The sequence below is a fragment of the Notechis scutatus genome, chromosome 5, assembly GCF_049901735.1.
Source record: "Notechis scutatus isolate UNSWTSFEM ecotype Mainland chromosome 5, rNotScu1.2, whole genome shotgun sequence".
NCBI lineage: Eukaryota > Metazoa > Chordata > Lepidosauria > Squamata > Elapidae > Notechis > Notechis scutatus.
Genome location: NC_142013.1, coordinates 16,105,824 through 16,394,181, shown reverse-complemented (window position 1 = coordinate 16,394,181; position 288,358 = coordinate 16,105,824). Strand labels below are relative to the sequence as shown.

Sequence of the window (288,358 nt, the reverse complement as noted above, 5' to 3'; positions counted from 1 at the left end):
TACTACTATAAACCTCAGTGGTCTGTGAGAATCATGTTGTGCAAATGTAGCCAATAGGTAGGTGACATGACCTATTACTATTTGACTGGTCTGGTTTATTGCATTATGGTTTGTAACCAATGTTTTATGATATAGCCTGCTTGTGAACCCAACCAACTGCAATTTATTTAATTCACATTGTTCAATAACCCACAGTTTTGCATGATGTCTATAGGCTGCCTTTCTATAGGCTGCTAGTTTAGTGGTCTCTTGATGTGTCTTTGGTAATCTAAGAGGAAACTTCAGAAGATATTGCTAGGCAGATAACTTAATTGAAATGAAAACCATCAAGGCAACCTTCATTCAGCTTTTATTCTGCTATTTCATTAGTTGTTTCTTGTGTGTCTAATCACACTTGGCCAAATAAAGCATTCTATTCTATTCTGTTCTGTTCTGTTCTGTTCTGTTCTATCCTGTTCTGTTCTATTCTTCTGATCTCTGGAATAGCCAAACTCAAACCAGTCAGAGGTGGTATTTGCTGGTTCTCTGAACTCAAAATTTCCGCTACCGGTTCTCCAGAACTGGTCAGAACCTGCTGAATCCCACCCCTGATGCTACGTTATCTTTTTATGTTATATATGCATACATACATACTACACACACATATACACATGCATACTACGTTATCTTCCCATGTTAAATAACAGAGGACACATTGAGTGACAAATGTGCTTGCTCTGATCTGACTACCAGGATTGATAGCAGTGGCTGGGTACAAGCTAAACTGGAAATTATCCACAGTAAATTTCCAACGTTCTCAAACATGGGAAGATAAGATAGTATCTGTATGTATGTGTATGTGTGTATATATATATGTGTGTGTGTGTGTGTGTATATCATTACAGGAGGCATCTCAAAAACCTCCTCAGTATCCTCCATGCACATAAACTATGTAACACATAAGTTAATCTGTTTGGACCAGAGGTGGTATTCAGCAGGTTCTGAGCAGTTCTGGAGAAGCAGTAGCGGAAGTATTGAGTTGTTTGGAGAACCGGCAAATACCACATCTGCCTGGCCCCACCCCCATCTATTTTCTGCCTTCCGAGTCCCAGCTGATTAGCTGGGTCATTGATGTCCTGCCCAGGAGAATGGAGCTAGAAAGCAGGTTAGTGGGGTGGGGAGGAAATGGGATATTACAGTAACTTCCCCAGGAGTGGGGAGGGAGTGGGGATTTTGCAGTATCCTTCCCTTGCCACGCCCAACAAGCCACGCCCAACAAGCCACGTCACATTCACCAAGCCACTTCCACAGAACCAGTAGTAAAAAATTTTGAATCCTACCACTGGTTTGGAGAGGTAATAGTTTTAACAGCAGTGTTAAGAAACAAATCCAGCGAACACCTGAAATGAGTTCTAATATATCAGTTCTTTTCCAACACTTCTTGAAAATTTAATGTTTTCTCTCACTTTCCTTTAATTAGGCTCATCCCAAAGTTACTGTCACATCCCGCTCCAATAAACAGATTAAGTCGGAAGTGGCAAGAGACATTTGCAATCAGAATAGATTCTTATTCATTTAATGCTGGAGCTGCTAAATGTTACAATTTTGCAGGCGGCTCTCATGAGAAATGAAACAATTTGCCATTTCGATTGCCCATGTACAGTTATAAACTGGAAACATCCAACAGTTTGTATTTCTGCAAAGAAATTAACTTCCCAGTTGATTTTTCTTCTGCTTAGCAAACCAGTCACACATTTCTTAACATGTTCTTTATTTTAGCTATCTCGGCTAAACTCCACTTGCAGCTATTTAGCATCTCAAACTGGAATTTAATATGATGTAACAAATTTTTTTCTTTATGTTGCCAATTTATTTATTCTTTTTCAGAGGAGTAAAACATTTTGTGTTCTTGCAATCATTCCTTTTACAATGAAATTGGCCCTTATTATCCTGGGATATTTTCCTGACATTTAGGAACTTAGAAAAAAAATGAAGTGTGAAGAAACAACTAAAATAGATTCATCTTCAGACAGAAGTAGCAACTTCAGTTTGTTAATTCTACTTTGAGATTATTGTAATTTATAGTCTTGAATCCTGGCCCCTGTCTAACAAAATGAAATTCAATGTAGAGAAAAGCAAGGTTTTTACACCTAGGCAAGAAAAATCAAATGTACAGATACAGATTAGCTGAACTTGGCTCAATAGCACTACCCACAATAGAATTCACTATGCCTCCGGGCTTGAAATTTTAGGCTTGGACAATCTGGAACTAGGCCGCCTGCAGTCCGATCTAAGCATAGTACACAAAATTGTCTGGTACAATGTCTTGCCTGTCAATGATTTCTTCAGCTTCAACCGCAATAATACAATTGTTACGAACTCAAGATAAACTGCTTCAAACTCGATTGCAGAAAATATGACTTCAGCAACAGAGTGGTCAACGCCTGGAATGCTCTACCTGACTCTGTGGTTACAGCCTCAAATCCTCACAGTTTCAATCTCAAATTGTCTACCTTGGACCTCACCCTATTTTTAAAAGGTTCTTAAAGCATAAGTGCACCAGTGTGCCTTACCATCCCTGTCTTACTGTCCCCATTCACCTGTATTTACTTCCTTTGATCATGTTTATGTTCATATCTATACTTGTTATCCTGTACATGTTTGACAAAATAATAATAATAATAATAATAATAATAATAATAATAATAATAATAGCAGTAACTGTGAGAGAGATCTTGCAATCCTAGTAGACAATCATTTAAATATGAGCCAGCAGTGTTCTGCAGTCTCCAAAAAAAGCCAGTGCAATCCTAGGATGCATTAACAGAGGGATAGAATCAAGATCTCCTGAGGTGTTAGTACCTGGCCTTGGTAAGACCTCATTTGGACTACAGCATCCAGTTTCGGTCACCACAATATAAAAAAAGTTGTTGAGACTCTGGAAAGAGTGCAGAGAAGAGCAACCAAGATGATTAGGGGCCTGAAAGCTAAACTACATGAAGAACAGTTGCAGGAATTGGGTATGACTAGTCAAGAGAAAAGAAGGACTGGGGTGACATGATAGCAGTGTTGTAATATCTCAGGGGCTGCCACAAAGAAGAGGAGGTCAACCTATTTTCCAAAGCACCAGAAGGCAATACAGAATAACAGAATCACAGGGTTGGAAGGGACCTTGGAGGACTTCCAGTCCAACCCTCTCCTCAGGCAGGAAATCCTATATAATTTCAGATAAATGGTTGTCCAAGCTCTTCTTAAAAACTTCCAGTGTTGGAGCATTCACAACTTCCGGAGGCAGGATCTTCCACTGATTAATTATTCTTACTGTCAGAAAATTTCTCCTTAGTTCTAGATTGGTTCTCTCCTTGATTAGTTTCCATCCACTGCTTCTTGTTCTGCCTTCAGGTGCTTTGGAGAATAGCTTGACCCCCTTTGTCTAAATGTAGAACCTGACTTTTTTCACCATTGAATTTCATTTTGTTAGATGGTACCCAATGTTCAAGTCTGTCTAGATCTTTCTGTGTCTTAGGCCTATCTTCTGGAATGTTGGTTATTCCTGCCACCTTTGTGTCATCTGCAAATTTGATGAGTTCCCCATATACCCCTTCATCCCAATCATGGAAGAAGATGTTGAAGAATACAGGGCCTAAGACAAGAAGCAATCGTTGGAAATTAACCAAGGAGAGAAGCAACCTAGAACTAAGGGGAAATTTCCTGACAATGAGAACAATAAACCCGTGGAATGGCTTTTCTTCATAAGTTGTGGGTGCGCCATCACTGGAGGCTTTTAAAAAGAGATTGGACAACCATTTGTCTGAAATAATATAGGGTTTTCTGCTTGAGCAGGTGATTGGATTAGAAGACCTACAAGGTTTCTTCCAGCTCTGTTATTTAGTTATTCTGTCTTGCTTTCTGGTGCTTTGGAGAATAGGTTGACCTATCTGTTATTATGTTAATCATAATGAAAAATAGTGAACAAATTTTTAAAATAACTAAATCAGTTGTTGTCTTGATAGCCAGTATTTGTATCCATTAAACACCTTGTTCACAAATGATAATAAAAATGCAAGGAACTGATATGGAAAGGTAAGATAATGGACAGCTGTGCAGTCTGTTATTTTCAGAATATTATATATCCTACATTCATGAGAAACATTCTGTGTATATAGCTAGATGAACTCAAATGATTGACAGAATGTGTTAAAAAAAAAACCAAATGAAGAAAATCTGCCCACACACATTCTTGCACCAAAGGGCAATCATCCACTTTTCATCCCAAAATTATATGTGATAACTCTGCAAGTTATATAACTATATCCCTATAGAAACCACAGCTTGCATTTATTATCAACAAGAATGTGCATTCACAGGGTTGCACTCAGATGTTTCAAAATCAGAAATTAGGTAAGAACATTAGGATCTTCAGTTAACTTGTCTGTCAGGAATTGGTTTCATACTTATTAAAAATCCTCAGAGATGCATAGCTAGATTAATCCCTGGGGATCCAACCCCTTAGTGGGAAATTATTTATTTATTTTTCAAATTTATATGGTCACCCATGTCACAATAATTGATTCTGAGCATTGTGGAGCCAAAAATGTAAAACAATAAACAGGTTAATATCAATCATATTAAATGGTTTCAAAAAGCATAAAACAGACATGAGATTAGATCAACAAGAGAGCCACCTCAAGATCTCACTAGTTCTGAGAATCTCAAGCTTGATAACATAGCCAGGTCTTGAGGGATTTCTGGAAAATAAGTAGGGATGGAGATGAGTCGTGATGGCAAAGTGTTTAGAATGCAATATTGCAGGCTAATTCTGCCGACTGCCAGAAGTTCAATCTTGCCCGACTCACAGTTCATTGACATCCTTCTGATGTCGGTAAAATGAAGACCCAGATTGTTGGGGGCAATAGGCTGACTTTGTAAACCTCTTAGAGGGGAATGTAAAGCACTGTGAAGCAGTATATAAGTCTAAGTGCTATTGCTATCTTCCATAAGACAAGTGCCATGGAATTGAATTCACAGACCCTTCTACTTTAGATGACTCTAGACCAGGGGTCTCAAACACAATTTACCTGGGGGCCGCTGGAGGCAGAGTCTGGGTGAGGCTGGGCTGCATAATATTATACTTTATATTATATTTTATATTTATATTATACACTAATATTATACTTTCATATCACGGTGGGGGCCACAGGATATCTCCCTGCGGGTCGCAATTGGCCCACGGGCCGCGAGAATGAGACCTCTGCTCTAGACAGTACATTAGTTTTAGGAGGTATCCAAGCCTTGGTGATTAGTAGTTGTCATGGCTCTGTTGGAACCTAGGTCTGAGAAGTTGGAGGAGACAGAGCTAGGGTCAACAGAGGAATGACCAAAGGAGCAGGACAAGGTAGTCCCAGGTCCCTTGGGCATGGGAAAGGTTGCCAGCAAAGGAGAGAGAGCACAGAATGAGGGGGGAGGAGAGGTAGACAGCAGAGCAGAGGAGTGGTGGAGCTCCAGCGATAAGCAATTAGCTCTCCCCCTGATTCTGGAGCATGGAAAATGAAGATGAAATGGGATCAGCACAGGGCAACCTGATGACTTGGGAGGAGGGCGCCCCACCCCTCTTTACAAGGCTCACCTGGGGAATGAGATTTGAAGAGATGCCGTTGGGAGGGGCACTTGCCAGGAATGAGCATTGCCTTTTTCCAGTCTCATATGCTGTTATCGAAGTCTGGATACTTTGCTGTGCCTTGCCCTGCCCTGTTTGCCTTGCTTGACTGGTCTGGCTATGTGCGAGTTCTCATGACACAGTTCTACTCTGGCTTGTGCTGCAGTCCCAGTGAAGTCTTCCTATGATGAGGACTCCCTGGAACCAAATTCACTGAACTATGGCTGCTCTCAGAATTGTACTGCTCCTCTGGACTAATAGCAGCCAGGAACTATTGGAGGTACATGTTTAGAGATAGGGTCCTGGACTTGCAGAGAATGGTGGGACTTTTGGAGAAAAGTTGGAGCAATAAAGGAGAGTTAAACCTTCATTCTGGCTGTGTTGCTTCCATGCCCAGCTCCGGGTCATCAAAATAGTTCAGACAAGAAGTATAAGATGTGCCAGCTCTATTTTTATCGTAAGGTTACATTAACAGAATCTTGCAGGTCTTGTATAACATCTCCCCACCTTCACCTTTTTAGAGGAGGTCCCTTCTGATATGTTTGTACATGCCCATTCTTTCTGATATTCAGCTGCCTCTTATCTGATAGTTGCCTCATCTGCAGCTCTTCCTCCTGACTCCCAACCAAGGTCATTTCCACATACCATTACACCATACTTGGTTAATAGTCAATAATAAACATGCTGTGCAAACCCAGACATTTGCTATACAGAACACATTTAGATTGGAAAATAATTCCCATGGCGTGACCTGAAATAAGGATGCACAAAAATACATTTTCCCCAATTTGTACAGCTCTTGCATGACTTTGCTCCATATTGGGAATTTCTTTTAAACATTCCTTTCAATTTAAATAGAAAGTTTATTTCTAATTTATTTCATAACACAATACATATGTTTACATTTTTAAAGGACAACATAGGGGGTTTTCCAAAGTATATAAGCTATTTTTGAGAGCATGTTTAATTAAAGTATCAATGAATCATTGAATTATTAAACTGTTTATTTAACTTCTGCCTTTATTATTTTTACAAACAACCTAAGGTGGTTAACATATCCAAAACATCTTCCTCCTCTTATTTTCTTCACAGCAACCACCCTGTGAGGTGGGTTGGGCTGAGAGTGAGTGACTGGCCCAAGGTTGCCCAGTTAGCTTTCATGGCTAAGATGGAACTCTTAATCTCCTGCTTTCTAGCCTAGTGCCTTAACTACTGCACCAAACTGGCTATTTCCATATCCTCATATCATATATTGCTACATCCATAATAGACATAGAGATAGATAGATAGATGATAGATAGATAGATAGATAGATAGATAGATAGATAGATAGATAGATAGATAGATAGATAGATATAGATGTGGGTGAGTGAGTGGATGGATGGATGGATGAAACAGAGATAGATGATTGACAGACAGATATATTGACATTTTAGATAGATAGCTAGATAGATAGATAGATAGATAGATAGATAGATAGATAGATAGATAGATAGAGTAGATATCTTTATCTATCAAACAACATCCTCATAGGAAGAACATGTTGAATCGATAGTCTGCCTAAAATTGGGATTCTCAAGAGAACTCAGTTTCCTTCCCTCCATAGGAAATAAAATTCAAGAAAACCGTGGAATTAAATTCCAACACAGATGAAGAGCATCCAGATGTTCAAGGTTAAATAATATGCTTTCTTTTATCTGAATGAAAATCTGTAAGCTCCAACCATTTGCTCCAGGCTGAAAGCAAATACATAGCAGAATGGGAGTTGAGGTAAATTGGCTGAAAAATATAACTTGTCTTCCCATAAAACTGTCTAGAATTTCCAAGCCAAGAACAGACTCAAAAAGCTCCCCTTACAGACATAAGCAAGAGTGTTCCTGACATAAAACCCAAGGAGAATGTGCTTAATTTGCAGGAAGAAGATATTGGATGAATATCTGCCAATATCATCTTTGTTTATTTTGTGGTAGAACTGGGAAATTATTCACAACTCCATTACAAAGAGATATTTCTCCTAATTCGTGGAAAGCACCGCCAGGAATGAAATAAATATTCCACATGGTGCCACAGGATGAAAATAATGGCTCCTTTCTGATTCATTTGTTTTTTTGCTCTCCTAAATAATATTTTCAGGTCAGTTTATACTCATCCCAGACATAAATTCAGAAAAGCAATTAATTTCAATTGTGAATAATTTTTTTTAAGTTGCACTGTAAATGTAGATTGTGTTTGCACAGAAATTTACAGTGTCAATAATGGTTGGGAGGAGGTGAGCAAGGAGAAGGATGAGTTAAGATACTGGTAGACCTTGACTTACAACTGTTAATTTTGTGACCGTTCAAAGTTACAACGGCACTGCAAAAAGGGACTTATGACCATCGCAGCAGCCCCAGGATCATGTGATCAAAATTCACAGCCTTGGCAACTGACTCGTACATATGACGGTTGCAGTGACCTAGGGTCATGCGATCACTTTTGGCAAACTTTGCAAACAAGCAGAATCAATGGGGAAGCCAGATTCACTTAACAAGGTTGTAAAATGGGGCAGAATCAGTGGTGGGCTGCTGCTGGTTCAGATCGGTTCTAGCGAACTGGTACGAACGATGATCAGTTGGACCCGCCCACCTGGCCCCGCCCTATCCTGTCTTACATTTCCTCCTTTTGCAGCTCAGCCGATTCGTGTGGCAAAGTGGATTACCACGCCTCAGCTGTTCTACTTACCGGGGAAGGCTAGAAGGTGAGCTGGAAAGGTTCAAATTGGTGTTTATTGAATGTTGCATGCATTAGGCGCGCAAGAAGAAGAGAAGTGTACGCTCACAGAACTGGTTGTTCAACCAGTTGCAACCCACATGTTGGATGGACGTGGCTGTGAGGAATCCTGGCACCATCCTCCACGCCACTATTGGACTCACTGAGCCAACGACGCACAAGGATCCGGCTCGAGCGGCAAATATGGCTTTGGAGGTTCTTGGGGGAAGCCTCGACATGAGTCATGTCATTATGGGGGTGGGGAATACCTCAAAGTCCACGTCCTGCGTCCAGTGGCATGTTGGGACTTTTCCAAGATGCTCACTGACCCAAGGGAACTGTTTGTGGAGGGGGTGCATGACATGGGTTAATGAGTAGGTGAACAGGGATAGGCAGGGATGATAGGCGGCATTAGGAAAGTCAGGAAGAGATAAACTAGGATTAACTAGAGGAAGTGAGGCAAATGGGATAGATAGAGTGGGGTGGATTGCAGGAGATAGATGCGTCTAGAGGGGGAGTGACCACGGCTATAAACAGCGCTGGGAGGCAGATGCTCCCAGTGCTAACCAGAAGTGGTATTCAGCAGGTTCTGATCAGTTCTGGAGAACCGGTAGTGGAAATTTTGAGAAGTTCAGAGAACCAGAAAATACCACCTCTGACTGGCCCCACCCCCATCTATTCTCTGCCTCCTGAGTCCCAGCTGATCGGCTGAGTCTTGTTTTGTTTTGCCCTGCACAGGAGAATGGAGCTGGAAAGCAGGTTAATGGGGTGTGGAGGGAATGGGATTTTGCAGTATCCTTCCCACGGGAGAGGGGAGGGAATGGAGATTTTACAGTATCCTTCCCCTGTCATGCCCATCAAGCCATGCCCACCAAGCCACAACCACAGAACCAGTAGTAAAAAAATTTGAATCCCACCACTGGTGCTAACCTTGATTGGCTCACTGCTGTTCTTGCTGGATGGGGAATTCGTTGCTTGTGAGTAAAACCAGCTTTAACCATTCTGAACTGTGTGAGTTAGCTTGTTTATTCATGTAAATCTGCGGGCTTCTGGATGACTGACTGAGACAACCACTGGGCAAAAATTGAGTTAACCAATGTTTCACTTAGCAACATAAATTTTGGGCTCCATTGTGGTCATAAGTCAAAGACTACCTGAAGTCTAAGGAGCATGCCAGGCTGGTACTGCGAATCTCTCATGTACCATGAAGTTCATTAGGCAAACTTGAGCAAATTATTCTTTCAGCTGACCTACATTTCAAAGCAGGAAGGAAATGGGTCACTCATGCTATCTGGAAAGAATGGTGAAGCACAGGTAGTCCTCAACTTATAACCATTCATTTAGCAGCTGTTCAAACAACAGCCCTGAAAAAAAGTGACTTATAACGGGTCCTCACACTTAAAACAGTTGCAGCTTTCTCATGGTCATGTGATCACTACTGGCAACCTTTGCATCTGGCTTCCAACAAGCAAAGTCATTGGGGAAGCCTGATTCACTTAACAACCTGTTCTGTCTCATCGGTATCAACAAAGTAATAAGTCCAAATTTCAAACTGAAAACACAAATAAGCAAGCAAGTTCAGGAATTACTGGGTTAAATTACTTGAGCTGAGAAAGTTCTTGGCAATCCCACGCAAGCTGTCAGCCAAGTCTGATAAAAGAGCAGGAACGTAAATAACAAGAATACACAGAATACACAGGAGCTTCTTTCACTAGTTAACAAATTGTCCCGAACAAGTTTCCAGGGCTAACACACCCACTTTTATTCCCTGTGGGGCGTGTCATTCCCTCATCTCATTCCCTGATTTATCCTTTCTTCCTGCATTGTATCACATGCTTTTGCCTGCGTCGTTGCCTCGCATCAAACCAGCATTCCATAGCTTGATCCTCAGTCAGAGGCCCTGCTACACCCTCCTGGTTGTCTGCCGACACCTGAGGCACAATCAGGGAGGAAGTTTCTGGGGAGGAAGGCAACTCCAAATCCTCTAACAAAGCAGGCTCAAACCTCAGAGCCAAATCCTCCTCTTCCTCTGTGTCCTCTAACAAAGCAGGCTCAAACCTTAAAGCCAAATCCTCCTCTTCCTCATTATCCAAGTCCTCCAACAGAGCAGGTTCAAACCTCCGAGTCACAACACAACCATTGATACATTTAACAGCCACGGCAAAAAAAAATGTTGTACAATTGAGCGTGGCTCACTTAGTAACTGCCTGGCTTAGCAATGGAAATTCTGGTCTCAACTGTGGACTACCTATAAGCACATGTAAAATAATAATGAATAATAAAGCAAAAAAGGACTATTTTTTTTCAGTCCATTTTCCCCAAAGATACAACAGCCCAAAGCAAATATCATGTTACCCTACGATTGGACAATTCAATGTCCTGTATTAACAAACTTCTTTTTGTGCCCTCCAAACAGCAGACTTTTGAAATTTTGCAGAAAATTACAGAAGAATGGGAATGTTACTTCTAGGTGATTTTAAGAAAGACAATAAGGAAAGTAGATATTCAATTTAACAGAATAACAGAGTTGAAAGGGACCTTGGAGGTCTTCTAGTCCAACCCCCCTGCTTTAGGCAGGAAACCCTATACCGTTTCAGACAAATGGCTGTCCAATCTCTTCTTAAAAACTTCCAGTGTTGGAGCATCCACAACTTCTGGAACCAAGTCATTCCACTGATTAATTGTTTTGTCAGGAAATTTCTCCTTAGTTCTAGATTGCTTCTCTCCTTGATTAGTTTCCATCCATTACTTCTTGCCCTGCCTTCTGGTGCTTTGGATAATAGGTTTACCCCCCTCTTCTTTGTGGAAACCCCTTAGATATTGGAATGCTGCTCTCATGTCTCTCCTAGTTCTTGTTTTCATTAAACTAGACATACCCAATTCCAGCAACTCCTCTTTATATATTTGGCTAAGCAGAATTTCTAATTGGCTGAACAGATCTCTTACAAATTCAGCACTTATTCCAAAACTGGAGGGAAAAATAGAAACTCTCTATTTCACAGAATGTGAATTCTTTACTCTTGACAAATGTATCTTTTCTTTTATGTATACTGAGAGTATTTGCACCAAGACAAATTCCATGGGTGTCCAACCACACATGGCCAATAAAGAATTCTATTCTATTCTATTCTATTCTATTCTATTCTATTCTATTCTATTCTATTCTATTCTATTCTATTGCCTTTTTTATTTTACTAAGCTTACAACTACATGTATCTTCATGTGTAGCTATATCATTTACATCTACACTGATAGGAGCTCTAGTTGAGAAAAGCATTTCTACTTGGTGGAGCCTAATTTCAAATGATTCTCCTGAGAACAAAAACTCCAGTACTGAGATATGCAAATAAAGGATGAGATGCAATTTGTTTATTTATTTTTTAAAAATAAATTGACAGATAATTAGAGCATTCACTGAAGAACTGCCAAACATTTTGGATGTAGTAGTTAGATCATTTCGTTGTGTTTATTGGATATTAAAAGATCCCATTGCTGTCTCTTTAATTCAAAGAAGTAACACATTCACTTGTTCCTTACTTGTTGCAGGGTAATTATTGAAAACAACTCTTGGTAAAGTAATCAGCCTGGTAATCCCATGTTGGAACAATGTTCTTATGAGCCTGGCTAATCGGTAATAGGAAAAAGCAGCCATGCTCGGTGAAGTTGCTCAAGCTCTGTAAAAAGTCTTGGAGTCTGATATTTGATAGCCTATTAAATAATCCATAAAATGTTAAGGATGATTACACCTTGAAAAATTGTTCCCAGAGGCCTCTTAACATCAAAAGTGCAAGGGGTGTAAGACTCCATGCTTTCACAGCCGGGATTCTTTCAAACAGGGTATGGAAGTTCACCTTTAGAACAAGCAATTGTCCACCACTGGTTCATGAACCGTTTGATGAATTTTATCTTTATAAGTTGCAATATGACTCGATATGATCTGCATGTCCCAGATGACCTCATGGATTAGAACATAACTATTTACCAGCTTTTGCAACACAAAAATGTATACACCATATTTTGTGGTTTATTTGTCCCTTAGGCCTTTGGAGAAGTATGTGTATGAAGGAGGTGAAAGGCAGAGGAAAACAAGAGATACCCACGTATGTATATGCTTGTACTTGTATATACTGTATATAAATACATTTGTGTGTACACATACAACAGGCATTTCTTGCTGTTCAGGTAATGGTGTTTCATGCGTTGCTCTATGAATGCAAAAGTTAAACTGGGAAGAGGCAGGATAGAATGACTTTTGATGTGTCTGAATTTTCAGATACCAACAAAACAGACAATGGACCATAGAACATATCAAGCCTGAATCTCAATTGAAGCAGTAATGTCCAGGCTCAAACTATTGCATTTTGGCTACATCATGCAAATACTTCTTTTCCTTGAGTATGTTCATCATGCTTGGAAAATCTGAAGGAGATAGAAGATGGCTAGTGACAGCAATGAATCAACACGGAGAGACCAAAAGGGCCAAGTTGAAATTCTCACTCCAGAGACAATCTATCCAAGATCAGCATCAAGTTCATAGCATTTAATTGCTCAATCAATTAATGACAAACTGAACATACTGATTCACAATTGGTTTCTAGGTAACTGCAGATTTGGAAGTGGGAGAAGGAGATTTTAGGCTGGAGAATCAAGACATTGTTCACTTGTCTTGCAATCTGGTGTTAATCTGTGAGCATTTGTAAGGAAAAAAAATATACAGACATTCTACTGCAATGGAAAGTTGGTCATAAATATTGCTAAAGGACAAATATGGTTTATGTAGGTGAAATTCCATCAGGGCAATACAGCAAAAAGTAAAATGGGCTTACTCCCATGTAAGCAATTCTAGGTTGCAAATAAAAATGGAATTATACTAGTGGTGTACTAAAGCATCCAATAAACCTTTGGCAGATCAATCCACATTTGACTTTCTCCCACTGATTCTTAGTTTTGGGGAGAAAAACACACCTGTGTTGAGACACTGCAGTTGAAAAAAATAGCTACAAGTACAAATAAAGTACACTTCTTCAAATATGGCTCATTAAGAGATAAGTTATCTTCTCTCTAGTGCTCTTGCTAAATTCTTTTTTATTTTTCACGTTTATGGTAGTGAATTCTGATGCAAAACTCCAAGCTCCCACATTTGATTGCACTTCACTTTCTGAAGGAGATGCTTAATCTCCTCTATCTTGAGTGAGTCTGGATGGAAATGCAACCTCTCATATCCCAGAACAACATGAAAGATTTGGGGAAGTGTTGTGGTTCAGTGATCAGAGCGTATGCTTTGCATGCCAAAGATCTAGGTTCCTTTCCCTTCACTGACTAAACCAGATTCCACCAGAAAATGCACCTTAGCCTGAAATCCCAAAGACTCTTGGTCATTTTAAAATTTATTTTATTTATTTATTCATCAAACAAAGATTACAAATTCGAACAAGGAAAATAAGAAAATCAACATGGGATAGGAACAATAGGTGTGTCAATGCACTTATGCACATCCCCCCACAGGGATCTTTTAAATATGGAGTGAGGACCACAGAAGTTAAGTTAGAATTAAAACTGTGAAAGTTAATGGCTGAGACAATTGAATTTGTCCAGACTTTGACAATTCTGTTGCAAAAATCAACTTTTTCTGCAATCAAGTTTAAAGTGGTTTACACTAAATTTAAAGCAGTTGTTCGCTCCTGTTACGTTACAATTAAAGTTTCAAAAGTCATTTTCAGGTAAAGTGTTACTAAGTACAATTTTGTATACAATTCCTGAGTCTGATCATAAGTGCCACAGTTCTAAACTATCCAAACCAAGAATTGTATAAACCTAAAGTATGTTTACCCATAAGTGTTGAGGCATCCATGGATACTTTCCTTGTAGCCCTTTAATATCCCTTATGTTATTTCTTTATTTTACAATATTTATAGTCCGTCCTGAGCCTGTTATTGTAGGAAGAGATCCTGTCAATCTATAGCTGCAAAAAAATCAGGAATCTGGTGGCACCTTTTCATACTTTTTCAAAAAAAAAAAAAAATTAAAAGGCATAAGCTTTCGCGAGCCCCAGCTAACCCTAGTCATCCCATGACATCCTTCGGATTTTTTCCCCCCCAAATTCTAATGAGATATGATTAAGGTACAACATGTTAAGATTCTTTTCCTTAAGAACCATTAAAATTTATTTGCAGGAATGCCTCTGGCATCCCACAGGTATTCCTGCTAAAATAAGGGCAACTGATTACAGCTCCAGGCCTCATTTGAAAGGTCCACACCTTTCCAAAAAGAAGGAAGACTGAATGATAATATTATCTGGCAAGAACACCTTGGAGAATTAAAGAAGATTAGAGGAACAATTTCATTGGATGACTTCAGCTAACTGGTTGTTTTGTGATTGGCCAAATATACCTGGGAAACATTGTTGTGAAAATTAATCTTGGAGGCATTCATTTAAAATTCGAGACAGATCCATCCGTACTGCAAAGTTAACTTTGATAAGACATGCACACAGAGAGATTATCTGTCTCAATATATAATTAGCTTCATACTTGATATACTTGGTAAATCAGTAATTTGTGAGCCTGGTATAACATAATGACTAAAAGAGCACCTTCCCTTTAGTCCTTAATCTACTTTTGGGGGATGATAAACCTAGTTTTAGGAAGAGAGGTTTTCTCAAGTGATGTACATGAATTTCATAGAACCTTTGAAATGTGCCTGATAAAGGTTGAGAGTACCATAAAGCCAAATGCAATTATTCATAAATCCCATTTCAGTTGAGGAGATTAGAGGTAAGGGCTAAACAGTTCTTTCACTCAAATGTGTCTTGGACAGAATTACCATCAGTTTGGGATTTTTTTAAAAAAATGGCTATAACTAAGCTTCTCTCCCCACTACTCCTATCTTTTCCTTCCAGGAGCTTAAACATATTTTAAGGTAAAGATCACTGATGATAGGGAACGTATTTTATTTAAATCTTAAAAACTGCTTGTTTATACCTTGAAGTTGAGGGAACCTTGAAATGAAAACTGTTCTAGTCTCAGGCAATTATGACTTCTGTACAGCTGGGATGTACACAGTGGTGAGATTCAACAGTTCGTACCTGTGGTGGGATTGAATTTTTTTTACTACCGGTTCTATGGGCATGGCTTGGTGACCGTGGCTTGGTGGGCATAGCAGGGGAAGGATACTGTACAATCTCCATTCCCACCCAACTCCAGGGGAAGGTTACTGCAAAATCCCCATTCCCTCCCCATCCCACTAACCTGCTTTCCAGCTCTGTTCTCCTGTGCAGGGCAACAAAAGAAGACCCAGCCAATCAGCTGGGATTCAGAAGGCAAAGAATAGATGGGGGCGGGACCAGTCAGAGGAGGTGTTCTGAACTACTCAAAATTTCCACTACCGGGTCTCCAGAACTGGTCAGAACCTGCTGAATACCACCTCTGGTTCGTACCACATTGGCCGAACCGGTTGTTAAATTGCTGGCTGGCCCCTCCCTGCTTTTTCCAGGAGTCCCCCATGTGCTCTGTTTTGGTTCCCAGGTAAGTGCAGGGAGTCCCACTAGGCCCAAAACGGGGCACAGGGGGTGTGGCGCCCCTCCCCCCATGGCCCACTTTTGTCCCCAGGGGGGTTGCAGGAGGCCATGTGCTGCCTGTCACACCCCCTGGCCACACCTACCATGACCACCCAGCTGGTCATTAGGGCACAGAACCGGTTGTTAAATTATTTGAACCCCATCCCTGGATGCACATCTTGTGATATAGGATGTACCACATGAGGTACATAAAAAACACACACAGAGTTTTGACTGGACAGCCATGGCTGCCATCTTAATTATTTGAACCATCCACCAGGTGAATACTCTTGGAAATATACATATTCCTGGAACAGGATGGCTCTGTCCACTTTTATTCATGACTTCAGATTACAAAATGCGTTACAAGGTCAAGAAACCAAAATAGCTTCAAATATCTGCTTTTCAGTTAATATTTCACTGAACTTGTTTTCTCTGCACTGATTCATGTTTACTTCTAGATTCAGTTCATGGTGTAGTAATTACTAATAAAATCAATATGGACGTGATGAAATGTAGATATCTGAATGACCATCTCAATGGACCTTCTTTCCATCAGAGTCTTATGCCAGAACTTTGAACTTTCAGGAAAGGCTATCTGTTATGTATCGAAAGTGTTCTGTCGCCAGTAAGGAGACTCACAGTCTGGAGTTGACTTCAGCTCGTTAATAATAAACAGTAACTTCAACTGCAGTCGAACCACAGCAGCCCTTTTTATAGCGGCTGCTCCACGGCTTGCAACCAATGACATTTAGTTAAACTTCCCACTGCTATAGGCGGCCAATCATATACTAACGTTACTACCCAATCGTATCGTTGCTTCTGCTAACCAATAGGAACATCGCCCTAGATGTCTCTATTTAAATACACTACAGAAAGTATATAGTTGTGATAAAGTGAAACTAACCTTTAGATGACCCTAACTGTTAGCTCCAACTGTTTTGGAGGGAAATTTAGAACATTTATATCTGGGCGGGCTTTTTCTAGTTTTATGATTGGTTAAGGCCCTGTGGGCCTCGAGTATAAATCACAGGCATTTGCCTACAGTTCCTCAGTTCTAGTTTTGAATCAATAAATGCTTTTGCATCCAGGGGTGAGATTCAAAAATCCCAGCAACCAGTTCGCTGCCTGGTTACTGGGTGGGCATGGCCATGGTGGGTGGGTCCTACCAGAACTTCTCATTTCTGGCTTCCAGTGGGCCTCCAGAGCCCGGGAGAGGCCATTTTCTTTGTCCCAAGGGTCCAGAGGCTTCCCCCGGGCCTCTGGGAGGGCGAAAACAGCCTCCCCCAGGCTCTGTGGGCCCTCTGGAAGCCAGAAACAGGTTCATTTCAGGACTTCCGGAAGGCCTGTTTTTTGCCTTCTCAGAGCCTCTGCATGAACCCTGCACTTACCTGCATCCAAAACAGGCTGCAAGGAGCTGCTCCTGGGAGGGACGGGGTGAGGCCAGTCAGTCAGTTGAACTACTGGTTCGGCGAACCAGATGTAAATTTAACATCCGGTTCACCCAAACCGGTCCGAACCAGTAGAATCCCACTCGTGGTTGCAGCTATGCTGGTCTGGTTCTTGCCTACTGAAGCCCACTACACAATACTATCTATTATGGAAATTTATCTCTCTTGTCTCTATCTATTTCTGTGGTCATTTTCTGAGAAGTTTTAAGTCAAGGCAGAGAAACTTGCCTTCAAGGTTTTACTGAATTCCAATTTCTATCATCCATGACTGATCATACTGGATGGAGCTTGTAATGCAAATCTAAGGACACTATGTATTTCCTTCCACTGTCCTAAATAAATAACAATGAAAATGTTTTGCTTTTGCCCCTTGCAGGTCTTATTAAGGAAGCCAACCTCCAGAGCTATTTGATATTCATTGTTTTCTTTAGCTTGGTTACTCCTGGGAACCTGTCACATCTCAGACTTATCACAGAAAGCTGAATACTCTATGTCATGGAAATGTATTTGTTTAAGTGGCTTTTAAACCCCATGGCTTTTAAAATCACAATTCTGTTTTATTTTTTCAGATGCTACTGTATGGGTCTTGCAATGCTGTGAGACTCGCTTTGAATCATTACAGTGTAATTTTTCGGATGTTGTGTCTCTGCAGCAGGACTATTTGTTAACTTGCCAGAGTACTGGTAATTGGTTCAAATGCTTAGGCTCTATCACCCTTAATTATATTCTGGAAAGTAATTTTTACACTCTCCTTTAAGTCCTGTGTCGAATTCTGGGCACATTTTAAGAGGACTATAATAAGTTGGAGTAAGTTCAGAGGAGAGCTATCAAAATGATGAGAACTCTGGATAGAAGTCCTTTGACAAACAAATGAAGGATCTAGCAATGTTTAGCTTGCAAAAAAAAGATTACTAAAAAGAGAAATGATAGCAGCCTTCAGATACTTGAAGAAATGGACTTCCAATTGGGAGGGGATGGATTTATTTTCTATGGCTCAATATTACAGACCAGAGCCAATGAATTGGAACTAAGAAGGTATAAATTAGAATTATCTAACTGCATGATTTATCACACTGCTGCACGAAGTATTGAGTTTTATTTCACTAATGATCTTTAAACAGAAGCATCTGGGAAGATGCCTATTTTCCACCAAGTAGGGGATTGGACTAAATGACTGCTAAGTACTGTACATTCCAAACCTAATATTCAATTTTATGTACTGCTGATACTTAATATAGAGAGCCAATTGGGTGCAGTGATTGATGCCTCAGGCTAGAAACTGGAAGACTTTGAATTCTAGCCTTGGACCTGAAGCCAGCTGAGTGACTTTGGGCCAGCCATTTTCTTTCAGCCCTAGAAAGGAGGCAATGGCAAACCACTTCTGAAAACAGTGCCAAGAAAATGGTAAGGACTTGCCCAGTCTCCAATAATTAGACATGATCAAACAAAAGGGGGAAAAACACAATATCCCATGTCTCCTTTTTAATTTTTTCGTTTAAATGTCATATCAATTTTATTGGGGGGAAATTTCCCTTGTCATTCAATGCATTTTGAAAAGTCCAGGCAAACTGAAATATATTTCTATTTGGGGCAATAGAAATTTCTCCTGCAGGAGAAATGAAAATGAAAAAAAAAGAGAGACTGAGAAACAAAAAAGGAAGTTAGGAAATCAAATTGAATTAGTTTGCATTTCAGACTTTTCAAATATTGTTTACTTTGTTGGTACATGAAATGCAAATCTACAGGAAAGCTTATCTGACTTTTCATTTAATCATAACCTGGATTCTCTCCCCTCCCGCTCAATGCAAGAATCCAAATTAAAACACCCACAGACAGATGGCTATCTAGTCTGTGCATAAACATTTCCCATCATCTCTCTGGGTAATTGGTTCCAGTGCTGACATTTTTTCTAATATTCAATCAGATTTGCTTTCTGGTAACTCAAATTCATTATTCCAAGTCCTGCAGACTGGAACATGAGAGAATAGGTCTTGGCCTAATCTCTGCATCATCTTTTGACATAAGTAAAGATCGCTACTGTGCTGTGAAGATATCCTCATCCATCTATCTCATGGCTGAATATATCCACTGCCTTCATAGAATTAAATATCTAATCTGATCAGTGGTGGGATTCAAACATTTTTACTACTGGTTCTGTGAGCGTGGCTTGGTGGACATGGCATGTTTTGGTGGGAGTGGCTTGGTGGGTGTGGCAGGGGAAAGATACTGTAAAATCTCCATTCCCTCCCCATTCCTGGGGGAAGGATACTGCAAAATCCCTATTCCCTCCCCACCCACTAACCTGCTTTTCAGTTCCGTTCTCCTGTGCAGGGCAACAAAAGAAGACCCAGCTAATCAGCTGGGACTCGGGAGGCAGAAAATAGATGGGGGCGGGGCTAGTCAGAGGTGGTATTTGCCAATTCTCCAAACTACTCAAAATTTCTGCTACCGGTTCTACAGAACTGGTCAGAACCTGCTGAATACCACCTCTGAATCTGATTGTTTTTGTTGTCCTTCTTCAAACACGTTTCATGTTTTCTGAATGTTTTTAAAGATATGATGCCCAGAACAGAACACAAAAAATAAAGTGGGGCCTGACCAAAACAGAACAGCACAGAGTGACGATGTCTTGTGATTGGAAAGACATATTTCTATCGAAGTCTCAAAAGTCCTTTTTCAAAAGGCAACTGGACTCTGTTGCCTTTTGTCCAGTTGCCTTTTGAAAAAAGCACTTTTGGGATAACAGTGACCTGGATAACTGAGAATCTCCATAGATAATTCTATTGAAGCCACATAAAACTGCATTAGACTTCCTACTGCTGGATCATATTTAGTTTGCTATCACTTGGTATTCAATTATTTTCTTCACAAAGACTATTACAAATCCCTGTCTTCCCATTCTCAATTCTTTATTATTTCACATCTGTAAACAAAATCTTGACAGATTGAGAACTCTGCTATCTGCCTCTGCCGTATACTCTGAATTATTAGGGAGACATTTACCCTCTTCTCTTACACATAATATATGGATTGAGTTGCCTCTTACTCCTTTGGAATGCAACCCCCTCCTTCCCAGGAATCTACCTACTCATTAGATTCCGTCATAGTTGACCATATTTTTTTACCAGATTCAAGATTCAATCTTGCCCTTTCCTTCTATTCCTCATAATGGAACACATATTTTAATTTAAAAAAACCCAAATCAAGATAAAAATTAGATAGCTCTGTGCTTTATTTGTTACATCTTGCATCTTTGTCAAATAACTGGTATATAGATTCTGAACCAGGAAATGTTGAATGACCATACTTGGTAGAGTTTATCCATCAGCAGATGTCGGGGTAATTAAACCCACCATTACAATTTAATACCTCCAATTTTTAGAAAGTGCCATACATATCTCTTAGTTGGTTAGACAGGTGATAACAGATATTAAAAATAATACTGTTTGTATTTGTTCCCCTTTTGCTCATGTTAATCCATATATTGTAGGAGATGACCAGGCTGAGCCCAAGGGTGGAGTCAAATGCATAATTAGTTTGGAGTCTCTATACCCCGTAAGAGATCTAAGTCCAGCCCCCTCTTGAAGCCAAAATAACAGAATTGGAAGGGACCTTGGAGGTCTTCTAATCCAACCTCCTGTTCAAGAAGGAAATCCTATACCATTTCAGACAAATGGTTGTCCAATCTCTTCTTAAAATCCCCCGATGCTGGAGCACACAAACTTCTGGAAGCAAGCTGTTCCACTGATTAATTGTTCTATTTGTCAGGAAATTTCTCATTAGTTCTAGGCAAGGGGTGGCAAACTCACGTCATCATGGAGGTGTCACATGGTGTATCGGGACTTTCCCCCCTTTGCTAAACTGGGTGTGGGCATGGCCAGCACGTGACACATCCATCCCGCAGGCCCAGAGTTTGACAGCCCTGTTCTAGACTGATTTTTTTCCTTGATTAGTTTGCATCCATTGCTTCTTGTCCTGCCTTCAGGTGCTTTGAAGAATAGGTTGACCCTCTCTTCTTTGTGACACCTCCTTAGATATTGGAACATTGCTATCATCTCACATCTAGTCCTTTTGTTGACTTTTATCTGGTGCCAATTCACCTTGATTGTTACTAGATGAGATTTGTGCATATAGGTTGATTGGAATAAACTTGTTCTGATTTCTTGCACCTAACATATATAACTTTATCAAGTTCATTTGTTTAGATTTCTGAGCAGGAAGAGATAATTTAACACATACTCCTCAGTTACCATATGCAGATTCTAAGGGGAAAGATCTGTATTAGTCTGTAGGCATGGAGTCTGGTAGCATCTTCAGAATTAACTGATTTTATTTAATTATTTTACATATATATTAAATGTTTATGCCACCCATCTTCCTTACAAGGTGACTCTTTATTATAATTAAACTATAAGCTTAGAAGAGCAACTGCTCATTTCATCAGATACATAAAAATGTTTTACTGTTATAGGACCTTAAATATGGTGAGTTTAAGAAAGGGAAGGGGTTAAAAAATAGGTAAGGAGCTAACAGGTTTTCACAATTGCAGAGAGTGAAGAGAAGACACAGGGAAATTTGGAATATTACTTTGTAGATACAATGGAGAAAAAAATATGAGTTAAGAGGGACGAGGAGAAAAAGAGTATATCAGAAAATTATTTCTTTGACTTATCAGCCCCATATAGATAAGGAATCTGTAGTTGTATCAGATGGAATATTCACTACCTGTCACCATGTTAAGGTATTGAGATTTAATAGCTGACCAGCTGCTGTAAGACTGATGCAATGAGGATTAATCAGCATGGTTATTGCCACTTTAAAACTGAGGATAGGTCCACAGGATTTTACCACTTTAAGAAGCTGTATATATAAATGAGGCCATGAGAGTGCCTATCTCTCTCTCTTTGTGTTCTGTCTTCATCGTAGTTCTCTGTGCAGAATAAAGAAGATTGATTGATTGCCAGGTATTTGCCTATAGCTGTCTTGTATATGATCCCCAACCTTTTGCCCCCGCCCCGAATACAACCCCCCCCCCCCTTACAAAACCTCCCCCCCCCCCCCCCAAAGGAACCCCCCCCGGCCCTGTTTATGCCCCCCGCTTCCCGAAACACTGAGCCACTGTTAAGCTAGCTTGTTTTGACAATGGGGCCTTTGTATTGTATATAAACCACTGTTAAAAGACAAAGCCTCTGTGTGTGCTGTGTTTTGCTCCTGGGTTGTCTCACAATAGTAGTCACGCTGCAAACACTCTGACACACCACATCATTGTGAGGAAAATAAGAGGAAGAAGAAATAATAGGTATATTCATGCCTTGAGTTATTTATAAAAACAGTTAAGGTGGGATATAAATAATTGTATAAATAAAACAAATTCTTGATTCTAACACTTTAAGCCAAACACACACGGGCCACCACACACACACACACAAAACCCTAACCCTAATATTTTATGTCAGCATCTGCCTGACCTGGTTAAGCATATTGTATGAATTCAGCCACTTAACCATTTTTGTTTTTTATTCTGTTATTTGCTAAAATATTAATCTTTTTCTTTGGTATATTTGAATAACATACTCACAGTTACAGTTAAAAACTATAGGCAATTAGTAAATATAAATCAGATGTTCAATTCTTGAGTATTCATTTAATTTTACTCTGAGACTAATTCTTTTTGTCTTGTTAAACAAGCATCAGACATCAAATTAGCTTCCAATCTTTAAACATTTTAAAGGCACTACCTCCAGTCCAATATAGTGTGGGCATAATAAGCCTTCATTCGTGTGTGTGGATGACTTTCCTAATCATTTAAGTAATTGGAATTTTACATTTATCTACAGAGATTTATGAGAACAATTAGCCCTAGCAGGAATTTCTAGAATGAGAATTATTAGTAGTAATAATTAACCTGCATAGGAATGAAGACTGATTAGTTACTCTGTTGGCTTAATTATAATTAAAAAAATGATTAAATTTGCCATTTTGGGTATTTAAATAAATCTGAACTCATGTTGATGATAATTACAACAGGGAGAAGAAAAATCTGCCCAAATATTCACTTCTAATGGATTGCCTTTCCAGTAAACATCAGCCTTTGATTCCAGAGATCAATTCAGCTGGATAATTCAACTCTATCCATTCTAATTTTGTTAGCTATATTTTAATAGCTTCATCCAGCTTCATTGCAAACTTCCAGATGAGTATGAAAAATAGCTGATTAGTCACACTAGGAAAACAGAATTCAATTTCTGTTAAAGTCAAGGAAATTTCCTGCCTATTTTCTGAAATAATCTGTAGATCTTTAACCTTAGACTGTCTACTATTGTACCCATTTCATGTATTCACAACTATGTATACACTTATACTTATTATCTTGTAAACAATTGGCAAATAAAATAAATAAATAAATAAATAAATAAATAAAATAAACTAACTGTTGAACTTGTAGCACATCACAGATATCTGTGAGACAACTTGTGTCTATTTGTTTCTGCCTATTTCAGTGGAGTGAATTCTTCCATTAGACACGACTTCTATCAAGGAAGTGTGCCTTCTCTTTTGGGGCCCCTTCGGAAACATCATCCTTCCAAAGATAAGTTGGTACTCTATTTTTTTTTTAAGTTCAGGAAATTTTTGAAAAACCTGGTTTTGATCCTAAGTCTGGGATTGAAGTTTATGATTCGTTTAAGGCAGGGGTGCGATTCAAAAATCCCAGCAAACAGTTCACTGCCCGGTTGCTGGGTGGGCATGGCCATGGTGGGCATGGCCTACCAGAACTTCTGGGAGGGCCATTTTTCACCTTCCCTGGGGTCCAGAGGCTTCCCTCGAATGAAAACGGCCTCCACCAGGGTCCAGAGGCCCTCCAGAAGCCAGAAACAGGCCCGTTTCTGGATTTCCAGAAGGCCTGTTTTTTGCCCTCCCAGAGCCTTTGGGTGGAATCTGCACTTACCTGCATCCAAAATGGGCTATGTGGAGACTCCTGAAAGGTTCGAACCAGTAGAATCCTGTTAGGGATATACACCCTAGCAGAACCTCCACGGCAGTCAGGCAGGCAGGCAAATATGTGAGACAAACGTTGTAGTTTACACTCAGTAAAACAGATACAATGTGCTAGTTAAATAGTTTATTCCAGTAAAGAGTTTTTTAGCATAGTCAAACAGTCCATATATCATACACTAGTTCAGTCCGTCCAGGGATTAATCAGTTGCAAAGTCCAGTGTCGAGAAAGAGGTCAGTAAACTTACAATATCAGTCCAGTAATATATCTCTTCGCAGTAGAAATATGAAGAAGTAAAAACCTCCTTTCTTCCTTCAGCAACAGCAAATAACACGCAGTTAACAATCCATCATCATCAGCAAGCAATTCAGTAAACCAGCAAACAATTCAGGTTCTCTTGCTCCCTCTTATGGCGATTTACAGCCGCACCCAAAAGTACATGCTTTGCATTTAAAGTGACACACACAATCATAGTCTATATATATTATTTTACCCAAACTACTTTAGGTAACCATGTTATTCCTAACATATCCCACCCTGGTTTAAGGCCCATGTTGTTGTTTTTTTGAACAAATTTTATTAATTTTTAAAGACATACAAAGCATAAAACGTAAGAACATAAAACCTTTTTTCTGAAAGTTGTTTGTAAATTCTAAGCAAATAAAACATTTTATACATCATTGACACATCTCCTTATAGACACATAAATATCCTTTCATATTCCTCATTATTTCTCCTTATACTTTCATTCAATTATATTTCTTTTCTATATTTATCTATTTTATATGTTTTTATTCACTATACTTATTTTTCCTTTCTGGCTTACTTTATTCTCTTCTATCTTTTATTCTCCATTATCCTTTTCTAACATTCCTCCAAGGTTTTATTAGCTCAATCAAGCATAAACACACATAAACACAAAACATAAAAACATAAAAAACCTATTTTCTGAATGTTGCTTAGTTAAAACTCTTGGTACAGACACCAATTCAAATTCATGTTCATTTTGTATATCATTCCATATCTTATTCGCATTTTCAATTTTCTATATAGCTTCTCCTCTCTTTTAAATTTTCTTAATTTTATTTTATTTATCTCATCTCAATTCAAGTCATAATATTTATTATTCTTTGTCTGTTCTATTTCCAGCTATCCATTTATCTTTCTTCTTTAAAGAAAAACTTCTGTACACTAATTGGAGTATGACGCCTTTATCTCTTTCCCCTACATTTATAATACTTAATATAGAATACATAGCTTACATTGGGATTCTGTCTGGTACATTCTAAAATTATACAATATTATCAATACCAATACAAATCTATTCATTAATATTAATAATCATTTATATCTTAAACACTTAGCACATTACTTTTCAATTAAATCACATACTTTTATGGGAGCACCTGCTTTCCATAATTATCCCCCCACACACATCACATATTATAAATCATTATTTCATTATAATGTTCCCCTATTTCCTATGGCCCATGTTTTGTTGATGTTGTTGCTTATTGGACTATTTTAGTATGGGCTGTCTGATTTATGTTTTTTTTTTTCCTAATATGGTGCCCAGAGTCTAATAGAATTGGGTGGACAATAAATTTAAAATCATCATCATCTTTGTATGTCCAGCCATTAATGTGGTAAATCCACAATTCACAGTTTAAGCAGTTGGCTAAGTAGGTAAAGCAAGCTAAGATTGTATTCTTGTAAAAAAAAAGTGGTCTCTAGACTTCTTCTAAAAGGTCTGAATCTCCAGTCCTTTTTCCAAAATCTATACCCACAAAATAAGGTTTAAGATTGTTTTCACTAGTAATATCCATAAAGTAATTTTTTTAAAAAAACCAAGATGGCAGCCAGAAAGATACAATCAAAGTTAGCATAATGGATGCATATATGTTGGGAGGGTTCACATACACCTATATTTATAATGATAAATAAAATACAATTGGGTGAAAGGCAGATAGTTGGCCATCAATTTAGCACCTTGTAGCTATTGATAGGTATTTTTTTTAAATCAAATAAATAAATAAATACTGTAAATATTCCCTCCAGTCATTTGACTTTGTTTTATATTCGTTGACTGAAGCTGTTTTTCCATCACTCAAAGTAGTTTACCTGGAGTTCAGCTGCAATATAAGGGCAACTGCTGCTTGAAAAATATTTCCACAAGCAGTTGTTTCTCATTTCCCCATAATCACTGAATTCTGCTTTCAAAGGGAGAGATAGGAAAAAATATTCAGAAACTATTTTTTTCATAAGCAAAGAGACACATCCGTCAGGTTTTTACAAATAACTTCCATAAAACTAACTCACCTTCTGTCCCTTTTGACCTCCCACCTCATTTAGCTTTTCTGAAGAACATTTCAAATCATCTGGTCATTATAGCCTCTATTTTTTAAAGTCTTTTTATAACAGGCAGACAATGAATTCTATTAGAATTCTTAAGCACGTCCACAAAATTATTTTAACTTCTAGTACCATGTGAATAAAAAAAAATATTGCAGCTGAGCTTCAGCAAATTCTCACCTTCTTTGACTTTCTCATTTAATAGGAAACCCTGCTTTCTGCTTTTTTTCATCTGATTGATATGAATTTTATGCAGGAATGGTGATGATGATAGTATTCATGCAACATAGTTAAATCAGCTTAGATGCTTAGACCTGGCAGATAGCAATAGCACTTAGACTTATATACCGCGTCATAGTGCTTTACAGCCCCCTCTAAGCGGTTTACAGGGTCCCCCCACAATTTTGGGTCCTCATTTTACCAACCTCAGAAGGATAGAAGGCTGAGTCAACCTTGAGCCGGTGAGATTCGAACCGTCGAACTGATGGCAATCGGCAGTCAGCAGAAATAGCCTGCAGTACTGCATTCTAGCCACTGCACCACCCCATATCATAAGTTTGGAGTCACTACCGCCCCATAAGAGACCCTGGTCCAGTCACCCTTGAAGCCCATTGAATCTTACTGGCACCAATTTGCCTTGATCATTAGTAGATCAGATTCTTCTATATTGGTTGCATGGACCAAACTCACAGTGCTTTTGAATTATGTCCTGGCTCCTGATTTCCTACACCTGATAGTCTGTGTATAATTCAGCATAACTAGGTTAAGTGAACAAAGGCAGATTAAATAGCATAATTAAAGCTTGTTAAAGCTTTTAAGAGACCCCAAGACAGAATAAACATCAGCACCAGCACTTACATAACTGTTTTCTGTCCATTAAAACCAACAGTTCCATTGAAATTCAAAATACAAATAACCTGCATATAGTATAACATCTGTTTTCCTCTTGGTAATTAAAGGAATCAATCCATTCAAAATAGGGAGCCATACTTGGGAGTGGGGAATCCTCTCAAGGGATAGGGACCAGACAAGAGATCCCTTGTAATTTTTTGGTCACAAATATCTAAACTAAATCCTAAGAGAATCAAAAGAAAGCAAAACCAAAGTCTATTGTGACAAGCTTGCTTTTTATTGTAATGTATATGCATTTCATCTGTTCATTGATAGTGCTTGAAGACTGCTGTACTACTTCAGTTATGCAACTGCTCTATCCTAGGTCTTCAAAATGAATTGGTCAAGGGGCCACCTACCATTGCTGGATTTTGACACAGTTCTGTCATTCAATACTCTGGTTTTAACTTCATTATGCTTCTTTGCAATAGAAAGTTTAAAACACAGGTCCCTGTTCTTCCCTGCTTTGGAAGCTACTCTGGTGTCCAATCCAAGATGAGAGTTGCATATAATCAATGCCCTGTACAGGTAGCCCTTAACTTATAATTGGTCATTTAGCACCTGCTCAAAGTTACAGTGGATCAGGGTGAATTATTGATGGTGGCTCCTCCACCAGGCTTAACTGACCATATTTAAGAAGCTCACCAATCAACAGGCATTTGTGATCATTTGCAGCATCCCCTGGCCATGTGACCATGATTGATGACAAAAATATCTTGCTAAAGCCTGGCATTTACTTCCTGTTTTCAGCAAACTGGCACATAGCAAGCAATAAAGGTCATAAAATTGGGTCAGTTGTGTGAGTTTATAACCAGAATAGGCAGTTCCATTACAGTTATAAATCAAGAACTACCTGTCCTCTGACAACAGGGATGGAGCTTCAATTGTACAGTCACAAGGAGCATCCTTGTCCCTCCCCAATGACAGTCCTGGTTGGCCTCTTCTAGCTGCAAGGCTTCCTTCTAGTTATCTCAAAGGTACTTTTTCGAAATGCAACTATAGTGTTTTTTTCCTTGAGGAAGAAGAAAATGTTTCGCTCCTCATCCAAGAAGCTTCATCAGTTGTGAGTCTGTAGAGATTTTCAGTCATCCAGGTCATGATTGTCCCAGAGGTGCTTTTTCAAGAGGCAAGTGAACTTTCTTGATTGTTTGTTTTTTCTTCAAAGATGCTTTGCTTCTCATCCAAGAAGCTTCTTCAGCTCTTCCGTTCCCACTATCCTGTCAAAGCTAAAAAAGCTTCAAAGGAAAAAAAAAACCCAAGAAAGTCTTGTTGCCTTCTGTAAAAGCACTTCATCAGTTGTGATGGTGGGGGATGGAAGGATAAGTCACACGATAACAGGTGTAGCTCTGAATGCTTAAAGCTTTATTCCACGGCTCTATTTCTCTTCACAGAAAAACATCCTATGTGTGATACATTTCTCCAACAGTGAAAAGACACTCATTTAAATTTGTTCTATCTTCAACCAAGGCATGTCTTCAAGAAGCATTTTGTGAGGGGGGAGATAATTGTTCAGTTTGCATTTTCAAAGAAGGGGAAGAGAACCTGCTCTCAGTTTAGACAGCTCACAAGGTTTCATGCTATGTATTTTACTATCAAACTATTTCTGTGTGTGAGTTTTATGAAAAGAAAGAAGGAGGAAAGCAGAGTAGGTTTCAAGTTCCATCACACCTCAGATTCTGAAGTAAACTTCTAGCCCTATTCTTACAGTGCCTGAAAATACACATGCTGGGAAAATGGAACAACATGTCATTAGTTTTGAGCTGAGAAAATGACCACAGTGATATACGGCAACTGTGCTGGCAAAGCAAGGCAAGACATCCCTCGTGGTGAATATAATTTAACATCCATGTCCAGGAATTCCCTATCATTCTTCAATTACCAGACCAGCAAGCAATGACATTTTCCAGCAGAGAAGCTTGTTATGGCCACACTTTACACGGGGCCTTAGCTTGTTTAAGACAGGAGAGAAGCCACTGGGTTTCAAAAGAGAACCAAAGGAAACATTCTAGCTTAAAAAAAAAAAAAAAAAAGAGGCGAAATCAGTTCAGAATGTCCATTTCCTTTCCCTTTTCTGATTCATATCCAGTCTCCAACTATAACCTGCCTTGAACTTACAGCAAATTGCAAAAATGAAAGTAATGTATTTGATCTTTCAGAACAGCTGGATTCTGCTCTTGGTCCCTACAAGAGTTAATGCATTAGTCAGTTAAAAAAAATCAGACAAGGTTTCTATAAACTCAAAGTTCACATAAAGGCACATTTTAATTCATTTTATCCATTAGCCTGAATTTAACATTTTTTTTAAACCAGAAACTAACACCTGCTTCAAAAAATGCCCATTTGTCTGTTTGATCCTCCCTGAATAATAATTGCATTGGCTCTTAAGGAAGGAATACGTAGTATACATCCCTCTTTGTCCTTCAGAAAAAAAAAATCAAATGCAGAAGAGAACCTAGATTGGGGTAGGATTCTACTGGTTTGGCCCTGTTCAAGCAAACCGGTAACACTGCAGATCAGCTGTGAGCAAACCGGTTTGCTCCGACGATCAGCTGTTGGGCCTACCTGGGCTCTAGTCTGTGCTTTACATCCTAATTTTCAAGCTTAGCTGATTCATGTGGCACAGCGGATTGCTGCACATCCGCTGTTTAACACAGAGAGGTTGCTGGAGAAGGACAGTAGCAAACTCTCTGTGCGCACGCGAAGTGTACATTTGGCACGCACGCGAAGCACATGTGCACAAAGCATGCGATCACCGAACCGGTTGTTACAACAGTTGAATTGCTGACCTAGATCTGAGGATTTAAAATCATCCTTGAATTGCATTCAACTCTTGGTGACCAGATGGAATATCCATACTGCTTTTGTGGCCAACTGTCAAATTTCACAGCTGGGTTTAGCAGTAAATTAGCAAATTCTTAAGAGTTTCAGCCTTCTTTCAGTTTCTCAGCTTGCCGTAACAGAAGATTCACAAATTTGATTGGCTTTTTTTTTTTTTTTTGCAGACAGCATGCATACACATTGGTTGTCCATTGCAATGCAAAGATGGTAGGAATGTGTATATAATCTCAAAAGTCAAGATTTGTGTCTCCTGCCTTTTTGAATCAAGGAATGGTTATTCAGTTCTCTTTCTCAGGATGCTGGAAAGTGGAAGGAAAGAAGAAAAGAATGACCATCAGCAAGGTGAACAGACTCAATTACAGTAGCAATGGGTTGAAGGTCAGATCATCTTGGAGAAGATCTATTTTTGTCCCAACTTGATGGTCCATAATCAATAAAAAGTCTTGGAGGCTTTGAAACAAAGCAGCTCTGGGTAGCCAGTTCTAGCTTGAAAATTACTGAGAAGTCCTATCTCACCAACTTCAAAGTAACAATACAGAAATGGTTTTCCATTGCCTTCTTCCAATATTATTTTTAACTTCCCATTACTTTACAACCCTAGGATTTCCTGAGAGTCTTCATCCATCTGTATACTAACCAGATCTGATTTTTCTAAGATAAGGTTAAACTGGTTGTTGTTATGCAGATGTCAGGAACCAAGGTTTTTACAATTGGCTTGAGAACTGCTGGGAATCACTCGATTCCATTAAGCTCACAGCCATCAGTATATTCTATATATGGATTCCAGGTTTGACCAAACCTTGTTCCTTATTCACTTTGGATTTAATTTATTGACTACATTTTAAAGATTGGGAACAATTGGGATGGCAAATTTTACTGGAATCACTGGATGAGTTTTCTTCTATCATAAAGATATACAAATGAAACCAGCTGAAAAAGACATACAAATACTAAAGTAAAAGAGTCATTTGGATAAGCTTTTATACTGGATTTACAAAAGGGACTTTTGTGCCCTAACGTCAGCAAAGGTAGAAAATTTCATGCAATAGGTAGGAAAAAGTTGGGATGAGATGCAGGCACTTGGGGGCAAGTTTTGCAGAGGTGCTAGATAAGAATACACACACATTGCATTTAGGAGCAATGCATGTGTAGCAATGCTTGTCTGGAGAGATGGGAGCAGATAGGCGGGGTAGACAACAGAGAAGGAGTTGGAAAAGTAAGATAAAGAGCATCTGTGTGCATGATAGCTTACTAGAAGCTGAGAAGAAGGTATAATCTGAGTAGACAGTCCATAATCCGATACAACATGATAGCTTGAAAAGTACTGAAAGATGACTCAGAGGCTCGGTCAAGAACACACCAAAGACAAAACGAAGCAGGAATCAAGAACAAAAATTCACAAAGTCAGATGCTAAATGTTCTTCCAGCAATGGATGGCAGATGCTTACAAAACCAGCATCTCTCTGCTTGCTCTTGAGGTGTATACTTTGCTGAGTGCTGAATTCTCAGGCTGGGCACATTTGCCCTCCTGTCTTCTTAGCACCCTATTAGTCAAAAGGTCAGTTCTGGCTGAGAAGGGATAGGCTGTGTTAAATTCAATGGTTATTGAATCAGTAGGTACAACACCCAGTAGAACTTGATCTGACCCAGTGGTGAGATTCAATTTTTTTTACTACCAGTTCTGTGGGTGTGGCTTGGTGGGTGTGGCAGGGGAAGAATACTGTAAAACGGGTCCCCAACCACCGGTCCGCGGACCGGTACCGGTCCGTGGAACAAGTCCTACTGGGCCGCTGGCTTGCTGGGCGCCGCCATCTTGTTTTGATGAAAAAGTGCTTCCGTGAGCAAGCAGAGAGATGCTGGTGAGCTCACCGGAAGCACTTTTTCATCAAAACAAGATGGCGGCGCCCAGCTGATGTCAGTACCGGGCCACGCCATAAAAAAGGTTGGGGATACCGGGCCGCGGCGTAAAAAAGGTTGGGGATCACTGCTGTAAAATCTCCAGTCAGAAGTGGTATTTGCCAGTTCTCTGAACTACTTAACATTTCCACTACCGGTTCTCCAGAACTGGTCACAACCTGCTGAATATCACCTCTGATCTGACAATACCCCTTGGAGCGTCACGGCTTTGAGACCATGATAGGGACTTGGTAAAGTTGTCAGTGATTTTTGTCAGGAGAGACAAAAAGTACATGAAAAGAGAGCAGATGTTAGAAGATCATCTGAGGGGACTAAAGATTATTGGTCGAAAGAAAAGAAAAAAAATATAAAAGTTAAATAAGGTTAAAAATGATGGGTTTTTATTTATGGTACCTTTTATGCAATGGATTTTTTGCTGATGAGGGCCACATGATGATGTTTTAAATGTTTTGTTTATCTGTAAAGGATGAGATACAGGAAACAATTCATTTGTTGCATTTTAAATTTATTTGATTAAGACAAATAGTGTTAAACTACTGCTGTTATTTCTGATATTGGATTTTTACTGACTAGGTGTGAAGAATGCAGTATGGAGGCTTTCTTTAAAGATAGAAAATGAAAGAGAAATATAAAGGATTTTAAGTGGGTTTGTTATATTTAGTTTGTAATTGTTTTTATTTTTGATAAACCTTAATGGACTTTTACTGATTAGTGATGAGCCTCTAAAGATCTATTTATAGAGAATGGGTGAGATGGGATATAGGATGAAGAGATAATCTGTTGTATTTTAAGAGATTATGATAAATTGTTAAACTTATTGGCTTCTGACTTATATCCTTCTGATGCTACCATCCCTTAACCGTGACTTACTGAGCCTGGACTGAATTAGGATATAAAATAAACTGGATGAATTTATTACAAGCACAAGGCAAATAAACTGCCATTCATAAGGCCAGGATAGATGGATTACTTTATTTCAACGTAGTTGAACAAGAATGGGCATGCCGTAAATCTTTATTTTGAGACTTCCCCAAGACCATGTGAATCCCACCAAACTTCTTAAGACATAAAAATGATGGTTAATTCTGTTCCTTGTGTTGGTACATTTGTTGGAAACAAAGATAAAGGAGCTTGCAGAGAGCAATTAAAAGCGCAAGGATAAAAGCAATTTTACCACTCTACTGTTCAGTCCAGGGTAACAAGAGGAGGAGGCAACTAGAGGGACAGCTATACTGGACCTTACTCTTACCAACAGAGAAAAAGTGATAGAGGGGATTGAAGTTGCAGGAACTTGGGGGAAAGTGACCATGTTACTGTTGTGGTTCGCCAGCAGCCTGTACAGATGGCAGTGGAATCGGACAGTGGGGAAGAAAGGGGATCAGTCTAGGAGTCTGGAGAGAAATCGGATGAGGGTCCTGCATCCGATACAGAGATGGTGCCAGGACCATCTGGGAGTGGGGTGCTGCCTCTGGAGCCCTTGGAGTCTGGCAGCAGCGAGGCAGACGACCCAGGGGAGCCTGTTCCCCGTGCACATGTGTGCAGAGCTGCTAGAAGGCAGAGCAGCTGAAACAAAAGGGGTGACTCGGGAGTAAGGCTGGGAGTTGATTGCCCCTCCCATAAGGTATAAAGGATGGGCAAAGATGTCGAAACCTTTGCAGGAAGCAAAGTCATTTATTCGGTTCAGATTCATTCTTGAAGCTCTTTTGGTTTTTTTCTAGTTCCTTAGATACTTCTGTTATTGGCAGCACTTCACAGGAAAGAAAGGTGGGTGCTTATCTCAAAGGACTGTTTGAGATTCATTACTGGCTGGGAATGAAAACAATTCCCAGTGTTGCAATAAAATAAGACTTGCTTTTAAAATAAGCATGTGCATAGTTACGGCCTAGGAAGCCTTGGTCAGAACAGTCACATCCCATGATCATCATAATACAGGTAGTCCTCAACTTATAGCAGTTCATTTAGCAACCATTCAAAGTTGCAATGGCACTGAAAAAAGGGACTTATGACTGTTTTTCACACTTATGACCTTTGTAGCATCCCCATGGTCATGTGATCAAAATTCGGAGACTTGGCAACTGGTTCATATTTATGATGGTAGAAGTGTCCCAGGATCACACGACTTTCTTTTGCAACTTTCTAACAAGCAAAGCCAATGGGGAATCCAAATTCACTTAACAACCGTGAGACTAACTTAACAACTGCAATGATGCACTTACCAACTGTGGCAGGGAAAGTCATAAAATGGGACAAAATTCACTTCGCAAATGTTTCACTGAGCAATAGAAATGTTGGGTTCCATTGTAAGTTGAGGACTTACCTGTATAAAAAAAGATATTGAGTCTGGAGTGCAGAAGAGTACAAAAAAGAACAACAAAGATGATTAGGGGACTGGAAGGTAAAACATAGGAAGAACAGTTGCAGGAATTGTGTATATCTAGTCTAGCGAAAAGAAGAACTAGGGGAGACATGGTAGCAGTCTTCCAATATTTGTGGGGCTGCCACAAGAATGCGGGGGGGGGGGGTTCAAACTATTTTTCAAAGCACCAGAAGGCAAAACAAAAACAGTGGATGGAAACTAATCAAGGAGAAGCAACTCAGAAGGAAGGAGTGATTGCCTAAGGGTGAGAACAATTAACCAGTGGAATGGCTTGCCTTCAGAAGTTGTGTATTCCCTATCACTGGAGGCTTTTGAGACTCCTATTTGAGCAGAAAGTTGGACGATGATCTCCAAGGTCCCTTCCACTCTGTTATTCTATAACACAACTTTGTGACTAAGCAAAGCATTCTCTGCTAGTATTTGGGGAGGGTATTAATGACAGTGTCAGGTTTCTGGAATAATGTCATGTTTCCAAGTGATGAAATCCATTTAAAAAGAAAAGTACAAAGTCCATCTTTCAAAAAAGATTTCTTTTATTTAGGAAAGCATCAAATTGGCAAAGTCTATGGTAATTCCGGATCTGACACAACCCGGAATTACTCCACAATATTAGAAGTTAGAAGCAACCCCCAAAAGTCACATTCTCCAATAAAAGTAGTTCAAAGTTGCTTGATGTCATAAATCTCCACCTCAAGAGGCCCAACCATGGATAGATCCTTTCCCACGGGAAGAAAGATCACCTAGCCAAAACAACTCTCTTTACTCCTCCCCCCTTAGGAATGTGTCAAGCCTGAAACCCTTCCCCCACGACTGCCACAGAGAAAGTAAGAAAAAGAATATATACTAAGACTAACTAAAATGGCTACACTTATGTCAATTTCGGGCTTGACAGACAGTTTCTCAACATTCAAAAGCTACTGATGAGCCTAGAGGGTTTATTCCCCCCTCCCAACTATGTAAATGCTACCAGGCATGCCATTATAAATGATTTTGGCATGTCATTGAAAGTAATTAAAAGAGGAAAATATCCCTATAAATCTTAGGAAGCCAACCTGAGCTGGAGGAATCTTGATAAATGTACAGAAACAAATGTTTAGACCAAACAAGTTACTGTATTCATGCTAATGCCAACTCCTTGGTCCATTATATGCTAAGGAAAATTTATGCCTTTTTGGCTATGTAGTTGAGTAATTCTGCAGAATAGTTTCAGAATGCTTGAATGAATGAATGGATGGATGAATGAATGGATGAATGATCGAACGAATGGATGGATGAAACTACATTCATTTAAAAGAAACTGGAAGAAAACCCTGCTTCTAACAGCAGCTGTCTGATATTTTTGGAAGGTGCTGTTATTTGCTTTTGCTAACCAGCATTGTCAATACCATTTCAGCCATACACTCCTCATACATCCAGTTCTATCCTGTTAGAAGTTGTTACAATGCATGCCCATCACCTTGATGACTGTTATGTAAATTTGCATGTCTCAGCCGAACAGCCTAGCTAAATATTTATCATGCTTAAAATTTTCCCTTGGAAATGGTGAAACAGAAGGTGGAGGCCATCCAGTCATTTATCATGATCGGTTAAACTACCTTGCTGCCGTGACATAACTGAACATCTGGTCCTGCTGTGGTTTCTTGGCATCTTCCCTTGTTTTTCTATAATAAAGGTGAAAATCATATGCCACTGTTCTGTGCTAATGCAGTAATCTTCGTGCTAATGACTGCTGTGTTAAGAGAGTTTTGCTATTAGACTTTTGATTGCAGAAACTTCCATCAATGCAGCTTCTTATTACCTGTCAATTCTCTAGCAATGCACTGTTTTTCTCCTTCTGAACGCCCCTCTTCTTGCTAGAGAAGCTGAACAAGCTTCACCTGACTCAGGTCTTAGAAAGGAGGGGTAGGCTGTGATTGAATGAGACATTAAAGTCAGAGGTGTTATTAAGTATTAAATCAGTATTTGTACTGCATTTTATCCCTCTTCCCCAACAGTTCTGTAAGCGGAGGTGAGTTGCTCGAAATGAGAGCTTGTTGCTTACAAAATCCTTGGATGCCATCCCCATTTCTGGAAATTCAAAATGATGGCTGCTTTACACTCAACTTTGTAGCAAGCCGCAAAGCATCTCAAATGATGGGGACAAAGTAGGGGCACACCAGAGCATGTCATGTAAAGATGATGGCAGACTGAACAAGCTCTTCTGCTAAAGAAGGGGATGTTTAAGATTGACTTTCCCAACAGTTTAACCAAATGTAAGCAAGAACAGTTCCCGTATATACCATGCAACATGCAACTTGACAGATATAAGCATTTCCAGTTTGATTTCTAAGGGAGCCTCTGTGCTTATAAATGTCATAAATTATTGGCAGAAGCACACAAAGGGGTAAGTTAGAAACCAAATAGCCTGTTTTCCTCTTTTTTTTTCTAACTTTCTTTTTAGTTGTTGTTTGCTTTGTCTATTTTTTTCAACCTGCACCAATAATGATAATTAGCAACACAGTAAAAACCTTCACAGTAGAGTAATCAGCTTAAGACAGAAACCCTTATTGTAGAACAAATATTTTGATGAAATTTGCAGGTTTTTTTTTAACTGTAATGTTTTATGCAATTCTGGATGAAAAAGCTAAATAATCTTATGCCGATTAACATTGATGTTTTAAGTAACAATTAATATTGACAACAGCTCTTTTTTCTATCTTTAATGTCTACGTTATCTAACCATTAGGGTGTTAATAAACTTTAGTCAATATTCTGCGAATACCACTGTACCAAAAGAATATAAACGGTGATGTTTTACAATATAATAATAAAAGACTGACGTATTACTTGGTTCTCCGAGGACAGGCTATTGTGAAAAAGTCAAAATGGTGATTATGATGGTACATCACATTTATTCATTGTTTATTATTTATTTATTTATTTTTTATTTCAAGGCTGCCTGACTCCAGAGAGACTCTAGGCAGTTTACAATTAAAAAGTGAAATAGAGAAAAGAATGCAATTGACTGGAAGACAGAACCAAAAGCCACAAATTATACACTTGCCCCAAAATCCTGGGAGAATAGCCAGGTATTTAACAGTTTGTAGAGAGTCAAAAGGGTAGGGACAATACAGAACTGGTGTGTGGGGGAGGAGATGTTCCATTCTGCAGAAACCGTCACCGAGAAAACATAGGTTCTGCACGGTGACACTATTGAATCAATGGGATCTGGAGGGTGCCCAGGTCTTTGGACAGATGAGAACATCCAGCCCACATCCAAACTGGTATTTGCTGGTTGTCTGAACTACTCAAAATTTCTGCTACCATTTCTCCAGAACTGGTCAGAACGTGCTGAATTCCACCTCTGATACCACCCAAATCTCAGGTAATGTACTTCTAACTCCAAAGCCCTCTTGTTTATTTGCAACACACACTCTTTCATCTGAACCAAACAGCAAGCTGAAAAATACACTATCAAATCAGGTTGACTCAATCCCCCTCCCTCTTTCTTTTCCATCTTGTAACACTTTATATTTAACTCATGATTTTCCCTCCTGCCGTACAAATTTAGATATATCCTTCTGCCATTGTTTAAATGGTGCATCAGTTGTCAAAACAATTATTGAGTTTGAAAGACTTTCTCAGTCACTCTCTGGTACAAAGGCGAGGGTGGAAGTGGGGAAATGGAAACAGCTTTACGTCATCAGGTTCGGTTCTTTCAGGAAATGGAGATTGGGATAATGAGAAGTTAATTGTATTTAATTCCAGGAAAGGGAAGGTTTAACGAATTTAACAAAGGTGAGAAAGAAATGGCAGTGTTTTTGTACCACCTTGTATCCAGCACACAAATTGCTGTGTGTTTCCTGTTTTGCTGCCTTTTTCACTTTCTTAGAAAACTGGCAGCTGGTTCCCATTCCTTATCCATTGTTAAAGAAAAGGGAAGCAATATTAACATTACAAGTCTCTCTCTGTGTTTCTCTGTCTCTCTGTCTCTCTCTCCCTCCTCCTCCCTCCTCCTCCTCTGTAAAGATGTGAGGAAAAGGAGGGCACCATTGATTTTATGTAGACTATTCAGGAAATAGATTATATTAGATGTGAACTATACAAATTCAGTGTGTGAAAGCTGCACATAAGAACAGCTATTTAAGCTGCTTGGACAAAAAAAAAATCCTTTGACTCAGCTTCAATTCCATGTAACTTTAACAACTGACACAGGGGACTTTCTTGGATATAGCATGGAAATGGTTTGCCCGCTTCTGGATATTTTTGACTCCCCAGACAAGCTCTAATCACCTCTCCAATCATCCAAATGCTAACCATCTTAACCCAGACAATATCAGTGAGGCACTGCTTACCTGCTCAGGCAAGCAACTTCTTTCTAGCAAAACAGAAGTTGGATTTGTTTTAGCCCAACAGTGGAACAGTCTGTGCTGTGCTTCTACAGAATTCCCATAGACGTTTCTCTACTGCATCCTGATGATACCAAGCACTGGAGTTTGGATTTTGCACAGCATTTCTCCCACACCAATGTTGTCAATTTGCCCCCAGATTTAGTGGAATAGAGATAGCACATTCACCTGGTACAGTATATTGATTGCTACTCTATCCGGCCCTACATTCAAACAACCTGTGCCACCTATCATTTAGAAATGGCGCCATTTTGTAAGCTTTCCTGCTGTTTTACATACCTTCCTTTTGGCATGATTTCTCTCTTTGAAATGGATGGGGATTGGGTTTTGGGAAAGAATGGTTGAGAGTGGTTGAGAGCCACTAAATTTAGAAGAAAGGGGGCATTGGTAGTTTGAAATTAAGTCTCCTTGCTTTTATCCAAAAGTTTAATAGCTTTGCCAGATTGAAAGGGCTTTCTCATATCATTACAATGAAGAGTTACATTCTTGGGAGATTTATACTGTAGTACATATCTGAACTTGTTAGTATATTATGATAATTTTCAGAACCAGTCAATGAACTCTTTGAGTTTGCTCCTATCTTCTGCAAATACTGTAACTCATGCAAGCTTTTTTTTTTTTCATTACTTTTGTTTCCCACAATGTATATAAAGGATATTTTTGCAGATTAAAATTTATTTCATTCAGTTGTCTTCTTCTAAAGGGTAGACAGGATAGTCAAGTAGTTCCTGATGATGCTCTTGAAATTTGGCCTGATCAAGATTCCCATAATTCATATATTGACTGCGGCCAGAATTGTATTTGCACAAAATTGGAAGAGTGAAGAGACACCTACAGATGGGAATGTGATTGGGAAAATACTAGAATGTGCAGAAATGCAGAAGTTGTAACTGCTCCAACACTGGAAGTTTTTAAGAAGATATTAGGTAACCATTTGTCTGAAGTGCTGTAGAGTTTCCTGCCTAATCAGGGGATTGGACTAGAACAGTGGCCCCCAACCTTTTTTGTGCCACGGCCCGGTACCGGCATCACAAAATGATCCGCGGCCCGGTACCGGCATCAGCACGCATGACAAGTCAAGGCGAGCCGAGCGACCGGCCAGCCAGCCGTCCCCCGCTTCTCCCCGCCACCTTCAACTCCTCCTTTGTACCTTTGTCGATGGGCTCGGGATGGCTTCGGGATGGTCGCTCGGCTCGCCTTGCCTTGGGTGCTGAAAGAATCCTCGCGCCTTAGTTTCGTTCGAAGCCGCCCCCTCTTCGATGAAACTAAGGCGTGAAGATCCCTTCAGGACCCAAACGCCGCTTTCCAACCGGAAAAGCTCACCGGAAGCACTTTCTCATCAAAACAAGATGGCGGCGCCCAGCAAACCGGTGGCCCGGTAGAAAATGTTCCATGGACCAGTACCGGTCCGGGGCCCAGTGGTTGGGGACCCCTGGACTAGAAGACCTCCAAGGTCCTTTCCAACTGATATTCTATTCTATTCTGTTCTATTCTGTTCTATTCTGTTCTATTCTGTTCTATTCTGTTCTATGCTATGCTATGCTATGCTATGCTATGCTGTTCTATTCTGATTATTAAACTGAGGATGGATCTATGCACTGATAGGCTTCTGGTTTAACAAAATATAAATCCTGTCTTTCTTTTCAACACCTCTGCCACTTGACAACAGAGTGCAAAAATCAACTGTTCTTCTTGTCAGGGAAGGAATATGGGGTTTCGACATTCTGCCCAGATTTCTGCTGCTGCGTAAAGTGGTACAGGCCAGATCAGATGCAGAGGACAAAAGGCATTTGATCCTCTCTTTGCTTTTCCTTGCAGCGAGTTGATCAGTAGGATTGTTTAGCTGGTCCTTTCTGGAAGGTTAGAAGAGTGCTACATAGGCATAGTACAGTAAATGCTGAGCCTGCTTTTCAGCCAGGTAAAAATGCAGCGCTTATCACAGTGGCATCCTTGGAGAACTCTTTTAAGTGCTTTTTTGCTTAGCTGGAAGCAGATGCCATTGGCGTTGACAAAACAACCCTGACCTATGGTTTACAATACTCAAAAGCACACCTGGGGCTGCATTAGCAAAAACAGATGGGCGAGACATAAAAACGGCAAGAGCTAATTGGGTGCCCTTCCTTTCCCTCCACCCTCCCCAGCAAATGTTGAAATAATCGGGGGTTTATTGTGGCATATGTTAAATCTTTTCACTCATGTCAAATATACTGCTTTGCTACAGACCATAAGGAAAGCTCTCAGGTGTGTGACTTTGGCACCTGCAATTGCCTGTCCAGTTGTATACGTGATGCGTGTGAAGTAGCTCGCGCTACGAGCAAAATGTGGATTGGCTTATTTGCATTGACTCTTCTCTGACCTTCAGAAAACCACCTTTACTATAAAAAGATCTTGGCGAGAATCATTTGCTTGATTTTTTATTTTTTTTGGACTTGTCATGCTTGCAATATCAACACATGTACAAAAGGGGGAGGTCAATTTTCAGTCATGACCACCACCATTTTGATGCTGCTGCCAAGGTGGTTCTTGATGTTGAAAAACAAAAGGTGGCCTGGTTCACAGAAATTCTATTTGCAATCTCCACTCAAGATCTTCCAAAATTAAACAAGGCACTATTTCTTCTTAACTGTCAATATGCATTCAGATAGAAAATATTTGGGCCATAGGTCCCACTTTGCCCATGCAACTTCATTGGTGCCCATCAGGCTTCCTGCCCCATCTAATATATTGGTGTTTTTTTTAATATTTTAATAAAAGCCAATATGATGCTGTAAATTATACAACCAAGTTTGAGTGTCTTATTTACTTCTAGCAATGGTGGAAGAGAAGGGACTTAGAATTTGGACTTAGAATAACTTTATTGTCACTTTGAATGTACACTAATCAGCATACATTAAAATGAACTTTCATTGCATACAGCTCTCAAAGGATCTCCACTTCTAATATACACTACATAAATGACAAAATAAATAAAGACAAAAGTATGCATATACCCACATGTATTATATGCAGAGGTGGTATTCAGCCAGTTCTGACCAGTTCTGGAGAACCGGTAGCGTAAATTTTGACTGGTTTTGAGAATCTGCAAACACCCCCTCTGTCTGGCCCCGCCCACCTGCCACTGCCATTACCTCTCCTATATTCCCTTGTTTTTTAGCTTAACTGATTTGCGTGGCAGAGCGGATTGCTGTACCTTAGCTGAGCTAAAAAAAAAAACAGCTCACCAGTGTTCAGACAGAGGTTGGTCTTTGAGCCCAGTGCATGCGCACAAAGTGCACGCTCATAGAACCGGTAGGAAAAAATTTGGAACCCCACCACTGATAGGACATGGAGAAACAACACAGGGGAAGGGGAAGGAGGAGGAGGAGGGAGGAGGAAGATGAAGAGGAGGAGAAGGAGAGGGGGAGGGGGAGAGAGAGAAAGAGAGTGATATCCAGCCAGCATCCCACTACCCTTCTAGTGAACATTCTTTGTTGTTGTTTTGTGATTCATCAAGCCTGCAATAGTAACCATAGTGCGATCATTCCCCATATTCTCAATATGCCATGGCTGAAAATGATGGGATGTCTGGATATATATAATGTTTTAGATCACTAAACCGAAAAGAGAATATGAGTATAAAAGCTTCCAATGATCCTGAAGATCTCTAGATTAGTGTCCACTGTCTCATCTACCTAAGGGGCAAGGTTAGGAAGGAGTCTCAGTTGGTTCCTACTTAATTATGTTATCAGGAAGGCTTGTTAACAGGAAGGATTTCACACGATGCTTTTAAGAGAACAAAAGAGAAGACCAGATAACTCTATGCCTATTTAACAATGGCTTGCTGAAGTACCTGACTGGGCAGGTGACTTGGTAGTTGTTTTCATATCTAGAGTTCCCAAATTTTCCCCTGTGCAGGAGAGTGACAGCCTAAGTGTGGCAGGGACTGATTTGAAGAGTACAGGGGACAATAGTGAAAAGTGGGACTAGGCAGAGATCTGGGAGAGGGTGTCAAAAAAATCAAGATGGCAGCCATGAACATGTGAAGCCTTGTTTTACATGGAAATTAACTTCAGTCGTAGGATTATACTTTTGACCTTTGGACTAAAATTAAAGAAAGTTGGTTGGTTGAGCCTCCAATTTGTTTTTGGGTGTTTGTTTTTTTTACATATTCATACATACCATGGATGCCCCTGGGTTTCTTTTGGTCATGGGTGTCAAACTTGCATTGTCACAGAGTTGTCATGTGACATATCACAACTTTTTCCCCTTTTGCTAAACAGGGCAAAGGTGTGGCCAGCGCGTGACACATCTAGGCCGTGAGTTTGACAGCCCTGGTCTTGGGGAACATTTTTGGTGGGAGTAGATTCTTTGTGATTTAAATTATATTATATTAATATAATTTACGTTATACTTCTAAATGACTGGAAGGTGTGCCCCTAATTTTGAACAATAGTAAACCAAAAGGGTGCCAGGTGCTGTCGAATGGAGACCAAGATGCAGATTCACTACTCTTGGTGTAGCAGATCAGCAACTCTTAATTTAATTAGAAAACATCATTTACTAATCAACTGAGTAGTAACATTTATGTTACCTTAATGGAGTTTTGTTCCTGGCAGCCTTTCTGGAAAAAAAAATATTAATGAAAGCATTTGGATTGTGCCAATGAAATTATAAGGTAGAGGCATATAATTTGTTTATAACAACAACATGCATTAAAGACTTATTTATTGTGTAACAAGTCTTTGGGAGAGAATGTTATCCTTCCTTCACTTCCAAAAAAAATAAACAAATAGCAACAAATGTCCCAATCAGAATTAGGCATGTAATGTGAGATTTCTTGGAAACATATAGGACACATTTCCAGATTCTTATTCTGAAACGTTTTGACAACACCAATTAGATGTGGAAAATACTGTGCTGTGTGAGATTCTTTGTCTGAATATATTCTTTGCCAACAGATTTTTTTTTCATCCCCCTCGAGAACAATTACCTGATCCTACAAACTGTGATATATTCTCATGAAATGCACAAACAAGTAGGTAGAAGGGTTCTTAGTTTTTTTTTTAAGTGAACTGGGATTTCACAACAATAATGATTTAAACCTCTCTGACTCCAGCCTATCTTTAAAAATAAATGCATATAAAACCTTCTTTTGTGTAGCTTTCTGCAATAGACAGCTATACTGCAGCATAAGCACAAGAGAAATGGCTCTTCTAGAAAATCGCTGTCTTTAACACAACTCTATATTCTGAAGCTAAAATCCAAATGTAATTTCTATTACCCTTCTCAGACATTTGCAAAACAAGTAGCTTCTGACATTATTTCTGTTCTATTGTGGAACAAAGATGGACTCGAGACTGGAGTTGAATTCAGCTCTTTATTCAGCGTCAGTAACTTCAACTAAACTCGAGCCGCGGCAGCCTCTTTTATAGCGGCTGCTCGCGGCTCGCGGCCAATGGCATCGTTTTAAACTTCCTGCCGTTGGCGGACCAATCGCAACAGTTGTTAAACCGCCAATCGCTAGGCATCAGTGGTTGTCCAATCAGAATGTGGTATTACGAGTATGCAAATGTCTATATACAACAATTTCTCTATTAATTTACTCCTGAGTAGGTCTTTGGCTAATCTGTCACCTCCTTGGCAGGACACAGGAACAGATCGAATTATATAATGCACACAAACAGACACCTCTGTTTTTCACCAACTTACTCTTCCCCGTCTCATTCCACCTTGCCAATGTTTTGCTGCTGATATGCATGCCTCAGGCTTCTTTAGGGTAGAGGTAGTCAGGACTTCATTTTTGCTCATACTCTGGCCTAGTATGTTAATGTTCCTCTCAGATGATATCACTGAACAGCACCAGGACCTTATTCTCTAACATTTATTTATTTAACAAATTTATATGACTGCCCAAGTCACATACGGGTGACGCCAGGCATCTTAGCACATTATCAACCCAGAACATAAAACACCACCCAGCCCCATGGCAATAGCAACACAATCAAATCAATCACTCGATCGGCTCTATCTCCATTTGTGGTTTCCAGGCCTGCTGATAAAACCACATATCCAGGGCCATGTTTTAAAGAAACATGGAGGGCAGTTGGCTGAAAATGCATAAAGACTAATAGTCCAAAAATCACAGCAGTTGCATTCTATGTTCAGGGAATTTAAAGCAGGAAAGATATTGCCTCAGGGTTTCATCCTTTCCTTTCCTTCTCCCCTGCACTCTTCCCCCTTTCCTTTCCTCCTCTCCTCCTCTGCCCTCTTTCCCTTTCCTCCTCCTTCCCTTCCCCTTTTCCTTTCCTTTCCTTTCCTCCTTTCGTTTCCTTTCCTCCTTCCCTTCCCCTTTTCCTTTCCTTTCCTCCTTTCCTTCTTTCCTTTCCTTCTTCTCCCCTTCCTCTTTCCTTTTCTTTCCTTTCCCTTCCTCCTTTCCTTTCTTTCTTTCATTTCCTTTCCTTCCCTCTTCCCCTTCCTTTCCTTTCCTTTCCTTTCCTTTCCTTTTTCCTTTCCTTTCCTCCTTTCCTTCCTTCCTTTCTTTCTTTCTTTCTTTCCTTTCCTTTCCTTTCCTTCCCTCTTCCCCTTCTTCTTTTCCTTTCCTTTCCTTTCCTTTCCTTTCCTCCTTTCCTTTCTTTCTTTCTTTCTTTCATTTCCTTTCCTTCCCTCTTCCCCTTCTTCCTTTCCTTTCCTTTCCTTTTTTCCTTTCCTTTCCTCCTTTCCTTTCCTTTCTTTCTTTCCTTTCCTTTCCTTCCCTCTTCCCCTTCTTCTTTTCGTTTCCTTTCCTTTTTCCTTTCCTTTCCTCCTTTCCTTTCCTTTCTTTCTTTCTTTCCTTTCCTTCCCTCTTCCCTTCTTCTTTCCTTTCCTTTCCTTTCCTTTCCTTTCCTTTTTCCTTTCCTTTCCTTTCCTCCTTTCCTTTCTTTCTTTCTTTCTTTCTTTCCTTTCCTTTCCTTTCCTTCCCTCTTCCCCTTCTTCTTTTCCTTTCCCTTTCCTTTCCTTTCCTTTCCTTTCCTTTCCTTTCCTTTCCTTTCCTTTCTTTTCCTTTCTTTCTTTCTTTCATTTCATTTCCTTTCCTCTTCCCCTTCTTCCTTTCCTTTCCTTTCCTTTCCTTTCCTTTCCTTTCCTTTCCTTTCCTTTCTTTTCCTTTTGTCCTCTAATTATGATTGTTAAGTTTCCTGCCATTTGAGATGGGAAAATACATGGGAGCTGTAGTGGATGCATCCCAACAGGCATGCCACAATTACAAAACAAATTTTCAAACCTTCACATCACAAAGATACCCTATCCAAATATTATTTATGGGACTCACCCATTGTCTCACCCACCCCTTCTCCTCAAAATTGGCCCTTGGCAACAAGAGTTCTCTATATCCAGGAGTCAAATGTGCCTACTCTGAGCCAATATGTGCCTACTCTGGCTACTTTAGGTAATGTAGCTGTACATATAGCAAATGCTTCCCCCACCCCCTTTGTTTGTTTTTGCAAGTATAAAGGTGGTGTCAAATTGCACTCCTTCTGAGAAGCAACTGGAAAAGGTAGCAGAGGGCTGTTTTTCATTGCCTGGGGTTACTTTAGCTGACAGGAATTTAAAACAAGGGAGACAATACTGAAAGAAAAGCAATGGTTTTGGATTATTTCTGTCAGTTGCAACAGTGACAGACGAGAGACCAAGCCCTGAATGTAAAAACTAAAATAGAGCCAGGCTGCGGTCGTAGCTCATGCATTATTTGGATGGAAGCCACTGTGGTGGTAATTCTCTTCTGTCTCAACATAAGAAATAAGAGCAATCTTCAATCCTTTTTGGACATTCTTAGATGCAAATTTAGATGCAAACTACACCAGTAAATGAGTTTGCCAGTTTGGTCTCCTTCATCCATTCTCCTTTGGAAGTTTTTTCCAACATATTTAAGTCTAATATTTAAATTAAAATGCCAGAAATCTTGTTGGACAAACAAATCTTGTAAAAGTTCAGTTATATTTGCATGTTTTTCAGGATCTTGAAAGAGGCCTTGGAACTGGAACATTCTATGGGATTTTAGCCCATTTTAAAACACATATACAATGTTTTAGAGTTTGTGGTATTATAAAAGATGGCCTGACATTGTTTCTGTTCTCCAAGGAATGGATATCTTTACATAAAATAGTAAAAACAACAAATCTAATGATTGCAGATCTATCTTTGGCTGCGTTCAGACTATTTATTTAACCTGGTTAATAAATTAACTAGGTTTTTCTTTACACAGTACACTGAACTATGAAGTAACCCAACAGGGTGGTTTTTGGTAAGGTACAGAGGCTATAAAACAGTGGTCGCCAACTAGTGGGCCGTGAGAAAATTTTGGTGGGCCTCAGAGAAATCTCACCCCCAGAGCACCCCCACAAAGCAATTAATCCAGGCTGCTTGGGAACACAAGGCTGTGCGGCCCACATGGCCCGCGGGAACCCTCCCCGCCCACTCACTCCTTACCCAGTAAATTTGCCTACTAAACTGCTACTTTTCCTTTTTCCGACCATCATCTGTTCTGTTGTGCCGGGAGATTTAGATTAGCTAGGAAGCAGGAAATGGTGGGATTTCTTGCTTTCTAGCTAAGCAGAGCCGAACCTCCCTTAGGACTGAAGGTTTGCTTGCAAGCAAATCACGGCAAGCAAATTTGAGACACTGAGCTAGCCGATGGCAGATAGATAGATCACTGAATGATTCTGTGAGCAACTCAATCTGCCTGCTTTGCCTGATTTTGGGTAAAAGTTGCTCTTTTTTATGAACAATTCAATATTTACATGCATGGTGTATTGTGAGTTAATTTTGTGAGTTTGCTTGCTAGCAAATTTTATGTGACAGACTGAGCTAGCCAATGGCAGATAGATAGATCTCTGAAGGAATCTGTGATTCTGTGAGCAACTCAATCTGCCTGCTTTGCCTGATTTTGGGTAAAAGTTACTCTTTTTTTATAAAAAAAAATCAATGTTTATATAAATATTTATAATATTTACATACAAGCTATGCCCAGCCAGTCACATGACCACCAAGCCACACCCACAAATTAGGCCACACCGACAGAACCGGTTAGTCATCCCTGGGATCTAAAATTATGAGTTTGGTGGTCCCTGAAGTCCAAAAGGTTGGCAACCCCTGCTATAAAAAGCAGAATCAAAGTTAATACTAGCCAAATGAAGCACATTATGTGCTTCTACCTGAATAGTTAAACATAGAATGAGAACCCAGATCGCTCCTCTGTTTCATCCCAGTTTAAAATGACTTAGGTAGCGAAGTTGAGATTATTTCTCCCACCATCACCTTCCTCACTGACTCTGCTAATGAAATATCTCTCTCACAAAAATGTGATATATGCTTCAGTAGTTAAAACAGAAGCAACCTACCTTTTCACAGATAAAAAGGATTGCTAACATTTACGGCCCTCCAGTGACCTTTGGAGGATTAGCAAATGTAACTAACCCAAAGGCTAAAAGAAGTAGAACAGGAAAAATGGCTTTCAAACACCCACATATTACCAAGATATATTGTCCTCTTATGAAATCAATTGATCACTTATAGGGGTAAATGTTCCCAGCATGGATATATGTGGACACAGTGGGCAGGTACATAGGAAAGAGGCTGCTTAATAGAATTTTAAAACAGCATGGCTATTTTTTATAGAAGCATACAGGTAGGTAGAAATCTGGGAGGAGAAATAAAAGGCATTTTCTAGGAAGATGCAGTTTATGGATAATAAATTATAGGTAGTCCTCGACTTACAACAGTTTGTTTAGTGTAAGGGGGCATGCATAAGTGCACCAACGTCCCTGTCCTACTGTTCCCATTTATTCGTACTCATTTATTATGTATATACTTACACCAGTGGTGGGAGTCAAAAATTTTTACTACTGGTTCTGTGGGCGTGGCTTGGTGGGCGTGGCAGGGGAAGGATACTGTAAAATCTCCAGTCAGAGGTGGCATTGGCCGGTTCTCCAAACTATTCAAAATTTCCACTACCGGTTCTCGAGGACTGGTCAGAACCTGCTGAATACCACCTCTGACTTACGCCCATTTATTCTTATATGTTTGTATGTTATGTTGATACTTATACTTGTTTTCTCATATATGCTTGACAAACTAAACTAACTGACTAACTAAAAATAAATAAAATAAATTTCAAAGTTACAACAGCACCGGAAAAAAAGTGAGTTATGACCATTTTTCACCCTTATGACCTCCTCATGGTCCTTTGATCAAAATTCAGACGCTCGGCAAGTGGTTCGTATTTATGACGGTTGCAGTGTGCCAGGGTTGTGTGATCACCATATTGCAACCTTCTGACAAGCAAAGTCAATGGGGAAGCCTGATTCATTTAACAGTCATATCACTAATTTACCATCAGGGCTGTGGTTGACCTCGAGGGGAGGGGAGGGGCCAAATGGGTGGGTGTGGCCAACTTGACACCACTTCCCGAACTGCTGGCATGTTTCCACTTCGTATTGGATAAACCAGACCGAAGCCATACTGGCCTACTGTTTCCTCTTTGCATTAGATAGAGCGTGCCAAAGTGACATGGGCCAACCCCTTACATTTCCCAGGATGGCCCTGAGGGCCGATTCGGCCTGCAGGCCTTGTATTTGATATCCCTGAGGTAAGTCAAGAACTATCTGTAGCTGCTCTTCTTTCCGGTCCCTGCAATTTTTCCACACTAACAGTAAGAGCTGGGGAAGGTATGAAAGGAATTTCCAGCTAAACCCTCTTTCACAACTGCTTCTACAGGCACCATCACTCCCTTCCACAGTTTTAAAGAGCACACCATAGCTGCCACTTTATTTCACTTTGCATTGCTCCAATAGATTTTTCTTTACTTTCAATGAAGCCTCTTCTAAAAGGTGCTAGAGAATTATAGGAAGCCCTCAGAGCGATGCATTGTCCATGAGACCTCAAGCGCAGCAGCCTTTGGAAGCACCAGGCTGAATTCCAGTTGTATTTACGGCATTGGCCGAATTATGCGAATGGAACAAACGATCATTTGTGTCAATTTGCATGATGGTATCATTACGTAAATGATGGGCCATGGTACAAGTGCCATAATTTGCATCAAGCAGCATAAAAGAGATGCAACGATGCTGCTGCTGGAGATGACATATTCCCCAGTTTAAAAAGCATTTGGTAATAATGGCTGCCCCAGTTTGTGCAATAAATCAAGGATGCACTGCATATTGATACAGTAAAAATGCATCTGTGATGTAGATCAAGGAGGTGAATAGATATTAAAAAATGGTTATTACACACCTGCAGAAAAGTTTCTGTTCTAGACTCTAAGTTTTGGCTTCTTGGAATGTTTAGGTCTCAAATTTGAATTGGTCTTATTATCATAAGACATTATGATTCCATGCAATCTAGAATGGACAAAATTACAAACTAAGCCTAGCATTTTGCATTAAGATAGAGTTTGTTCTAATATAGATAGTCCTCACATTACAGCCATTTGTTTAGTGACTGTTTGGTTACAATGGCACTGAACAGTGGCTTATGACCTTTTTTCACACTTATGACCATTGCAGCATTCCATTGTAATGTTGCCAGCAAATATGAGTGACCTATTGTGGTAGCTGTATTACCAATGGAATCCCTATCCTCAACTTTTTTATCTATTTTTTGTTAGTTTGCAGTCTTTCGTTTTTCTGATATACAGAATTGATTAAATTGTTGGAATGTTATTTACAATGTCTGCTTTTTTTGTTGTTATATTTCTACTTGTCTTATTAAGAAAATCAATTCAAGATTCGTTTTAAAAACATGGGGCAAGTTGCACCACTTCTATGACAAATGCTCCATGCTGAGATGAATTGGTAACATGCTAATAGGGTTATTGATGTTAGCTTTCAGGATAATAGAAAGAAAATAGAATTAGTTGCCAAAATAGATTTGGCACAGAAGATAAGTCTGCTAGGAAGAAAGATTTGTGACAACCCGATCATTGAGGGACTATGTGTCAGGCTTGTCCCAACTTGGGTACTTAGGAAAGAAAAACCCTTGACTCCATGGCTGGAATGAAAGGTTCACTTTTACTAAGTTCACGTGGTTACAGCATAAACAAAGCTGGTTATGAATATTGCTATGCAAGGCCTGCATTTTTTTCCTCTTCGTTGCCCCTCCCCCATTTACTAGCCCATCAGTGTCCAATAGATTTCATTTTAGATGTTTTGGGGATGGCTTTGAAGGTTCATGCCTGTGTGGAGTTTTGCATTTCATTCTCACGGCTCTGTCTATGGCTGACTGGTTCCTTCCAGATTGACACCTCTGGTTCCTGTCACCCTTTCATTTTCCCCCTCCTTCTTCCTCCTTGCTGCTATCTACTTCCCCAATTCTTCTCCCTCCCCACTTGTGTTTTATGGCAGGATGCTAGCAAAGCAAAGTATGCTGAAGATGGCAGAGCTGACATTGTGCTCTACAGCAGTGATCCCCAACCTTTTCGACACCGCGGCCCGGTTCCGGCATCAGCTGGGCGCCGCGGCCCGGTACCGGCGTCAACTGGGCGCCATCTTTTTTTGACGAAAAAGTGCTTCCGGTGACCTCACCGGAAGCACTTTTTCATCAAAAGATGGCGGCGCAGCGCTTCGGTGAGCTTTTTGGGTAGAAATGGCTTTCTACCCGGAAAAGCTCACGGGCATGCGCGCCATCTTTTGATGAAAAAGTGCTTCTGGTGAGCTTTCTACCCGGAAAAGCTCACCGGAAGCACTTTTTACCAAAAAGATGGCGGCGCCCAGCAACCAGCGGCCCGGTAAGGCTTGTTCCGCGGCCCGGTACCGGTCTGCGGACCGGCGGTTGGGGACCCCTGCTCTACAGGCATCCTATAGTGAAGTTTTCTCATTGATTGCCCCTCCTTTTGTGAAAAGGTTTGCTTTTGATATTCAGACTGCCCCATCCTTGTTGGGCTTCCAAAGAGCTTTGGAGAATTGGCTCTTCAGAAAAGTATCTGGGCCCAATGAGGACTAGACTTCATTGGCATTCTAAGAAAATAAAAATGAGTGATAGCAGCCCAGATTTTAGAATAGAATGTTACTTAACTGCTCCTCAAATAACAACCACAATAAAGACAGCAGTAAATCTTTTATGACGAATCATAACAACCATTTTGTGACAGTCTTCCAAATACAATGAAAGTACCCTCCACACCCATTTTTGAACTTTGCTTTTTTCTCTCTCTTTCTACTGATGTCATCATGTCTGAACATCCTTTTTTCACATGAACTTTCGTTATGATTTGGAACCCAAAGTAATCAGGTTAGTAGGTAAACTAAAACTCATGTTGAAGTTCATCAATTTTTTATTATGCTGCATATGCAAAGAAAGTTCATTTTGGTAGATCTGCCACCAAATGCATAGAAATTACTTGAAAAGCTTCCGGTTTGAGCTTCTTCGCGGACAGACCGAAACCGCGATCATGTGTGGTTTTCGATCCGTGGTCGCCAGTGGAGCGCCCCGAGCTGGCTGGTTTCAAGGCTAAGCCACCCCATAGAGGTGGTGAAGAAGGGGGAGACTGCCAGCAGGGTTGAGGAGAGCTGCATCTCTCCTCCTCAGTTGGCCATTACTCCCTTTCCCGAAGGTGGTTGCAGCAGTGGTCAGAAATGGCCACCTCAAAGAAGAACTCGACTGGAAAAGAATGTGCAGGAGGAAGATAAGAAGAAAAAGTCTTGGTTAACCAGGTTAAACTGCAAAAGCAACAACTAAGGTACCCTGGAATTTAAACTACAAAAAAAAGTAACATTCCCAAAGAAGATTTTGGAGCAGAAAAAGAGAGAGAAGGGAAAAGATTTGGTTTTTTTCCTTTCCCTTTCCCTATATTGACAGCTAAGAGATTTAAGCAGAAATTGGAAAAAAAATCCACTTTGACATCAATAGGCATTGAAGCTGAAAATAAAATGTCAAAGGGATAATAAAGATTTCTGGATACTTAAAAGCTTTTAAAAGTGGGAAAGGAGAGAAAAAGAATAAAAGGGCAGGATCTGGAAAAAAGGGAGGAGACTGCCTGGAATTAAAAGGAATCTACAGTAAAACTTTAACAAGACTTCTAAAAGATACATTTTAAGTGAAACTTGGCAACAAAATAGTAGAACCCCAAGAAGAGAAAGTGGAAAAAAGAAGCAAAAAGAAACAGCTTGGGAGTATTTGGATTACTTGGTGATCTCTGGATTTTTGGTTATTGCATTTGAATGACAAAAATCAATTGGGTGGTTGTTTAAAAGTTTTTAAAATGACACCACTTTTAGAAGAATTGAAGATGGAACTTAAAAAGTATAAAGAAGATGCACAAGAAGGAAGAAGTTCTTTTGGCTTCGTATTTCAATTTTTAGAAATGGAGATTTGGAATGATGAGAAACAACAAGAAACGCCTGCAGAACAAGAAGATTCGGACAAAGAAGACGCCATCTTTAATGAACAAGTAATTTTATGTAGGGAAGAAAAAGGAAAGGGGGGGGGGGAAGAGAATGAAAAGTTTAAGATTTAAAAAAACAACCAAAGAAAAGAAAAATAGTTTGAAAAACAAGTATAATATTGGAAAGCAACAGAAGGGGGAATACAGAAGAGAAAAATAGAAGTAGAGAGACAAGGGGGTAAAAAGGGGAGGGAGAAGAAGAGAGGGAAGAAGGAAAGGAAAAGAAGTTACAAAGGACAGAAACAAGATATAGAGAAACAGGACCTATTTAGAGATAATGGGTGAAAATTTAATTGAAAAAGGGATTCTGTAAAGGTACATAAGATTGTATTGTTATATTAGAAATAGAAATAATTTTAGAACATTTGAAATAATGTATAATTAAAATGATGGATAAAATAGTTATTGTAACCCAGTGAAATGTTTGTTAATAAATAAATGAAATAAAACGAATGAGAGAATTGAATTAGGAAAGGATGGGAACATTTTAATTATTTAATTTTTTATAAAATATAAGTGAACAGGAATAGGGGGGGAAATTAATTATGGAAAGCTTATAACTGTTCCCAAAGAAGGATGATATTTAATTGAAAAGTAATGTTAAAGAAGTTAAGATTTTAATGAACATTAATATTAATGATAGAACTGAATTGGAATGGAATGAGTGTTTTAATTACATATATTTATAATCTTTTTTTAAGAATATAGTGTGTATTTTAAGAATGTACCAAGCAGAATTCGAATGGAAGTTATGTATTATATTGAATATTATAACTTTAAGGTATATATTGAAGCTTAAATAAGAGTTAAATGGATGAAACTAAAAGATATAAAGGTGTCATACTCCAATTAGTAATTACAGGAGAAAATTTGTTTAAAGAGAAAAGATAATATGAAATTGAAACAGGAGAGACAAAAAGTATAAATATAATGATTTGAATTGAGATGAGATAATCAAAATAAAATTGAGAAAATTAAAAGAGGGGAAAAGCTATGTAGAAAATGTAAAATAGCAATAAGATATGGAACAGAACATAAAAATGATAATGAAATTGAATTTGTGTCTGTACGAAGAAGTGTAACCCGGGACCATGCTACTTTCAAAAGATGTTTTATTTGTATTATTATTATTTTTTGTGAAAACTCAAATAAAATTTACACACACACAAAAAAAGAAATTACTTGTCATTCTGACATTTGATTCAGTGTTTAGGATGTTTTCCCATGCTGTAAAAAAATCTACTACAGGCTAATATGCTTGGAATGGCAAGGAACCCAGGGCTAATGCATTGATGTATGAATTGTCTATGCTGATAACTCTCTACTGGGTTTTGATGAATGTATAATAATATGATAGATGAATGAAGGCTTTGATTAAGTCAGTCTGAGCACACTCAAACTTCAGTGCACTTGTGTATTGACAGACGACTTGCTCCTTATGTGCAAAATTCTCAGAAAAAGTATTAAGACAATACACTAAAAATATACAGTATATGTTTATTTGAAATTCTAGGTTTGTCTTTCTCACTGAAATTTTAAAGGACTCTCTCCCCGCCTCCCCCCTCTCATTCCCTCCCTCTCCAATTAGCTTTGTAATCCAATTAGTTTTAATGTTTATCATTTTTGAATTCATCATTCCCATTAATAAATTAAAATGCTTCTGTGCCAAAGAGTTCTCTATGGTTGATTTTGTATAATCCAGGTATTGTCTATAACTCCTGGTTCTTTTTCATCCCAGCCAAAGGAGACCCTTTCTCTTTTGGAAACTAGTAATAGTATCCTCTTATTTCAGATAATCACAATTGCAGTTGTATATATGAAGAATTGTGGCAACACTCGTGTCATCACTTTTTCTCTCAAAACCCTAAAATTTATGGATGGGCAACATGATATTGTAAATACCAAGGAACAAAGAAATACTTCTAACTGGCAACCTCAACACCTTTACCACAATGAAGCAAGAAAAAAAAAGAACTAAAATGGTAAAACATTCATGAGGTTATAACAACTTTTGGGATTGTTCTTTCATCCGAAATTTCATGTGGCTTCAGGTGAAAACACCAAAATTTATGAAATCACAATTGAATATTTATTTGTATCCACCTTTATTACACTGCTCAAAAAAATAAAGGGAACACTTAAACAACACAATGTAACTTCAAGTCAATCACACTTCTGTGAAATCAAACTGTCCACTTAGGTAGCAACAACTGATTGACAATCAATTTCACATGCTGTTGTGTAAATCAGTGGCCCCAACCTTTTTGTGCCGCGGCTCGGTACCGGCATCACAAAATGATCCGCGCCCAGTACCGGCATCAGCACGCATGACAAGGCAAGGCGAGCCGAGCGACCGCCAGCCAGCCATCCCCGCTTCTCCCGCCACCTTCAACTCCTCCTTTGTACCTTTGTCGATGGGCTTCGCTTCAGGACGGCTTCGGGACGGTCGCTCGGCTTGCCTTGCGTCGCGCTTTAGTTTCGTTCGAAGCTGCCCCCCCCCTTCGATGAAACTAAGGTGCGAGGATTCCTTCAGGACCCAAACGCCGCTTTCCAACCGGAAAAGCTCACCCGGAAGCACTTTCTCATCAAACAAGATGGCGGCGCCCAGCAAACCGGCGGCCCGGTAGGAAATGTTCCACAGACCGGTACCGGTCCGCGGCCCGGTGGTTGGGGACCCCTGGTGTAAATGGAATAGACAACAGGTGGAAAGCAGAGGCAGTTAGCAAGACATCCCCAATAAAGGAGTGGTTCTGCAGGTGGTGACCACAGACCACTTCTCAGTTCCTATGCTTTCTGGCTGATGGTTTGGTCACTTTTGAATGGTGGTGGTGCTTTCACTCTAGTGGTAGCATGAGACGGGGTCTACAACCCACACAAGTGGCTCAGGTAGTGCAGCTCATCCAGGAGCTGTGTCAAGAAACTTTGCTGTGTCTGTCAGCGTAGTGTCCAGAGCATGGAGGCACTACCAGGAGACAGACCAGTACATCAGGAGACGTGGAGGAGGCCGTAGGAGGGCAATAACCCAGCATCAGGACCGCTACCTCCGCCTTTGTGCAAGGAGGGACAGGAGGAGCACTGCCAGAGCCCTGCAAAATGACCTCCAGCCGGCCACAAATGTGCATGTGGCTGTTCAAATGGTCAGAAACAGACTCCATGAGGGTGGTATGAGGGCCCAATGTCCACAGGTGGGGGTTGTGCTTACAGCCCAACACCGTGCAGGATGTTTGGCATTTGCCAGGCAACACCAAGATTGGCAAATTCGCCACTGGCGCCCTGTGCTCTTCACAGATGAAAGCAGGTTCACACTGAGCACATGTGACAGACATGACAGGGTCTGGAGACGCCATGGAGAACGTTCTGCTGCCTGCAACATCCTCCAGCATGACTGGTTTGGCAGTGGGTCAGTAATGGTGTGGGGTGGCATTTCTTTAGGGGCCCGCACAGCCCTCCACGTGCTCGCCAGAGGTAGCCTGACTGTCATTAGGTACCGAGATGAGCTCCTCGGGCCCCTTGTGAGACCATATGCTGGTGCGGTTGGCCCTGGATTCCTCCTAATGCAAGACAATGCTAGACCTCATGTGGCTGGAGTGTGTCAGCAGTTCCTGAAAGATGAAGGCATTGATGCTATGGACTGGCCCGCCCGTTCCCCAGACCTGAATTCAATTGAGCATATCTGGGACATCATGTCTTGCTCCATCCATCAACGCCATGTTGCACCACAGACTGTCCAGGAGTCGGGGGATGCTTTAGTCCAGGTGTGGGAGGAGATCCCTCAGGAGACCATCCGCCACCTCATCAGGAGCATGCCCAGGCATTGTAGGAAGGTCATACAGGCATGCGGAGGCCACACACGCTACTGAGCCTCATTTTGACTTGTTTTAAGGACATTACATCAAAGTTGGATCAGCCTGTAGTGTTTTTTTCACTTTAATTTTAAGTGTAACTCCAAATCCAGACCTCCATGGGTTGCTAAATTTGATTTCCATTATTAATTTTTGTGTGATTTTGTTGTCAGCACATTGAACTATGTAATGAACAACATATTTAATAGGAATATTTCATTCATTCAGATCTAGGATGTCTTATTTTTGTGCTCCCTTTATTTTTTTGAGCGGTGTATTTTTACAAATAGCTCAAGGCAGCAAGCATATCCAATGCATCTTTCTATTCCTACTTTTCCCCACACTAACAACCTGTGATGTGATTTTTGGCTGAGAGTGTGTGACTGTGTTCTGACCTAAACCCTTCTCCAGTAAAAAAAAACACAAACCAAAGGGAACAGAAACCTTTTAATGATTCTTATGAATCCCCGATTAAAAGGTTGCTGCAAACTAATTAACTTTGATAAGCACGAGCCTCGCCAAAACTGTGTGAGGCTGCCAAGAATAACAGATAAGGTTAGCTAGAAATATTTTACAACACAAGAGTCTTCAAATACCAACTAAGATACTGCAATGTCCATGAAGGGATAAAAACTACGGATGAGAAATGTTTTCTGGTACAGGATGCCATTCCCTAGCATTCGAGTTTCAAAATGTATTTGCTTCCTGCAAAGAACATCCGATTCACAGCTGGCTTTTATTTTCTTGAAGGAGGGGCCATTACCTTGCAGCCTTACTCCCAAGTCGCCCGTGGTGCTGCAGCTGCTCTTTCCTACGAACAGCCCTGCACGCACGTGGACTTGGCACAGGCTCCTCAGGAACTTCCTCATCACTGCTGCCAGCCCCCACAATCTCTGAAGGCAGCAGTCCACTTCCTAATGGTCCTGGTCCCTCATCTGAGTCCTTGCTCTCCTCAGCCGTACGTACCTGCTGCCGGCTAACCACAACAGACTGGCCCAATGTCACCCATCTGGCTTACATGGCTAAGATGGGACTAGAACTCATGGTCTCCAACTTTCTAGTCTGGTGCCTTAACTACTAGAACAGACTGACTGAACATTTCATTCATTTAAAGTATTTAATGTATTGATAAATGTGTCCATAATCCTAGGGAATGGCATCCTGTACCAGAAAACATTTCTCATCTGTAGTTTTTATCCCTAGCGAAGGCCACTCCTGTGGAGGATAGAGAAAGAAAACGTGGATCTTCAAGATTTGAGCTTCCTTCCTCCAGCCCACTGCTAAAGTTCCCTTCTGCCCATGATGGGAGCTGCCTACTTTCCTTTGGCAGACGATTCATTCGCTTCATACTCTAAATTAACCACTGCAAACTGGGAGAACCAGGATTGCAATCGTTGAGTGACATGGTCATAGGGATATCTTACTTAATGACCACTTCACTCAATGACTGAAATTCTGCTTCCAGTTGTGATTGCAAGTCAAGGACTACTTGTATTAAAGTGACCAATGTAAAAGTAAAAAAAAATCAGCAGTTTCATATCAAAATTTTCTAATGATTCTCCAACAAGAATATATTAGTTTGTGCCTGTCTATTCTTGATATTATCTTCTTGAAAGTTGGATGTATATCTTGAACTTCAGTTTAGAGTAGGGGGAAAAAAGTGTACATTCAACTTCTTTGCAATTATCTTTCTTTCATGCACTTCTCTAATTCACCTAACTTCCACCCATCCAATTTTTCTTCTCCTGGATAGCTTGATCATTAAGCCATTGCAGTAGTGTGGCTGGAGAAATCAAATTCAAATCTTAATTTAGTGAAAATGTTCAGCCATAACTTTTTCTCAACCCACCTTTTGTTGTTGTTGTGAGGATAAAATAAAGGCTAATCTTGATACACATTTAAAAGCTTTGAAAGAAAGAAATGATAGTCAACTACAGGTTGCATTTGAAGAATAAGTATCATTTATTTATTTTTATTTATTATACTTGGGTATTTTTACAGCTGCTTTTGGTGACATTTTCAGTCTCATCCCTAAAGGTGTAAGGCATCCAGAAAGTATCCATGATATGAATCACTCCGAGACATTTTCTCTCCAATTGATTTATTTAGAAACAGATCTAGCATGTCAAAGGCAATTTCCCAAAGTGAAATTATGTTCGCGCATTACACAGAATCCACCTTCTCTCCTCCCACTTCTACACTTCATAAATCACGAGAACCAATTAACTGCAACTGGAATTTCTTAATATGACATACAGAATAACCTTGAACTTTTCAACTCCTCCACCCCCCCCTTCCATGAAATGTGACAGCTGAATTTTAAAGCTAACAGAAGGATAATTAATTCTGAACTCCTCCATTAATTTTCCCACTGGTTTTCTCAGATATCTTTTAGATACTAAGCATAAGTCATTGGATTGTTTTTCATTTTAAGTGAAACTTTTCATTTCTGAGACACATCAGTTCCCCTTGCTAGCAGGCTATGAGTGGGAGCAGGAGATATTCATGATCAAAGCTACCTGGGAAATCTTGGATTTTAACTTTTTATTTGGTCATTTAAATTCACTTTTAAGTAGGGTTCATCACATTTCCTCTGATCACTGATGCTAATATTCACTACAGCCATTTCCCCTGGCAGTTATGACATTCTATGAAGTCAGATTAAATATGGAAATCACCATGTGCCCTTTAAATATTTAGACTCAAAACCCAATTTTAAACTCATCCTACAAAATGCTACCTTGTGTTTAAATTATTTTACCTTATATGGTTTATATTTCTCATTCTTTCTTTTTCTTCTTAAGTTGAGATACTTTGATAGTACTTGAGATACTACTTTGAACATGAATCATTCTGTTTGGATCATTTTGAAGTCTCTGATTGAAAGCAAATCCTTTTTTATTGTGACTTTCCATCTATACTTTCAGTAGGAACTGAAGGCTAGGAGGAAACCCAAGTCCTGGACTCCTCATCCAAAGTAATAACCAGTGTTGGAGTAGGTAGTTTCTGGACAAATAGCAATTCCAGCTGACTAGGTTTTAGTTGCCATCTGGACTCTCACAGTCTAGAAGCACTAGTTCAAGACTTCCCCAGCATCTGGGACTCTACCAGAAGGACCGTAACAACCCATTTTAAGTACCAAAACCCTCCCCTCCACCCCACCCCCAGAATTACAAATATCAAACATACTTATATAAACGAAGAAACAAATACGAGGCATTGTGTATTCAAAATGGAATGGTTCAACTTTAAAATATTTTAATTCAAAATACACAGGTTGGGAAAAATCATATATTAGTAATATATTAGTAATATATTGTATAGTAATATACTTTTCTTTCAAAAGACTGAGGTGAGCACAAGGGAATCTTTTATCTTGGATTTGCTTCTTACTAATAGACAGGAGTTGATTTTTTACAGTGATGGAAACTTTGGGTTAACAAGACTATGCTTTGTTATAGAGTTCTCAATGTTAGCAAAAACACTGTTTAAAAAAAACAGTCAAGCACAAATCACAGATGTTAGAAATGCTGGTTTTAATAAAATAAAATAAAATAAAAATATAATAAGAAAGATGCTATGGGAAGAATCCTTAAATTCAAAGATGTTTTGTTGGCTGGGTCTTGAAAAGTAATTAGTAAATTGCTTACTTCACCAATAAGATGACCAAGAAAAACTTGGGAACTCAGTTCCTAGTTTGCCTATGTTCTTCCATAAAGGATACAATGATTTGAATAGCACAGTCTGAGAACAAACTCAACAGGAAGGGTACAGGTCAGTAAAAATATAATCTTCTAGCAAATTTGAATGCCTTCAATCCCCAAACCATACTGGAATATACTTTATAATTCTAAATAGCTGCTTGAAGAGCTGTTGGGACCTCCTGGAAAACTGAGGAGATGGTGGAGGCCTAGAGAAATGTGGTCTCCCTCTTTAAGAAAAAGAGATTTCTCTTTCAAAACAGCTGTGAGGAGGGCATTAAATCAAGATAGGGTTAAGGCTCTTCTGAATTTGGGGACTATAGTACAATATGAATATGAAGCTGATATAGGTGATAAGATTCTTATAAGTTTCTATTTGTCCTTCTACACTTAAGATACTTTGCTCTAATACTGATCCAGGTTAACCTGAATCTAAGGTTACGATAAAAATCACTGGAGGATCAAAGGGCTCGGGTTTTTTTTTAAAAGTAACTATCTCCCAAGAAGATTTGAAATTATTTGCCAGTATTAGGTAGGCCAATACACTAGAGTTGTGCAATAATTTTAATCAATAGGTAAGGTTATTTATCCAGAAACTAGAGTCAAGTTTAGTAACTTCTGCTTCCTGTTGAAATACAGTATTGGAACACAACAGATAAAATGGAAAAATGTTTCTTAGAGATTTTGTTTGAATGCTTTCTAAGTTAATCGTGCTGTTTTATGGTCTCAATTGAGTCTTATATAGCAGATGTATTTGGGCTTTAACTGAAAACAATTTAATTGCGGTAGAGGTAAACTGTGCTCTTCTGGAAAGACAACCACAATACGATTTTGATACACCATTTCCAAGCAGGATATTACATATTATTTTGAGTTCTTCATTGATCGAGAACCAAAGGAACTATGAAATGAATTTAAAGAAGTGAAAGCTGACTGAGTGACTTTGGGCCAATATATTTTGTGCTTCCTCCTCCTCTTTTCCCAATAACAACCCTATGAAGTGGATTGAGCTGAAAGAGAGTGACTAACCATAGTGACCCAAGGTCAAATATCCATCTTTCATGCCTAAAGCAGGGCTCTCATACAGGAGACCAGAACAATTTTAATATATAGAAAACTGATTTAGCTTATTCACAAGTAACACACAAGGCAAAATGACTTTGAAAAACTAAAATTTATTTAATGAGAGCAATGAAAATTATATATATATTCCATAAATATATTTCAGTATAATTTGCTTTTATTTAATAGCAGGAACTTCTCTTTTCAATTCCAAAAATTATGTACAACCTGAAGCAGAATGAACATCTGGAAGTTGAAAAAAATGAAGATAATAAAAACAACAATAAAATGAAAAAATACACATAGTAAAAGCTGAGAGAGAAAAAATTATAGAGACAAGTACCTAGAAATACAGAGTATTACAACCTTCAGATTTTATCCAGAAGTTTGGATGTTTACAATACATACTGTACATAAAGGACAGATAATAAATTTGCCAGGTTGATGGGAGGAATCTCCCATACTGGTGCTTTACAGTGTCTAATCATTTAATAGTGAACGTACACACAAAACAAGTCAAGATTGCATAGTATCATAATTTAATGGATTGCACATGGTGGGAATAATTTACTGAACTATTCAAGTTCTAGTGGGAAAAAAACCCCAGGTAATTGTGTAAGTTTTCAGCTAGTTTTCTCAGCTTATCTATTGAAAATAAATGTTAATTCACCTTTTAGTTCTACTGTAAATCCACAGTGTACTATTTGTAAAGCACTGCTCTGTATAAAGTCTAAGATTTCCCACATTTTAGTTTTAAATTATCAGAGAAAGCATATACTCCTTTTTTTTGACAACACCTAAATCAAACCTGATGGCTAGCAGCAGCTTCTTCTTACTGATTTTTCAGAAATAAAGCAGCGCCACATTGGATCCACTGATCTTGATTCCCTCCACATGGGACATCAATATTTGTCACCACACAATCCCTTTCAGCACTAGTGTAAACAGGCAAAGAGATGCACTCTTCAGGGGAATAGGGCCCGTAAGTATTCTGTCAACAAAGAACCAACCATTTGAATGAGAAGATATGGTTACAATCATTTTCATTCATTCTCTCTCACACACAAACATGCATATATATAAAGCTTTCAGATAATTCTCCTAAGTGCATGGAAATTACTTCTGAGAAAATGGAGCAGGATTGTTCTGCATGGTCCTAATGAGGTAGGACTAGAACCTAATTGTGATCATTTCAATTCTGTATAAACAGGCTTAGTAGTCAAAGACATTCCCTGAAATAACCTACAATTCTGCCTATAATCTCATGCCAGGTTTCTAAAATGAACTGGGGATGGGGTTGAGGAATGATCCTGGAGCTGCAGCAAGTGAGGGACTGGAGGGCCAAAGTACCTAATACTCGTTGCATGGAAGAAACAGCAGGGCTGCCTATTAGCTGCTGAGCAAGCATAAACATTTTGCTTTCGCCTTATAAGGTCCAAAATAACTTCAGACCAATGCTTGGTAAATTCCCTATCCTCATGCAGATCAGGATAAGATAATCAGAAGATATCCTGCTGCTTGTACTACGGTTCACAGAATGCTATCTGTGAAATTACTTGCAGGCAAGGCTTCCCTACAGCTATACTCTGTTTCAAAATATCTCTATTGTCATGCTCTCCCTCACAATATCTGGTTGGTGTCAACCGTGAAATGGCCTTTAAGACCTGCTAAAGACTGATCTCTTTAAAGAATCTTTCCTGTGTCAATGTGATGTATAAATGAGCTTTTCTTCTTTGACAGCTTCCAATTACAAGAGAGGGAACAAAGGTATGGCCTGTAGGCCTTTGTTAAAAAATTAATTTCACTAATGTTATTGTATTTAGAAATAATCAAAAGTCATGCACACATGAGGAAAGGTTTGGAAGAAAATGGCAAACAATTCAAAAATTTAACACACTTTATATAACAAACTATGCAGCCTGATTTTTGATATTTCCTGTATATGTTTTCCTATGGGGTCTTTTTAATATATCATAATTTTATTTTTATGTTGCAATAAACTTTATTTCACCTGAGTAGTGTGTTCTGAACTCTTGAAAACCACACGTTTTTGCAAATGACTATAGCACATAAATATTAAACAAATACCTCTCCATATAGGATTCAATTCACACAGGCCTGAGAAATTTAGTTAATGAGACCGTGTCATTAATCCCAGAAAAGTGTAAAAATTAGGATTGTAGGAAATATGCACACAAAGCTTAGTTTTTTTAGGTGGACAAATTGCTGAACTGTAGTCTAACAGTATTCATTCATTTGTCACTCTGACAACTTGGCAGCAGTAATGTTTGTTCTGGAGGCTATTGTAAGAATTTGTGAATATTTGATAGAACTGGATCAGGAAAAAGTATTTTTTTATGCTGATGTTTTATATAATGGCTTCTATTGTATGGACAATTTTCTTTGCTAAATTAACTGTATGGAATTCTTCATACATTTTTCAATGTAAAAAGTTAGTATATGTTTGATGGAATGTGTAGCTGGAGACGTAGGTGGAGAGTTTTAAGGAATGGCTCCATTTTACACTTGCTATTTTTCTCTGTTATTGTCTAACTCTTTGTCAGGGTTGGTGAAAGCCAAATTAGAAAACAAGAACCTTCAGAAACTCAGGTTAGAGAGCAGTGGACCAATAGAGCTCGGTGTGGTGTAGATTCAATTCCTTTTATGACTATGAAAGGAGGTGTTGATGTGAGACACATTGGGAAAGGAATGAAAGTAGACCTAAACACTGACAGCTTATCCTATAAACAACATCTTAGCTGAAGTGACCAGGAATCTTTTTAAAAGTATCTTAAATAAATCAATAGTCATTATTGTATTGCTCCTTTTCTTTCAGCTTTTTTCCTTTATTTCTTCTTCGTTCTATTTTAAGAGTAAAAATAAAGGGAAAACTCTTCCAAAGAGACTTAATTAACTCAGTATAAATAAGAAGAGGAAAAATCCTCCTAAATGTTTCCAGGATTCTTTGATTACTCAAGATATGTATGAAAGATACCTTCCTGAAATCAATGTAGTTCTTGCTTCATGGATTTTAAGGCCCAAGTATGTTGTTGGGTTTGACACATCTCAGAACTTGTTCTACTTGTTTGTATGAAAGAAAATCAATCTTTTCAGATTACTCTTCCTTTCCTTTTCTTTCTTTCCCTGTTTGATCTTTTCAACTACATTCTAATGTGGTCTCTTTTTCTTCTCTCTTTATGGACTTGCATTCTTAAAGAATTAGTGACAGTCATTCTGAACAAAAGGAGCAGACATCTTTCCATTTCATCAGTGTCTGAAGGAATGAAGATTGCCAATTGCCTCTTTCTGAGTAAACAAGGGCAGAAAATAAATTTTCTGGAAAAAAACAGCTGGTTGCAGCATTGTTGAATCAGCTCTTCTCCAAAGTTTTGGGAGGGTACAGAAGGTTTATAAGGGGAAAGTTCAAAGATCCCTCTCATGAAAGCTAAAGGGGCCCAATCTAGAGGTGGTTTTCAGCAGGTTCTGATCAGTTCTGGAGAACCGGTAGCGGAAGTTTTGAGTAGTTTGGAGAACCGGCAAATACCATCTCTGACTGGAAATTTTACAGTCTCCTTCCCCTGCCATGCCCACCAAGCCACGCCCACAGAACCGGTAGTAAAAAATTTGAATCCCACCATTGGCCCAATCCACCTTATCCCATGTGCACTCATGCTATGTTAGTATCTGACAGAAAAAATAATAATCTGCTTTGGATTAATTCTGAAAGGTTAACAGAATAACAGAGTTGGAAGGGACCTTGTAGGTCTTCTAGTCCAACCCCGTTTAGGCAGGAAACCCTGTACCATTTCAGACAAATTATTTTCCAATCTCTTCTTAAAAACTTTCAGTGTTGGAGCACCCACAATTTTTGGTGGGAAGTTGTTCCGTTGATCAATTGTTCTGTCAGGAAATTTCTCCTTAGTTTTAGGTTGATTAGTTCTCTCCTTGATTAGTTTCCATCCATTCCTTCTTGTCCTGCCTTCAGGTGTTTTGAAAAATAGGGTGACCCCTTCTTCTTTGTGACAGCCCTTCAAATATTAGAATACTGCTATCATGTCACCCCTAGTCCTGCAATGATTCTTCACATATTTTATGAAGTGTATCAGACAACTACTGAAAACCTAATGCTGAAAAAAAATGTAATTGCAAGCTTATCATTTTGAGCCCTTAAAAATAACCTACCTGAGGAATCCAGGCCATGTAACAAGGCAGAACAGTTGAAACACTGGATGAGTTGTGTTGGTTTTCAGAAAGTCGATTTCCATCAAAACTACAGCCTTCCAATTGAAGGCCACTAATCTGTCATGGAATCACAAAATGTTCAATTTGGCTAAAACGTGAGCAGTGACTACATTGTATTTAGACATGTTAAAACCCAGTTCTCTGGATAAATAACAATATATATGGAAGATTATTAAAGAAGAATCAAGGAGATTGTTGTTTGAAAACTATGCTTTTGAACACATATCCTATAGTTTGAAATTGTATTCTTTATTATGGTAGAGAAAATATTATTGGCATCAATACTTAGGTCAGCAGCAGGTATCAATATATTAGAGTTACAGAATAGAGCAGTAAGACTCACATAAACATGTATTAACAATGCTTGAGAAAGAGAAGAAATAAATCCCAGAGCAGACAGTCTGACAGCTTTCAAAGAATAGTTTTTATAGGTCAATATTTTCTTCTCTCTCTCTCTCTCTCTCTCTCTCTCTTTAAGCAACAGGACAAATAAAGGGATTTAAACACCATGAAGAAACAAAGCCTTGCAAGAAATACTGTCCCCTTTATTTTTTCTGTTGGGAACATAGTGCAATGAGAAACATGTTTTGTTTTGATTTTAGGAACTAATCTTAATAGCAATATATTTCAAGGCAAAATTGCTTTATTTTTATTTTTAGTGAAAAAACTGGATCTACAGAATTTAATGATAACACTGACTACAGCATCTGTACTAATCCCAAATATATTTTTTTCTCACAATCTTAGGGGCAGATTCCTTGATATTTTAGTTTTAACTCAAGCCTTGGTATGATAGTTGTCTTCTGCCTTTGGCTGGGACAAGTGATGGGCAGATATTCCTGGCCTAATGTCTCCTGAGATATGAGAATGGAATAATAGAAGTGAATACAGATGCAGGCCCCTGCTGCTATCTAACTTGTTGTAAACATGAAAGTTGCATACTTTAGACTGGGGGTCGCCAACCTTTTGGACCTCAGGGACCACCAAACTCATAATTTTAAATCCCGTGGATCAGAGACCGTGCATGCAGCCAAAAGCAGAATAAGAAAGAAGTGGAAAGAAACAGCCTGGTGGCCAAGTGAAGTGTGTGGGGTGAGTGGGGCAAGTTCTTCCCTCTGCCCTTTCTTCCCTCCCCTCACTACCTTGTGTTGTTCGCAATGCAAGCGGTGCAAGCCTTGTGTTCCCGCAGGCCATGTGAGCGGCACAGCCTGGATTAATTGCTTTGGCGGGGTGCTTTGGGGGTGAAATTTCTCTGCGGAACACCAAAATTTTCTTGCGGACCACCAGTGGTCCCCGGCCCACTGGTTGGCGACCACTGCTCTAGACCACAGGAGTCAAACTTGCGGTGTCACGCTGCTGTCCCATGTTGGTTTGCAATGTTTTTCCCCTTTGCGGAACTGGGCTGGGTGTGGCCTGTGCATGACACATCCAGCCTGTAGGCTGCAAGTTTGACACCCCTGCTAGATTAACTATATGCACAGGCAGGTGGACATCAAAACAAGGAAGAAAAAATATCTAAGTTTTAAACATTACGTGTATTTAAATTCACAATTAAATGCATCCAGACTTTATTTCTTCTGATTAGGTCCCTAAACCCTGAATTCATAACACTTTAAAAATATTCTTCAAAGCATTTCCTCCTCAATTCTCAATGGTTTAAGATATCACAAGAGGCATGAGTTTATGTTAATAAATCAAAAAATGCATTTTCACATGCATTGATGGGTAACGGTTTCTTTACAAGCAATTCTAAATGTAATTAAATAAGATTTAATTATATACAAATTGATTCTGAATAAAATTTATCATTGTAATTTCCGGAAGAAATTATTCTCGTAATCAGGTCTTGAGGCTATTGGTTGAATTAATCAACCATTTCAAGGATGGTGATATCTCTGGGCCAAGTTGTAAACTTGGTTCAGTGTGCCTACTTTAATATGCACATGCATTTCAAATTTTCTTCCAGAAATGACAGCGGACCTTTAAAGGTCAAATAGTAATGTTGTATTTGAAATGTAAATGACTGAAACATTAATTTCTATATTTTTGCAAACATTTTACAAGGTTCTTTTGGTACTTAAGGTTCAATATTCAATAAAGTAAAAGAACTTTTAATTGAAGAATTGATTTGCAAAATGTAGGCCAAATCTATTTAGGTCTATTTGTTCATTGTGTTCAGCAGGACAAATTAAATAACTGTATAGTAAAGTACAAACTTCATCAATTTCTATTACCGGCCAGTGATAAAGAGGACATTTTTTCCTCTTTAAACACCTTTAAAAATAATTTTATCCCTGCTAGTTAAGCTGAAAATGTTTCTATTGGGAATTGCTCGCTTTTTAGAAAACTCCCCACACTCCAGTTATTTCCTTGGTCAGGCTTTTTCTAAAATGCATAATATCACTTGCACAAAAACAAGGTGTTTGTGATATTTTACCGAGAACTCCTTCACTAAACCTTTACCCATTTGTCTTCAGAAAGTGTATAGACAACTTTAAGAGATCATTGATAAAAGCAATGAAAAAGGAGCAATGTGGATAGAATAGCAAAGGACAAGTAACATATAATTTTAAATTTATACAGGTAACAAATTAACAGATAATTAATATTCTGTTAGGTTCTCTTTGAGGTTGGAATGGGGTGAGCTATGCATTTAATGAAACAAAAGAATAAATATTTGAGTATATTTATTTATAGATCTATAAGCCTATAAAAGGCACAGCTAGTATAATTTCAACAGGTTGGTTACCTGAACTTGGAGCTTTGCTTCTCTTATTTGCCCTTTCCAGGATGCTGTAAATTTTAGACTATCCACAGAACAAGTCATTACTCTGGAACATAATAATAAAATGAAAATATAAATAGTTTATTTGAAATGAAATAAACCATACATTATCTCTATACATTAAAAGAGCTGCTGATTAAGTGAACCAGATTTCCTAAAACAATCCACCCCACTCCCACTCCTAGCATTCCTAAAATAGTATAACATTTGGATTAATGCACTGTCTTCAATAATATAATTTTATGCTTAATAAGAATGTGATGCTATTTATGAATAAGTAGAAATCATTTTCTTGTGTAAGCAGAAGTTATTTTTAGTTTAAACAGATAATGTTCCATGTTTATCCCTCAAACCCAATGTTTGTTCTTACATTCCCCTAAGAGTGTTTCTTACATTCGATATCGGCCAAATCATTCTGTTAATATCTCTTTGGATGCTATTCACAGTGTTGTTGTTGTTCTTTTGCACCAATGCTAGAAATTAGAATCATTGAGCATTTTTAGCATTGAATTTTGCTTGTACACAATACTTTGTGGCACTAAATTTACTTCTAGAAAGACTACCATGTTATTAGGAACAAATGTTGAGCTGCAGACTTGCAAAACCTCTTTCCTAAAACATCATATTTGTCATCAGGTTAACAAGTTAAATAGATCTGATTTATTTTAGGAAATGTGTAAGCTTTTTTTTTTCACTAGAAAGGACTCAATATTTAAAACTAAAAATTATGACATAAGATAAACGTCAACAGAACAGATTGCAGAGGATAATAAAACCAAACAGTATTAGCGGCAAAACAGATTTAATGGAAGTAGATGAAAAGCTTTGGCACCAAAAATGTTCTTTACATAAAGACAAAAGACACAAGAGAGGACCAACTGGACTTCCTACAGAACACAATCCTATAACATATTCTTCTATAGACAATGAAGGTGAGAAATGAGAGAACAGTAGAGAGAAGCAGTAGTACTGAGAGACTCATATATGACATGCAACAGCCATCAATTCGCCTACCTTGCAGTCTCTTGTCTTAAGGCATTCAAAAAGGTATCTGGATGGAAGAGTTCTGACAGGTCAAGAGTATCCAAAAGTAAGGTTTGGTTTTCTGCTTTACTCACCCAATTCTGGAAAGATAATAGCAGTGTATGCTAAGAGGAAAAAATCTAGCTAACTTAACACATTCAAGTGCCTATCCAGCATTTTCTGAGGAATTCAGTGAGACTTAATATGGAATAATAAGGACTGTGACTTTAGAGGCAAGCGACAACATAGTTCAAAACTGATTGGATAAATTACTTTGCAAGTCAAGAATGTGACAAAAATGATATTGAGGAACATGATACACAGTGTTGATAGGCTTTATTATTAATACGGTTCAAAAAACAATTTCTGGTCATCATGTGAAGGGAATGGACACCTTGTTTTATTCATAAATCCCAATCTGGGAGATATCAGAAAGGAAATGTATTATACATAAATGCCATCTACCTCATTTCATGATGGAATGAGATTTATAAACCAGATAAATGCCAGTCAAAAACATGCCAGCACACATGCCATCACACATAGTTTTGTACAAAGAAAAAAAAAATGGATTTGACATAGGGAAACCAAGCCAATTAATCAGAACTGTAAGTTACAAATTTAAAAAGACTACTTGTGATGTGTCTGCATTGGACAAACACATAATTTATTAGTTTACCATAAAAGATATTCAACTGTTCTTAAATGGACAGTGCAATATTGTGTCTGTCTCTGAGTAAGTTTTACTGAACATAATTGTATCATATATTCAACTTCAAAAATAATGGATCATTCTGCTACATAATACACATGATACCATTGGACATAAAGCAAATAAGTGAAATTTATGTATGAAATTAAGGATAATGAATAATCTTATCAAAAAATAAACAGTTTATTATTTGATAAACAAATATTGGTTGAAAACATGTGGAATAGGCTTGTATCCTACAGTGGATAGATAATGGCTAGAATGATTATGATAAAGCAATATATGTTGTTTTTGAACTTGGAATGTTTTATGAAAAACACAAAGTCACATAACTTTTAAATACCGTATTTATCGGCGTATAACACGCACTTTTTCCCCCCTGAAAATAGGGGCAAATGATGTATGCGTGTTATACGCCCGATATAATGTTAAGAAGCCAGCGGAGGCCGGGCGGTGCGAGCAGAGGGCAAGCGGAGGCCAGGCGGTGCGGCGGAGGCCGGGCGGTGCGAGCAGAGGGCAAGCGGAGGCCGGGCGGTGCGGCGGAGGGCAAGCGGAGGCCGGGCGGTGCGAGCGGAGGCCGGGCGGTGCGAGCAGAGGGCAGCGGAGGCCGGGCGGTGCGAGCGGAGGCCGGGCGGTGCGAGCAGAGGGCAGCGGAGGCCGGGCGGTGCGGCGGAGGCCGGGCGGTGCGAGCAGAGGGCAAGCGGAGGCCGGGCGGTGCGGCGGAGGCCGGGCGGTGCGAGCAGAGGGCAAGCGGAGGCCGGGTGGTGCGAGCAGAGGGCAAGCGGAGGCCGGGCGGTGCGAGCGGAGGGCAAGCGGATTATAAGTGGTAATAATATTAATAAAAAAAAAGTTCTGAGCTACCCTTATTTTGCTTCAAAGTTTTTATTTAGAAATTTAAATTTTTTCCTGAAATTTCCTCTTAAAATGAAGATGCGTGTTATACGCCTGTGCGTGTTATACGCCGATAAATACGGTATATATCATGCCCGAATAATATTTTTTTTAAAAAAGACTAAAATGGTTATAATAAATTCTTTTTATTAATTTAATATAGTGTATGTAAACAGTGGTATTGGTTACAAAAATTGAATTTTAAAGCAACATATTTATTGTAAAATGAAAACCATTTATAAATTCATCATGAAGTCGTGAACACTACAATCGTCATAAATATGAGTCAGCTGCCGGGCGTCTGAATATTGATCATGTGACTGTGGGGATGTTGCAATAGTTATAACTGTGAAAAATGTTCATGTCACTTTTTTCAGTGCTGTTGTAACTTTGAACAGTCCCAAAATGAACTGTTGTAACTTCAGGACTATCTGTATAGCAACCTCTCCAATCTTATGAAATAAAATTAATTATGTAATAATCTAAAATCCAAACTTGTTCAAAGCATGTTTCTAATACAGAAACCTTTGGGCTGGCAGTAAATATGAGCAAACTTAATATCCATGAAATTTTAAATCACTATTTCAACCTATGGAAAATTTTTAGGTTCCATCTTGTGTGTTTCTTAGGAATGTGTCACATACATCTTTTGCCAGTGTTTTGCTGAATATTTCCAATCCTAGCATAGATACACTTTGTATTTCATAAGAACTTAATGGGAAAAAAAACCCCAAGAGTTTCATATAGCATTTTTTCCAACAATTTACTGTCTTCCTTCAAAATAACTTTGCCTAAAACCAGACAATTTTCCAATCAATCACATTCTATTATTTTTTGAATTTGTATGCCACTATTTAAATTGAGATAACCATATTATTCCCCTATAAAAAAAGTTCATTATCCAAGATGAAGGCAAACATGCCATTTCTATTTAAATATTCCTTATCACGTTTGATTTCAGATAGAACCTTTTAGCCTAATAACACCAGAGAATTTGCAAATCTTCCTTGTACTATAAATCTCTTTCTAGTTCTACTGTTGAATGTCTATTGCAAATGACAAAATTGGAAAAAGAGACTGAGATAAATTAATAAAAACACTATTATTAAAGATATTGCTACCACCATCTGAATCATGGGGAGACAGGGCATTGAAGTGATAATACCACTAAATAAACTATATAATTTGTTGTTCTATCACAATAACTCCCCACATTGCTGGGTTTTTTTTTTTTTTTTTTTTGAGACAGAGCAGTTTAATCAAATGCCCTTTCAATGTGTCACAATATAGATTACAAATGTTTCTCCCAGATAATTATGAGTGATCTCAGTGTTCTCTCCCAATACCCCCAATTCTGCTTGGTCATATCTGCATGTTTCTTTCAATGATTTATCAGTTCCTGCTATATTATGGCAGTAATTGCAGTTCTTCAACCAGAAAGATAGCATGAAGTAAAGTGTTCGGTGTCAAAGTGGTCATTAGAGTCATTTGTAATTTCAGATTAATATATTCATTTTACTAGTGTATTCAAATAAACATTGAATTCAGGTATTCCAGGCATCCATGGGCAAGCAATTATATTCAGTTAAATTCTAAAAGACTGTAACGATTAACAACAGCAGCCTGTTTTCAAATCTGAAGTAATTATTTAGTATTTTAAAACCATGTCTGTCTGTCTGTCTGTCTGCCTGTCTGTCTTCTGATAGAAATACCACTTAGACTTATATACTGTTTCAAAATGATTTTCAGCCCCCCCCCCCAAAGCGGTTTACAGAGTCAGCATATTGATTCCCAACAATCTGGGTCCTCTTTTAACTGACCTTGGAAGGATGGAAGGCTGAGTCAACCTTGAGCCAGTCAGGATTGAACTGCTGGCAGTCAGAAGAATTAGCCTATAATACTGCATTTTAACCGCTGTGCCACCATGGCTCTAATAATAGCTCACTTCTAATAGCTCACTTTTAGTTATTATATATGGGAAAATGCAATGAGCAAAAGGATTAGATTATTCTTTGAAGCAATATACTGCACCATTTTTTAAAGTATCTTAAAAACCAAAAGGCTTACTATGTAGCCCTTTTTCCTGTCTTAGAAGGCAAAATATCAGATGTGTGTATTCGGCCTGGACATCATTCTATGTAAAATAATTTAACTGAAGCTTAAAATTGTTGCACATAGCATTTCACAAAAGATTTTACATACTGACATATTTTACATGTAATTATATAGTTTATAACTATAGTATAAAAGTGTAAAACGCCCCACAGATATTGAAAAGGAATGTGACAGTTAGCAAAACCCCATTTTCAAAGAGAGCCAGGTTTTAAAACATTCTATTATATTATTATTATTATTATTATTATTATTATTATTATTATTATTATTATTATTATTATTATTATTATTATTATTGAATAGAATAGAATAGAATAGAATAGAATAGAATAGAATAGAATAGAATTCTTTATTGGCCAAGTGTGATTGGACACGCAAGGAATTTGTCTTGGTGCAAATACTCTCAGTATACATAAAAGAAAAGATACATTCATTAATAATAATAATAATAATAATAATAATAATAATAATAATAATAATAATAATAATAATAATAATAATAATAATAATAACCTGGTGTTGTTACATTAGCCAGGAGACTACAATTCTACTCCAGAGTACTAGTTTGATTGCCTGTTTACCAGCTCTGTCAAGTACACACTTGCGTGCTTCCCATGATGTACCACAAGAGGGTGAGTTAGCTTCGCACCAGAAAAAAAGATGAGTGGCTCTTCCTGCAGCAGCATCCTAGTCCCCCCTCCTAAACGGGCACTGCAAGTGGGAAGGTTGAGAGCCGGCAGGAACTAGACTGCCTGCACTGAGCAACAACTTGTCTCTCCACAGAAGTGGTATCTATTTATGTACTCGCATAGAACGTGCAAGGTGGACAGAAACTGAGGCAAGTAATGGGAACTCACCCAGCCACACAGTGCTAGGGCTTGAACCTCTGGAGCAGAGACCCTCTCCAGCAACATTAAACCACTAAGCTACCGTGCCTCAAAAAACATTCCGTTATCATAGCCTGTGTCAAAAGTAGGATTCCAGTATTTCTTGTGGAGTCTGTTTCCTGACCTATCTTGAAGAATTGATATTAGTCTTGAAAGCTTAACTGTGTTTTTATTCCTTTTCTCTTATACCAGAGAGAGTTAAGGTAGAGCCAGTTTAAGATTCTTTCTAACATACTCTTCTTTCCCCAAATTTAAGCCATGTTTTCCAGTTTCTAGTTGTCACCTTCCTTTTCCAGGGTCATCTGTGTGATTTTCTATACCTCAGAACTTGAAACCACAGGATGGGCAATATGGATACTCTATTACAAATGTCTTGTATATTATCGCCGTTTATTTCTGTGAATTTTTTAAATTTATGGTAGTAATACATTGTTGGCTTAGCCTCAATAAAGGCCGTTTCCAAAATACTCGGTGCCTCTGGGATTTCATTGAATGCATCATGTAAGATAGTAGCACCAGTTTTCCATCCAAGAAAACCTTAGAGGTAATGGAGCTTCAAATGAGATTTCTGAATGAAAACTATTACTCCCAAAGATATAGCAACCCCCACTCTTTGCAAGGCCAATGATAATCTATTTCATTATAAAACCGTATAGTTCAAAGGTATTGGGATGAAGGTTAGTCTTTTCTGACACACAAACATAATGCACCTGTCTGTACATTTATACAGTTTTTACCAGCTCTGACACAATATCACTGTGTGTCCATGATTTTAACATTATAGTCTCAATGGAAGCCCTTGTATTAGAATTCTGTACAAGAGAGATGAATGCTAATGATAGAAAACAATTCAGACAAAGCCAAGGTACTTGCTAGTGTAAGATAACGTTTTTTGCAAGGATGTGGAAGGATGAATGTAATGTAGCAATAGGAAAATTGGTGTGGTGGTTATCAGATGGTTATAAAAGGAAATGAGTAAGCTAGGAAAAAATAAAATGAAATAGAAGGCATAAGAATATGAAAAAATGAGAACTGGAATACATAACATCTCTAAGAGATTGGTCATATTTTTCTAGAAAGTTTATTTCATAGATGATGAGAACCTTCTGCTACTACTGCCTTTCTATCTATTGAGCTCTCTTCTTCCATGGTATAAGTGTTCCTGCTACTATTAAATTATAGCAATTATTGTAGCAGACCATACCTGTTGGTAAGAGATGCTTCCTCCAGTTTCCCCAAACATATAAACAAACAAATAATTTATCTAATTAGGGAGATGAACCGAGCGTCCAATTTACAACTAAAGCAAGAAAAGCAAAACAGTACAAACTTATTCTTAAAATGTCTCAGAACTTTCTTTGAAAATTGCTTCCTGCTTAAAAAGAAGGAAGGGACTAGATGGGAAACTCCTATTACCCCATGACATAAGAACATTATCTTTACCCAGCAATGAACAGCATTTCCCAAAGTACTGTATATAATAAAGAATACAGATAGTTCTTAAATAATGATTACTTGTTCAGTGACCACTTGAAGGTTACAATGGCACTGAATGAATTATACTTATGATCAGTCCTTTAAGTTCCAGCCACCCCAGCATCCCTGAAGTCATGTGATCACAATCTGAACTCTTGGAAAGCAGCTTGCATTTACTATAATTGCAGGACCTCCTGGTCAGGTGATCATAATTTACAACTTTCCTTTCCGGCTTTTCACAAGAAAAGTCAATGAGGAAGCCAGCAGAGAAGATCCCAAGTCATTCTGTTAAATCATTCCCACTTCCACCACTTTTTCTCCTGAGAAACTGCTATATAGAGACCCTGGGGATCATGTACTTTGTGTCACCTGGCCTCCAACAGCACATCCTCCCCACACACCTGCCCTCCACAATGCATGTCTGCTAACCTGCCTGGCCACACTAGTGCAGTGTCACAGCATCCACCTGTGCAATCTCCTGCCCCTTGCAGCAGCCACTCCCAGTTTGGCTGTGTTTGCACTAAAGCATCCACCTACCTGCCCACTGGTCTGCTTGCAAGCTACATAAGACTTGCAGCTTCCTGTTGGCTTCCCCATTAAGTTAGGACTCTGGGAGGAATGCAAGAGGAGATCTTAACAGCCCCTAATCCTCACTTAACAACAGAAATTGGAACTGCTGGGATTGCTGTTGCTAAGTGATGTGGTCATGTGACACTGCACTTTACAACTGCATTGCTTAGCAGTGGAAACTCTGTTCCCCATTATTGTGGTTAAGCGAAGAGTACCTCATAAATGAAGGCGAAGATAAGTGTCCCAGAATAATGCTGAAGGATCCAATCTGAGTCAGTCACTGAGACCAGATGTTTTGTCTTCTGTGCTTTTGGGACTCGTGCTGGAGCCCATTTTCAGGGAATTTTTCCTTAGCCTAGAGAAAAATTCCCTGAAGATGGGCTCCAGCATGAGTCTAAATCTCTCTGGTCCTGATGATGATCCATATTAGATCCTGCAGCATTATCCTGGGACACGTATCTTCGCCTTCATTTGTGAGGTACTCTTCACTTAACAACAATAAAGGGGAGTATTTGTAGGCAACAATGCAATTGATTATGGGTTGCAAACTTTGATATTATCAAGTATCGTGACATTATTAGATACAAAGTACTAATGTCACACAGCTTCCCCAAGGTTTAATATATTTTCATGTCTATACAGTTGTCTAATATCTCTAATAATCCTTAGCAATATGACAACCTGAAATGTTAATTTGCCAGTGCATTTCTCATTTTACTGTGCGTTCCCAAGAGTAAAGCAATTTTAGATGAAAGAATAAAATTAAAATACTCTTTTATTATAGTACTTCTTAATGCAATATCCATCCGCTACAGATAATTGTAGGGAGTTTATTATGTGAATGAATTTGGGAACAGGCAATAATAACTTTTAAATGCAATATGAGTCCAGGGACGTGTTGTGAATAGATCTTTAAATCAAAGCCTTTAAATTAGAGAGTCTATCAAGATATTTTATAATATCAAAAACATTGATTTTAAACAAATAAGTTCATTGTGTTTTTGAAAACAAGCAATAAAATGTTACCATTGTTTTCACTCATGACAAATGTTATCTGATTGTGTGAAATGTTCATATTTGTATTTTTATGCAAAGAATGCATATATTCCAGATATAATTTATTTTTTTAAAAAATTATAAAAGTACTTGCGAAAATGTATGGGTCTGAATGACTTCCTTGAATTTAATTACCTAATAAATATTCAATAAAAATATATGGTAGACTGGGAAAAGCTTACAAGGTAAAATATCATGACAGAGATACCATCAAGAAATTTCCTAATGTCTAATAGTAGTCTTTTTACAAGGATGCTCACAGGAAATATAAAAATATGTTAATGATTCAGAAATTAAGCAAGGTATATTTGAAATTGACAAAATAGTGCAAGTAACATAATCAATTTTAAGGACAGTAGCAGAAATACATCAGCCAATTATTATTATTTTCTTATTGTTGCTGATTATGATGTACACACACACACACACACACACACACAATCAATACTATGTAAAATGATATAAAGTTAATAACCTTAAGACATTTCCATGCATCCTGGGCCATCCATTTATTTGTTTGTTTATACAATTTATTGGCTGCCCATCTTATCATAGGGTAATTTAGGGCGGTTTACCTATACCCGCATTCAGTCATCGTTTCAGAGATATTTCCTAACCAGATACCTCAATGCCTCAAAAAATGACACAGCTTTTAAATGTACTGCCTTCTCAGGAAAAGTTGGAATACATTCAGAGATGCACCTGCCTTTTAAAAAAAGCCCAAGTTGAACTGTATAGCACAATCAAGCATTAGCCCAGGAAATGTTTTATGACAGTTTGTATTATGTCAAAAACTGTTTTATGACAATGCTTATGTCATAAAATGTCTTGTAAAATTTGCCAAATTTCAATTACACAAGAGTCCTTGGTCGTAGATTTTGGACACATTCTGTAAATTAGTCCATTTAAGATACCTTAGTTCAAAAGGTTTTGCCCTGTGGTGTACCATTTCGTCCAGTTAAAAATGACAGGAATCGGAGTTTAGTAGTACATGAATCACATCACATAGCATATCCTCTACTTAACTTTAGATTTTTTTGTTTTGTTTTGAAGATTTGCTATCATCTAGACACACTTTTAAAAGGAATTTAGGGTCAGTAAGAAACCTTATTTTGCCATCAAATAGATATGTTCTAGAAAAAGATCTACCAATTTAGCATTATAGAAGTGCGAAACCAACTCCATGCTAGGGTATCTGCATTGCTAGTACAATTCCACTGGTATGAATGGTTAAAATGAGTCTGAGACATACCATTCTATCCTCATTCAAAGGTAACAGATCTGGGCCTCTAGAAAAGTAAACTCATTGCCTCCCTGAAAAAAATATGACGACCAAGGCGAGATTTTAAAAGCTGCTTGTATCAACTATGCACACAGCAATGATTCAAATTAGTTTTGTACACAGTGACAGTGGGAGGCAATGTGGAATGAAAGTTGCTCTCTAGGCTCACGTTGGGCAAACTTAGCTCATGTAAGAAGGAGCTAATAATGGAAATTGTTGAGAAAAGAGATTCTGCAAAACAAGGCGCTTTATATACTCTGCCTTTGAATATTTAAATAAACAGCATATGGCTAATATTGCCCTTCTTCAAACTGTATGCCCATGCAGAGCCAACATCACTCTGTACATTAAAGATAAGCAAACAAATGGAAAATTTATTGTACAAATTAATCTGCTCTGAATATCTTCCTTATTGCCTTTTATTCCTTTTGTCTTTGTTTTTTTAAAAAAAAGAATAAGCTTTACAAGAAAAACAGTCCTTCTTCCAGTGTAATTGGGAACTATATCCCCAAACATCTGGTAGATACCTAGCCCTTTATCCCAAACAATGCCACCAGCAGCTAAAATGCTCATGAGCTCTTTCCTCTTGAAATATCAGTCCATCACACAGAATATGATCTTCAATACACATATAGAATCATAGCGCAGCACCAAAGAAAAAGGTTACTGTTGCCTCTTTTCAAACAGAGGGCAAATACATGATCAGTAACTCCAGATGTGTGCTCTTGTTAGCACTCGTGTTTCCTTTTAATGAAGGAAACTGTACATCGAGAGCCAGAAATATTAAAAAACAGAAGGCATAGAATTTTGTGTTGTGGCTGCTGCTATTGTTTGTTACACTGTGTCTTTTATTTTCTGTGGACAGCTTCCCAGTGACAACTTTTGCAAATTCAGACTTGGTCAGACTTGCACCATGATGAGAAAGCTTTGAAAGTTTCCAACTTTCTTTTTCTACAAAACGGCCTGATATCACTGATCCCTTATGAAAACTAAATGCATTTTACACTATTATCCGTAACGGACCAAAGGAATTCAAATATAAAAACATACACCCCATACCATTCTGTGTGATATATTAAAAGAGCCAATTCCTATATTTGGCTTTATAAAAGAAGTGGTGCAAGTGAAAAAAAAAACAAGGATACCATATACGTATGAATGTTACCACATATTATAAACCTACTAAACTTAAAAAATGAATCATATTGCAATGGGAAACTACCTGAATAGCATGTGCTCGTGCTACAACAGCTCTCAGATACTGTAAAGGATCTTCTGGACCTTCCCATTTGCTCTGCCATGTTAAAGGGCACTGAAAAAAAAAATAAAGAATCATCATTAGAAATCTTGCTGATTGTTCTAATTCACCGATCTTGGCTGCATTTCCACAGTGGATAGGAAAGCTTTTTACCTCTTTGATGAATAAGTAAACTTCATACTTCCTCAATTAGATGTGGTTCAAGTTTATTTTATTTACTCAAGAATTATGCATGTTGTACACAGGGAATTGAAATATCTTACCTTCTGGTTTAATAAACCGCTGGCTAATTTTTGAACTTCTGAGCTTAAGAGTGAAGTTCCTCGAATTACTTTACTGAGAGCAGCAAGAGACTGATGAATACTTTGAACTAAGCGAATGGCATTAAATTGTTCTAAGATAACGAATGAAAGGATTGGAGATCCTTGACGTTCAGAAGGAGAAGACACTTTCTGATGAATCAGACTAGAATTCTAAAAGACAAAAATCCACCAATATTTAGTTAAAAGGCTGAATGAGATCATCCTTGAATATATATATATATATATAAACAGATACTGATCCTCCAAGGAAAGACCGAAGGCAAACGAGGTCCAGGCAGAAGAACATCATGGCTTTAAAATCTAAGGGACTGGTTTGGACAAAACTCATGTCCGATGACGGATATGGCAGGAGGAGGAGGAGGAGGAGGAGGAGGAGGGGGAGGAGGAGGAGGGGGAGGAGGAGGAGGAGGAGGAAGAGGAGGAGGAGGAGGAGGAGACACTGATCTCAGAAAGGGCGGGGTATATAATTTACGTAATTCATATCCTTCAATGTATATATCTAAGTATCTTGGAAAAATATCTTTCTCAGAATTGAAGATGTCTGCATTGCTGCAGTGATAATGAACAAACTAGGAAAGAGGGCACAAGATCTTGAAACAAGCAGAAAACAATAGCAAAAAGAAGCAGTTATGTTATTATACTCTTCAAAATTAAAGATTTTGAATTATTAACTAAAATTTGGTAATCTAAATTAGATGATATGACAATAAATTGCAAAGGTTAAACTCAGGTTAATTGAATTCTCCCTTAAATTCAAGGCCACTCTGTCAATAACTATGAAGAGACAATTTATCTATTATATATAAAGACAAGAAAAAATTCCCCAGAAGCTCAATTTTCAGAAATATGTTTTTTTTTTCTTATTCTGGGTGGTACAGCATTCCCTCAGCCTGGCCTTAATATCATGTACTCAAGTGGTAGCGGTGACAAGGCATGCTTTTCTGTAACTCTGAATGAAGATCAGATTAGGCTATTGGAAAGTTCAATCTATTAGGCAGCCTTGGAAGGAGGTTGGAAATTACAAATGGTGCAGAATTCAATTGCCAAACGTTTAGAGTGGAAATTGCTGATTTAAACTATATAATAATCATATTTGTTAAACAACATTTGTTTTTCTGCCAAATTCAAAGTGCTGATTATGATGGTTAAAGCCATATCCTGTAATCAGTCTTTTTGAAAGCTTCTTTGCTTCCAAATATAGTGTGGGTGGTTAATGGCATTAGGTTTTTTTTTAAAAAAACATATGTTACTTTACTGCTCTGCAAGCATCTTTGGCTTCCAGTGTGCTTCTCAGTGCAATTCAAGATGCTGGTAGTAACTTTTAAAGCCTTTCATGGTTTCAGACCATGGCTACATATGGGTCTCTTCCCAACTGGCAGAATAGGCATGTTCTGAGTGACATTGGCTAAGGAGTTTTGACTGGCAGAGCCAAATTTATCTTATGTTAATAATCTACGTAATTTCTTGACATATCAGTATTAATGCTTTTTTAAACTTTATATTGATTTTTGTTTGTTTGTTCAATTCAAGCAAGACTCTTGGTGCCTAATAACAATTTAAAAAAAAAACAGAGCAACCCACCCCCCAAAAATACTTTTTAAATGGCAGTGGAAACAAAAAAACAACAACTGTCAATATAATTACAGCACAAATATTTCAACGGAACTAATGCATAGGTTCTAAAATTGGTTAACTGATTATTAATTTAAAGTTACAGATTAGAGCTTGAAGTCATTCTGTCTGAAATTAATGGAAGTTAAATTGTGTCACAAGTAAATTGTCAGTTTAATATGAATTAGACCTCAGACCCATTAATTCTGGATCCAATACAGTGTATGGATTATTGTATTGCTTCTAAAGCTTAATGCTGTGTTTCCTATTTGAGAGAGAATTCTGGCTGAAAAACTATAGTCAGCCCAATGCATTAATTTCCAAAAGTGCCTAGGATGGGAGTGGGATTCTAGTGATGCAGGAAGAGGAAATAATTGTTTTAAAGGACCAGACTTAGTATTTACTACACAATAGATATAAATATAAAAGTCTGAAAATATTTGCATCCTAAAAGCAACCTTTTGCTTATTTTTCTGCACAGACAAAATGGCAAATTTATTCATAACATGCTATGCCTCTTGTTTCATGTATTCACCGAAAATTTGACCTTCACAAATCTAAGCAAACTGCAACTTATTTTTAATTCTTCAGCTAAGATTTTGTGGCTTGGGGGCCTTGACCTCAAAAAAAAAAAAAAAATCTTAATTACAATTATTCCAAGTCTACCCTCGTTTCCAGGCTGGCTTTTTTTATTTTAATAATTTTGATTTGTTAGAAAAGTATAAAGGTTTTAGCAATACAAAAATCACAGGATTGAAAAGCAGTCTTAAGTCCAAGTACATACTCCAAATCTTTTGTCCTCACTAATAAAGAAACTAATAGCATAAAATATCATTCCAATGTCAAAATTAATTATCTTTATATAAAACAAGTTCTTCTCAAATATTAATCAGAACAAAAGTTCTAGGGAAGCTGGCAGAGAAGGCTGGAAATGATGACGGATCATGATCACAGGATGCTTGGTAACCAGTTGTAAGAAGAGGTTGTCAAGCACCCAAAATATGATCATGTTATCACAAGGGTGGTGTAGCAGTCGTCACTTCAAGGATGGGGTCAAAAAATAATCAATTCCCGAGTCTCTCATAATTTCAGACAGTCATTTGCGATTGGATGACTATTTGTATAATTTCTTTGTTTTCATTCATCACATGTTTTCAATGTCTTTGACTTACTATAATTTATTCCTTTACTATATTTTGCATAATGTTGTATATCTCATCACTCCTTATCACACATCCCCTCCCACTTGTGACTGTATGGCTGTAACTTTGTCACTTATGGAGTAACAGATAACAGACAATCAGAATTGGAAGGAACTTGTAGGTCATCTAGTCCAACCCTCCGCCCAAGTGGGAGACCCTACACCATTTCTGACAAATAGCAGTCCAACCTCTTCTTGAAAGTCTCAAGTGATGATGCTCCCACAACTTCCGAAGGCAAGCTGTTCCATTGGTTGATTGTTCTCAATGTCAGAAAGTTTCTCCTTATTTCCAGGTTAAATCTCTCCTTGTTCAGTTTCCATCCATTATTCCTTGCCTGGCCTTTAGGTGCCTTAGAAAATAGCTCGACTCCCTCCTCTCTGTGGCAGCCCCTAAAATATTGGAAGGCTGCTATCATGTCTTCCCTGGTCCTTCTCTTCACTAGACAAGACAAGCCCAGCTCCTGTAACCGTTCTTCATATGTTTTAGTTTCCAGTCCCCTAATCATCCTGGTTGCTCTTCTCTGTACTTTTTCTAGAATCTCAACATCTTTTTTATAATGTGGTGAACAAAACTGGATGCAGTACTCTAGGTGTGATCTTACTAAGGCTTTATAGAGTGGTATTAGTACCTCCCTTGATCTTGATTGTATCCCTCTGTTAATACAATTTAGGATTATATTAGCTTTTTTGGCTGCTGCTGCACACTGCTGGCTCATATTTAGCTGGTTGTGCACTAAGACTCCAAGATCCCTTTCACAGTTACTGCTATTGAGCCTGGCTTCACACAGTCTATATGTGTACTTTTGATTTTTCTTGCCTAAGTGTAGGACTTTACTTTTCTCTACATTGAATTTCATTTTGTTAGATATAGTCCAGTGTTCTAGTCTAGACTAGAACACTATTCTTGTGTGTTAGCTAATCCTGCCAGCTTAGTATCATCTGCAAATTTGGTAAGTTCCCCTTCTATTCCCTCATCTAATTCCCTCATCAGCTTGTGATTATGATTTATATGGACTGTTTCATAGTATGACTTGAGTGCTTATTGTACCCTAAGACTATTATTAAGTGTTGTACCTTATGATTCTTGACTCTTGACGAATGTATCGTTTCTTTTATGTATACTGAGAGATTTGCACCAAGACAAATTCCTTGTGTGTCCAATCACACTTGGCCAATAAATAATTCTAATTCTAATTCCTGGGAGATACATAATGTATATCCTGTTGCTCATATAATCTCAGTATGTATGAAAAATATGGTTATTAACATCAAAGAAGTTTTTCCTATCCTCCAGCTGATCTTACCTGATTAAGCTTTTTCCACAGGTTGAGGACTGGAGAAAGCTCATTTGACCAGATTTCTCTGTCAAATTTGCAACCAGCAGTTACAGACCTACTCAAGATCCGAAGTTGTGAAATTACCTGTAAGAGAAAACAAAACAAAACATGAGAATATGGAGACAATTCCCAATACGATTATAGAAGAGATCCAGACCTATTGTGTATATTTTGATTAATATCTTTGGAAGGATGTCAACTAGAGCATAATTGCAAATAAAGATTTAACCATAAATTCTATGATGAGAAACCTCTCATCAAAATGAGCAATTAGAGTGAAGATAAGAGTGTTTTCATTAATTGATTATTTGTATTAATAATTACATTACCAGAGATAGTTAAGGATGATTACAAAGGATTAACTTGATACTTTTGTTTGAGACCAGGGGTGTTTGCGGGGTGCTTTGATCTGGCCTGCAGTGCCTCTGCCAGCAAAAATGGAACGTGGGCCTCAGGCCCCATTTTCACTGGCAAAGGGCTGCAGGACGTCGAACTAGCCCCACCCACCCTGGCCACGCCCACCCCAGCCACACCCAGTCAGCCCTCTGAGGTCAAACACAATTCTGATGCAGCCCTTAATGAAATCGAGTTTGACACACCTGTTTGAGATCATAAAAAAGAAATGTTGATCACAAGAATTCATATGAGATAAATCTGGTTATTATGGAATTAGAATTATATGATGATTTGTAAAAGGTCTGAAATCAAATCTGTTTGAATAATTATTTGAGAATTTGCATGGTGCCTCTGTCTCATACTTATTCTTGTAGCCATGTAAACATTTAGAAGTTGTCAATCATGAAATTATTATAAACAAATACAATTAAGACTGTGGAATTTTTAGTTGCAGATATTGAAAATATATTATGCACAATAGTTTTAAAAATGCTAATCTAGGACATGAAGTCATATTGAGAAAACTGAATTTCTCTCTAATGAAAACATAGTTTAAAATATTCGAATACAGAATAATCATGTATATAGAGAGATCACTACAACACACTTAAAATCTTGAATGTGGCCACCTGCCTACACTCTATAGCACTCACTTGCCCACTGACCTGCTTGTCAGCCTCCTGAACTTTCCAACAAGTAAAGTCAACCAGAACATTAGAAGAAAGTTGCAAGTTGCCATCAGTTGAGGTCCTCACTTAATGATCTGCAATCCTTGCTTAACAACAGCAACAGAAACTGTTAGCATTGCTGTCACTAAGCAACACAGTCATATGACATTGCCTTTATAAGCACATCACTCTAATGATGGAAATTCAGCTTCAAAGTATCTGCAATGACAGGCCATCCATATCCATATCCATATCCATCTCCTTTTTATGTTTATTTGAGGATCTGATAGTCAGCTTTTAAGAGTCCTCTAAATAAATATTATAATACATTCCTTGTTTCTGTATTTTTGATAGATTTTCTAACTTAAAAAATGTGCAGCGATGCAATGTTTCATTTTGCTTGATAAACTTGGTAAGCTTTTTAGTTTACCAAAAACAAATTAAAACAATTTATTACATTTGGTAGAAGAACATGAAGCTTCACTAGTTTGTAATCTGTGGAAGTATTATTTTAAGTTGTATAATTGTTGCTATCAACTTATTTGCTAAACATTCTGGAAAATTAGGGCTTAAAAAAGAACAGGTTCAATTTAAGAAAAAGATGGAGAAAACTTTTAATATTTCTGTTTGCAAATTAGACACATTTTTAAATGTTAATGAAAATGAATCACTTTGTATACTGAAAATGTTTTTCTCCTTAACAGAAATTGAAAAGGAAATTGATACGCTTGCTGAACAATAAACTAAATTATAGTTCTAACAATACAGGATCTCCAAATTAGATGCTTCTTTCTTTTCCAATACAACCAGGGTTAAAAAACTCCTGTCAAATAAATTTAATGTATTATACTTACATTAGCTAAATTATCTAATTTGAATTACCTTATATTCTCTTTATAAACACTATTTTCCATGCTAAAATCTCACATAGAAAACAGTGAAAAGAAATTATGTAAGAAATGGAATCAGGATTTGGGCTCAGCATAGGCTCAGGCCATAAAATATTTGTAAGGAAACAGATCTTTCTATGCAATTTGGACAATGGTAGAAGTAAAATAGATCAAGGAAACAACTGAAATATACAGGAGTCAAGCACCATTCAAAGCAAAAAAGAATGGTATGTAAGTAGTTCTCAACTTATGAGTGCTCACTTAGTGACCATTCAAAGTTATGATGGACCCAAAAAGATACTTATAGCCCAATTTGAAGTTCTGATGATCAGCCTTCCCCTCCCAGTCACATGATCACATTTTGTGTGCTTGGCAACTGGCCCACATTTATGTGATTATGATTCATGTTTCAGTTTCTGGCAAAAAACCAACCATTGCTAACAATGGGTTCACTTAGTGACAGTGGTGTTTCACTTAACAATCATGGCAATTCATTTAATGACTGCCACAAAATATGTAAAATTGGCTTGATCATGTAATGAACTACTTTAAAAAAACTAGCACAACTTACAATTGTACTTCCAGGTTCAATTACAGTCCTAAATCAAGGACTATCTGCAGTGGTTAAAGCATTGCAATGGGATTTGTGAGATCACCTTAGCAACAGAAGATCACTGAGTAGTTTTAAGTAAACTTTGTCTCAGTCTAAACTTTTTTCCATCTTTTAGAAAGTTACCACTTGGTGGTTCTAAGAGACATGCCTTCTCTGCTGTGTCATCACAGTTCTCCCCCTCCCCAGGAATATTCTCCCAGACACCCCCCAGAAGTGGGTCTCGCTCCATCCCCTTCAACATTCTGCGAATCTCTCAAGATCTGGCTATGTTCTCAGACCAAGAGATTCCAGGGGACCAGGGAAATCCTGCTATGGCTCTTTTACTATGGCCAACATTATCTTCTTTGCTCAGGTGTATTGTGTAGCTTTTAATTATGACAGTTATATATTTATTGGTTTTTCCTTTTAATGCACTATTATGTGCTACAAAGAGTCACGTTTCTGGGAAATGGGCAGCCATATGAACATGGTAAATAGATTGCTGATAACTAGATGACTAGCTAGACAGACATGCAGACAGAAAATGGAGAGTTCTCTATATGTGATGACTCCCCTGGATGCATTCCAAGATACTCTCCAGATGTCAGCTTGGAGGAAGATGAACCAGTTCCAAGCAAGTCTGGAAGGGAGTTGGTCAACGGTTCCAAGAAGCCACCTGAGTGGGATGAAGCACAGCTGCAAAAGGATAGCCATGAGGCTTCAGGAGGGAAAGCAAGCAGCTGCAGCTGGTTAGTGATGAGGAGGAGGAACTGCCTTCTGCTCCTGATCCGAGAACACGTAGGGCACAAAAAAGGCATCAGCGGCGAAGGTCATCCCGATTACTCATGAGAAGGCAGCCTTGCCCCTCTTGATGGGCTGCACCAGAAACCGGCTATTTAGCACAGCAGACAGATAGAGGCGAAGCTGAGAACAATGTGTTCATTTCCTAGCTGCATGTTTCCTAGTTGCTTTGATCCCTGCCTTGCTTTGGATTGACTCTGTGCCTTGACTTTGGATCGGGCCTTGTGATCTCTGGACTTTTCTTCAGTCATGAACCCTGTTGTGTTGTGGATTTAATTTTGCCTGGTGGATTTGTATTGTTTGGGAAACTTTCAAGTGCCATGTGGACTCATTGGTCATTACTATATGGGCTAATGTCGGTCTACTTTTGGCTGGACTTAATTGGGATAGTTCTAGGTTTTTGGTAAAGGGGATTGCTAGGGAATATTAATAAACCTACTAAACCTCCATTACATGTGTGTGCGAGTGAGCAGGACAGCCTAATATGTTACCTTAAACACTGAAAGAAGAAAGGCAGGACACAATTCTAACAAATAAAATATATGCTAGATACAAAACATTACAAAGTTTAGGCAGCTGAGTGGGCATATATATCATCCACACATACAAAAAAATGGTACTGAATCTATTCCATTTGGAATTGGATCCATTGTCATCTCTTTTCTAAGAACAGTGAATATTAACAGACCATTGGTTATTTTAGTAACCTTCTAGAATATGCATTCTAATTTTCCATGTCTCTGAACTATAATTTATGATAGTTATTTGGAAGATGAGGATTTTACTAAATATCAGAAGTTAAACGTGTAGGCTTTTTATTGTGTCAAAAGACTGTATCAGCACATTTTTTTCAAGGGAAGTAGGTCTTAAAAGCTTGAATACAAATCACAGGAGACATGCTAGCTCATGCAATTTTTAACTTAAGCAAGCTAAGAGTGAATCTTTCTGTCACAGTAAAGGAAAAACTACATTCATGCTGTCAGCTTTGAATTTTATCAAATTTCCAAAAAAAGTCTCTTGTTTCTTTGAACAGGCCATGCACAGCATGTTATAAAAATATGGTCATTTTTTGTAAAGCGATGCCATTATGAAGAAGATTCTGTCCTCCACTTCCAAGAAACTAACAAGTAGCAGAAGATATATTGGGCATAAACAGCCCAGCTGAACATGTATATTTCTACTGCTCCAGTTGCTTGTGTGAGAAAGAAAAAGTGGGAGAGAGATTAAGATTAAGGATTTATCATTCTTTACCATGAAAGAAATATTTCTCAGAAATTGTTTTCAAAGAATACATTTTCATTTCATCCCTAATCCATAAAGTTGTCTTCAGTTGTTCCACTGTTAAATGGAGTCTTCTCCCCACCCAAAACCTTGTGCTACTGACAATCTATAATACAATGAAAACGTGGATGATGGCATGATCAAAGCCTAGAATTTACCCAGTTCTTGCTGCTCAGTTAGGCAAGCTGTTTCCCATCTGGCTGTTGGCCCTCTGTGGCTGATTTGGCTGAGGCTGCAAGAGAGGCTGAACACCTGGCTTAAATATAAGCATCTGTTTGCAAAATACCTGGCCACCACTTCTGAAATCATGGTGACATATTCTAAATGACGTGCCTACCAGTCCTCTGGAAGACTGCAAGGCCTGCTTTTAAACATGAAAATAGAGTTTTTTTCAAAACTGATACATCAGTTTCTATGTATGTCTGCCAGCCAGCAGCCAGCAGTTTTTGTCTGCCAGCCAGCCAGCCTCCCTGCCTCCCTGCCTCTATCTATCTATCTATCTATCTATCTATCTATCTATCTATCTATCTATCTATCTATCCATCCATCCATCCATCCATCCATCCATCCATCCATCCTCCCACCCACCTAGTCATTGCCAATCAACATACTGAGGAAGAGAGATGTCATTGAGTCTCGCATTCATCAAAAGGTTTCAGGCAATCTCACAAGATCTCAACAAACACAATCAAATTACAATTGTTAATTTTGATAAGGTACTTTTAAACGGTTTTGCATGTAATCTGTTTAACCAATCCTGACTTCTATTTTCTTTATCCTACCTAATCCAGTTTGGATCTCACAACAGACACTATGTATCTGATGAAGTGAACTGGTTAGTCTGAAAATGTGCCATCAGACTTGTGACTTTTTTGCCATCTTATGTGTATGTGTAACCTTGTTGACGATCCAAGCTCTGTAAAGGACCTTGGAATACTCATCTCTAATGATCTAAGTGCTAGAGACAACTGTAACTACATAGCCAAAAAGGCATTAAGAGTTGTTAACCTAATCCGACGTAGCTTTTTCTCTGGTAATATCATACTACTAACTAGAGCATACAAAACATTTGCTAGACCAATACTCAAATACAACTCATCAGTCTGGAACCCACATTACGTATCTGATATTAACACAGTTGAGAAAGTCCAGAAATATTTCACAAGAAGAGTTCTCCACTCCTCTACTTGTTGCAGAATACCTTATGCCAGCAGATTTGAAATTCTAGACCTAGAAAACCTTGAATTACGCCGCCTTCGGTCTGATCTAAGTACGGTATATAAAATCATACATTACAGTGACTTACCTATCAATGAATACTTCAGCTTCAACCATAACAACACAAGAGCACACAATAGATATAAACTCAAGGTTAACCGCACCAAATTTGATTGTAGGAAATACGACTTCAGCAACAGAGTGGTCAATGTCTGGAATACTCTACCTGACTCTGTGGTTTCTTCCCCAAACCCCAAAAACTTTAACCTTAGACTGTCTACTATTGACCTCACCCCTTTCCTAAGAGGTCTGTAGGGGGCGTGCATAAGCGCACCAATGTGCCTACCATCCCTGTCCTATTGTTTCTTTTATTTTTCTTATATGTACCCATTTCATGTATTCATAAATATGTATATACTTATACCTATTATCTTGTAAGCGATTGACAAATCAAATAAATAAATAAATAAAAATAAATAAATATTGGTGGGAAAGCAGAGGTATAGTAAGCCAAAACACTTGTCAACATGTCTAAGAAATTGCTTTATTTTTTTAAAAATCTCTGCAATGGGAAGCCAGGGTTAATGTTGATAGATGGCATATGTATTGCATGTGATTTATAATGTAAATGTGTTTATGTGTTTTATATGTAAGTGCTGTACTTCTAATGCTATTGAAATGATGTAAATATAGATATTACTAATACAGTATTAGTTTTTCCAGATTTGAGGAGGGTGGACTATGACATTACACATGAAATTTTTTAAAAAAACATTTTTTGTCCATATCCACTTCTATGTATAAGCAAAAACATCAGCAAAGAAAACACTTTTGCTTGAAGAAATGCTATTTGATAAATTCACAGAACGATAAGCAAGATTCCATAGCAGGAGAAACTAATAGGAAAAAGAATACAATACATATTGGAGTTCTTAAAAGAAGATGTTATTGTGTGAAAGCACAATTGCCAGCAATATTAATCAAGAATAAAATGAATAATTAGCTCTTAAGTTATGGAAAGTTCTGGGGAATTTCAAAAAAAGACTTGGAATAGAATTGGAAGCTCTGATAATGCTCCACCAATGACTTCATATTCTTAAAAATGTTACAGTGGATTTGAGTTTCAGTTGATTTATCAAAAAATTAGAATATATTGGATGTTCCTAGGAATGCATGTGAAAGGATGTACCTCAGATTTCCTTTGTTAAAGATGGTAAAAATATGTGAGCGTTTAATGAAACTTATGACATAGCCCTGGCATCATTTGTTATTATTTTGGAATGATACTTTCAATGATCATAAGTAGATATATGTAAAAAAAACTTTAAATGTTAAAAGTGTTAATATCATGTTGAATTATATGCCAAATCTTGGAATTTGTCTATTAGGAATTATGGTTGCATTATAAGTAAAGGATAGCTGAAAGAATAATATTGAGAAATCGAAAAAAGTGATATTATTCCAGCTATTAAGGAAAAGCTTTTGGAAATGTGTAATTCATTAGTCCTGGAAAAAGCAATATTTTTCTTTTTAATTTACTATTCATGCTTTAAAAGAAAAACAAAAAGAAAAAAGAAAAGAAAAAATAATTGTGTAGAATTATAATATTTATAAGTGGACAAAGGATAACCAAGTTTATACAGTTAATATTCAGTAAAACTTTGATTAGAAATTAACCATGGAAAATATTAAATTATATTTAAATACATTAAATTGTTTTAACCCTGAATATAAGAATTTAAATCACTATGACAACTGTAACTTCAAGGAAAGTCACTTTTCCAATTTCTCTATATTTTATTATATTCTTTCAATGCAGCAGAAGAAAACTCTGCTATTAAAGGAGGGATCAGCTTCAGTGATCCTTGAATCCAAATGTTCAATGATTTCTACCCGTTTACAGACATGTTTTTCTTTAAAACCTCATCAGCAAATATATTACTTAAATGGGTCATTCTTAACATGAAATTTATTGTAGTTATGATATGATGATTACTAGAAGTGCAAATCATGGTTGGCTTCACCTTTTTAGCAATTAAGAATTGCTCTGCTGTTAAGTATCGAATACTGTCAAGAAAATGAAATAGTACTGTAGTTGACCTATCATTCATTTCAACACTTCACACAGTTCCTTCCAAACATTGATAACACAAAAAATATAAATTGCTTTTCTATCCTTTGCTCAAGAAATAGACTTCAGGATAATTCAATAATTCTCTTTAACCTCACTTCTATTTTGTCATGATTTTGTTCTCAAATTGGCTATCAAAACAGGCTAATATAACAGACTCCACTAACTTATTCTACCAGATTTCTTGTGGGAGAGTTAATTCAGGTTTTTCCCATTTCCTTCACAGCAGCTGATTTCAAAATAGTTATTTTTCAAGTATTTATGGTATCTATATTATCCTTTGCTTCTGGAATACTGAAGTCTTGGTCTTGTTGTAATACTAGATTGGCATTTTAACAATATACTAGAATAGAGTATCTTCAAAGAAATACACACATTGCTAACTAGTTACAGCAGTAGCAGAAGCTTTAATGAATTATCAAAATAAATTTAAATGCCAACTATAACTTCTTTTAGTAATTTGAAGATTTTGTTTTTCAGACATGCTCCCTCCAGCATCTTAAAATCCAAATAATTCTTATAATGAGCATATAATGCAACCATGCTTTACAATTTTTGGATGCATCATTTGCCTTACATGTACTTCCTATCATTCCTTCAAGGAACTTTATTAAAATATTCCCAATAATGACAAAATCTCTTCTAGAGTATGCTGCTTTATTCAATATTAGAAACATTTCTTGATTGGAAAATCCTCAGAACCAAAGGAATGAGTTTTCCATTCTATTTATTGCACACCTATCCTTTGCACTTATATACAAAATTCTCTATGTTGACCAAAACTATTCCCTCACGTTTTATCAATTTTTAGAGAAGTCACCATTCATTTTCTTTTATCATAGTACATTGTGATGTTGTGCTTCATGAGAGATTTTTTGACTGCAGTGTTGCGGCAAAGTTTTGCATACTAAACCAAAAAATAATTGAGCTATCCTAGAGTATTTAAACATTTGTTACTGTAAAAAATGTTAATTGTGTCATTCCCAAATTAAAAGTTTGATTAAGTAAAGAAAATATTTTAATTGGCTGTCTAAATATTTCTTGTTTTAGCATGCTACTGTGGAAGGATGAGTTATTTAAACAGAAATGATAGGAACTTCAGCATAAGTTTTAAAAGTTGCATAAGATACTGATCCCAGGGAGATTGCCCATATGATTTCATATTTTAGTAGAGAAGTACAAAGAGGAGACAGAATAGTCACAGCATACCATCCAGGCAATATATACAGTGCACCCATTTAATATTGGGTTTGAATAAGCTGTATCTGAAATACATACTTCACTGTGTACTGCAATATGAAAATTCAGCAGTTTGAATGAAAGTAATATCAATATAGAACCTATGGAACTACAGCACGCAACTGTGGGGCTGTTTGCCTCCCCAAAAGCCCTGCCTTCACCTTTCAATTAATTTTAACAGTACTTTAACCCGCTTTGCTTCCTTTAATTTTTCAATGTTTATATATTGTTTTTATGTTTAAATTTATTAGTTTTTTTATTGTATACTGCCCAGAGTCTCTCTGTGAGGAAGGGGGGGGGGGAGAGGGAAAACATGTGATAGATAGATAGATAGATAGATAGATAGATAGATAGATAGATAGATAGATAGATAGAAGGAACATTTCTTCTAAAAATCATTTTAACTTTTTTAGTCTATTTTCTCTTGGTAAAGGCCATAATTTTGTTTACATTTTTAAAACTGTGATATGTATTTAATCCATTCAGAGACATTTTGGACTGTAATGGCATATAAGTTCTAGTGAATAAATGTGCACCTGTACTCCCTGGAGGGTTTACAGTATTCCATTTAAAACTTTACTGTGACATTTTCCTTCTCCCACTGAATGATAAGAATTCTAATCTCATCCCTTATTCCTACTGAGTTTGCTGAAAGAATTGCATCAATGAGTATCAGCTTAAACCCCCCCACCCACCACCCCAATTCAACTGTCTCCACTTCTTGAAAAGTACCTGGACAAGTCCCTCCATTTTTCTTGCCAAGGTTTTTCAGAAGGGCTTGCCATATCCTCCTTTCTAGGCTAAGAGAAGGGTCAAGATCGCCCAGCTCGCTTTGTCTGCAAGGCAGGATTAGCCTGGGCCTTAACCATTGCACCAAACTGGCTCCCAATCAGCTCAGTTAGGGAAATAGAATTCACTTCTCCCCAGAAGAGCCATGCCATTTACATAGAGTTTAAAAAGAAGGAAAACCAAAATAAAGCCGTGCTTAGATTGTTTTGACGAAGAGCTCTGACTTCATATTCTAGCTAAATTCTTGCTAGCCTATACTGAACTGCCATTCAATATAAATTCTTCTAAAGGGATAGAATCAAAAGCTAATTTCAAGTTCTACAGAAGCTACATAGACGATTCTCTGTGCTGTAGGATGAGGCACTGATCTAGGAATGTTTTTTTTTCTCATTCTTTGGACTTGGTTTCAGCTCTAATTGGCATTACATTTCCATTTTGACATTAATTATGCAGACAAAATTCAGAGGACAACTGGCTTGCTAATTTTATTCAGTTTTGCCATGCTTTTTTATGAAGCAAAGAAATGCTTATTAGAAATCCCTGAGGAATCTACTAAAATGTAGCATGTGATTCTAAACAGAGGGACATCACAAATTTGTGAACAAAGACATTTTTCAGAAATTTCTAGAAAAGAGTGTTTTATTTTATAACAACTTCACAGGTCATGTCTCTTGCTATCCAGCAGAACAATGGAAAGAGGGGACTAGTAATAATAATCATCATTGTCTCAGTAAGAAAATACTTGTACTGTACATACTGAGAAACATCATTTACATTTTCATGAATATACATTACTATAGTAGCAATCACTTCTCATATCCAAGGAATCAATATGGTTTACACACCAGAAGCTGATAACCATTCAATATGTACACAGAGAATTACCACATGCTCTGTTTGGGGCTCACCTCTTTCATAGGATGGAATGTTACTAGTGAATTATTTTTTTTACTATAGTTTTAAAGGGAACTAAGATTTGGTGGAACAGAATGTATGCCATAATTCTTGGAAAACTGATTTAACTTACAATAAAAAGACACAGCCTCTTGGAGCTTCCGGTTTTGCGTGGCTTCGGCAGCAGCAGGAATTCGCTTGTCTGCGGTTCCTGCTGCGCTTGCTGCCAAGGTGCCCCCGATCCAGATGGGTCTGGGGGATATGGCTGCCCTGTAGAGGCAGCCGAAGAGAGAGGGGATCCGGACAGGGGTTTGGGGTGTCGCAGACCCCTCCCCAGCCGGAAAACCCCTTTTTCCCAAGGTGGTGGAGTGGCGGTCAGTGATGGCCGTCACAAAGAAGCCTGCAGCCGGGTAAGATTTGTGCTGGAGAAAGCAGGAGAAGTGAAAGTGCTGGCTGAGCCGAGACAATAACAACTCTTAAATACCCTGGAAACTGAACTGCTTGAATTGCCTGAGGATACATTGTTTCCCAAAGAAGATCAGAAAGCTGCGGTGAAAGCTGTTAAGGGGAAATTTTTTTTTTCCTTCACTCTCCCTCCCCATAGAAATAGCAGACTGAGATCTGGAAAATGTACTTGGGCACAGAAGGTAACTCAATTTGAAATTTAAAGCCAAGGGATAAAGGATTTCTGGACATTGGATAAAAAACAACAACTTAAAACTCTTTTTATTTTTTACAAGGGGAAGGGAAGAGATAAAGACTTATTACAAGATTGTACTGAAGGAGATTGCTTTGAGTCTATAAGAACAGGATTAAAAGACATTAAGACTTCTAAAAGATCATCTTGGAAGTGTGTATTTGAATTCTACCCCAGGAGGTGAAAATATAGAAAGAAGAAAGTGCTAAATTAAACTGTTTGTTCTGATTTGGTTTGCTTTGTGACTTTGAGATTTCTGTGAAATTTTGTTTTAAAAAAAAGGGACTAAAGACATTAGGGTTGTGTTAAAAAGAAAGAAAGAAAAATGGCATTATCTTTTGAAGGACTACAAATGGAATTTCAAAAACTGAAAAAAGAGGATAAGGGCTCTTCTGGATCTATCTTTCGCTTTTTGGAAATGGCGATTTCTACCTATCAAGAAATGCAATGACAGGAAGGCTGGGATGAAGGAGAAGAAGCCATCTTTAATGGACAAACATTTAGTGGAGGAAGAAAAGCGGAAGGGGGGCAAGGAAAAGATGAACTTAGAACTTAAAAAAGCAACCAAGAAAAAGAAAAATGAGATGAAAAAGCGATATGATGTCAGAAAGCAACAGAAAAGAGAAATACAACAGAGAGGGAAGACTAAGAGAGTGAAATTGGAGAGACGGGGGGTCAAAAAGTTAGAATGGAGAAGAAAGAAAGGGGAAAAGGAAAGAGAAGTCATAAAGGCTTTAAACAAGATGCAAAAAACCGAATTTTTTTCAGAGATAAGGGGTGAGATAATTTTTTAAAAAATGATTCTGCAAAAGTACATAAGAATGCATTGTAGACATTAGTATTTGAAGCTGAGTTAGAAAATTAGAATATTATGATTTAAAAATGTATTAAAGGGAAGTCATGATTTAATTATAGAGTTTAATTTCTTATGAAATATTATATTTAAGAATTAATAATAGAATTTAATTTCCCATGAAACATTGTTTTTATTATATTATAAATTTAATATTTCTTTTTATTTGTTTTTAGTTTTATTATTACTTATCAAACTCAATATTATTTGTTTGTTTTACTATTTTGAAATGTAATACTTTGAATGTACGGAGCAGAATCAGCACGGAAAATATGTATTATTTTAAGTGTTATTTAGGGGAAGATAAAAAGTTGTCATACTTCAATCTGGGTTTACAGGAGAAATATTGTACTAGATAGAAAGGATAAGTAGGTGATTGAAAGAAAACGGACCAAAGATGCAAATATAATTATTTAATTGAGATGGAATAAATAAAATAGAATTAAAAGAATGAGTAGGAGAGAGAAAATATATGGAAAATAGAGAATGTTAAATAAGATATGAGATAGTATATTAAGTGAGTATAAATTTTGATTGATGTCTGTATAAAAAGAGTTAACTCGGGGTAAGCCGCCTCCCAAAAAGAAGTTTTATGTATTTATGTTTTGTGTAATGTTTGTTTAAGTCTGACAGGATGTGGAAGAATACTAATGAAAATATATTCAATGAGTATACATTTTTAAGGCAGAAGAAATATGATTAAATAGAAGGAAAGGGAGAAATAAAGAAAAGTTTTGAAAAGATATGAAGTTGATTAGATAAGATAAATATATATACAGAAGTGTGATAATTTGGAATTATCTTCTTTTTAAATAAGATGGTTTATTTGTTTCTTCTAGAAAAGATATTTTATGTTACTACATCCTATGTTTTGTTTGTGTGTTTAAAAAAAAATTAATAAAGTTTGTTTAAAAAAAAAAAGACACAGCCTCGTTATAAATGATATGTGCATTATTTATAGTAATTAACTTTTCCCTCACAAAACTCTACCAATAAGGAAAACCCCAAATCTTACCAAAGAACTGATCATTCGTTGCGATGAACGTGCAATATTGGCAGGCAAGCCAAAAAAATCAGGTTTGTCATCTTCTGGAAGGCTTTCAATAACATGGCGGTAATCCTATATAGAAAGTAACAGAAAACGTGTAAATATGTGGCTTGTATATTTTGGAAATAAGTATTAGATTATTAAATTAATAATCCTTAAGGAATTACCTAAAACTAACCAGGTTCTACAGAACGATTGATTTATCTTTAAAAAGTAAGAAAAAACTGAAACTATTATTAAGCTAATTATTCAACTATTGAATAATATTCAACTATTATTCAACTTCTTTATAGGTTAAAAGTATAGCTGAAAGAATGTTAAAACTTGAACTCTGAAAAAGGCGAATAGGAGAAGGTGGATCCTTTTGAATTGTGATGCCAGTTCACAAGCGACTATTATGTATCCCATGGATTGGAAAAATAACAAACAAGGAAGTCCTAGACTGAACCTCATTAAATATAGGACTTGAAGCCAAGATCACCAAACAGGCTGTCATACTTTGTCATGAGAGCTGACTCGAAAAATCAATCATGCTTGGAGTGATCAACAGAAAAAGGAGAAAGGGCTGCCCTTATACCTGCTAGCTGGACACTATAAAGGATGACACCAGGATGACCATGGTGGATCTGAAGGAGATGGTGTGAGACCGAGGGGCATGGAGTGGCTGGTGACAATCACTTTAAAATGCATGCTTTTAGTTTTGTTTCTTGGTTAACAATAATGTTAAAGGGGGCTTAAATTGTGGCTCCTTTCATGTTCAAACTATGTGTATATATGTGCATCTGAGAGGCTGTGCTTGGAAGCTCTGACAATGCAACTGACATGGGAGTTCCTGTTTTAATCAGTCATGTCTGGCTTATGGGGCAATAATTTTTAACATGTCAATGGATATAATAAAACACATCATCAATAGCGTCAATAGCTACTTTGGGAATCAAAAACAACAATAATCTACCATTTTAATAAAGCCAAAGAGAATTAATTTTAACTTGACCATCTGATAAGGAGGGAACATACCGATATATTGCAAGAGCTAGGTAGAGAAATAGAATAAGGAAATCTGCTCATCTTCTTGCCCCGGAAATTTGAGTCAGCAATGACTCTGGAGTTAAAAAATTGTTCCAGGTAAGATCGCAGGACCCTCATATCAAAGTAATTATCTATGCGACCTCCATAAATAGCATTTTCCAATAAGCCATGCACAAACTCCCACTGAAAATCTTTGGCACCTGAAATGAGTAAATATAAAGCATGTTACAATGTAGTGCAATGATTTGATGGCAGATTATTTTTTGTTAAACTTGAACTTAATGTAGGAAAGCAATAAATTGTGCTCTCATATGAGTCATATATATACAGATGACCTAACACTTTCATTTAATTGTGACATTCTCCACATTACACATCCTTATGGAGCCCTAACAACTTTGCCTAATGGATTCTAGTCAGTTGCCTCTTTCCTTATAGTCCCTCAAAACTGCTAGATATATGCATAAATAAATATATAAACAAAACTGCTGAACATATAAATCTACAATTGGACAACAGTCATAGTTATGAGAACAATTATATTAATATATTTATTTATTCAGAGCCATCAGTTCTATATAACTGTTCATATAACTCTTAGCTATAAGCTCCGATTGTTATACAAAGATTTTCTTATATAGAATAAACTCATGAATCATTAATGTGTGTAAACTCCTGCATTTTTTAATAATTAATTTGAAGCCAATTTTCAAGAGCAGTAAACATCATAATGAATAAAGTATCTACATATTTATTGTTTCAGAAAGCTAGGCCAGATAATGGAACAAGGGTTCCTTAAGGATATGACAACTCACCATCAAAAAGTCTGTCAATAATATCATATCCTGCACGAAGATCAGATAAAGAAAATTCATAAAATTTGGTCCAGCCCTTGAAAAAAGTATTAGGAAATGGTAAATATTAAATGACCATGTCACATATCACTTATGAAAATGTTCAAAAGCATCTATGCCAAATTTCATATGAAAAATTCAATGGAAAGCAGAATAAAATAATTAAATGTCAAGCAACTTAAAGTTAATTCTCTAGTGAACTATTGGTTTTTACACACACACACACACACACACACACAACACACACACAAACACACACAAATATATACTCGCTCTGGCAGAAGAGGCATGCTTCGGATCCCATTGGCCAAGGAATTGTGCCTGGTGGGGTCAAGAGAATAATTTTTTCCATCATGGGTCCCACCTTTTGGAATATAATGCCTCCCCCCTCCCTAACCAAGGTGAGATTTGCTCTTACCCTCTTGACTTTCTGAAAGAGCAAAAAAACCATAGTTTTGGCGACTGGCATGGCATCCACCATTGTGGAGGTGGCTAGTAGATTAGTACCTCCACTCTGTCTATGCATTGGTTTTTTTAAATCTGTTTTCATATTAATTTAATTGCTTTAACTTTTAATGCCTAATCTTTTAATCCTATAATTTATGGTATCGTAGGCCATCCAGGTCATTTGGTAGACAGGTGGGCAGCATACAAATTTAATAAATAAATAACATAGTATCAAGCAACACAGATTTCCATGGACACAGTATTTATTTGGGAAGGCAAACATTTTGATGTATAATGTGTAGGTTACTAGAAGGCAGGTTTCCAGTCCTTCTGTCATGCTTTCAAATCAAAGACTTCTCACTGAGGTAAACAAAAATCTGAATCAGGCTGCTGGTGAGATATGTGGGTATATAGAACCTGGATAACAAGTTCTGGTGCATCAGCTCAACATTCTTAATTTTCCATGAGCATTAGCAGTGAAAAACCTATTATCTATTATTCCCAGGCCAGTTGATCATACCCAACAATACATGTTAAGGGGGAAGAAAAGTTTGGTGGGAAGATATTTTTTAGCCTGTGGCTGGTAAGCTACAGATTCTCTATCTTCAAAGGTACTTTTGCAGAATTTACATAAATGCTGTGGGGTTGAAGAATGCTAAAATAATTTTATAAGGCTATTAAGCAGGTTTTCTGTTTTGGTGGGAGGAATTTTTTTTTTAAAAGTTCAAGGGGGAACTTAAGGTACCAAACATGTAGGATGTAATTAATTAAAAAAGGACAATATAAGATAAACTCAGCTTTATGAAAACAAAATTAAAAAAAAAAAACATATTTAAACCATCAGGGCCTTAAAGCATCAATTTTGAAAAATGAACCCTTCTTCCCCCATCTTTAAGGCACTTATCCAAAACAAACAACAGTAAGCATTTAAAATATACACATGCAGCAATTTAAAGCAATTTCAATCACCTAAAAAGGAAGTTTGAAAAACAAACTTCAATTCTGACTTTTTAATAATTTGTTTTAGTGCAAGTAAATGGGTGAAGTTAATAATATTAAATCATAGGAGTTGAAGGTACAATATATAACAATAGGTATGATGTAAATAATTTCTTTACAGTACTTAGCAGAAACACTTAGTTTAAGCAGAAGAAAAAAATGAATTAAATTAGACTTTTCCCCTTTAGGTGTTTATAGTATTATAGCCTTTATTTTCAGAATTGGTTTTTATGATCTTGGCAATCAAGAAAGCAATTACTATCCACAATAATTGTTAATACAGGGAAGAAACATGAATAGCACAACAGTACGTTAAATGAGAAGGGAAAAAAACAGAAGCAATTAAAAAAAATCTTTTTACCTGAGGGATGTAATTCCTTCGTTCTTGACAAGCAGCATGAAACCAAGCCAGGCTAAAAAGAGCATGAGCTCGAGCTAAATTACCCTTTTTACTAATTTGTTCTGGCATCCAAGATTCGTATGTTCGCATTAGGTTCTTTTTGAGGCCTGGAGGCGCCTGGAAGAGAAAATAATATCTTACCGTAGCATTAAAGTATGATGACTGATATCACTAAGAATGCAACCAAATGTCCGCTTGCACAATATAGCCTTTTCCACTTTCTGTTTAGTTTATTACATATGTTAGAAAGAGAGGATGCAGGAAGCTGCAATGGGGCTGAGTAAGCGAATGGCCCCACAAGTAGAACATGCTTTTCTATGGATATACAAGGTTATAGTAGAGAAAAGGACAGATTGCATTCCTCCATAATTTAGGATTCCATCCTATGTATTATCTTAAGTGACATGGCTGTTTGGAATTGTAATTATTTTGCCAATAAGGCTGGAGTTTCTTAGAGGTTTCAAATCTTACTTCGTATGTTATCTTCAGACTTGATTGGAGCAAAATGGGAGAAAAACTGGGATGGACTTCAGCTGTCAACCAAAGACGAAACCCAGGCTGGGGCTGTAGGTTATTCAGTTCCTATTGTAAAAGAATTGATGCTCAAAATGTAAACAAATGCTTTACATTCTAATGTCAAATTATTCTCTGAAAAAATATGGACAATAATTAAATTTAATATACTGAAATATAATAATAGAAAGACAAATCCATTTCTTGATAAATTGAACAATCCTTTTTTTAACCCCTGACATGAGATGATTATATTCTCTTTAACAGGTCGTTTGAGAAAAGTTAGGATTTGCAACCACTTTTTGTCTTCAACTTGATTATTATTTTCTGAGTCTGGATGTCAAAGGGAAGAAAGGAATAGAAGATATACAGTATATGCAAATAAATTTTTTATATATAGTCAAAATGTGAAACAATGTCTTACAAAAGTATTTTTTGCTTTTATTATTTGAATACCATGAATTGAAGGATTTATGCCAACTGTAACTATATTTTTCTGCCAGTTAATTTTTGAAGTATAAATATATTTGTTTGGTATGAACTACAAGTTATCCCCTGAATGAATCATTGTGGCTTTTAAAAATATTTCAAAAGTATGTTGTTAACATCCTTTTGCCAAACTTTGTCTTTATTATAAATATCACTGTAATGAGGGAGTTTATATTTGTAATACACACATTTCTAGGGGAATAATTTTAGGGAGTAGGACAATTTTACATAATAACAAAATAATTATTTGTTTAAAATAGCATGCTCCATTTTCTACATCATCACATAGATTTACATCGCTGAACTTTTACAATAAAAGTTAACCTCAAATACACTTGGGAGCAATTAGAAAAAGGGATACAACTTCTGCTAAACCATACTTCTGAGGTCTTAGAAGTACTACACCTGAATAAGTTACAAATCCTTTAATCTGTTTAGTTTTAAAATAAATCACAAATGCTAATTTGACATGCACAGTACAGCTACCCATTAATCACCAATGACTACGTTTCCAAGGCACAAATGTCAGAGGCTCTTCAAAACTTAGTAACACTTCTTTAACTATTGTGAGACTGTAGAACTGGGCTACAAACATAAGTGAGTGCGCTATACTGACAATCCATTCGTTTCTTCCTTCGCTCCTTCTTCTCTTCCCTTCCGTTTACTTCCCTTCCCTTCCTCCCTCCCTCCCAAGTGGAGCAACCAAAGCTGGGAAATAATTTAAGAGGAAACCAAATACAACCAATTGGGGTGGAGTGAAGAGTCAGTGGTTAAGACACTGGGCTTGTCAGCTGCAAAATTGGCAGTCACACATTGAGGCAAGCACCAATCTTCTCCTAACTCCTGCCCATCTAGCAGTTCAAAAGCATGCAAATGTGAGTAGGTAAACAGGCACCACTTCAGCGGGGAGGAAACAGTGCTCTGCCATTTCATGCTGGCAATCTGACCATGGAAGCATGTTTGGACAGCGCCAGCTCAATGGAGATGAGCACTGACTTCATAATCGACTAGTCAAATTTGCCGTGGTAGCATGCACTACTGCAAGGCTACTTCTGCTCATTGCCAGGAGTTTCACCAGCTCAAGGTTGACTCAGCCTTCCATCCTTCTGAGGTCAATAAAATGAGGACCCAGATTGTTGGGGGCGATATGCTGACTCTGTAAACCACTTAGAGAGGGCTATAAAGCCCTGTGAAGTGATATACGTGTAAGTCTAACTGCTATTGTTAAGTGCTATTGCAGGGACATCTTCCAGATACAAACAAGGTGGCTATACAGTAGAGAAAATGTAGATACACGGCTATATAGTAGGGAGAATAGTGGTTTCCCAATTACTGTAATGTTGGAACATCTGTACATTTTTTTTATCAGGCAAAAGGGTAGCAACATTTCTTGTGTCAAGAAGCAGTACAAGAGATTTGGAGGATCAAACTTTCTTTATATACTGATATATTGAATGCTAAATTGTGTGTGTGTGTGTGTGTGTATCATTTGCAAGATTATGTGACCTATCCACCATGTTCCAATAACTATGAGTAGGAATCTAATTTTCTCAGTGGCAAGCAGTTGTTATAACATAAGAATCATATTATTGGTTTCCATTTATGTATTAGTTAGTAGTCAACAGAACCAAAAATCAGCAAGGTAACTATGATTTAATTAATTTGTAATGGTTTGAAATAAATTGTGACTGTTGCCAATCCTGATCCCTAATAATCCTTGCATTCTAAGGTAAATTAACAACTGGAATTATTTGGGACACAAGAATTTTACCACAAAATCCTTAAAAGAGTTATCTAAACTTCCCACTGAGTACAATGTAACTTTCTTCCAGGAAAGAGTGAGAGGATTGCAAACTATTTTTTTTTACTACTCTTTTATTAATTTTGGAGGTGGAGGTTTGTTCTTTGAACTTGTGGTTTTCTAATGTTTTATTACCAGGCTAAATAACATCTTCAGCAGAATTTAGGGGAGGTCAGTGTTCTTCTGCTTAGAAGGGCTTTGTGTGGTCAATAGGTCTTGTGATGGGGGCATCATATCAGGTGAGGGTCATTGGGAGGTGAATTGCTAGTTAGGGTCCGGGTTGCGTGGGTTGGTTGAGATGCCATCGCTGGTAGGCTGTGTGGTTGATTCAAATTCTATGGAGTTTATAGCTTGGTTGTAGGTTGATGTGTTTGTTGATGGAATTGCTTGTGGAGTTTTAATTAATTTTATTAAGTTGACAGATGATTTGTCCTGGGCACTACAATAATATTGATAACATTTTTATTCCCATTGCCATGGAAAACAGCCTTAAAATGACTGAATCTTGCAAAATACCTTACCTTTTCCAATATAGGCAGCCACGATACAACAAGGTGCAAATTCTTCAAGCACAACCATTCTCCATTCCGGGCACAATCTTTTACCATCTGAATAGCTAGATCAGCTTGACCTTGGCCCATGGCCACCTACAAAAGATAGTGGAATATTGTTCTTTAACCATAAGGGGAAAATGTATATATTTGTAGGAGTTTTGCAGATTTAAGCATTGAAGTACTGAATTCTAATACTGCAACTACATTATGACACTGAAATTGTAATAACGGCACAAAATGTCAAGTGTGAAATTACTGCCGTTTATTTGTAGATAATTTTGCATCATATTTGTAATTAATGGAAATCATTATCTGGTAGTCTTATAGAAGATGAATTATATCATACATAAAATATAATGGAGGCAACATATCAATTAAAATATCATTGCCATTTGTCTTGTCTTTATTATCTCCAGAATTGTTTCAATATAGTTTATAAAGAGGAGAAAGGTCTTTTATTTTTTTAGAAGAAAATATACTAATTATTTGGCCTTCTTAACCCTAACCATAACCAGCCTGTATACAGTTGTGTGTCTCAGCAGCAACATGTTGATTGGCCAGTATCTGCCTGTCTGTCTGGATATGGAAGTTCCACAGTGTCTTAGCCCTGTTATTCTCCACAATCTTCTGTAGAATTTCCCTATCTGGACATAGGAGGATCTGATTCATATAATGTGCAAATATTACTGTAAACAATGCCAGCTAGTTGACTGTGTCATTCAGCATATACTCTTCCTGCCTACCTCTTCACCCTGCCACAGACTGTGTTGGACTGGCTCTGGTACTCTGAACAGTCTGCATCTCAGGTCCTGTCTAGTGTAGTAGAACCCTGCTCCTATGGCTCTGGGTCATTTTTTGTGCTGCTATGATCAGTGTCCCAATGCTGTATTTTAATCCAGACATTTCTAACCACTAGCAGGACTTCCCGATGTCTGCTACCTCAGCTATCGGTCAGTGGTACACTAAAGATGGATGCATGTATGTATTATGTATGTATGCATGTATGCATATATGTGTGTATGTGAGCAAGGAGTGAGTAGACAAACTGTTCTACCCAAAAATCAGAAATATAGAAAAAAAATTGTGAACATTTCCCTTCGACTGATGCATGAGAGTGATTCACCTGGTGGTAGCATTCTCCATTTCTTTCAGTGCTTGCAAGCTCCTGCAATTCTTGAGAAGGATCAGCACCAGGGGAAATAATGATCAAGATTGGTTCGATTTCTAATGTTTCTTTGTACAGACGTTTCAGATTGAGTGGGGGTGGAGACAGCTCTTTAATCCCTAGAAATGAAAAGTATTTATAATAAAAAAGTAATATAGAATTTCAGTAAACCCACAAATCCATTTTGAGTTACTATTCTCATCTGAATTGTTCACAGAACAGAACTGCCTTGAATATTCTCAAGTTCCTTACCCCTATATAAATCTTTGATATGGATGCTTTATAAAATCAGAATAACTGTAGTTTAGAATCAGATAGTAAATCTGTGAGAGTTTGGATATAGACACATCTACAGACCCTTGTTTTTGCTGACACTGCAGATGATAACTTAAAAAAAGCTGAAGTATTAGATAAAAAATACTGTAATTCAAGTATGTGTTCATACAAGTTCCAGAAATGCAAGACAGGTCCATTTTGGAAATCTCCATATTAACAAACTGTTTGTATTGGTAAAATACACGAGTTATAAAGATGTCTCGTAATAATAACTACCTACTAAAACCATTGAAGTACAAATTACAGAATATCTATTCAATATTTTTCAAACCCCAATAGAAAGGAATATCTGTGGCTCAAGGTTGAATCATGGAGCCCCTGGTGCTCTCTGAGTTGGTTGTTGATGCTCTCTTGGTTGCTTTCTGGCAGACGCTTCATTACCCAGCTAGCAACATAATCAGTTAAGTTATGTTACCTAGTCAGGTAATGAAACATCTGCCAGCAGACAACTAAGCTCAGAGAACACTAAGGATTCCACATTTTTCAAACTACTTTGAGAAAGCACTAAGTTCTAATTTAAGATAACCATCCACAGATATCATCAAGACAGCAGGACAAATAAAATACTAGTATGAAAATATGAAATAGAAAAAGGAGCTACAAACTGGGGCTATGAATGTTTTAAACAATTATTTGGAGATATGCTTCAGAATTCACATGTGTGCAAGCATACACCTCTCTGCAACTTAGCAAGCTTCCATATATGCTTCAAAACTGTATCTGCTTTAAAAGGAACATGCCTCAGTCTATCTTTTCCTTTCTTTATCTTGATTGTTTATAAACTGCTTTGGCTGCCAGAGTCTTTGCTCATTCAATTAATGGCATAGGACCAAGTTATTTGTGGGACTTCTACCTACGCAGGAGAGGCATAATATGGCTCCTTTTTATTAAAGAATGTCATCTGACTGAACCAAGGAAAAAAACTTTTGGTGCCGTGGCAACATCATTCCCCTGGTAGATTAGACAACCTCCAACCCTACTGGCCTTTCATAATGCCTTGGACTTAGCTATGTCTCTGGGCATGGGGATTGGAAAGTATGGCAAAGTTTTTGAGATGATTATTCTGATTTTATTTTATTTATTAAATTTCTATGCCACCCATCTCCCCTACAACTTGTTGACAGATTTTATCATGCATTTATTGTTATGCTGTTGTTTTGCTGTTTATTTAGCTGTCATTAGCTACCAAAAGACAAAATGCGTGGCTAACATAATGTAATGTAACATAACATGATTTATTAGATTTGTTTACCACCTATAACAATATTAACAACAACAATACATAGGTATATACACATGCATGTGAAAGCCTACCTTATTTAATACATTATTCTTTAGATGAATTAAAAGGGAAATATATATGTTTACTATGTGTATTCTGAAAAATAAAGCAACTCACCCAAAGTTTTACAAGCAAAAAGAGCCATTGCACTCTGTAGCCTATCTGGCCTGACAGCCTGGACCACAAGGACCTGCAAATAAAAATGTTCACATCAGGATTCTCAGCTGATTAGCAAACATCATCTAACACTTCCACATGCTTGGCACTAAGAGTTGGAGGAGTGAAATGTATCATAAAGATGAGAATTTTCAAAATTATAGGCTTTCTAAAAAATGTGACAAAAGCTGCTTCCAATATTATTTATGCAATAAATTAATCCACTGTGTAATTAATAGTGGAGATAAACAATGGAAAATAATAACCCTTGTACAATTATGCATGGTATGCAGAAAATGCATAGAGTAAAAAGATCCTGGAACTTAGAAATATGCAATGATATTTATGGAAATTATTTTGGATAATTATTCCCAGATTTCTCTTTACTTGGGCTGGTTGCCATTTATGAGACAGCAGGCTCACTCACTGCTATCTCTTCCATTCTTTTCTCAGCCTCCCCACAATCTTTCATAACAAGGCTGATTTCAGTTTTGATACAGCAAATGATCAACTCAATTCAGAGGTGGTATTCAGCAGCTTCTGACCAGTTCTGGAGACCCAGTAGTGGAAATTTTGAGTACTTCAGAGAACCGGTAAATACTACCTCTGACTGGAGATTTTACAGTATCCTTCCGCTGCTAGGCCACCAAGCCATGCCCACAGAACCGGTCGTAAAAAAAAACTGAATCCCACCATTGACTCAATTCCAGGCAAATATAGCAATATTTCTAGCACTTGTCTTTCATTTAAGAAAGTTTCCTGGTTGATTTACTCTTGACATTGAGCAATTAAAAAAACATTTCTCTTATATTTCATACTTCAGATCTTAAGATACAGTAGATATCTAATGAGGATAGCACATTCCTTAGTTAATATTAACAGATAATGCATTATTCATAAAAACATAAGTGCAGGGCATGAATGAGAAGGTATATAAATTATTTAAATACAGTCATCAGCACTGATCAGCTCTTTAACAAAGACAACTCCAATTAAAATCTGATTAAAATTGGCAGTTCTTAATCTATGACTTCTAAATGAATATACAGTATTAATTGTGCTGTTCAATCAGTTAATATTTCACTCTCCACTTTATTAAATGGCAGCTTCAGTGAGCTGGTAAAAGCTAGCCAGGCAGCTAAATTTAGGGAAAATAAGGCAACCTGTAGGAATTAACATTCAAAAGGATAGAAACATTTTCAATAGTTATACAATAAACTTTCTGTTGATATGTGTGGGTTAGTATAAAAAATAGGTATGATCATTTACTGAGTAGCTGTTTAGGCTAAGTTCTTTTTCAAAGGCATAGTTGAAGAACTTATCTATTCTGAGCTACACAGAGCAAGGAAGAAGATAAACTTAAATGCATGATTAATTGGATGGCTTATGATTAAATATTTAAAAAATAGTGAGAAGTACAATGATGATGGATTCTGAATGTGGAACAGTTGTGAATAGATCTTGGGAAGAAATAAGCAACGGAAGAAAGGATAAAAGTTAAAGAAACAAAAATGAAATAATAGGAAGAAAAGGATACTATATACTGTAATATAGATTATTCTCCCAGATGGAAAGCTTACATAAAAAAGCAGATGTAAGGGCTGCTTAGAGCAGATTGAAAAGAATTTCATTACAAAAGTGCCAACAGTCTGTGATGTTGAGCTTACTGGAATTATGGGAGAAAAAGTTGTTCAGTAGATTGATAAAAGAGGCTGTAGATGAGAAAAAAAAATAATGTAAGAGAAATATTTCTGCAAAAAAAAAATTGAAGCAAATTTAACAAAATATTCTGTGTTGTATTTACTAGATGCTAAAAAGATTCCTTAAAAATACTGGCTAATAAAGTAACTGTGTTGGAAGTGTAAACAGAATGGGGGAACACTGATTCATACTTTGCCTCAATTTTCTTTGATATCTATACACTTGTTAATCTTGTATTACAAAGATCAACATAATCTAAACATGTGAGTATAGCAGAACATTGAGTATGGGAAGCAATAGAAAGACTGTCCTTCGGCACGACTTCTGATTCACAACTTGCAATCAATCTATGTCTATTTTATATTTATGAGATGGATGTATCATGGAAAAGGTGATCAATATTATCAATACCATGAAAAATTGAACACTGTGAATTTAATGTGGTCAAGATCTGGAGGTTAAGTTGAATAAGTTCTTACAAGCATGCTTTTCTTTGCATTCGTTTATTTTTTCCCTGATTTTTTTTTTTTTTTGTCTACTAAACCAATTCTTCTTGTGCCATATCCATCATTGGATTTGGCAATTATGTTGGAGATCATATTTTTAGCAATAGGTATTATCCAAACCAGTCCCTTATATTTTGAACCCATGATGTTCTTCTTCTGCCTGGATTTCGTTTGCCTTCAATTTTTCCCTGGAGGATTCAAGGTGTCGCATCACATGTCCAAAATATTCAAACTTTTGCATTTTTATGGTTTTGATGATTTCCTTTGGCTTTCCTAGGTAGCTTATCACCTCCTCATTTTTGATTTTGTTAACCTAGCTTATATGTAACAGCCGCATGTAAATCCACATTTCAAATGCTTCTAATCTCTTCAAGTGGCTTTCTATCAGAGACCAACTCTCTACTCCATAGAGCAGGATAAAAAAGATGTAACATCTGACAAGTCTGATTTTCAATCTTAGGCTTAAGTCATGACTGCAAAAGACCTTTTTCATTTTGAAGAATGCTGTTCGAGCTTTCTCTATTCTTATCTTTACTTCAGTGGTCATGTCCCAGCTTTCATGTAAGTTAGAACAGAGGTAAATGATCCTAAAGTATTGAACCAATACTTTAAAAAAAAGAACAAATAAACCCAGTAACAGGTCAAAATGGTGAAGCTTCGGTTATAGGAAGGCTACTCATCGAATCCAATGGATCACTTCACATTCTTTTGGGCCTATTTGTTTCTATTCATCTGTTTTTGCAGGTATATTAAGCCAGCTGGTTAAGAAAGTGACTAGTAGGCAACCTTATCTGCAATTCAAATTCAGAATCCAGTTCAGCATCAGCAATTTACAGAGTCAACTTTACAACTCTCTTGACATCACTGCAGAGATCAAAACTTGTAAAAATCAGCTGATGTTTTCAGTCTTCACATTATTAAGATAAATACTTAAAATATTCACATTTTCAGCTCTGGCTCAGTCATGTTTTTTAACTGAGAATACCAGTGACTGAATAAGAGATGTTAATATGGAAGGCTTGTACATTCAATTGATGACTTATGGATCCTTCATAATGGAAAAAAAAAACCCACATCTAAAACTGCTTGCCTTGGCTCAACAAAATGAAAAATTTGAATCTACAGCTCTGGTAGGCTCACATTTAACAAATTGAGTCACATTTTCTTTGGTATTTTATAAGATTTATTACGCCATAAAAACTGCAAAAGCATGCTTTGAATAAACATGAAATCCAGCAGTGTAAGGGAAAGGGGATGGGGAAATATTCTGTCTCCCCTCCTCCCCTGCCCCTTCCCCCAAAGATTTGCATATGATTTATACTGGTCTAAAATTGTAGGTCCAGAAATACCTGCTGAAACAGAGAGATTCTGTTTGCTATAATAGATGGGAATTCTTGTTCACACACTGAGCTCCCTGAGAAAGGCTGCCACAGTGCTGCATCTTGAAAGCAAACTGTCTGATACAAAGTTGGGAGAGAGATCTATAAAACAAATCAACAGGTTTACATGTAAGAGGAAAAATCTATTTTTATGCTGAATTGAAAAAAATAATTAACTGTCATATAATTTTAATTCTCAGACAATGTATTCATTATAATTGTGTAAAACCATGCTGGAATAGTTGTTTTCATTAATTTTCAAGGAATGGTTCTCCCATGGCTTAATAAATGTACCTGGTGTGTTGAGACAATATAACAATTGTAAAACCATATGTGTAGAAGTGGGGTTTCTTGTATTAAAGTAAAATTCCAATCAAAACCCCAGTGGGAGCCTGGATAAACCAAACTAGCTCATTTTCATAAAGCTAAATGTTGTATTTGAACCCTTTCCTTATATCTAATCTCAAAACAGCTTACATATTATATACTGTATTTATATATCAAAAGAAGACACTCTACATAGTTCAGGCTAAAATATGGAAATCTTGGTGCTCTCTAAGCTTGGTTGTTGGCTTGCAGACATTTCACTACTCAACTAGGTAACCTCATCAATGTGAGTGAATGTGGGGTTTGTACCCTGTTTAGATTCAGTAACTCGCCCTGCCAGAGTCGATGGTGTATAGTTTTTTTCCCCTTGATAATGCTAATTTTCAGGGCATTCATTTTGTTTCTATTACAATTAGATACTAAAATGAGTGGAATTATAAAATATTTATTAAAAATAATCTATATTCATCAAAACATAATATACAGTATATGCATTTGGGACATCATTTTTTCTGAATAAGCAGAACAGAACATGGAATACTGGAATCATAGGTCGATTAAATATGTTGTTTTCAAAAATATTTCTAATTATATTATTTGGTCCATACATAATTGTTCAAAGGTCATTCTGAAACATCAACAATGAAGAACAGATTTAGGATTTTAAAGGAGGCCTTTTAGAGACATGACACAATGCATCAGCTACCTTCTTCCTTTCTGGGCTCAGCTTAAAGTGTTGATTTTGGTTTTTGAATGTAGCCAAGCATGGTAAAATGAAGATTAAAAAAAGAACCTAATATAATTTAAAAAATAGACAAGGTTTCTAAAATTGAAGTAGAACTATTTAGAAATGACCATAGTGAAGTATATGACATGAAGGTTATAAACATGGCCTAAAATTGCTTTTTAAATAATATTTTTAATCCACATAATTTGGGAATTGGGGAAAGGAGGAGAAATACTATTATCAGAGACATTTTTAAAATTAATGACACATTACATATCAACATATATTACTGACCCCCCCCCAAAAAAGATCCATTTCTGCATCATTAACTTGAAAACAAAGATGCTACTATGGAAGAGAAAAATAATACAAGGCTACAATTTCAGGATACAAATGTTTGGAAGCAAAACTCAGGGGTTTTTTGAGCTAAATTATTTTTCTCTACAAAAAAAAAATCAGCTAGAACTGTACCTTTAGAGTTGCCACTGCCCAGATTCTTTCCTGTTCTATCCAAGGTGGAATCTGATCTCTGATGCTTTTGGTGGAATCCTGAATGATATAAAAATACATTTCATTGCAAATGTTACAGGGCATGTATGTAAGGAAGCAAAACAAATTACTATTTGGTTGTGACAACCATCATCCCCAGGGCAATCACAAATGACTTGGTCAGTCATTCAGCAGGCATTTTTCAGTTCTCCCAGTTGTCACAAAAGAGGCTGTCACATTCTGTTCAGCTCTTTGCCGAATGTATCTGTGAGGCTTAAGATTTGTCAATAAACATTAAGGCCCAAACTCTGGTTGCTAAGATAGTGACAATATTAACGAGTACATGATTCATTGTTATTTTGTTTTGTTAAAGTCTGCTTCTCTGAACTAGACCTTACTCATCCAACTCCCTGCCCCATGAATTAAAATTTAAATGTCAAGACTCTCGTTAGCGTTCACCATGAAAATATTCAGGGTTTGCAACTGTTTCTTTTGACGGACCAAATTTGGTTTGGGGGTGATGGTAAGAGATGGTGAGAAACCAGCAAAAGAAAGATTGAGCTGAAAGTCAACCAGGTCTGGCTGCAGACTGTGGAGAAAAACAATCCAGAAAAAGCTTTCCCAATGTGTTGCTGTTTTTCCCCAAAATACCCCCCCGAAATTAACATTTATCACTAACAACAAAATTATGAAAGATCTGATATAAGTTCTCCTGATAGCACAGATTGTTATCGTTGAAAGTACTTTTATCAATAACAATTAATATTAAAACTTTAATTATTTTATTAAATATAAAGGTTTCTGTTGAGTTCTTATTATGGCAGAATATAATTTATGGCAGAGAATAATTTTCTTATTGTGGCAGAGTACACTTTTTGTCATTGTGAGAAAGACAATGTCATATAGCACTTTGTGGTACGAAGAAAAAGATGTTAAGTGACACTTACTGATTTTCTTAACATATCTCCAATGATCACACCAGTAAATGTATCCCACTCCTGTAAGAACAATAAAAATTTAAAAATGCTAAAGCATAATGAAGACAATCAAACTATAGCCAAGGTTGATGTTTTCAAAGAGAAAATGGAGAAATGACTAAATGGGCATACTTTGAATTGTGCCAATCCTACCTCTGTTCCATTCCAAATTGCCACTTCTCAACAGAACATTTATTTCATTTAATAACATGTTTTTAGAGATTAAGATAGCCCCAGTCCATATGTATGTATGTATGTATGTATGTATGCATGAATGCATGTATGGTATTCAGCTTTGTTCGGGTATTTTCCCACGTCATTATAGTTGTGCTTTTAAAGTTGCAGCAATGTTTCGGCAGAATCTCATCTGCCATCATCAGGCTTCTATAACTGTAATGACGTGGGAAAATACCCGAACAAAGCTGAATACCATACATACATACATACATACATACATACATACATACATACATACACACACACACACACACACACACACACACACACACCTGAGTGATACAATAGTGGCAAGTGCCCATGTACATTTTTTTCTATTCCATCCTCTTGTTCAATTAGTACTGATTATAGTAAAACATTACATTAGCACCAACATTAACAATAACTATAATCAGTAAATTTTTAAAAATTCTAGTCCTCCTCTTATATTAATTCTCAGATCATACCGAAAAGGATATCTATGAAACACCTCCACAAAATGCCTTAAGCAATTGTCTCACTGAGGCTGACAGAGTCTGTGTAACTACAGTTTACATTTGAAAGAAAACAAAAAAAAATTGAATGACATCACAGGTAGCCCTTGACTTATGACCACAAGCATTTTAGTTGCTAAGCAATTGGTCATAAAGCAAAACATCAGATGACTGCATTGCTTAGCAACCACAGTCCCAGCAATCCCTGTGGCTACCATTGAGCAAATTTTACCAGTTCTTAACCATCCCAATCCAAGCTACTCTGGGCTTGGTCTTTCTCAGTCCCCAAGGTAAAGGTAAGGTAAAAGACTGCCTTCAATTTTACCACCCCCCCCTCGCTTTTGGTGTCCCTTCACAATGCCTTGCTGACATTTACTGACACTTCTTATTCCTAATGTTGACAAGGTGTGCCTGGTCAGGCTGTTGGGCTATATGGAGCTGGCTTTGTGCAGCAATTTTTTTTAAAGCACAAAGCAGCTTACAGGGCCCAGAGTGTGCCAAAATATATCCTTTTGCCATACTCTTGGGCCATGTGGGACTGGCTTTGCACTGTGAAAAACGACAAAAAAAGCGTAAAGCTGCCGCCTCTTGAGTCAGAGAATGCTAAAATGCCCTTTTTGTTGTGTTCCTGGACCACATGGAACTGCCTTTAAGGGAAATACAAAGCTGTTTTCAGCTCCATGCGATCCACTGCAGGAGTGCAGTGAAAAGAGGCCTTTTGATGTGCTCCAGCTCAAGGAGAGGCTGCTTTGTGCTCCCCCCGCTTTTTCGCAGGACAAAGCCAGCCCCATACAGCGCAGCAGCCAGGTTGGTCATGCCTTGACAGCAGTGGGAGCAAGAAAATGGTGGCGAAGGTCAGCTGGGGCAGCAGACCACAGGGTATCAGAGGGCCCAGAGGGCATAGATGGGGGAAAGATAATAAGATGAGATTGTTTGCAGTGCCCATGTGGTATTAAGTGTGGGCAAGGTGCCCGAATTTTGATCATGTGTCTGTGGGGGGGCGCTAAAATGGCTGTAACTTCAGGCATGGGTCCGAAGTCCTTCAGCGCCATGGTAACTTTAAATTGTCGCTGGATGGACAGTCGTAAGTCAAGGAACAATAATGTAAAAACCATCAGAAATGCAAGAAGGGTTTTAAAACTGCAGATTTTCCTGTGTTAATGGCCAATTAAAATTAAAGGATAAGCATTACTATGTGACTTACATTGTTTTGAAAAAGTTCAGGATGCATTCCTTTCACAAAATGTAATGCAAACATTAGCTGATCAGCCTGTAATCAGAAGACAAAGCATTAATAACATCTTATGCAACGTTCTTCTTGGAAAATAATCCCCTAGAAAATATTTTTTTTATAGAAACAGATAAAGAAAACAAGGAGCTGGTTATATATTCTCAGATTTTCCTAAGGAAAATTCTAAACCAGACTATCTTGGTTCGAGGCAATATATTTTATTTCATATTTTTCACTCCCATAATTTCTGTGATTATATTTTTACTATTTATTTTTTTATTTTATTTATTTATTTTTGTCAATTGCTTACAAAATAATAGGTATAAGTAAAAACATAGTTATGAATACATGGATACATATAAGAAAAATAAAAAAAATAAAAGAAATAATAGGACAGAGATGGTAGGCACATTGGTGCGCTTATGCACACCTCCTACAGACCTCTTAGGAAAGGGGTGAGGTCAACAGTAGACAGTCTAACGTTAAAGTTTTTGGGGTTTGGGGAAGAAACCACAGAGTCAGGTAGAGTATTCCAGACATTGACCACTCTGTTGCTGAAGTCGTATTTCCTGCAATCAAGTTTGGTGCGATTAACCTTGAGTTTGTATCTATTGTTTGCTCTTGTGTTGTTATGGTTGAAGCTGAAGTATTCATTGACAGGTAGGACATTGCAATGTATGATTTTATATACTATACTTAGATCGGACCAAAGGTGGCATAGTTCTAGGTTTTCTAGGTCTAGAATTTCAAGTCTGCTGGCATAAGGTATTCTGCAACAAGTAGAGGAGTGGAGAACTCTTCTTGTGAAATATTTCTGGACTTTCTCAACTGTGTTAATATCAGATACGTAATGTGGGTTCCAGACTGATGAGTTGTATTCGAGTATTGGTCTAGCAAATGTTTTGTATGCTCTAGTTAGTAGTGTGATATTACCAGAGAAAAAGCTACGTCGGATTAGGTTAACAACTCTTAATGCCTTTTTGGCTATGTAGTTACAGTTGTCTCTAGCACTTAGATCATTAGAGATGAGTACTCCAAGACCCTTGACAGAGTTTGGATCGTCAACAAGGTCTTGACTATTCAGCCTGTATTTTATTTTCTGATTTTTTTTGCCAATATGTAAGACAGAGCATTTATTTGTTGAGATTTGAAGTTGCCATTTTTTTGACCATTCTGATACATAGTCAAGGTCTTTTTGAAGGGTAGCAGTACTGTCTGTGGTGTTGAACAGCTTTGCATCATCAGCGAAGAGAACGCAGTTGCTTTTGATATGATCACAGAGGTCATTTATGTAGAGTATGAAAAAGTTGGTCCTAGAACACTGCCTTGGGGGACACCACTGTTGACAGGTACAGAATTTGATAGGATGCTCCCAATTTTGATCATTTGTTGTCTGTTTGACAGGAATGTTTCGATCCAGTTGTATTTTTTATCTCTGATCTTTTAATATAGAATCCTACATTCTTATTCTTATTCCACTATTCTCCAAAACAGTACTTGAGACATTCTCATTTTTTAATATAACATACAATGATTCTTTTAAGCAATAGAAATGATGCAAAATTGAATTGATTGTTCAGCAGTCAAAGGTAGCATAATTTTGGTTTGGAAAACTTTTTATAATACTGAATGGCTACATTGTCAATATAGGAAGCAATGCTATATTTTATCTGAAGTGAAAGGGTAATTGAACTAGCTCATTTCTGAACCAAGAAACTACATAAATCTCTAACTATTAATTTATAGTTTTTCCAATGAATTCACTTTCTGAACCACCAGCATTTTAAAACCATCTGTGATATCTAACTCAAATAGTCACTTACTGAATGTTTATGATCTAAAGTTTCGCTGCAACAAAAGCAAATGGTAATTATTCATTTTGATATTTCAAAATTACACCCTTAACTACCAATTCATCTTCTTTTATTCTGAGATTTAAAATGATTTCTCTCCTTCCATATATATAAGCATGTGTATGGGAGTTTAACATGCTGACACTGAAGATGTATAATATAGGGTAAGTATATTTAATTGTTTAGTGGAACTTTCAAGGATTGGAAACAATTTACTTTCAAAAGTTGTAAGATAGTGAATACTGAATGTGCTCTAACGATGGGAATGATCAGTGAAACCTCCTATTTTAGTTTATTTGTTTTTTTTTAAAATTGATGAGCTGCTTTCATATGAAAACAAATCATATAAAATACCTGGAAAAATTCACTTATATTATTTGATGCAGTGTCATAAGTAAGTGATGTTGAACTCAACTCTGGTGACTTCATGTTATCAATTTTCTTGACAACAATGTGTTACCATTGCATTCTTACAGGGCTTTTGTTACTAAGAGTATTCCTAATGATTTTAAAGTCACACAGCAACCTTAATGGCACCTGCTTACAAATTTATGAATAATTTCATGTCAAAATTCCTAATCTGTAAATGAAGAGTGATCTTCATAAGATAATTTAGGGTTATGAACCAGGGTTGTTCAGATTTTAATGCTAGTTCCCAATATATCCATATAAATAACAATTTAATAGTTGATTGGCATAGTTTGCAACCTATGACTTTAAAAAAAATAGATATAGTAAAAATGTCATTCTAACCAATATTACCTCACACGTCTACCTGTACTTATATAATGTGCTTAGATTGGCTCAAAATACATAAAAATAGGCAGAAGAGTGAGAACATACTTTATTGGCTTAACCAATATTATAGAAACTGTAATTTTTCAGTATAACACAACATTAAACTTCCAAAGGAGTGAATTTCATAGTCTGGGAAACAGAAGGCTTTCTTCTGAGTAACCACCAAGAATGGAGGCACCTTCAACATATACAGGAATAGATAGCAAGGATGAATATGCATATATCACATGAGTGGGTGTATATATAGAGTGAGACTAAACAGCTCAACCGAGATATCTATCTACCTTCCACTTGAGGATATAATTGTGCCTATTCTTTTCTTCTAAATGCTACGCATGTCAGCTAGAGCCATCCACTTGGAGATAATAGGAATGAAGAATTATAATATCTCTGGGAAAAGGCAGAAATGGCTATGATGGGTGCAAGAATACAGTGTTCCACAGCATGTAAAATAAATATAGTCCAGAAACTGATAACCTTATGAATAAAACATCCAATATATTTCAGAAGGATGTTTTTATTAGGAAACTGGTTAAGAGATTCCAAAAAAAAATTTTTTTTTTTGTTTCAGATAAGCTTCATTTCCTTCTTAGTTCGAACTTAGTGCTTCAGAAATTATTATTGTCTCAATGCTGTAACGAGGCAACAGTCCCATGGTGAGCAAAAAGACTGTTCATAAATCAAGAAAATTTGTTCTGCCAAACAAGACAAAAAGATTCTAAATACAATTCACATGACTTTACTAACAAAAAACAAAATCTGGCACCATTGTACATCTACTGACTGATATTTTCAAGTGAGCCAATTTTGGCAACTCTGGAAATATAACTCCACATTCAACACAGTGAATCAGTGCAAAGGAAAATGACAGCTTACCTTAAATAAACAACGACAGACATATTCATATACCAAGTGTTTCAATGAGCTGATAAGAGACTTTATTCTTTCCTCAGTATTTCCCAGGTCCTGAAAATGAATATTCAGATATTTAAATTATTAAGTTAATACAGGTGAAACTCAAAAAATTAGAATATCGTGCAAAAGTTTATTTCAGTAATGCAACTTAAAAGGTGAACCTAATATATGAGATACTCATTACATGCAAAGCAAAATAGTTCAAGCCGTGATGTGTCATAATTGAGATGATTATGGCTTACAGCTCATGAAAACCCCAAATCCACAATCTCAGAAAATTAGAATATTGTGAAAAGGTTCAATATTCTAGGCTCAAAGTGTCCCACTCTAATCAGCTAATTAAGCCATAACACCTGCAAAGGGTTACTGAGCCTTTAAATGGTCTCTCAGTCTGGTTCAGTAGGAATCACAATCATGGGAAAGACTGCTGACCTGACAGTTGTGCAGAAAACCATCATTGACACCCTCCATAAGGAGGGAAAGCCTCAAAAGGTAATTGCAAAAGAAGTTGGATGTTCCCAAAGTGCTGTATCAAAGCACATTAATAGAAAGTTATGTGGAAGGGAAAAGTGTGGAAGAAAAAGGTGCACAAGCAGCAGGGATGACTGCAGCCTGGAGAGGATTGTCAGGAAAAGGCCATTCAAAAGTGTTGGGGACTTTCACAAGGAGTGGACTGAGGCTGGAGTCAGTGCATCAAGAGGCCACCACACACAGACGGATCCTGGACATGGGCTTCAATTGTCGTATTCCTCTTGTCAATTCGCTCCTGAACAACAAACGTCAGAAGCACCTTACCTGAGCTAAAGAAAAACAGAACTGGTCTGTTGCTCAGTGATCCAAAGTCTTCTTTTCTGATGAGAGCAACTTTTGCATCTCATTTGGATCCAGAGTCTGGAGGAACAATGGAGAGGCACACACTGCAAGATGCTTGAAGTCCAGTGTGAAATTTCCACAGTCTGTGTTGATTTGGGGAGCCATGTCATCTGCTGGTGTTGGTCCACTGTGCTTCATTAAGTCCAGGGTCAACACAGCCATCTACCAGGAGATTTTGGAGCACTTCATGCTTCCTTCCACAGACGAGCTTTATGGGGATGCTGACTTCATTTTCCAGCAGGACTTGGCACCTGCCCACACTGCCAAAAGCACCAAACCCTGGTTCAATGACCGTGGGATTACTGTGCTTGATTGGCCAGCAAACTCGCCTGACCTGAACCCCATAGAGAATCTATGGGGCATTGCCAAGAGAAAGATGAGAGACATGAGACCGAACAATGCAGAAGAGCTGAAAGCCACTATTGAAGCATCCCGGTCTTCTATAACACCTCAGCAGTGCCACAGGCTGATAGCTTCCATGCCACGCCGCATTGAGGCAGTAATTGCTGCAAAAGGGGCCCAAACCAAGGACTGTGTACATATGCATGCTTATACTTTTCCGAGGTCCAATATTATTCTATGTACAATCTTTGTTTTATTGATTGCATGTAATATTCTAATTTTCTGAGATTGTGGATTTGGGGTTTTCATGAGCTGTAAACCATAATCATCTCAATTATGACAAATCACAGCTTGAACTATCTTGCTTTGCATGTGTTGAGTCTATCACATATATTAGGTTCACCTTTTAAGTTGCATTACTGAAATAAATGAACTTTTGCACGATATTCTAATTTTTTGAGTTTCACCTCTATTTTCTGGATCAAAAATACCTAAAAACAACTCAAGATTGAAAAGTTTTATCTGAAAGCGCATTCATTTCAGAGCAGCAGTCACAGAAGTGGAGTTGGGCGGATGTGCATGCTCACCTGCCACTTGCGCGGCACGGTTCTGAAAGGGCCGCAACCTGGTAGTGGGATGCAGTCCAGGGTTGGGGACCCCTGTTTCAGAGAATGGGCTTTATCTATAATCAACAATTTAACCCAAAGTAATAATCTAACTGCATCATGAATTCTAAAAAAAAATAAAAATCTGGGCCTAAGAGACAAATTACATGTGCATAGTTCTCCTGCAGATGAATATTAATCTTTCAAAATTTGTAATAAGTATTGCAATGTAATATCAGAAAGCTTTATTTTACCTCATTTAAATGCAGTCTAAGGTAACCTAATCAGCTTAAAACCCTTTTTGTTTACAGTTCTTTATTATTTAAATTATGCTAATTAATCTGACAAATGAAGAGAAAAAACATTCAAGGAAAAGTAAGATCTTCCATACCACGAATAAGAATCTCAAATTGGGCACCGCTTAATCTTGAGGTGATACCTCCCTGTAGTATACTAAAAAAACACAATCAATTCATCTTTCAGGTTGCCCTACCTTGAATGAGGCATATTAAGTACTAAACTGAGGAACTTAATATTAAAATAAGGCAGTAGGACATCTATCAAGAAACTGGTTCATGTTCACCAAGAGTCACCAATAGTCAATTAGAGGAGACATTTCTCTTTTTAAAACAAAAATTTCTTCCAAAACTAGCAGAAGTCAGGATCTACTTGTCCTAAATGGAGATTTAATTATTAATTAATTAATTGTGGAATTAGCTGATTTCAGAAGAATCAGAAGTTTGTTATACAAAAATTTGGTTATTCTAAGGATAAACATAGGACATTCCTTAATTACAAAATGGATGAGCATGTTAAGATATTAGTGCGTTGTACAAAATTTTACAATCAGAAGAGATATCTGAAGACGGAGACAGGTTTATTTTACAATGTGTCACAAATGTGTGAATATAAGACCATCTACTATAGTGATTATAGCAGCATGTGCGGGGAGGGGAACATGGAGGCACCATAATGATGTAACCATATCACCCATAATGATGCAAGCCCCACCCATTTTCTGTGTGGAGTGTCATGTAACCTGCCTGCCCCAAAGTAGGACTTGTGATGCAGCACTGTGATGCTTTCTTCCTTCTGATTTAGTGGCGAGATCCACAGATGTTGCTCTAGTACTGTATCTAGAATAGAAAATCTGATTTTTTTGTTGCAGCATTATTGGAAAATGTGATGTGTTCTCCCTTTCTCAATGATTATTTTTGCTTAAGGATTGAGAGGCTAATGGTATATACCTGGACATTGTAAACTTTGATAATGTACTTTCAGGTGATTGAAATAGAGAAGAAATAGCTACAATTCAAACCTGTTTGCTCTGCTGTTCGGTTTACTCAGAACCATAACATTTATCACATTTCCAACTGTTTCGTTGGAACAATTGAACTGGAGAAACATAATACACTTTCCATATGGTTTGTGCAAAAGGGAATGAATTTTTAGGCCCAAAAGAACATTAATCCCATCTTATTTTCATTGAATATACAGAACTGAGGGTTTGAAAACTGGGCTTCAAATCCAAAAATAGATGTACTGGTCATTAAGTGAAAAAGCTTTATTGACAATGGGATTCTTGACTCCAAGAATAATATGATCCTCCTGCGGGTCAGGCAATCTGATTCATATATTGAAACAGTAAGAAGCTACTCATATTATGGGTATCTCAGATAGTGGGGAACTGAGTAACTTTTTTTCTAGTCTTGTGGTTAAATTGAGAAAGGAAGGAAATGCATACAGTAGCTCACTCGCTCAATCAATTTTCCTCTTAGGTTTGGAAATCCCTGCAAAATATTATGTCTAATCACTCTGCAGTTCCAGTCAACTTAGCATTTCCTTTGGGAGTTTGTTCAGAAAAGTTAATTGCTTATACTCGGATTCAGACAGAAATCTATATGGATTTTCTTTTTCCAGACTAATAGAAGAAATGTCCCAATCATTCATCCAGCCATACTTTGTTGGCAAACAAAAGAGAAGTAAAATTTGTCAATTGTAAGATACTAATAGCGTGCTTTTGATGTTATGAAAGAAAGCAACTATTTGATTCATAATTTTCTTTCTTGGCTTTTGAAAATCGCTTATTTTGCTGCCATTTTGGCACTTCTAAAAGTGAAATCTGCTAATTTGGAACATGATTCTGAGTCTGGCTCTCAGAATGTTGCAACCAGATGTATTAACTTTTTAATAGAGAATCTATACTTTGGTTCAAATCCAAACTATTCAGCAGAAAAACATTCAAAGGAGAACAATGTTTTCAAGTTTGTTGAGTAAATATTCCTAAGGCGTTCTTAGACAGTGTAGGTGTGAAATTAGGTGCAAAGAATGGAGAAAAGATTATATCTGTGGTAAAATCTCTATAGAATACAGCTTGGACTTCAAATTCTTGTATACATTTGCCTTCACATGTGATCTTAGGACTATCTCTTGCACCACTTGGAATGATCCTGAGAGTGATGGCTGTTACCAAAGTATCAACAGAGATACTTTGAGCATTTCTAGAAAAATATAGAATTCTTTGGATAATTTATGAACTTGCTTTTTTTAACAAAAGACCCAACGTCAACATACTGTTACAAAGTATCCTGGGATTAAAAGCTTTTATTGTATGAGGGGCACTGTTATTTTTTTAGAGGAGTCTAAGAGCAATAGTGGGAGGGATGATGATTTAAATGAACCATGCTGGGGATTTTTTCTTATGTTTTTAAAAAAATATGTAGATCTTTATTTTTTAACCTGTATTAGGTTCATTTTAGTGATGTTTTGTGCTGATGTTTTCATGGGCTTCTTATAAAAATTGCAGAAAATATCACCACCATCAGCTTCAATAATTACAGCTGGTGGAAGCTATGGTGCATTTAAAATATGGACTTAGGAGTACATGTGGCTTTCAGGCTGCAGACTACTTATCTTTAATTTAAAAACAGTCAAACAAACCTTATAAAAAGTCTGCACTGTTCTCCTTTTGGTAAAAATGCTTAATTTAAAAATGAATTGTGATATGGGGCGCAGACTGTTAATAAAGATTGTTGTTTGAAAATTAAGAAATAAGTGAAGAACTTGTATTTACATAGATAGAATTTCATTTGCCTTCTCTTGATTATGAAATTATGCTTTGTTTAGCCAAGGAAAAGTATACGTTTTATTTAGGTCTTTTGTCAGGAAATTTTATACAAATATACAACTAAATTTCCTTCAAATACACCAATTATGGTGCAATACACTCAGTATCAATGGTGTGCAATCACTAATGGAAGGAGTTCCTTTATTTCTTTTCTTTAAATGTTACTTTGGCCAGCCTTATTTTTAGTCCTTGAGGCAAAAAAGGTAAAGGCAGTAAGTGTGTGTATATGTGTGTGTGAGGAGAGAGAGAGAGAGAGGAGATACACACATATACTGGTTTGAACTATTGGCACATACCAGTTCACTTTGTAGAGCCCTTTGAAAAAGTCTTAGGAAAGAAGCCAGACTAAAACGATACATGTTATTAATTTTGGACAAGTCAGAAATAATAAAATACATCTTGCTTCCACTTTCAGCCAGAGTGAGATATGCATCCCTTTCCTGAAAATAAAGAAGATTAAATGTTAGAGCTCTATTGCCACCTATTGGAGATGTAGACACAAAATGAAATTAAAAATACAAATAATATACAACAATTCAATAGAATAGAAGGTACTTTATCAATGTCAACATGCATTCATGTGTGCATATGACAAAGCAAAATATTTGTTTTGTTAGGCAGGCAGTTCTAGCCAAATGAGCAATCATCCTTGCCCCAGTAATGACTTATAGCATCTTAGAAGTTGGAAGAAGTGGTAGGATGCACAAGAATCTATTATATTTCTACATCATTTACAATGGCCAATATTGGCTATAATCCACTATAGATGTGCAGCCATCCTTGGAAACAACTTGAAAAGGCAGTTAGTACAAAATTGCAGCAGTTATTGTTGGTAAGACGTCATTGCCCATGTACAGTAAGTTCCTGCATTGATTACTAGTAAATGTCTGAGCCCAAATCAAAGTACTGGTCATTATCTTCAATGCTTTACTCAGTGTACCACTGGGATAGACTGTATAAGGCTGGCTAAACTGAATCTGTCCATCTGGTCCAGACATTAAGGGAAGGGCTGCCAACAGCACTTACCTGCTAAGTGGTACATGGGGTATGAAAAAGATGTGTGAAGAAAAAAACTTTTTCTGTTATAGTTCCTACCCACTGCAACTTTTCCCATTGGTGGTATGTGCAGCCCTAAACCTCCTGGAATTATGTACCCTGTTTCTCCAACAATACGGCCTCCCCCAAGAGGAAGTCCCAGCATGTTTTATAGGCATGAAATGAAATTAAGCCCCTCCCCCCAAATTAAGGCCTATATTAAAGCATGCGAAACGGGGGGAATGGTGGGGGGGGCTTGCCGTTAGGAAGTACTTTTGTTGCACACCCGGATATGGTGCTGCCTGCGTTGACCCCGATACGAAGTGCCCCACCAATGCCGAGGTCAACATCCAAGCTGTCGCCGCCCGCCCGAAGATGCAAGGGGGGGGGAATTAAGTCACCCCCGAAAAGATGACCTAGCCATTTTTTCGGGGCTCAAAAAAAAAGAAAGACCCGGCCTTATTATATGAGAAACACGGTAAGCATGTGCAGCCTTAAACCGCCTGGAATTATGTAAGCATGTTAGAATCCATTATACCTTGATCTTGATTGTCATATGAAATCAAATGAAATTGTACTAGGATTATTTGGATATACCTTACTTATATAATGTTTCTTTCTTTCTGCTGTTCACCAACAGACTCTTTTGGGATTGAGATGGGCTATAAATTTTATTAAATAAATAACAGTCATGGTGCAAATGCTGGCATTCTATACTACTGCTTCAACAATGGCACAAATATTTAAATCATGGTATTTGAATGATAATATTATCACATAGGATATATTAGTGGCCTCCTCCCATAGGTTCCTGCCCTGTTCCTGTTCCAGTTTTCAGACTTAAAATATAACTGCTGAAAAACCATTTAAGCAACCAGGAAAGAAAACAGATGGGAATGTATAACATAGGAGTGAGCTGGTAATTTAGTGTTGGGCTATTTATGGAAAACCACTTTAAAATTCCAAAGTGCTTAAAATGCCATCTGTGATTTGGCATGTGGATTTTCTATCATAACCAAGTCTAAAATATAACTGGATGTACCCCAAACCCTCAAGAGAAATTTTGCACTGTTCTTGCTAGATATGTACTCAGGAACTATTTGTGAATTTATCCACTGTACTTTCATTGAACTCTGAAATTTCACAACTAAATCATTATATTGCAAGAACTATGGGAAAAGATTGATTCTCACACTTCCCATTAACCTGCAGGTTCCTATTAATTGAGAAATTTATCTACTAATACATAAATTGTATTATATTGCAGCAAGTCAAGACTTAATGGATCACTTCCTGATAGAAATACAGTGAGGCAGGCATTAAGAGAAAAACAGCTCTTGATAGTTGGATAAAATAAAGAGAGAGAAAGAAAAAGGTGACAGATTATATAAAAGGAAAAGGCACTAGCATCTTTGTGATAAATTAACCAGTTTACATATAACCATGAATGAGAACTATTCTTGACCTGCCTTTTTATAGAGGAAAAAAATTACATTCTGTATTAAATCTTTCTAGTAGGTTAGTAAACTTTTAATTGTTTAAAACAGAGTTCCCCAACCTTTTTGGCTTTGTGGCTGGGCAGAGGGAGAAAGGGGATGGATCTGCATTAACGAACAGTAAGCACGTGCGCACAGCTCCATTTGCACAAGCAGTGTGCCAAATGGAGTGCGCGACTGCACGTGCACACACTCACCCACACACACTTGCCCACTGTTTCCGTAACCTGATCGCCAATAGTTCATGGCCCAACTAGTGGGCCACAGCCCAGAGTTTGAGGACCCTTAGTTTAAAATGATTGTTTATACTATTTGCAACTATTAGCTGCTGATACAGTTCTACAGAGGAATTATTGAGTCTATCATCTGCACCTCTATAACTGTCTGGTTTGGTTCTGCAACCCAATAGGACAGACACAGACTTCAGAGGATAATTAGGACTGCAGAAAAAAACAATTACTACCCACCTGCCTTCAATCGAGGACCTATATACTGCACAAGTCAAAAAGAGGGCTGTGAAAATATTTAGACCCCTCACATCCCGGACATAAACTGTTTCAGCTCCTTCCCTCAAAGCGATGCTATAGAGCATTGTACACCAGAACAACTAGACACAAGAACAGTTTTTTTCCCCAAAAGCCATCACTCTGCTAAACAAATAATTCCCTCAACACTGTTCAACTATTTACAAAGTGTGCACTACTATTACTGTTAATCTTCTCATCACTCATCACCCATCCCCTCCCACTTGTGATTGTAGGACTGTAACTTTGTCACTTGTATCCTTACAATATATATTGACTGTTTCCTGGTATGATTTGATTGTTGATTGTACCCTATGACTATCATTAAGTGTTGTACGTTATGACTCTTGATTCTTAGTGAATGTATCTTTTTTTTATGTATACTGAGAGTATTTACACCAAGACAAATTCCTTGTGTGTCCAATCACACTTGGCCAATAAAATTATTCTATTCTATTGCAAGTAATTATCAATAAAGGAGACAGTCTGGCTCTCTTGCGCCCTTGCAGAAGTCAAACCCAGGATGACAGTCACCAAAGAGAAACCTGGGTATCTTGGATATGTGATACAAGTGGACAGTAGGTTATTTTGTTTGATAAAGATGAGAAACGTAGGATAGAAAGACAATTGATAAGACAGATGGAAAGCATCCAAAGAATATTAGGATTAAAACAAGTTACTTTAAGAGAGAAGTAGATACAGTACCATAAAGTCAGCAAGAATCAAGCCTGACTTGATCACTTTTAACTGAAGTTCAACCATTAGATACACTGTCAGGATGAATTAGACATGTTGGACCTCTATCTGACTTGAAAGCCCTAATATCCTGTGCCATCTACATTTCATTTTTCCTTATATTTTCCCAGTCGTTTCTACCCACCCAGTTCAGTCTGGCAGGTTGGGAATGTTATGGATATCATTATTCAAAGATTGTCAGCTACTGGGGACCAGAATATGTGGTTTCTTTGTTATAGCCCCTGCTGGATGAGTCTGATCCTGTTGGCTTTTCATAAGGCCAGGAAGACCTGGTTATGTGCCTGAGCCCCAAATTTGGGTAGGGCCCTATTTTTGGGTGCATTAACATCCTTGGCATTACCATCCGTGACCATTTTCTATTGCTTTAATCATTTTAATTTGTGTTTATGTTTTTATGATATGCACTGCCCAGTCACTTATTGTGATGGGCAGCTATAGAAATCAAATAAATAATATTTAGAAAAAAGTTAATAGTTTTAGATTTTATTCTTTATGAGCAAGAGAAACAAAAATACTTAACATGTGTACCTAAAAGCCTGGGTTTTTTTTTTAACTCACAGACATTTGTGATAGGTTGCTCCAATTAATTTATGTTATTTGGTATATGAAGGAAGCTAATCAGGAAAACCTTATCTTTTCAATTGTCTTTCAAACCTATAGATGCGTACCGGATGTAATAAGAAAAAATAAAACCATTCATGTTCGTCCGGAGCAGAACTTCAGTTATATTATTTGCCTCATCACTGAAAGCTATCAAAAAAAAAAAAAAAAAAAAAAAGGAATATAGAAACTGTTCAGTACTATACGGCATCTAATGACTCATCTTGCAATATGTTCTCCACTGAAATCACCATAACTTAGAAGTGCCTTTTTCTGGATGTGTCATACAAATGGATTACTTTGAAACAGACTGTTTGATGTTTTTCATGGTGAAATGATAAAATAATATTTTGATTGATCTTATGCATTTTCAGAATAAGAGATAAAACTGTTTAGGTTGAAAATAATCTCAGGAGACCACAGAAGATTTACTAACAGAGCAGAATCCAGTTCTTGAATTTATTAATCCATTGGAAGCTAGAATAAAACATGTTATTTAACTAATATATCCTCTAATCAAACCAAATACATACCTGATCAAGGGAAATCTGAAGTCTATAAAACTCAACAAGAGATTCCTGGATGAGGGCACTACTTGCTTTAGTTTGATTCAGAGATTCAATCAGATCCTTATTTTCAAGTATATTTCCCTTACAAGTTGCAAGAGTCTGCAACAAAAAAAATTATTTCAATTTTTGGAATGCTTTAAATTGTAGACAGATAACAAAGATATTCAAATCCACATTGTCTGAATGCATCACAATTGGTTAATATGTCATATCTTTCAAATGCTCCAACTTCCTTTAATCAGGCCCCAAAGGTGCTTTTTTCAAGAGGCAACTGGACTTTCTGGTTTTTCTTTGAAGACGTTTCGCTTCTCATCCAAGAAGCTTCTTCAGCTCTGACTGGATGGTGGGGAATTACAGTTCTTGATGCAGAGTTCAGACTGAATTCTTCAATCAGAGCAGAAGAAGCTTCTTGGATGAGAAGGGAAACATCTTCAAAGAAAAACCAGAAAGTCCAGTTACCTCTTGAAAAAAGCACCTTTGGGACAACCATGACCTGGATGACTGAGAATCTCCATAGATATTCCATTTTGTAGAGAGATACAGAACAATATACTAAATGTAAGAATTCTTCCTGCTCTCTTCCAAAATTCAGCATTACCTGCATCTAAAGCAACACTGATCATATTTTGAATTTATGTTTATCTTAAGCATAATCAAAATTAATCCCACTAATTTCTCATAATTTCTGGCTTGAAATTTCAAACGTGAAAAAAAACAAACCCCAACAAACTCACAATACCCATAGAAGTTTTAAAACGTCACACTATGTAATCATTTCAATCAACCAGGCCATTTAAAAAAAATCATTGTATATGGTATGTCTTATGAAAACATTGACCATGAGCTATGCCAAAGAAATTTTATATACTCATATAGTAAGATGGTGACTGAATGCTTTTTGAATTCTTTTAGGCTCTTTATAGGCAGTGACTACATGCTCAGGTGCAATGTGGATGCACAGGACAGGGTAGGGCGGGGGGTCACATGCGCATGCAGAACGGGGGGGTCATACGTGCAGGCACAGGGGGGTGGGGCGAGCGGGAGGGGGGGGTCACCCACGCATTGCATTATGGGTGCAGGCACACATGTGCACGCTATCGCAGGTACACGTGCACACTTTCGGCATGCGATGACAAAAAGGTTAGCATCACTGGGCTAGGGCGTGTCAAATTTTTCAACTTTCCATTTCCAAACATTAGGGGTGCTGAAAAGTTATGACTTGTCGTGGGGATTGTAAAGGTATTTTGGTTACTTTATCATAATATAATTTAGATGTGCTTGGCAAGTAACTCCATAAATCTCGTAACTTTTTAATATTTTGTTTGTTTCTGCTCCCATTTAATTGGGAAGAAAGAAAGAAGAGAACTTAGAATGATGCAGTCCCCAACATTCTAGACCATGATCCAATTGTCTCTTCCATAGTTTGCAATGTAGGAATTTGGGAAATGTTTTAATCAACAGAACCCTATCCAGATCCGGCCTAATGCTGAAGTTGATTTTTCCTTTGCCAACATCTTCTCACACCAAATTTGATCCTTTTCTGTTTAGTTTCTAGAGAATTAGCTAGAATTAGACAGACAAAGTATGACAGTTCTTTACATCATTTCTTTCCAATATTTTGCTGACTTGGAAAGAATGATAAACCAGCACTTTTCATCTCGAGGGGTTTAAAATGCATTTGCAAGTGTAACAGTTATAAAAGAATTCACGGCAAAATGAAAAATGTCACGGCCTTTAAAAATATTTCCAATTCCAACTACTTTTTGAAACAATAAATTTTGAGTGCAACAGCACTTCATCCCAAAAGCTAACAATTGCTAGATTTTGCCTATGAAATTACTAATTGTATAATTTCATGCATTTAAATATTTCCACATAATAAAAAAGAAACATTTACAGTACTTTTTCATGTAAAATGTCAGAGCTGTTTCAAACCCTTTGAAATAGTGATTTCAAAATATGCCCAACTGTGTGCAAAGTACTTAAAGGAAATGTTACAGCAGTTGTGTGTTTTTCTAGGTTCATCCAATTTCTTTGGAAATTGTTCTCAGCTATGTGCCTGCAACCAAGTTCACTTTTCTAGGGGAAAAAAGGAAGTGCGGTGGCTCTGCACATGTGCAAAGATAATTGGGAGTAGTTTCCAAAGTAGCTACACAGGCCTGGAATGTCACAGATGCTTTAATGAATGTTGTGCAACCTCGTTGGTGCAAGGAGATTTTAAGCTTGGGTTAATATGTCTCTGGGAAGTAAACAGGAAGAGGACAGCATTCCTTGAATCTTCAGAAAAATGGGAGGACACCAGGAGTGGGATTCAACCAGTGTAACAATCAGTTTGGTGAGTGTGCACTTTGCGTTTGAAAAATGCCCATTTTTCAGCTCTAATACTTCTACTGCAGCTCCGGTGAGTAAATCAACTGAGGTGCAGCAATCTGCTGTGCTGCGCGAATCAGCTGAGCTGCAAAACACAGACATAAAGGACAGACTAGGGCAGGGGCAGGTGGGCGGGACCAAACCATCACCACAACTACTGGTTTGCCCGAACCGGTAGAATCCCATCCCTGGAGGACACCATCATACTTTGGTGAGATTTTCAGAACAGGAAAAAAACAGGAGAAAATTCCTTGAATCTTTCATAGATGAAGCGCTTATTTGAAGTATTCAGGAGAAAAAAATCAGGAAATTCAAAGACAACTGCAGTTTTAATCTGCTCAATAACAACCAGTTTATTAGTGGATGAAACATCTCCAAAACAAAAACCAAAAAAAAAACCCAGACTGAACCTGGATGGCTCCTTGCAATAAACAAAGTTTGATAAAAATGTTCATATGACATTGATATCTCTTACCTCCAAAAGAGATTCTTCAAGTTTTGCCAGCTGTATTTTCTTTTCTTTTTCCTGCTGTAATAATTTTGTTTTTTGTTCTTCTAAATCTGGCTTTTCATGTTGGATAGTCAAAGCTAAAAGCTGGAAGGCCAAGATATTTTTGAGAAGACAGAAAAGTACATAAGCATTGTTTGTTTAGTTTTTATATAGCCTTCCATCTTATGTTATCATAACCCTAGGCAGCTTACAAACAATAATAAAACAATAAAAAGCACAAAACCAATATTAAAATTCCTAGCGTCCCTAAAGACAACAAATATTTCATGTCCAACAAAAAAACTTTCCTCAGCTCCAGCCAATGCCCTACTCCAATGGCTACAGGAAAACCTTAGTCTTTCAGGCTTTATAGAAGACCAGAACAGTGGGAGCTGGATGGTTCTTCCTACTCCACCGCACCTAATAATAATAGGAAGATATAACAGGAAGATATCCTCAGAGAGAGGGAATCCCACAACTAAGCTGGAAATTGTCCTTACTGCTGTTTTAAGCAACTTAATACTTCCTTTTTTACACATTTCACATCCAAATATGTCTTTTGACAGTTTTCCTCCCACAGGTTGTTCCAATGAAATTCCATCAATTGTCCTTTCTTGCCTTTCGTTATTCTTCATTCATGCTATTCTAGAGAAATGCCTGACTTATGGGCAGTTCTGGGGGGAAATAGCAGGGGAGCAAAGTACAGTGCAAGGAATGCAAGGAAGCTCTTTTGCTTAAGAACTTTTTCATTTCTACTGCTCTCAAGCCAACTTATTTTCCTGTATATTTCAATAAATTTTAAGAGCATGAAATTTAATAATGCCCTAAATATACATCCGTAAAGATAGGGTAAGCCAAACCAGCAGATCAACAGACACAGAGACAGTGGGAAATGCAGAGAGAGTGAGAAATGTATCTTTCTTTATTCTGTATTTCATGCACTAATAGTTAAAACGTTCCACTAATTATTAAAGATGTAAATAAGTAAATTGTTTTATCAATATATGTATAATTTGCTTATATATTTACTTCTATAAGTTAATTTTTTATAATAGCAAATTTAAATTTATTATGTTTGATAATTAGCATTTTCCTGTTCTCCTAAAACTAAAAAATACTATGCTCCTTGTAAATTGCCATTCTAGAAATACATAAATAACATTTTTACATTCGTGTAAGATGGCTGCATTCATATTCTAATATTTGCTCTAATGATATATCTTCAGCACAAAAGGAAGACTAGGAGAATAAAAGGAAGGGAATACATGCCCATATGCAACTAGTCGGGCATTCTTAGCTGAAAGTCTTAATCTGTAAAGTTTACAAACTTTTAAGTGTACAAAACAAATTTTATGCATTTTTGCAAATAATTCCCAATGCAGTGGAAAAAAAATTGAACAAGCTAATTAAAAGCTTCTGGTATCAGCTTAACAACACCAGTAGGCACAAGGTAAAAAGAAGAGAGAAGAAACTGGAATTATATTTAACACACCCCCCCTCAAGATCTTTAAAGTAAATTATATAAATCCTTTCATTGTTTGATTAAAATGAAGAGAATTTTATTGATGGTGTGCATGCTTACCTGCCCTCTTAAGCCACTACGGGTGATTGTAAAATTAACCTCGGTAACAATAGATGCTGCATCAGGTGGAATATATGGATTTGGGTTTCTGGTTGATAGAAATAGATGGAATTCCTCATTATAATCTATTGTTTTATCACCTATCTGTACAACATAACGGGGTCCTATAGGAAAAGGGAAAAACACTAATGAAAGTAATGTATTTAGAACAGAAACCAATGTTTGCCCAAATAAGAGATACATTTTTTTAAAAAAAGCAAAATCTAATTGTTCTATAAAATCAAAAACTAGTAATAATAACAAACACAGTCACTATCATGATTTCCTATGCAAAGCAAAGATCATGCTGATTGGAAATGATATGAGTTAGCCCAGCACAGCAAGGTCAGCATCAGTGTGAAAAACTAAAATAAACCATGAAAAATAGGCAGATAAGCCATTCACTATTCATCCCTTCATTACTTTAATTCTGATGTCTTGTTTACTTAGACTTCATGTTTAGAGAAGATGCACTCTTGGATGTTAATTTCAATGAACCTATTCTAAACTTGACTAGGTGAATCATACTTTTTCTAGAATAGAAAAGGCAATTTGGTGACCACGAAAATTAAAACACCTTCCATTGTTAGATGGACCAGTAATATAAAGGCCTTAGTGGGCTTTTTGAATTCTAAAAGCAATTTGGATGTCTGGAGGACTGCTATTACAAAGAGGGAAGTGGTTCAAAAGATGTCCGTTTATGGTCCCCGCATGGGGCTATCTTTAAATAAGGGAGCACAGAGTTCACCATATTTGATGCAATCAGCTCAGAAGATATTAGTAGTAGGGAGAAGTCATTCCTGCAGATACTCAGATCCTGAATTATGAAGGATTTTAAAGGAGGAATCTAATATCTTAAATTGCATCTAAAACTAACAGGTAACCAGTGTAGCATTCTAAGCTATGGTGATACATGGGCACATTGGGAAGTATGTACAAAAAGATCAGAGCACTGAAATATTCAATCAAGCAAAAATATATGTGAAAATACAGAACTTTTTTCTTTCAAATATAGCAACAACAGGGAAAAAATCTTATGGTCAGCAATTACTGTCATCTTCTACCTAAGAACAAAGGGGCTCAGCACAACCCTAGGAAAACCTATCATCTGCAGATTGTTTCAGATAAAGTTTGTGCTTTGGTTTACCACCTTGTGGCATAAATTTCACTTGCATATTGTAACATGTAGAATCCTAAATAGGATAGGTACCATCTCACCAAAAATACAATTTTTTAAAAAGTACAGCACTGTAAAGCAATCATACGTAACTGTCAGAAGCAAGATAAAGAAAAAAACTTATGTTCAGTATCCATGATTACTTATCACAGGAAAGGCCATCTGCAAATTAAGGTCGGAGAAAAATTCTGCACGGCAAAATTGTTCCTATTTCTTCAAATAAATCACTTCAGAGTCTGAAGACCCTGAGATCAGTATTGAATGAAAAAAAAAAGCTAGCAAGAATATTAAGAGTACAGTATTTCTCGACTTACGACTAGTAGCTTAACAACCAAGTTAATAAATTATGATAGATTTGAAAAAAGTTACTTACAACTGCTGTAGCACCCAATAGTTATGTGATCGCATTTCTGGCACTTAGCAACTTGCCTTCATGACCAGCATCCCATGATAACATGACTGGATTTTGTACTGTTTTTTCTTTTTCCCAGAAAAAATACCCATTGAATAAAATAGGTTCATACTTATGACTTACTAGATATGATTCATTTAATGACTGTGATGACCTGCTTAACAACTGTCAAAAGAACAGTTGCAAAATTGCATCTAGTCAATGTGGTATCTTGACCCATGACCCCAAAGACAAGATTGAAATTCCAGTTCCAATTTTGATATATCAAAGACGTTCATTCAACATTCTACTATTTCAAATTTTAAACCAAATAGGGGAGAAAGACATAGTGTTGAAATCAATTTAATTTGCTGTCTCACATCTGTAGGGCAAAACACATACTCATATAAATTTCAATTATTGATTTAGATTATTTTCATTTGCACTCTATCTCTTTGGTTGTGACTTATATTCTGACCAAGGCTTCCTGAGTCCATAATTAAGCACGCGCTTAGTTAAAACAACCCTTGTTTTATTTCAATGCTGGGAATTATGTTCATGCCCAACTTGTAATGACTCCCAAACAGTCCCTCGAGATAAGCACCCACCTTTTTCTCCTTTGAAGTGCTGCCAACAATTAAAGTGCCAAATGAACTATAAAAAAATCAACTGAAGTACAAAGTCCACACAGAGCTTCAAGGATTAATCCAAACAGAACAAACGACTTTGCTGCCTACAAAGGTTTCCTTTATACCTTATGGGAGGGGAAATCACCTCCAAGCCTTACTCCCGAGTCACCCCTTTTGTCTCAGCTGCTCTTGCCTTCTAGCAGCTCTGCGCACACGCGCACTGGGAACAGGCTCCCCTTGTTCCTCTGCTTCGCCGCTGCCAGACTCTGGAGGCCCCGGAGTTAACACACTACTCCCAGATGGCCCTGGCCCCATCTCTGCATCGGACGCAGGACCCTCGTCTGAGTCCTCTCCAGACTCCCGGACTGGTCCCCATTGTTCCCCACTGTCCGATTCCACTGTCATCTGCACAGGCTGCCGGCAAACCACAACAACTTGTCTTTTCTACCCTCGCTGGGCAAGAGTGGTAATAGAGATGATTTATTCCTTTAGATATTTTTTTATCCTGCCTTTATTTTTTTTATAAAAGGTGGTGAACATAATAATCTTCCTCATCCTGTTTTCCCCATAACAAGTCTTTGAGGAGAATTGGGCTGAGAGAGAATAACTGGCCTAAAATCATTCAGCTAGCTTTCATGCCCAAGGCAGAACTAGTAACTCATAGCCTTTCATTTTTGAGCCTGATGCCTTAACAATACTGGCTCTGATGGGCAGCTAATAATGAAGTATACTCTAGTTCAGGGGTCCCCAACCACCGGTCCCCGGACCGATACCGGGCCGTGGATCATTTTTTACCGGGCCGCAAAGCTTGGGCACTGCCATCTTGTTTCGACGGCGCTTCCGGGTTTTCGGTTGGAAAGTGCTTCCAGGTTTTCAGTTGGAAAGCAGCGTTTGGGTGCTCGCGCCTTAGTTTCGTTGAAGGGGGGGGGGCGGCTTTGAATGAAGAGCCGTCCCGATGGCGGTGGAGTCTCACGTTACTCAGGTACCAGTCCGTGGAAGAATAAATAATCGTGAAACCGGTCCCTGGTTCAAGAAAGGTTGGGGGCCACTGCTCTAGTTCACATCCCTGTCCTGAGCAGGAGGTTGAACTCACTTGCTTGTGATTCTATGAACAGATTTCTGATCCCATCTAATGTCTCAGGTGAAGAAAATGAAGAAGTGGAATGTTTTATTGACAGACGCCATTAGGTCAACAAACTGACACAATTTGTAGAATATACGTTAGACAAATATAATGGTAAACATGGGTAACAGATTGCAAATAAATATTTTTAATTCTATATTTTGCCTAAGAATCAAAACAATAGTTACATATACCACCACACACTAAAGTTGGAAATTTACCTTGTGCAACAAGATCTTTTCTAAGCAGAGGATAAAGAACAGGCTCAACCCCATCCATTTCCTGTATAATAAGAGTTTTTCCAAATCGCACAGCCAATTCAAGAGCATTAATAAAATTTGTATCCTGCAAAAATGAAATTTCCTATTGATTATACATAAAATACAAAAGACAGTGAAACTAATCTTGCCAGAACTATGCTTATATACATGTTCTTTGCTCCTTTTTGCCATTTTAAATATAACTTTAGAATTTTCACTCCAAAATCTTTACTTTCCTGGGGGGAAAAATAAGCTAGGCCAAACTAGAATTTAAGTTATCATGATAAAGGAGAAAATGCAGTGCAGAGTAGATGCCCTCCCCAAATAGATCACAGAGTAAAAGGAAGTATACCATGACTGTGGATCAGATACTGTATTTCTAGATATACTAATCAAATAGTAATGACTTAGTTGAATAAATTTTAGTTATCTATATATTCCAGATATATCAACACTTTTGCACAAAGGTGGAAGTCATCTAACCCTGCACTATTTGAATTGTATGCAAACTGAGCTTTTACAAATCTATCACTATGATCCCATGATAATTTTCTTGGTTAAATTCTCACTTCTCCTCTTCAATGTTTATATGAAATTTAAAAAAATCATTCAACGTGATATAGATATCCTTTTGGAGTTTTTTACAATCACTTTTGTTTTTTACCACCCATAAAACTAGCTACTGTAGCTCGGTCTTCTCCTATGTCGATATAGGAATTGAATTGAAACCCTGATCTCAATCAAAATCTGTAAAATAATGCCACTTCTCATTGCCCTCCATTGAGACAATGGAAAATTATTAGTTTCCAAAGCTGATAATATAATCAATGTAATTAACTACGTAAAAGTTCTCCTTTTCTTGGTCAATCATTTTAAATGAAAGAATGGTTGAAGTATTCTTTCTACTGCAATCCAGAAAAATTCATAAGGTATTACCTGTTGGTTGATAATTTCTAAGCGTGATTCTTTCAAATGTGTTTTTAACCATTCTGTAGCTCTGGAAGAAGGATCTATCAAAAATGGGCAAACTTTACTCTGTTAAAAGAAAGAGAGAGTTGTGTTTTATTTTATAAGGAAAACATTCAGGAATAAAACTACATTTAAATATCTCTCAATCTTTCTCCACAATACTAAAGAAACATTTGAAATTGTGGATACTGACAATTATTTAGATAATGTACACAGGAAGAAAGATAACATTAATAATGTAGTTTGATGTAGGACTCATTGTATTTTTTAGAAATGAAAATCTTTTGCACATCTTCGATATTTAGCACTTCAGATTTTTAATTACTTAATAGTACACTTAGATTTCTAAGGAGGGAAAGTCCTCCCAAACCATCCTCAGATAATGCAATCTAGCATTAATAGATTTTCTTGACTTCTAACTCTCCATAAATATCAGACATCTGTAAATATGTATCAGATATCTGTATATCTGTAAAATATCAGACATCTGTAAATTGACATCTGTAAATATTTCATCAAAGAAATAAGGAAACAAGAAGCAACTTCTTTGTCATCAATTCAAGGTCTAGAATTAAGTAACGTAATAGCAACAGCAATAGCACTTAGATTTATATACCACTCTATAGTGCTTTACAGCCCCTCTCTAAGCGGTTTACAATGTCAACATATTGCCTCCAAAATCTGGGCCCCATTTTACCAATTTCAGAAGGATGGAAGGCTGAGTCAACCTTGAGCTAGTCAGGAATGAATTGATGGCAGTCGGCAGCCTGCAATACTGCATTCTAACCATTGGTGTTTTTATTCTATTTTATTCTATTTATGGTCAAATAAATGTGAGTTCAACCATAGCTTCAGACTTTTGTCATCCAACCCAGAATTTTTAGAGATTGGAAGGCTACGGGTATCAGTAAGGCAGACTTTGGGAGTAGAACCAGCTCACAAAGTCTTGATCTAAACTTTGGTTAAATGTGAATGCTATTTGAGTGCCATTTCCAAAATATAATAATAAAAGTACAATTTACCTGAAGTATTACAAGAGCATTTTCTATTGACAGATCATCAGAGGGCAAACCTTCACTTTTCCAAATCAATTGCTCACTCTCTGTGCATAGGAACCGCCTAAGATCAAATTCTAAAAAAAAAAAAAGCTTTCTTTTAATGTTCCTGAGTTTGCTTAGGCATTATACATTTCTCATAAGTACCTAAGACTTTTATAAACTACTGCAAATAAATCACGTTATATCATATGCCATTTTGCTTCATGATACTGTACATCCACCACTTCCTTAGGAATAGTTGATAATGACTGTGTTATATATATATGACATGTACTAAATATATATTTAGAGAGATTAGAGTGATTATAAAACATGTATAAAATATAGTATTTATAAATTATAATTAGGAGGAACAGAAAATCAGTCTGGATTCAAACATTAGCTTCAGTTCTTGAAAATAAGGTCCAAAAACACAGAATCCTTAAACTGGTATATATATATATAAATGTATGAGCTGCTTTAAAAGGAAAAAGAGGGAGAAATAGACAAAGAGAGAAAAGAAGAAAAGCATTTGATTACTGAACCCATCTATAACAAACTTATAATTATACAGTCAGAAAGACATATATTTTATTACACTTAGTTTATGTTCTATGAGCAAACCACTATTTATCTCGGTATAATACAGAAAAACTGAAACTGCTTGTAGCAAGCAAGAACTATCCAGATCAAGACTACATTTCAATATTAGCCTGATTGAAATTTTTGCTCTTATTCCAACCGAAGCAGAGCCAGTTCTGACAGGTTCTGGAGAACCGGTAGCAGAAATTTTGAGTAGTTTGGAGAACCAGTAAATACCACCTCTGGTTGGCCCCGCCCCCATCTATTCGCTGCCCCCTGAGTCCCAGCTGATAGGAGTCCCAGCTGATAGGAGTCCCAGCTAATCATCTGAGTCTTCTTTTGTTGCCCTACACAGGAGAACAGAATTGAAAAGCAGGTTTGTGGGGTGGGGAGGGAATAGAGATTTTACAGTATCCTTTCCCTGGAGTGGGGTGGAAATGGAGATTTTCAGTATCTTTCCCCTGCCACACCCACCAAGTCACACCACGCCCACCAAGCCACGCCCACAGAACCACTAGTAAAAAAAAATTGAATACCACCACTGATTACTGAATCTTATAACTGAACTTGACTAAACTACTAACTACGATTCCTCTAGGAAGACGTAATCCTGACAACAATGAGATCTCATTCCTCTGCCTGCCACTCCCTAAGCCTTTAAAACTGAACCAAATTAGGCAAAATATTTTCCTTGCCACTCAGAGGACAGATCTTTATGCTAAGCATTTTCTAAGATTTGAATAGGATATTTCTTGCCTTGGGACAGAGCAAAACAAAAGTTTACAAAGAACACAGTATTCTTATGCCATTATCCTTTCACTGTCTTAAGATGAAAGGCTGTGTATGTTTTCTTCCCTTCTGTGCTCAGCTTGATATAAAGGGTCATACATTCCAGAGTAGGAATTGCATAGACAATTTTTAATTGTACTTGTCCTGTGATTATATTCTTGGAATTGGTAAGAAATTGTGTTTAAAGTGGTCTAGAACTCAACTTCAAGGCAACAATCTTGGATTTCTTGGGAAACCTGTGCTTTGAACTGGGCAAGGAACAGTACTTCTTTTTTTCTTTTTACGACCCTGTAATTCCTTTCTTCGAGGTGGGAACGAGGCAAATGAATGGAGCTAAGCGTTTACTGGCCAGATGCCCTTCCTGACACCTATGCAGAGTTCACAGGAGATATTTTCTGTTTGTACCCTGAGAGAGAAACATCTGTTGCTCCCTAGAGTTGAATAAGCTGCTAGATATTCTCCCCCCGCCCATGCCATTAATCACTTAATACAGACTTATGTTAATGTTGAGATTTTGTGTAACATTGAAAACTCTAATTTAAAAGGAGAACATGAGAATGGCTCTCACTTTCCAGACCAGCAGATTTTGTCCATGAATCCAAGCTTGCTTTTCTTTGGTCTTCAGGCGCAGCTGAGAGGTAAGTAATAAATGCTGCAGACAGTTGAGCTCTCCTTGGCAGTGTACTTAATTCATCCGCTATTTCTGAAACCTGAAACGATTTTCAATATGATTGTTGATTGATGTAGCTAGTCAATATATTGATATGCTAAATAACCAGACCTTTGCACAGAGGGGGAAGTTGAATTAATCACAGTTTGTGCAATTTGCTTCTTCCTCTCCAAAAATACAATGACCAGCATAGTGTGGAAGCACTCACCATCTTCCTTATGTACCAATGTTTTAATGGACTAACACAAAGAGCTGACTTTTTTATTTATCTCTTTTCTATATATAAGCAGATAGATATTATTTAAATCGATATGGGCAACTTTTTAATAGCTGAAGGCTGTATTTAATGTTTTGCAGCACTGAAGAATGGCTTAAATGATGCAATAATTGTGGCAGGACAGGGATTTCTGTGGTTGTTGTTTCCTGGGTTTGGGAAAGATTTCTACAGCTTCAAGTTTTTCTAAAAATGTTCAGCCTATTTTAAGGTTTTGTCTATAAAGCTAGAGGATGAAAAAAATATTTCCTAATTAATCAGCAAAGAGTTTCATATTCATCACAAAGAAACAAGAACCATAAGAATTGAAGGAGGCTAAGAATGCCTTCTGGAATAACACACTTACTTCTTTTGAAGAAAAATGGCAATATGGGTCAACTGAAGGTTTAATAACCAACCTGTGCATTCCATCTTTTATGCTCCCTATCAAGCTGTTTAATCAGTATCTCTGCAGCCTTCACTGTCTCTTGAGCTTTCACAAGTTCTGTTTCCAGTTTAGCAGCTTCACTGGTTCTGGCCTGGAACCTGCATACCAATTGCATTTTTTAAAATATTCAACTTATAAAGGCAAATTTGAATTAAAGTATAATTCCATTTCAACAAGAAAGTGTTAATTTAATACAAAAACAGTATTAACAAGTCTTAAATACATACTTATCTTTTAATTCTGCCACTTTCTGACCAACAGAATTAAGCAAATCTTCTAACTTCTGTTTTCTATCTTCTGTTTTTCTGAGATTACTAAAATATATTAAAAATACCAATTGAAGTCTTAACAAGAACAAACAGTAAAATAAAAAAATAATCAACTGCCAGAAATTAGCATTTTTATCAGTCTCTTTCAGAGACCAAACAATGCTAAATTAGTAATCTACAGCATAATAGGATTCCAGAGGGATGCTAAAGGCAACAAAAGCTCACTGTTTTCTTTCACTAGAGCTTTGTGTCTTGATCAGAGTTTCTGGAATTTTATTTTAACTAATAAAACCCTAGTGACCTAAAACAAGTTTGCAAGCTCCTTCCTTAGAACAATTTTCTGAATCTATTCCCTGCTTTAAGTAATATATACAAAATAAGGAAGCAGACAAAATAGGATTTAGAAATAGCAACACTTTTTCTGAGGGAAGATGTTTAGCAGGCAGTATTTTGAATAGCTGTCTTTCCAGAAGGGGCTATATTTGTTTTTAAAATTTGAGCCAAATTTTCTTCTGTCAAAAGCATTCCTCTTTTAAATAAAGTGGCTCTCTTGCATTTCAGAATTATAATGAAACTGATATAAATACATGCATAGCTCTTTATCCTTCATACACTACTTACGCTTGTAGACCAGATTGTTCAGTTTCCAGAGGCTGAATTCGTTCCAGCACATATGAATACTGTACGTTGGCCTTAACCCAGACCGCTAAGGGTGCAGCTGCAGTACTGGCCCTTTTTGCATTCTGAAATATTCAAACATATAGGTGACTTGAAGGTAATATGTTCCATAACCATAACATCTAAAATACTCTCAGAAATAATATACTACCATTGATATTCATTGGACAACCAGCATATCTATTTTGGAAAATTAAAACTAATAATAAAATGTTGTTCTATTGTGCAAAAGTAAAGCTGAAAATATTTTCTTTTTCCATCAGCTATTGCTGTGCAAATTATTTGGTACTCAGTAAAGTATCTGTAGTTTCAACAAGGAACTATTATGCCCTGTGACTTATTTAATTAATATTTGTTAAACATGTCCAATTACCTTTGAATCAAAAGATGCCTTATTTTTAGCTAGAAGATCTTCTACACTCTCACGAATTTCCTTTGGAATATTTCTAGCATCAAAAGTTGCAATATCTTCTCTCACACCTCTTTTTGCAAGGAAACTGCAGAATATATATGAAATAACCATTCCAATGTGGGAAAACAGTTTAGTGAAAATAGTTCATGTACAATCTATGGATAATCTATTTTTATTACTGCGGGATTTTTATAGCATTCAGATGAAAAGAAATTAGGTTTACAAAAGAAATAGAACATTGTCATCTTCTATTACCTCTTCATGCTCACCCATGATGTATCAAAGATACCCATCAATCGTAAGACACCTTCCAGTATGTCCCTAATGATATCAGGGGGCATACGTAAAGAACGGATTTCAGACAGAGATTCTGGTTTGATATTTCCAACTGCTAATTTAGCTTCGTTAACCAGTGGCTAAAACAGAAAACAAAAGGCAAAGGATTAAAGCTGCTTAATTTTTAAAATATAAGTTTATTTTTTTAATCACAAAATTCACCACTATCTTTATAATTCAAAATAGATAAGAGTCAAAATTTCATTACAATGCTGATGCTATAATCATTGGTAGTAACCCTTTCCTCCTAATTTTCCTACTTTATTCTTAACTATAGCCATTTTCTTACTCTCCAAAATAGTTTCTACTTCCCAAACCATTTCTTTCACAATAGTTTTTCTATTTCCAGTGGGTTCTCTTGTCTACTTGGGGCCAAAGCTTAGAAACCACACATCACTATTAAAGGACTAACAATCACCACAACAATTAAGTTCTAAAACAGAAAACTAGAAAGACATAAATAGCTAGAACATTAAAAAAATTAAAAAGAAAATACATCAATTAAGAAGTGATCAGAAAATCAGTAAAAGTCAAAAGAGGAATACATGTAGTAAAGAGATACGTGAAGAATCATTGCCAAACAATATTACTAGGAAAATTGCCAGACATAGAAGAAGAAAAACCCAAAGATATAGCAATGATAAATGAAGAAAACTCCTCCTCCTAATTTCTTGAAAAACCCGTAGCTAATGTTCCATAATTGAGAAAATAAATAAACACTGCAGGGAAGTTGTCCAGAGAAGTGCACGACATTTAACCTTACTGATTATTCCAACTTGTCTCAATACTATAATAAAAACAGAAGTTGTTTCAGAAAGTTATATGAAATGATACAAATTTTCTCAGATTTTAATGTAATGTTTTCTATAACTCAAGGCTATTACTATTCAACACTCTTAAAATCTTAACTACTCTTTATTGTATCAACAGAAAAATAACAGAGAAACAAACTAAAGAAAAGCCTACTCTTTAATAGGATAACAATATTATTAAAAATATTTTTGATTACCTGAACCTCTTTCAATTCATCCTCAATTATTTTCTTTCTTTCTTCAATTTTTACTACTTCTTGTGCTATTTTCTGTTTTATTTTTTCCATTTCTGATTTTTGTTCACTTGCATCCTACAAGACAGGCATTAGTCAAGACATCAATCAGTTCAGATACCTATATGTTTCTTCAGAGTGAATGCAGCCATAGAAATCTTATACTACTCTTATATACTCTTTGAAACTGAACAACTGCACTAGGTGACCACCTATATACTATATACTTGACATCTGGGCAATATTTTTGATGAAAAATAAAGATGAAAATAATTTCTTCTTCTGTAAGAAGCATTTACAGCAGTAACTTAACAAACAAATGCTCCAAGTTACTAAAGGTTGTCTCATACTGATTTGGGTATAATGATATATATTAAGCACTGCCTAAAATCTAACAATTTTGCACCAATCTAAAACATTTTTTTCTTTATCTTTTTCTTCCCAAAGTTAATTTCTTTAGAAGTTCCTGGTCAGTTTAGAGCTAATAGTTTTCTACTAATCTTTCTTGCTAACCACACTCGAAGGCTTTGCAGAGAATTTTTTAGAAAGTCCTTATTCTGTCAAAGTACATGATGTCCTTGTACTTTTGCAACTTCCTGCACTTTTTACCTGCATAGAAACAGTGATTTCTTGGAGAGCAGCATCGGCTTCGTCTTGCTTTGTTTTGAGTAATATGCCTTGTTCTTCAGCTTTCCTGTTTAATTCATCAACAAGTGCTTTGGCTTCATTTAATTTAGATACTCCAGCCTACAATTCATAGAGAGGGGTTGGATGAAACTTATCTGCAGGGAATCAGACCCATAAACAGATCATTCTTTCACACTAAATAGAGGAAGTCTTCTAGATATGACTGTATTGAAGCCTGCCATCGGAGGCTCCCATGTCACGACAGCCGTTAAGTGAAGCATCTCACTTAATAACCCTCCATCCCTGTTTTCTCCAATGTAATTAAGTACGCAGGTCGTTAAATGGAGTATGGGATGCCTCAAAGGTGTGGGAAGGCCCTTGCAGGCCTAGCACAGGCCCAGGACTCCTACCACATTCCTCCCAAGGCCCGCCCCATCTTGAGACATTCCATGTTCCTTTTTCTATCTCTTGTGTTCCACCCCAGGCTTTTCCCACTTCACCAGGTCCTCGCATGCCTTAGGCCTGAATTCCACCACACCAGGCTAAACACCATTCTCCTCATTTTCTTTTTGAAGAGCTTCAAGGCCTTCCAGAGCACCGGAACGGATTACTTTATCATGCGGTCATATGGCACCATACTGGAAGCAGCAGCAATATTTACATCTACCATAATGGAATTTGATGGATGGAAACATGGTCATCTCCCAAATCGCACCATGTGTCCAAGCAACCAAACAACCTGTTCTGCTTCACTAATTCAATCTATACATCCCTTTGGAAACCCTCCAAGACTGTGCAGACCAAGTTATATTTTACATTGTCCTCAGCTCCTCAATCCCTCTTGAGCCTCCTTCCTGACCAATCCTGTCAATGTTGCCTTGTTTGACTTTCTAAGATCAGATCTTCCTATCCTGGAAAGATCCAGCAACAGAGACTGGTGGAAAAATCCAATCAACCAGACTGATAGGATGAGAGATGAAATTAAATATTTTCAACATTGAGACTACTTTCTGAAAATCAAAGACCATAGTTAACCTTTTGGGGAGGCTGAGGCTACAAAGTAAAGGAAGCCACTCAACACATGCCAGCAGCACTGGGGATAAGTAGGTTATTTGTGTTTTAAGTATGTTAGGTCTATTTTAGGGTTTATACTACTCTTAGTCATATGAGGAATGCCAAAAGATGTTTCAGGATATACGGATTGCCTAATTTTAGACAACAGGAGGACAAAAGTAAACCACCAGTAAAATACTGCAATATTCAGGTAAGTAAGAATTTTTCTCAAATATATTTACAGCAATAAAAGTAACACAATGAAGAAAGAAACTGAACAAAATAATTAAAGGATTCATATGATGTTGAATAATAACTTTTTTTTCAACATACAAAAAATCTTCATGGTGGATAAATACATGCATCATTTAGAAAATATAATGCAAATCCAAAGAATCAATCATACCTGCAAATGACTTTGCCTTTTTATCAACTCTGTTTTTTTGCTGTTATGAATGGCAAGATATGTATGCAGGAAAGTCATGTATCTTCTGGGTGTAGCTCCATAAACTTTACATGAGTTGTGAATCGTCAAAAAGGACTTAATAAATTCCAAGTCACCTACATTACAAAGTTGTAAATGTATCAAGAATACACAAGAAAAGTAATGCGAAAGACAAAGCTGGTATTGAATAAACAAAATGGAATGATGATTCAAGTATAACCCATTATTTTTAAGATTTTTATCCTTTTGCAGGTTTCATTACCCATATAGCTATGTTCAACAGATACGATAAAAGCCAATTTGACTTCTCAAACATTTCCTGCAGAGTATCTGTAATATTATAAATAATATTTTGCTTATTTCTCAGAAGTAAATTTGGAATACATTTATGAAAAAAGGGGGATGTTACATTTACTTCATTGGTTTTATGCTTTTGTTAAAGAAAATGCACTAAAACTGTATTACAGAATAGAAACTTGCCAGAGTTCTTTTTTTTGTGCTCTTTTGATGTTTTAGCCACTTTTTCCTTTTCATCTGCTTCAGCAAATAACATCTCAGGTATCTAGAATGTAAAGTGTAAGCTAAGAACAAGCAGTACCATTAGAATTCCCCTAAAAATTGGCCAATGGCTTCACAGTTACCACTCTTCTTCAGCTTAAGAAACAATGCTGACTCATAAGGCTGACTTAGTTAAATTGTGCACATTGGAAAGATGGAACTCAACAAGGATGTAGAAATAGCTTTTTGCCAAGATTCAGCCGAAAGGAGATTATATACTTTCCCTACTTCAAGAGACAGTTTTCACAGATATGGAAAGGAGCTATGAATACTATGAAGACAGTAGCTGGAAATATCAGAAGTAAAAAGCCTGACACCAGACAGAACCACTATCAACATAGTGCCTTCAACATCCATGGCCAAGAAAAAGAGACAAAATACTACCATATAACAGCAAAAGAGACGAATGCAAAACGTAAAGCCTGGATCTGATATACTATAGAACCATAGGTAGATCTCATAGTAGCTGCCTTTCATTGTAAGAGTTCCAATCTCATCTTCAATGAAAGTGACTCATCTACTTGATTCTTGCCTTGAAACTTCCACTGCTAAACTCATGACTGTGCATTTGTGTTCCCAGAAAGAGATATATTGTTGTATCCAGGATAAAGCTCTGAAACTACCAATCTAGAGTTCTCTAAAACAAAAAACTGTTATTAGCTTCATAAATTATTGAAAGATACTCCAAGGATATGTCTCTAAGCATTTCAAATGTAAATTTCTACTTTAATCTAAATTAAATTTTAGGAGCAAATAATAAATATGTAAGGACAGAACTCAAAAAGAAAGTGTTATGGGTATGTCCTTATTTCAAGTTCTTGCACTTACCTTTTTCATACTGCTTTCAGACCAGCCTTCCATCCAGAGCACCTGACACTTTTTATGAAGTGCAGGATTACTTTCACAATTTATTGTGAAATTTAAATTAGTAGAATCCATAATCAGTACAACATGAAGATTCTGCTGAATTCCTAAAAAGTTACAAAAATAGTGTAACAAAACTAAATATGATATAAAATTATTCCCAGATAAAATTACTTGCAACTACTTCAAACAGAGCCCTAGGCCCTTAACAGTCTGATGTCTGATGTGACACAACATGTTAAATGCCAAGCAATGTGTAAAATGTTCTAAAAGAGATATGGTAAAGATTTTCTTCAAAGATTCTAGCCACAATGAAATTAATGTTAAAATTGTATTGCAAACTAAATATATTCAGTAAGAAAAATCCCATTAGAACCATTATCATTATTTATAATCACTTTTCACATTCAATTTGAATGTATCTTTTTTCACTATTTCTGTAATAGATCATATTACTATATGGACTAATTCACCTACTGTAAGTAAAATAGTTGAAAACTGGTCCCGTAAATCCATCCTGTGATGCCTGGTCTTTCAACGGGGATAGGAGTGGCTCTAATTCTTCTATTGTGTACAATCCAGAAACTTCACCTGTTTCAGATAGTTTTCACAATGTTTTATATGTGCCAAATTAAATCAATTTACTACTGTATCTTTGAACATTATATTTTGTAAGAAGTTAAGGGAAATGTTATTAATCTCAAAAACAATTAGATCCAAAGGAAAAAGAAATACTGTATAAACTAAATAAACATTATTATTACAATAATTTTCAGTATATATCATGTTTTCCATTTTTACCTTAGGTTCGTCACATTACAGGATATTATTTAATCTTTAAATTGTAGTGTGTGGAAAGGAAAGCTCAACTTTTGCAGAAGTTTGCTCTCATAACACTAAATTATGTTTTGACTTGCATTAGGAAAATGTTCATTCTCTTAATCTGATTTTGCAGCGCATGTTTCCAAATCTTAAAAATATTTACATGTAACAGAATATATAGTGTCTGATCACACAGTTAATGCAACACTAACAACACTGAGAAGTTGTGAATATCTTATACTCAATCTATTTATGCTTTCAAATAAACAATCCATGATCTACTGGCTCATCCTTTCATAGATATCTCCTTACCAGAGACCTCAAAGCCTTCAACAATGACAGAGCTTCTAATGTATTGCCTTCACTGGAAAATTTGGGATACCTTCAGACATATGTATCTGCCTTGAAATAGCCCATGTTCTGCTGTACAGCAGTCAAACATCAGCATAGGAAATATTTTATGACATTTTGTATTATGTTATAAACTGCTTTATGATGTTTATGTCACATAATGTTTTTTTTTAAATTGCCATATTTCAATCCCATGGGAATTATAGATCTCAGATTTTGGACACATTCTGTAAGTTAGACCATTTGAGGTAGCTTGGTTCAAAAATTGTCCTGTGATGCACCATTTGCTCAGTTAAGGAGTTTTAGTAGATAGACTACTCTCTATGGTAGAATTTTTCTGTGATCATTTGAGAGCAATGTGCTTATTTCTAAACTGTTATCTACTTTAGCAACAATATTATTGATGATCTAACTGTAGAATCAGACCCAGTGTAATTGATAACATATAATACATTTTATTTTCTACTACAGACCCAATGTCTAGTGAAATTTGAGCAATTATTACTTTAAACAATTTGTAGTGACTTTATTTACAAGCTATCAACCAATTACAGTTTTCTGACCTGATGATAATAAGCTGTTGATCATCTCAAGAAAAGTGGGCTGCACAAATTGATAGTCTTCCAATAATAGAACAACATGCTGAGCTTCAATTCCTGCAAGTTGCATGACCTGGAGAAAAAAACATTCTTTCTTTATAATCTGAGACTAAACTAGAAAAAGAATTCAGGTTTAATATTATATAATTCAAAACATCAATTTTGAGACATGTATAACAAAAAAATATCTCTGTATGGTCTACCCACTGAAACAAGAAGGACTTTAGGCAGTTTACAGATAAAAAGAAATGGAAGAAAATGCAAAATTAATTAAAATAGTAATCTAATACATTTTATTCAAATTAAAGCTAAAATTTAATAACTTTATTAAATATGGTACCACTGCTTTATTATAATTTTTTGAATATCCTCTGGAAGAGCCACTTTTTCACCTACTTCTAGAAGCCGTAAGTTTGGGGCGGAGGGTTCATCAGGGTGCAAGTTATTCCAAAGGAGGGACATACAAAGAATACCCACTGCTGAGACCCCTCCAGCCATAACTCCTGAAAAACAGTTTCATAGAATAGGAAAAAGAACTGATCCATGGGGCACAGCATCCTAGCATTTTTGGAGGACTCACACAATCATAATTCTTGTCTCTGGAACTATAACTTATCATTTCTCTTATAGTTTTTGAAAGCACTCCAGAAACATTTCATTCAGCTTCACTACTGACACTATTATTGGTGTATACCAGGGGTAGGGAAACTTGCCTCTTTTATCACTTATGGACTTCAACTCCCAGAATTCCTGAGTGAGCCATAAAAGGTTCCCCATCCCTGGCCTACTGGTTTTTCAGTTGTGGGGGAAATCAATTTTTGACTTGAATGGGATTGTTTAATATACAAATGTAGGACATGTACAGAACTTTAATTAAACAGTCCCATTCAAGTCAAAAATTGATTTCTATATGTCAAGCCATAGGTCCACTGCCTTCTCTCTGGGCCATGCAAGCTTGCCAACAAACTGCCAGAACCATGCGAGTAGGCCTCAATGTTATCACCATCCCAATGTCTGAACTGGACCTGATCTTCAAATACAGAAGGTAGGGTTTTCCCATTATGATTTATAACTGTTTTTTGACACAGCTATCCAACATTAGAGTACTTAATCAGCCAGCCAAGGAAGCAAGAGCACTGATCTAAAATTGGCAAGTTGTTTCTAATGAATGGCTAACTATTGGTGGTTGTTAAAATAGGCCACATGGAAGTGTGTGTTCATATTTCCAAAGCTAATTCTCAATCCTGGAATAAAGCACTCTGCCAGGATTGGGTCCCTCATAACCTGCTACTGCTAACTTTCTGCTGAGTGTGTGTGTGTGTGTGTGTTTAAAAATCTTTACAAAGAATGCCATATACCTAAGTATTGGAAACCAGAAGTCAAGTTCTTTAGCTATGCAATACGCTAAACAATACTCTAAACAATACTCTAAACAATAGCAGGCACTGTCATAGTAATTATGTCAAAGTGTCTAAGCTAATAATTACTATGACAAGTGCAATGTTTTAAATTTTAAGGGTAAAAGGTGACCTGGAGTGTGCAGGGCACAAGAAATGAGGGAATGGCATTCTGATGTTTCACCTTTTCAGTGTTGGCATCACTGAGATAAGTTGCCTTGAAAATTCTATTGCTCTTCAGAATCTATGGGCACTTATGGTGCAAAGCCATCTCAGGTTAGCTAATTTAAATGGATTATTATTTATATTGGCTTGTTCTTTTCTGAACATAAACTGTCTCAAGTCCTTTGTTAAAATGAGTGATGTATAAATAATTCACAGATAGCTAGATTCTCTAAGTACAGCGATGTATTTTCTCAGATAATGTGACTACTTTGCCAATTGCAGCTGTCAACCCTCCCTGGTAAATTGGACAGGTAACACAACTATATGAACTAATTCTTGTTGTAAGGCTATATTAACACGATCTTGCAAGTATGAAGGCACAAACCTCTCACTACCCCTTTTAAGTGCCTGATCAGCTAAAGTGAGTCCTTCCTAAGTTTCTTCCTCTATTAATCTATTAGGGGCTTCTCCCTCTTTTGTCTGATTGTTTCCCAGTTGGTATCTCTTCCCCTTGTCCCCCAAGGTTATTTACACATTCTATTACAGCAGCACAATCTCAGTGGGGGGAAACATGTTAATGGTTTGATGTGTTGCTCTTGCATGCTCAGGAGAATCTTTCCAAGTGCTGCACAGCCCTAATAATAATAACTTGGAGGTATTATTATGTTTGATCTTAAAAATATTTCATTGGGGTTTTGGCATTATTCATGCGTTTATTTTAATCATTTAAGCGTTGGAAGTTTATCTGATAAATTATAAATGAATTAAAATATCTTTAGGATAAATCATTTCACTAGGTGAAAATAGTGAAATAACATCATCATAAATCCTTCAGCTATAATTCTTACTACTTTATATGGTATCAGTCTGAAGCAAGACCAGCCATAGGGAGTAACAGATAATTTGAAAAAAATGCGAATTATTAACTTAGAATCTATTTCATTCTATTCCAAAATAAACATTTTGAATATTAAATAATTTAAAAGACCATTTAAAATTTTAACCTTAAAAATGTGATTCAATTAAATTCGGTTTGCATAGACATAGACACAGAAGTACACTTCCAATAACTGATACTACTGACATCCCTAAGGGCAGGGATGGGATTCTACCAGTTCGGCTGGCAGCGAACCAGTTCGCTTGGACGATCATGTGGGCCCGCCCACCTGCCCCTATGCTGTACTTACCTATATCCTCTCAGCTGATTCGCACAGAGAGCGGCTTACTCCCCAGTAGTTTTTCCGGAAAGCAGTTCACGCGCACACAGTGAAATGCATGATTACCAAACCGGTTGTTACACCAGCAGTATCCCACCACTGTCTAAGGGGCTGGAATCTTGTGCACTCTTTTATTTACTTCCTCAAGAGACAATCTTAAGTGATACAAATATTTTTTATAAAACTTACATGTTTCAAATCATTTTTGAACTGTTTCATTTCATAACCTCTGGAAATCTTGGGTGTAATCAGAACGGCCCCGTGCATGTGACTGACTAAAGATGTAATGGTTCGACGTCCCACTCCACTCTGCCCGGCTAACAGAAGTGAGCCTCCAGGAAAACTCAATACTCTATCAATTCTAGACACATAATCAAAGACTTCCGTGAAAAGTAAAATCTCTATTTCATGGTTATCTCGTCCATAATGAATAATACCCTAAGGAGGGAAGAAAAAAAAGGTTAGTCAATATACGAAAGTGAAATAATGAAATGAAGCAATATAGAACACTTTGGAAAATATTGTTCTTGGAACTGTATTTCTGTGAGGTATATAAAATGTTGAGAAAAATCTAATCAAAATGAAACATTATGAAAATCTTTCATGTCCTCTTTATTCATTTATCTTTTGCACCTCTGACGTACTGTTGTCTCTTGGCAACTGCCTGGATTGGTCCCTGCAGTTTTCATATCCTACAGCTCATTAATTCATTTTTCAAGAAAGTAAAATGAAGCAATGTAGAAATGATTGTGTTTTAAAATGTTTACATTTCTGCTTGGCTTGTTAAATCTTGAGACAAATTTATCCAAAAGGGAAAATTACCTAAATCTGTTCACATTCTATTGCTCATTAATTCATTCTTTTGACAATTCCAATAATCTTTATTCAGGAAGCAATTTTTAAAAAGCTAAAATATGGTAAAGTAATGAGGTTTGGTGGCTCAATATAAATGCTTTTAAAAAGGGGCATTGATTGCATTGCTATCTTAATGCTTGTGTTATTTCTGGTGCTCCCTTAGGGCTCTTCCACCCAGGCTGCTTATTCTGCCATGAAGACACTCCACTTACTGGACACTTTCTCCTAAAAGAGACTCTGTTTCATAGGCAGCCAATTGCTGAAGTAGGCTAAAGCTGTTGAGGGAGATATTGGCATGAAAATAGCATTTTTTTTCTGGGAAAATAGAAAAAGATCCCCCATCTGAACAATTCATGATTCACAGACGGGATGTATGCATGGATATAATCAAAGCTCACAATCTCCTTCACTACAATTGGCCTGACAGATCTGCTATGAGTTTGTTCCTTTTGGTCCAGTCCCTAAGTCCACTGTCTGTTCTGCACTGCTGTTTTAGCTGTTTTTAACTGGGTTACTGGACAGTTGTCTTAGAGAATACGCACCTCTGAACTTGATTACTTTGTTCTCTGCTTAACACATGCATCTGGAAAGTGTCATGTAAAGAACTAGCAGTAATGGAAAAGGGCAGCAAAAATAGCACTCCTGTATGCATCGCATCAGATGGCACGCATGTCAGAGGAACCAAGGCACTTCTGGTTTGAAAGGATTAGCCGGAACACCACTGGGAGACATCCCAATTGGGGGGGGGGGGTCCTTTCATGTCCCCGCCAGGAGATGGACCAAAGGACAGTAGCTCACCCTGACCCATGGCAGCACTTGGGTCTCAAACGCCAGCTTGTTGCTTGCCAAGCCAGCATCCTAACCACACAAGGCATCGTACTCTCCTGTATGCATATATTCTATATATTCCATGAATGTTCAAAGCCTCCTCATAGCAGTATAATCTTAATATTCAGAACATGACTTGTCATTCTGGAAAGTCACCCTTTGAAAAAATAATCCCCTTGTTTTGAAATATGCAGACAAATCTGAAAACCACTGAATTCCCAGTGATCAGAATTCTACTGAGTCTTATGTCCTATATCTGAAATAAAAACCTCTGAAAATGCCCTCTCCAAGTATATATGTGCTTATGTGCACATATGCGCATGTCTGTGTTTTAACATACCTTCCTAATAATATCTTTTAAGTCTGTTGGGTTAAGTTTGCCAAGTGGCCTCCCATGAGGTGGCAGGGTCTGTCCTGGAGCCATGATGGCTCCTAATTCATGGTGAGCTCCCCATGTCACATAAAAGGTATCTGTGTAAATACAGTGTAAGTGGAATTATTCTTCACATTCTGGAATAACCCTGATTGAAAAAGAAGAAAACAAGTCTACAGTATTTTATTTTACCTGTCATGTTGTCCAAAATATCAGATCCCCAATCTCCTTGAAATACTTTCATTAAAATATTATCAAATACATGAACTTCTTTAGCACCAACAATTTTGTCACGGAAAAGCCGTTTTGCTTCATATGCAACAATTTCCAAGACGGTATCTACCGATTGTGCAGATCCCGCTGTTAAGTACACATTAATAACATGCCATTATAAATTATAGTATTCAAATTCTGAAATTCTGTACTACAATTTAAAGTCATAAGCAAAAAAGGATTTCACATACCAAAAGACAACCATCAAAAGGCAGCAGAGGGGGGGAAAATCCAAGAATGAAATATCAGAGTCATTTTATTTTCAAGAATATACAGTTCCATTGACTTTTTTAATGAATAATTCATACAAAATCCAAGATAAATATATTTTTATTTAGGTCAGTGCTGGTTAATTATTTAAGAAAACTTGCCACTTAGTCTTTCAGTAAGCAGGAATGCAAAACAATTTAATATGAAGAACTACTGTATTCAGAATGGATTCAAGGTACATTTGTTGGTCATAAGATCAAAGCGGTTAAATCTATTACGTCTGCTCATCCCCAACTGATCCTGACAAACTGTTTAGAGCCCAAAATGACATTATGTTTAGGGAATGAAGAGGAATAAAAAAAATACTGCAAGTTATCATTAATCAAATTCGCTAATCTTTAATGCACTAGAGAAAGTTCATTATTATAACCACAAATGCTGATATTATGGAATAGATTAAAATTTTATTTATGATTAATAATTCTGTTTCCTGAAATCAAACATGACCACTGCTGCTTCCTATTGCAAAGACAGTACCAGTCATGAAATAGTGCAATAAGGAAATATTTATTAGATTTTTACTATTTTGTCTTCAGAAACTCAAAATGGCATACATGCTCTTATTTTCCACACAAAAGCAATCTTGTGAGGTAAGTTGGACTAAGAAAAGATAGAGTGGTCCAAAGTCACCCAGGGAGCATCCACACCTCCTGATGAAATATTAGAACTTGGTCTCCCTGATTCTAATCCAATAACCTTTACCATGATCCCATAATGCCTCTCAGAACGGGGGTACAACCATAGTTTGGACAGGTACAAACTATATGCAGGTGAACTCCCACTAATACTAGGAACCAGCAAATTGCAGTTCTGTAACAAACTGCAGTGAGACCAACATGAAGATACCCATGCTTCAATGTCAAGGAAAATCTGCAATTATGTCTTTGAGTCCTGGGATTTAACAAATGCATTAGCACTGGCATGATGACATCAATAAACAGCGAGCACTTCCACCCTCTCATGTCCCATTAAAAAATATTTTAAAAATACTATGTGCTATGTCAGCATGGGATACTGACTAATTATTGCAGGAAACAATGGACAGGAAGAAAAATTAAAAACTAGGTAAAAACAATAACATGAATTTTATAATGAAGGATGACCTCATTGACTGGATGAATGAAAAACCTACTGAAACATTTGATCACTTCTTGATCTTACCTCCAGCTTCCTTTGTAAGGGTCACTATAATATTCACAGATAACTTGACAAAGCTAATTAGAAATAAAAACTGGTGAAAATCATAATTAGGCGTTCTGACACGTCAATTAAGCCAGGGTTACTCACCTCCTGTTAAATCATATCTGAATAAACCTAGAACCCACTGAGTAAGAATACAGGGTGTAAAAAGGTAGTGGCTGTAGTCATCAACTGTGAATTTGGCTCGAACCTGGAAATACAGATGGTGTCAATTCTACAGTTTTAACCCTGCGATTATTTTTTACAACACATTGGGGTACTATTCTACATTTGTTCAAAACATTTTATGGACAAATTTCCATGTAAAACAATCACAGTCTCATGGGCCGGATACGTCACGTGCTGGCCACACCCACGCCCAATTTAGTGAAGGGGGACAAGTCATGATACATCACATGAAGCCATGACAACACAAGTTTGATACCCCTGGTCCAAAGATACCGAGTTTGATACCCCTGGTCTTTAGAATTTTACATTCATTATTGGAGACTTAGATTGGAAGCTCTCTGAAAAAGTTATAGAACACTGTTACACAAATTATGGCACAGATATTTGAATGTATTATTTTATCTAGGGAAAGCTATCCCAGGAAGTGTTACAGTGAGAAAGATATTTGTCCCCTAAATACTATACAATCTGGAAAAGAAAGTACCATCATCTTATATCCTCATAAAATCTCTCATACATGAGAAATAAATTATTAAGTACATGTTATATCAGAAAGCATATAAAAGGGAACTATGTGCTGCAGCTTTTGTCAATTAAATGCACTCATGAGTTAATTCTTTCTTGCACACAATTAGATACACTAGTTACACAATCTATTTTATAAGTCTTGATATAAATCAGTCTAATGTACAGTATTTTCCAACCTAAAACAAACACACTGTGTTTTAGAAATCCTACAGAAGCATTCTGGGTGGCTACGTTTGACAGATCGCAAAACGTGATTGGTCCAGATTTCAGGCAGAAGAAAATCTCAAGGGCTTCTTGGAGCAGGTATGACAAGGTTGGTATGCTTCACCCTTCATTCCCTTCCTCCACCACTGTGGTTTGCATAAGAAACATTCCACAATTAAACTGTAATTCAGGATTGGTAAAACAAAACTTTGATACAATCTGCAAACTATCATTTATTCTATAAAACACATCTAATATTTAAATGGTGAGGCAAATTGTTAAACAGTATATGTTTCATTGCTGAAGGGATGAGATCCTGAAGAAAGGAAGGAGAAATTTTTCAAACAAACAAATCACCTAAATCAGACATAAGGGCAAAAAAAATGTCCTTCAGGATTTTTACGAAGATTAGAATTAAGTATTCTATTGTTGTAATCATCAGCAGTCTTGATTTCTATTAATTTGCCATCATTTCTTAAAAAGAGATCTCCTGGCAAAATACATTTCGTCAATCAAATAAGTGTTAAGAAATAATTTCTTTTGTCTCTTGAATCTATTACTACTAATATATTACACAGAATCACCCTTTTAATTTACCTCTCTTTGCTTTCATAAGGTATTGTGTGTGTGTGTGTGTGTGTGTGTGTGTGTGTGTGTGTGTATATATATATATATATATATATATATATATATATATATATATATATATATATATATATATATATATATATATATATATTTAAATCAGATATTTTAATTTCTAAATGTTTAAAATAGCTGAGATACAAAATCTGACTTGTCCATCTCCTCCTTTTTACTTTTAACAAGAGAAACAAGTAATCATCCGGGAACACAACAAAACCACAACAAAGGATATCAATGTTACAAAATAGTTCATTTTAGGCCATACCTGCTCATATACTTGAACCATGGATCCCGCTAACTGGTATATTTTTGCTAATGATCCCCAAGCAGGATGATTTTTTAAATTCTTGTGTAAAACTGGTTCTAAGTATGCACTGTAAATTGTCTGTAGCTGATCTCTTTCTGGATAACTAAAAAAAATGAAAGTTAAAATTCAATTCCAATTTCACAGCTTATTAAAATCTAATTTGAAAAGTTAGGAGCAGAACAGTTGTTATCTGGCTGAGAAACAACGTCTGGAAAGTATTCTGTAACAAACCCTGGTGCCTGTATACCTGGCCAGATTTGGCCCGTCCCATATAAATTTTGAGGGAAAGAAATAAAGTAGGACCTCCCTCAACAAGAGACAATGGGCACTCATGATACAATAATTGTCTTCAGTTAGTTAGATTAGCTTATATGAGCTACTGATTCTACTGGCTTTTTATTCTCTGATTGCAAGACAAGGCTGGTTTCTCTAGGCATTTTCTTCCTTAAAACCTAAAAGTTGACAAATAACATTTTTTCCAAACTTGCTGAACTTTTTCAATTATACTTCTCATATTAAAATATACCCAGAAATAGATGCTGTACTTCCAGAGAGAAATGAAGTGCATTTAGATTAAGTACTGAAGTTACTCTTGAGATTGGAGAGAGAGAGAGAGAGAGATGTATAGATAGGTGTACATAGATGCTTACTCAATCGCACAAAGACGGACTATAGAAGTAAACCTGGAAGTAAGTTTATGTCTTCCCACTGTTCCTCCAGCAGACATAGATGCCACAATTTGGATGTTTTCCAACCCAACCCACTCAAGATTTTCATCATAAAATCCTTGATATGTAAGCACCTTGGAAATAAAACAACAAATATGAATAATGATAATGTTTAATATCTCTAAGATACACTATTTGGGTTATGCAAATAGCAATAGAATAATACACTATCAGCTATGACCATTATAGATCAGATTCCAAAAATAAAAAAGAACACAAAGGAAGATGCCAGAATGCAATTAATTAATCACAATTTATAAATGGTCCCAATCTAAGCATCAAAGAGTCATCCTGACATTGCGTCTGGATTCCAGCAAGGTAGCTAGTCAATGGATGTGATATACAAACAGAGATACCATCTGGAATAGCTCCTTTAACCTCTAATTCACTCCTCCATTCCTGAGCATGTATACAGCAACTCAGGAAATTAATTTTAAAAAGTTTACTATTCACTTTGATCAAATTCCAGTAAAGGACAAAGAGGAAATGAATACAAAAATAGGCAATGGGGTAATCCTGCTGAAAAGAATAATAATGCAGGCTGTTTGTCTTGCCAAATAGCAGTGGCAAAATGGGAGCCATGCCAGAGGTGAAAGTGATAAGAAATTAACTTATTAGGGTCAAAGCAGAGAGCCTGTTAATAATCAGCAATATTGCAGCAAGATGCAAGCTATTCCAGAGGTGAATAATATAATAAATTAACTTATTACTGTCAGAACTTTTTTAAAAAAATGGAAATATTACATGGACTTTTTGCTGAAAGAAGAAAAAAAATGAATTGATGATTTCTGGATTTGAAGATATAGATTAAACAAGGAGGTGAAGGAATCTACAAAATATTTAAGGAGGAAGCACAATACGATTGTCATATGTTGAAAAAATCAGAAGTCATTTATCTATTTCTTAACTTTAAAACTTCTTGAAATTTTTTTTTGTTTTTCTTTCTTTTTTCTCTCTTTCTTATTCAATTAGATTATTAAAACTTTTAATAAATATAAATTTAAAACTTATGAAGGTTAGAGCAGAAGGATTGTTAATTTGGGTTTGCATTTGTTCAGCAAGCAGTGCACTGGGAAAAAGGCTACACAGGAAGAGTTGTCTTATATAAGTAATTTCTCTGCATTAAGAAAGAGGGAAAAATCCCTTAAATCAGTCATTTAAAATAAATAATAATATTAAAGTTAGGGTTAGAGTTAGTGCACTGAAAAAGGTGACTTAGGTCTATTCCTCACACCTACAACAGTTGTGGTGTCTTTGTAGTCATGTGATCAAAATTCAGACACTTGGCAACCAGCATGTGTTGACAATAGTTGTAGGGGGCTTCCATCCGTCAATGGGAGAAGCCAGATTTGCTTAATAACCACATGGTTCACTTAATGATTGTGATGATTCACTTAATGACCACAGCAAAAAGCCATAAAATCAGCCACTACTCACTTAATGACTGGATTCTTTAGTAATGAAGGCTCTGGTCCCAATTGTGGTTGCAAGTCCATGACTACCTATATAATTCTTGTCATACTATAAATCTAACATTTAATATCAGAAATATGGAAAATATCTAAGGGGACAATTAACTAAACTTATTTTTAAAAAGTTATCTTCCACAAACAACAAACTATTTATCAACAAAATAAAACACAGAGTTTTAATGGTAAGGAACATGCCAGATGAAACTTTGTAATTTGGGGGGAAAGCATTTATACAAATGTTAACAGATACAAAATTCAGTTCCAATTCCATACAACTATTAAAAAAATGAAGAACCTTATTCTACTCACCTGCTGTAGGAAAGCCACCAATGTGCTTGTTCCCCATTTGTCAGGCTTAGGCAAATTTATATCTTTCAGATATAAAACCAGTCTTTCACAATCCTTTGGCCTATATACTCGTCCAGTATTAGTGCTAATTACTAAACATGTCTGACTTAATTTCTGCAGAAGATGCCGAGATGTCGTCTGTGCACTGCAATGAACTGTAGCAATCTGAGTAGACCGAAGCTGGGAAAAGGCATAACGGAGGAGCATTCTATAAAAATGCAAAAAAAAACAACTTTAAAATATTTACAGAAATCATATAAAGTATGCCTCAGACTTTTTAACTCTATGCAAGCAATATAAAATCTAGTATTTGTGAATATGTATTTCTCTCCCCCACCAAAAATGGAACATGTATTTCTATCCAAAAAAGAAATGAAATAAAATTGTCAAAAATGTATATTATTCCTTTATATATATATTTATATTTATCTGAGAGATGCTTCACTCTATGTAGTTACCCAAAATGAAGAGGCAATTGTGGTTCTAAAACATAGTTGCTGCTTTATTGCTTTTGCTTTATTGCTTTGAATTAATTGCTCTTTCACTTAACTCCTTTTCGGAATTTTTCTCTTGTCCAATTAGTTCACTGCTAGACTAAATACCACCATTTTTTTTCTTTACCATCCTATATATTATTGATTTTAAACACAACTCAGATACAGAGTTTATTGTGTGACTTTGAGCCGGGCATAATTTCACACTCCAATGTACTCTATAACATTAATTAGGTAAAGTTTATTACTGGTAGAGATCCATTTCATAAATTGAATAAGCATATCTCATATGCAAAGTTGTGTTTATAAAAATAGAATGAAGACTTATGCATCCAGAGGAAAGGTAAGATATCATGATTACAGCCCAGTAATTTTAAGCTTATGGCAGAGAAAGTGAAGAGGAACTAAAGAGCCTCTTGATGCAGATGAAGGAGAGTGCAAAAATTGGCTTGAAACTCAACATTAAGAAAACTAAGATCATGGCATCTGGCCCTCTCAATTCCTGGCAAATAGATGGGGAAGAAATGGATGTAGTGACAGATTTTATTTTCCTGGGCTCCAAGATCACCACAGATGGGGACTACAACCAAGAAATTAAAAGACGCTTGCTCCTGGAGAGGAAAGCTATGGCAAATCTAGACAGCATACTAAAAAGCAGAGACATTACCCTGCCAACAAAAGTGTGTATAGTCAAGGCTATGGTTTTCCCAGTTGCAATGTATGGCTGTGAAAGTTGGATCATAAGGAAGTCTGAGCATCAAAGAACTGAAGCCTTTGAGCTATGGTGCTAGAGAAGACTCCTGCTAGTCCCTTGGACTGCAAGGCGATCAAACCAGTCAGTCCTACAGGAGATCCACCCTGACTGTTTTTTAGAAGGCTAGATCCTGAAGATGAAACTCAAATACTTTGGCCACCTCATGAGAAGGAAGGACTCCCTGGAGAAGAGCATAACGCTGAGAAAGATTGAGGGCAATAGAAGGGGATAACAGAGAATGAGGTGACTTGATGGAGTCACTGAAGTAGTCAGTGTGAGCTTAAATGGATTCTGGCGGATGATAGAGGACAGGAAGGCTTGGAGGAACATTGTCCATGGGATCGCGATGGATTGGACATGACTTTGCTACTAACAACAACAACAAATTTTAAGCTATAGAATAAACTCATGGCAGAAACTTGAATTTCAAAGAGCACTTCCACCAATATAATTTTTAACAGCACCACAACAGTATTTTAAATAATTTGAAAGTGCAAATTCTTACCCTTTACCACATCCTTCAGGTCCAACAAGAAGAAATGGTTGCTTGCTATCAAAACCTAACCAAGGCTTAAAATAATCTAAACCTCTTTGCATATCAGGCGTTTGAATTACTGGAAGCGTTTGAGTATTGCTGAAATCATCCGCCGTCAGGTTTTCAGGCTTTTTCAGTTGGTAGGACACAAGCTGTTGACTATTAGGATCAAAGAAGGTATCCATTGGTTTGTTGGGGTTTGGAGGGGATTCTCGGGTCCAAGAAAAAACCTAAACACATATTTTTATAAGACTAAAATTAAAACGTTTTTCAAATAAGTGTCCCTATTATGTGAATTATTTTTCAAATAAGCAAAGATAAAATATAACATCCAGAGTATATACTATAAGTTAAATGCTAGGAAGAAAAAATAAATTTGACTATTAACTTGGTCTATTCACTTTGGATCAACAGAAGTATAATTTATTTATTAGTTTCAACTACTGGATTCTCCAGTCTTTAGCAGACTTTAATATTCCTATCTGGTAAATTGGCTTCTCCACTGCTGGTGGTCTCATCTGACCAAAATCTCTGTAATGTCCCATATTTCTGCCTTTAATTAAAATAAAATGCACTACCTAAAGAAAAACTCTATTTTTAACCTAAGCACAAAAAGATTGTTTTCAGTTTATGAAAACCATTTTTCCCAAAATATCTTGCTGATACTGGATTTGAAAAGATAAAAGGTACATTACATCTACAGTACAGACTGCATATGAAAATCTTCACTGACGACTTCATTAGTATTTCACTGATTGGGAATTATAACAAAGAAAAACGAACTTACTTGAAGTCACCAGGCAGAGAAACCTGATTTGTCTAAAAGTTACTATGTATTAATACATTTTCCCATTACAGTTTGAAAGAACCCCTACTTAATTTGATACTTAGATTGGACAGTTGTATATATTATAATTGAATGCTAATGCAATTTCTTACAAAAAGATCCTTTCTCTAGCTAATGATTAAAAATGCTAATGATCTGCTCTCTTGTATCAATAATTACCTCCTTGGTAAACTCCTGTCGTGATTTCATGTTGAGATTTCCCCCAAGTCCTCTTATCAGGCTTATTATAAACTGTCCACGTTCAGTGCATCCATGAAGATGGGACAACCCATTCATCACAGTTCCAACCAAACTTGTTTCTATCACATAGTCGTTCTGTAAAATATGAAATACAGTAAGTATTCCAATAGGAGGATTTTAACGGAGATTTTTTAGCAGAAATAAAATACAAACTTTTATTTTGATTATTTATTATCATTATTATAATAATTATTCTAATAGTGATCTTAAGAACATATATACTATTTCTGCTATTTCAAAATGTTTCTTTTGATATATGCCTAACAGCTATACAGTGGTACCTTGGTACTCATTGTTAATTTGTTCCGGAATACGTGACGAATACTAAAACCAATGAGTACTGAGAAAATCACGTGACTTAACACATGACCTACTATTTCAACCAGAAGAAATAGTGAGTCATGAGGCAACCGATGTGAGCAGGTTCTTCCTTGTGGTTGACTACTGGGAGAAAGACAAGGGCCGGAACAAGATTTCTGATTCAAAACACGTTGAATACCGAATTCAATGAGTTTTGAAGCATTCGAGTACCGAACTATGAATTTATTCCCTCAGTAAGGGAAAAATAAATTATAAGTAAGGTATTCCCTCAGCAAGACCCAATCCTGCTTAGTTTCTGAACACAGACAAGGTGGCCACCTGCTGATAATAAAGCGTAATTAATAAGCTGGCATTTCACAGGTACAGATAAACTATTACGAAGAAATCTAGTTCAGTTAGGAAAAAAAATAGTCGTAGAACATATTAATACAAATGACAGAAAATGTATAATTCACCTGCTTTAGCACCCAATTTAAAGCTTTCTCAAAATAATCTGCAATCCAGTTTTCAAGGTTGTGTCTGCATTCTTCAGGTTGGTTTCTTAACCAGGATCTGATCAGTGAATTAAGATCAGTATCTTCATCGCTAGAATGATATACTTCAATTAAGCGACACATTTTGAACAATTGGGATATAAATATTTTGTAGTAAATAGCTCTCATTCATAAGTATTACAACAAAATTAAATATACAGCTACTGAGAAGAATATTCAATAAAGCTTATTCCCAGATAACACAGTCAGCAAACAAATAAACAAGAAATAAATAGAAAATATATCCAAAAAATAAAACGATCCAAATGAGCAAAGTAAAATGAAAAAGGAATAGAATATCCACAGCACTTCTACCCTGGCTTCTCTTCCTACTGTATCCTTTTTCCCAGTCTTTTAGATATTTTTCCTGGAAATCTACTTCTATAGGAAATGTCAAGCAATAGACTAATATAATAAATTGGTCTTTACAATTTGTTCAGATGTCATAGTTCGTTGAGTTAAATATGTTTAAACATATAGACACTATTTCAATGACTATAAAGTAGTGGTTAAAGATTCTACTGCTTATCTTTTTCAAATATCTAGGAAGACCAAATAAGGCTGATAGGCCTCCTAATTTAATAAACTTAAATTTGGTAATTTAATAACAGCTTTATTTTTAGAAGTTTGGCAGCATCCAATACACCTTTTGGCAAGTCAGCTAAGTTGGAAATGTTATTTTGGCTGCTAACTCTGTTTGGAAAGTCATTATAGTTTGTATATTGAGCCCTGGTGGTACAGTATTTAGAATGCAGTATTGCAGGGAAACTCTGCCCATAGCCTGGAGTTCGATCCTGACAAGAGCTCAAGGTTGATTCAACCTTCCATCCTTCCATTCCGAGGTCTGTAAAATGAGGAGCCAGATTGTTGGGGGCAATACGCTGACATTTTAAACTGTTCAGAAAGTGTCAAAAAGAACTATGGAACAGTATATAAGTACTATTTCTATACGTAATTAATTGTTATTATTTTTAATTGTTTTGTTGATTGTATTATATTTTGAATTGTTGTATGCTGTTCAGAATCTATATGGGTTGAGGTATTTTATAAATATTTTAAAGGAAAAAATAAAAACAAATAAGAACCCAATTTCAATAGTATGGTAATTGTAACAAAGTTTTATGTTAAATTATTTCAAATTACCTAAGGAAAATCATTCCCATGCGAGATATTGTGGCAGGAGAAGCACAGCTCAAGTCATGAGTTTCAAAAAGAAAGTTAACATTCGGACCAAACTGAATTCTTTCTCCACTAGGCATAGTAAGTAGTCGATTATCATCAAGGACAGAATTCAGAGATTCAATCCATTCAGGGTCTATGTCTCCATCACAGATTATCCATGAAGTAACATCTGTTTACAAAGCATAATAAAAACATTTTAAGTTTATTGAAATTGCTAGCAGTCTTTCAAATGAATTCAAATTCTCTTTACTCTCATGGAATGTACATGAGTAAGAAGGGAATAATATCTGTTTCTTACAATGATTTTTTAATTTATGTGAATGAAACTCATTGAATAAATAGTACATAAAATCAGATTGCTGTATTCTACACAAATACCTAAAATTCAAATACATTTTATTGGTCATTAGGTTTTACTTCGTTAACCAAGTACAATGAGATGATTTATTGCTCTTTTATAATGTAACAGTAGTAATTTAATAAACAGTGGTATTATTAGGAGTTTTAATCTGCTAACTTAGTGAAAATAAATGTGTTATTATTATAAAGACAGAAAGTGTGCATATGCTGCAACAATTAGCTTGGCATTTTTTATTGCTATATATATGACCAAACTAAACCTAAAGCTATGCATGTTCAACTTGGGGGGAAAGTTTAATTAAAGCTATTTCTGCATACATTCACACATAAACAAAAAGCAAGAGTCCTTCTTAAATAAAATGTAATACCTGCAAATTTAAGAAAAATACCTGGAGGTTCTCGTACTACTTGCCGAGCACTATTTGTAAGCACTCCATCTGACCACTCTCTTGTGTCCATATCAATATGGCCGAGTAACTGATGGCGGGGCATAGCTTTAGGGTTCATGGTATATTGCTTCACTATTTTGCCAACCTTTCCAAGAGCTGCTCTTAAGGTCCGCCAAAGGGTTGATTTGCCTGCACCACTTGGGCCTACAATAACCACACCCATTCTTTGACGGAGTTGTTCGTACAATTCCAAAGCCTTCTTTATCTTCACCAAAAATAAAAAAGATAATACATGTTTATATTTCCCCATCATTAACCACAGTCCAAAGCTATTTTTTGAATTTCATTTATTATGAAAGAAAATTACCTAATAAATAAATAGATTTTTATGTCTGCTCAACAGAGTGATTCTAGATGGCATATAAAAATCAAATATGCCTATGCTAATTTGAAAAGGGGCGGGAGGGAGGGAGAGAAGGAAGGAAGGAAGACCAATTATCAGCATAAAATGGAAATTTTATTGGGATTCTACTCTAGACCCAAAGGCATGGGGAAAGATAGGGAGGGTTGGGACCAAGATATACGGGGGGGGAGGGGGGGGGCAGATTATTACTAAAAGTAATAGCCGCCATTAAGAAAATATATGAAATTACTGCTTAGGGAATCCTAACTACCACTTTTAAGTCAAATGTGTTTTTATTCTACATATAACCATTCAAAAGTATGACTTTGCCTTCAAATTTGCAGACATGAGTGTCATAACAATTAAGAGGATATAGTAAGGTACAGTAAGCAAAGGTTTGTGGCTAAATAAATGGATGGGAGTTTATCCCACTGGATGGGAGGATGGATACAGGCTTCCAAAAAGACAGGTTGAAGTCACAGATTTTATATATATATAAATGAAAGTAAAGGAATTACTGTTGTCTAGACAGAACTCAATATTTACCTGGGCAGATATGATTTCCAGATTGGCCTCCTCAAAGGTTTTTTGCAAAGCACTATTTAATTCAGCATAATCTACATCACTAAAGTCAACACCAGGAAAGACATCTTTAACCAGTGCATCAAATCGTGCACAATCTGCAAAGGTAAGCTTTGACATGGTGTTAAGACGCAAAGCTTGAACCACAATGTGGCTTTCATTAACTGTTTGGAAACAAAAGAAACATAAGACTATTTATTTTTGCTTGAAGCTGCAGTATAAGCAAACTAGTTTAGAACTCCCACAGAAATGCATATCTTTCAAGTAACAGACTTTTAATGCTGTAAGTTTTAGCAATAGCACTTAGACTTATATACCGCTTCATAGTGCCTTATAGCAAGCTCTGTTTTACAGTCAGCATATTGCTCCCAACAGTCTGGGTCCTCATTTTACTAACCTCAGAAGGATGGAAGGCTGCATCAACCTTGAACCGGTGAGGATCAAACTGCTGTCAATTCAGTGAACTTTTAATAAGGATATTATACAAATAAAAATAACATGGTCAGATTGCAAATATTAGGGAGGAAAATCATAGAATAATGTTCTTTACCTTTCTTTTTAATTCCATTCTTTTTCAGCTGTCGAAGAAGATTTCCACATCCCCTCAGAACAGTCTTTAATGCTCGCAAGCCCCAATCATAGTGCTGCTGAGGAGTCAAGAGCTCTCTGGTGAAAAAAAAAAGAATTATAATATTTTTCTTATTACTAATAATGTTTGTCCTTGTTGAAAAGAATACTCACACATGGAAGGATTTTGATTCATGGGGGAGGAAAAACTGGTTTAAAAGGCTAACAGGTTTTCATAGACAGGGTGAATGAGGAAATAGCATTCATCCATCACAGCCACCTTTCTATCATATTCTTGCAGAAAAGGGCCAAGGTCTTTGAGGAAAGGGTTCACATTCTATAAGCTATTTCTAGAACTACAATGGTAAGAAAATGGATGGTTTAATGGAACTTCCTATTCTTTGTGTATTGCACACAGCAGCTGGGCATTTAGCCACAGGGAAACATCAAATTATGAGAAACTATGTGAAAATTATTTTGCTGAAATGTTGAAGAATGCACTTAGTTTAACAAAATATTATAAAAATAAGTCATATATTGGTCATATATTGGTATGACCTCAATGTGACTAAAGTGATGAAAAAGCAATATTGTGATATTTGGATAAGGAGACATATTTGAGATCTTTACTCTGTCATGAAAAATTTCAGAGGAAGAGATTATTTGCTGAAAGCTTGATGCTATCAGAGTTAGTGGAAGAAGAATTCAAGAAAGGGTTTTTAAGGATTGACTAAATATAACTTAGTTGTTAAATTTCAGATTGGGAAGCCTGTCTAGACCATATTCCCCCCTAAGATTTTTTTTACTTGAAAAATAATTGTTATTTTTTCTTCATTTGTGGGGATATTGACATCAACTTTAAAATCATTCACATTCTTTTGTTGCTCAACCAAATTTCAGAGTACAAGTAAAAAAGTATCAGAATCTATAATCTATTTTTAATTTAATAAAGCCCTACCTGATTTGAATCAAAATTTCCAAATGCCTTTCAGCCAGAGAAAAATATCATTATATTTCTCCTTTTACAGATATTAAAAGTATATTATACATACTTTACTGTTTCCATTGATTACAAAATTTTGATCACATTTTCATCTATTCTACATTATAAAACAGCACTAGTACTGATGATGTTACCATACCTAGTTAGGGTAATGAAACATCTGCAAGAAAACTAGCAAGCTCAGAGAGCACCATTTCAACCCTGAGCTACAAATATTATCCATTATTGGTAAAACAGCATTAGATATTATTTTCCATAAATTACACATTACACATATATCTGCATATTATGCTATCATGATAATGGCTTATGTTTTCATAATAAAATCCCCTGATTCTGCATGTCAACAATTTTCAGTCACTCAGATGCAATGGCTTAAAACTGGCAAAGCTTGCTAAAGATCATCAAAATACTTTCATGACTGACATCTGAACTGGTTGAACCTAGTTCAAATGTCATGTAGTCAGCTATATTATATCAAAATAATGTATCAAAAATGTTAGTGTATTATAGGGCCTAAATTTTATGATATTCAAGAAAAATAAAGCCCTTTTACTGAAATACTGAAGAGCATCCAAACAGAGTAAAGAGTCAAAATGCTTATTCCCCAAAGACAAAGATGAAAGAACAAAAAGAGGAGGTGGAGGTAATAAAATGCCTGGGGATAGGGAAATGAAAAAAAAAATCCCCAAATGCTTACCTTGCTAAATTGAAAATATCCACCAGTTTTCTTCCCAGAGGTTTAGCATCTTTAAAGCCTTCCGAATATAATATCACTTCTGCAATTAGCTCATTATCAGGACGAGTCATAGCAACTGGTCTAAAAAGCTGTTTAAGATTGTCAGGCAATTTCTGCCTGCCTCCATAGCCTTTCCCAGCAGGATTCATGGTGATAAAAATTCCAGAATTATGATCCATTTTTACCTGATATTTAAACATGCAAACATCTTCAGTAAAAACTCAATGACCTATATAAACCATTAAATAGGAACTTAACAATCTATATAGACACCAAAGCATGCTGTATATTTTATATAGAATTAAAAACATTTGAAAGACATTCAAATGGCTGACATATTTCCATACATTCTCACTGATCATTTTGCTTGCATGACAAGAGATACAGAGCACTTCAATGTTGTCATTTCTTGGCTTTGTCTTGTAAGGTATCAGTTCTAACTCAATTCAAATTCTAAGGGACAACTGTTTTGATCTAAAGAGACTAATGCAACAGACTTAAAACCGTTAAATTACTCGATGTAACTCTTCAAATTTGCCTTTCCACAAAATTTATTTTTTAAAATCCAATCAAGTAAAATTTCTGGAATTGTAAATTATCTGAAGATAGAACAGATGTTCAACACTTTTTATTTTATTTTAAGGCACAGGATCCAATGTTTAAATGAAACTAATTCCTTCACACATGAAACTAAGACAGATGTTTATTAATTATTATGGATGTCCCTAATTTAGAAGGTATTCAACCTATTCCTGAAAGTCATCCCATCCCATATTCATGTTCAGTTCCCTCTGTCTGACTATAGCTTGATTGCTTTCTCTTGGACCTGTTTAAGACCTTGCCCTCTAAGGTTTTGGATGAGATAAATTATTTGGGTTGAACTTCTGATTCATTCACTCTGAACCATAAGTTTCCTAATTGCTGAAGTTGCAGCAAAAGTAAGTTAAGCAAGGAGGTAAATATTGTACAAGAGTTTAAGATTGGTACCTCTTTTCCAAGTAATTCACAAACGGGTTGATGTTTTTTCAAAGCATGTTGAATTGTCTGAATCTGCATAGATACAGCAGAGAGTACCGCTTCTTCCAGACGATTAAACTCATCAAAACAGCCCCAGGCTCCACATTTCACCAAACCAACAAAGATACGCCCCATTGATTTCACATCAATGCCCTTAAAATAAACAAGGAATGCTACTTCAGCTACCTGATATATCATATTCCTTTTCCTAAGTAAAAATAGTGTAATGAAGTTTTAAACTTTGTAACAAAAGTATCAATGCTTTGGGGAGGCTAAACACAGCTGATTTGATCATTTCAGGGAGCGAACTTTTGAATTTGCGGTTTCTGCCCTTTTTTGTTAACAATGGAGTCTCAGATCCTTTAAAAAAAATTTACAAAGGAAATAAGAAAAGACATTTAAAAAAGGAAATACTACATGCCTGGTCTCATCTGTTACAGATGTTGTGGTGGAAAGAATACTGAAATCTGCATAAATATAAATTTGATAAATATTTTCTATGTATTTACTGAAGATATGTTTTTTATTTCTGCTTTATAACTTTAAAGGGATTTAAAGAGAACAATCATTATTGTCATAATCATCTCAATGTAGTGGACTATACCCAATTTCAGCCTTAGCTTAGCCATCCCAATTTATAACTTCATTCATTCATCCACTCAATCATTCATTAATTTTGCAAATGTATATGGCCATCCATATTAACCAAAACATTCTGGGGAGATAAGTCATAAGTAGACTTTGAAGAACCAGGATAGGAACAATATTGATGCTTTTGCCATCTGGTTTTGGAGAAGACTTCTCAAAATAATGTGGACAGCCAAGGGGACCAAACAAATTGAAAAAAAAATCAACTCACAGTCTCACTAGAGGCACAATGAGGTTTGAATTATCCTATTTCAGACATATATAGCTTAGCTCTTCAGGAAAGAATCTAATGGTGGAAAGTTGCTAGGAGTCAACTTGATGGCACCCAAAGATCCTTTTAAAAAAAAGGCAACTGAAATTCTGAAGTGAAAAAGCTTCTTGGATGAGAAGTGAAACACTTTCAAGGGGGGAAAAACAAGAAAATCCAATTGCCTTTTGAAAATTGCTTTTGGGACAGCACTTGGATGATTGAGAATCTCCATAAACAACTTAATGACACATAATCAATCAATCAGTCAACAAGATCTATGAACCTTCTTCATACAACAGGTAGATATATTTTACTTCACCTCATCACAATTAAACACCAAAACTTGTCTTCCGAGTAATCCCCCTAGAGCCTTTACAGATTCTGTCTTGCCAGTTCCAGCTGGGCCATAGGGATTTCCTCCAAGGCCCATCTTCATAGCTTGAGTAAGCGTAAGGTAACACTTGTCAGTTAATGGTGTATAAACAAGCTTTGGTGAATTTCCCTAAAATTTTAAAAACAATAAAATGCAATTAAATTTATGAACTCAACCTAGTTGTCCAGATTAACACTACCACTAAAAGTGAATTCCAAATTGGTAATTATTTATTTCAATAATGCTAAAAACATGGAAATATTCAAAAATTCAAACGTATACAACTTTCTTGAGTTACTTACAAAAGCATTATATGGAATATATATACCTTGTTAAAAGAGATCCTGGGGCCAAACTGAATTCAGCATGTGTATCTTTATCTGTTCCAAAACATTTGACTCAAAGGTGCAAAATGGAATAACTTGAAAGCTTGTCTGTTTGTTTTTTGTTTGTTTTCAAAAACTTAAACAGAGATATTTTGTGCCAGATCAAGAGAATAATAAAGGAAAGACTTTAACCCGGGGGCCTTCAAACTTGACAGCTTTAAGACTTTTGGACTTCAATTCCCAGAATTCCTCCTCCAGTCATGTTAGCTCAGGAATTCTGGGAGTTGAAGTCCACAAATCTTAACCCTTGGCCTTCATAACACTGCTCCTTTTTTCCTTAAGTCTACTATTTGCAATGGAAGGAAACCTATTAAAGTATACTTTGTGAGATGAGAAGGTTCCAATGAGAATTATGAATGGTGTTAAAAATCAGATGGTTGCAATTTTCTTCCAGCAAACCAAATTTCATCTCTAACCCAGGCCTCAGGCTCTAGAGATTTTTCTCTCTATTAAAATGAGCTATGGAAAAGATAAACCATGTTATTGTTCTAGAATCTTCAAAACAATTTTATTACAATATAGGCTCAAGCATGTGAAAGTACTAAAACATTAGAATTCTAAAAAAGACAGACTCTGATACATAGAGTTCCAAAAGAATCATGGAATTCACTTTTATTAAAGCTAATTCTCAAATGACTATGCTACAAATTTCAGGCATTAACAATGTTTTGAATTGTTTCTACAAAACAAGAACCATCATACCCAGGGGCGGGATTCAAATTTCTTAACCACCGGTTCTATGGATGGCCTAATTTGTGGGTGTGGTTTGGTGGTCATGTGACTGGGTGGGCATGGCTTATATGTAAATATTATAAATATTGATGTAAATATTGATATTTTAAAATAAAAAAACACCAACTTTTACCCAAAAGCAGGCAAAGCAGGAAGGCAGATTGAGTTGCTCACAAAATCACAGATTCACTTAGAGATCTATCTATCTCCAGTTGGCTACCTGAGTCTGTCACATAAAATTTGCTTGCAAGCAAACTCACAAAATTAGCTCACAAAACACCATGTATGTAAATATTGAATTATTTATAAAAAAGAGCAACTTTTACCCAAAAGCAGGCAAAGCAGGCAGGCAGATTGAGTTGCTCACAGAATCACAGAATCACTTACAGATCTATCTATCTCCAATCGGCTACCTGGGTCTGACTCTACACTGAAAAGTAGAAGCTTCAGTCCTAAGGAAGGTTCGGCTCTGCTTTTAGATTAGCTAGAAAACAGGAAATCCAAGGATTTCCTGCTTTCTAGCTAATCTAAATCTCCCTGCAGAGCACAGCACTGATGGTCGGGGGAAAAAAAGGGAGGAAAAATAGCAACTTACCAAACCAGGCAAGTTGGATGGCTCGCATGGCAGGTAAGGAGTGAGTGGGGGGGGAGGGGCGAGCCAGTGGAGCGATTTGCCGGTTCTCTGAACTACGCATGTGTGCAGCGTTTGCAAGAAATCAGCTGTGCCGCCTGGACAGTTGACAAGCGCTGCATGCAGGTGCGCAGCCTTTGAAAATCTTCTTGTTGCCTGCTTTTTCAACCTCAGCTATGCCGCACAAAGCAGCTGAGGACGGAAAAGCAGGGAATAAAGAACAGCCTAGAGTCCGGGCAGGTGGGTGAGCCAAACACCGAACTGGTTCGGTGTCACCTGCTTTTCGCAGCTACCGGTTCTATAGAACCAGGCCGAACCAGTAGCATCCCACCCCTGATCACACCACATGAAAACAGATTCTGAAACCGAGGGGAATATCAAGATCTGGAATCTATTACTGAAGAAAATGTTAAAAAGTATCCATTGTAGCAATAAAAAAATATTCTTAGAACTCAATTGTATTTATTTATTTATAATTAAAGTTGATGGGAGCTGTATTTTAACAAGTCATACTTTAGAAAAAAAAATGTTTATCACAGCCAAGAAAAGTTTCAATAACTGAAACCCAGGAAGAATTTTCCTTTTTCTATCACTTTGCATGTATATCTATAGTATACAGGTAGTCATCGACTTATGACCACAATCAAGCTCAAAATTTGTTTTGCTAAATGAGGCAGTTGTTAAGTGAATTTTGCCCCATTTTATGACCTTTCTTGCCACAGCTGTTAAGTGAATCACTACCGTTCTTAAATTAGTAATACTTCCTTTACTGAATCTGGCTTCCCTATAGACTTTGCTTATTAGAAGGTGCTGTCCTATCTCCCACTGTGCAATTGGCAAACCATACAGAGGTGCAGTAAATTAAAATAGTCTCTATGGTGCAGCGGTAGAAGGTCACCAGCAGTTTTTCATTTAGTTGTTGTTTCCTGAGAAGTCTCAGGTAGTATAATCTCTGCTGGGCCCTTTTGACCAGTGTTGCAATGTGAGCCTCCCAAGTCAGGTCCTCTTTTATGAGAACACCCAGAAACTTAAAACTGGCCACTTGCTCCACTTGGTCTCCATTGATAAGCAAGGGCTGGATGTCTGATCTATTCCTTCTATAGTCCACTATAAGTTCCTTAGTCTTATTGGTGTTGAGGACCAAGTTATTGTCTCCACATCACAAAAACAACCGGTCCACCTACTTCAGGCAATTGATTATAGGACTACAATCTTAAACTAATGCTCATTAAAACAACTTGCTTGCTTTCGTTCATTTAGTTGAAAGTAATATGAGGATGGGAATGAAAGAATAAAACATAATTTATGCTAAACTTAAAATACCTGATATTCATAAGTGTACTGAAGTTCAGCATCCACCATTTGAATATAACAATTTTTATCCTTAAGATAAAATCTGAGTTGTTTCTTCCAGGCCCAATCATCAGTACTATTGACCTGAGCCGCAATGAGCTGTTGTACAGTATCAATGTTATGAATAACATCCAAAATCAGGGCTTTAAGCTTTAACTCAAGGATTCCAGATTCTGAAAAAAATATTATAGTTTAAAATAAGATTAATTTATATGGTTTCACCCATTATAATTTGGTCATATGGTTAGAAATGAAAAGTAACAAAGGGAAAAGTGTAACATCATGTTGATAATTATTTAGTAATAACTCTAATGATATAAAAGACAACTAGTGCCTGTAGTTTTCTGAGAATTTAAAATTAAAAGTTATTATACAGTACAATTTGCACAGAAGGGCAGGATAAAAACTGGATGGATGGATAGAACTAAATAAATAAAAATAAAGATGCAAGACTCAATTCAACTGAATTGGATACTCAAACTAAACCCAGGAAAGTGCTATTTTACCATTTTTCCAGTCATGTAACATGGATGGTTTTGCCCTTTAGTTTCTAAATTATGCTTTATAGTTTTATGTCATGTTTGGAACTGGCTATTATAGCTCAGTAAATAAACTATGGTGAACAAAATGGTGGATTAACATAATACGTGAATTCCTCTTTAGTTAAGTGGAGCAAAATTTAACAAATTGCAATTCAGATAATGCAGTGTTCAGTGGCATACAAAAGAAAGTAAAAAAAGAAAGAAATCAAGACCAACAAATACAAAAAAACAGCACAAATGGCAAGAAGCCACACATGTGATCATGATTCAAAGTCTATATCAAGAATATGAAATCATTTTAGAATATTATACCTGCTATCTTTTTCCATACCTCCATTGCCTGAGTCTTCTGTATTAGTATCTATACTGGTATAATGCTCCAATTTAGCCATTAGTTCTAATTCTATCTGTTGCAAGTTACATTCCTTGATTGCACACTCAACATCTTCTGTGAATTGAATTTGTTCAGCCAAACATAGGATCTATTGGAAAAACATATCCATAAAGAAGAATAAGTTACACCATCTAATAGCATCCATGATGGCTGTTTAAAGAAATCACACTACTTCATTTATCCACAAATCCAAAATACTCTCCTGCTGCAACTCTAATAGGTAACAAATTGTCAAACAATTTATTATATTATTAATGCTGTATGCAGATTTTAAAAAACTATGCTTATTTGAATATTTAAAAGCAAAAATAAACTGTGAGTTCAGACATAGATTAAACTGCCAGTGACTTGTGCCTCTGACAGAACAGGTTAGGGGCAGTCAACAAATGGTTACCCTATGCTGTACCTTTCAAACCATATATAAATGCAAGATATATCTACATCATGAAGGTGCTACTTGCAATGCAAGGAACTGGCTAAAGCAAATGAAATAGAGTAACCCTGACTTGTAGTACCCGGATAAAAGTTATTGCAGTTATTGAGCACTGAACAATATTATTTCATGGACAACTCAGTTTAACTATTGAGATAGATCCAGACCAAAGTAAAACCACTAAACCACTATGACACTTCAGTTAATCAAGATTAGCATAAATCTTATTGATTTCAATGGATATACTGTGATTTATTTTATATCTAAATTTACTTCAAAGAGTTGCATGCAACGTTGTTTATTAGCCACTAAAAGAGATTCTACTCTTTTCCACAATCTTCAGTATATATCCCAAAGATTCAGTGCAGATTGTAGGGATACAGATGGCTTGAGGGATGGGGATAAGTGCAAAGGAAAGTACTTTTGTCTGATGTTGGATATAATCCAAATTGCAAACCAAATTGAGTTCTTTTCAGATCAATTAGATAGATATATTCAAACTGTTATTTATTTTAGATTCAAATTCAATTCTACTCAATAGTTGAGATAAAAATTAGTAAGCAAATACCACCATATACTCAAAAACCCTCATTTTTGCAAAACTGAAATGTTGTTTTTGCATAGAAAAAAAATGAACATACCTGTGAAGGAAAAAGCGATGGATCAATTGAACCCTGTAATCTTTTCCCAGTGGCTACACAGTCGATCAATAGTTTCTTTAAAGTCTCCTTCATCTCTAAAGACAATTTGTTCAGCCATATCTAGCAAATAATATATCAAGAAAATCCAATAAACCACGTTAACATACTTAATTTTGACAAATGGAAAATTGGGGTGGGAAGGAGGAGGAGCTTACTTTCTTACCTCAACATCATTGGATAGCAGAATTTTATTTTTGAAAGGTACGGTTTCACCTTCTACAGATTTCATTGCAATAATATTTTTAAAATCGTCATCAAAGCTTACACTGTGAATTCCTGTTAATGGAATAATGTAGCATTGATTAGTTTAATATAGGAATGCGTAAAACCTTCGGTGTTCAGAAAAATTGGTTTTCAATGGTCCATGGCTGAACCTGTTCATACATAGAACAACACTGATCTGGATAAGGGCTGAAATTAAATTGTTCTGGGCAGAAAAGGATTGAAATGAGGATGAGACTGGAAATAAGCCAAAGACATCAGTCACAGCAACTGGAGAGAGAATAGAAAAAATACTGAGAAAAGCAGGGGTGAGAAGTCTGGTGGGATGTTACAATGGGAGTCTGATCCATACTACGGATTCCACAATAAGGAATAGGCATGTAGACCCATTCATCTATTAGCACCTGTTATTTGGAATTAAATTCCTCTTGGAATAATGCCCAGAGTCTGATCTCCTGAAGTTTAAAAATGGAATTAAAATGCTTCTTTTTGCGAGACTATATGAGGTTTGAAGAATGATGGTTGTAGCATTTGATTGTTATGTAATTTACTTGATTATATTGCATTGTGATTTGTATTGTTGCTCTATTGTGCTTACCTATTAGCACATACTAAATAAAAGCATAATTTACTGAGTGAGTAATGTGATTCCCATAACTATCCTATAAATCAGAATTTTGGTTTCACTGAGCAAGGAACAATATTCAAATTTTGTATCTATTACGCAGATGCTAATTTGAAATAGTTTAGCAGAAATTGTGCAATGTGATAGTTTGTTTTAAGTTCAATGCCTAAACAATGTCTATTTTCTGTACTGTGCACATCCCTAATATAGTTATATCACTTTTTACAGAAATTTAACTTGGATTATAATATGGTGATTTAAAAATGGAAATTTATTTGAAGTCAAATTAAAGCAATGCTTTTTATAATACATTCATCATTTATATCCAACATAACAGAAGCCAATTTTGCTCACATTACTGTTCTATCATATATATTTTAGATCTCTTATGAAGAATCCTGCCATTAGCCCTGAATGGATATGGAAGAGGACTGTAGAACATTATCTGCCAATTAAAGTATTGGCCTGAATTCATCATCATTTCTGGAAATGTCATAATACTACATGTATAAATAAATGAAAACAGCATTTTTTTAAAGCTGGACTCTTAAAAAATATTTAAGTAATCTCTATAAATAGATTTCAATTTATATTTTCCCCATTTCCATATGTATTACTAGAAAAGAACATAAGAACATTTTTGTTATCTTTCATGGGAAACCTATTGTAACCAAAATCTTCCATTGTCAGAAACCTCACAAGCCATCAAGGTTTAGAAACATTTATTCAGATTATTTTAAAGTCTCTTTTTAAAATTTAATTGTACCTAATATTACTGTAACTGATCTATATGTATAGATGCAGACTACTGCAGTATAAATTTCTGTGGAAGAATGCAGATCTATCTTGTTAGCAAGTAAATCAGGAAAGGATAGATGTGATCAATAACAATAAATTGTTAGGGTGGCATACTCTTTGAGTCTCGTGATGCCTTCTATAACAGGGAATATTAGGTAAACACCTATCCTTTGAAAAAAACCATATGGTTTTTTAAAAGTATGTCAAACCTTCCTACTGGAGTTTGATAGCCAATACATTTAAATAAACAACATATTTCTCTACCAATCTGTATAATTGCATGATTTAAGTGATTCTTTGAAAAGGTGCCACGGAAATTCATTTTACTTCAAGTACTACGAAAAGTATGCATAGTAAAACATTATTTAATTTTTTTAACATCATAAACATTTAGAAATTTAAATTATAAATATTTTTATTTAAATCTTTTTTTTTACAGTGCAAAAGTAGAATGGAAATGTTGGGGGGGATTTGGTAAGCCTTTGGCATGGGAGAGGTTTTATATTGCTGTAACAAACAATGAGGGATGGAGAAACATCCAAAGTTCTGTAGCTCAGAAACATGTAAGACATTACCACAGTGGAATAGTCTACCTACGGAGATTATAAATCTCTGGAGGGCTTTGAGTCTGCATAACCATCTCTCATGAATGCTTTAAATGGTTTTCTTACACTTTGGTTGAACTAGATGATGTTCTGGTTCATTCCAACTATTCATTTTTCAAAACATTCTTTACCATTCTTACCGGCAAACAGCTTCTTCAGATGAGATTGGATAACTAATGGATTAGTAGACTGACCCAAGATTTCCAGAAGATCATCGTCTCCAATGAAATAAAATCTAGGGAATGCAGAACGCTTTTCCTATGTAAAAATAAATAAATTCAGACGGCCTCTCCAATACAGCCCAGTAATTATTTCTGAACCAGTTAAACTAACATCTTTTCAAATAATGAAATCAGGAATAGCTGTGAACTGAACATCTCTACTTTTACACACACACACACACACACAAAACCCACAACCCAATAGTCTCCCTCTATCACTTGCTTGTTCTTCCAATTTTTTTAAAATTTTTATTGGTTAAAGTACTTAAGAAATGAAAAATGAACACAAAGAATAAGACAGAAATATATGAATAAAAAAGCATAACTTGAAAGATGTTAGGTTTGTGCAGCACTTCAGCTTCAGAATGAGTATAATGACACAGCTGCTTTAAGATGTCACAGAAAAATGCTATTTTTGCACTCCTATGAGGGTATGCATAAGTATAAACACAAATGTTTATTAATAATCTCAAGGAGATAATATAAAATTTTAGTGTTCATCACCTGAATTCACAATTAAATAGAGTGATCAGAATTGTTTACCTCCAGGAATTCATTTAAAGATTTTTGACATCTCTGAAGCTGGTCAAGTATAGTAATTAAGGCTGTCCTTATTCCTGCTCGGGTATTCAAAGAAATTACACGATTATCTTGTTTGATATCTGCCATTATTGATCTTTAAAAGGAAACAACATAGTGTGAATATACGCTGCTCTTTGTTCTTTAGTTTTAATAACACAAAAATAAGCAATTGAAACTATTATTTATGACCTGAAGTATGAAAATACAATTAATACAATTACAAATTTTTCATACAGTGCTTATGCTTTCCTCTGAGGAATGTAAGAGGCAATTGGATTAAAAGACAGAATATAAAGTTAACTAACCTAAAGTCTTCATCTACTCTGTTAAAGCGTGCTTGCTCTTTAGGCAAAGCTCCACGACCAAAAATGGGCTCCAGATATACCCACTTCCTCTGAATTTGATTTAGATTCTGTAGATATTCATCCAGTTCAGCGAGTTTCTTTTCCCAAACAGAAACTTTATCTTGGAAACCTTTGTAATATGGAGAGTCTTTCAGTGACTGAAGTAGGCAACGATTGTCTCCAACTTGATTGACTATATCTTTCCAATCTTTAATCAATTTGATCATACGGTTCTGGCTATCTTCATAATCTGTTAATGTAAAGAGAGCTCCAACTCCCCAAAGCTCAAGCTCACGCAAGGCTTCTCTGATTGCAACCTCACCATGAGCCCTGCTGTTCAAATCCTGTTAGCAAATATAAATTAACATTAATTTAAGCTAATGATATATAACTACTATTATAGGTAAATCCAAAGAACAAAGAAATGTCAGATACTGATTTATAAAGCACTAATTGGTTTTTTAATTAAACATTATGGTATTAGCAATAGCAATAGCACTTAGACTTATATACCGCTTTATACTGCTTCACAGCCCTCTCTAAGCACTTTAGAGTCAGCATATTGGCCCCAACAATCTGGGTCCTCATTTTACTGAAGGATGGAAGGCTGAGTCAACCTTGAGCCTGATAATATTTGAACTGCTAAATTGCAGGCAGCCAGCAGGCAGCAGAAGTAGCCTGCAGTACTGCACTCTAATCACTGCACCTCCATGGCTCACTTACATAATGCTATGGTATACAGATTTGTGATATATTTCCAAGGTCTAAATAAAATGAGTAACAAATTAAAATCTCTAACAAAATTATCTTGAATAATTAATATTTCTATACTAACCAGTCAAATTATTTTATCAGATGACGGTTCCCAAATACATATGAGCATTTTCTATAACACAGTTTACTATTAAGGGTTACTGTCTTCAAGGTCAGGTATAAGAACATTACTAGAGTGTAATGAAATTTCTGTACCACTTACGAACAATATATCAGTACTACATGTTGAAAATTATTACTTCTTTCTTTATACAGAAAGAACTGATTTAGTAAGTATTTTTAATTAAACTTGGATAACAACTTTGGAGCATTCCTTGCTTTAAATGGAAGCCAAAAATACGTCCCCAAATTTTCTTCAAATAATTTTCTCCATCCTAAAAAATAATTCACACCTTCAATTCTGCTGCTTTTTCCACAATGACATCTGCCACTTTTAGGAGGTCTCCAAACATCAGAGTTCCTAGACTGGTACCCCTAGGAAGACCAAGAATACGAAAGAGGTCCAGCCAATGATCAGGTGACAAGTGTTCTCCCTTAACATATTTCAATATAGGAAGGGTCAGCTTTAAGGAAAAAAAGAGCATATATTAGTAGATATTTTTACTTTTTTTAACAATGAATGTATTTTATGTTTAAACAATAAAGGATTATGAAAGAATCATGAATAACAAATACTTGGAACAGCCATATTCTTATATTTGCACTCAATAGTACTGACTTTAAATCCAAAAAATTTATATTATTTCATATCATTTTAACCTGGCATATTAAATAATATTTTTAGATTTATTTCATAAACAGCAAGCTGCCAAGTTAGAATCCTGTACTTAATTAACACTGGATCTTAACAATACAGGTAGTCTTATCTTAAAGTTTATTTATTCAGCAACCATTCAAAGTTACAACAGTGTTGAAAAAGGGGATTAGCAATCCAGCCTTGAAGTTCTGACCACTGAAGTAAACAGACTTCAGTAAACAAAATTTGCACTCACATTTACAACTAGCTTTTGGTGGCCTGGCCTACCCATTGCCACCAGCTGTCACTGTTGCCCAGTCCTCTCTGCTGCAATGCCTTCTTTTCCTGGTTCAGCTGGGGCTTCGGTTGCTTGCCTGCCAGGGCCTCCTTTTGTGCACCAGCCAGGGCTTTCGTTCCCCAAAAGATCTGGCCAATGTGTGAAATAAGGTACTTTCTGCGCTGGCACAAGCCAGGATCTTCTTTCATAGACTGGCCTTCTTTCATGAGCTGGGGGAGCTGTTTCTTTCACCAAAAAGAGCCCTGAATGGGGTGTGAATGATGAAAGGAGGCTGTGGTCAGCGCAGAAGAGCAGCCCTGCTTGATACGCAAAAGAAGCCTTGCCCTTGTGAGGCCAGGGGGTGTGATAAAAGGCCCTAGCAAGTAAAGTATTGGAATGTGGTGTGGCAGGCAATGCCGTGGGCAGGCCTGGGAGGGAACGACAGCTGGCGGTAGCAAGTAGGGTTAGATACTTCGTGAGACGAGAAGGTTAGGGTTAGGGTTAGAGATAAAAGGTAGATAGATGGGTGGGGAGTTGAAATGGATGCAGTTCTTTACTTTTTTCCAAGAATGGCTGTGATGACCCAGAGTATCTCAGAAATATAATAAAAACCAAAACATAAATAAAAGTCCCTAAATGCCTTCAACTTGGCTTCACTGTTCAATTGTTTTCAGTGGAGGAGTAAACTATTTTCAAAATAACATTTCAAAGGCAAGAAACATAGTTCACATTCAAAGAGCCGACAATGAAGCAAAAACCAAAACCAAACCGCACTGAATAATAAAGTTCCTTGACAGACCAGGATAGATAATTGCCAACTTCAGGAAGATAACCAGGGACGGTCCATTGGAAGAATGCCAACCAAGTTATAAACCTTCTTTAGGAATAAAACACTAATCTGTCTCCAGCGTCTGTTAGCACGCAGGTCCAAACTCTTATGCAAATCTCCCACTTGCAACCCATGAAGACAATCATGGCCCTCTCCTCTTGAGTAGACCAGGTTTTACCCTGATCCTCTCCTCCCTGCGTGCCTTAGGATGGATAGGGGATGGGCCTGGGTCCTCTTCTGAGTGCTCAACCAGCCTCTGCCCCAGCCTCCTCCACCATCTCTGGAGCCACACTTCCACTCCCTGTTGGCTGTTCCTCCTCTTCCTCAGAGTCAGTCTCCACCAGGGGCATGAAAATGGCTTTGATCCTGGCCTAACAACTGTTTGGGATTCATTTAACAACAGCATCTGGGATTGCTAGAACTGCTGTCACTATGCAAAGCAGTCATGTGATGTTTTGCCTAATCACTGTGTTACTTAGTCACAGAGTTGACGGTCCAATTAAGGGAGGACTACATATATGGGAATATTGTAATAATATTAGACCATCTTACACAGCAATTCCAACAATAAGAGAAATAACAATGTGAAATGCTTTGAATATTTTGAAAGGTTATATGCTAAAATTAATTGCTGTAATCAAATGCAAAACCTAGAAGGGTCTTCAAGATATATATGTGAATGAATGAAATACTGTATACTCTATAAATATGCCTAGGTCTCAGAACTCTCAAAATATTCTAAACATTCCAATATTTGTCTTAATTTTCTCGCATGATCATTTTACCTTGTATTGATCCACCTCTTTTTGCAACTTCACAGTCATTATTGTGTGTTCTTCAATCTTTCTCAGTTTTTCATGCCAGTTCAACAAGAATTCTTCAAACAGGTAGGTCTTACTCCTGTATGCAATATATATTAAAAGAAGTTCAACCACTATTATAATTAAGAACTATGTACAGGTAGTACTCAGGTACAAGGGCAATTGGGACTGGGATTCCTTAGAGCTAAGATAATGTGGCTGTAAAATGCAACACCATATGACAACAATCCCAGCAATCCCAGTTGCCATCATAACTCCAAGATGCAAGGATTTTTAAGTGGGAAGAGATGGGAGTCTACAGTAAGGTGCATGGAGTGATGGGGGGGGTTGCAGGGAGGTGAGTGAGGCTCAGAGCAGGATGCATGCAAGTTGGGAAATGCTGTGTGAAGGGGGTGATACAGCACTAGTGTAGGGAGGCCAGGGTAAAGGATGGAGCAACACCACAAGAGCATGGGGAGACCACCAGAGCAGACTTACCAGAATGACAAGTAACTTTCCATGCCAGCTTCCCCTTTGACTTTGCTTGTGGGAAGACAGCAGGGAAGGTCACAAGTGGCAATCATGTGACTGCAGGGTGCTCCAAAGTGCAAACTTATTGACAAGCACCCAAATGACAATTACATGACTGGTGATAGCGCAATGGCAGGAATGTTGAAGACTAGTTGCAAGTTATCACTTATTCAGCAGTGCTGCAACTTCAAACTGTCACTGAACAAGTGGTCAATAAGAAAGCAAAGACTACCTATGAGCCACAGTGGCACAGTGGTTAGAGTACAGTACTGCAGGCTACTTCTGCTGACTGCCGTCTGACTGCAATTTGGCAGTTAAAATCTCACCAGGCTCAAGGTTGACTCAGCCTTCCATCCTTTCGAAGTGGGTAAAATGAGGACCCGAAATTATTGGGGGCAATAGGCTGACTCTGTAAAAAACTGCTTAGAGAGGGCTTTAAAGCACTGTAAGTGGTATGTAAGTCCAAGTGCTATTGCTATTGCTACCTTTAATCTTAAATACCTAAATGTAATCCAATCTTCATTGGCTTTTTCTTGAAAACCTTCATAAAATTGTTCATACAGTGACCAAACTTCAGCACAGCATTCAATGTCTCTGCGTACTTCATTGGCTAAAGAGAAATCAGGCTCTTCTAAATCAAAGTGACAACAGTCGTTACTGAAAGAAAAGAACACAGCAATGAGTTATTTGTAAAAATAATAAAGGCAGTATACAAAAAAATAAATAAATGTTACATTGTATGCCAAATAAATATATTTAAATATACAGGTATGTAAATTGAATGCAATAAAATAAAAATATATAGATCAATCAGCAACATCTTGAAATTATGGGAACAATGAGAATATATATTTTCTGTATAAGAAAATGTTTCCTTCTATTTTCTTTCAATAGATACATCAATAATATACTTTATATACAGTTAATATACAGTTATTAGAGAACAACCATGGAATATCTGAGGAATAATAGAACAAATTAGAAACTAAAAGAACATTTATAAAATAATGCAATATGGTATGTGTTACCCAATTTTAAAATAATATTCCTAATGCTGATTCTTCTAACTGGAGATCAAACAAGTGAAAATATGTATTTTCCACAGTTGATGTTTTGTATATATCTTATGTGGTAACATCGTAAATAAAAATCACTCCAGCTGCCTCTAAACTTTCACTTAAACTCTGATTATTTTATTAATTTGATTATGTCTTTGCCAAACTACATACTGAATATATATGCAGTCCATTATTTACAACTGGAATTGAGACTGGAATTTCAATTGCTAAATGATACGGCATTTAGCAAGCCATCATGCAATCGCATTCAATTTTACAATCATTTTTACTGCGGTTAAGTGAATTACCAGAATTGTTAAGTGAATTACCAGAGTTGTTAAGTGAATAACATAGTTGTTAAGTGAATAACATAGTTGTTAAGTGAATTATGGAGTTGTTATGCAAATCCAGCTTCCTCAATTGACTTTGCTTATTGGAAGCTGGCTGGGAAGGTCAAAAATTACAACTACGTCAACACAAAATGCTTTAACCATCATAAATGTAACCCAGTTGCCAAAGGTCCAAATTAAGATCACATGACCATGGTCATGATGAGAAAGTGATAAGTTTGATCACAGGTCATAAATTATTTTATAAATGTCATAAATTCAAGCCCTTGTTAAAAAAACATTTGTAAGTCAATGACTACCTACGTATATTTGACTTAAACTGATTTTAAACATCTAAGTTGGATGAGACCTTCTTAGTATTTGATGAGAACCCATCAGGAAGTAACAAAATATCCTGGAAAAAGACCATGGCAAGCCATTACTAAATTATCACTAAAATAACTATGTGTTCATGAAAGACCCCAAAAATCAAATTTAAGTTGAAAATTTTATTGTTAACAATATGTTTGTAATTTAATGTTAAGGTCTAGTAATGAGATAAATATAACTGTGTATTAGTTATATGTTCAAAATCACCCATTACAATTTTTATGCCTATTTCTTTTTACAGTAGAAAGTTATCTTTACTTCAAAATTAAAGTAAAGTATATCATGCCATGTAAGTTTTAGAAAATCAGATGGGAAATTGAAAACTGACAGAACTTTAATCTAATTGTTTTATTTTTTATTTTATTTTATTCTAATAGCTGTTACTTTACTTTCAAAAATTCTATATACAAAACTATTCCTAATATGCTGATATTTGTTCATACTTATACAAAAATAAGCATACACAAGTTTTTGCTTTATATCCTCAAGTTCATCAAACTCAATTTTCTTTTCCTTTATGATCTCAGCACTTCTCTGTAGCACATCATGATGTCCTGTTTCAATAACATCATCACTAGGTTTCAACTGATCCCACCGAGCTTTAAATTTTTCCAGTTCCTGAAGATAGGTATTAACACGGGTTTTCACATTGCCTTTCATCACTTCGACCTGAAATCCAAAGAGTAAGTAAAACAGGAACAAAAGGTTTATTATTAATTTATTCCAGAAACAGCTACTGTATATATTAACAGAATTACTATAAAAAATGATTAACATTGCTCAAAGGGTAGTTTAACAATATATCATACTATTAATTTGTACTCTCAAATACAATTTCAAATTAGCAGTGTTGTGTTTGATACTTTTCTTAAAAAGAGTGAAAGGAATCCTGTAACTGAATATATAATCCAGATCTTGCCTTAACACTTCGAAGTGGAAGACTTACAGATTCGAACCTATCCCAGATTCTGGAAAACAGTACCAATAACAACCATGCATTGGCTTTGGAAATAATCAAAATATATATGGAATTGCATGCTAGAATCTCATTCTTTTTTCCATGAAAAGTTTTATTTATCACATTGTATCCAAGGTTTAAACAGGGAATTTTTAAAAAATTCAAAAATTCAGAACAACCCCCTAGAATCCTGGGCATTTTATATCAAGTTTTGAAGACAAAATAGCAATAGCAATAGCACTTAGACTTATATACCGCTTTATAGTGCTTTACAGCCCTCTCTAAGTGGTTTAGAGAGTCAGCATATTGTCCCCAACAATTTGAGTCCTCATTTTACTGAAGGATGGAAGGCTGAGTCAACCTTGAGCCTGGTGGGATTCAGTCTGCCAAATTGCAGGCAGCAGACTGTAGCAGAAGTAGCCTGCAGTACTGCACTCTAACCACTGCGCCACCAAGGCTCTCAGCTGTTCCTGGTTCAACCTGTTTTATGTGTGTGTGTGTGTGTGTGTGTGTGTGTGTGTGTGTGTGTGTGTGTGTGTGTGTGTGTGTGTGTGTGTGTGTGTGTGCATGTATATAGAATGTGTGTGTATGTATGGAATGACTCTTAGTTACCTGTTCTTTAATCATCAGCTGATGACTCTCCATCATTAACTCAAATTTATCCCATGTAGCTCTCAAGCTGCCAATTGTTTCAATGCCCCCACCAGCCACAGTTCGGAGAAGCTTATTTTTACTTTCTGCTTCTTGGAAAAGGAGAAAGACCTAAGCAGAGAGATTTGATATTCGCATAAATACATTGTATGGGTCAATAAATAAATTAACACCATCTTTTATGATCATGAAATATTTGGAGTAGAAGAAAACAAATGTGGATGTGTATATAGCATGTAGGCAACCCTTCAAAGAAATGTGTCTTTTCTTGGGATTATGCAATATTGCAATAATGAAATAGCATACAGCAATAATGAAGTCTATTAAGAAATAATTAACAATTTTAGATAATATTCATATTCTAGAAATATTCAGATATCAAATTTGTTCAAATCTTGATAGTAGAGAAAAATATTACCTCTTCTTTTTTGTCTTTTAAGTTTTTATATTTTAAACTATCTTCCGTTATTTCTTCCACTGACTGGGGCCTTATTACTAAGACATTCATAGCATCATTGAGAAATGAAGAAATATCATGCTGATGACCTACATAAACATCAAGAGAAAACACAATTGAGTCAATAACAACAACAAAAACAACAACAATCAATCGATGGACAAAAATGGCAAATCCAGTCTAAAAAATTGGTTGACGTGCTCCCAACCATAATATCCCTATGGACTAATTTGTAACAATCCGTCCATCAAATATTTAGGATTAAAGCTCCCATTATATCCCTTATTCTCTCATGTGCCAGAATTATAGGTGAGTTATATTGATTAGTGTGTTTGCTCATAGTTTTCTAATTGATTGTATAATTGGATGGTACTAGACCTCTGCTATATATTATATTGATTGTTTCCAGTTGTCATTTTTTATTAATTATATTGCATCACTGGTTTTTATTTTAATTTTCTATTCCCCATCAAGAGGCATCATTCTAACATAGGTGTCAATATAAATTGCTAAATAAATAGACAAATAAAGCTTCTTTGGGGCAAAAAAAATCTTATAGTTAGACATTTTCGACTGAACTGAAATGTGTGGTCATAAAATTGTATTATCAACCAAATAGAATACAAAACAAGTGAAAAAGCAGAAAAGAATACTGTTTGTCTTTAACTCAGCCCTTATTCCAAAAGGAAAGGATTTGGCTTATAAAAGAATACACCAGGCATTATAAGATTTATGTGATTACTCTTAGATAGGGGGAGGAAGGATCCAAGCATTTTGCAACTCCAAAAAGCTTATTGATATTTATTTAGTTTCAATTATAGCTTGCACACTCCTGATTCAGACTAACCTAACCTAAACACAGCAGTCAAGTTAGAAATTACGCTAATCCTTGAAGCTTGGTTTTCTTCCCATTTCACTATAAATGAAAATGTCAAGGAAGAAAATAACTGAAAATAGCTGCATAAAATCAACTATCTCCCTCTATTTGCCAGAACAAGGTGAAAATTATTGGAAAATACGGTGTTTTTCTTCCTTCCTCAGGACTCCTTACTACAGGCTACAGTGTTCATTTAGGGTTATAACTCCACAAAAAAACTAGCTTTCACTAAAAATTAACAACAAAATATAAGAAAATTTATTTGGTGAATTAACATTTCAGAATATTTATTAATTGAAATTAATAGTAATTTTGGAGCTACAAATTTAAGAATGGCTTCTTAGATAGAAAGCAAGATTAGAAGCTATTCCTGCTACAATAACAATTTTTGATATTTTTCTATTCTTCTCTTTTATGTAATTTTAAATCTATTGAATATATTTAAATGTTATAAATTCACAGCATTTCAAGTAATTTAAATCCTCTAGGCAAAATAATAAATGTTTTTTAAAGAAAAAGCAGAAATAAACAAATGACTATCTTCTAAATAGTTTTTCTTCTGAGCATTTACCTTGTATAGATTTTCTCAAAGACGTCACTAGAGCATCATACAACTTCTGGATAAGATCATCGATGACAGACTTCACAGGATTACAGTTCACTATGAGGCAATCTACTTTCACAATGCTTCAAGGATCAGAATAAATTCATTATATTTCACATTATTATATGACATTTAAAATAAGCCCCAAATTCAAATTAAGTGTTGTTCAAGCAACCACATTAAACTATCTTGTTTGTTCTTGATAGAAGTATCTCGAAATTTATTGAGTCAGGGAGGAAGGAAATGTTCCTTAGAATCCCTGATAATGGGACAGTACCAGACTCAGTCAAAGCAATTTTGAAGGAAATTAGAAAAGAAATTGATGGAACACATTGGCTGAGTCTTTCCCTTTACAACAGTTTTTGAAATTCAGGACTAAGTATTATATTAAAAACAAACCAGCTATCCCAAAAGACTTATGTTTGTAAGTCTTCTACTATGCAATACCTTGGAAGACGTTCCACTTCTTTTCCTTTCACTTTTAGGGTCTTGAAATTTTTCTCCCAATCTTGTTCTTTGGAAAGATGAATTTCCACCAAAGCTTCCATATTGACTTGTCCAATTATCACCCATTCCTTCAGCATGGAGGAAGGAATTCATATTTTTATTTAAAAATATGCTACTTATTTCAGTATGTGCCTATATAAATCCTGACCATTTAGGTCAGGGGTGGGCAACTATGGCCCTTTTATGAATTATGGACTTCAACTCCCAGAATTCCTGAGCAAGCTTGCTCAGGAATTCTGGGAGTTGAAGACCATAATTCATAAAAGGGCCATAGTTGCCCACCCCTGATTTAGGTACATAAACAGAAAACGAAAAATGCTTCAAATACATTTCAGTGAGCTGATTCTTTCCCACTTTAATCCAATATCTTTTGGTTTGAAAGTTTAGGCATGCAGCTGTTCACCACTGCTTATACCATTCAGTACTACAGCTACCCATCACTTACCACTGGTGATTGTGATTGGTAACTCCATCACTAAGCAACAGGGTCATAAGATGTGACATCCAATGATCACACAAACCTACAATAGCAGACTTGGCAGTCCCAGTTGCCACTGTTAGTGAATCCTGCATTATCACAGCCTATCTCAGCCACATGATCACCTGCCAGCTTCCTGATTAATTTTGCTTGTCAGAATATTTCTTTAATATTTGAGTGCAGTCTATATCTCAAAAAAGGCAGAGTTAGAACAAGAATTGTTATTAGGGATATATACGGTAATAATGTTGGTTCCCAAAAACTACTTCTCGGCACGTGAAAGCATGAATGCAGTACTTGTTGGTGAACTGCATATAATAATTCCTTTAATGAGTTGACAACCCAGGTGCTGGGATCACACTCCTATGCTTTCCAAAACAGCTGTTCTAAATTCACTCTTGAAGCACTGCACCAAGTATTCTGCTGCTACAGAATGCATACATCTGATTACATGGTAAATATTACATTACTGATATAGACAATTTGAACTGTGTAATAAATATTGCAAATTCATGTCTGCCTTAGACGTCTTATGTTCTGTACATCACCAACAGGGGTGGGATTCAAATGTTTTAACAACCGATTCTGTGGGTGTGGCTAGGTGGCCGTGGCCATGTAACTGGGTGGGCGTGGCTTGTTTTTATTTCTTTTCTTTTTCTTTTTGCCAGCACCTCCCCTCCAGGTTTTTTGGGGCCTTCTGGGCCTCAGGGAAGCCTCCTGAGGGGGGGCGTTTTTGCTCCCACTGAGGCCCAGGAAGGCAAAAAATGGAGCGTTTTGCCTTCCTGAGCATCAGGGAAGCCTCCTGGGTGAAGCAGTAAGACAGGAGAGGAATTCCGACAGAGCCGATCATAGGAACAGCTGATCTCGGGAGGGAGAAAAAAAGAAATACTTTAAGGAGTGACTGGGCAGGAAAGAATTCAGTCAGCGATGTTGTGCATGCACGATAAGGACTGAGTGGGAGGGGAGGAGTGGGCAGAGAGGGGCAGGGCCAGACAGGGGCATGATTTGCTGGTTCTCTGAATTGTGCAGAATCATAACAACCGGTTCTACAAAACCAGTCTGAACCGATAGAATCCCACCCCGATCACCAGGTTATAACATAGGAAATGACTGGCCTGTGCTGTATGGAGAGACTGACAGTGCTTGATATAAACAGACAAAGTGATTATACAAATCAATACCGAAAAACTTCAAAAACACATGCCCTAAAAAGTGTTTGAGCAAAAGGCAAGTGTTTACAAACCTTAAATTGATCTAAAACTTCTGCCAGTCTGCGGAACAAATCTTCTGCTTTACTAAACGTGGTCAGAAATCCACTTGCATTTCTTTCAGTCATGACAGAAAAGATGCACTCTTCATCGGTCTCACTTACTCCCTTAAATTGATTGGGGATAGAAATGAATCTCTTCATCTCTCTGTAATATCTTGCTCGTACTTCTTCAAAGGGGGGCTTGAATTGCAATCTTCCTTGTCTGAAAAATATTTTTAAAATGTTATTAAATAACATTTTATAACATTAATAACCATATCAAGAAGCCATACTTTGGAGTAATCTGGTTACAATTACTCCATTAAAAGATATAGACATACATGCATTTTTCAATGTGTTATCAACCTCACGAACATCTTACTTGTAAGTTAAATCAATGTTTATTTCTGGCAGATTTTCATTGAGTGCTTCCAAGCCCATCTGATACTGATGCTCCAAAGCTTTGTAGAGTTGGTGGTTCCAATGAAGTCTCCAAGCTTTCATGTCATTTGAAAGGAAACCCTATAATTTGATGGTATTTAGGTTCAAAATGTTGCAATTAATCATGGACAAATTTATAGAGAGACTATATAGGAACTTTTCTAAAGAAAACTGTATTTAGGCAATCAGAAAACTCTGTGTCTATGGAATAACTCAAAACATGGCAAACAACTAATTAAACAAAAATTCAGATCAATAATTTCCAACTAAATCAACTCTATTGAATTTCTTGGAGGAACAATATACAGTATTTGCATGCCTTAAGTAATAGTCAGGGTAGACTTTCCCCAATATTGAAATTCTTAGGGGTTATTGTAATAGTATATAGGAGTGACTGTGAAAAACAGGGGGAAGAGTCACAGTCAGAACAATGGTCAGATAAGAGGCTGCTTAGTCCGCAGCAAGATCTCAGAAGGAACCCTCCCTAGTTTGAGAGGCTGTAAAAGCAATGAGGGGGCAGACATATAATTTCAGACTTGCAAGATTCCCTTATTATAATCTACAATATTAGTTCATCCGGATGTGCTTCTTGTCTGGACTACCTGGCAAGACTGACATGCTTCATGAATACCATTCCTTGAAAACTTTGTTTAAATGTAGATGGAAGTAAGTTTCAATTTTCACAACAACAAATACTTTGTTTTGAATTACAATGACACTGCTTTGATGGATTTCCAGTAATTATTATATAGTATGCAGCTACATTTATTCTATTATAGAACAGTGCTAGATAGGAAAATACAGAAATGTATTTTAGGTGGTTAAAAGTCATTCCCAAAAAATCTCAACAAATTATATTATATGCTTCTATTTTATCATTCACTTTGCCAACTATTCTGTCATGAAAAATTAAAAGAAATAGCCTCAGTCACATCAGTGAGTTATACAGATAGTAGCATTTTCTGCTACGAACCTAGATAATTCCATGATTTTCCTAATATTTTAAGAATTTTCAGTTACTTGACAAACTGATAATTCTGTAATAAATATTTTGCCACAAATGTTTTGTAAGGTTAAACATACATACATACATACATACATACATACATAAATATGTATATTATACTGGTGTGTGTGTGTGTGTGTGTGTGTATTCCCATCCTATTTCACTTAAGATTTAAAAGCGATAAATTCATGCCTGTGATTCAAGGCTGGAGAATCCTCCTCGAAGTTCTTGTAAACCATCTTTCCAACGCTGCTGTTGACGAAGCAGATCAATGTTCATCAGGCCAACAACCTACAGTATCAAGAAGAATTACAAGCATGCTACACTTTTATTACTGAAATAAAAAGTAAAAAAAATAAGGAAATAAGTTGAGGTGATCAAACATACCTTTTCTACAAAACTCATATGCCATTTTCTTAACTTTCTATTTTCTGTGGCAAGCCGTTCTGCTGCACTTTGTAGTTTCTTGATATACACGTCTAGTTCTTTAGGATTGTCCCATGTTATTTGTCCTTCTGCTTTTGAGTGCTGCCAAAGAAATACTTCACGTAAGTAATGGAATTCTAATTATGTTCATAAAATGAAGAGTTCTTTCTGAGCATGTTTACAGAGCTTGAAATGAAGGAAAAGACTAGAAGTAAAGGGAAGAAACCAGATAAAGTATATATTCAATTGCAAATGAATTGTGATTTTCTTTTTTTATTTTCTTTTTTTGACAGTTTACAATGTATTTATTATACCACAGAAGTTTATAACATATACTATTTTTATACAGGTCAATCTGATTCAATATTGTTACATCCCTCAGGGAAATAAGGGTTATCACAATAAATATTCGAAAAAACCCTTTCCCCATTCCATCTCTGTTCCTGTATAGCCGCATCCGAATCAACTAAGGTGGTGCTTGATTCCAAAAAAACAAATAAGATTAAATAACAAGAGTTCAGCATTTTCATCTGATTTTACTCCTGTCTCTAGGCCAAAATAGAAGTCACCCATAGGCAAGCATTTTGGAGAAAAATAGGTCTGTATATTTCTCTTAAGCACAATTACTGCAAACACTGCTTCCCAACAATTTGTAATATCTGGCCTTCCCTCAAAATTCATTCAAAACATCAGCTCTCAAGAATCCAAAATCAAATCCCTTGCTCAATCAGGAAATACGTACAAACAGAAAACCTTCAAGCTTTTAGAAGACAGAAGAGTAATAAAAGTGAAAGGAATAAACATGCAATTACTTTAATTATCTGTTCAAATGCTAAAGCCGACTGCAGCATCATTGGCTTCTGACTGGGAATCATTTGCTGATCAATACTGTTATAAAAGTGTGCCACCTATTAAAAAGATATAAATCCACAAGGTTTAAATGCCATATTCATAGTTAAAATAATTCATTTTTTCCAATTATTTTTATTCATCACTTAGTTTTCCATTTTAATGTACAGTTTTAAATTTCAACTATAGAAAACTCTTCTAGATCTTACTGATTTTCAACTTCAATCACTTTTTGGGACTAGACTGGACTAAACATTTAAAAAGTATTTTTGTCCTCTATAAAGCCATATTAACTATCTCCTCTGTTGTTTGCTTTACAATAAATGTGGGAAAAATCATACTCTGAAAGTAATGATATACAGACATAGTGAAGGGTGGGGTTTTGTTTTTTGTTTTGCCATGTATGAAAACATTCTAAACTGTGAATTAAAACTTTGGCAAATGGAAAGAAATTTAAACAAATGCTCAACAATTGCAGGGTGTTTTACATTTCTTCTAATGCCTTGCTGCATGAATTAAACCAGTAAAGATACAATGAAGTTCAATGTTTTAGTGCAAATTTTACTGCAAATTCAACCTTACCCTTTCAATTTAATATCACAATCAGTTAGAATTCTACATGAATTTTACATTTTTGGAAATCAGGTAGAATTCACTCTTTAGCAGTGCTCACATATGTAATGAACTACATCAGTAGTAGACACTTATAATAAAACTACATTTTTAATCTACCTACCTATTTCTCTTTCTAGCTATTATATATATTATGTCTGTTACACAACCTCCCATCTCATGCAGTGACTCCCTTGAAATTATATCTAAGAATCAATCCATGAATTTCATAACATTTAATAAGTTATCATACCTGTTTGAGAATCACTGCTTGTTTGCAAAATTTTTCAGCAGTGTTTGAAGCCTGTTGTATTTTGGCAGGAATGAGAAACCCAAGTGCAGAAAGCTGACGTACTTCTCTAAGGAGAGTTACCAAGCGATCCGAATAATGTATTTTTAAGGCTCCATCAGAATGATTAAGTTCCATGACAGGACTATTGGCCTGTATACTAAAATAAAATTGCAATATTAGTCATTATATTAGAAAATATTATCTTTTTACCCTGTACAGTATTTACAGTCTTCTATGTTTTAGAGACTAGCTATTAATTTGCCTAAGTAGATTTTAAACAGGGTTATGCAAAACAGCAGATGTTGCAAACTGCCTTGAGTCTATGTGTCAACTATAAAACGTGCATACAAAATGTTTACAACATAGGAGTAACTGCCAGAATCCTGACAACATGGACTAGAAAGTATTAAATCAACTTAAAGAATAGAAATAGAAATATAGAAATAGAGTAGAGTAGATAGAGTAGAACAGAACAGAACAGAATTTCTCTTTTGGACTGCACCAGTCTGATTGTTTTATGTGCAACCCAGTAGTTTTGCAGAACTTAATTCTCTGAATCAGAAGCAGTTTGTGGTGTTCTTACATTAACCCATTTCACACTGAACTTGTTCAGAACCTCAAATCTTTCCAGTCCAAGGACTGGCTAGTGGAAACCTGCTGGACCATCCTTCTATGTGCTGGAGTTCTTCAAAACAGTTCCCCCCTGGACTTCTTTTATGTGCGCCTAAGATCGTTCTTACAAAGTCAAATATTTTATACTTACCAAAGACCAGACTTTGGGTTTGAGAGACCTGTGTGAATGTCCCTGGACCAGTCATCAAATTGTTCCTGTTCGTACATTTTTAACTGTTCTTGAAGGTCATCTGCAATTTGTCGGAAATTTTGAAATCCAGATAGGTCTGAGAGAAGGGCCTCTGCAATCTTAATGGCATCATCCACCTTAGATATTGAAATAATTGAAAGTTTAATTGCATTTGGCATGTTTTATGCTACTAAAGTATTCAAAGCAAAACACATAAAATATACAAGAGGTCTAAAATCTCAGCATTTTAAACTACAGAGAGTATACAACCACAGGATAGGTTGTTTAACGAAGTTCAAACAATTCAGTTGCAGCAGCAACTAAATAATATTGCATAATTGTAATCAATAGTAACCCAGTTGTCCATGCATAGCACTCAGACCAGGCTTTAGATATCAAACACAAAATTTTGTCTAATGTTAACCCATTCAGTTTTCCTGCACTCTATAATCATTAGATGCAGAGTGGTCCATAGGAATCTATGATAATCACCTCTATTATATTATACCAATATCTATATACCTATTTTCAAAGAGCAAATGTAATTTGGAAGGTATATCATGTAGTAATTATTGTAAACACCTTAAACCAAGCATGTCTGTTCTCAAAGTTGCACAATAGCTGTGAAGGCAATATGCAAGCTCATTCCTCCAAGCACACATTAAGCCTATTAGATTCATTTGATAGCAACTGAAGGTTTCCTGCTTCTAATTAGCAGCATCTTATTGGCAATAGTCTAGGAAACTGACATAGTTCCAGCAGAAATAGAATACAGGGTCTGCATAGGGCTTCAAGAAGGTCTAATAAAACAATATTAACTATAAGGCACAGAAACCTATTGAACAGCCTCACTTGGTCACAGAAACATCAGAAGAACACATATAGAAGCAGCTGGTGATGATGAAAAGGTTTCCACTGAATCAGATCTAGTCTTCCCATTTCACTCCATAACTTTTATAGCGTTTATTTAAAAATAATATTGAGGATCAGATGTAAATCAGCTTTAAGACAATCCTTGAAAGTAGTTTGAAAAGTTACCTCTATTTAACTGATGTATCAAAAATACAACACATTATTTATTATAGGTTAACATATAACATCAAATGATAGGTTTAAATCGATACCTTCAATTCTAGCTGGCGCACCCAGACAATATTATTCACAACTTCGGAGAGGTTTTTCCCCGCAAGTGGCCCTGATGCATCGCCTGGAGTTCCATGGCAACGTGTCTCAAAATCTGTCTGATAATCTGCATAACATCATTAAGGAGAACATTAGTGAATTGTGCAAATAACACTAAATACTGAAAATTGTTTCCCAGTATGTAACCTAAGTCCTGTAGTGTAAGTATTACAATTCTTTATTGGGCAAGATAATTTGTTTCAATAAAGAAAATGAGCATGATTTAAAAAACGGAATTTTAAGCAATAATTTGCACCATTTGTAATCAGACTCATCCGTATAAACTGAGTGTGACGACTCACCAAACTAAAACATATGACAAATCATAATAGTTTTATAGTAAATTACATACAAGATATATATTCTAAGTATCAAATAATTGCATATTTTCAAAAAAACAAGAGATGATGGAAGCACTCATATTTTTCATATTTACACGTATATATTTGTATACCTTTAACTGCACCTTGAAGTTTTGCCAGCAAAGTTTCTCTTTCTAAAAGCAATTCTTTGCTAATGCTTGGACGTCGTACTAATTCCTTGTATTTCTGAAAAGCCTGAAGCAGCTAAAAATATAAAACATATACAAATACATAAAATGAAACAGATTACTGTGGATTATGTTTATAAAATTAATCTACAAGTACTCCTTAATGACCTTAATCGCAACCAAAATTTCCATCATTAAGTGATCATTGTTCGAAAGATCACACAATTGTGCTGCTTAATGATAACAATTCCCAACACCAAAACTGATACAAAATAAGTAATAATTACAATCAGGGTTTGAAATAATGAAAATTAAAACATAGTAACAAAGAGTACACTTGTGCTTGTCTTATATTTTTGTTGATATTGCCCTGTATCTTGCCACAAAATTTTGTTCCAAAAAAACACAGCAAAACTAGAAGCTGGATAGATAGGCTTGAAAATAATGCCAGAATGTCTGCACATGACTCAAAGTTTTCATATTTGCTATATTCCTATCATTTATTACATTAAAAAGAACTATTCTGAACAGATGCATTGAAAATTGTAGTCCTGAATCTGAAATTCTTTCATGCCTAACAACAGTTGTCTGAGCTACATCAAGAGTTCTAAATTATTTTCTTTCTTTCCTTCTTTTTTCTTTTTTTTCTTTTCTTTTTCTTTCTCCCTCCCTCTCTGATGCTCTCCATTATCCACATGTCCAAAAATAAAGAGAAAAGTACTGAACAAAACTCCCAGTTTTGAATGAGATGTTTTAAGGCATAGTTCAACCTCTTTTCCAGCAGCAAATGAAACTCAAAACTATTTAATACAGAAGTTAGATGTACAAAATGTTTTTAATAAGCAAGTCTTTCAGCATCAGGTTTTATGGTCAATAGTAATTTTTAAAAAATACCTGTTGTGGACTATCCTGGATTTCTGAAATAAAGCTTTTCAACTTGATTGCTATTTTTTGTTCTGCTGGAGCAATAATTCTTTCATATTGACGTACCGCTGCTTTCCATAAAGGCTAGAAGAAGAGAACATATTTTTATTCTGGTGGACGGAGATAAACTTCTTCTAACTGAAGTTTAACTTATGTATAAAATATTTTACCTCAGTGTAGGGATTGTAATGCACAGGATTCAATCCAGCAAAAGGTTCAAATACTTGGGCTAGATGCAATGCTTGCTGCTCACCAGTTGGCAAAAAATATGTAAGTTTCTCATGAAGTGATCGAATACTTAATACCTAAAATGAAAGGAATATAATAACTTGACCCATAATTTTTCAGTTAACTATAACAAAAGCTAGAAATAAATAGCAAACTGTGCTAAAATTATACCTGAGTGCTTTTGACAAATAAAGCATAGAATAGAATATAGTATTAATTATGAATGGGATTTTAAATTTATGTATTACATCACATAATATTACTTCACTGAAAATAACCACATATATTAATATAACCATTGAGGATGGCGGGAACACTGGAGTTTAATGTATTTGAACTACATGTTAAAATATTGTAAAAACAGGTCTTCCAAATTCGTATCACATTAATAATTACGTTTCTACTAACTTCAGTAAGATTTCTGCTAAACAGGTTCCTGGGCATAATCTAGATATTCTCATTGCCAAAAATCTTCCCCTTAAATTACTTTGGATTATTTTTTCAGAGATACTATACAGTTATTGCAGACTTCTGATTTGTAAAAGATGAGATATTTTACTAGACATTTCCTAAAAGTTAGATCCTATCCAAAATTATTTCATTTATCTGAAAATACATGAAATACATTATACTGTGACAAACTACAAATACATTATACTGTGTCAAACTATTCACACATTTCATCTCATATTGTTCTTTTATCCATAATTTCAGAATTCATTCTATCAGAAATGGGCAACCTGTTTTTCTAAGTAACATGATGGTAGGATTGAAATAAATACCGTGGGTTTTTTCTCTGATATTTATTTTTCTTTCCTCATCATTCTGACACGCATACAAACTTTAAAAAAAATCTCAAACTGCACAGTGGGAAATACAATACACTGTATATTTTACTGAAAATCATGTATCAACGTCATGACCCCAGCTTGTTTTGAAAACATACAAGAAAATAAATCGAAAACCCTTATCATTTCATCTATTTTTTTTATAGCTATTATCAGAGACCCTTTAACTAAAGATCCAAGAACCTGAATTTTATAGCTATCTAAAAAGCAAGAACTACAGTCTCTTCCATTAGAAAACATCATATTCAAAAGTCTTCGGATAGTACTTTTCCCTAGACCTCACATCCCTAAAACAAACCAAAACAGTCAGATACCTCTTCAAGACGTTTGCCAAGTTTTCCTAGTGTTTCAGGGATATATTTATCTCCTCGCCATATATGTGGGGTATAACGCTGCCATAATTGTCCTGTAAGATGGTCACAAGCTGCAACCCACTGTTCACAAATAATGATGCCAGCCTTCAGATTTTCTTTTACAGTGTGAAACGAATCCTCCCATAGGTTTAAAGTACCTAACTTCTTCTGAACAAATCTTCCAAGAGAGCCAGCTAAAAACCATACAAACAAATAAAGAAAATTAACTATATTTTCAATTATTTTATTTTGTTTGGCAAAGCACAGTTTTCATGACTACATTTGTGTCATAACATGTCTTTTAATATATCCATTACACAGATGCAATCATTACACCCAACAACAGTACAAACAGGACTATTCTGTACTCAGATCAGGGAGAGAGATAGGCATTTAGTAGGAAGGCCACATGATTGCTATTAAATCCAGACACAAGACAAATCACAGTATGAACCAGCTTTTAGGCCATTTGGTGATAAGAAACTGACAGTCTATAAATCTTTAAAGAAAATCCATCACTGATTTGGACAAAACTCTTCGTCCTAAAAGAAAAGGTTTGTGATGTAAATAAAACCTTGGAATGTGGTATCATTTGCACCAAGAGAAATTAGATAGCATATTTGATGGCTCAAAATATAAAATGCCAAAAACCGATCCAGTGACCTTGATGCTCAAAAGAGATGCTTCAACTTGGCTGACAGAAATTGTTAAAATTGGATGGAAGTTAAACAATAATAAAAATTCAAATAACTTATCCCATATAACTTTCCCTCGCCAGGCAGTCATCACACTCAAGCACTATGAAAGCCATGAGGAAGTACATACAAAAAAGACAAGTTAGCCAATTGTTCAGGAGGGATTTTTGTCCAGAACTTTACCTATGACATCCAAAAGGTTCTTCATTCGCGACTGTGGAAAAGGCTCGTGATCGGATTGCCTCCAGACATCATCAACAATGTCCCGTGTGGTCTCCACTAAATCCACAACCTCAAATAAAGATAAGCTGTCCAAATTGTAATAATCCTAAAAGTGTGATACATAATTAAAAATATAAATACTAGCAAATATATATTAGGGCTGCAATGATTCAAAAACATTTCTATCAAAATGTTGTACGGTATACACTCTCTGTCTTCCATTTCTCTAAATATTCAGCATGACTTCCTTCATCCCTTAACAGTCCTTCCCAGTTCATTGTCATCTGCCTCAGTGTCTCAAACTATCTTGTGACAAACCTGCCCATTCACCTCACCTAATTACAATGAGTAAAAGAGCAGTTATTTCCTTGGCCCATTCCTGTCAGCTACAGTTGTTTCCTTGGCCCATTCAAATAAATACAAATAATCCCAAAATAAATAAGTATGCCGCCTGAAAAGTGTGTTATGACACTGGGAGGAAAAGAGCCTGTGCTCTGTGCCTTCTTTTGATAAAGAAGAACGGGACAGCAGAGGGTAAGGGATGAGGAGGAAATGTCTTAATTAAGGTAACAAAATAATGTTTGAGCACCCACATTTAAGCTCTGTCTGCCCATTTTCAATCTCTGCTATGGCATAAAAAGGTGAGACCTTTATGCCACAGTAGTCACACACATCTGATTTATGCTAATCCCAGAAGTACCCATTATTGTTAATCTAACTGGGAGTTAAGTATGACAAATGCCACCATTTTTATCAATATCCTAATAAGGACAAAAATGAAAAGTTCAGATAGAAAACCTCCTGATTTCTATGAAGAGTTAAAAACGTTATTTAAACATTTCTTCAAATGTCATTATAAATAATATGTAAAATGCTTAATTTCCTATAGAAATTCATGAAGATATGCTTTCAAGCAAATATTTCAATTTAATGAAAACCAATACTTGTACATGAAGGAAGCTTCATCTGTACACAACTCAGTTCTATTATAATTGATTGTATGAATCCATCACATATATAAAACTATAGACTGCTTTGTGATTTAGTGTGCATAAAAACAGAAGCAATGCAGCAGTATATAGTTTTGATATCATAATGTAGCCCACCCTGATACAAAAGCCCTTTAGATCTCTGCATATCAACTTCTATAATTCTCCAGGCACTAAGGCTGTGGTAAAAAATCCATGTATGTGGAAAGTTGGGGGAGATTTGTGAATTAAACATTCAGCTTTGTTGATATTTTTAATTATTATCTATTTGATCATTATTTATTTCATTTTTTATTTGGTAATTGCTTATTTAATATATTTTGTTTGAGCAATCTTTGGGGGCCCTAGAATGGCCCATATTCCATTTCTGCTCCACAAACTACACTGGCCACCCCACTGCTTCCAGGTGCAATTCAATATGGTGGCTATGATCTTTAAATCCCTTAATAGCATAAATCCATCCCCCTCGATGAACCTCTCATCCCACTAGAACAAGCCTGCTCAACTCATGCTGGCAGAGGGTCTACTATAGACTCCGTCAGTCGAAGAACTCCAATTATCAGGATCCAGAAGAAGAGCCTTCTCTTCCATAGTACCTGCTCTCCTAGGTGAGATTTGCCTCCACCCTCCTATCCTTCTGTAAGAGGTTGAAGACCTGGCCTGGGGACCCAGTGGAGGACTACCTCACTGGAAATGGGTACTAGATTGATAGCAACCCTCCCACTCACTCCCTGCTTCCCTACCTGACCATCTTTTATTCTCATATCACATTTCTTAATGTTTTCTTTTTCATTGTTTACTCTATTGTTCTATTACTTTGCTGATGTTATGTTTACACGTCTTTTCATTTCTCCATTTTTATTGTTTTAAGCCACCTAGAGTAGCCCCACAGTAAAATAGGTGGCAAATAAATTTAACTAATAAATAAAATAAATGTTACACACATATGCAATGGCTTCAAACAGCTCTTTAAAATGAGAAGCTCTGTCCTTGCTACAGGATTTACTTCCGTGTTGAGCACGTTCTGTCCAAAATTGAAATTCATCATTTGGGCAAAGTACAGCTGTAAAAAAAAAAAAATTCAGTTGGTTGCATAGCAATCAAGATCTTTAAAAGCCACAGCATATATTATTTTAGTAATTTTACTCCACATAAATGAGAATTAGCATCTATATTAAGCCAGAATCATTGCATTTCAAATAATTATGCCAAATTACAAAAACACTAGTATATCTATGATTCTGCGTATCAAAATTATAATGTTCTTATCTGAAATATTAAATAGAAAGTTTTATTATAAAATTTCTATGCCTATTCACTGAGCTATAATGAAAAAAATCTTCTCACTATATCTAGCTTAATTTTCATAGTTTATAGATATTAAGCATTATATACCTTGAACATCATCTTCCCGATATTTTGCTCCTGTATAAGCAGTATCTGTTTTCCTTAGAACAGAACCTAAGCCAGCTTCTAACTCCCGCAAAAGATTTTGCAATTTGGGATCAAAATCTTTACTCCATTTTTCATCCTAAAATAAAGATTTTAGATTATGTAACTTTTCTATCAAAACTGCATATCTTCATTATTATCGTAACATACAATTTTCTCTATTTAATTCTGCATATGTTATTATCTCATTCTTTGGTTGCTTTCTCAGTGCTGAAACATAGTTGACATGATTCTTAACAGTGAATTAAGTTACATTAATTATAAGGAATATAACTGTAACTGTACTAGGCTTGTACATAATTAACTGTTAGTGAATAATTTTGAATGGTAATAAAAGAGAGAGCTACTTTCTATCAATTAAAAGTGGCATCATGTCAAAGCAATGCAGTAAATTCTATTATAAAAGAACTATGAGAATACATGAGAACAGTCCTGTGATTTATTGAAAAAATCTGGATTCTGCATACTCACTTTCAGTAGTACAGGTGCAAATACCTGTCGCACTGCTTGATAAAGCATATTAACTGGAGAATCTAACATAGATGATACAAGAATATTGGTGTGAAGATTATCTTCTGTAATAACATCTGGTCGCAGCTTGAAGAATACCAGCATTTTGTCTTCCGAATTGCTAGCTTCAACCTGCATAAGTGTGAAACACAGAAATTAATGGGAAATAGTAAACAGAAAATTAATTCTGCAATGTGACAATATTTGGAAATTATTAAAGGTATAGGCAAAGTTTACAAATATTAAACTTTCCTAACTCAGAGAGGAAAAACAAAAAAAAAATCAGCTACATTTTAATGTAACATTGCAATATCATATACAAAGAAAAGCAAATAAGGAAAACAGGATTTACTTTAAAAATGCTACAGTAGAACATGACTTTTTATCTAAACCAAAAAGAAAACAGAAATATGTATTTCGGTAAGATAAATGGCACAATATATAGAGAAAATTGATACCTTAAGAATACAGTTATAAAGCTGCCTTACAAACTTCAGGCTTACAAACTGTTCTAAATGAAGACATGGCTGGTTCTAGCTTACCAATCTGCATGAATCCAACCTCTGTGGTTTATTCAAGAGTACACTGTATAAACCAGCTTATTGAATCAGAGCATCAGTCTATCTAGAACAGGGGTGTCAACTCAATTTCATTGAGGGCCTATCAGGGTTGTGTTTGACCTCAGGGGGCTGGAGTGGGCGTGGCCAGGATGGGTGTGGCCAGCATGATGTCACTTGTGTCAGGGGCCGCCTGTGGTGGCATGAGCGTTCTGCCAGTGAAAACAGGCTCCCGAGCTCCGTTTTCAACTGTGATGGACTCCTGCAACACTCTGCCAGAGAAAACGGAGCTCAGGAGGGCCACACGCAGCCCTTGCGAGCTCCATTATCACTGGCAGAGGCACTGCGGGCTAGCCTTTTGCTGTTTCCAGGGCAGCTCCGCAGGCCAGATCTAAGCACCCCACAGGCTGAATCCAGCCTCCGGGCCTTGAGTTTGACACTCCTGATCTAGATCATTACAAACACTACCTGGAAGCAACTATTCAGGATTAGGGACTGCAATTTTTCCCATCTTACAATACAGTATTTCAGTCATATCTTAGATTATCTGCATCAAAAGTGTGACTCATATTACAGACTAACAAATGTCACTATGATGCACTCATTTATATTAATATGATATTTTGATGCAGGTATACATATATATGATATAAAACCTAAGGGCACAGCATTAAACTACAAAGAAAGTAATACAGGCAGTCCTCAATTTACAACAGTTCATTTAGTGACCAAAGTTACAACAGCACTGAAAATGAAAATGATTTATGACTGTTTTTCACACAACCATTGTCGCATTCTATGCGTAGTCACAAAATTCAGACACTTGCAGCGCGAATGTGTTTATGATAATTGCAGTGTCCCAGGGTCCAGTGATTACCTTTCCATCCTTCTGACAAGCAAAGTCAATGATGAAGCCAGATTCACTTAACAACCATGTTACTAACTTTATTGCAGTGATTCACTTAACAACTGCAACAAGAAAGGTAGTAAAATGGGGCAAAACTCATTTAACAAATTATCACTTAACAGACATTTCGACCTCAATTGCGGTCAAAGTCAAGGAATATCTGTACTTCCTCCATACTCATGGGTGGGTGTGTACATACATGCATGCATACATACATGTTACACACTCCTTCCTCCATTTCCATATTTGTTTGTCTTTAACCGTTTAGTCTTGGCTGACTCTTGGTGACTTTATAGGCAAGTGCTCTCCATGCTACGCTGTCAAGCATAACTTCTTTCAATGGTTGGGTGTTCAACTTTGTATCAGATTTGATGTTATCAGGCCAGTGTGTTTTTTGCCTACCCCTTTTTCTTCTTCTACTAACGAATTTGCACGTGTGACATAGCCAAAGTAAACCAGACTTTATTATTTTAGTTTCTAGTGATGTGTCTGGATTTATACAATTTAACACCTCTATTACTTACTCTAGCTGTCCATGGTACATATGCAGTAATTTACACCAGCACCACAGTTCAAAGGTGTCAGTTATTCTTCGATCAGCCATTCTTAGTGTCCAACTTCCACACCCATAAGGGAAGACTATTGCTCTAAATAGCCTGCTTTTTGTATTTATATCAATATATCTGCTAAAAGATATACATGATATAGATATACAGATATAGATGATAGAGAGATGATGGAGAGCCTATAAATTATACAGATATATAGATGTAATGTTTGTGTGTGTGTCTGTGTGTATGTATACATGTATACACATACATATATCACACACACACACACACTAATAAATAAAAGGTGAAATGAATATCTGATAATAATATAATTAAAAAGGACGCCACAGTACCTTATTTGAGACCGCAATCTGGTCTTCCGAGTGCTGCACACAGAGAAGAAATTCGTTGCCATCATCCAAAAAGTTGGCCAGTTCGGGACTGGCAGAGAGGGGTGCCAGGCTCCCAAACGACGACAACCCAAAGAAGTTGCCAGCAGTGGCCGAAATGAAAATCTTCCTCTTGTCGCCATCGCCGTCCCCATCGAGAGGCATGACAGTCCCGACTCTGGAGCTCCGCCTAGCCTAGTACTGGAAACGCTGCGGAGCTGAGCGCTGCTTTTTAACCAAGGCGTCCGCCCTTCTCCTCCGTCCCAGAAAACACAGAAGAATTTAAGAACATTTGTTTTAGAGAAGAAAGTGAAGAGAAAACGGAATGGCCAAGATCAAGAGGAGGACCCGAGATGAAGGGATAACGCGAACAAAACGGAAAGACGCTCGCTTCCCATTAAAAAAAAAAAAAACTTTTATATAAGGGTCTCCTTTGTTTGAAGAGCTGCTATTCTATACCGGCGGGAACAGTACCCCCGGCCGCCGAGAAAGGTAAGGAAGAAACGCCTGTTTTGATTTCTCAGAGATAGCCGGCGGGCAGCGTTGCTAGGCCCGGTTACTAGGGCAACCAAAATGGCCGACGCCGCCTAATGCTAAGACGCGTTCCTTAAGGGTGTATCAAGCGATCCTCATCCACTTTCTCCACAACCCTGGAATACAGTTAAGTCCAATCGGTGTGATAGGTAATCGCTAGGCGCGTAACTCTTGCCGGCCTTGAATGGATGCAGCGCGAGCGGCATCACACCGTGCAAGATTGCGTAGGCTGGCCCTACAAGATGTGTGGCGTTACAAGTACCGCCATTCCCGCTGAAGAAAAGTATTGTTGGGTGGGGGTGATGAGAGACTGGAAAATGTTGCTGTGCTGCATGGGGAATCTGTTGAGTCTACAGGTGGCTGATCTACGCAACTCAGGCCAACTACTAGTGAAGGACTCTGGGTGCTGCATTTCAAGAAATATATGCAATATAAGCTGGGTAGAAATAAATATGTTGGTGCCCTGTATCATAAATGAACTTCTAGTTTGCTTCCATTTCCTCCTTCACTAATACTGACTTATTAAAAATATGTTATGTTAGACTTTCAAAGACTGGATTATATGCTTGGCTCATTAATCTCACCAAAGCTGCAGTTCTCTGAAATTAGTCGTAAGCTTCACTAAACAGAGACTTGACTGAAAATGTAGTTCTATTTTAACAGATAACAGATAATCAGAGTTGGAAGGGACCTTATAGGTCATCTAGTCCAACCCCCCACCCAAGCGGGAGATCCTACACCATTTTTGACAAATGACAGTCCAATCTCTTCTTGAAGGTCTCAACAACTTCCAAGGGCAAGCCGTTCCATTGGTTGATTGTTGTCACTGTCAGAAAGTTTCTCCTTATTTATTTACAGGTTAAATCTCTCCTTGTTCAGTGTCCATCCATTATTCCTTGTCTGGCCTACAGGTGCTTTAGAAAATAGATTGACCCCTTCCTCTCTATGGTAGCTCCTCAAATATTGGAAGACTGCTATCACGTCTGGTTCTTCTCTTCACTAGACTAGCCAAGCCCAGTTCCTGTAACCGTTCTTCATATGTTTTAGTCTCCAGTCCCCTAATCATCCTGGTTGCTCTTCTCTGTACTTTTTGTAGAGTCTCAATATCTTTTTTATAATGTGGTGACCAAAACTGGATGCAGTACTCTAGGTGTGGTCTTACTAAGGCTTTATAAAGTGGTATTAGTATCTCACTTGATCTTGACTGTATCCCTCTGTTAATGCAATTTAGGATTGAATTAGCTTTTTTGGCTGCTTTTGCACACTACTGGCTCATATTTAGCTGGTTGTCCACTAAGACTCCAGGATCCCTCTCACAGTTACTGCTATTGAGCTTGGTTTCACCCAGTCTATATGTGTACTTTTGTTTTTTCTTGCCTAAGTGTAGGACTTTACTTTTCTCTACATTGAATTTCATTTTGTTCGATACGGGCCAGTGTTCTAGTCTGTCAAGATCCATCTGGATCTTGAGCCTATCTTCTTGGGCATTAGCTATTCCTGCCAGTTTAGTATCATCTGCAAATTTGGTAAGTTCCTGTTTTGTTGTATTCCTTGGTTAGAGGATAAAACCACAACTACAAACCATTTATCGTGATCTGAAGACAGCAGATAATGCCTAGACAAAACACCACAACACCTTAATTCATTTCTGAGAGCACATGTGGATTATTTCAGCTACCAATCTTTCTGATAGCAGCTTGAGGAGGTACGCATGAAGTTCTCAGATTTAATCTTCATAATTCTGTGAAGTAAATAGAGCTGAAAGTTTATGCTTATCCCTAAATCATTATACAATCTATTTTCATATGGTTTACAAAACCTGGACCTCACTGGTTGTGGCCCTGCAATTTAACCATCACACCAGTTAACTATGCTTTGACTATGCACTGGACATTTTTGAATACCAGACATCATGCTTCTATGTAATGCTTGTATAGTTTGTCATCAAGGAAAATATGTTTTATTTTAACTATCTTTTAAACTGAATCCATATAATTAACTATTCTTTTCTCAATGCTGAGACTGTACAGGTGCCTGTCCCAACATGATGCTGTTTAGAATCATCAACCTTCAAATGTCATGCTCCAGGTGTCCATGGTGCAGTATCATGGGAACACCCTTTAATATATCTGTAGGATAACAAATTGGGGGGAGTTATATATACCACTCTAAATGATACAGCATAATATAATACAAATCCCTTTGTCTTTTTCCATTCATATTACTCTAATTGCCTTACCATAAAGAAATTTTTATATTCTCCCGTACTGGAAAAACTGATGAAAGCATGCCTTGATTTTGTTCAGCATTGTTCAGGCTTTCAAAGACTGATGTCAGCCCTTCAAAGTAGACCAAGTCAGGAAAGACTACAGGGATTCCAAGAATGTTACATACCATATGTTTCGGAGTATAAGACACACTTTTAATACACCCAAAAGTGGGTGGAAATGTCTGCGTCTTATATAGTGAATGTTGCCAAAGCCTCATGCACCCACACCCACCCTTTGGCCTCTGCCTCCCAGCAATTTGCCTCTCTGCAGCAAACAGCCTGGTCAGCTTCAGCACAGCCTGATTAGCACAAGCAGCAGGTTGTCAGTTGGATCCCAACAATCAGCTGTTTCAGGCTGCAGGGATCGCCTAATGCCGCCTCCGCACACCCCATTTTCGGCCTCCACATCCCATTTTTGGCCTCCACATGCCCCATTGTTGCCCTCTGCGTACCCCATTTTCCACCCGTTCCAATCCCCACCTCCCAGAATAGGTTGAAAATGGGGCACGTGGAGGCCTAAAATGGGGTGTGTGGAGGCTGAAAATGGGATACAGAGGCCAAAATGGGGCACGTGGAGGCAGCAATAGTTGATAGCAATCCCTGCAGCCTGAAACAGCTGATTGTCAGGACCCCAACCGACAATCAGCTGTTTGTGCTAATCAGGCTGTGCTGAAGTTGACTTAGCTATTTGCTGTTTGCTGCATGGAAGCAAATTCTTACTGTCCCCATTTATCTGTATTTATTCCCTTGTTCTTTATATTCATACTTATACTTGTTATCTTGTACATGTTTGACAAATAAATTGCTGGGAGGCAGAGGAAGAGGCAAACATTTTTTTCTTGTTTTCTTCCCCAAAAGCTAGGTGTGTCTTATACTTCAGAGCGTCTTATACTCTGAAAAATACAGTACTTTATTGTTATAGGATAAATAATAAAATACTGAAAACCTGCCAAGTTTTTATCTGCCCATAGTATACTGTACTAAACAAAATCATTATCTTTTTTCAAGGTTGCTTCAGTCTCAATTGTGTATAATTTTTTCTTCAAGAATCTCCTTAACAGTTCTTTCATATCTTTCCCAATGGCCTCTTTAACTTAAAAGATAATATTTATTTTGCCTGCAGGTCATTTTGACTAGACATAAAGTCCCTGCAGTTTTCTAGGCAATATTTTCTGAAATGATTTTTACCCTTGCCCTCGTTCTAGGGCTGGGTGAAAATGACTTGCCCAACAATGTATTTAAACATACAATAAATTAAGAATTCACTAAAATTATGGGCATGTAACTCTGGGTGGCAAACAAATCCAAATACATGTTTTTATGGCTGTATGCCATATTAAAAACAACAATACTATCAATGAGATTCAGCTTCATCACCATCATATGGTTTGCAAAGTTTGACCCCCAACTATTTAAACCATAGCTTAAGAATTTTTGTAAGCTCAGAGAACTATGGTTTAATTAGAAATAAACCAAACAAGTTAACCATGGCTGGGCATGAGATGAAAGCCCAACCAGTAGCTGGGAATACAGGTAGTCCTCAACGTAGGACCACAGATGAGCCCAAAACTGATGTTGCTAAGTGAGTTTTGCCCCAATTTATGATTTGCCACGTTAAGTGAATCACAGCTGTTATATTAGTAACACAATTAAATGAATCTGGTTTCCCCTTTGAGTTTGCTTGTCAGAAGGTCACAAAAGGGGATCATACTACTACAGACGCTTGCAGCCGTCATAAATGTGAGTCAGTTGTGAAGCATCCTAATGCAAGTCACGTCAGCATGGGTATGCTGCAGTGGTTGGAAGAGTGAAAAATCGTCCTAAAGTCACTTTTATTCAGCGCCCTTGTAATTTAACAGATTAACAGACAGATAATCAGAGTTGGAAGGGACCTTATAGGTCATCTAGTCCAACCCACCCACCTACCCACCCAAGCAGGAGACCCTACGCCATTTCTGACAAATGGCTTTGAAGAGTCACTAAGAGAACTGTTGTGAATCAAGGACTAAGCCCTCTGGCTTCTGAAAAGACCTCTGCTGAATTAGGCAGGACGATGCCTGATCACGCACGTCTGGGGGAAAGCCCTGATTATAGGCTCACAAGCCGCCCCAGGGAGAAATTCACGCCCTTTCCCCGGCCCCCCTCCCGATTCACGTCACAACCTCTTTCTAGTGACGCGCGCAAATGCTCCCAGAAGGCGGGGCTAATCACGCGTCGGCGCCGTCCCCGTCTCTTAGCTCCGCCCTGGAGGAGGCGGGGCGAGTGGGTGCCAGTCAAGGGGGGCGGCGGTGGCGGCGTGTCGCTGTCACTTCCTGCTCCCGCCTCTTTCGTGTCAGGGCGGCGCAACACGCTCGCGACTCCTCTGCGCTTTGCCGGCTTTCCCCGCCGCCGCGGCTGCTTCCACCTCAGCGTCGAACGGTCCGTGCCCCCACCACACACATACACACACCGCGCTGGCCCTGGCGGCACCCCGGCGGTAGCAGCCGAGCGAGGGAAGGAAAAGGGCCGGAGAACGAAGCGGGCGCGGCGGCAGCAGCAGCAGCCAGAGCCGCCGCTTCTTCGCAACAGCCGAGGACGGAAGAGGCGGCGGCGGCGGTGGTGGTCGCTCTCATCGCCCGGGAAGCGGGGGTGGGGTGGGGGCACGCTGGAGGGCCTGGCTCCCCACGTCTTCTGCTCGCTCCGCTCTACGGTGAACAGAGGAAATGCCCGTGAAAAAAAAGCGCAAATCTTCGGGGCAGGCGGGCGACGAGTCGGGCCTCAAGAAATGTAAAATCAGCAGGTACTGGATCTGCCGGGGGGACAGGCCCTCCTCTGGCTCTGGGGCCGGTCAGCCTGGGTAGGGGGTTGGGGGCCTCGGCTCGAGAGACCCCCCTCGAGGGAGGAGGCGGTGACGGCGACGACCGCTTTTCTTTTTTGATCCCCTAAGGGGCCTCTACAATTTGAGGAGGGGGGTCCTTCCGTTCCCACCCCCCGCAATTGCTGGTCACCTTTTTGTGACACAGGTGAGGAAAGGTGGAGGTGTCAGGTACTGCCATCAGCCCCCCCCACCTTACACACACACACACACAAAATTGAATCTGCCTTTAAACTAATTGCTGCCTCTCATCCATCCTTGGTCTTTTTCCTCCTCTCCTAGTCTCTTAGGGAAGTGCGTTTTTCATACCTCCTTGGCCAAAATTGCACATTTCTTAGGGTGACTTTTTTTTTGTCCCCCCTTCTTACTGCTGGTGCCTGAAAGGGCTGGTAGGTTCACTGATGATTCTGTAGCAACTTTCTCCTAAGTACTGCCTTCAAAGTGCAATGGATTAAATTTACCCATTAGCAAGAATTCAATGCCTTGCTGACTGGGTTGTATGGGAGCTGAAATTGTGAACATCCTGGGAGTACCATGTAGGGGAAAGTTAGTCTGCACAATGACTATAATCTTTCAAAAGGCCTTCCTCAGCTCTAATCTTGCTTGGTCTGCACTAGTGATTTTAAGATCCTTGAATGATTTGTAATGGAGAATAGTGAAGTCATCTCCACCCAAGCAGACCCTACTGTGGCATCTACAACAAAGCACATGGTGTTAAAATAACAGCATGTGTTGTTATATAAAGGATAAAATGGCATCCAGTCAAGTATATAAATTCTGTAATTTGCTTGCTGACATCATGTTGCATGTATTATTTGCTCCTCCCCTTATCCTTCTCCAGGTGCCTATGGACAGGATGAAATAAAACATGTTGCCTTATGATGATGGGAGTTGCAGCCCAACATGTTTGTAAGGAGGTTGGTTAGGAAATAGTGTAATTTCAGCTTCAGCTGATTTCATTTATACATACAGACATACACCTATACATACATACAGATATGCATGTGTACACATACTATATATGTGTGTGTGTGTATAAAAACATTATACACATACACAATATAATTTATATGCTATCCACTGAAAAGTGAATGTGTATGTGTGCATATTCTGATTTTTGCTAGCTGGTTGGAGAAGCAAGTTGGCATATAAACTGAATGAAGGCCAGACAGATTTCACTATCTCTTAACTTGACATTTTCTATCATAAGTACAGACTTTCCAAAATTCAATATTGGCCACTGTGGTGTGCCTCCCAGCACTTTGGAATTCTTTACCCACTCCCCAGGTTCATTAAGTTCCCGCCCCTACATAAAATTGTTAAAGCAATTATATTCCACTAGGGATTGTGTTTTTTTAATCTTAGTCAGTTGCTTAGGGACATCCATCTTGGGGCAAGGTTGATTAATCATGTACTTTTTTATGTTTTTACTCTGTTGCAGAGAGGCAGCTTGGTGTAGTGGTTAAGGCATCAAGGTAGAAACTGGGAGACCTAGAATTCTAGTTCTGCCTTGGACACAAATCCAGCTGGGTGATCTTGGGCCTGTCACTTTCTTTCAGCTCTAGGAAGAGGGCAAACCACTTGAAAAAAACTTGCCAAGAAAACTTCAGGGAATTGTTCAGCCAGTCTCTGAGAATTTGACATGATTGAACAGAAAAAGTCAACATGTCTATTTACCCCTATAATTCTGTAGCCATTATTTTTCAAGTACAAGTCAAAATGTAATGAAAGTGCTCAAAGAATTACACTCCATCAAATGTGTAAAAATTCTTACAGACTTCATCTTTTTAATACTGTTAGAGACAAATTATATAAAAAAGATAAAGTGTAGATTTTGACATAATATCTTTTAAGTTTACACTAGAAAGGAATGCATCAATATACCTTTTGTAGTTTCTCTGCTTATATATTGTGTGGTAATGAATCAGTGTTTTGTTTTAAATATATAATTTATTCATATATTTGCAGAAATGTTTGCCAGTTGATTGATAATTAATGTAAAAGTTGAATTCTGTTCAGAAACACAAACATTGGCCCCAAAGTCTAATCACAGCTTTTTCAATCTACTATAAAAAGTCAAGGTAACTGCACTGTTCTTTCCCTTTGCGCTCTCCTAAAGCTGCTATTTAGGAGTGCAAATACTGTTAAATTCAGTGTGACAGGCTTCTAAATATACATGGATAAAGTTGTACTGTTAGAACATGTTCTACCTGTTCCTTGAATACCAACTAAACTGTTACGTGGACCATAGCTCTAAAATTGCAGAGTTAAAACTTGCTGCAATCAATAGTGAAAGGGTACATATTGGACTAAAGATAATATAACTATTGAACGAGCATAATGAAACCAGTTAGGCATCATATATAGTATGACAGATGTTTCAGATTATGATCTAATGGAAAAGGATGCTTTGAAATAGTAACATCTGAGAGGGCAGATGCATCCATGATGTTCTCCACATTAAATTGCACTTCATTTTAGCTTATTGTTACTTAGGTTTCTTGAAAAAGTGATGAAATGAAACCATAATTTTACTTTTAAAATAGAAGAGAATAGCTCTCTGCAACTTGCTAAAAAATTCATTATAGAAAGCATTACAGAAAATTCATTATAGAAAGCATTACAGAAAATACAAAGAAAAATAGCACAGGTTATTTCAGGGAGCTAGATGTTCTTTAAGAAATGAAAGATGTTTGAGCTTTTTTATATTCATCAAAATATTAGATAATAAAGAATATGTAGAAAAAGAAGAGATAGCAAGAAGCAACATTTTCCAGGTTTCTTTATAATAAATGTATTTCATCATTTATCATAACAGCCATTTTGTAAGTAACTTAATATACTATGAAGATTACAGTATAAATGCATATATGTGAGCTACAATTGTCAGACTTTTCAATGGTAGTAACACTTGCCCGCAGTTTTGTATTACAAGCATAGCAAATACTGAATCACTCAAGGGCAGGTAAAATGAATTAAATGCATTCAATTATTATTTTGCAAATTAATGATTTAAAAAAACTTGACAGAATAAAACAACTAAATCTTGGTCTGTTGCATAGCTTGTAATTCTTTCAAGTTTAGAATGGGTTGTGAGAATATCCAGAAAAGGGAAAAAAGAAATCACTTTTGTACTTCGAAAGCAAGGATAGCTTGTTCCCTAGAAAATATGTTAAAAGTACTAATTAAAGCTGCAAATTTAAGTATTTTCTAGATGGTTATCTATTAATAAGCCATAATTGGGGATTTTTTAAAGTAATAGCAAGTTTACCAACATCTTTTTAAATATGTATTTAAGTTATTGCAGGTCACCAGCTTCTAATAAAGTGATAAGTGGTGAGGAGCATTTTTCAAGCAAGAAGTGCCTGGCTTGGTTTTATGAATATGCAGGTATGAAACTAATGCATGGTTAATGCAATTACTTAGTAATACTAGGACTGTGCTCTGCTTATATCCTCTTTAATATGAAACTAACCATTTGTTTAAAAATGTTTAAATATAACATGGGGACTGATGTCACCACACTACAGGTAGTTCCTCGACTTAGGACCACAATTGAGCCCAAATTTTTTGTTGCTAAGTGAAACATTTGTTAAGTGAATTTTGCCTCATTTTACGATCTTTCATGCCTCAGTTATTAAGTGAATCGCTGCAATTGTTAAATGAATCTGGCTTCCCCATAGACTTTGCTTATAAGAAGGTCACAAAAGGTGATCTCACATAACCCCAGGACACTGCAGCCATCATAAATGTGAACCAGTTGCCGAGCATCTGTATTTGGATCATGTGACTATGGGGATATGCAACAGTTGTAAGTGTTGAACACAGTCATAAGTCACTTTTTTCACTGTTGTAACTTTAGTCACTAAATGAACTGTTGTAAGTTGAGGAGTACCTGTATTTTAAAAGAAAGAGTGTTCTTGGGTTAGAGAGATGAACATAAGACAGGAGTTTCTCAGGTGTAAAATTCTGTTGTTTACATATTGAGCTATGTTGTAACTTTTTAATCTGTTTGAATATTCTGATTTGTTTGGCTCTAGGTAGGTGAATGGTATAAATCTATTCATGGAAGCTTGCAAATTAAGGTTTATGGCCTAACAAAATATATGATCCACACTAACAGTTGCTTATTCAACAAACGTCATTTAAGCAAACTGTAGTTTAGTACATAGAGCATCCTAATCAGTCCAAGTACGCCTACCAAATATGCCTAAAACAGAGGAATACTTTAGTTTTATGAAGCCAAAATATGTTTCTTCCTTTTTAACAATAAACATGGATACAAAGCATTTCATCCTCTCAGAAAATTAGATTGAGTTGAGAAATAGTGACTGGTCAAAATAAAACCCCTTAAGGTCCAAAGGTATGAGATTATTAATTATTTATCCAGGACAGCAGGAATGCAAATTCACATCAGGAGAACATTATGTCAAAAAATATAATGCTGCAGAAACCTGAATTTGTTAAAGAGCATAATATATTCAGTTGCACTATGAAGTGCAATTTTTTAAATATATGTTTTCCTATATTCATAGAAAAAGTACTAATCTGATCCCGAAATCCTTAAATGATTGTCAGTCTTTCTTTATAATTGTATGAACATCATATGTCTCCTATTATATAGATATGGGCAAATTATGATACTGCTTCCAATTCACATATATACGTATGAACATACCTTACATGTTCTTTTTTAAAGCAAATTAATCATTCAAAACTGGTACTGTACATTGGATGGCAGAAACTGATCTCGATGAAACATCTTGAATATGGTGTAATTAGGAAACTATATGCAACACTGAAATGACTCATGAGTACAGTCTGCTACTTCTCTGTTTTTTCCCATCCTATTCCAGCTTTGGCTCTGATAGGCCATTGAGTGATACAAATTTATATAGTATGATATGTCTTTTTTTTCCTTTGAAGGTGATGATGAAGTTGTAGGACCTGAAGGAATGGAAAAATTCTGTGAAGATATTGGTGTTGAACCTGAAAACGTAAGCCACAAAATGGTTTTTGTGTTTTAGTTTTTTAAGTATTGTCTATTCTTTGGTTACTTTGTGTTTTTCTGCTGTTTCTTAACTTTACTGTAACAAATTAGCAAATTATGAACTTTCAAAAAATTGGGTTTTTAATAATATTTCAGTTTTACAAATATTTTCTTCCAAAGTCAAAAGTATGCAAAGGTATACCTTTTAGGGGGGATTCTGCTATAGTGAGCAGCTGCATGACCCTAATGTGCCACTGTCTATTCAGAGGTCTCCAAACTTGGCAGCTTTAAGACTTGTGGACTTCAACTCTCAGAAATTCTCCAGCCAGCTGGAGAATTCTGGAAGTTGAAGTCCACAAGTCTTAAAGTTGACAAGTTTGGAACCCCTGGCCTATTCCAGAGCACATTTTTGATCATTTTAATGTTGCATGGTTAAGTGGAGGCTTTCCTAAGATTATAGGAAAAGATCTTTAATAGCTCTCCAAGCATCAGATAAAAATCAAATGTAGCACACCATCAGGGAACAAAAAAATGTTGGCCACTCAAAACCTACTAACCTACTAATTGGTATCAATCAGTATTGTTTTGATGGCACCAAAAGTATTTGTAGTATTTCATTTATTTCACTTATTTTGATAAATTGTTTTGATGGCTCCAAAACGACGGTGCCTGATGCATCTTTGGTGCATTTCTGGGGGTATGACATTCTAAAACAACGGAGATACTTCAAAAAGATTTTCAAAAGGTAGGATCCTGCAACAAACAATTAGGGAGAAAATTTTAATGCTATGGAGGGTAGAGCAGGAAAGGGTTTGGTACAGTTTCTTATAGAGGCTTCAGATGAGGCTATCCTTTTCTTGCATTTTGGAGGCCTTGAAGATCTGTCTCTTGCCCAGCTGAAGATGGGTGTAGTCCCCTTCAAGAAGTGGGTGTGTATTTGTGGCTGCCTGGTTTTGCCAACTTCTATTTTTGTTGTATTTTTATTGTTTTATACTTTTACATATCTTTTGTGAACCATCCACAGTCATTGGGAGCCAGGAGATGTACAAACTGGATTAAATAAATAAACCCTTAAATATAAATGGAAATTTAGTTGTTTGAGAGTTGTAGTCCCAACACATTTGAAAAGAGATTTGGACTGATGAACAACTTTTGCAGCCAAGCACTGTTTTTAAAAATGTTTCTCGTAAATTCGACTTTTTCCCTCTCTGAGCCCACTTTTATTCCTTTATTATTTTACAGATTATTATGCTAGTTTTAGCCTGGAAACTAGAGGCTGAAAGCATGGGATTTTTTACAAAAGAAGAGTGGCTAAAAGGGATGACCTCATTACAGTAAGAACTTCTATTTTAAGTTATTTTTGATAAGTCAAAAGATTTGGATACATTTACACATTTTCATTTAACAAAATGCTGCAGATATGATTAACTTTGCTTGTATCTTACATCTTTCAATTTAATCTAAAGATACTCATTTTTGACGGCTCGTGTTCTTGAGCTGTGCAGTGCTTCAGATTTGAGCACAGAAAGATGCTTCAGAGCATCTGCAGAGGTGCTCATGCAGTACCTTTGTGCAACTCTTTTAAGCACATAGTTTAAAGGAGAACACATAGTTTATTTAAAGATATATAGACAGAGATTATATGAGCTTCCTTGTGTGCTCCAAAGAACATTTCATGCTCGAACCTGCACAACCCAATCAGGTGTTTTCCTATGGTCAAAATCAATTTACTTCTGCTGGATTCTCAGAACAGTTCAGATGTGTTTGAATGATTAGCCTTTCTGTCACTGTATACTACTAAAATTCTCCTGTCTGTAACCTGAGTAAAAGAGTACCTGATTGGGCAATAATATTCCTCGAAGGAAAGAAGAGACAGAAGTAGGAGAATAGAATGAAATTAGCTTCAAATTCTAAAAGTGGTGAGCTATGAATAAATATTCTTATCATATATCTATAAAGGTGAATATTTGTTATTCAGGCTTGAAATGATGAGTCCTTGGTGCTCTCTGAGCTTGCTTGTTTTCTTGTAGACGTTTCATTATCCTAACTAGGTAACATCATCAGTTGAAGCAAGAGTATCTTTTATTGTTGGTGTTATAGTTAACTTATGGTACTGAAGGCTGCAGGGCTAGAATCCATTAGCCATTTCTGGCTAGATATTGGGATCATGAAGCTCTTATACTTGTTATGGTATTCTGAATAGAGCAGCTTCCCAAGGTTATTCTTAGGGTATCTATTTATGCAGTGAAAGCATTTGAATTTTTGAAACAACTTTAATTTTTATTTTTAATGTAATTTTTTTAATTACAAATGTGTTTTTTATTGTGTTACCCCTCCCCTCCAATGTCTTGGATGAAACCTTCAGGTCTCCTCTAAAAGCTATCATTAAGTAGCAAATTGTAATGAACAGAAAGGGAGAATGATTACATACATAGGAAAATGCTCCATTTTCTGTATTTAATTAATATTCCCCTGAACCTGAAAAAAAGCAGAAAGCAGGGCCTGAATACACTAAAGCAAAAGGGTCCATTGAGGCAAAAATTTAGAAGAGTATCACAGACTGTCATTAAACATAAATTTATTAAATTTAAAAAACCTTATCCCTATTCCAGGTTAGCCACACATCTAATACAGTACATAAAATCCAGATCATAATTTAGAGAGTTCACTCCATTCATTTTCATTTTGTCTTTTGAGAAGTGCTCGAAATTCAGAAGTACTATGTTCAAATGTACTAAACAATAGAGAATTTCTTATTTGATGTACAAGCAAATATAAGATTACATACATTGTAGGGTGTAGAAAATGACTTGGGAGTCACAAGCTTGAGACCCCTACAGTCTGATAGCCTGTGTATTCAATCATCCCTACACATGTTTCCTTTCCCCAAATATTTGACATATAACTATTTTATTTTTTATTTAAGATGTGACGGTACAGAAAAGCTGCAAAGTAAATTTGATTTTTTGCGATCCCAACTGAATGACATTTCAACATTTAAGAATATCTACAGATATGCATTTGACTTTGCAAGGGTAAGTGAATCATCTAAGGAAATAATGATTTAATTGTGCATTGATACATTTTCTAAATTATACTTTTTTGAACCGCTATAGGATAAAGATCAGCGAAGTCTTGATATTGACACAGCAAAGTCTATGTTAGCACTTCTTCTTGGAAGGACATGGCCACTGTTTTCAGTGTTTTACCAATACTTGGAGGTAGGAATGCATTAGGAAAAAAAATCAAACTGATGTTTTAATCCATCTTCACATATTTTACGCTGATTGCAATTTTTTATGCTTCTTAATTATTATGCTTTCAGATTTTCAGTACACATTTTGTATTTCCAAATAAATCTATGCAGTACATTATTCTCTGCCAAATATCTCTTTCAAAATAAAGGCAATGATACTTGGCAATTTAAAATAGAAATCTATTTTAAATAGATTTAGATTAAATTCACATGAAAACTTACTTTTTCTTCAAGCATTTCTTGATATGCTATAAATTCTTTTTTTTAAGTATATAATTCTTGTAATGTATAGCACAGTATATTAAATGATAACATTTCTTATTTTTCTGCAGCAGTCAAAATACAAAGTAATTAACAAAGATCAGTGGTACAATGTATTAGAATTCAGTAGAACTGTCCATGCGGATCTTAGCAACTATGATGAAGATGGGGCATGTGAGTATTCTATATTCATTATTTTTTGAGGGTTTCAGTTGCAAGTTTCAGTTTCCAGTAGAGTTCTAAAGAGATTGAAACAGATTCATATGAAAATAAAAAGCATGAATAGGAGGTTTGGGTAGAATTATAGAGGTTTGTGTGACATATGTTTTATTTCAAGCTTGGAACAAAACAGCCCTGCTTGTAATGTTACACCAAAAGACTTTGCTATAGCATGTTAGTGGAAACAAAAGTTGCTGTAGCTTGACTGTTCATGTCCCTTTGGAAAAACAACTCTAAAATGTTAGTGTTTTTCCCATGAGAAAGAATGATAACTCAGGACCAATTGTTGCTTTTCTATTTTTACCCAGGGCCTCACAAGCAATAATACTCCACACTAAATGTTGCCTACTGCACAAAATTTGGTCAAAGGGATGATTTTTAAAATTTCTGAAAATTTAAAATGAGCTATGAAAACATAACTTTTTTTTCCACTGAAAAATCTGTCTAGATTATACACTTATTACAACCAGTACCACCCAATAGAAAAAAAAAAGGATTGTCCTTAAATAAACCCAGTAGATTACAGACTAAGAAGATCAGCTGAATATTTGAATGTTTCTTTTAGTTAGTACATCTTACAAGTTTTTTTTCTTAATGTTCTGATTTTGGGGTTTTTTTCTTTTTCTTCTTTTGAAAGAAGCCATTGTCTTGGTCACTTTGTAAGCACTACTGGGTTTGTTTGCATTCTTGGTTTTTTTTTTTACCATTCTTGCCAAATGCAATTCTACAGAGCCACTGGATATTTTTTTCCTGGTATTTTTGCTGGCACTTGGGATGGTTGCAGGCTGCAGAAAATAAGATGATTACTGATGCTTAGATGAGTTGCATTTGATTAATAATTTTATGATAACGTGAAAACATGCATGCACAAAGTTTAACTTGCACACACATTTTAAGAAGTCAACCAGTTCCAACATTTTATTAACCATCTCAGCAACATTAATGATATTTGTGTTTCACTGAAACTAGTATTGACACATGGAGCATTGTGTTATATATCTACAAAATGAAGCAAAGTACAACACAGAAGGAAGCCGCCAACCATAGCAAACTTTAAAAAGTAAGGGTGGTAAGACAGATGTAAGAGGTAAAAGATGCAGATATAATAAACCTCCTTTTGTTTGACTCATCAACAGGTGCAGTATAAGCCGATAAATTGTACTACTTAGGCTGGGCAAAATATGATATATAGCAACCTTGTGACAAGCCTCTAAATAACAACTAAATTGCAGTACTCGGAACAGTCAGAACACAAAGTGATGCCTCCCCAGAGATCCAAGTTTTGTCTCATTCTTGGAATACTCATAATGATTGTTTGAGCTTGGAACACAACATTTTTTTCCAGATTAAAACAATATTGTACTTTGATATTATTTAGATCCTCTAGTCTAGAACAGGGGTGTCAAACTCACAGCCCGCGGACCATATGCGTCCCGTGCTGGCCCTGCCCCCGCCTGGTGTTGACACGACGACCTGAGTTTGACACCCCTGCTCTAGAGGGATACAGTGTTGGGATCACATAAAAATAATAGCATCCGATCCAATTAATGTAATTAGACAAAAATGTTTCATATATGCTGATCAGCATGTTTTGATGTATGGGTATATATTTTATTTATACCTATACAAGAGCCATGGCAGTTGTTAGAATGCAGTACTGCAGGTTACTTTTGCTGCCTGACTGCTGCAAACAGTTCATTAGTTCAATTCTGACCAGCTCAGGGTTGACTCAGCCTTCCATCCCTCCAAGGTCGGTAAAATTAAAACCCAGAATGTTGGGGGCAATATGCTGACTCTGTAAATCGCTTAGAAAGGGCTGTAAAGCCCTGTGAAGCAGTATAAAAATCTTAAGTGCTATTGCTATTTATAATGAAAGATATTTTTAAACTTCTTCAGTTTTCTACAATAGGGAGAATATAGTTGTGCAGGATGCCTTAAGAATAAATTTAATCTGAATTAACATCTCATTTTAATCTCTTTTTGGAGCTTTGTGCTTGTTGAACATACTAATTTCTGTGGTGCTTCAGGATATACAAAACTTTAAAAAGTCTAGTTTAATTGATTATTTTTGTATCTGTATGAATCAGTCAAAAATAATGGCATTTCCAACACAATATTGAGTAACTGTACTAGGATGGTGTATGAATTGAATGTTCTTGAATTATGGGACTTTGCTTGCCTGTTTCATGACTAGGTAATATTGTGGTTTGATATGCTGGGCTGATATTTGTTTTGCTACATCACCTCTACCATTTCCTTTTCAAATATGTTTATATGATACTTAACAGGTCCTTGTTGCCTTCCATTCAGATGATAATATCTTTAAATTATATATATATATATATGTATTATTTTGCACATGTCTTGGTCTTCAATAGCTGCATGTGTATATTATTATTCATATTTCTATACTGTTGAATTGAATCACCTGACAGTTTATAGTATAAATAAATCAAAATCACAATAAAATCCAGTCAATAAAACAAGATGAAATAGTATTAATAGGATAAAAATAATGATAACCATGACAAGCAACCTAAGCTATATAGCAATAAATTACAATTAAAAGGTCCTGATATAGTAACTTTCTGGAAAGATGTCAAAGTAGATGCCAGCTAGGCTTTAGAGTAGCCTAGAGCAACAGGCCTTCTGTTCTTTTAACTCATATGCACCAGCAAGCATACTAAATAGAGTAAATAGTTTCATATTTGCTGATTGAGAATGTAATTGTGAAATGCTTTTTAACATTTTTGCCATATGCTAAATAAATAAGCAAGCAAGCATGCTGATTAGATTACTTCCACCTAGAAGAGGTGGTCCTCAAGATACCTGGAAGATTAACTAGATAGGGCTTTTGTAGATGAAAGCAGCACTTCTAATTATACTCCAAACCTATTGAAATCCCATCCCCTTCCTCACCCTAGACATAACTTCTATTTGAAAATTCAATAATAGATGTTAAATCTGGAAGGACTTTCAAGAAGTGAACTTGCTTCTTCGGGGGAAGTCCCATCCAAACTTAAAACTGGAACAGTTTTACAATTTGTGGTCAGATAACAACTCCACCTTGTTGGGGTTCAAATTCACACATTTCCCCTCAAGAGCCTTTAAACATATCATCAAGATTTCTCTGTATCTGTAGTTTTATCCAGTGTTGAGATGTACAACTGACTATCCTAGTGGACAAGTAGCATTTTCCTGCACATGTTAATGAAGACAGGAAAGACAGCTGACTCCTAGAGAACCGCCCAGTTGGCACATCTATTTAAGAAGTTGAAAGAGTGCAAATCAGTGCCCCTGACCCTCCAACCCTTGGAGAAAGCTGAAAAGGTACCATGGTTGATGATATTGATAAGTCAAGTAGACTCTTTCATCCTCCTATCCAAGTCCTGACAAAAAAATCCACAGAGAAATCAATGCAGCTTCTATTCTGTGCCCAAGCCTGAACTGAGTAAAAGGAATCTAGATACAGGTAGTCCTCACTTAAGTTGCTTAGTAACTTTGCAGTTACCCTGATCCTCCCCAGAACTACTTACAACCTGATTTTGAAGTTCACACCTGGCCATGGTCACATGATTGCATTTTGGCACTTGGCAATTATGTCTGTTTGCAGCATCCTGAGACCATGATTTTTTGCCCTTTTTTTTTTTTTTTGGGGGGTCAGTTTCCAGCATTTACTTCCAGGAAAAAAAATGGCTATTGGTAAAAGGTTCACCCAACACCCTTAATGACTGGTGTTTGCTTAACAACCGCATTGGTTGCTTAATAATTGCCACAAAAGTAATAAAATTTGGATGTGGTCTCACGGTGGCCTGCTTAACAACCCACACAACTTAGTCATAATGCTTGGCTCAGGTACAGTTGTAAATCAAGAACTATCTCTATTCCATTTCATTTATGGCATTTAATTAAAATCCCACCACCTTCTTAATAACCTTATGTTTTTTGTAGGTTTTGGTTAGAGTTGGTGGATAGAGATAGACAGATAATTATATTTTTTTTGCTAAGGAAAAGCATAGAGAGAGAATAAATTTCTTCTCAAATTTCAGGTGAAATAAATCTTTAACTGAAGAATATAATATCAAAATGCATGCTGCTTTCTATCTTACCTTGGGTTTATTGAAGGAATAAGTGGCTCAAGAGTTTTCCAGCAAAGAGGACATTCATTTTATAAATTTTATTGTAGAGCATTCCTGTCTATATTTATCTGTAGCTCTCATTCTGCAAGCTGACTTATTGCAGTTTTAGCATAAAGCTTGTCTTCAGCCTTTTGTTTTCCTGATAAATCTTGTTGCAAGGTTATTCTACAAAAAATATTACTACTTGTCACCACTTATAGAGGGAGGGGAAAAGCCAGAAAGGTTAATAATCTCTGTTCACAGAAGGCCATATATGTCAGCTTATAATCAAAATATATAGTTTGCTTCCAATTCTGAACATTTACTAATGGAAGATCCAATGCAAATGCATGGACAAGGCCTAATTCTGAAGTGGATAAATTGGGCTATGGTTCATTTTTTAGCAGTAAGAATTGGGAAAAAGAAGGTTCATTGTGTTCCTATTTCTTCCATAAATTGAAGTATTATCTTTTTATCTGCTTAAAATAAAAAAAAATCAAACATTTTTCCAATCCTAGTATTTTAAAAAATAAATAAATCTCTGCTACCAGTAGCAATAGGCTGGCAGTATAGTTGCAGAGTACTACATATTGGCAAATAACATGAGGTAGAGTTGATAAAATGTGGTTAGTATTGTCATTAATGTCAATTTTCCATGCTTTCTCACTGGAGTAGTACAGTGTAGAACATTGTTTCAAGAATTCTTTCAGCTGTTTTTTTTTTTTTAAATAAAATGAACATAGTTATATGTCAGCATATTTTAAGCTAACGTATGGCTCTGCAAATATACAAAGAATATGTCTCAAGACATGAGGAAAGAAAAATCTAAATTGTATGTTAGGACATGTTTCCTCATTAGGCCTACTTATAAATCACAAAACTGTCAAAAAAAATTCTTAATTTTCAGTATCAGATTAAAAAAAAGTCTTGCCTAAGGTTGTAATGATAGTAGATTGCTTTCTAGTTTGTTTATAGAGTTCCTAGGTCTCAGAGTCAAAATGAAGTGGCACAAAAGCACAACAAATTAATTAAAAGAATGATTGATCATCCACTTTGGAATATGTTGTCTTTGCCACTGCCAGAAAGTCTGAATTTCCTCTGACGTACTGCAGTTTGTAATTGCCATTTCTCCCTCCCAGGGCCTGTTCTTCTTGATGAATTTGTGGAATGGCAAAAAGATCGCCAAGCATCATAGCAAGAGCAGCTGTGAAGAGAACGCTGGATCTTGTGATGCCCAATCTACAAACACTGATTCAAAACCAAGGATTGCGTTCACATCCTTATGAACTTTAGTCATTTTTTTTCCTTTTATTTTTAAAGGAAGCCTTGTTACACATGAAAAGGGCATTGAACCACACACTTCTGAGACTGAAAATTTGAGGTTTTTGTCTTAAGTTTCTATCATTTCAGAACAATAAAGATTCAGATTTGTAACAGTCTTAAAACGTGAAGGATATGACTATGGGTCCTATACTCAAAACCAAAAAAAAAAAATGTTGAATGCATCAGAAATGTCCAATATGAGTGACTGAATTCCAGATGTATGTTAACAATTGTAGTAGAATAAGAATTTGGTAGATTGGTTCTTGTGGAATGAATGCCTTTAGGGAAGGGTGATTAACCTTAAGCCTTGGCTGGTGCTTTGCAAACACCTCTATCACTTGTGCCATAACTGAACAGTGGAGATAAAGCCTTTATTAATTTATCAGCAAATCCTACTACTTTTTAGTTTTGTTTTCTAGTAGAACATTCATAGTGGCCTGTTTTTGTTTTCCTTAGAAGCACTAGGAAGATGCCTTTGATAAAACAATTGCAAAACTTGAAACATCATTTGTGTTTATTATATATAGGTCTACATCTTAATAGGAAAATTAAGGTAGATCTTCTGATGTGCATTACGCTGAGAATAAATTATTACGATTCTCCTCCCATCTCCAAATGTGGAGAATATATGTTTTTATTATCCTATTTTCAGGTATACGCATTCTAAAATTAGGAAGAGTTGCACTACTTTATACGATATATAGCCAGCTACCAACAACTGATTAACACCCAAGGACTACTCAGATAAATATGTTAAGCTAAATATAAATGTTTACAAGACTTAACTTTGTTTTGTGAAACAAATTATATGTAGGAGAACCGCTAGTAGGTAATTGGATGAATAGTCAGGAAAAATGTAGACCTCCTTCTATAGCAGAATTGTGAAATCACCTGTGTGATATGATACAGTCCTTATAGCTTACCATACCAGGCAAAAAATGGTAGTATCTATCTCAGGATAATGAAAATGCATTGTGCACAGTATAATCAGGTTGAGGGTAGTACAAGATAATCTCTTGTTTATATGGTGCATTCTAAGTATTTTCATTTATATTTTTTATTATTGGTCACTAACAGCCCTTAAGAATCTTTCTGGTGCTGGGAGATGCTAGACAGCAGGTGGAATTGTATGTTAGCTGCAGAATTTCTATGACCTGTCCAAGGGATGATATAATATCAATGAGTTTGCTGTTCTTTGGCTGTCTGCAAAAGAAAAAGGTAGTTTGAAGTTGCAGGAGGAAGTACATCAAATACCTCAGACTTGCTGATCTGACTCAATTGCTTTTCTTGATAAGTATCCCATGATACTGCATAATGTTTTCCATAGCCCTATATGAACCATCGGGCTTTTTGGTGGATAAGCTGAAATCCACTTCTGATTGATGCCAAACGTTTTTAGGAAGTCATATTGTAGATTAGACATAGTTGTTGTGGGAGTCAGTTAAATTGAAGTAGATGGTGCTTCCAGCTTCTTTATTTTCCAGGGTGCAGCATTTCTAACCCAAGGACATAACTGACCAACACAAAGTATTTCTTTATTTCCAAAATAATGGATTTCTAAGGGTTAGATACTAAATACATTAACAAACAAAGCAAAACAAACAAACAAAATTGATCAAATAAGCACTGCAGAGACAAAGATGGTTTTCAAATGCCTTAATAAGGCAGGTGAAGAGTTTGATTGCCTGATGTATTTAATATTCACAACCTGAATACTTAATATAAGCCTTACTGTGGAACAGTTATGGTTAGGATGAGTTATGTTCAACCAATCTTTTCAAAATGGACAAATATCTTGGGTGGGGGTTGCAGCTGGATTTGGCACTGATATTGTTGTTTCCCCAAGTGAAATAGTGATTGTTTTCATTCTCTGATGTAGATGGGGAATAAAAATTCAATCTAGAGATGTGCATTTGTGAGTGAATCATGTATTTATTACTCCTTCTCTCTCTCTCTGCCATAAAGAGGTTATATCATTAGATCCATACCCTAATTTGGGCATAGCCAGGTAGATATACACTGAACCGATGTCAGAAAAATATGCATAGGAATGAAGATTTGCTCCTGGCATCCAGTTTCCCAAGCTGCGCTTTATAAAATCTCAGGTTTTCAGGTTGAAAGATGCAAATCGGGAAAATACAAATAATGTAAAGAAAACAGCTTTTGAAAATCCAAATTATAAGCTCTGTAGGAACAAGGTAATCAATAAAGTGAAATCAGTCCATTTATATCATCTGTTTCTTACAAAGAGATCAAATTGCTATGAATAGCTTCTCTGAGGTTTTATCACCTTATAATAAAACTATATTTCAGGGATTTAGGACAACAGTTTAACTATTGGTTTTTAAAGTTGTGGTGTGCCAGTTAAAATTATTACAATGAATGCTTGTTACTTTATCATTCATTTTTACAAGAAAATGGAAACCAGTAAATGAAAGCCAGTTAAGAAAATATATTTCCTTCTGCTCTTTCAAAATCAGATGAAATTGCTTGAAGCTCAGGGAATTTCTAACAAATGTTTCTTTGAGAAATACCTGTCTCCCATTGTACTGTAGTCTTCATCTCTGTGAAATATTTTAAGATACTCTGGTCAAATTTTGTATTAAATTATTAAAACGGGGGTTCAAAGTATCTATTAAAAATAAGTGTTGGAACAATGTAGCACAGTAATACACAGGGAAAAGCAGAAATTAAATTATGAAAGTAAAAGTTAAAATTGAATGGAAATAATGCTGTAAATGTGAAAATCAAGCAATACAATGTATAATTTTTAAAACAAACATCCAGGGTACATTGCAGTTTCATAAGTAATTTAGGAATAAAGACAACAAATATACTAAAGTGGAATATAAAATGAAAAGCAGATAACAGGTGGACAGTATTAGAAGTCAGTTGTGTGTAGTAGCCCAAGTATAAATGCATACCAACTAAAATATTATTAAATAATAGGTAAAGATCAGTTTATTAGGAATGAGAGGAAAGACATAGCAACTTTGTCATAGGAAAAAAATATAACCAATTGGCAGAATTTAGGCCCTTAAATCCAGAAAATATTTAAAAAAAACAAATGCCAGACATGAAGAATAGATTCCAGATTCAATTATGTACATGTATATACAGGGAGTCTTGGACTTTTGACCACAATTGGAACCAGAATTTCTGTTGTTAGGTAAAGCTGCTGTTCGGTGAATTGTGCCTGATTTTACGACTACCTTTTCCAAAGTTATTAAGCAAAGCATTCCAGTTAAATAAATCACATGGTTAAGTAAACCTAGACTTTCAGTTTTATCTTTTACTAAATAATCTTTATGGAAGGTGGCTGTTTTTCTGAATACTTCAAAGAATCCTGGGCAAAGATCCAAATATTTTAGTTACTGTATTTTTCAGACTATAAGACGCACTCCCCCCCCCCCCAAAAAAAAGTGAGTGGGAATGCCTGTGCGTCTTATAGAGCGAATATTGCAGTGGGGGAAGGGGGTTGATGTGGCACCGATCAACTGTTCTAGGAGATGATGATCGCTGCCACTGCTGCCCGTTCACCAGCAATTGGTGGGGAATGGGCCGTAGCGGTGGCAGCGGCGAGCAGGAGGTGGCAAATGGGCCACAGTGGTGAACGGGCTGCAGCAGTGAACAGGCCGCGAGCACGAATGGGCCACGGTGGCAATCCCCACCGCATACAGCAGCTGATCGGTGGTATTCTGGGGGGGCAAATCCATTCACCAATCAGCTGCCCTGCAGCGAAGGCTCCAGCATTCTCTGCTGGCGGCAGCAGCTCAGCTCAGTTGACCAATGGTGGACACAAGGGAGCGGAGCCCTGACGAACCACGGGGCTGCGATAATGTGCTGAAGCTGACCAGACTGTTTGCTGTTTGCTGCAAGGAAGCTAGCCAGATGAATACCGGATGGATGCTGGAAGGCAGATTTTCTTATTTTCCTCCTCTAAAGCTAATGTGTGTCTTATAGTCCGGAGCATCTTATAGTTCAAGAAATACGGTACTTTCTCGTAGAATACTTGTGAATTATGCAAATAATACGCAAAATGGTGTGTGCGAATCCTGCACCTCTTTAGAAACGGTTAAGACACATCTTTTCCTAGGTTCACCAGACCGCCTGGAAACACTGGTTTACCATTTGAAAAAGAGACGCCTTGTATGTGCTCCTATGCATTCAGAAACACTTTTTTTCAAAGGATTTGCACAGCTGAAATGGTTAAAAGAAATCCTTATTGGGGAAATATGATTAGAAGACATGGCAAGTTGTTACCACTAGAGGGCATCCAGTACCTTGTCAGTTACAGTTAAAGAAAATATGTAAAGTAAAAATATGCTAAAATAGATAGTACATTTTCAGAAAAATGTTCTTTTCCCTATACTATATATGAATCTAATAAGAATCTCACACACAAATCTCAGATCTATCCAGCCACTAATAATACTATAGAATACCTACAATATTCTAATTTTCCCAAAATTAAAATAGCTATGATCTCGGTTAGGATATTTCCTGTAGATTTAAGTTAGTCCTCTCTCCCTACTCCTTAAATGAACCAGTGTACCTGAGATTTGTAAGAAATGCACACAAAAAAAAATAATAGGGTTGAGAAGTTTCTAGTGTATTAAGCCAGAAAAATCCCCCCCCTCCATATTATTATCAATTACAGTAAGTAGCTGTTTTGATGGACACAATTCAAGGCTTAATTTGGGCCCCAAGCCAAAAAATAATAATACTAAATGCCATATTCTCAGATGGGCTAGATTAGATTGCCTTACAAGTCCCCCAGCTACAGAAGTACCAGAGAGTTTAAAGTACTCCAGTCCATTGGTGGGATTCCTTTTTTTTTTTTACTACCGATTCTGTGGGCATGGCTTGGTGGGCGTCGCAGGGGAAGGATACTGTAAAATCTCTAGTCAGAGGTGGTACTTGCCAGTTCTCCAAACTACTCAAAATTTCCGCTACCAATTCTCCAGAACTGGTCAGAACCTGCTGAATACCATCTCTGCTCCAGGCTAATTATTTGCCATGTTGTACTCATCAACAAGAGCAGAAAATCAATATCCTCCTAGTTTTAGAATCTATTTGTCATAGTTGGTTGCAAGGTTTACAATGTCCAGTTAGACCAGGGGTCTCCAACCTTGGCAACTTTAAGATTTGTGGACTTCAACTCCCAGAGTTCCTCAGCCAGCTTTGCTGGCTGAGGAACTCTGGGAGTTGAAGTCCACAAGTCTTAAAGTTGCCAAGGTTGGAGACCCCTGAGTTAGACTCTTTGTATTTATTGTAATTGGACAAATCTTAAATCCCTATGATCGGCTTGTTCTACATCATTGTGCCAAAAAATAACCCCACCCTCACCTAGCTCAGATCCTAAATGGATCTGAGGTTTATGTGTGACTGATTTAATTTGATTTGTATATGGCATAGGCATATTCAGCAGGTTTCTGAACAGTTCTGGAGAACCAGTAGCAGAAATTTTGAGTAGTTCGGAGAACCAGCAAATACCACCTCTGACCGGAGATTTTACAGTATCCTTCCTCTGCCACACCCATCAAGCCACGCCCACAGAACCGGTAGTAAAAAAAAATTGAATCCCACTATTGGGCATAGGGAAAAGCGCAGCATTCCCCAGTCATTTTCTGGATGGTCCTTCTTCTAAATCTGGTGAGAAATGTTGGTGGGTTTTTTTTTTTTAAGGTGATCAACTTTTTTACAATGAGAAGGAGGACACAAATAAATTGAGGAAAAAAATATCGTAAATAAAAGACATTTTATTCATTGCAACAATAATACAGAATACACTGTATTATACACTGCTGTGTCATGTTTCGGTAAAAAGTAAACAAAGCCACTTGCACATGGTGCTCTCTTGCACACGGCAACTCTTGCACGCGGCACACTCTCAAAACAATTCTCCTGTGCAGAGCGCATGCATCTCATAATCGCGTCTCGCAATACTGTACTGAGCCTTGACGAATCGTCATGTCAAATACAAATACATTACATCACACGCAACGGATCAGCTCAATATCGATCAAATATGGAGATTTACAGATTAGTCTTCAAATATCAAAAAGGAGAACATGTAGGAGGACACTTTTCTAGAGAGGACAGAACTTACAAAAGAAGGACTGTCCTCCCTAAAGAAGGACAATTGGTCACCTTAGTTTTTTTAATAATACCAACTGATCAGAGATGTTTTGACATTCTGCTCCTGAGAGATTTGAACTTTCTTCAATGCTGCATAGTATCACACTTTCCCCCATGTACAAAAAAGAGACATTTGCAATTGTTATCAGATTCAACTCCAAACAGCAGGGAAAAATGGAAATGCCAAAATGTGTATTAATTTGGTTAATATTTCAATACATTCCCGTTGTGAAAGCATTTAACTAGCTAACAGGAGCATTGCAATTTTTTTTCTTTATTCCCCAAAAACAAAGCAAAAAAAAAAAATCACCCAAGAAATAGAAAAGCAAGCATTGTTTTTTTAAAAAAAAAAATCTTAAAACTAAAGATCCGCTCATAGATGAATCACGATGTTTCCACTTTTCTCTTTTCATTATTCACAAAATTAAAGCATAATGGGATTTTAATAACTCCAGTAGAGATATTTGCTAACCAGCTTAAACATGTCTGCTTATAATCACATGGCAATGTTAGGTCAGGTTAGGACAGATTCTGGCTATAGTGCTTCAAAATCGAGTGGGGAGGGAAGGATCCAGAATTTTTGTTGACTTTGGGGAAAGAAGCTTTGCATTTCTTCTAACCAAGAGATTGGTGGGACGGTAATTGAGTGTTAGATCATACTGAGGCAACAGTCAAGATCCAAAATAATATTAAAGTAGACATCTTGAGCCCTCTCATGTATAGGTAGTCCTCAACTTACAACTGTAACTGAGCTAGGAAAGTCATGCTATTGTTAAGTGGGCCATCACGTGACCAACTGGATTTTACAATTTTTTTTCACAACCTCCATTAAACTAATCCAGAGTCCTTAAGACTGATGTAACCCTTGGAATAGAGATGAAGAACTTGCAACTCTTATTAGGCTGCACTAGCAGGATCAATGATCAAGAATGATACGATTTGCAATGTGACAAGATCTGGAAGGTTGCTTGTTGCTGGTCCTTGCATTGCTTGTTCCTGTGTTGCTCTCAAGATCTGTAATGTTGTAGCTATGTCTCATGATAAACTCCCTATTAGTGATCTAATATATGTCCTTTTCATCTGCCTCATACACTTACTTGTTTTAGTATGGGTTCTTACACTGAGGCTAGTAGCTTTTGTATAAAAAACATTCAGGTACAGGCTGGTCTCAGAAGAGATAAGCTGCCTTCCACTTTAAACAAAAGGACAGGAGAAAGCCAGCAAGAAGCTAACAATATTGTAGAAAGTTCCACTGGAAAAGCAAAAACACTCATTAAAAGTCTATGCCAGTGGTGGCTAACCTTTTTGGGTTCCTATGCCAAAAATTGTGCATGCGTTTGTGTGCATACGCTCGCGTGCCAGCGCCCAGAAGGCAATGCATGCGCCCTCCCACACCTCCTGTGCATGCGCATGCAATTGCTCCCGCCGATGCTCCCTTACCTGCATTGTACCTCCCAGCTGATTTTCGGGACATTTGAGGCCTTTTTTGGCCTCCCAAAGGCTTGAGGGAAGCCTCTGCAGCCTTTGCAGGCTGAAAAATGCGCCCTTTTCATCACTTCCGGTATTTCTGGAAATATAGGAAGTGACAAACAGTCCTATTTTTCAACCTGCAAAAGCAGCAGGGGCTTCCCTCTGGGAGGCTGAAAAAGGCCTCAAACAGGTCGAAAAATCGGCTGGGAGGAGCGCACATGCACAGTGAGGTAAGCTTGCTTGGGGCTTGCACAAATGGCTCTGCGTGCCACCTGTGGCACGTGTGCCATAGGTTCTCCATCACAGTCTTATGAGGTAATTTTTTTCCTCACTAAATCTTATTCACCAAAATTCAAAAGGATTGTTTCTCGAATTTTTTTTAAAAAAGTTATCATTAGAGTTGTGACACTTGTGAATAATGATAAATTCACTTGTCCATTACAATGAAAATGGTTGTCTTACGATCTTAATTGTATGACTGAATACAGGTACTCCTCAAGTACAACCATAATTCCACCTCCGCAATTATGGCCATAAATCATGGCAGTCGTAAAGCAGGTCATGTGATTGGATCCGATTTAATGACCTTATTTGGTGGCTGTCATTAAACAATCACGGCAGTCATAAGTTGAATGCTGCGCTTGTCAAGTAAAAGATTGCTAGCTATGGCATCTTTTTCTCCAGAAACCAGAAGTAAATACCAGTTGTAAGTTGGGATCATGACGATGGGATGCTTCAAAAGGTAGTCTGGGTGCCAAGCACCCAAATTGTTGTGTGGGGAGTGGAACAGATATTGGAACTTTGGAATCCAGTTGTAAGAAGCTTTTGGGGGTTCATTGTAACTTTGAACAGTTCTTAATGACTGTTATAAGTTGAGGACTATCTGTATACATATGCAAGCACCAGGCACAAACAACCAGACCCACTCTTAAAACGTTCAATTAATTATTTTATTGCTCAAGCCTATACACAGGAATCTTCCTAGACTGATGATTTGCACCTGGGTGAAACTAGATGAGATTCAATGGCATTCAAGGTGGGAGGAGGTCAAATTTCACCCTCTTGTGCCCACGTAGGGATTCTAAATAAAGTCCCCATTTGACTCCTCCCCTTGCTTGGCAAGTCTGTCTCCTACATAAGGGATATGGCTATGATTCTCTGGAAGACATTTGTGGCTTTCAGGGGTGCTTCTGTGAAGATAACCAGATGTTTAGACACTTTGAAATTGGGCTCTGGGATCAGGTAGGATTGCCAGCTTTACTTCTGTGTAGCGGCTTCTACATCTGAGCTTCTGTTGGATACTATAGCTTTGGTTGGCAATGGAGTTCCTTAGGTTTATAATCTTCAAGAACTTCACTCTGCCATCCCTGATCCAGCTTACTGAGGGCCTTTAGAGATATACAGAAGCTATTGCTCAGGCAAAAAGGCAGGAATGGGCTTCTGGGGGTTTGCAGGGGTTCGGGAGACCCTGTAGCTAAGATTCTGTGCAGTTCGGAGAACCCCCAAATCCCACTCCTGGCTGGCCCTGCCCACCCCACCCCTCCCCTCCCAGGAGTCCCCACACGGCCCATTTTGCATGCAGGTAAGTGCAGGGCACGTGTGGAGGTTCAGGGAGGGTGAAAAATGGGCCTCCTGGAAATTCAGGAAGGCTGGAAATGGGCCTGTTTCAGGCTTCAGAGAACCCCCAGAGCCCGGGGAGGCCATTTTCGCCCTCCCGGAGGCTCAAGGAAAGCCTCTGGAGCCCAGGGAGAGCAAAAATCCTCCCCTCCTGCCGCCATGGTGCAGGAGGCCGACTAGGCCACGCCCACGATGGCCACGCCCACCCAGCAACCAGACAGAGAACCGTTTGCTAAAAATTTTCAAGCTCACCCCTGCAAAAAGGCTTTTTTTTAAAAAGTCCAAACTTTTTAAAAAGATCAATACTCAGATGTGGCTCAGACAAACACACCGCTCTAATTTACTGAATTATAATGGGGGGAAAAAGGGTTCAGGACATTCAGAATTGCAAGATTCTGTTATTATGCCAGTCTTAATAAAGGTAGTTTTAGTTTTCCTCAGGTGTTGATTTTATAGTCTAATCTACCGACCTGCAGTACTTAATGGAGCTAATTGCCTGATACAGAAGGGCCATGTGCCACACCTGGTTTTATCTTGGAGCAGTGAGATTGTGATCTGGAATTGTAGAATGCCACTTTTAATCCCTTATCGTAGACGAGTCAGTAGCCTTGGAGAATTCATGGATGTTCCCCATTGCATGGAAGAGGATCAATAGAGCAGCTACTCAGAAATAACTTTTATTTTTATTCTTTGGTCTGGCATTTTATGGTGTTTGCCAATCACCCGTAGTCACTTGCGTGAGGTGGGTGGTGTAGAAATTGAATACATAAATAAATCTGCTCTCAAGATGTGTTCTGACCCAAACCCTTTTCCAATAAGACAAACAATAACCAAAGGGAACAGAAACCTTTTAATGAATCTTACGAATCCCCAGTTAAAAGGCTGCTGCAAACTAATTAACTTTGATAAGCACAAACCTTGCCAAAACAGTACGAGACAGCCAAGAATCACAGATAAGAAATATTTCATTAAGATGCTGTAATGTCCACGAGGCTGAGTTTCAAAATGTCTTTGCTTCGTGCAAAGAATGTTCGCTTCACAGCTGGCTTTTATCTTCTTGAAGGAGGGGCCATTACCTTGCAGCCTTACTCCCGAGTCGCCTGTGCTGTTGCAGCTGCTCTTTCCTGCGAGCAATCCTGCATGCACGCGCACTTGGCACAGGCTCCTCGGGAACCTCCTCATCGCTGCTGCCAGCCCCCACAATCTCTGAAGGCAGCAGTCCACTCCCTAATGGTCCTGGCCCCTCATCTGAGTCCTCATTCTCTTCAGCCATCTGCACCTGCTGCCGGCTAACCACAACAGTTTGTGGCAACCTTGAAACAAGCATAGAAATGTTTTATGAGTTGACATAAGGACTCCTCACCAATGTTACTCCACAAGTTGCACTGACTCCTAACAAGCTTTCAGATAGGAGTCAAAGTGCTACATGACACAAGGCACGGGACCACCTATTTCCTGTTACTTATGCCCATCCCGCAACAGGGGTGGGTACCTCCAGGTCCCTTCTTTGAAGTTATATCACCTAATGGAACCATGAAGATGTGCTTTCTCCAAGCTCACTTCGCCCTGAAGATAGCCCTGACTCTATTATCTTTCTGATACAAGTAGTCCTTGAGATATATGGCTGTAATGGAGCTGGCCATTATGGTCATAAATTGTAATGGTCATAAAATGGGTCAGTCATGTGACCAACCTGATTTTACAAACTTTTTTGTGGTGGTTCACAAGTGAATACTACTGTCCTAAAGCAACTGCCATGGCCATTAAGCAAATACCATGGTCGTTAAGCAAACCAGTGATTCACCATGGCTTGGTTTTACTGAAAATGAGAAGTACTGCCAGTTTTCAGCAAAACCATCATAAGAGGCAGTCACATGACCGTGGGGAGGATGACCATGGTCATGTGACTGCATTTTATGATGGTTTTGCTGAACTTGGGTTGTTACTATCTCCTCGGGTAGGTTCATCATAACTTTGTGCAGTTACTAAGCGACCAGTCATAAGCCAAAGAATATCTGTAGCTGTGAAGACTGATTTTTCTCCCAAATATTGGGTCAAGATAGTAAATGAGCCAATTCGGTTGTGAAAATGAGTTTTAGTCATACCGAGCCTTAACTATGTGTTGAGTGTGTTTTGATATAGCAATAGCACTTAGACTTCTATACTGCTTCACAGTGCTTTACAGCCCACACTAAGCAGTTTACAGAGTCAGTCTATTGCCCTCAACAATTTGGGTCCTCATTTTACTCACCTCAAGGGTGGAAGGCTGAGTCAACCTTGAGCCTGGTGGGATTTGAATTGTCAAATTGTAGGCAGCTGGCTGCAGAAGTAGCTTGTAGTACTGCACTCTAACCACTGCACCACAGATATTTTATGTTGTATTTTTCTTCTGATTTCATTGTAGGTTTAAAAAAAAAGCTCATAAATTCTGCCAGAGTCACAAATTATGAGTGAGGTGCTTTGATAAATTCCATGTAATAATAATTAATGGTTTTAGGAGAATTGACTGTACAATCTTTTAGAGGTAAATATGTCTTTATTTACAGGTGATTGAAAGTGTGCACCAAACAGTCTATGGAGGAATTAAACCATTTTAAAATATAATAAATTCCACATCTCACTTATAGCAGACTCTCTTGAATATTTTTATTACCTTATGTCTAAAAAAAGAGACCCAGTTTAATGTAATGGTTAAGGCATCAGGCTAGACACTGGGAGACTGTGATTTCTAGTCCCATCGTAGCCAGAAACACTGGTATGATTCAACTGGTGTAATAACTGGTTTGGTGAGTGCGCCCTTTGCACTTTTAACACCTTATTTTCAACTCTAATACTTACCTTCTACTGCAGCCTCGGTGACTAAAACAGCTAAGGTGCGGCAAACTTCTCTGTTGCGCGAATCAGCTGTGCTAAAAAACCAGGAAATAAAGCACAGGAAAGAGCAGGGGCGGATGGGCGGGGCCAAATGCTCACCAGAATTACCAGTTCACCCAAACTGGTCCAAACCGGTAGAATCCCACCACTGGCCAGAAGGCCAGCTGAGTAATCTTGGAATAATCATTCTCTCTCAGACTTAGGAAGCAGGTAATGGCAAACCACTCAAAACCTTTGCCAAGAAATCTGTGGGAACTCAAAGGCACACGCACACATACACACAATCTAAATCTAAAAAGGCATCTTACAATGTGGCCAACTGGTGCAGATTTACACTTAAAATGTCTTAAAGAAGATGAATGCAAATAATCTTTAGGTGTCTCTGAACCAAAACTTAGGTATAATTTAGATCAATAATTCAGCAACACATTCAGGAAAAAAAAAGTCTAATGTAGAACTCTTGACAAGCTGTCATTTAACACAATGGCCTTGCTGCTCCTGGAAGGCTAAAATTTCCCTGCACTGTTTATAAGAGCAAGTCATTGATTTCAGTGGGTTTCTACGAGAGTATTGCAACAGAGAATGTCTCTTGCTTGGCAAACCAATTATTTCCTGTGGTCCTGTCTCCTTCCCCACCTGCAACATGACATAGATACCCAATTTCATTTGAGGTGACCCCGGTGTCATTCCCTCTTCCTATTCCAAGAAGGGATAAATCTGTGGTTTGTCTCCTTCTGCTTACAAAGTCCTGAGAGAGTGACTATTTTTGTGGTTGCCATTCCTGGCATTGAAAGGTTTCTAGGAGTCTCTAACCCCGTATTTTGTGGGTGACAGAGTGAGCTGGCAGCAATAAAATTGCAAAGCTAAACCAAACGTGAACTCAGATAGGAGAGGAATCTGAAAATTTGCCAAAATGAACATTCTTGTTGAGTAAACCCTCAAAACCTTATCTAGCCCTCTTTGGCTCCTTTGGAATAAGAGAAAGGGGAGCAAATTTTCCTTTCTGAGATATGTCCTTAGGAGTAGAGACTAGAGTCCGTTATAGTATTATAATCATTATTTCCCTGCCAATGCTAAGGGCAAGAATGTCCTTACCATTAGTTTCACTATACAATAACAGCAAAAAGTTTTTATGCGCGATTATTTTGGAATTTAAAGTCAACAATGGACAATTTAAAAAATGGAAACAGTGAAATAGAAATGTGAAACAAACATTCAGAAATAATTAATGTGAACAAATAACATGGTTATGATTTATAACAACATTCTGATGGTGTTAGGAAAAAAGGCTAATAGTATATTCCTATATTTTAAATTTAATGTATAGAAGCAAGGGAGAATTGAGGATTCTGCACAATATCTTAGCTGTTCCTAGCAATGCATTTTCCTGAGCAGATGTTCTGATGTTGTTCCTGGGTTTGGTTGGAGCCAGCTTTAGGACTAACAGCCCTGAGTGCTCCTATCATCACTGTGACCACTCTGGCCCTTACTTTCCTCATTCACTCTAGTTCAAGGGTCTTCAAACTTGACAGCTTTAAGACTTGTGGACTTCAACTCCCAGAATTCCTCCTCCAGTCATGTTAGCTCAGGAATTCTGGAAGTTGAAGTCCACAAGCCTTAAACTTGCCAAGTTTGAAGACCCTTGCTCTAGTTCCTCCTTCAGGCCCTGGTAGTTCTCCTCCTCCTTCTTCCTGATGTTACTACCAGTAGGGACGACTACTTCTATCACCACCGCTGTCTTCTGGGTTGATTGATCTGGATCTGTCCAATTGGATCTAGAACTCCCACAGAATCTTGGCTCTGTTATTGTCCATCATTTCTATGGAATCTCCTATCTGAACTTCGGACGGTCTAGCCCATATACTGTGCAGTTGTTCCTGTGCACAATGCCAGCTACTTGGTTGTGGTATTCAGTGTGTGCTCTTCTTGCCTGCATCTGAGACCCTGCCTCTACGTGTTGGACTGTCTCTGAACCAAAGTTGCAGACACATCATTTAGTTCACACATCATTCACACATCATTCCATTTACTAGTTTGATTTTTTAAAATCCACTGCTTGTTTTCATTGGAGGGCAAAATGTTTTCCAAACACAAATATGATGAATTTATGAGATGGCAAGGATGAAAGATGAACCAGCTATGCAGAAAGAGGATGTAGTCAGGGGGGAATATTCTATGAGTTTTATTCGATTAGTTCATAAATCTGGCAGAATTAATAATAGCAAATGCAAAATTGCAGAATTGGACAATATTTCCTGCTGGGAATTTCCAAGTGACAGGAAAAATTACACACTTTCAACATTAAAGACAGATGTTTGCTGAGTGGAGCAGAGCAGACAAATGTTTACACAGACTTGCAGAAATTTTCTTTCATGTAGGAGTGTCGCTTCTATAGACAAAAAGAAGGAAGTAACTACACATTTGTTCCTGGCTGGTGTAAAAAGTGATGCTTTGATTTGGTTTCACCAATGCTAATTTTGAAATTCTCTTCATCATGGTTTATGAAAACATAGTTTATGGTTTAATGAAATCAATCAATTGTGGCGTATCAGTTTACTATGGTTTAAGCAAGCCAGGTACCTATTAGGAACTTAAACCAGTTGTAAAGTTAGACCTCCTGCAAAGCAATGTTGCAACTTCCTTCCATTGCTTGAAGAAGACACCTGTAGGGTTTTTGGGGACTGTAGGAGAGAGGGGGCTGGTGGCTGGAAGAAAGAAGGATGGCGCTCCCCCCTCTCTCATCTATCTATCTATCTATCTATCTATCTATCTATCTATCTATCTATCTATCTATCTACCCATTACATTTGGAGGAAATTCTGGGCAGCTTACAAGCCAATAAACCATTGAAGCATTGTTGTTGTTGTTGTTGTTGTCCTTGTCCTTATTCTTGTTCTTGTTATTAATAATAAAATTGAAGACAAACAGCAAGAAAAAAAATCACAAAATATCGAGACTTACAAATTGAGCCACTTGGGAAAAAGAAATCGTGCATTATCCCAATTATAGTTGGAGCCATTGGAGCAATACCAAAAGGGCTACCTCGCCATTTGGAAATTCTGAATTTATCAGACTTGAATACCCTGATTCTACAAAAAAACCACCCTATTTGGAACAGCTTATATCCTCCGACGCTACCTTAACAGTTCCTAGGTCCTTGGGTAGGACTCGAGCTGTTCAGCTACCAACCAGCCCCAAAGGCTGTGAATCTCACCAAAGATTAACAACAACAACAACAACAACAACAACAACAATAATAATAATAATAATAATAATAATAATAATAATAATAATATGCAATTAAAAAGATCAGGAGGAAGGGAACAGGATGCACACAGGGTGGGGGAGAAGCAGGGAAGTTTTTCAGCCAGGGAAGATGAACCTCCCTGCATGGGTAGAAAACAAGCAGGGATCTCTTCAGGGAAGGGTCAAAAAAAGAGCCTCAAGCAGGTAGCCACCATCATGCAATCCCAGCTCCACCTTTTCTATCTTGCGGTCTTGATTTTTCTTCTTTTTATGATTCCCCTGTGGACCTCCCTGGAATGCAGAATAAATTGGTTTGCTGAAAGAGAGATATTGCAGCATAGCTTCGTCAGGTTTCATAAAAGAGGAACAGAGGATGGCTCCCTGCAGCCTCAGGAGAGCCAAAATAGGGCATAGGGTGTGTGCCGCACCTCCGCACACCCCATTTTGGGCCTAGGAGGCTTCCCTGCATCCTCCTGGGAGCCAAAATAGGGCACGGGGGGGGCATGCCACACCCTCCCCCTACCCCCTTTTGGGCCTAGGTGATCTCCCTGCACTTATCTGTGAGCCAGAATGGGGCATGTGGGGACTCCTGGGAGGGGTGGGGAGGAGTGGGGTGGGACCAGCTGGTCATCGGAACTACCAGTTCAAATTAACATCCGGTTTTCCCGAGCCTGAACTGGCTGAATCCTATCCCTGGACTTAACCATTCCTGTTTCAAGATAACAAGAGGCTGTACCACCAATTTTCAGTGCTTGTGGGGAAAGGGGAGCCTGAAGAACCACAACAACAACAACAACAAAAAGATGTGGAGGAAAGGGTCCATTCATGATGACTTTTGATGAAAATATACATTTCCTCAAAATGTGCTAGGACTATTTTGTTTGTGGTTCTTCCTGTTCAAGGCCATCTTGCTTCAAAGATGGGGCCCCATCAGGGCACCTCATTCTTCATCAATATTATTGAAGTGGTAAATGGAGGAAAAATAACATTGGGCTTTCCTGAAGTCCAAGAGTGCAAGAGTGGTAAGAGAGACCCATAAATATTACTAGAGAGACAGGTAAGGGCTCTATTTAAAGACTGTGGTGTAGCAGAAGACAAATCAGGGCAAAATGGAAATAGTTGAGGCTTGGCACTTGACCTCTATAGAGAGTATGACCTTGTCCCTTGACCATCCTGGTCTGCAGGGCTGGCCGCTGTCTTTCCGGGGTTTGCTGACAGAAGCTGCCTCTGCTCCTCTTGGCAAAGACTCTGTTGTCAAACCTGTAGGAGCCATCTCTGCTGGGAAACAAGTGGTTCTTACAGTTCTTACCACAGACCAGAGATGGTTAACCAGTGGTTAACCAGTTCGATCATTTGAGACTCTAGCCTTGAAGGTCTTATAGTGCCTGCCTCCTCCTTTGTTCTGATAATAAAATGCATGTCTTCGTTCACTTCAAAATGAACATCTGATCAGTTGGCAATTCCTGATTTGGCCCTCAGTCCTTGAGTTTGACACCCCTGACTTAGGAGGTTCTAGGGTTTTGTCCTTAAGGCTTATCCAATGGGGCTAATCAATTAGACTTTGAGACTACAATGCTGGGAGGTAGGGAATTGAATGGGGAAAAATTGATGAGGCAAATAGGGAATTTAATGGGGCAGTCTCAAAGCAAATTGGATACTCTGCCTTGTCTAAGACCGACAGAACCAGAAGTATACATCTGTACATTACAGTTACAGTTGTCAGAAATAACATGCCTTTCTATTTTAAAATTATTTTAACACTCATCATTTCTATTGCAGTAACATAAATAAAATAGATGTATAATGTGTGATTGTATAAGCAAACTGCATGAATAATATACTGGCATCAGACACAAACAGAATAAGGAGGGGTAATAAACAAGGCAGTTCCACCATCAGGGGAATATCAAGACATGAAACATCTGACTACATGATCTGATTAAACTTGTCACTTCAATGTCTAACTTGCATTGAATTTATAATGAAATCTACCAATCCTGTTGCAACTTGAAAATGTATCTCGTGATACTTTTCAATGTTTTATTCACATTTTCAAGTACATTCAAAACACAAATAATATTTTGCAGATGTATTTTGAATACATAATCTTATTAAGTTAGTTGTTAAGTTACTGCAATGGGTTTTGACCTTGGGAGGCAGGAAGAATAGCTGCAGCCTATACCACCATCATGAAAAAGAGAGAGAGAGAGGGAAGGAGGGAGGGAGGGAGAGAGAGAGAGAAAGAGAGAGAGAGAATGTCAGAAGTATTTCAAAAGGGGCCATCTCTAGTTTTCTGGGACATAAAAGTAATGGAGAGGAGAAGTGTTTTCAGAATTGTAAGATTCTGTTATATCTTCTTCTTTTAATGACCCCATACAATGCAGAGTGGGCAACTGAATGGAGCTGAGTGTTTACTGGCTGGATGCCCTCCCTGTTGCCAATGCAGAGCTCAGTTAAGGTTTTGTTACTATAACCCTACCATAATAGTAATGTATTCGTGGTTGACGTTTCATGTCTGGGCTACATTGGACTGACAGTTATCAAAAATATTATGTTCTCATCTGCATTTTGAAATGTACTATATATAGGTAGACTTCGAGTTAAGACCACAACTGAGCCCAAAATTTATGTTGCTGAGTGAACCATTTATTAAGTGGGTTTGCCCCTTTTACAATTTTTCTCGCCACAGTTGTTAAGTGAATCATTGCCTTGGTTAAATTACTAGCATGGTTGTTAAATAAATCTAGATTCTCCATTGATTTTGCTCGTCAGAAGATTGAGAAAGGAGATCCTATGGGCCTCCGCAACTGTCATAAATATGAACCACTTGCTAAGCATCTGAATTTTGATCCCATGACCCAGGTGGATGCTGTAACAGCCGTAGGTGTGAAAAATGGTCATAAGTCACTTTTTACAATGCCGTTGTAACTTTGAACAGTCACTAAATGAACTGTTGTAAGTTGAGGGCTACCTCTTTATAAAACATGGATCATTATAGACCTTTTTAGGTGATGCTGAGTTGTCAAACTCAGAATCTGACAAATAATTATATTCTAGTCCTTAGAACATTATTCTGAGTGGAGCAAATCACATTAAATTGCAATCCAAATGAAATCATTAGTGTGCGCAAGATAGCAGCGTAAACCAAATCTAAATAACTTTTAGGAATTTACTTCATGCCAGTCCGGAATATGAGTGTTAAATAAATTTCATTGCATGTTCTTCTGACACTAGAGATTATGAAAAAAAAATCCTTTATCCTTAATCCTTAAGCCTAGTAGAAATGAATATACATAACTAGGCTTTGCAGTTCTAGATTCTCTTTGCATCGATTTCACAGAAGACAATGTTAAAAAATCACTACGCAATCTAAAACCGTCTCTATCTATTGGACCGGATGGAATATGTGCCTACTTCTTAAGAAAGCTATCCACTGCCATAGCCAAACCTCTAAGCATAATCTTTGAAAAATCTTTCAGGACCAGCTCCTTGCCTAACCTATGGTCACAAGCCACAGTCATCCCCATCTTCAAAAAGGGAGACCCAAGCCTAGTTGAAAATTACAGGCCAATCTCCTTATGCTGCGTCACCTGTAAAGTCATGGAATCAATTATTAACCAATCCATCATCCTCCACTTAGAGACAAACAACCTACTCTCCAATAAACAATTTGGTTTCAGAAAAAAACTATCCTGTAATCTGCAACTCTTACACTGCAAAAACATATGGACGACACAACTCGACCAAGGCAAAGCAATAGACGCAATCTACATAGACTTCTGTAAAGCCTTTGATTCAGTGGTACATGACAAACTACTCCTAAAAATAAAATCCTATGGTATCTCTGGACAACTGAATAACTGGATAGAAGCATTCCTGTCAAACAGACAACAAATGGTCAAAATCGGGAGCGTCCTATCAAATCCAGTACCTGTCAATAGTGGTGTCCCCCAGGGCAGTGTTCTAGGACCAACTCTCTTCATACTCTACATAAACGACCTCTGTGATCATATTAAGAGCAATTGCGTTCTCTTCGCTGATGATGTAAAGCTGTTCAATACCACAGACAATACTGCTACCCTACAAAAAGATCTTGACTATGTATCTGAATGGTCAAACAAATGGCAACTTCAAATCTCAACAAATAAATGCTCTGTCCTACATATTGGCAAAAAAATCAGAAAATAAAATACAAGCTGAATAGCCAAGATCTTGTTGATGACCCAAGCTCTGTAAAGGACCTTGGAATACTCACCTCTAATGATCTAAGTGCTAGAGCCCACTGCAACTACATAGCCAAAAAGGCATTAAGAGTTGTTAACCTAATCCTACGTAGCTTTTTCTCTGGTAATATCACACTACTAACCAGAGCATACAAAACATTTGCTAGACCAATACTCGAATACAGTTCATCAGTCTGGAACCCTCATTACGTATCTGATATTAACACAATTGAGAAAGTCCAGAAATATTTCACAAGAAGAGTTCTCCACTCTTCTACTCGTTGTAGAATACCTTATGCCACCAGACTTGAAATTCTAGAACTAGAAACCTTGAATTACGCCGTCTTCGGTCTGACTTAAGCATGGTATATAAAATCATACATTGCAATGTCCTACCTGTCAATGAATACTTCAGCTTCAACCATAACACAAGAGCACACAATAGATACAAACTCAAGGTTAACCGCACCAAACTTGATTGCAGGAAATACGACTTCAGCAATAGAGTGGTCAATGTCTGGAATACTCTGCCCGACTCTGTAGTCTCTTCCCCAAACCCCAAAAACTTTAACCTTAGACTGTCTACTATTGTCCTCACCCCTTTCCTAAGAGGTCTGTAGGGGGCGTGCATAAGCGCACCAACGTGCCTACCGTCCCTGTCCTATTGTTTCTCTTATTCTTTTATTTTTCTTATATGTACCCATTTCATGTATTCACAACTATGTATACACTTATACTTATTATCTTGTAAACAATGGGCAAATCAAATAAATAAATAAATAAATTATTGATTATCCTAAATGATTATTCTAAATTATGTGGGTGGGCTTTGGAGATACGTGTTCTTAACTCATCAATAATAAGAAATGTGCCAGAAAATTTAATACTTAATTTTGAAAATTCAGTCTATTAGGGAATCAATGTCTATTTAATGATCTCTATTTCTTTCCTTCTCTTTTCTCCCTCTTTCTCTCTGTACTTTTTCATTAAGCATTAAATTGATAGACGGATCTTTTTAAAATTCTCCCAGGTTTTTCTACATTTTTTAGATGATGTTGTGTCTGCATAATAAGATCTAATTTTAAATGATTTGAACACCATGTCACAACTTGTTAATGCTGATTCAGGAACTATGATAAAAGTATAGAAATAAAACAAGGATTTCTATCTGCTGCTGTAGCATAAGTGGTATTCTTCAATTCAACAATTAAATGTGCATGAGTATGCCTTTCAAGTATTATTTTAATTTAGTAATGGGAGAACAGCAGATTTAGGAAATAATTCTGGGAAAATGAATGCCTAAGTGTACAAAGAAAGTGGTATCCTTATGGTACAAAGTGAAAACGTTTTTCAAAACTTGCTAAGGCACTTCAGCATATTATGTGAGGTGCTCTTAAGAACATTATATTGCAATATTTTTCCCTCCTGACAAGCAAAATCAATAGGGAAGCCAAATTTTCTTAACAACCATGTTACGAACTTCACGACTGCAATAATTCACTTAACAACAGTGCAAGAAAGGTCATAAAATGATCATAAATTTGGGGCTCAATTGTGGTCATAAGTCAAGGACTGCCTGTATTGTAACTGAAAAACAAACATCTACTAGCATGCAGCTGGAGATGATATAATAGCAACGATGACAAAAATATATCCCATAAAACTGTGTTTTCTGAATTGCCAGGGTAATTGTACAAGGAGAATGAAATTGTTGAATCAGGTTATTGTCATATGTGAGACAATAATGTCTTCGTGTCAAACAATAGAAAGACAAATAAGAAATCAAACATTTTTTTCCTATTCCTTTAAGGAAAAAATAGTATCATCGTCTGACAGTTTTTTTAAATTTTAATATTTTATTTATACAGTGCCAGTGTCCCTCTGAGAGGGAGATGGTTTTTTTTTCAAAATTTGATAAATAAATAAAATAAATATTCTTCCTATATTTTTCAGTGAATCACCAGCACTAGTGGTTTTTCCCTAAAGTGAGATTTCCTTTGAGCTTGATGCAGGTAATATCAGTGAAACATCCACATAGGCAGGGGTGGGCTGCTACTGGTTCGCACCAGTTCGTGCGAACCGGTTTTTAATTTTATGACCAGTTCGGTGAACTGGAAAATCCCACCCCTGGCTGGCCCCACCTCTCCTCCCAGGAGTCCCCACACAGCCCATTTTGGATCACAGGTAAATGCAGGGTCAGTGCAAAGGCTCGAAGAGTGCAAAAAAAGCCCCACCAGAAGGCATGGGCCCATTTCCGACCTCCAGAGAGTCTCCAGAGCCCAGAGAGGCCATTTTTGCCCTTCTGGAGGCTCTAAGAAAGCATCCGAAGCCCAGGGAGGGTGAAAAGCGAGCCTCCCAGAGGCTTGAAGAAAGCCTCCGGAGCCAAGGGAGGATGAAAACACACACCCTGCAGCCCATATTCCGCTCCCAAGATGGTGCAGGAGGCCAACTAGGCCACACCCACCATGGCCACGCCCACCAGCATCCAGGAAGAGAACTGTTTGTTAAATTATTTAAAGCCCACCCCTGCACATAGGGCTTGTTAGTTTGACAAATTTGGCCTGGTTTGCCAAGATGGCTTTCGAAGACCCTCTAGACTTCCCATTCTAGCCTAGCAATCTTGGCTTTCTTGCTACTCTCATATTCCAATGGCACATTGACATAATCCATGTTAGTGATCATTCAAGGCAATATACTGTATGCTAATCCCCAAGGAACTCAATTCTTATGAGGATATAGGAAAATTTCTGAGTAGGGGAATGTGGAATGTCTTCTCAAGGCATGGACTTTGAAGAGGAGTAGTTGATTCAAACTGTGTATGTAGGGATAGCTCAAGCCAAAATATGGTGCAGTATTTGAAATTAGGTGATAGATCTATAGGTTCAATTCACAGCAGAATGCTAACAAAATAAATATATTCACAATAATCATTTAGTATACTACCATTATTATACAGTACTATCAGTATAACAAGAATACTGATTTAGTATACTACGATTTACTGAATTATTGATTTTGGTGGACTTCTCTCTTAAAAAAATAAAGAAAGTAACAAAACTCCCCCAAAAATGACATTGGAAGTGAGGGAGAAGGAGAGGAAAAAGAATTGCTGGAATTTGGAAAGAAGTCAAGGAACGAACGGCTTTTCAAAGTATTGGAGACAATTTTTACAGTGCACGGAACTTTTTCCAGTGTGCTTCATATTGCTCAACGAAAGCATTCTATTTTAAAAAATGCAAACAAAATAGGCCCATTTGCACCTACAGCAAATTATTTCCCTTACAAAAGTGCACAAAAAAGTTGTCATTTTTCGTGTCAGCAGTTGCTATTGAACAATTAATTTAATCTCTTAACCACAGGCATGGAGTTTTCATTAAACAAAGTGATAGGCAGACCTATGACCTAGAATGAGAAGGTTGCATTGTAGATAAATGAGTGACAAGTCAAATTCCTAGATGTGCGTTCTATAAAAAGTTATCTCAACCTAAAGTATTTGTTAAACCCATGTACTTCAGTAGTTGTGTGAAGATGAATGTCTTTATTGCCTCTGTTTTCTTCTTCTGGATTCTTGCTGTCTGTTTACCTTTTCCGCTTCACCCCAAAATTACGGTAGGTCCTAGGCCTTAGACAGTAAGCAACTTCTTAACAGAGGTATCTGCTTGTTTTCTCTATACTGGTTTTAGTGTCCTACCTTTATAAAAAATATTTTTCAAATATTTCCCCCCCCCCTTTTTTTTTTCTAGAGCTATCTGGACACTTACTACAGTCAAGGAACAGTTTGGAAAAGAAGCTCAGCATCTTTGCTTAACAAGCTGAAATACATGCAGTCTTTTTTTAACCTGGAAGGAAATGGAAAAATGACTTCAGAAACTTTTGAACTAATGAAACAGCCTCGGTGTGGCGTGCCTGATATGGCAGGATATCATTTTTTCCCCAGAAAAATTAAGTGGCCAATGCTGGATTTAACATACAGGTAAAATGAACATGTTTCACTTGATATTCTTTTCCCTTTGTTGTGTTTGTACTAGACCTTTTTGGAAAACATTGCTCCTGTGGTCCACACGAGTGGGATTTCTCTCCCGTTGTTTTCCTTTGCTGACATTCAGAAAGTTTTAAATTGAATTTTAAAAACCACGATGTTGCTGAAAGGATAGAATAATTATTTGTAGCATGTTCTTAACCAAAATGAAAATTTGTGTGGAGTGGTTTTAGGCTAAATCACTTATCGAGACACGCCCAGAATTATGAATGTGTTTTGAGAAGAACAGTCCCATAGAGCAGCACCAAGCCAAAATGTTTTAAACATCATTTTATTATTTACTTCAATATTATGCTGATCTTTGCCCAATACTTTTTTCTTTTGAGTTAATGCAATTCAAAGGCTGTAACCACTTATAATGGTTTCCCCATGTTGTGTATGTATGTATGTGTATTTGCTTTGTTCAGAAGTAGAAACAGATAAATCAAACTACACAGTGCATTGATCTGCCTTGTACAATTAAATTAGTCCTCTTTTGATTTAGATCAACATGGTGAGATAAGTTCCTTCAAGAAAAAAAAACATTACAGAGAATGAATAAAAATCAAATGTTCCAAATATATTTCTGCTCATTATTAACATGTGCCATACATCTGCGCACATACATATATATCCTTTACTTAGTATATTGTTTACTTAGTATGATTTATGTTGATTGCTTATTTAGTATTCATGACTACGAATGACATTAGATACAATACTAAGTGTTCAGTGGTGGGATTCAAATTTTTTTTACTACCGGTTCTGTGGGTGTGGCTTGGTGGGCGTGGGAGGGGAAGGATCAGGTGTGGGATTCAAATTTTTAACAACAGGTTCTGTGGGCGTGGCTTAGGTGATGGGTGTGGCTTGGTGGTCATGTGACTGGGTGGACATGGCTTGGTGGTCATGTTATTGGCTGGGTGTGGCCAACTCAATCTCACTCACATCGAGGCATGCATCTCCTTGCCTGGCCTCTCATGACTGGGGGATACTGCAACAGTCGTAAGTGTGAAAAATGGTCATGTCACTTTTTTCAGTGCCACTGTAACTTTGAATGGTCACTCCACACAAGCAAAGTACCAGCAAAGGAAGGGAAAAAAAACTCCAGAGAAGTTCCTGAGACAGGAAGTCTAGTCCTGCCAAGAACATAATAAGGGTTAACAGAGAGGCAGTTTCTGTAAGCAACATCAGAATGTTTCCTTCCTGCCTTCCTTACAGGATTAGGCCAGTAATTTCTTCTAACAACCGGTTCTCCGAACTGCTTAGAATGTTAACAACTGGTTCTAGCGAATAGGTGTGAACTGGTAGAATCCCACCCCTGGGAAGGATACTGTAAAATCTCCAGTCAGAGGTGGTATTTGCTGGTTCTCTGAACTACTCATAATTTCCACTACCGGTTCTCCAGAACTGGTCAAAACCCGCTGAATAACACCTCTGTAAGTGTTGTATGTAATGTTTTGTGATGAATATATTTTTACAATGGCTATGATAATGATATATCACTATTGTTGTATGTACAGAGAGAACTTATGCACCTGAGACAAATTGTTTCTGTGTCTAATCACACTTGGCCAATAAAGAATTCTAATTCTAATAAAGGAAAATGTTTGTAAGTTATGGTATGGTATAATAGCTAAGGTGTTATACTTGGATCAAGGAGAATCAAGTTAGTTCTCTCAACATAACACTGAGTTACATTGTGCCAGAAATTCATAGGCCAGGCTATTTTATAGGATTGTTATGAAAACAACATGTAAGCCTCTGCATGTAAGCCATCCTGAGTATTAGAGGAAAATTTAATTGATGATTGGCATTTGTGATATGAACAGAATTGTGAACTATACCCTGGATCTGAGCTGGGAAGAAGTGGACCAAGCAATGCATGAAGCTTTTCAAGTATGGAGTGATGTCACGCCTCTTCATTTTACCAGGATTTTTAATGGCACCGCTGACATTATGATCTCTTTTGAATCCAAAGGTGATGTGAGGGCAAAACTGTATGCTATGTTGTCATGTTTATTCTAAAATTTGCTATACCCCTTAGATGTCTAAATAATTAGCAATTATTTTGGGTTGTTTATTTTACAGAGCATGGAGACATTGTACCTTTTGATGGACCGTTGGGTCAACTAGCTCATGCTTTCCCTCCTGGTGACAATATTGGAGGGGATGTCCACTTTGATGATGATGAAACATGGACTAGTGATTCTACAGGTAACTGTAGATTTATTTCCAGGTCTCCAGAAGTACTAGCTTGCCATATAAATTGATTAACCTATCAGTTAGCTAGGTTAATATGACCTTCGATCACAAGTCTATTTTCTCAAATCATGTTATTCTCTTGAAAATTAAAGCTACTGTCAGGACTCCAGCATCTACCCCCATTCAGATCATGAGTCTCTAGCCACATCTCTCAGAGTTTAAAAAAAACACAATAAGATTTATTAGGAATGAATTTGCCAGCGCTACCTGGGTGCAGCTGACTCTGAGACACATCATTCATTTCACCCTTGACCCTGGTCTTCCTCCCCCTCGGATGTATATTCTCTAATGGGACACATCCATAGCCAAGAGTCATCAATCATGCACTCTAGTAATAATCTTGCGCGCCAGAAGCTTCGGTCGCCTAGCCATTATCTATGAAAGCATTTAAGGAATGCACTACCTCCCCCAGCTCCCTTTCTGCTGTCAACTCTAAAAGACCAGAGAAATATTTTTGAGTTGATAGCTACAACTTTTGTATGCTGTTTTCTCTAAAATATACAGTACACTTCTAGGCCTTCTTCCAAATGCATCTACTTTTATATAGAAGCTTTGATCAAAGAAATGAACTCAGTCCTCTTAAAGTACTATCCTTTAAGAGAACCTCCATTCACCTTCAAATATGAAGGGAAGTAAATGACTGTGAAGTTAGTCGTAAAAATAATGATAGGAGAGATAACCTTATTTCTAGAACTGTTTGTGGATGATTGGAATATACTACTCTATAATATGTTTGGATTCCAGAGGGCATCCTGGTTCCCTATTGCTAACTTGATGGCTTTGTGCTCTTTTCAGATTTTAATTTATTTGTGGTTGCAGCTCATGAGTTTGGCCACATATTGGGGCTACACCACTCCAGTGACCCTGAAGCTTTGATGTACCCTCTTTATACTTACCGTGGCCTGAAGGAATTTGTTCTTCCTGAAGATGATGTAGAAGGCATCCAAGCTCTTTATGGTACTTATATGTTTATTCATTCTAAAATGAATAATGAAGAAGAGTGTGCAAATTCAAAGGAGTGCTTTGCCATAATGAAGTTTCCCTTCCAAAAGCATCCTTTGTTGTGTGCTGTGACAAAATAAAACAGTATGTATGTTCCCAACATCAGCATGGTTGCACCAATTGCGGCAACCAACTGATATACATATAATACACATGTAGAAGTGCTATTCATTGTGGTGGTTTGTGAGCCCCTCTTTGTGCTTCAGCAAAATTAAGTGGCCTTGATCTACCCACCTCTGATTGTTAATTATTGGCAGATAGTAGATTGGTGGAATGATGGACATTATACAAGTACTGTGAAATAAATTCTAAATATTGTACATTTAAGACAAAGAGTATCATGAATGATTCTCAATATTTGCAGGTCCAAAAAAGAGGACAAGCAGTGCTATAATTCCACAGAGGTGTGATCCAAACTTCTCTGCAGATGCTGTTGCAGATATACATGGTGATAAAATCATATTCAAGGACATGTAAGATGGTGGCAAAAGTATCTACCTATTCTTCTGAGCACAGTCATTAGGGTTATAAATAACTAATAATCATTAAATAATAACAAGGGATACAATGAAATCATCAGCAATAGATTGTAAATTTTTGGCTATGATATTCTCCTATATAAGCCCCCCTCTCTCCTTTAAATCCAACAAACATCCTTTTTTTTTGTTGTTGATTTTCTCTTAAGATATGAGTGTCAAAGGCATTAACACTAACTTTGGCTTCTTTCAAACAAGCCAATAATCAGCTATGGTAATGTTGTAGGCTTGCATAAACAATCTATATAGTTATCATTAAACCTGTTTGAGATTGTACTTTTAATGATAATAAAACTTTTCCATCTGTTGTAGATAGAGAGAATAGATAGACAGAGCATGCAAAGATGAGTCTTAACTTGGTTCCTTCACACTAAGCAAAGCTTTAGCATAAAGATGTACATTTTATATTGGAGCAAGGGATACAATTGCCCTATGAGGCGAAGAGCCGGGAAAATTGATTTTTAACAAAGAAACTGGGAAATGAAGTTTAAATTAATTAAATGATTTTCCTGCTAAATCTCTATTGTCACCTTCTCACCTTCCTTCAAGCACACCCCGTTTACAAGTGTGGTAATTAGCATCCATTCATACTTCAACTGTTTACAAGTTTTAATATAAATGAATATATGTGCGCAAATAAATAGATGGTATTTCATACCAGAGGAAGCAGCAGGGTCAAGCAAAGATAAGAGACGCAGTGTAGTGTGTTGGTGGTGTTAGTAGTGGACCGCAGAAGATGGGAAGATATTTAGTTTGTCAGCTTTTTGAGACAGACCAGACCAAAAAATAGATTGGACAGGAAACTAAAAAACTACTTTTATTTAGATTGGCTATAGTAACATAGTCATGTGAGTGTGATTGTGGTTCCTCTCCTCCCTCTTTTATATTTGTGCAGATTAAGTGGTGTCTGTCTGAGATGTTTTTGGAATCCTCCTTCATCATTTGTACTTAAGCAATCTTTCCCTTTTTGTTCCTCTGGTAATATATCTTTCCTCTCTTCCCTTCTCCTCTCGGGGTTATCTTCTGTATTCTCTACATCTGTCATACAACAGATTTGCATTATTGTTCAGAATAATGTCCAAGTGCAGACTTTGATTTCTGTTGAGGATTTGGGGATCCACCTAATACTACGCCACAATTTTTCTGCTTCTTTCTTTTACTCAGATTTGTGTGGCATCATAATTATCAGATGATACATGAAGATTGGGTGGTTATTGATTCTGTTTGGCCAGACCTTCCAAACTTCCAGATTGATGCAGCTTATTATTCCCCACAGAAGGACCTTCTCTTCCTATTTCGAGGTGAATGTTGCTTTGCCTTTCATCCACACTAACTTTCCTTCATCTGTGTTTTTACTGAGAAGGAGCAACACATATCAATGTTATTCTTACTCTTTGGGTGAAATAATAACTTTCCCAAAATGTAGAATAATAGTTAATGATTAATGTTCATATTGTGAAGCCTTGGTGCTCTCTGCTTTTGTTTGTTTCCTTGCAGATGTTTTATTGCCCAACTAAGTAACATCTTCAGTGCTAAAGACATTACCTACTTACTGTTAAGTAGTGAAACGTCTGCAAGAAAACAAACAAGTGCAAAGAGCATTGAAAACTCCATAGTTTGACCATGAGCAACAAATACTCTCTTTTATTAATATACAGTACATCCTAACACACAATTAATATACATACTAACTTTAGGAGAAAAAAGATAATTATTTGTATCATGTCTTACAAAAGATTTCAGCTAAGAACCTCATGATACAAGATAATTGCTACTGTGCACAAATATTATTGAAGTGCAAGATTGAGGGAGATTACGAATATGGTTCCATCTACCGTAGGTTTTCTATCCCTCCCACATAGGAAGAACAGGGAGTTAAGAGTGTCAATTGAATGAATGAATGTATTGTTAATTTACTGGTGTGTTCCAATTTTCTTTTCTGGCAAGTGCTCAAGTCAAAATTTAAAAAAGCAAAAGCAGATTTAGTATACTAATTTTAAACAAATCAAAATTAACTAAAATCAAAAGTACTAAATCATTTACTGGTTGGGAGCTTAGCACAACGATGCGTTTTTCCTATAAAAGAATTCAATTGTGAAATCCATAGTCCAGACATATTGTAGAGATCTTCTCTCATGTGCTTGGAAGATGCACTCTGACAGTGTAAAGCATGGGCGTCAAACTCAAGGCCCATGGCCCGGATGCAGCCCAGGATGTGGCTGGATCTGACTCATGGAGCCATCCTGGAAAAATATAAGGGGCCAGCCCCCATTGCTTTGGCCTGGTCTACCCAATGCAAAGAAGAAACATTGGGGCAGCATGGCTTTGGCCCAGTCAACCCAATGCGAAGAGGAAACATGCCAGCAGTTTGGGGAATGGCATCAAGCTGGCCATGCCCATCCAATCGGCTCCACCCACCCAGGCCCCTGAGATCAACCACAGCCCTGATGCGGCCCTCAATGAAATTGAGTTTGACACAACTGGTGTAGAGAGATGGTCGCTTGAATCACCAAACTCCAAGACACTTAAAACATTAAAGGGAACAACCAACTTTTCTTAATATATTACTTATTTTTATACATGAAGCAGATACCTGTCTATCTTGGCTGTAGCATTAATCATGTCAATTTATCATTTGCTCCCACAAACTGTACAGGGAAGAGGTATTGGGCTCTGAGGGACTACAAGCTACTGAGTGGTTATCCTCAGAAACTATACAATCTTGGCTTCCCAAGCTATGTGCAGAGGATAGATGCTGCTTTCTATGATGTAAAATCCAGGAAGACAAAATTTTTCACTAGGGACCAGTTCTGGAGGTAGGTAATAAGTGGTTGAGGAAGTGGCTCATCTGAACCACTCTTACGTCCGCACTATAATAAAACTAAATAAACATTTTCCAGAAACACTTTGAAAAACAGTTTTGAAACCCACAAAATACAGTTTCTCTATCCTGATGACATATCGTATTTATACTGTTACATATTACTCATGATGCTGGGGTTTTACATGGAACTCAGTTTTCTCCCTGGACCTTTTGCAATGCAAAATTATCTATTCTGTTGGCTAAGTTTTTTCCTCCTTTCTGCATTTTACATCAGTTTTCAAATCCTCATCCAGGTTTCTTTTTCTTTTCCTATCAAGAAGACTTCCATCTGAGATTGCCAAGGCAAGCTATAAGGATGCTATTCTAGGATGTAGTTAGGGGACAGGTAAGCCCATAAGCCATGTAAATGAAGAAATAAATCAGCACCCTTAAACAGCTTGAGAATCAACCACAGAGCCTTCTAACATCAATGAAAAGGACTTTTCTATATTCCTGGAAGTTTCATGAGGGAGTCTGCGAACAAATGTAAATAACATTAGTTTTGGGCCAGACTAAACAACGAGTAAGAAGTGAGGTTATAAGATTTGCTCACTAAGCACAAGAGAGTTTGATGAAATAAAATGCAGTAAAATATGGTTTATTGATTCAACTGCAGAGTTAGAACATACACAGAATTATTCTGCATAAGGAAGATTTATTTGGGAATTCTATATGGCTTCCCATTTCTGATATGGGAAGTCATATCATATGATTGCGGGGGGAGGGGCTAACAATTAAAAACAAAATCAGGATGAAATATTTAAAAAAGCAACATCAATAATAGTTACTGTATTTCTCCTCCCTCAATACCGAAGGCAAGGCTTTGATCCCACTAAAGTGAAGGCTTTATTATCATACAAAGATAATTGGAAAATGTTGAAATGACTATGAAAGAAGCCTTGACACAGTAAGATGGTTTCTGATCAGATACCCTAAATCTTTTGGCTTCAGTTCTCTCCCATTCTGAGTTTTCCTGATTTCTTTCTAAGGCTCATGCTGGTTTCTTATTATTATTCATTTTGAGTTGCAGCTATGATGAGAGATTTCATTCTATTGAGCATGGCTATCCAAAACAAATAAAGGAGGAATTTCATGGAATTATACATAAGGTGGATGCGGCATATCAGCAGAATGGTAAATATTTCCATTGTCATCTTGTTGCGTGAAAGGGAAGTTTTATTAGATACGGATGCCATATTGTTACAAGGATACCTAAAAAGTCACAAAATTGTTTTCAACACAGAATTTCTCATCCATATTCATTAAATATGATCCCTTGTTCCTTCCTTCCTTCCTTCCTTCCTTCCTTCCTTCCTTCCTTCCTTCCTTCCTTCCTTCCTTCCTTCCTTCCTTCCTTCCTCTCTCCCTCCCTTTCACTGATATAGTTGTACTGAAATTTGTCCTAGAGCGGAAAAAATGCATCCTTTAGATTCTCTCAAAACTCTCTCTCTCAGAGAAAGCCCTTCCTCTTTTGTTGCTATTACCAATCATTTTTGTTTTTCTAGAATTCATCCAATTATGTGGGTTATTCCTTGGCAAAACATCACCAATGTTTTTGTATTGGGCAGCACATATGCCATTTTGAGGTAAATCTGGGCAACCAGATTTGGCAAATAGTATTCCTGATGACCATTAGATATAAAGATATAGGAAATGCACCAGCTACCATAAAGTAGCTGAATAGTTCTTTTGCAGAATACTGGTAATCTTATTGCCAATGAATTACAATAGAACTTCGGGAGGATAGTATGGAGAGCATCTTGATTTATAAAATGTCTACTATGAGGTTATAACCAGTTTCAATACACTGATTTTCAACAATGCTACCACGTGCCAGTTTCACTAGTGCTGATTGCTATTGTTATTTTGAACAAGTGGATAACTCACCCCAATTGTCTTCAGTTTCTAAGAGAATTAATTAACATCCATTACTGAGGCATTTTTAGAGATTTAAAAAATATACCAGAGGCCTGTGCCTTGCTTTGTGGATGTCAATTATGCTGAAGGCCTGTGGCTTTGCTTTGTGGCTTTGCTTTGTGGCTTGCTAACTTTCCAATATTATACTGAAATATTTTTCAAATTTGAAAATTAAGATGTGTGAGGAAACCTACTGGTGAACAGTTGTGTTGGCAGCCCCCATGATAAAGGTAAACCTTGAGTTATGACCTTAATTGAGCCCTGCAGTTACAGATACAATAATAAGCTGTGATAGTCGTAAAGCAGGTTACCTTGTGACCAGACTCAATTTTATGTCCTTTTTTGTGGTAGTCATTAAGTGAATGCCGCAGTCATTAACCCATTGTTTGCTATGGAGTAGTTTTTGCCAGAAACTGAAAGTAAATGCTGGTTTCCAAAAAAGCGGGAATAAAATATGGGATTGTAGATGGCCATAACTATTGGTCGGTTGCCACGCATGCAAAATAGCAATAGCAATAGCACTTAGCTTTACTGTGCTTTATAGCCCTCTCTAAGCAGTTTACAGAGTCAGCATATTGCCCCCAACAATCAGTATTTTACCGATCTCAGAAGGATGGAAGGCTGAATCAACATTGAGCCTGGTGAGGTTTGAACTGCCAAATTGCAGGCAGCTGGCAGGCAGCAGAAGTAGCCACTGCGGCTCAGTCCCATGGGCAGGACGAGATGAATTTTGAAACCAGGTCATAAGTAGCTTTTGGGGAGTCCATTGCTAAATGACTGTTTTTATAAGTCAAGGACTAATTGTACTTATTTCTGTCTTAGTTCATTCTCTTCCTTTCAGACCCTCTCAGTTTTGATGGACCCAATACCTGCAAATTCTAACAACCTCCATGAACGAGATGCCAATAGTTTAAAACTATAACCTCTTCTTTTCTTGCAGATTCCATTTATTTCTTCTGTGGCTCATTCCAATTTGAGTATAGCATTTCACACAGAGAGGTCATCTGTACTACACCAGCAAACTCTGTATTAGGCTGTTAAACAGCAAGGAATTTGATCAACTTGGAAGCAGAATTGAGTGAAAATATTACAGATGTCATGAGGAACTGACGAACATTTGCATTAATTATGTCTGTTCTGTATGAATCAACCAATCTACTAAGTTGTTTTTTGCTTCCCCTACCTGTAGAAGTCAGAAATATATATTCTTTTATTTTCTTCTTCAATTGGAGAAATAGAACTGTGTTCAATATATATGTAAAATCCTTTGTAAATTCTAACAGAGAAAACATATTCGGAGAGTTTTTCTTAGCATCTAACTGAAGCACAAATATGGATTAGTCATACAGAACTAGCACTTTGAATTGCACCCAGAATTCTTTTTTTTTTTAAAAAAAAAAACAACAAGTTTTATTAAAAATTTCAACAACAAACAAATCATTACATATTTAAATCTTTTCCTGTCTTTCTACAGAAATTTCCCCAATATTCTCATAAAACACAAACAAACACAAACAAACATAAAAAAATCTTTTAGTAAAGTACCTTGGCCCCAGTTACCTCTCTTTGCATGGGCAGCGCATATCACTCTTCACAATTCTATCTTATTTAATCCATCTTAATTAAATCATTATATTTATATCTTTTGCCCATTCATTATCCCTCTATCTCTTCTTATAATAAAAAGAATTTCTCCTGAAATCACTAATCAGAGTATGATGCCTTTCTATCCTCCCCTAAGTTAGTAAAATTAACATTCAACATAACAAATACCCAATTCGGTTCTGCTTGGTACATTCTATCCACCAAAAATGTTTAAATACATTGTATCCTCCTTTCCTTCAATATTTTATTACATTTTAAAAATCAATCATTATTAAAGACTTCAACATTTTAATTTCTTATTAAATCTTAAACCATTCTAATTTACTATTTCAAATATAAATGTTACAATACCATCTTCTGTACCTAGCAGAATCTTTCTTACAGAAGTTTATATTTCATCCTTTGTCCCTAAAAAAATTCCTCTTCTCCCATCCAATTTTAAAACTTTGAGGCTTTTCTCCGCCTTTCCCTTTCTTTCTTCCCCCACCAAATCTTCCTACCCCCTTCTTCTTCTAACCTCTGCCTTGCTGGGATCCCTTCTCTGTTGTGTTCCCTTTTTCTCTTGCTTGCTATCATTATATTTACTTTGCATCATATTTTTCTCTTTCTCAAATGTTTTTTTTAGATCTTAAGTCCTTCATTTTCCTTGCTCTCTTCCTTCCTTCTTCCTTAGATAAGTTCCGGGACTCAACAAAGATGGCGTCTTCGTCTTTTCCCTGTTGCTGTTCTTCTGTTTCCATCTGTTTCATTGTCTGTTGGTAATTGACCAGCGCCATTTCTAGAAATAGAAAAGCTTCCTCCATACCATCTTTGCAGGCTGCCCCTGTTTGCTCATATTCATCCCTCAGGTCTTCAAAAGGGAAAGCCATTATAAATAAATCTTTTCTTTTCTTTATTCCTCCCTCTTCTTACACCAACCAAATATTCCGAGAGAAAGGCAAAACAATCCCAAAATCCATAATCCTCAATAAATCCAAGCAAGCCAAAATTCCCCCTTCCTCTTCCAGGGGTGGTATCAAACAAATAAAAAGAGAGTCCAAATCTATATTTTAAAGCCCCATTAAAATTATGTTTCTGTCCTCAAATCTTCAAGGCATCTCCTCCAACAAGATCCAGATTTATATATTTTCTTTATCCTCTCCCTTCCGGCTTAATTCCGTCGGGAGGGAGAGTAAACTTTCCTTTCAGCACCTCAAAATTGCCGCTTTTTTTCTCTTGTGGAAAAAATCATCAAAAACAATCTTTTCCAGGAATTAAATTAGATAAATCTCAAAGCCCTGGGTCGACCAAGAAGAACTTTCACTTTCAATAACTTTCTCTTCTTCCTCCTGCGCATACTTGCCCGGCTGCCGACTTCTTTGTGGCGGCCATTACGGACCGCCGCTGCACCGTCCTGGTAAAAGGGGTTCTGCCGGCCAGGAGGGGGTCTGCAACACCCCCAGACCCTTCCTCCGGATCCCCTTACCTTCAGCTACCCTGCAGGGCAGCCTTGCTCCGCACCCGTCCGGATCGGAGCCCCAAAACGGCTAGCGCGGCGGGGGATCGCGCAGCTTGCGAATCCCTACCGCCGCGAAGCCGACAAACCGGAAACACCAGAATTCTTATTGGCAGTCAATAATGACTTGTAAAAGAGATGTAAAGTATTTGTAGTGATTAATAATGAGCTATAATTACAGGGATTTAAAGCAGGATTAAGTAACCCAAGAGAGAAAGCTGTATTATGATTGCTGCAGATGCAAATTCCACCAAGCATTTTAAGTTTCTGTTAATGTATTTTCTTCCCTGCAAAAGAAACTTTTTTTTGTTTTTGTTTCTTATGTTAAGTAGGCTTGAACATTTATTTTGATTGTCTCTCTGTGGGTTTTTTGAGCATCTTTTATTATTTGAGATAAAGGAAAGTGCTCCTTCTGACAGTGATGTTTTCTTTTGCCTTGTTGCTCTATATTACCTGCAGGTTCATCCCCACTAGGCAGACCCAGAAATCAACTCCACAGGAAGGCTGAAACTACTTTGATAAGATATTGGCTATAATAGCAAATTTTTTTAAGCCTGTTTATGCTATACCTCCTATCCACTCCCATCCTTTATACTCCGGTGAATCAAGCATCTGTATCTGATGCTTCTAAATATTACCTCATGAGTCGTGGTGGGGCAGTGGTTAGAATGCAGTATTGCAGGCTACTTCTGCTGATTGCCAGCTGACTGCAGTTTGGCTATTCAATTCTCACGTGCTCAAGGTTGACTTAGCCTTCCATCCTTCCGAGGTTGGAAAAATGAGGACCCAAACTGTTGGGGGCAATTTTATGCTGACTCTATAAACCACTTAGAGAGGGCTGTAAAACCCTGTGAAGTGGTATATGAGTCTAAGTGCCATTGCTATTGCTATTTCTCAGGATTTTAAATATGTTTCAGATCCCTTTGATTAGTTAGCAGTTCTTCTACCATCAAAGTAATCTTTTTTTCCTACTCTCTACACACACCCCAAATGAGGCCTACAACACTGTGATCAAAGATCTCCCCATTTTTATCTGGGTCACACATGAAAGAGACATGCATGTGATGGACTTACAAAATTTGGTTTCAGAAAAAAACTATCCTGTAATCTGCAACTCTTACACTGCAAAAACATATGGACGACACAACTCGACCAGGGCAAAGCAATAGACGCAATCTACATAGACTTCTGTAAAGCCTTTGATTCAGTGGTACACGACAAACTACTCCTAAAAATAAAATCCTATGGTATCTCTGGACAACTGAATAACTGGATAGAAGCATTCCTGTCAAACAGACAACAAATGGTCAAAATCGGGAGCGTCCTATCAAATCCAGTACCTGTCAATAGTGGTGTTCCCCAAGGCAGTGTTCTAGGACCAACTCTCTTCATACTCTACATAAACGACCTCTGTGATCATATTAAGAGCAATTGCGTTCTCTTCGCTGATGATGTAAAGCTGTTCAATACCACAGACAATACTGCTACCCTACAAAAGATCTTGACTATGTATCAGAATGGTCAAACAAATGGCAACTTCAAATCTCAACAAATAAATGCTCTGTCTTACATATTGGCAAAAAAATCAGAAAATAAAATACAAGCTGAATAGTCAAGATCTTGTTGATGACCCAAGCTCTGTAAAGGACCTTGGAATACTCACCTCTAATGATCTAAGTGCTAGAGCCCACTGCAACTACATAGCCAAAAAGGCATTAAGAGTTGTTAACCTAATCCTACGTAGCTTTTTCTCTGGTAATATCACACTACTAACCAGAGCATACAAAACATTTGCTAGACCAATACTCGAATACAGTTCATCAGTCTGGAACCCACATTACGTATCTGATATTAGCACAATTGAGAAAGTCCAGAAATATTTCACAAGAAGAGTTCTCCACTCCTCTACTCATTGTAGAATACCTTATGCCACCAGACTTGAAATTCTAGAACTAGAAAACCTTGAATTACGCCGTGCCTTCGGTCTGACTTAAGCATGGTATATAAAATCATACATTGCAATGTCCTACCTGTCAATGAATACTTCAGCTTCAACCATAACAACACAAGAGCACACAATAGATACAAACTCAAGGTTAACCGCACCAAACTTGATTGCAGGAAATACGACTTCAGCAATAGAGTGGTCAATGTCTGGAATACTCTACCCGACTCTGTAGTTTCTTCCCCAAACCCCAAAAACTTTAACCTTAGACTGTCTACTATTGACCTCACCCCTTTCCTAAGAGGCCTGTAGGGGCGTGCATAAGCGCACCAACGTGCCTACCGTCCCTGTCCTATTGTTTCTCTTATTCTTTTATTTTTCTTATATGTACCCATTTCATGTATTCACAACTATGTATACATTTATACTTATTATCTTGTAAACAATTGGCAAATCAAATAAATAAATAAATAAAATAAATAAATAAAATAGCCAAAGCTTCTATCATGTTGCTACCTTGTTTTTTCTTAATATCATTGATGCTAAAATGTGAGGAAGGAAGGAAGGAAGGGAGGGAGGGAGGGAGAAAGATTTCTGATGTTCCTTGTCAGCTTCCCACAAGGAAACTCAATGGGAAAACTGATAGGTAGTTGGAAGCAAGAGTGGGCTGCAGGGGGTTTGCAAGGGTTCGGGAGACCCCCTAGCTAAGATTCTGTGCAGTTCGGAGAACCCCCAAATCCCACTCCTGGATGACCCTGCCCACCCCACCACTCCCCACCCAGGAATCCCCACACGGCCCGTTTTGGATGCAGGTAAGTGCAGGGTGCGTGCAGAGGCCTGGGGAGGGTGAAAAACAGGCCTCCTGGAAGTTCAGGAAGGCCGGAAATGGGCCCATTTCTGGCTTCCAGAGAGCCTCTGGAGCCCGGGGAGGCTGTTTTCGCCCTCCTGGAGGCTCAAGGAAAGCCTCCGGAGCCCCGGGAGGACAACCCCCCTCCACCATGGTGCAGGAGGCCGACTAGGCCATGCCCACCATGGCCATGCCCACCCAGCAACCAGGCAGAGAACCCTTTGCTAAAAAAATTTAAGCCCACTCCTGGTTGGAAGTTACTTTTGTTCCCAAAACTTTTTTGTCCACATATGGTCATTTTGTTTCTCTGGTTTAGATAAGGAAATAACTCTGAAACATTGAAGCAGGACATGGGTTGTCTAGACTTTTATAAAAGTCTTCTAATGCTACCCCACCTCTGTGTACACAGGGAGGGGAAATGCAGATACTGGCTACCTGTTGTACTGGTAATTTCCATGCCGCTCCTTTCTAGTGGAGAAACTGAAAAATGAATGCAATGAGTAATTCTTTCTACCCACCTTCCAATTGTTTATGTTCTTTGGTGGAATTTATTGTAATGCTTCTATTATCCTAGTAACTGATTGAACTTTAATCTGTGGGATTTCCTGTCAGACGATTATTGTCTACAATCTAGAGTATTTTTGGGAGCAAAACACATACTGATAAGTCATTTAGTGGGTAATGTTTAGGAATAATTAGTTCATGATGCAATAGAAGAATTGTGATAGACATGTAACAAAGGTGAAAATTAAAGCTTCATTTGAGTCATCTCGCCTCCTGGCACCTTCCTTAGACAACTTGGTAACATTTTCTTGGCTAGAGAATACAAGTGGTTTGCTACTGGTCTATGGAGATTCTATGTTTTGCTACTGTTTTCTTCCAAGACATTTTATAGATTAGTCAAGAGTTGCCAGATTTCTTGAAATTCTTCTGTCAAAATACTAACCAGGCCTGATCCATCCAATCAAAATGTCAGCCCTGCATGGTAGACCAGACAAAGAAACCAAATAAACTTTTCTTAGGTCAGGACGATTTTTACTATACAGTGGTACATTGATACCCATTATTAATTGGTTCTGGGAAGCATGATGAGTACCAAAAATGATGAGAACCAAACAATTTTTCTCCCATAAGGAATAATGCAGTGAGCCACAAGGCAGTCAAGATTGTTCTGACCCTTTCCCAACAAATCAAACACAATCCAAAAGTGTTTTGTAATGCTTTTTTGTAATGCTTTTACAAAATAATTATCAGTGATAAGCACAAGCTTTACCAAACTGTGCGGAGACTTGTCAAAAGATAACAGAAAAGAAATAATGTGCAATACAGGAATCTTCAAATACAAACTCAGGACACTGGAATGTCCACGAGGCTGGAGTTTCAAAATGTCTTTGCCTTCTGCAAAGTACGTTCGTTTCGCAGATGGCTTTTATCTTCTTGAAGGAGGGGCCATTACCTTGCAGCCTTACACCCAAGTCGCCCGTGTTGTTGTAACTGCTCTTTCCTATGAGCAATCCTGCACACACGCACACTTGGCACAGGCTCCTCGGGAACCTCTTCATCACTGCTGCCAGCCCCCACAATCTCTGAAGGCAGCAGTCCACTCCTTAATGGTCCTGGCCCCTCATCTGAATCCTCACTCTCCTCAGCTGTCCGCACCTGCTGCCGGCTAACCACAACAAAGGTCAACAGGTTCTAGCTTGTACAGTGTGTGCCAAACAAATGATGAGCACCAGTATAAATCTTTTGTGTCAAAATGCATTGACTACCAAATTCAAAGCAGTTGAGTACTAAGGTACCACTGTAATAGCTATAGTGTTAGAGTCTTCCAGTCGGAATATGCTTCGCACTCCCTTGTTTGTATTCGTGTGAATAGGGAGGAGCTTCTCTGAGGCATTTAGTCAAGTTAGTCTCTTGGCCAGGACTTAAATCCTGCTTATATGAGCATTGCTTGGTAGCTGCTCTTCCTCCAGCCCTTCAAGGCCTTCCCTATGCCCTGTATACCAAACAAGGTCATCCATGGATGACTATTTGCTGAAGCATGCAAGGAAACCATACTAGTGAATAAGGCTGTACAGTGTTGAACTTTTGTTTGCAAATAGTAGTGTTAGTGAGCCGTGGTGGCACAGTGGTTAGAATGCAGTATTGCAGACTAATTCTGCTGACTGCCAACTGCCAACAGTTTGGCTATTCAGCTTTCACGGGCTCAAGGTTGACTCAGCCTTCCATCCTTCCGAGGTTGATAAAATGAGGACCCAGATTGTTGGGGGCAATATGCTGACTCTGTAAACCACTTAGAAAGGGCTTTAAAGCACTGTGAAGCAGTCTATAAGTCTAAGTGCTATTGCTATTATAGTATTATTTATAGAAATATCACCTAGATTTTAACTCCCATACATTTTTATTTGGGAATTAATTCAACTGAACTAGCTAAGAATTATTTCTGAATAGATAGGCACAGAATTGGAATAAAATTGGTTGGATCTTCTCCCATATAGAAAGACTGGTCAATCTGATAATCACGTGGTACATATTAAACCCAATCTTATTGTTGTGATTCCAAGAATTCTGTGAGGACCCAGAGTGTACACAAACGTAACAAAATCCAAAACATAAATAAATGTCTTTTAATGCCTCCAACTTGGCCCCACTGTTCAATAATTCTCAGTTGGAGATCAAACATACTCAAAAATAATCTTCAAAAGAAAGCAATACAGTCTAAACTTAATGAGCAGATAGAGGTGAAATAAAAAACCAAACAATGATGAAATTTCCACAGCGGAACACGGTAAGTAATTACCAATTTCAAGGAGATAACAAGGCAGCATCTGTTGGAAGGATGCCAACCAAGATACCTTAAGCCCAAAATAAAACACGCTTTGCTTCTGGCAACGCTGTGTTGTAATCGTCTCTCTTATATACTAGTCTCCCCAGCTGCAACCAATGAGGGGGATCATGGCCGCTTCCTCTCTCATAAGCCAAGTTGTTTCTTCCTCCATTCTTCCCTGCGTATCCTATGATGCAGAGGGCATGGGCCTGGTTCTTCCTCTGACTGCCCAGCCAGCCTCTGCCCTTCCCCAGCCTCCTCCACAACCTCCGGAGCCACACCTCAGCTGTTCCTCCTCTCCCTCAGAGTCCGACTCTACCAAGGGCATGACAAGTTCGTTATGATCACAGCTGCCTAAAGTTGGAGGGAAGGTTTCTTGTTGACATGATGTGAGAAACATACACAAAACTAAGTATTCAATATACCTTCTTCCTCTTCTCCTGCTTGCCTCATACTTGTCAAGCATAATTATTTTTCCTAGTCCATCATCTATTTGTACCATATACGCCAAATCAATGCATATCTATTTACAGACCACTGCTTTAAGCATTGTTTCCTACCTGAGTGCTTGGACTAGAACAGAGGTCTCCAACCGTGGCAAACTTTAAGACTTGTGGATTTCAACTCCCAGAATTCAGCAAAGCGACTGAGGAATTCTGGGAGTTGAAGTTCACAATTCTTAAAGTTGCCAAGGTTGGAGACCCCTGGAGGAGAAGACCTCTCAAGTCCCTTCCAACTCCGTTATTCTGTTTTTCAGTACAATATGCAAACGATGCACAGCTTTTCAGGTCTATTTTGTCAGAACAAAACAATTTCTCCCCCCCGCCCCCACTCCACAAAGGACAATAAAAGGGCAATAAAAGGCATTATTGCAAAATCATCAGAAATGAAAACCTCAACTTTTCCCACAACACCTGGAAATATGCTGAGACCACGCTTATTGAAAACCACAATTCCGAAGCCATCCTTGGGACAAGAGAAAATTCCCCCAAACCAAGCCAAGCCTTTTTGAGGGGGGGAAAGTGGTGGGGGGAGAGAGAGCAGAGTAAGAATGTTTACTCTCTAGCTCTCGGAAATTGGTATTTCTCAGTGAAACATGATGAATCATCAGAGTAACTCTATAAAAGGCATGCCAGGTTATTTTGCTAAACCATCAGAGTTCCAGCCTTCGACATCTATTGAACCTGCAAGATGCATCCAAATTCTGCAGTCGCTTTTTTTCTGCTGCTGGGCATGTCCTGGTGTTTTAGGTTGCAGATTTCCGATGAGGATGATAGCGATGAGTTCACAAAACAGGAGCTGCAGTTTGCAGAGGTAAAGTGATTGATTTGTTAACTGACACATTCCTGCATCTGTTTTTCTTCTCTGTGTTGCTTTCTTCTCCATCAATATCTTATTCTCTATCACTAACACTATCAATATGGATGGAAACTAATCAAGGACAGAAACAACCTAGAATTAAGGAGACATTTCCTGACAATTAGAACAATTAATCAGTGGAATGACATACCTCCAGAAGTTGTGGGTGCTACAACATGGGAAGTTTTTAGGAGATTGGACAATTTTTGCCTGAAATGTTATAGGGCTTCTTGCTTGAACAGTTGGACTGTTATTATTCTGATAACATGAATGGTACACTACAATAAAAAAGACCTGAACTTTTGTTTTGTGAATCTGTATGAAATATTATTACTTCTATTTCTAACTCTGCTAGTGGTTTTCTTTTATGTTACTATTGCCATCGGGACAGGGGTGGGATTCTACCAGTCTGCACCTTATTCGCTAGAACCGGTTGTTAACATTCTAAGCAGTTTGGAGAACCGGTTGTTAGAAGAAATTATTGGCCTAATCCTGTAAGGAAGCCACACCCACAGAACCAGTTGTTAAAAAATTTGAATCCCACCCCTGCATCAGGATTAAAGTACCCTATTGATAAACTGTTTTTCCCCCTCTTCTTTCTTCTCTCCAGCACTATTTAAAGACTCATTATAATCTCTGGTCAAGTCCCGCTGGCATCTTGAAGTCAGGGGATACATTTTCCACCAAACTTCGAGAAATGCAATCATTTTTGGGGCTAGAAGTCACCGGAAAGCTGAATGAAGAAACCTATGAGTTAATGAAGCAGCCCCGATGTGGAGTCCCTGATGTCGGAGAGTACAACTTTTTCCCTCGAAAGCCAAAGTGGTCCCATACTAATTTAACATACAGGTGAGAAGCAGCTTGTCTCTAGCTCCAGGTCCAAACAATTTGTGCTGATGGATTTCCCATGCCAGTGGCACCCATCATCTATGCTATAAGGGAGGGGGGAAAAAAGTTGGTGCATAAGCACACCAACGTGCCTACCGTCCCTATCCAAATATACCTTTTGTATTCATATCCATTTCTTGTATTAATAATCATGTTTATTCTTATATCTGTTATCTAATACATATTTGACAAATTAAATAAATAAATAAAATAAAGACTGGACTAAAATTTGGAGGAGATTTGATGGACACGGTGGGTGAGGGAATGAGGCAAAGGAATAGGATGTTTTTAATAAAAATGACAATGTGATTTTGAATATCTTCTATATCCTCAGAGGGATTGTTTATTTTTATTTATGATAATATCATGCACAGCTTATTTGAGATGAATGTTATGTATTACATATGCAACTTTAAGATGAATGCTATGAAGCTGGTCGAACAGTATTTAAACAGCTTTAAACATGTTAAAGCAGCTTTCAGTAAACAAACCACAAGTCTCACAGACCCAAACAACCTAAATTATTTCCATTATGTATGAAATGTATCTTTTTACAGCCATTTCTAAAAATAAGGCAAATTTATTATTACTCTGCCAAAAAAAAAAAAAAAAAAACTACCACACTTTTGGTGGCTGGAAAACCTACTTCAGTAAATATAGGGAAACTGCTGCTGTTTGCAAAATGAAAAGCATAAGAAAGAATACCACGTTATTGTTAAGTGAGTGTTTTGCAATCTTTTTCTGAGTCTTTAAAAAAAAAAACATTTGGTTGATTTTGGTAGGATTTTAAATTACACCCCAGATTTGAAAAAGTCTGAAGTGGAACGAGCCTTCAGAAAGGCATTCAAAGTCTGGTCTGATGTGACACCACTCAACTTCACCAGAATTCACAGTGGCGTAGCAGATATCATGATTTCCTTTGGACGAAGAGGTAAATAGACTGGACTGCCATCTGTCAGAAATGGTGCAGGGTCTCCTGCTTGGGCGGGGGAGGGGGTTGGACTAGATGACCTACAAGGTCCTTTCCAACTCTGTTCATCTGTTAAAAAAATAGTGAGGAAATGGCTGCCATTGGTATTTTCTTGGTGAAGCCATGGAGGACAGGATTACTACTAGTTTTGATGGGTGTTTGGTAATGCTGGAATCACAAGCAACTTATCCAAAATCCTGGAGAACAATGGTGGGAAAAGACTAGCATTATCTTGTTTGCATTTGAGAACTTTTTGCATGCATTTGATTGATAACATGAAATGGTGGACTTCATTTGTAGCTGGCCTGAATCCAGCTTCAGGATTTTTCTGTACTTTACTTGTTTTTGTGTGTTAACAGAAGGATTGTCGTTTGATCTGATTGTCAATTAAGCATATTAATTAATGGTATTTATTACTGTTCCATATGTTTGTAGAACATGGTGACTTCTATCCTTTTGATGGACCTTCTGGGCTCCTGGCTCATGCTTTCGCTCCTGGACCAGGTTCTGGAGGAGATGCTCATTTTGATGAGGATGAATTGTGGTCAACCGATTCCAAAGGTAACTAAAATGGTTTTTTAAAAAAGCATTTCCACTCCCTTCATGTTATTTGGTTCTGTTTGATGCCAATGCTTAACCAGCGACTTTTTTCATAAGCAGGCTTTCCCTTTGGGGGAAATACATGAATATGATTCATCGTTGTTCAGCTTTGTTAGGGATATACACTCCAGCAGAACGCAAGGCACGCCAGGCAGGCAGGCAGATATGTGAGATAAACGTTGTTGTAGTTTACACTCAGTAAAACAGATACAATGTGCTAGTTAAATAGTTTATTCCAGTAAGATTGCTAGCATAGTCAAACAGTCCATATATCATACTCAAGTTCAGTCCGGTCCAGGGACTTAATCATTAGCAAAGTCCAGTGTCGAAAAAGAGGTCAGTAAACTTACAAATAGTCAGTCCAGTAACATATCTCTTTTTTTTGCAGTAGAGATATGGGAAGAAAAATCAAACCTCTTTTCTTCATTCAGCAATAGCAGGGAAAACAGGCAGTTACACCATCAATCCATCATTGTCAAAGCAATCCAGTAAAGCCAGCAAACAGTGAGCTCTCTTGCTCCCTCTTATGGTGATTTTACAACTGCAATTCCAAAATACATGGTCTGTATTTAAAGTGATACACACAATCATAGTCTATATATATTATTTTACCCAAACCAAGTTAGGTAAACCATGTTATCCCTAACAAGCTTCACAATTTCAAAGTCAATACTAGCAGAGATGTTAATACTACCTTATCAATACCAATTGCATCAATTAATGCACTTCCTACTTGCACAAAGGTGAACGTATATTCCACTGAATTCAGATCAGATAAATGTGGATAACTTTAGGTGTTAACAGCACTTATCTAGCCTTGAAAACTAAGCAGAGTCAATATTTGGCTGAAGTTCAGAAAAGAATTCCAGAGCTGTTGGGAAAAGTTCCTGAAAGCCAGTTCTGTTCTGCTGCCAAGAAAACAGTGGAGACTTTTAAGAAGAGACTGTACAGACACTTGTCCAGAATGGTATAGGGACCTGTTTAAGGAAGTTGTCAAGAATCAACACTGACTCAAAGGCACCAGGGGAAAAAAAAACCAAAACCATCTACAGGTAGTCCTCAACTTATGACCACAAATGAGCCCAAAATTTTTGTGGCTAAGTGAAACATTTGTGAGTTTTGCCCCATTTTATGACCTTTCTTGCCACATTTGTTAAGTGAATCACTGCAGGTGTTAACTTAGTTACACTTAGTTGTTAAGTGAATCTGGCTTCCCCATTGACTTTGCTTGTCAGAAGGTCACAAAACGGGGTCATATGAAACCGGGACACTGCAACCGTCATAAATATGAATCAGTTGCCAAGCATGTGGATTTTGATCGTATGATCATGAGGATGCTGCAAGGGTCATAAGTGTGAAAAACGATAATAAGTTCACTTTTTACTATGCCATTGTAACTGTCACTAAACAACTGTTGTAAGTTGAGGCTACCTGTATGAAATTCTCCAAAAATGGAAGGGGGGCGGGGAATAATCAGAGTATATTTTTAGAGACATAACAGCAGCCATCTTCATAACCCCAAAAGTCCTTGGAGGCTAAAAACCCTAGTAAAAATAAGAAAGTTAGCCTCCAGATGCAAACAGATAGCCTAACCCCAAACTTTCCTATCTATGTTGGTAAGTAGTTTAGCTAAGGATACAATTTCAATTCATGGAAAGTGAAAATATTGGAGGAGGCTGTAAGATTAATTAAACAAACACTTAAATGATGGTGGTTGTTTTTTTGAATGCCAACAAAAGAAACAAAAGGTAGAAACCAGGTTTTTAACCTGACAAAATTAGGATGCAAGTTTGGTTGCTTTCTTGACACAAAGGCATACTGTTTCCTAGGATATAATTTGTTTCTCGTGGCTGCCCATGAATTTGGTCATGCTCTGGGACTCGAGCATTCCAGAGATCCAGGAGCTCTGATGTATCCAATCTACACATACACGGGGAACACTGGTTTCTTGTTGCCAGATGATGATGTACAAGGGATCCAGACTCTTTATGGTAAGCTGGTGTTTTGAGGTTTCTTCTGTTTATTGAAACACTGTGCCAAAACCTGTCTTGCAATTTCTTACATTTTTTTTTTCTTCTTCTTCTGCAAAAGAGGTGTTTGCTTCTCTCTCTTATTCTCAGAATGCTTGAATGTTTATTTGAAGTTCTCTTGGTGTTGTAATCACGGGTGGGATTCAAAAATCCCAGCAACCGGTTTGCTGCCCAGTTGCTGGGTGGACGTGGCCATGGTGGGTGTGGCCTATTGGAACTTCCGGTTTGCTGCCCAGTTGCTTGGTGGAAGTGGCCATGGTGGGCGTGGCATACCAGAACTTCCGGGAAGGCTGTTTTTCACCTTCCCAGGGGTCCAGAGGTTTCCCTCGGGCCTCTGAGAGGACGGAAATGGCCTCCCCAAGCTCTGGAGGCCCTCCGGAAGCCGGAAACAGGCCCGTTTCACTATTTCTGATACTTCCGGTAGGGCCTTTTCCCCCCTCCCAGAATCTCCACACGGACCCTGAACTTAACCTGCATCGAAAATGGGCTGCATGAAGACTCCTGGAAGGAGAGGGAAGGGGTGGGTAGGGCCAGCTGGTCGATTCAAATACCAGTTTGGTGAACCAGATGCAAATTTAACATCCAGTTTGCCTGAACTGGTCCGAACCAATAGAATCCCACCCCTGGGTGTAATCGACTTTACTTTCTTTTGAAGCAATACCAAACTGCTGGTCTTGTGGTTTATCATTCCTGATCTTTCCATGATTTTTAAAGTTTCCTAACTGTCCATCTCCAATCTTTTTTAAAAAGCAAAACAAACAAACAAAAACTAACGAGAACTGTTCCTGGTTAGAGATTTAATGAAAGTATGGGAAAATTGGAAGCAGCACAACATTTGTATAAGTTTCTTTCATCAACGTAAATGTGAAGAGATAGGGGGAAATGCAAAACATTTCATGCATTCTACAAATGTTGTTTAATTAGTGCATCACCCAAAGTCTTAGAACAAAATGCATAAATAAGGATGGACTAATAGGATCACAATATGTAATCTATGTTTAATAAATAAACAATGTATTGATCCAGGTGCAGGAGATCATGATCCCCATCCTGATCATCCAAAAACCCCTGAGAAATGCAGTGAAAACTTAACACTTGATGCTATCACAGAATTTCGAGGAGAAATGATGATATTCAAAGAAAGGTAAATCATAAATGAACTATGAAGGATTTATCTGCTATTTATGACTTCATGAGATATTTTACTGATTAAGAGAGGCAATGATTAATTGTAGGATTAAATTGCTCCAAGAGAGCCTGCAGATCTTGAGATCTGTATGGATATACTCTTCCAAACGTTAGAGATTAAAACAGCAACAATCTCTTCCTCTAACCAATGATTAACCACTGCATGATGTTAAAGACCAATTGACCGCATTGTATGCTGACTTTATTTATCCATTAATGGCTTGTTCTGTATTGTGTAAAATTAATCTAATCAAAAGCAAGCAAAATCAGCAAATATCCATTGTATTATCTTCTGCAAAACAGATTGTGCATTATGTAGATATCATCCTTATCTTCATCACCACTATTTAGAATTAGAATAACAGAGTTGGAAGGGACCTTGGAGGTCTTCTAGTCCAAGCCCCCTCCTTAGGCAGGAAACCACTTCAGACAAATGGTTGTCCAATCTCTTCTTAAAAACTTCCAGTGTTGGAGCGTTCACAACTTCTGGAGGCAAGTTATTCCACTGATTAATTGTTCTAACAGTCATTAAATTTCTCCTTAGTTCTAGGTTTCTTCTCTCCTTGATTAGTTTCCATCCATTGCTTTTTGTCCTGTTCTCAGGTGCTTTGGAAAATTTTATTTAACACTTTTATGTGTGTGTGCTTTTAGGAATTAGCAGCCTGTAAGTTTGGGTTGCTTGACCATTAGGGTCTGCTTAGAATTATACTTACAATCAAAATATCTTGAGATCAATCAAAGTCAAATTGGGCACCACTAAAGTGATTCCAGATGAACATTTCCAAATGTACTTCTTGAGTCTGAGACTTAATGAAGTTGACCTATAGAGTATCTCAGAAGGTTTGATGAAAGGTTGTTGAAAACTGTGCTCATATTTTAGGCCTATTCTCTGCTTGCATTTATCCATGACATGCTAGAACCTGCAATATCCCTTTTGGCTCTGTCCCCATTCCGTTGCATTATTTCATTCCCAGCCCTTGATCGATACAAGCTTCAACTGCCATTAACTGTCCTGGTGTTAATGCTTTCCCTCTGATTTCAAGAATATCTCCCGCATGTACAAAATCTGTTAGGCCTGGAAGGAGCTTGAAGGGGAAGAGATTGGCAGTGACTGGAAACAGACAACAAATGGAGGACAGGCATCACTGGTGTCTGTGTATGCATGTGGGGGAGTTTAATAAAAAAAAATCCAATACTGTTTCCTGCCAATACAAGAATGTATGCATTCCTCAATTTAATTTAAAATTTCAAACTGAAGTTCAACAAAGGGGAAAACCCTTAGTAACTCCAAAAATACATGGTCTTTGTTATTTCTTATTTATCTCCATCTCTTTTTATTTCTGATTCCTAGAATAAGAAAACTGACATAACATATGGTGCTATTGAACATATACATGATAATAAATGTGCTTTATAATTTGAGTATTTATATTCAAGTTTTTAATTGCTTTTTTACATTGTCAGCTAGTGATACTCCATGATGGTTATTATAAAAAGAACAATACACATTAGCAATTACATTAAAAGCAAAGTGTTTTTAAGTCCTTGCGAAATGCAAGCCCAGAGTTCAATTCCCTCAATTCAATTGTGTAGTTTAATGGTTGTTGTATTTATTGGTAGGTACACAATATTGTCTCGATTCCAGAGAATCAGGTTCTAGAACCAATCAGTACATTTAATAAAATTTTGGCACTTTATAACAAAACTTTCCTCTTCCGATTAGGTTTTTTTGGCGCTTACATCCTCAGATGGTTGAAGCAGATTTGGTGCAGATTAGATCATTTTGGCCAGAAATTCCAACCAAAATTGATGCAGCATATGAACACTCGGACAGGGATCGTGTGCTGCTTTTTCGGGGTAAGTTAATAAAGATTTTTTTAAAACAAGTTTGAATTATGTCATCCTTTTCATCAAAAGTAATATTCCAATTTCAGAAGGGTAATGAAAATTAAAAAGGAATTATGAATCTGCAGTTACAAATATAATTCTAACATTCTAAAGTTACAATTAAAATAAAATGTAACATCATTTAAACATAAATATCTGTTCAGGTTCAGACTTCCTTGTCTTGAATGGGGAGATATAGAATTTCCAGTGTTCTCTTGGATACGTTTCTAGAAATTATAGGACTGAAGGTTAAATTAGTCCTTCATAGAAAAACTATAGAAGAAGACTTCATAGAAGTCTTCACTATTATTATATGCCAGTATCAGAATGAACACTAAGGAACTTCATGGCATCACAAGACCTTTTCATTGTTTTGCTACACTTATTAATGCATTTTCCCCTAATAGAAACTACGGTATATTAGAATGGGTAAGGTTTCAATAAAGTCAAGTCTTTCAAATCTCACTACTTTTTCCAGGGTAGACTCAAAGAAGTTTTGTTTTTAGAAATCAAATTCAAACTCCAACAGGATGCTACCTCTGATATATAAAATAAAAGTGAATGTATTTTATACCCTTTATTCACCACCACTTTCTCCTTGTGAAATAAGTCTTGCTTGATCTCACTACCCGACAAAGAAAACTTGAGATTTATAATGATTATTATGTAAAATACGACAATGTGCTTTCTACTTCTTTTACAGGCAGAAAAGTTTGGGCTTTGAATGGTTATGATATAGTAGAGGGCTACCCTAAAAAAATTTATGAATTGGGTTTGCCAAAATCCATAAAGACAATAGATGCAGCTGTCCATATCAGTGAGACTGGGAAAACTCTCTTTTTTACAAGAGAAAAATACTGGAGGTAGGTTGAATATTTTTCTCACTATCTTTTGATGGGAAGCATATGTCTTTGAATCAAATTTGATTCAGGGTGACCTCATGGTTATGTTCATGCAATTTTCATGACAATACAGGAATGGTTTGTCATTTCCTTCTTTTTACTTTTTTGTCAATCCTGGACTTTTCCGATTTTCTCCCATTCAAGCAGGTATCTGATCTGACACTATTTGTCTGCACTAGGTACATGCAGCCAAGGTGCTTCCATTTCCTATGAGATTGTAGTCAAATTATTCAGTCTTTCTCACGTGTTCGCTTGTTCTGGTTCATAAATTTCATGGTGTACTAAAACACTTTTAATTAATGGGACATTCAATTATTCAGATTTACAGTTGTCCTAGAACAAATCCAAGGAAACAATAGGAATCACCATTATGATTAAGGATATTAGACCAAGAAAATGTTACTATTAACAAGTAAATTATTGTGTGATGGTCACAGAGTCAGCCAGATGTTTAGACTGGATTGGAATTTTTGTCCACCAATCAAGTCCTTCCCAAGAACTTGGGATAGGCAGATGATGTTTGATAGTGATAGTGTTATTATTAAAATAAATGTCATGGAAAATTCTCATTAGGAAAATATATTCCCTGAGTTTTAAGCCATCAGTATAATTTATTTATTTATTTTATTTATTTATTTATTTGATTTGCGGTGATCTGTTGATGTTTAAGCTTACTCAGTCTTTTCTGTTGCAGAGTATGAAACCATTAGAATTGATTGTGTAACAACAACCCCCCCCCCACTATATAAGATTAATAAAAAAACTCATATGTGTGTGGGGGGGGGGGGCGGAGTGTCTCCTGACATAGGAAATATACTTTTTAAAATAAGTTCTAACACACAGTGGTGCACTGCTGCTGGTAACTGTGATGAAATGTAGTGAGGAGGTGGGTTGCCAATAAAAGGAGATGTGTACCAGTGGAGTAAGAGACAATATACCTTGAATGTTATGTGTAAGAGAAAGAAGGTGAAGACAGACTCTCCCTAATAGTTCTCAGAGTATATGGTAGATACAGACAGTAGAATCCTTAGTTTGGCAAGATTCTGTCTAAAGGAGAGAGATCATCTTGGAAGAATTACTAATTCTTCACTCTTGGTTTTAGGTCTGACAGTATCATTCAGGTGCCATTCAAGTGCTTTTTTTAGCACTTTATGTTATTGACAAACCATTACTTTAATATGGGATATTATGCTTTCCCTGTTGTAACTTGTGTTTCAAAGAAATCCTTGATAAAGAACTGCAATACATAGAATGCTGTAAATAAACCACGGATAACAGTAGTAACAGCTTTTCATTTGTTTTCCTCTTCAATGTAGTTTTGATGAAGAGAATCAGATCATGGACAAAGGCTACCCTAGATTTATACAAGATGACTTCCCAGGAATCGGTCGCCGAGTAGATGCAGTCTATCAGAAAAATGGTATGCATGTTTGATTTTTGACAGGGATATTTGGGGGGCTTCCAGCCTTCTTAAGTAATTCCTCTTTCTTTTGGTCCATCATTGCCACAGCCCTGGAAAGATTGGTTGACTTCCCATCTTAGTTTCTACGAAATCATAAAGTAGTATTTTCCTGGGACATTGACTCTTGTTTTAAACTGTCATAACATATCCAACCTACCTGAAAGACACCAAAGTAAGGGAGGGTCCTTTGAGAAGTTATGGGAGATTAAAGTAAAAGATAGTTTCAGCCTCCTTCTTGTAGGGACCTAACCAAACCATTAGGCCCCTCCTCCAAATTTCACAAAACTCTTAGCACTCCCTTCCTTTGTAATATTAAACAGTGCTCTTTTTATTTGGAGATTTGAAATCCAAGCTCTACAAAGACATGGACTTCTTTGACCAGACATCTCTGGATATTATACTTGATCTAAGCTAAAAGGCCGAGAAGTCATTGGATAGGACCAATACTGAATGTTGAAGTAGCAGAATGGATAGAATTTTGACCAATTTCATTTTGCTACTTCAGACAAGATCAAATATTCAGAGGGTACAAGGGTCTAGAAGGGAGGTAACTGAAAATTTCAGACAAATCAGCCATCAATAGACCCATAGAGATAAACTACATTTACACACCATTCAAAAGACATAATAAAAATCTAGGAATTAGGCAACAAACATCCCTTCTACCAGTCAGCCTCAGATGTATCATCACCAGGCAAACGATCAGGCAGAAAAGAAGATACTAATCAAGGAACCATCAAGGAGAAAATCACATCCCTATCAAAAGTGGTAGGACATGCTACAATATATTGACAGAGAGAGAATCCCACATTCGCTTGCATTGATGATGTAACCTAGCTAAAGCATCTGCAGCAAACAATCAAGCTCAGAGAGCACCAAGAATTCCACATGGTTCAACCGTAAACTATAAATACTCTTTGACTAAAAATTTCATCCTTCACCTAGTCTGGGTGGGAATATCCTACGCATAGAATTAACTTCCTGCAGTATCCTGCTGATGGAAGCAAACTCATAATCTAATCCTCATGTTGTTGTTTTTTAAATGCGTTCAATACTAGCAGCAATATGGTAGCAATACCAAGCGGTATATTTTAAAAAATCAATTTTCATCTTTTACAGGCTATTTATATTTCTTCAATGGACCACTGCAGTTTGAATACAGCATCTGGGATGAAAGAATTAGTCGTGTCTTGAGAACTAACTCAATCTTTTGGTGCTGAACATATTAAGCCAGGTTCTGAACTGTGGAATAATTTGCTACTCATGAAAAATAATACTGTACTTGTATTATTATTTTTTAACCTAAAAGCTTGATTCTGTGAACAAGCTTAGATAATGTTGTCACTGTTTTTATATTGTACATATGGGACATACAGCTATCAGTCTGGAACTGAGTTAAATGGAAAGGGTTTAGCTTTTCGTAACGTATCAACATTTTGTATGGATTAACACTATTTAATAGTTGAATAAATAAAAAGACCGTCTTCCTGTCAAGAACTGACTGGAGAAAAGAAAACCCTTGGGGGGGAAAAGAGCATCCTAGTTGGCAGTAGGCAGCATCATGCTATTGTTCAATAATAACATTAAAAATGGGGGAGGGAAGTGGGGGGTGCACATTTCTGAATTTCAGAATCTCGTGAAGTTGATTGTTCACATCAAGAATCAGTCAGTGATCTTGAAAAGACATAGCATGATAAAGTTTGGCAGCATCCTGAGAATTTAAACAGTTTAATTTATTTATTTTTTTTAAAAAAGAGTTTTAATTTAAATTAATTTTCTAGCGGGTGCTATGGAGGAATAGTTCAGGTGATGCTTGATGACCTGAAGGTAAATTAATAAATCTACTTACGACCACAATTGAGTCTAATATTACTGTTGCTAAGTGTGACAGTTATTAAGTGAGGGTTGCCCCACTTAATGACCTTTCTTGCCATAGTTGTTTAAGTGAATCACTGCAGTTGTTAAATTAATAACAAGGTTCTTAAGTGAATCTGGGTTCCCCATTGACTTTGCTTGTCAGAAGGTAACAAAAGGTAATCACATGACCTTGGGACACTGCAACCGTCATAAATATGAGCCTCTGAATTTGGATCACGTGACCATGGGGATGCTGCAATGCAGGGCTGTCAAACTCCTGGCCCGCGGGCTGGATGTGTCATGTGCTTGCCACGCCTACCCCTGGTTTAGCAAAGGGGGAAAAGTCCCAATACATCAGGTGATGCTGCCATGATGATATCAGTTTGTCACCCCTGCTGCAATGGTTGTAAGCAGGGGTGGGATTCAAATTTTTTAACAACCGGTTCTGTGGGTGTGGCTTAGTTGGTGGACATGGCTTGGTGGTCATGTTATTGGCTGGGCATGGCCAACTCAATATCACTCATATCGAGGCACGTATCTCCTTGCCTGGCCTCTCATGACTGTGGGGATGCTGCAACAGTTGTAAGTGTGAAAAACGGTCATAGCCCACTTTTTTTCAGTGCTATTGTAACTTTGAATGATCACTCCACACAAGCAAAGTACCAGCAAAGGATGGGAAAAATCTCCAGAGAAGTTCCAGAGACAGGAAGTCTAGTCCTGCCAAGAACGTAATAAGGGTTAATGGAGAGGCAGTTTCTGTAAGCAACACCAGAATGTTTCCTTCCTGCCTTCCTTATAGGATTAGGCCAGTAATTTCTTCTAACAACCGGTTCTCCGAACTGTTTAGAATGTTAACAACCAGTTCTAGCGAATAGGTGCGAACCTGTAGAATCCCACTCCTGGTTGTAAGAGTGAAAATGTCCATTACCTGTAATTTGGGGAAAGAAACATTTTTCAGGATGATGCCTCAAATCTTAAGGATGAAAGTAAGTGGGGGAAGGGGGTGTTATGAGCCTGTGTACTACATTTAAGTATAAATTAAGACCTCAAACAATAAGGTTTTTTCCCCTAAAGATCATAAAGAAATCTTAAAGGAGAACCATGGAAAACGTACAATTGAAGATCATTTCCAGAGTCCTAGATTCTTAGAGGAATGTGAATCTTATATATATATTTTAATAAGAGCATTTTAGCAACAAAAAAATTGAAAAGCATATTTCCTCATTTTACAAGGAAAGAGACCTTTATTTTAGTTTTTTTTCCCATTCATTTTGTATTTAGTGTGACACTGTCTACAAATTCCTAGCATTTAAATAAAATATGTGAAGTTATATTTATGTTCTTCCTTATGTTATATAATGTGTGTGTGTGTGTATGTTTAAAAAGTCACAAATAAAGTGCATAAATAAAATGTGCATTTTTTTTCCTGTCCAGCATTTATGTTGTTTAAATTAAGAGAAAACATGGGGATGATTTTGTAAACAGAAGATAAAGTTGCCTAGATAAAATAACATGTAAAATAACATATTGTCCAAATGAGATTATTACCCAACTGTATTCTTCTTGGGTTATTCTTCTTCTTGGGCATTATTATCTTGCATTGATAATCCATTAGATGAAGTTTTGGAAGCAAAGGCAAAATTAAGATATCTAAGAGCCTTGTCCTCCATATTCCTTTCCTAACCAGATGAAACATTACAGGATGGCTTCAGTTATCTATCTACATTTCTGTTCCTTAGATTAGATGTTGGTAGCATTCCGTGAACATGCAGAAGCCTAAATGCAAACTAATAAAACACAATTGCTATAGTCAGTGATGCTCCCCCAATAAACTATAATGTGCCTTAATGGGATGGCCTGGTTCACACGATATGTTGATGCGATGAGCGGTTTTCCCATGACACATTGAATCCCAAATGACTCAACTGCATTTAAACCCAATCTAGCAAGTTTTGTAACAAAAGCTGTGCAGCGTTATTGGATCAAGAAATTCTTGGAACTATGAAAGGTACAGTTACCGTTGCCGCGTATAAGACGACTTTTTTGCCCTGAAAACATGCTCCAAGTGGGGGGCTCGTCTTATACGCCGGGAGGACTCCGACTCCCACTTCGAGCTTGAGTTGCAGCCGGGAGGGAGGCTGGGGGGAGCGGTGTGTGTGTGTGTGTGTGTGTGTGTGTGTGTGTGTGTGTGGCGGGTGTCACTCGCCACGCGCTGCGCAACCTTCCCCTTCTTCCTTCCTTAGCGGTGTGGGAGGAGAGGATTCAAGATCCTCACGTGCAGCGTACTTTTCTTTTTCTTTTTTTCTTTTTGCACGCAGGTTTTGCATGCGGGCGGCTGTAGGTTAAGGATGGGGGCCCCGGTGGGTTATCAGGTTTTACGGTGCTTCCAACATGTGCGAACGGTGGGAGAGCGGGAAGAGAGCGAGCGAGCGCCCGCTGTGTGAAATCCCGCCGTCAAAGCAACACTGGGGGAGGCAGGGTATAAATTTACCAGGTTAATGTAGCAATGGTGATTAATGCCCAGAACATTGTTTGCGGGTATTGGGGTGTGTGTGTGTGTGTGTGTGGTGGTGGTGAGGAGAGGTTGTCCTTTGAATGCGGAAAAGTAGGTGTGACCTTGTGTAGGAAAATAAAGAGATCCTTTTAGCGTGTTTGGCTTCTTTGCCTCCCCTCGTCGCTTTGACGTGAGATAATGGCCTTCGGGCGGGAGGGGAAGAAAACGGTAGCTGGATCATTTCAAATTTCACTTACTCTCCTGCCTCACTTCAATATGTCTGAGCGACTCCAGATACTGGAAGACTTTTGAATGAAAGTGTTACCTCCATTTTTTTTTTAAAGAGGGCCACTTGGGGAAAAAGAAAGATTCTAAGGAATTCCTTGTTTCTTGATTAAAGAGAAGGCATTGAATATACTGTTCCTTGGCAGCCTTTTCAGTGTCCGGGTTTTTGGTGTGTGTGTGTGTGAGAGAGAGAGAAAGAGAGAGAGAGAGAGAGAGAGAGAGAGAGATCAGCTGTATTGAGAAGAGAACGTTTCCTGTGTTCTCATTTTATTTACAACATATTTTACGCTTAATGGTAAGCAATGAAAAATATTTTTAAAACTCATTTCTAAACTCCATAGCTATTTGCATATTCTTGGTTCAAAATTGGATTAGCTCATTTCAAAATTGTCCAAAGCAGAAAAGTGCGTCAAAAAAAAAAAAAAAAGTGCAAAAGTGGAAGGTGTGTGGAAGAGGGGTAGTCTTATACGGCGAGTATATAACAAACTCTATATTTTGAGTGGAAATGTTGGGGGTCGTCTTATACGCCCAGTCGCCTTATACGCGGCAAATACGGTATCTCACTTTGAAAAGACGAATTAGGAGAATGGTAGAATAAATGTTGCCTCTTATGTTTTTTCATTGAACAGTGGTACCTTGTATTTGTTAATTGTTTTCTTGGAAGCGTGATGAGTTCTAAAAATGATGAGTACCAAACAAACACCTGATTTACTATCTGTAGAGATTCTCAGTCATCCAGATGATGGTTGTCCCAAAGGTGTTTTTTCAGGAGGCAACTGGGCTTTCTTGTTTTTTTTCTTTGAAGACCTGGATGGCTGAGAATCTCTACAGATTTTTAGCTATACAATTTGGGATGGATACCCTTTGAATGGTGTGGGAGTAGGAATGGATTTCCAGAGAAAAAATTGCAGACTACAGGAACCAAGAGCACTACTTAGGTGACCCTGATGACACATACACCTCCAAGTGCTTCAATGAACCTCTAAAAGGATGCAAATGACCAACCAACTGCAAGGAATATAAATCCTTCTATTCCACACTATCCTTCAGAGCTGAAGAAGCTTCTTGGATAAGAAGCGAAAGATGTTGAGACTCTAGAAAAAGTATGGAGAAGAGCAACCAGGATGATTAGGGGACTGAGACATACGAAGAACAGTTACAGGAACTGGGCATGGCTAGTCTAGTGAAGAGAAGGACCAGGGGAGACATGATAGCAGTTTTCCAATATTTGAGGGGCTGCCACTGAGAGGAGGGGGTCAAGCTATTTTCTAAAGCGCCTGTAGGCCAGACAAGGAACAATGGATTGAAACTGAACAAGGAGAAATTTAACCTGGAAATAAGGAGAAACTTTCTGACAGTGAGAACAATCAACCAATGGAACAGCTTGCCCTCGGGAGTTGTGGGAGCTTCATCACTTGAGACTTTCAAGAAGAGATTGGACTACCATTTGTCAGAAATGGTGAAGGGTCTCCCACTTGGGCGGGGGGTTGGACTCCATAAGCTATAAGGTCCCTTCCAACTCTGATTATCTGTTATCTGTCTTCAAAGAGAAAACAAGAAATTCCAGTTGCCTCCTGAAAATGCACCTTTGGGATACCAGACTTACACATGTTTTGGCCGGGAAGGACTTCCTGTCTGTTCCTTTTCCCATGTCAATGACATTCCCAGCATGACCAAGTTCCTGTCCACCCTCTATGGCTGTGCCCCTCTTCCTTTTGCAGCAACCTTCCTGGCATGGCCAACTTCCTTTCCATTCTCCGCAGCTGTCCCCCTCTTTCTATTACAGTGTGTCAAGTACAAAACAAACAATGAGTGCCGGACAGGGGTGGGATTCTACCAGTTCGCACCTATTCTCTAGAACTAGTTGTTAACATTCTAATCAGTTTGGAGAACCGGTTGTTAGAAGAAATTACTGGCCTAATCCTGTAAGGAAGGCAGGAAGGAAACATTCTGGTGTTGCTTACAGAAACTGCCTCTCCGTTAACCCTAATTACATTCTTGGCAGGACTAGACTTCCTGTCTCAGGAACGTCTCTGGAGTTTTTTCCACTCCTTTGCTAGTACTTTGCTTGTGTGGAGTGACCATTCAAAGTTACAATGGCACTGAAAAAAGTGACTTATGACCATTTTTCACACTTACGACTGTTGCAGCATCCCCACAGTAATGAGAGACTAGGCGAGGAGATGCATGCCTCGATGTGCGTGATATTGAGTTGGCCACGCCCAGTCAATAACATGACCACCAAGCCATGTCCACCACCTAAGCCACGCTCACAGGACCAGTTGTTAAAAAATTTGAATCCCACCCCTGGTGCCGGGACAACATTTTTCCGTCAAAATGCATTGAATACCAAATTCAATGACTTTTGAAGCTATTAAGTACCGAGGTACCACTGTATGTAAAATAAAACTATTTCATTTATTTTACACAAACACATTTTTTACTTTCAAAAAATATTGCACAAGCTAAACTTACCAATGAGCCATGCCTACAAGGTTTTTGTTTTCCGCCAGAACTGCATCTATATGCGAACAATTTTCAGTGTTATTGAAGAGGCACGTAGAAATATTTTGGGATATCCATCCCCCCTCCTTTTCTAATCTCTGACAGATAAAACAATGCTAAACAAAAATTTGAATTGTGATTTTTTTTAATAACAATATCCAGATGAATTCAAGCACACTTTCTTTATGGGTTTCTGATTGTTTCAAGCCTGCTAATTAGCTGAATAATGTGTTCATGAAACAATTGAGAGGATTTTGATTGCTTCAATGTTCTCCCTTGGGGTGGCCATGGAGAAAATGGTCTTTATAGAGCAACATAGCTCATGACATACAGGTAAATCAAAAAACCAAATGCTGTCCTCTTGCATATTTAGTTCCCCTGGGTCATTTTCTCTACTCTCCCTGGCTATTTATAAGAGATTAATCAAAGCAGATCTGATGAATTTTACAGATAGTAACAGAATAACAGATTTGGAAGCTCCTTGGAAGTCTTCTACTCAAGCCCCCTGCTGAAGCAAGAAACCCTATACCATTTCAGACAAATGGTTGTCCAATCTCTTCTTCAGTGATGGAACCTCCAGTGATGGAGCATCCAGAACCTCTGGAAGCAAGCCATTCCATTGATTCATTGTTATAACTGTCAGGAAATTTCTCCTTATTTATTATCTATATTATCTCCTTATTATCTATTATTGTTCTTATTTCTAGGTTGGTGTCATGGTGATTCTCAGTCATCATTATTTCTAGGTTGTTTCTCTCCTTCATTAGTATCCATCCATTGCTTCTTGTCCTGCCTTTAGGTGCTTTGGAGTATAGGTTGACCATCTCTTCTTCGTGGCAACCCCTTGAGATACTGGAGCACTGCTAATATGCCACCCTGGTCCTTTTCATTAAACTAGACATTCTGCAACCATTCTTCATATGTTTTAGCTTCCAGTCCCTAATAATCTTTGTCATTCTTCTTTTCTCCTTGCTTAAAGACAGTAATTGGGACCAGACTTTGCATCCCTAAGCGATGCAGCCACAAAGCACGATCTGGTGATATGTAAATTTCCTGGTTATAATATAGAAAGGATGTTTATTTTAAAGAAGCTACTGATTTCTGAATTGCAAAGAGCTGGTAGCTGGTAAAATTATCTGAACCCAACACTAGATGTCACTTTTTTCATGTCATTTAATTTGCATTGAAACAGAAAAATAATTTGTAAAAGAAAAGACATGCAAGAACCCCAGCTACACTGCAGGTGGGATAATTTTTAGGAAAGAAGGAAAGAAAGAAAAATAATAGAAATATTTCATTTATTCATTTATTAATTCATTCATTCCCCAAAGTCCCACATAGCAAGCTACAAATATAATCTACA

At 37.2% G+C, this 288,358-nt stretch overlaps 4 protein-coding genes across 7 annotated transcripts; 3 read left to right on the top strand and 1 right to left on the bottom strand.

Moving 5' to 3' along the window:
* Window positions 1-62,239: 62,239 nt before the first annotated feature.
* DYNC2H1 (dynein cytoplasmic 2 heavy chain 1) lies at window positions 62,240-208,429 on the bottom strand. Of its 2 annotated transcripts, none has more exons than XM_087966204.1 (90): window positions 207,821-208,429; window positions 205,414-205,584; window positions 204,886-205,021; window positions 204,435-204,553; window positions 202,463-202,607; window positions 201,546-201,778; window positions 200,326-200,460; window positions 200,126-200,239; window positions 199,196-199,307; window positions 198,684-198,808; window positions 197,521-197,696; window positions 196,719-196,914; window positions 195,817-195,912; window positions 194,966-195,106; window positions 194,771-194,869; window positions 193,514-193,653; window positions 193,126-193,354; window positions 191,345-191,472; window positions 190,865-190,980; window positions 189,378-189,505; window positions 188,921-189,070; window positions 187,814-188,019; window positions 186,075-186,230; window positions 185,028-185,142; window positions 182,793-182,963; window positions 181,588-181,970; window positions 181,244-181,376; window positions 180,620-180,737; window positions 178,393-178,505; window positions 178,170-178,289; window positions 177,033-177,183; window positions 176,130-176,332; window positions 173,004-173,186; window positions 171,757-171,939; window positions 170,731-170,954; window positions 169,011-169,126; window positions 168,425-168,624; window positions 167,476-167,740; window positions 166,688-166,895; window positions 165,467-165,596; window positions 164,610-164,765; window positions 163,574-163,833; window positions 161,782-162,028; window positions 159,923-160,074; window positions 159,231-159,375; window positions 157,508-157,610; window positions 155,870-156,037; window positions 155,645-155,775; window positions 153,811-154,059; window positions 150,807-150,915; window positions 149,548-149,661; window positions 149,035-149,177; window positions 148,129-148,210; window positions 147,610-147,764; window positions 146,133-146,270; window positions 145,488-145,601; window positions 144,398-144,558; window positions 144,104-144,227; window positions 143,674-143,795; window positions 143,011-143,097; window positions 142,755-142,881; window positions 141,981-142,122; window positions 140,027-140,136; window positions 138,972-139,070; window positions 137,997-138,120; window positions 134,417-134,580; window positions 132,820-132,939; window positions 129,939-130,073; window positions 125,291-125,434; window positions 120,009-120,098; window positions 116,455-116,520; window positions 114,511-114,561; window positions 113,546-113,623; window positions 111,991-112,122; window positions 108,396-108,468; window positions 106,619-106,779; window positions 105,463-105,588; window positions 102,610-102,720; window positions 102,100-102,255; window positions 100,254-100,329; window positions 99,427-99,638; window positions 98,377-98,481; window positions 84,880-84,996; window positions 80,704-80,913; window positions 80,405-80,494; window positions 70,185-70,294; window positions 69,135-69,216; window positions 66,326-66,442; window positions 62,952-63,134; window positions 62,240-62,389 (listed from the first exon to the last, which is right to left on the bottom strand). In XM_087966204.1, exons 1-89 carry the CDS (start codon window positions 208,019-208,021, stop codon window positions 62,976-62,978), a joined length of 12,915 nt encoding a protein of 4,304 aa, XP_087822330.1. In that variant the 5' UTR covers window positions 208,022-208,429; the 3' UTR covers window positions 62,240-62,389; window positions 62,952-62,975. The 2 variants fall into 2 exon arrangements, with proteins under 2 accessions (XP_087822330.1, XP_087822331.1); XM_087966205.1 differs by having other exon boundaries at window positions 155,870-156,016.
* A 4,501-nt stretch (window positions 208,430-212,930) lies between these two features.
* DCUN1D5 (defective in cullin neddylation 1 domain containing 5) lies at window positions 212,931-230,300 on the top strand. Of its 3 annotated transcripts, none has more exons than XM_026675619.2 (8): window positions 212,931-213,438; window positions 216,812-216,903; window positions 218,440-218,510; window positions 219,746-219,837; window positions 221,430-221,538; window positions 221,620-221,724; window positions 222,092-222,194; window positions 227,497-230,300. In XM_026675619.2, the coding sequence occupies exons 1-8, from the start codon at window positions 213,362-213,364 to the stop codon at window positions 227,550-227,552; spliced, it is 705 nt and encodes a 234-aa protein (XP_026531404.1). In that variant the 5' UTR covers window positions 212,931-213,361; the 3' UTR covers window positions 227,553-230,300. The 3 variants fall into 3 exon arrangements, 2 of the variants coding, with proteins under 2 accessions (XP_026531404.1, XP_087822333.1); XR_015749726.1 differs by lacking the exon at window positions 227,497-230,300 and adding an exon at window positions 222,373-222,732 and having other exon boundaries at window positions 212,982-213,438; window positions 222,092-222,335; XM_087966207.1 differs by lacking the exon at window positions 212,931-213,438 and adding an exon at window positions 215,487-215,594.
* Window positions 230,301-250,744: 20,444 nt separating this feature from the next.
* On the top strand, window positions 250,745-261,227 carry LOC113417323 (collagenase 3-like). Its single transcript, XM_087966203.1, has 10 exons — window positions 250,745-250,860; window positions 250,995-251,224; window positions 253,099-253,247; window positions 253,358-253,483; window positions 254,327-254,488; window positions 254,898-255,006; window positions 256,234-256,370; window positions 257,726-257,885; window positions 258,963-259,066; window positions 260,790-261,227. The coding sequence occupies exons 1-10, from the start codon at window positions 250,756-250,758 to the stop codon at window positions 260,888-260,890; spliced, it is 1,383 nt and encodes a 460-aa protein (XP_087822329.1). The 5' UTR covers window positions 250,745-250,755; the 3' UTR covers window positions 260,891-261,227.
* Window positions 261,228-269,714: 8,487 nt separating this feature from the next.
* LOC113417306 (collagenase 3-like) lies at window positions 269,715-283,122 on the top strand. Its single transcript, XM_026675616.2, has 10 exons — window positions 269,715-269,882; window positions 270,538-270,776; window positions 271,598-271,746; window positions 272,221-272,346; window positions 274,215-274,376; window positions 275,442-275,559; window positions 277,327-277,460; window positions 278,194-278,353; window positions 279,709-279,812; window positions 280,974-283,122. Exons 1-10 carry the CDS (start codon window positions 269,760-269,762, stop codon window positions 281,072-281,074), a joined length of 1,416 nt encoding a protein of 471 aa, XP_026531401.1. The 5' UTR covers window positions 269,715-269,759; the 3' UTR covers window positions 281,075-283,122.
* The last annotated feature ends 5,236 nt before the right edge of the window (window positions 283,123-288,358 follow it).

Bases quoted from the DNA above. Each gene is read 5' to 3' on its own strand.
- DYNC2H1 (XM_087966204.1), bottom strand. From the start codon at position 208,021: ATGCCTCTCGATGGGGACGGCGATGGCGACAAGAGGAAGATTTTCATT. The intron at 167,741-168,424 runs GTAAATATTGAG...TTTTTGGTGAAG, and splicing joins TGGAAATCATATCTGCCCAG to ATAAAGAAGGCTTTGGAATT. The intron at 130,074-132,819 runs GTAAGAGATATC...TTTTTGTTGCAG, and splicing joins TTGAAGAATCTCTTTTGGAG to ACTCTTGCAACTTGTAAGGG.
- LOC113417323 (XM_087966203.1), top strand. From the start codon at position 250,756: ATGTACTTCAGTAGTTGTGTGAAGATGAATGTCTTTATTGCCTCTGTT. The intron at 256,371-257,725 runs GTGAATGTTGCT...CAAACTGTACAG, and splicing joins CCTTCTCTTCCTATTTCGAG to GGAAGAGGTATTGGGCTCTG. The intron at 259,067-260,789 runs GTAAATATTTCC...CTTTTCTTGCAG, and splicing joins TGCGGCATATCAGCAGAATG to ATTCCATTTATTTCTTCTGT.
- DCUN1D5 (XM_026675619.2), top strand. From the start codon at position 213,362: ATGCCCGTGAAAAAAAAGCGCAAATCTTCGGGGCAGGCGGGCGACGAG. The intron at 218,511-219,745 runs GTAAGCCACAAA...ATTATTTTACAG, and splicing joins TTGGTGTTGAACCTGAAAAC to ATTATTATGCTAGTTTTAGC. The intron at 219,838-221,429 runs GTAAGAACTTCT...TTTTTATTTAAG, and splicing joins AAAGGGATGACCTCATTACA to ATGTGACGGTACAGAAAAGC.
- LOC113417306 (XM_026675616.2), top strand. From the start codon at position 269,760: ATGCATCCAAATTCTGCAGTCGCTTTTTTTCTGCTGCTGGGCATGTCC. The intron at 275,560-277,326 runs GTAAATCATAAA...TCTTCCGATTAG, and splicing joins ATGATGATATTCAAAGAAAG to GTTTTTTTGGCGCTTACATC. The intron at 279,813-280,973 runs GTATGCATGTTT...CATCTTTTACAG, and splicing joins TGCAGTCTATCAGAAAAATG to GCTATTTATATTTCTTCAAT.